General features: G+C 43.2%; 5 protein-coding genes across 10 annotated transcripts; 2 read left to right on the top strand and 3 right to left on the bottom strand.

The window, feature by feature from the left end:
* Positions 1–12,701: 12,701 nt before the first annotated feature.
* On the bottom strand, positions 12,702–69,207 carry ZZEF1 (zinc finger ZZ-type and EF-hand domain containing 1). 3 transcript variants are annotated; one of them, XM_057410731.1, is made up of 55 exons: positions 68,713–69,207; positions 65,110–65,254; positions 63,798–63,992; positions 62,758–62,929; positions 60,833–61,032; positions 59,269–59,479; positions 57,734–57,850; positions 57,341–57,519; positions 56,178–56,276; positions 55,100–55,191; positions 54,082–54,230; positions 53,423–53,534; positions 52,054–52,269; positions 51,080–51,180; positions 50,577–50,746; positions 49,652–49,785; positions 49,278–49,348; positions 48,722–48,836; positions 47,969–48,128; positions 46,923–47,044; positions 46,726–46,836; positions 45,903–46,069; positions 45,215–45,296; positions 44,370–44,571; positions 42,726–42,874; positions 42,129–42,369; positions 40,542–40,621; positions 39,225–39,318; positions 38,144–38,660; positions 37,366–37,530; positions 36,015–36,134; positions 35,035–35,196; positions 34,243–34,372; positions 33,856–33,994; positions 33,505–33,670; positions 32,806–33,068; positions 31,808–31,980; positions 31,101–31,248; positions 30,407–30,543; positions 29,709–29,986; positions 28,484–28,658; positions 27,811–27,943; positions 26,078–26,274; positions 25,400–25,519; positions 24,007–24,195; positions 23,556–23,656; positions 22,897–23,032; positions 21,591–21,950; positions 19,654–19,797; positions 18,592–18,760; positions 16,669–16,767; positions 15,668–15,833; positions 14,034–14,184; positions 13,433–13,504; positions 12,702–12,966 (listed from the first exon to the last, which is right to left on the bottom strand). In XM_057410731.1, exons 1-55 carry the CDS (start codon positions 69,076–69,078, stop codon positions 12,892–12,894), a joined length of 8,937 nt encoding a protein of 2,978 aa, XP_057266714.1. In that variant the 5' UTR covers positions 69,079–69,207; the 3' UTR covers positions 12,702–12,891. The 3 variants fall into 3 exon arrangements, with proteins under 3 accessions (XP_057266714.1, XP_057266716.1, XP_057266715.1); XM_057410733.1 differs by lacking the exon at positions 68,713–69,207 and adding an exon at positions 65,632–65,819; XM_057410732.1 differs by lacking the exons at positions 60,833–61,032; positions 62,758–62,929.
* Positions 69,208–69,395: 188 nt separating this feature from the next.
* Positions 69,396–73,087, top strand: LOC130599920 (neuferricin). The gene is made up of 4 exons (XM_057410755.1): positions 69,396–69,660; positions 69,745–69,885; positions 70,111–70,297; positions 72,593–73,087. Exons 1-4 carry the CDS (start codon positions 69,411–69,413, stop codon positions 72,804–72,806), a joined length of 792 nt encoding a protein of 263 aa, XP_057266738.1. The 5' UTR covers positions 69,396–69,410; the 3' UTR covers positions 72,807–73,087.
* A 3,847-nt stretch (positions 73,088–76,934) lies between these two features.
* Positions 76,935–107,170, bottom strand: ANKFY1 (ankyrin repeat and FYVE domain containing 1). Of its 2 annotated transcripts, none has more exons than XM_057410734.1 (25): positions 107,079–107,170; positions 102,030–102,222; positions 100,369–100,487; positions 97,977–98,115; positions 96,188–96,311; positions 95,449–95,598; positions 94,417–94,582; positions 92,104–92,308; positions 91,299–91,367; positions 90,398–90,597; positions 89,874–89,971; positions 89,258–89,480; positions 88,290–88,388; positions 87,166–87,319; positions 86,077–86,245; positions 84,946–85,064; positions 84,453–84,609; positions 83,379–83,579; positions 82,164–82,340; positions 81,587–81,734; positions 81,235–81,325; positions 80,829–80,953; positions 80,508–80,654; positions 79,927–80,017; positions 76,935–78,791 (listed from the first exon to the last, which is right to left on the bottom strand). In XM_057410734.1, the coding sequence occupies exons 1-25, from the start codon at positions 107,086–107,088 to the stop codon at positions 78,659–78,661; spliced, it is 3,507 nt and encodes a 1,168-aa protein (XP_057266717.1). In that variant the 5' UTR covers positions 107,089–107,170; the 3' UTR covers positions 76,935–78,658. The 2 variants fall into 2 exon arrangements, with proteins under 2 accessions (XP_057266717.1, XP_057266719.1); XM_057410736.1 differs by having other exon boundaries at positions 97,977–98,112.
* Positions 107,171–110,868: 3,698 nt separating this feature from the next.
* UBE2G1 (ubiquitin conjugating enzyme E2 G1) lies at positions 110,869–136,007 on the bottom strand. Of its 3 annotated transcripts, none has more exons than XR_008972321.1 (7): positions 135,621–136,007; positions 120,837–120,939; positions 117,850–117,947; positions 116,587–116,765; positions 113,533–113,656; positions 111,518–113,443; positions 110,869–111,400 (listed from the first exon to the last, which is right to left on the bottom strand). XR_008972321.1 is itself a non-coding variant. In XM_057410730.1 (6 exons), exons 1-5 carry the CDS (start codon positions 135,988–135,990, stop codon positions 113,570–113,572), a joined length of 837 nt encoding a protein of 278 aa, XP_057266713.1. In that variant the 5' UTR covers positions 135,991–136,007; the 3' UTR covers positions 110,869–111,400; positions 113,533–113,569. The 3 variants fall into 3 exon arrangements, 1 of the variants encoding a protein (XP_057266713.1); XR_008972322.1 differs by having other exon boundaries at positions 111,551–113,443; XM_057410730.1 differs by lacking the exon at positions 111,518–113,443.
* A 16,886-nt stretch (positions 136,008–152,893) lies between these two features.
* SPNS3 (SPNS lysolipid transporter 3, sphingosine-1-phosphate (putative)) lies at positions 152,894–176,729 on the top strand. The gene is made up of 12 exons (XM_057410779.1): positions 152,894–153,113; positions 156,265–156,330; positions 156,795–156,931; positions 157,471–157,622; positions 158,629–158,695; positions 159,306–159,496; positions 161,332–161,484; positions 164,567–164,756; positions 170,540–170,605; positions 173,184–173,282; positions 175,902–176,070; positions 176,574–176,729. Exons 1-11 carry the CDS (start codon positions 152,906–152,908, stop codon positions 176,067–176,069), a joined length of 1,497 nt encoding a protein of 498 aa, XP_057266762.1. The 5' UTR covers positions 152,894–152,905; the 3' UTR covers position 176,070; positions 176,574–176,729.
* Positions 176,730–217,998: the final 41,269 nt, after the last annotated feature.

Genomic DNA, 217,998 nt, shown 5'->3' with positions numbered 1-217,998 from the left:
CAGCCCTGGCAATTAACGTCTCCACGGGTCACTGTGTTTGCAAAGCATTTGGGATTTGCATTTGATTAAAATGAAGTGCTAGGAAAATAAAGGCATTAAAAGCAGTTCCTTAGTGCAGCTGGGCCAGGGTGAGGTCCATGGCGCTACCGATCCAAGGGGAATAGCATGGATAGGAGGACAAACCCCCACATGTGATGTAAAAGGGGGCGAGGGCTGGGGCTATAGCAGGGGCTGTGACCTGGGCAGGCTGAACACCAGCCAAAGCACACCTGAAGCGCTCCAGACAGCTCCCAGAGCTTGTTTGGTTTTGTCCTCCCCGCTTCAGCACAGGATTTGTGTATGGAAAAAACATGCCAGGCGCATGACAACAGACCTGCTCCATCTGGATAAACAGTTAACGGAGCAGGCAGAAGAGCTGCTGCTCCGGAACAGCTGCTGGGACAGGAGGCAGCGGCAGAGGAGACGGAAAACGGGATGGGAGGAAGGAAGCGCTCGAGCGTGGGGATGTGGGAATTGGCAGTGGGAGAAGGCCCTGCGTGAGCTGAGACCCCCCCCCACACTCCTTGCACTGCCAGGGAGCCCCTGGGCTCTGATGAGCCTCTTCTCTGGAGCATCCTAAACCCGGGTGCTGGAGCGATGCCCCTGCCCCAAACGTGGGTGCCCGGCTCATGCCACAGGACCAGGCCAAGGGGGTGCCCCACAGCAATATGAGGGAGATGGCAGGAGCCCCTGCTCACACACTGTCCCCCCAGGAGCTCAGCTCCCTGCGGCTTACAGGAGGGTTGGTGCTGGGGACAGCTGCACCCACCACCCTGAGGTAGGTCCCCTTTCAGAGGCTTCAGGCTGGGGCAGCATCCTAAAAAGCTGCATGAAGAATCAGAGCTCTAGAAAACCTGCTCACCGGGAGAGCTGGGAGTGGGAATGGGAGATGCAGGGTGGGAGGCGATGCTGGACCCTCTGGAAGCAGAGGGAGAGCTCACACAAGGCAGCACTGTGTATCCCACCCTAGGCAGGACATCACCAGGGGTATGGGCTCCCTGCAAAGGACATTCAAAGGAGGGAATGGCCCTTTTCCATCCCTACTGATTAGATGGGGCTTAGGCCTATTCCAGACACCAGAACCAGCTGCCTGCTCTGGCAAGCCTGGATTAGCTTCCCCCAGAATGATGCAAAAAGGCCACGTTTCACCAAAAGGGAAGTTTTCCAGCAGAAAACTAGCGGCCATTGAGCTGCCTGTCCCCAGACCCACACCCTGGACCCCTCACCAGAACTCCTGATGCCCATCAGGGATGGTTTCCCTGTGGTCAGAGCACAGGAATCAGAGTTTCCACAGGAACTGGGCAGCTCCCAGCCTTGCACATTGTTTGCTCTAGGACAGGCCCAGCACCTCAATAGTGGCTTTTCTTAAGCACATCCCCAGGGACAGGGAGGTTCACATTGCTGGGAAGGAGCTGGAGCCTTGGCATCAGCTCCCCCTCTCCCCAGACACCCTGCAGCAAAGCTCTCGATGGGAACAGCTCTGCAGGATGAATGGGACGGAGCCTTTCCCACCTGCAGTGCCAGGATGCATCCCAACACACTTGTGTCCACCTCACTACAACCCACAGTAGTTATGGGGACACTCACTTCAGTAGGTCTCAAATCTACCTCCCGAAGGAAAACTCTGAAGCTCAGACTGGATCTTGCCGTGACGTGGACGATGAGGAGCCGTTCCTGAGCTCACAGCCCTCCCGGCACCTCTCCCATCCTTCCTCTCTCATCTGTTGCACCAGTAGGAATATAGTGCTTATTCCCACCACGTGGCAGGGACGTGACCACACAGCCCTCGCTCCATGTTAGATGTGCTCATGTTCCCATTACATATCTCCAGTGCTACGTACCTGGGTCATTATCGTTAATAAACGCTCATTTATTAATGATTTCTATCTGATTCACTAAATCCCAGCAATGCCACCGGCAGGAGCAGCAGATGCTCCAGGTGGGTCAGTAGGAGTAGGAAGCATCACAGCATCACAGCAGTAGGAAGCATCACAGATGGCTCCAGTCTCAAGATCCAGGCAGTGGAAGTGCCTGATGAACAGCCTGGATTGATGATAAAACTATGAAAAGATTTATTAACCCTTTGAGAATTAACCTATGATAGAATTGGGCAAAGAGGGATGAGAGCTCGCTCTGAAACTTCCACGTTGGAAAAGGCCACCAAATGTCAACGTTCCCAGGGAAGATTAGGGGGAAAAAAAAGCCGTTCAGCTTTGGCCAAACCGTTGTATTTCTGCCAAATCGCTTTGTTTTCTTGGTGGTGTTTCAGAGCGTGGTTACGGAGCCCAATCTAAAGCCAATTCTTTCCAAACAAGCGTAACTTTGCAAGCAAAAAAGATGTAAATATTTGCCCTGAGGCAGTGAAAAAAGGCTGCTCCAACACTGTCAGGCTCTTCCCTCGCTCCGGCTCCCCCACCCAGCGTGTTTTGATTCTGTTTTTAGGAGACATCAACAGCTGGAGAAAGCTTTTGGATTTTCCAATGGAAAAGAGCAGGAGGGACGCTGCTTCTACAAGTTCCGCCTATTAGCGCCTGGCTCGCCGGGCCCTCGGCTGCTGGGAATTTTCCGTTGCTGGAAACCTTACCTCTGAGAAGCGGAGGTTTTTCCTGCCGACACACGGGTCGGCAGCTCCCTGCACACAACCCTTCCACCCAGCGGGAGCCCTTGCTCCTGGAAAGCTCTTTTCCACCCGACGCAGCCTGGTTTGCTCTGACCGCAGGCAGCGGAGCAGCGGGAAAGCCAGACCAGCGCTCAGCACTCCAGCCCTTCCTGCTTACGCGCCCCGGCGCGGCTCCATCCCTCCCAGATGTGCCTGTGCTCCAGATGTGCGGCACCACGGCAACCAGCAGCAGCCCTTGTGGGTGTCCATGGAGCTGGGGTCAGGGACATAGAATCACAGAAACACCCTGGTTAGAAAAGACCTTTTAAGACCCTTAAGTCTGACCATTACAGCAGCACTGCCAAGTCCACCTCTAAACCATGTCACTTGTCTACACGTCACGTAAATACCTCCAGGGACGGTGACTCCAGCACTGCCCTGGGCAGCCTCTTCCAGTGCCTGAGCATCCTTTTGGGGAAGACATTTTCCTAATATCCAACCTAAACCTCCCCTGGTGCAGCTTGAGGCCATTTCCTCTTGTCCTGTTGCTTGTTACTTGGGAGAAGAGACCCCACCTCACTGTAACCTCCTTTCAGGCAGCTATAGAGAGCAACAAGGTTCCCCCTGAGCTTTCTCTCCTCCAGACAAACCCCCCCAGGTACCCCATCCGACTTGTGCTCCAGACCCTTGACCAGCTCCATTGCCCTTTGTTGGACCTGCTCCAGAGATTCAGCAGGGATTCTGCAGTAGAATAAGACACGGCTCATGCTACAGCAGATCCCAAAGAGCTTGAACTTCAGGCCTGATTCAGCAACTCCAGCACAGCGCTTGGGGTCAGCACGTGCACAGGGCTGCAAAACCTCAGCAATGCTGCTAAACCCAGCCTTGTTTTATGAAGAATTTAAGGGTATTTATGTTTTTTTGCAAGCAGGAACACGCTCACCACCTGCCAAATGCACCGCATTGATCAAAACCACGATTTTCAACACATTAAATATTTAAAAGCAACACCAAAGCTGCGGGACAATAAGTAACAACAACATTGGGGTGAAATAAGGAGGAGGTTTCACTTAATTCTTCTGTTGCCAGCGTGCACCAAAGTAAGGCCAAATCCTGGAAGCCTGCTCCCTGCCTCCAGCCGGTCCTTGTCACCAGCACCATCACCCAGGATCCTGTAGAAGAAAAGCCGTCCTTCATGCTGCACTGCAGCCCCTGTGCTAATCCTAGGAGCTGGGCCAGTTCCTGCTGCCTGATGGGCACATGAGGTCAATATCCCAAACCCACTAATTTGGGGAGGTTTTATGCATGGAGGGAAAGCATTCCGTGAGAAAACCCCTCGGTGTATCTGCGTCATTCCTGCTGATGCTCTATAGGGACATCATTGTCCCCAGCCCTTCCCAGGGACCTCGATGCAAACCACGCCGTCCCCAGCCCTGCCACCACGGGCACAACCGTTTTAAGGGTAAAAGCCAGAAAGCAAAGCTGTGCCAAGGAGCTGTAGCTGAGCAGGCTGGTTTGAGGCCATTGCCTGCAGAAAATCAGTCCAGGGGAGGGAGGGTTTTCCTGAATCAAGAAGGGTGACGAGGGCACAGGACCAGGGCCGAGTTTTTCTCTGGATTTTCTTTTAGGTGGCAGAGAAATCTGACAGCACCAGAAAGGAGCTGGTAAAACAAATAGGTGTGTCCAGCAGCAAAAGGGCCGTAGCTCTAGCAATGGGACAGGCCCTGCTGACAAGAGGCTGCACAAAGGACCTTCTTTTAGAGATGAAAAGCAGTTTATGAGCTGGCAGGGCTCCCTGGGAAGGCGCTGGGGCTGCCAGCGTGGCCCTGGGAGGCAGGAGCTAAAAAGCCAGGATGGGGGGGAACAGAGAATCCTAGAATCACAGAACAGTTTGGGTTGGAAAGGACCTTAAGATCATCCAGTTCCAAACCTCCTGCTATGGGCACGGACACCTCACGCTAACCTGGTGCCTGCAGCATCCCCTGGGGCCGGAGCTGCAGTGCGTTTCTGGGAGGCCCATGGAAATGGGGTGTCATACAGGGGCTGCTCCCCAGGTCATGGGAGGGTCCCCAAAGGGATGGTTTATTTTGGGGATCCCCCCAAGCTCTGCTTACCAGGATGTTGTGTTTCTGGTGTCACCATTTGCACTTGCAGCCTGGGGCTAATGCTTGCTAGCTTATAGAGGTGTCCAAAGGCTTGAATGCTGCCTGAGCTGAATGCCACCCTCAAGCCTTCCTCGCTCCCATCCCAGGCACCTGCAAAGGGAGAGGCAAAATGCTGCTGGAGGGTTTTGCAGCCACTCAGAAAGCCCTGAAGGCAGTGCCCAAAGCAAGACCATGAATAACAGGTGTTGACCAAGACCTGACCATTACACTGCATCTAGGGGTGCAGCATCCCCCAAGAGCCACAGGCCCCTGTCTTGCCTTCCTCCTCCTGTGTCCCCTGCAGAAAGTGGGGTCTGGCTCAGCAAAACCTCCTGGGACATCCAACCCAACACAGGAGGTATATGTGAGCCAGAAGCTCGGCTGAGCCACCGGAGTTGATCAGAGGGACAAGCTGCACGGTGGCGAGGGCAGAGCAAGGCTGGGGAAGCCAGCAGCTCGATGCCGGGGGACTGGTGGTGGGACACAAAAACCAGCTTCTGCCCAGAGACATTCACGCTCCGGTTGAGTTTTGCTGCAGATGAGGGCTCCCCAGGACTGAACTGAAGCACTCCCAAGCTGGGGCTGAGCTGCAGTCATCTCTTTTAACTTATCCAAGACTAAGAAAAGATTAGTTTGTAATTAAAGCCATGGATCAGCACTGACAACAGCATGACTGCAGCCACTTCACACCACATGAACACGCCTGCAGCTGACTGAGGACAAGACTAGCCCAAACCTCACAAGCAAGCAAATCTCTGTTTAGGGCTAGCCTGGGACCTTAAGGGGTATTTGGGAGAACAAGCAAGTGGTGATGCCTCTCCAGCACTGCCGCTCAGCACTGCACTGGTGAGGAGTAGCCCGCTGCTTTCTAGGGCGATTCAAAAGCAGGGAAAGAAAGCTCCTCTTGCTCAGGAGCCCAGGAATAAGACACGTATAGCAAAGGGCAGAGCAGTCCCAGCAATGACACACAAGGGGGCTGCAACTCGGAGGAGCTGCGGAGCTGCTTTTAGAATCAAAGAATCAAGCAGGTTGGAAGAGACCTTTAAGATCATCAAGTCCAGTCATCCCCCAGCACTGCCAAGGTCACCACTAACCCATGTCACTGAGGACCTCGTCTACACGGTGTGTGAACACTTGCAGGGCCGGTGACTCCAGCACTGCCCTGGGCAGCCTCTTCCAACAGTGAATGAGAGGAGGAAAAGGCAGTTTTTCAGAGCAACACAAGGAAGACAATCGTTAAAGGCAAGGAGACATCATTTAGAATCCAGCAGCATATCCACAATTGACCCCGTGGAGGATGAAACGCTCTTTTTTTTCTTTAAATATTAACATTCAGAGTATGAAGGAACAAAGACATCTTAAACAAAGCCAAAGGGAATTGGTGGGGAGAAAAAAGCCCAACCTGATACTCCAGGGAGCATAAACCCCAAGGTATGGGGGTATTTCTGAGAAACCATTGCCATTTTTTATTAATGAGCTTTCCGTGGGTGGTTTGTGCAAAGCAGAAGGGTAAGAGACGCAGACACGACTTATTCTCAAAACGAAAGGTCTCCTGACTCAACGCTTCTCCTGACTCAAGAATTCATCTTTGTGTTTTCTGCCTTCTCCAGATCCTGCTGGATGCAAGACAAAGCTGTACAATTTGTGAACTTCCTATCAACAGAGCAGGCTGTTTAGGCTCCAAGGCAACAAAAGCAAGTTAAAGCCTCCTCTGAAATGCTTAACTACATATGCTTACCGTTGCACCTTAATCCCAGATTTAATTTAATCTAAGCACAGTGATGAACTGAAGCCCTACGCACTACATATACATATTGAAGTCCCCCTTTTATAGGTATTCTATAGAAGATGACTTATTAGAGAGTGAAAAATCTTTATAGGATGCTTTTACTAATGAGAAAGCGTAAGGGGAAGCCTTTTCTGTCATTCCTCAGGCATTAATATAGGATCAGTCACTCAGAAACTCAGACTGAGCTTCAACAACATGCAGTTGATGGCAGGAACTGCACTATAACCCCTTCCAGGATTACAACCCCTGCATGCACTACAATCCCCACCTGCAAAGCCCTCCTAGAGCAATACTCTGCCACTGTCCAACAGTACAGAAATAACTTGGTCCTATAGTTTGTGGAAACTTACTGGGTCTGGTTAACAACACACAGGGAATATATATTTAAATAAAGTAATTACCAAAACATGCTGTGCATCACTTCACCTCTTTTCACTTTGTTTTGCCTTTGTCCATGTTCCTGATGCGGCAGCAATGCCAGTGGATGAGCAGAGCAGCAGCTCCTTTGGAGTCCAGTAAGAGGTTTTGTTGGTTTCTAGAAACTGTATGTGGCTGAGGAGGTTAAAACCTTTGGGGGGGCTGAAAGGCAGCAAGGTAAAAGCTGAGCTCCAAACCCAGCCCCACAGAGGTGCATTAAAGATAACGGCAATTACCCATCACAAAGAGCTAAAAATCTGGAATCGGATGATCTTTAAGGTCCCTTCCAACCCAAACCATTCTATGAATAATTTTACATGTCAGATATTAAGCACAACGGAGTAAGAAGGTATGATGTTTAGCAAGACCTTCCCAACACCTCCTGGAAGAGAGCAAACCATCCGAGAGCAGCAAGCCCGAGTGCCAGTTCTCCCTGTATCCCTAAGGAAGCACCATGCATCTCATCTCTGCCGAGAGAAGGAGCCATAAAACACACCTTTGCGGGGGACTTGCAGCAAGGCACACAGATGCACTAAAGCAGGTCACAAAAGTAAGAGACAACTGAAAATGTGTTGCTGTAGTCACTGCTCAGAGCCATCAGAGAACATAATCAAGCTCACCACAATTAGCCAAACCTCAGTCCTTTGCAGGTAGGAATGGGGAACACTCCCCAGCAGTGCTGGTGAAGAGAGGCGCATCCACTGCCGGATGTGGTCCACACCATGCCTACAAAATGGAGCACCTCATCTAGCAGTCACTCACGTGCAAATACAGGTCTCAAAACGGCTTGGAGTAAGCATGTCTGATGCTGCAGGTGCTAGGAGATGCTAACAAAGTGCTTTGGAAATAAGCCTGGGAGAGAAGGTACCACTGACAAATATTTGCAGGCACTTTAATTTTATATTCCTTTGGTTTTAATAAAACTGACTTTTTCCCTGCAAGACAAGCTTAAATATTTGTTATTTGCACTGCAAATGTTAACAACAAAAAAAAACCCCAGTAATATTTATGAGAAGTCAGACAGTGAAATGGGGAATGGATGCAAGAAACCAGCATTAAAAAAAGAGAATAAAAACAATTAAAATTGTCAGGAAAGCATTTGTAAGGAGAAACTCCCCAGCAAAATCTGTAACACTTAGGTGGAAAGATTTCTGCCTCCAAGACAGTCTGGTTTTCCTTTCTCTAACTTCTTCTCCCCGTGTTCCCTAAATCTAAACAAACATTCTCAGCCCTTGAATATAAAAAGAATGACTCGCTAAATGCTAAGGACCACTCCAAAACTGAGATTTCCATCTATTTAGCAGCAATGCTTGTTGATGTTTCCAGTTGGAGGAAACAGGTTGGGGGGGGGGGGTTAAAGGGTTTCTTTCTCCTTAGACTGTATACTCATTTATGAGCCCCACCACAATGTTGCAGCCTGGGTTTGAACTGGATACCAACTTATTATTTTTTATGATTATTATTTAGGAGGTAAAAATCAGGCAAGATTACTGCAGAATAAACCCAGTTCAATTAGACCTAACCATCATGGAAAGAATGAGCTTTAATCTTACTTCCTTTACCTCTTACTTAATTCCTTCCCTATTCATAGCGGATTTCTCTCTTATTCACTTGAATCGGAATTGAGTTCTGTGATTGAAATTCAGAGGTGGGCCAGATTGCCGTTTCCCATACAAAGCCCAGCACAGTTCCTGTTTTTCCAGGCCATTTTACCAATGCACATTTAGTTATTATCCAGCCTGATCTCCCGAAGTGTTGAAAAGTGTCCCCTTTACATATATTAATTTGTTTTCCAACATTCTAGTAGCTTTGCCTAAAGACCAGGTCATTCTTTTCATAGACTCCCACGGCTGTGGCTGTTGTTTGTTCCCTGGAAACAGGGTAGGCTCCTTGTGCTGGTGGTTTCCTCAGCTGATATCCAACATGACTCACTTCTGGCCACAAGAAACCACATTCATCATTAAAAAGGGAAAGTACTGAATCAGATTATCGGAGCCTTGCTCTGTTCCAATGTGCCCATATTTTATAGCAGGGCACCTTCATGGATTTGCAGATGGTCAGTGCAGGTTTAAGATTATAAACAGGGCAGGTCTTGACCTAATGGGACATTGCAGCCTCATTTGGACCTCTTGGAAGAAAAACATTTTTAATTAACTTGTTCTGGAAAACAGTGTTTCACAAACACGACGGTTGTGACCTCCCTTACATCTCAGTGCCTGGGACCACACTAAGTTTAACAGCAGATTAAACTGAACGTGTTTGATTTACCACTGTCATGGGGGATGTTCCCCACTCTCCCACAGCTTCACAACCATACTAATTTGTATTTAATAAAATTACCTAATTAAGCATTCCCTGAGCAGGCGGAACCAGGGGAAACAACTTGCAGCTTTAGGTAAATACAGGAAGACGTCAACTTGCTCACACTTCCCTGAACAACCCTTCTCTCAAGCCAAACCCAAGGTAAATAAGCTTCTACACTGAGCCATTAGACTAGGTAGGCACGAGCACCTCCACTGATAAATGCTACTAGCTAAAATCAAGAGGTACCAAGACAAATCTCAGCTTCACATGAGACACCTGCAGCCCCAGATGCATGTTTCAGATGTGAAAGTAAACACAGGCACTGAAACCAGTGTATATCCATGGGAAACCTTCATTTTTAGGATAAGGCCACTGGAGTGTATGCAGCAGGGCTTGAATTTAAGCGATGACTCCAGAAGTACGTATCATATGTAGTTCAATACAGTATCAGATATATACTGACCGCATGAAGAAAGTTTTGCTTACAGGCGCAGCAACTGAAGACACCCAAGAAAGCCTCTGGCTCTCCCTGCAACTCCAAGCATTCACCACTCAGTGAGGAGAGGAAAAAAAAGCAAAAAACCAGACATTGTGTTGTACGTTTTTGTTTTTATAGAATTTTTACAATATATTTCTCTTCATTTGCATATTTTACCCACATCTGTAGCTTTCTTTTTACATGTTGAACTGAACTGGAAGAAATCTAAAGGCCTGATATATTTTAAACAACTGATAAAAATTGCAAAGTATTAAACCCGTAAGAAAAGAAATTATAAAATTCTCTTTGTTAAGTGTTTAATGAAAGCAAGTCAAATGTATTATTAGGAACAATATGGTTTGACTTAAACACATCATCAGGTGATTCAGGCAGGACAACTTCTGTTTTTGTTATATTAGGCACATTTTTTCTGCATACCTGTTTTTCCCAGACAGTTTTATACTACTCAATAGTATCATCCACATCCACTAGAACCGCTGCAGGATTCTCAAAATATGATTGACCATGAATATTCATTATTGGTATTTGCTTCCTTTCTTTATAACTATCAGAAGGAAAAAAAAATATTAATAATCAGTGTTTCCTGACTCTTAAAAAATCCATAATGAATGAGTTGTAAGGCAGCAACAGATTCAGTGTCAACTCAGGTCGCAGTCCTTCAGTTCCATCTAGTGGGTAGAGATTATAGGTAGTGGACACTGCTCCTAGACAGTCCCTTTAGGGCAAGGCGACTGACTCATGGGGCCAGTTACTGCTGGTAGAGTAAGTTACAGTGGTACACCTAAGTAGGGAACACTGGCCATTCCTGTGTCATCCTCGCAGCCTCATGTCTTTAAACAGAGAGCAAAAAGACAGTCTACTGGGGAAAAGAAAGTGACTATGCTAGAGCCATGAGAGGTTCTGGGAAGGGTTTATTTACAGTCTTCATCCCTGATGTGAAAAAACAAAAAAGCCTTCTCTGACTAACACAGGCAGATCTCAGCAGCATGCTACATGCCTTAGCAAATCAGCCCATTGCATTTCCCTGACCACGTAGCCATGGATTCACACTGAGGCAGTGAACAGAAGTCCTATTGCTCCAGAAGAGCAATTTCAAAATGCTCACCTGCCCATCAGTTTGACTCCCTGAAGGAGACTAAAGAGTGTCTCATTTTGGTGGAGCAACTCCCTGATCCCAGAATCTGCTCACGCTGTTAGGAACTGTGGGAACAGTTGCTCCTCAGAGATCTCTCAGACAGCCCTGCAGTGAGATTGCAAACTCCAATACGTTACTCAGATGTGGGAGCAAAATGAACCACGTGTTAAAGGTGTGCCCCAACTCTGATTAAGTCCCTTCCCATCACAATCTCATTCAGGAAGGAAGGAGGGCTTTAACCTTCAATTATACTCAAGGAGGGGGTTCAGAGCAGTATCTCTCTGCCTCCTTTCAGACTTTGATAAATGGTACATTTTCCCTGAATTCTGGCATTCTCATTTGCCAAGAGGGCCACTCCGCTCCTGAAGGCAATGGCTTCAGCATAGTGCTGCTTGGTTGTCAGTTTTAAGTCTTTCAGGCAGAATAATAACATTCTGGTTCAAGCTGATCTGAAGCAATGTTCACTTTGCACTCACCTGCCTGAACAGAATTCAAATCATCTCTAACTACAGCACTAGATGCCATCCAAGAAAAGGGGATATATTACTGTACATTTCCCTCTCAGGGGAAGATTGGACCACCCTTAAAATTCCAGCCCCAGCAAGTAAGACCATCAATTCAGAGGTCATCCCCCAATGCAGTGCTCCTGTACACATTGCACATTGACATCTAGGCACCCCTCCCCTTTTGGACAAGCGAGGTCCTTGGGCAAGCATACTCCTTTCTAAGAGAGCCACTGCCTTTATACAACCTGTATTCAGTTATTACTGAAGCTTTTGGGTCCCTTTCTTCCATATCCTGATGTTGATGAAGGGAAGAAGAAAAAATTTAGCATAAATTTCTCTGCATTCATACCTGACAAGACCATACTGTCTAATGGTATATAAAATGCACCCCAAAATGCTTTTTTGTTCTTTATAATTCTTTGGAAAGGGAATAACCAGCATAGTTGAGCAGGAAGAAAGCCAATTTATTTCAGCACAGAAGGTCTGCAATTGATTCCATGTTCACTAGGAGTAATGCAGTTATTGCTCTGTATGGTAAGACTTGATTGATCATTAACCCCCACCCTGAGTGCTGGGAGTCTGGGTTCCCAGCATTGCCAAGAAGGACCTCCCAAGCCACTAGTATTGAAATAATTGGAAGAAAAAAAGCTTCATTAACAATTTCTTGTAAAGTTGTGATCTTTGAGAAACATGTAAGTTCCTCCGTTCTTCATCTTACCACTGCTTTGTAAATGGAGGCTGGCCTTTGCTCTCCACACTAGAATGATGTATTGGAGATAAGGTAAGAAGAGATGATCCAGCTGATCAAAGAACACGAGACACAAACTTGTTGCCCAAGGATGCTCTGGAACTGGAATCCTTTAACTGCTATCTATGCGAATCACCCAGAATTTGTTTTACAACCTGCAGTTTAGCGAGAATTAAAGTCCTTTTTCTTGGGTAGTAGCCTTCAAAGCAAAAGCAAACATGACAGGATTCAAGTGTGGACCATTTCTGCATCAGCCCACCAGATTATGGTTTGCCTGTCTCACTTCAACTACATACAACAGACACTGTCGATGCCATCACTCCGAGTCATTTCCATGTCAGGTTCCATCAATCAAGTTTCCCTGGGAGCAGATGATACCAATGCAGGGGCCTTCCATTCTCAGCTACCTTCTTCCATTTACTTCCTCTGGGTAAAAAAAAAGTATTGTTCGGTTTACTCTAACATGCTACAATATGTGCATACATAACTGTAGGCGACGCGTGAGTTACTTCAAGATGTGCTTTTTCATTGAAGTGCGCTTTTACTTTTACAAATTCTACATCAAGGTGGAAGGAAGGAAGGAAGGAAGGCAGGCTGCAGAGTGCTCATACACTGAAGCTGAAGGAACTTTTCCTGAACGGAGTTAAGATGTTCGTTCCAATGTCCTATGGACAAACTACTCTATCCCATGCACTCCGGCCTGAGCCAGTATTAAACATTCCAGAAACTTGTTGATTTGTTTGGATAGTTAATGGCAAGGCTGATAGCAGCAATGTTTTTCAGGGCCTAAAAGAGAGAAGGAAAAAACAAAGTCGTGATTCTGCTAATCCAAAATGAAAGAAAACCTTGTATTAAACAGAAATAAATAACCACCCTGTTCCTAGCTGGTCCTCTCATGGCAGTGCAACAATTGTCATGTACCCAGGCAGTTCCAGCAAGGCAACTGCATTTCCAGCTACTGAAAGACCAGCCCCCATGCCCATTCCCACGTTTTGGCAGTTTGGTAAACCAGGTATATATACCTGATGACACCCAACAGCCTCTTTGTGGCACATCAGCTGACTATTAAAGGAGAACATTTGTGCGTAGTTCATTCACGTATTTCAGAGGCCTTTCATGGTACTGTAAAGTCAAAGTACATTTATCTCTACTTTATACAACTCCACTGGGCAGTCAGAAACCATTCATTATTTCTGCCTGCCAGAAAGATATGGCAAAACCACACAGCACTGAGGTTGTGCAAGCCTATTACCTGTGCTGTGCAGCGATGAAGATGATCTTCAGTATTTAAGGCAAGCAGATACTCCTGTATAGATCCAAGCTCCTGCAAGAAAGCACACCAACACTTCTACTAAAGATATCATCCTACTAATTAACATTAAAATGCTGATCATTACAGTAGTCCCCATGAACCAAAGATATCTGAAACTACACATAAGACTCTCCCTGACCAGAACACAGTTTGTGACCACAGATCAGTCCATTAAAGACCATTTCTACGTAATGTGCAAAACCAACTCAAGGAAAAGCACATTTAAATACCTTTAATTATTAAATCAGCATTCCTCTCAGAAGAAAGAGTGGCTTTAGGGCTTGCTGCCTTAAGTGCATAAGAAGGAGTCATGACTATTACATAAGGCCCCACAATGGATATGGCAACAGTATGCCCCTCTATTAGAATTTGCTACCAGACTCCACAAGAGAAAGTTTTTAATGTGTCTGAAGCATTTAATGGTTCTAAAGCTCTGATGAACTTTGCCAAGATACAGGAAAACTACCTGTAATTTAACACTGAACTATGTATCATTCTGGGCACTGGGGAGAGGAGGGATGCAAGTACAGGAACTGCTTACAGTAACTCTGTTTTCTGTAACAAAGAAGAGTTCTGCAAGTGCGCGATGAAGAGGAAGAAGAATCCCAGGCTTGGCTATGTCATGACACAAGTTGTTTTCCATATGGGTAAAAAGCTGCCAAAGTGGCTTCAGCAAGGTAAGGTCACAGTCCCTGAAAAAAGGAATTCAAATGAAGTAGTGAGTAACCATGACCTTATGCCTGCTTCTGGGAAGGAAAAAAACCCAACACAGAACCCCAAACAAATTCAAGAGAACAGAACCATACAGTTTTAACAGATGCATCAATGAAGGAAGAGGCACAAGAATTACTCTAAAATTTAAATTCAGTCAAGTGTTTCAGCACAATTAATTTCATTCTGAATCGGTGGAGAAAACCTCACATCTGTGAATGTCTAAATGACTTCCGTAAAACTTAAGTGGCCGCCTGAAATGAGGACTTTAAAATAACTATATCCATCACTTTGCAAAATGCTGTAGCTCCACTGAGGTTATCCAATACTGCACTACAGCACTAAGCAGGTGATGCCCTTGTATAGTGCAGACAAAAACTGACCTATAGCTTTAAAAACGATTCCAACCCTGCCTCCTTCCTACTCTTGAGTTAAAGCCAACTAACCCAAATGGTACTTACTACATGGATAGGATGACAAATATTGGGGGGGGGGAAGGAGAGAAAAGGGGAAACTCAATTTCAGAATTTATCATCAGATTAACACAAGAAAAATATTAAATAATACAAGCACAATAGAGACTTGGCCTTTCAGCAATTAAATTTGTTGTCCACATGACAAAGATGACATTTGCTGATGAAAATACCTAAGGGAACTTGAAAAAATAAATCCATGATTAAAATCTCAAAGCCAGGTTTTCAGACTTGGAGGCAGATCAGTGTATCTAAAGTCTGCAGAGAACCAAATGGTTTTATGTAATTGTGCATTCTTATCACAGCATGTAAATATACTTTTTGACTTCCCTTTATCAAAGCAAGCTAGTAGGATGCTGTTCTTTTAATGGTTTTGCTTATTCTGAACTGAAAAGGTATAACCAGGTAAGTGTCAGTGTTCCAGCATTCTTGTCTGTTTCCAGTATTTCTATTGAGTTAATGTGACTGGGAACATCTGCAAAACACTAAGAGCTCAACACTGTTTTGAATGTGTATTTTCATGAGGAATACCCATGCCATACATACATAAGCATTAGTATACCTATCTCTTCTAAAACTCAATTGCAAGCTTAGTGGTACAACTGAAAACAGTAATTTTAAAGTTATTTACTTTCTAGAGAAGCAGATCATCATTTCACCAGTTGTTTATTCCATCTTCACCTTAATCCTGAAGTACTACTAATAAAGTAAATTTCTAGAAAATTAACTGAAATCTCTTCTTTGTCCTGTTTTGGGGTGACTTGGTTTCCTTTAAAACAACATTTGAGTTCATTGGACCTTTGCAGAAAGCCCCCCCCCCAAAAAATAAATAAAAGAATGGTTTCAAAATAACCCTTTACAATAAATATCTATCAGGCACTGTGAATTGTATCCGAAAGGCAAATTATCTACTTCAAATCATATCAGCTTAGTCACTTTTTCTTCTCATGCTGTTTTCCTTTTAGTGCACATCACGGAACAGTCCACTCACCTCTGGGCACTGCACTGCACTATCTTCAAGAGCAAGTGGATAGCCTTCAAACGCTGGTGGCCGGTCTGACGGCACGCTACCCCAACCTGCCATTCCCAGATTTTGGCCAGTGGGAGGTGAGGAACTACCCTTTCCTCAGACAGCATCTGCTTTAGAATTTCAAACCCTGGAGAAAGAAAATCAAGTAAAATTCAAACAGCTGTTACTTTTGTAGGGACCCATTCTGTTCATATAGTCAGTTCTCTCTTCTCCATATAATAAATACTGATCTGGCAAGCAAGAAATACCAAACTGTAACACCAAACAAAAACCTGAGATAAGTCTGGATTACATCTCAAGATCACAAGTCTTTTCTTGGGCAAAATATAGATCAAAACGAGAAAGAAGCTTATCTGAAATTAAAGTTTGCCCAAGTAAGGCAAATTAAGCATAGGTGTTTTAGTGTGAGGTGTCCCTGCCCATGGCAGGGGGGTTGGAAGTAGATGATCCTTAAGGTCCTTTCCAACCCTAACTATTCTATGATTCTATAGGTCCTCACTATGCAGTTGACTTCTGATGATGCAGTCATCCACCAGCCTCAACCTCATTACAAATATTTAAACTCTAATATAAACTAACAAACCCTTTCATGCTATAGCTAGAAATTAGATCCAGAACCAAGGATAACGATTTTTAAAGATACAATTACAATTATTTGTGTTTCTGATTATGGCACCTTAGAGTGGTTACTTAGGTGTGTAATTACTGACATAATGAAACTTTGAATGCAAGTAACATTACTGTAATTGTCTCCACACCTCTGAAGATCTGGTATTTCTAACAAAGTCACAGCAAGTAAGAGACATTAGTCAAGAATCAACCTGAACAAAACTAAACACATTATTTCCCAAACACTGGAGAAAGCAAATTCTAAGTCAAGAAAGGGGATAACCACAAGTCTCTCAAAGCTTGTCAAAATAACTCCAGAAAGCCCTTTCCAACACATTCTGAGCAGTGCTTACCTGTCTGAAACCTTCCAAGATGACCTGCTGTCACTGTAAACTTATAACCCCACTCAGTGTTACTCATGTCAGAAGTAAATCTGTAATAGAGCGTGTCACCTGTGTACAAGGGGAGGAATAATATCCACATTACTACCTTCTCAGTCAGCTTTGCTACCACAAATACAATTCAAATGAAAAGTCTGTCATAGATTAATCCTAGAAATCATCATTCAAGAGATGGGATCTTTTGCTTTTTGGTAATTCTGAAATGCACAGAACAGTATTATAAGCAGGAGGCTAAAGCAAAACACAGAATGGTTTTCACTGTGTAAAGATACAAGGATAATGTCTCTTACATGCTTGTCAGCTGGATGGAAGGAGGAGTTAAAGAACCTCTATACTGAACACAATTAGACTTCCCTTTTCCAATTGTGTTATGGATCAGTTATGATTTATGAAGAAAGAACCTCTACAAAAGCAGCCAAATTCACAGCCCATTAAACAAAAGGTTAAAAAACAGAGAAAGCAAAGCTGCACTGCTTTTACATGTCAGAGAATTAAATGGCACATTTTCACTCTAGGGAACAAAACCCTTAAGTGGTTATGGTTAAAAGCAGAAGAGCTATCACAATGCTTGACCATTTTGCAGTAGGAACTGGAACATTCAAGAAGTTCTTGTCATTGTAGCATCTCCAGCTCCTCAGAGGGAAACACTGGTGGTTAGCTGTAATGCTAAACAAAACAGGTCCTTACCTGTCGCGCTCGGCAATACTAGATCTGATTACAACTGAGAATTTCCTTCTGTTCCATGGAAAATCCTGTCACCCTGGGACAAGCATGCTAGTTTTCACTGAGAAGCAGAATTTGCAGTTTCACGAAGAAACATTTTGAAAACATTTTTACGATTAAAAAAAACCCTAAAAATCTAAAAGCTTCTTCCCTTTTTCATCACAAAATGGAGTCATTGATCTCTGCTATTCCTAGGAGTCTTGAGAAAGCCCTGCCATCAAATGAAAAGCCCAGAAGCCTTCAAATGCCTGGTTTCAGTTAAGCCTGCTGAGTGGAATCAAGAGCCTTAATCCAGACAGCCTTGTCCAGAAATGAAGTTTCACAAGGTGAAACTCAAGTTTCACAGCCAAGGCTGCTCCAAAACAATGGGCCTCCAAGTTCAGTTTCTTGGCAAAACCTCTGCAACTATTTGGAAGGAAAAGGACAGAAAGAAGGTCATAAAAATCCAAAGTGTTTCTACAGTGTACGTTTGTTTCTAACTAGCATGTTGTCACCCAAACTGCTTTGCTAAGAGAGTTCCTACACCTATTTCCAGCTACTGACAACACTCAAAGTCAAAAGCTTCCTGCAATGTCATGGCGCTCAGTGGGTTAAAACAGCTTAAAGACGTTATCCTTCAGCTCACCAGCATTTGCTACTGTGTTATCAAAAACATGCTTGGGAGAGAACAGAGACTGAAGCTGCCAGTCCACTGATTTTTTTTCAGCTGTACTCTGTGGCAACAACTGGAGACAAGGCACGGGCACACACTCCTTATCTGAGCACTTGTGCAGCAGAGTGAAGAGATAAGCCTGTCTTTTGGGTTTTTTTTAATGTGCTTCCTGTGGAAAGTAAGACAAGGCAGAAACAATGTAAGTGAATGTTGTGCAGAACAAGGACTGTGTTGGAACAGAATCAAGATCAAAATTTGTTTCCAGTCACGGAGTGCATGCTTTGACCCAAGGGTGGAAAAAAAAAAGGTCAAGCAGCAGAACAGCAGATAAGCCTACTTTCAAGAAACAAATGCAAGAGTAACACGTCAGAGCAAACAGGCTGGGACAAGAAAAGGATTGTCTCAGGAACATCCACATATAAGTGTCATTAGTTTCTCCTGAGAGTCCAAAACACCATCAATATCCTACACATCTGCACTTCGAAACACAGCATATTCACCTGGAAGCTCAAAATCGTTCCACTTCTGTGGAGACCCACTGAAGCTGTGTCGATCCTGCTGGAAATCACTGCTGCTGGACATGAGCAACTCATCACAGCCCTCTTCTGTATTACACTGAGAGTCAAATTTGATTGAGAGGTAGATAGCACCGGGAATGTGAACTTTATCCTGAGAAATAAACACATGATCTTTGCATCCTGCAATACTATATCACCAAAGAGCTACTTCACTTTCACCATACAAACAAATACTACAGCATATCCATAGGGGAAAAAAAAAAACAACAAAAAAACCCCAACCCTCTTTAATATTCTTATCCAGAGCTAATTTAACAAATGTAAAGTGTGGCCTATTGTCTGTTAGTTGTTAAACATGTAAAATTAATTGCTAGGGTTTTATTAGAAGTGGTAATTGTTGCTGATACTGATCTCCACTGCCACAACCTAAAGGTTTCTATGCATTTTAAACAATAAAAATCAGAAGAGTTAGAGCTGCAGATAAATTAAAAACCCCAAGACTGCCCAGAGGCAACAATTACTTACTAAACTTTACTAGAAAAAGGCTTTCAAATAGTATCAAGAGAAGAAAATAAGAATTGTTTGTGTCAGGATAAGATAATCTAAAATGAGAAATACAAGAAAAACGAGACTCCACTCCCAGCTTTCATCTAACAGCACAAGAAAGTAACAGGCAAACGGAAATGAACCTTTGGATGAAAGGGTAGAAATATTTGTTCATTAAGGCCCTGACACCATTTAAGAATATGATCTGCTTCAAACACGTGCATAGCAAAACCATTGAAGTTATGCACTTTTCACATGATTGAATTAGATTACATAAACGTGCCTTACTGAACATATTTCTTTACAGGGCAAGGCCTCACTCATCCAGCAGCAGCCCTTCCAAAAGCAAGACTGAACAGATATTTCGCAGGTACTTCAAGCGAAAAGTCTCACAGGTAAACACATGGACCACTGACATTTCTGCTCCAAACACCTTGATGTTTCAGAACTCTTCAAGCCATGCAAATGCACTGTACTACACTACAAGTCTTAACTTACCTCAAAATTGGTATTGTTGTTATAAGGATGTTTAGATTCACGCATCTGCACTGCCATTCCTGGCTCTTCCATGAACTGGCAAGCTGTCAGTGCCATTGTCCCTAGCATGCTCTCACTGCACCCATGCAGTACCTTCTGTAAAATCTGGGAAGAAGCAATACATCATGTAAATACTATTACAGACTTACATACTGGTGACTGACAGGAGTCATTTCTAGCCACACAACATTTTGGAAGAGCAAGAAACAAGACATCACAAATGACGTCTGCAAGTGTTATCTCCATAAGTACAGAAGATTTTACTCTGCCCTCTGTTCCAGATCTTTCAGTTCTTATCTAATGAAAACGTGACAACTACTAGCTCCATCTCTTTCCACAAATGCTAGGAACAAGGATTATCCATAAAGTAGTTAACAGTAAACTAAAGCTGTAAACAAAGAAGATAAACAACTAAATACTAAAGACACCTTTACCTTCTATTACGCACAGGTTTTGATTTGAATAGAATATCTTCTGGTTTAGCTTTCAAAATGTGCAACTTCACATACAAGAACGAATGATTAAGTATCAGTTAGTGGCTGCAGTGTTTGAAAGCACTAGATGCAAGAGCTGTGTCTTTAAAAATACAAATAGATGCCATTTAGTCTATCAGGACACACTAAATGATAACTAAGAACAACCCAAATCTCCACTTTCTCTTATTTCTCAGAGCTTTTGTGTGCTTTTGAATTAGGATTCCTGCTGCTCAAGGCCCTTTATTATCGTAACCTATGACATCTCTTCACTTGCAGTTTTCTAGTTCCTCCTATAAAATGTGATACGAGCTCAGACCAAAGGTTCACCTCCACATCAGCCAAAAAAAAAAAAAGATTTCTTGGGAAAAAGGAGTTTAAAAAGCAAAGGCAATATGTAGCACAGATCCCTGAATGTCTTCTTTGCCTCCATGCACTTGCCGAATAGCCTAACACAAAGGCTTCTGTATTTAATACACCTCAACATATTGTTATGCTATCAGTTCATCCTGATATTTTCTGAACCTACATAAACACCCCGTGGCAACAATTTCAGTGACATAACCTGTCAAGAACCAGTTCTTTTGGTTTGTTTTGGACCTGCCACTTATTACCTTCATCCGACACTCCTTTGTTTTCTTACTGGGAGGACCAGTGAATAATAGTTGCTGTTAACTTTTGTATGCTGCTTACTCTTTAAAAACTACAGAGAAAGAGGAACAGACATTTTCATTCCTCCTTCTCCCTCAATGCCAAATGGGGCAAAGATCCAGGATGAAGAAAACAAGTTGGTTCCTCCTACTGAAGTTATTCCATGGCTAAAATAATCCCTGCCACTCTTTTCCAGGCTTCTTCCAGTTGTACTGGGTTACCATTTTACTTTAAGCAAGATGAGGGAGTCAGGTCACATCCTGTACTCTAGATGAGAGCATACTATTGGTTTTGTGGCATACCAGTGCCTTCTGTTTTATCTTTAACTCCTGCTTTGAAGATTGCCAGCACTTCATTTGCTTCAACTGCTGTTGAAGCATTGAGCTAACATTTGCATTACAACATTCTATTATAATTACAAGATCATTTCCACCACGGTAAGAGTCAGCACATCAGTGGAGTAGCAGGTATTACAATATACACATTGAGATCTGCAGCTTTCAAAATGGACTGCCTATTTATTTCTCTGCAAGATTTATTTTCCCATATAGTTCTTTCACAACTGAGCTGTCTCCATGGAGCTAGTTTTTCCATTTTCTGTTAACAAAATCAGTACATTAAGACACTGACAGATTCCAATTGCTTTTTCAAAACTAATTTAGATTTTTGGTGTTTCAATTTAGTTTAAAAAAGGAATTGCAAGTATTTCTGTTAGTCAGCCTCATGGCATGTAGGCACAGTGCTTGATCACATGCACAAGCAAAATCCACTTACCTTTTCCCATAATTGCTTTTCCTCTAGCTGCATAAGCATGTCCAGTATGTACGTCATATGGGCTGGACCACTAAGATCTAGGATTTCCTCATTTATTGCCACATCATCTGGCCAGTCAGCTAGCAACGATACCAGAACATGCCTGGCATAAAGAACAGCAGTTGCCTCATTTACACGATACAGGTAGTCCCTCACAGCCTTTTTACTCCTGGAGTCCAGCTCCTTGTGCAGGAGTATTGAACTCTTAGTGCGACGTTGCTTGGCATAACTAAGCTGTAGCTCGCTCTCTGTGTTGGTTATCAGTTTCTGGGCAACTGGATTGGTTTCTTCTGTTGCTTTATCACAGAGTGCAGGTTTTGACTGAAAAAAAGAAATGGAAGTTTGAAAATAGGCTCCCAACAATTTAATTCCTTATGTCTGGATATCTGACCAGTCCATCAGACTGCAAGCTGAATTCACAAATGGATTTGTCTTTTACATACTGAAAATCACAGCACCAAAGAGAAAAGTGTGATCTCACACACGCCTACAGGGACAGGATTCCTCAAAAAGACAGTTTACGTCGGACTTCACTATATGCTGATGCATTCATGACTGTACACGAGCAGAAAGAGCAGTTCAGACTCTAATCAGAAGAGTTATTTCAAGCTGACCTACAGAGGCAAAGCAAGTGTCATGCTATTTCTGACACAGAATGAGGCAAGCTGGCAGGAAGCTTTGGAGATCATTTAGATCAAATCCAACTTAAACCTAAGACAACTTCAGAATTAAGGCTTTGTCCAGTTAAGTTTGGAGAATTTCCAGGGGTGGATACTTCACAGCTTTGTTCTGCAACTGATAGACAAGTGATACCACATGGCAAGGAGTAAGCACCCAAAACAAAGCAAGCAGCTGTGGGACTATGCTATTGAATGGAAACCTAAAGCTGGCAAGTGTAGTGTCTGCTTCACAAGACTAACTTATTGCTTCCTTGTTCTGCTGAAATTACTATAAGATAACAATATGCTAAAACAGTAACACGGCATAAGCTTACAGTAATTAGATACAATCTCTCATGTATAAAGAGAGGAAATTACAGCGTGCAATCACAATTTGTTCTCCTAACCTGAGGATCAAGTTCTCTTACTTCCTTAAGGAAGAAATACTTGCTTCTTGTACGTGCTTATTCTTTTGGCATAAAACATTAACAACAGATTATTTCAGATATTAAAAAAGAAAACCTCAGGTTTGAAGTTACTAAACAAGACTGAAGTTACTTCAATGCCTAAATTATTTCACAACGGCTCCTTTTTAGAGATGCACGTACCAAACAGGGTAAGATGATCATATCTGTATCTACTGCTTTTGAGCTCTGTTCCTCCAGCCTCAAACGCTTGCTGGGCTGCCACTTCTGAGCCAGTGTTCGGATCCTCTCATCTGTTGTAATTACATCTCCATCAAACCTTAAAAGAGGCAAAAGAAGAAACAAAAGTCACAAATGTATTTCAAAAGTAATACAAACTAAATTGGTGCAATTAAATGGAAATTAAATCTTTCCACCTTCTGTTTTTGAAAGAGTCATTAAACTCTACCTGTTTTATCATATCACATTAACTGGCTTCCCTGGAGATTTTAAATGTTATAAAATTGCTCATCCCTGTGAGAACACGGTGGCTCCAGGACATGCTTTGATTACTACAAGCCACACATAAGCTCTCCATTCTTCCTCCATTAGGAGGATTTAAAGACATAGTAGATCTTCATATGGGAGTTACCATACTGAAAAGAATGTGCAACATATTTCAGAGGTTGATGACTTGTTTCTATAAATACAACTTAGTAGGAGTTTATTTCCTTTCTTTTTCATACATGAAAACCAAATTGTACCCTTGGAACAATTTCTATTTGGCACCCATTAGATTTTAGGTTACCACCCACATCTAATAACTTTGTTTTTCTGCTGGATGGACCCACTCTTGCACATACCTCTTTTGAACTTCCAGGAAAAAAGAATCTGTTCTTTTCATCTGCAACTCATACATGGCTCGAAGAATATGGAGAGGTGCATTGAGTGCATCATGCGTCATCTGAGCAAGGGGACAAAAAAGGAAAAAAAAGATGACATTACAGAAGAAAAAGATGAGTTTCTTTAAGGATGACCCAGATATTATTTTCCCATATATTTATCATATGGGTAGAGAATTAATGAACTTAGTATCTTGATTAGTAAAAGTGAAAAACAATTTGGCAAAAAACTTTATAAATGATTTTGTAGTGTTCGTGACCGCAGATATAATTTATTACCTTTAGATAACAGTACACTGAAATCACAGACCCATATTCTGTGAATTTACAGGAGAAACAGCCATATAGACTACCAAATATTTTATGCAACCAGCAAATTCAAAGAAATGTCAAAGGAGGTAAAATTAAGTACCAAGAAGCATATTTTGGTGGCTTCATCCAAACCCTCCAGAGGATCAAGTTTGTTCTGCTCTAGATCTACAGGACCAACAATGGGTGGCTCCACATCTTGATCTTGTTCCCTTTCTTCCAGTTCAGTATGCTCACGTTCAGCCAGGGAACTGATCTCTTTCTTTGAGGAATACAGCATTATTGACAAAATCTATATAGAAAAAAAGGCAGCATATGGTGTGACAGCTGTAGATATTATTAGTGTATCTGCAATCAGCATTTTATATGAGCATTTTAAGACTTGGACCATGCTTAGCACACGCTATTCTAAAGAGCAGCAGCACCTAAAAAAAGAGAAAACACCACCAAAAAACAACCAACCAAAACCAAACCCAAACCCCAAACCCCTCACTATTTCCCTCTTTACAAATGAGTTGAACCTTCCAGGCTGCTACAAAGACAATTTAAGTGACCAGCCAAAAGTGGAAAAAATTGAGAAGATAATTATTTAACCATTTCAGTACATCAGAGGCTTGAGGATTCTTAAACAAGTACAGAGTAGAAGTGACTAAACACAAGCCACCAATGCCCCTACTCACTCTTCTCCTTCAGCACAGCCACGCACTAGCACTTCTAATAGGAAGAAAATCATGTTACTTCCTTGGTCCTCCAATCTGAGACAGAAGGAGTAACATGGGCAGAACTATGGCAAGACATTTTAGTGCTTAGGGCAGAACAGGCACTTGCTACAATGCTGTCCAAAGGGGATGAAGGTGGGACACCTTTGAGTCTGGGCTGGTTGGTTCTTGGCCAGGTCACAAGGTAGGAAGAACCAACCCCTTGGAGCAACTTTTCAGAGTATTTCCAGGGTTTTACTCTCTCTCATTCTCATTGTTACCATCCCAAGTATGAATTCACACAACTCTTGCCTGTGATAAAACATCACTAACAGTTGAACCACACTCCCAGCAATGAACAAGCATTCAGAAAGAACATGCCTCCATGCATATCGATCTCCCCACGCTGCACTGCAGTAATACCTCGTACACATCAGTGAGTAATGTGAGTGATGGTTTTCTTCAAGATTAATTACTATTTTTTAAATTGAAGAATGAAATTTTCAAGAACAGTCTAAATAAAATGCAGAAGAACCCCAGTGATTCATGCCTCATCTTGCAAATTTCTTTCAAATACAATCAAATGAACTTAAATCAACTCCTGCTTTAATGAAGCCAGACTATTATGTACACAATTATGATGGACAGAGGAAGGCAAATTCAGTGATACAGTTCAGTGAACATTTTTTAAAGACTAACCAGAAATATTCAAGACTCTTCACAAAAGGGAAGTGCACGGGTATCACCTTTCATGCCACCGTGTGAAGCCTGACATTTTACAAACCTAACTTTTCTTACCTCCAAGTCTCTGAGAAGCCAGGTCTTACTGAAGCCAGTTCCTTTGCTACATTTTTTCACTAGAAGCTTGAGTAAACCAGACTGAAGAAAGGCAGCTTGAACCTCCTTAAAGCCATGAATCTACACATACAGACACACACAAATAAAAAGGGAACAGTGCATCACAATACCTTATCGCACAGCCTCAGGTAAGTTTCCTGCCCAGATGAACTACATTAGGAAATTCTCTTTTATTTCCCTAAAAGAAACCCCAAAATACAATTCCCACTTCAAATACCTTGAGAGTATCATCTATGACACATACAGAGTAGTTACTGGATATCTGTTTTAGCCTTGGCAGTCCAAAAAACCAGAGAGCCCCTTCAAATACTTCAGGAGTAAGAAAAGAAGCAGCTTCACTCCACAAAGTGTTATCTATCTCTATAAAATCTCTTCTTTAGCTTTCACAGTGGTTAGCCCCCACAGAGGAAGTGATCCAACTCTCAACAAGACTCATGAATGTTCTTTAAAGCCTAGCAACATTTTCAGTCCCCTATAGACAGGGATAAAAGGGGCCAGCTAAGAGAGCAATGAGCCTGCATTAGTTCCCCAACTTGCTTAGACAATACCCAAGTTTCTGTACACAGGGGTAAAATACAAACTTTATCTATTATATTCTATGTGTCAGGCAAAAGATACCTTAAGTGTTCTGTAAAGCCCCTTTAGAGCAAGCGACAAGACCCAAGTTGCTTCCACTGCCTCAGCATAGCTACTGTCCATGCTGGTTTGCAGAAGGTGCGTGGATATAAGAACAAAGTGCTGGAGGTACTGTCTCAGCTGGGTCTGGGAATCACTGCCCTCTTGTTCACATTTCTGAATCAACTGATAGTCTTTCACTGCAAGGGAGAGAAAACACAAGTCACTAGGTTAATCTTAAAACGTGAAATCATCTCTTACCAGTGGATATGAGTAGGCCAAGACATGAACATGATTCATACATGAAGTACATTCTAATGATAGTCTTGCACTAAAATTATCCCACATTCACTAACAGTAACAAAACCACTTTTCAGTACAAGTTTAAAGAAAATCCTAGGTAACTTCTGCAACCGCTGATTGCATATATTTGCACATACATAGCACAGCATACAAAGCAACACAGGTTGTATTTTACAATTAAAATGGGGGAAATTCTGACCTGCAATTGATAATGATGAAATTAATCTTACTAATCTTACTGTTTTAGAATGCCAATAGTAACAAACCAACCAACCAACCAAAAGGCTTTTATATTCAAATACTTCTTCAATATCAAGAAGCAGTTTAGTCTCTTGATTTTTCCAAGTACCTTTTGAAGAACTTCAGTAACCAAATCTTAGGACAACCTTTGCTTTAACTTTACAGTATTAGGTCATGTATGCCAAAGTTGCAACCTCTCACTCCTAGAAATCCAACGGATTTGTTATATGTTAAATGTTTATGTGAAATACAGGAAAAGTTCTCCATGGTACAGCAAAAGAGACTCGGGAAGCAGCATCTAGCTTCGTGGTTTTGGTGTTTTCTAGCCAATGCACTGATGTGCCCTAAAATGGATTATTGTTAGTTCCCCAGACACATTTCCTAGAGTATACGCTATTTCACACCATGTAGCTTCCATTTTTGTTTCAAATTTTAGAAGTATCCAAATTGTTTTGAAAAGTTCTTCCAGACAGGAGGAAAGCAGAAAAGATCCCTGACATTCCACAAAGCACATGAGTAAAGAAGTTGACCTGTCCTTTTTTACAAAGCCAGGGAAAGGCAGTCAACACAGCATAATTTCAGGAGCAACCAAGTGATCATGGGTATGTTTGTGTTTGGTCTTACTCTTCGTTTGCTAGTTTGCAGCACATCTTGCTCACAGTGGAAACAGGCACTTCATAAAAATGCAGAGAAATTTTGGAAGAACTAAATGGACTATCCCCAAAACATTCACACTCTGGGTACCTTTATATAGCAGCACCCAACTACAAAGAAGCAGCATGTAGGTCTTCTACATTTGCAATCGTTTTAAAACATTAAGCATGTGTTTGTAAGGGGTAAGACACAAGCAGCAAACACACCTCACACCTCAAAACAGAAACAACTGCTTAGTAAAAACCTATTTCTGAGCTTTCTCAAGTAATAAAATGATCTCAGCAGTGTGCTAAATACTTTCTGAATAAAAATACATGTCAGAGTTTTAAAAAGAAAAGGAGTCTCTGTAATCTTTACTGCAGAAGCTTCACTATTTGGTTGAACCTACAAGCAGAAAACCAGGTGACTTACTACTAATGGAATTCAAACTCTGCAGACCTGCACAAAGTGGCCTAGTTAAAATATGTGTTTGGGTATCCATAAGAAACTGCAAGGAAGTACTCTGTGATTCTTTGATAAAAATAAAAATGTCACAGAACCTGTTTTCCTCTTTCGGGTTCTGATGTCTACTACAACTGCTCTGTTCTTCTCAGTGAAATGCTTCAGAATGATCACGTTGTGAGGCTCATTTGCATTATCCATGTACACAGAACGAGTCCCCATACACAGCACCTAAAATTGCAGTAGAAGTTTCAGTTATAATTTGGACTACTTATTTGTAAATACAGTCAACCTTTTATATTGGTTACATATTGCTTATACTTGCTATTGTATTTTTTAGCTGAACAACCTGCTTATTGCCAGGTATTTGCTGGTCTTCAGAAAATGGTAGTTCACTTCTATAAAAAAAAAAAAGAAATAACTGCCTACAACAACCAGCTTAATACTACATAGGCAATATATCAGAGTTATGATGAGTGAGAATGAGATCAGGTTGGTTTGCTTGTACAAAAAGTCCTTTTTTGATACTCAAATGCACTAGGCTGGCTTTCTCCTAGTAGTTCTAATCAGCAAAGAAATGCAAGGCAAAACCAGTTACATCATTCTTCATTAGATAAACATGAATTGTGCACAAGTGGGAAGATGGGAACTCTTGACATACACGACGTTTTGACACTTTATAATGGATGTCCCCAGCTGATGAAATCCACAGTACTTAGAAATAAAAGCTCTAAACAATTTTGTTTCCTCTAGTATCAATAGGCTACTTACCTCAGGAAACCCAACCAGCACCAGTAAAGTGAAGATATTGGTGTGCTTTAGCTGAAAGGGCAGTTGCTTAATGCAATGGTCAGTGAAAGCAGCTATCACATCATGCCACTGAGCAGAAGAGTTCAAAGATCGAAGAATATCTGCCATGGAGCTTGCCCAGTCCAGACCTACACGACTGGAAAAGAAGAGCAGTCTGTATTAGGAGGGCAGACTACAGACTTACCTGAAACTATTTTTCCTCAAGACACCATAGAACTGTTAATGTCATAGCTGTAGCTTTCATACCATTATGTGTTTTTCCAAGCATCTGCAGCTTTCATGTCAGCTGACACGACTTCTGTTTTGATTCTCATCACTAGAGCATAAATAGCACTCTGTTTTCTTAAAGGGTTCACAGCCCCAAATCAGGGTGTGCCTGAACACTGTCACCCTTAATTCCCAATTTTAGTTTAGAGCTCAGAAGTTTCTCATTGCACAACAGCAAGTGGTTTATTTCCTATGTACATGACTACCTGCTCTCCCCTCTGTGGGCTACAGAAATAATGGCCTCCTTACCCCGAGAAAAATGCTTTCCCTCAGCTAATTCTTTGGATATTCTGTCTTTGAATTTCATACACTTTGTACTTGTTTATGAACCTTCCCTGTGAAACACAGCTACAATGCAAAATAACACTGTCATTTTTAACAGACATGACATTAATCTTAGCATGCAGAGCTTTCTCAAGACCTTCAGAATAGAACATCTGCTCTGCCCCTCCTTGCTGTTTCCAGTGCAAGTTTAGGATACAAAAATCTCTCTAAAATACTTACATAAAAAGGGCCAGATCCTGAACACACCACCAGTTATAGTTACCACATGGCACACCTCTCCTCCTTCCCCAAGTTACACAAGAAATAAGTATTCAATGGGAAAGAATGTCATTAAACAATTAGATAAGACTGAATTTTGGTTTTCCTTGGAAGTTTCCAAACATTACTTCTTCCACCATAACATGCTATATAGGCAAGCACAGGAAATTAAGCTACTATTCAACAAATTTCCTTCTTTTGGAAGTAAATTAATAGGGTCCCACTGCACCAAGGCCTGCAGATGCTAAGCCCTTTCCACAATCAGAGTACAGGTTTAATTGGCTTTCCGTTAAAAAGCTTCTATACATGAGGCACACATGAAAGCAAATTGGTATTAGTCATGAGAAAGCAACTAATAGGCTTAAAGTAAAAGCACCTGTCTAAACACACAGCTCCCAGACTGAACAGAAGATGAGTTGTCTTCCAGCCTTCTGGTACTGCAGCCCCATCTCCCGCAGCAAACAAGTTATGTTTGGCTGAAAGGACTTTAGCCACTGCAGCATCCACTTCTGCAGGCATAAGTCTCAGGATTAACTGGCCCAGAAGTCCCAGTGTTAGATGATATGTTTCATTTAGGTGGCCAGCGTTTGAGATTACAACCTGAAACATCAGTGGAAGTATCTGTTCCAGGTTAATCAAAGACATTGTGGAGCCCTACAGAAAAAGAAAAATATCATTAAGGCAGGTAAAGAAAACACGGTTTTTAGTCAAAGTCATAGCATATGCAAACGTTTCTGTTCTAATGCTCTTTCAAATGGGACAAAAGAAAATGAGAAACTAGGTTCCTACTTCAGTTGTTGACCTGCTGAAGTCGACCTGACATGTAAACTTAAGTTGATGATTTAAACTTTGCTGGTGTTGAACAAGTTAAGATAGACTGCTTTACAGTCAAAATTCCCTACCCCTCCCTCCACCCAGGAACAAGCCCTTACACCCCTTAGTAATGTGAAGCATCCTAAGACATTCTGATTTGCATTTTATAACATGCAAACAAGAGCCCACCTCCTACATTTAATTTGCTATGAATTTTATTCATGTTATTTGTGCCACAGACTGAATGTAGAAAGAACTAACTGATTTGAAAGGTGGTAACATAGCCGCCAGCAATCCTAGAATCCTCTTCTGAGAGCATTCAGCAAAAACTTGTTCCTGGCTAGGTATTAAAACCTTCTCTGCTTGCTTCTGGACTGAATCCTCCATGAGGCTCTCATCTGCATTTTAGATTAAAACAGAAGAATCCAAAATGACATTAAAATACTTTTAAAAAGTGATAGCTTAATTTTAACAGTTTAAGGATTATAAAAAAAGCCCTTTAAAATATTAAAATTTGAAAAGCAAATCTTTCATAAAAGTGTGTAAAAGATAGGTAAAGAGATTTACACCATCTATTAAAAACATATAAAGGACAGTACTACAGATAGTTAAAAAGGACCTACCGTTACTCTTACAATACTAGTCTTTAATGGAACAAAATACTTGATTTCCAGTTTCAGTAAGAATACACAAGTATTGCGTTTGACCAACAGAAACTATTATCTCTGTATGTGAATACGAATCAGTGGAATTCCACTCTGATTTCTAGAATCCTCTAAACCCACTACAAGGCTGTTCCAAGCAGTGTGCTTGGCAAGTTTTACAAAGCAGACAGCTCTCTTGCATTAAAGACATTTGCAAATACACAAAAAAGGGTTAGGAATAAAAATACAGCTGTCTGCTTTGCACATGAATGGATATTTCTGTGACGGGGAAAATGAGAAATAACACTTACCTGTTGGAGAAACATTATCCTCCACAGAAAAGCCTGACTCTTGTCTCAAAACAGCTTTATTTGCAAAGACAGCTTTGCTTTCACTTCCTTGTTTTCCTACTTTATCTTCTGCAGGAGACTGGATTTCATTACACGTACCTCCTTTCCCCTAAAAATAAAACAAAGGCACTGAAAGATTAAAACAAAATTTAATAAGTGCAGAAACAACCATGGACAGAAGCTGCCAGACGTCTGCATTTGACAAATGTTTTTCCTCCAATATCAAAACCTTTTATTGGTTCACAATTGCTTGATGTATACATGTCTTAAATTGCATACAGTAAAAATACATTTCTGTATTCTGCTTGTATCTCTGTGCATAAAATAGTTTTATACCTAGTATAAAACTGTAGAAAAGTCTATCTCCTACTTACACAGTGCTAACAAGGGGAAACAACGACCCTTTCAGAATGATCTTTGCCCTCTCCTGCTGATGCTTTTGTGAATCAGTTGCCAATAAGAATAAGGTGACAACCTGTGCCTTTGATTAGCTGGGTCTAATAAGAAACATGAGGCAACCAAGAACTGCCCCTAGCCCCCGACTGTTACCTACAAATGAAGCCGTCATAATCCATAATTTCAGTTACATATCCAGAACAGGATGTTTAAGCTTCTGAAGATCACACACCACACTGATATCAGGGGTTCTGGAAATAACAGGTACTTACATTGCAATGTATAAAAGAGCCTGTTGCTGGTTTCTCATCTCTTCCCTTCATTGCTTTATCACCAGTATGACTTTTTGGAGCACCATCTGTGGGAGGACTGACTGAAACAGTGTCATTCTCTGAGAAGGATTCACCTTCTGGTAACATGCAGAGGAGAGCTGAATTTTTCAGACCTGAAAGCAAGCAAGTTATAAAACGTATTTAGTTGTTGAAAGGCAAAATAGGCAAAAAGCAGAACTGAAATGAACTGTAAACTTCCCAACAGTGTAAATTACGGAAGAAATTCTATTTGTCTTAGCTTTTAATCTTCTGACCACTTAAATATTTATACAATAGAATTGTATGTTAAAGACAAACAGATCAAATAATGAGCACACACAAGTATTTGGTGGTGGTATTTCAGCTCTATTAAAGCTGCTCAAAAAAAAACAACTGACCAGTAACCACTGGAACTTGAGTCTAGAATTTGATATATTCCACATAGGTTTTTACTGTATCACCCTATGCTCTGTGGTAGGTCTTAGTTCACAGAAATCCTTGTTTCCAGACAAACAGACATCATCCCCAGGAACTTCTCTCATACCACAAATAAGGTTAAAAAATTCTTGCCAAAACCCCAAAAAATTAAACAAAACATTTTCCACCAAGTTATTTGCTTTCCTTCCAGTCCTTCAGTTGTCAGTAGCGTTAGTAACAGAACATGAAGCTGTAATGATTGATCCCTTTACAACATCCAAGATGGAAAAAACAACAAGCCAAGAGTTGCCAAGCTGTCTTCAATATTTATGGAAGCATAAAAGTAATTTTCTCAAGCACCCCATTTTCCATGTTCCAATGACCCTGAACGACACTTGTTCTACATTTGCTTTCTACATAAACAGTTATTCTCAATGAAGTACACAGTAGCTTCCCCTTTCCTTTGGAAACTTCAAAGTGAGTAATCACTTTTCTGACACTTACTAGAAACTATTGTTTCAGTGAAGGAGGAGCTGACTCACCTTTTCCATGCTGGGCTTTCATCAAGCAGTCTCCAATGAGCTGTATGCACTGATGTTGCACAACTCTGGCATGACTGAGGACCTGTGGATCTAGTTTCTCTCCTTCTACTTCCCCCCCATTTGCCAGATCTGCACTGTAGAGGGTCAAAGCTGCAAACAACAGCCAGGAATAATTGTGGATATATGGCTGGATGAGCCTCTGCCGGTCACTGATTCGAATAGTCACCATGGGATACACTGTGATGCTGTGAGTGGGCAAGTGACTGAAAGAAGAAGGTACATGTTGAAACACAGCTGCTTTCTTGTTAATCCATGCAGTTAATAAGACACAACACCTTTACAGGAAGGTATGAAAAACCCAAATATTCCAGAAATTCCCACTGCAGACCTGTGTTTCTAAGATCTTTGGTGTCAAGCAGTGAAACCTATGCTGTCTAACCACAGCAGCGTTCATTTCTTCTATCATTCAAGCATTCATTTTGCAGCTTTCACATTCGTGGCTAGAAAACAACTGCTACTGAGCTCTTCAGAGGCTGGGGCAGGTATCCAAACTGCAGAAAGTTTTGCCCAAAGAACACCAAGAAGCTCTGGTGTCAGACACAACCTTGTAGGAAGCAATATGAGAATGGCCAATTGTACTTAGCTGCTAATTACTGCTTTTCTGCCAAGTGAGGGAAACAAAATAATGTATTTAAATACCTGTCGGAGTATTTCTTTGCAGAATAGCATCCATAGCAAAGGTCAAAGTCATCACACACATTGCAGTTCATTCTCCGCCCTATGATAACTCCTTGACAGTGATCGCAGGCATACTCCATGTTAACCATTTCATGGTCATCCTCATGTCCTTCAGGTTTAACTCCACCTGTAAAGAAGTGTTTCAAGATTTCCCTGTAAATCCTCTTTTACAAAGGATCTTTCTTTACTGCAAGTTCATATTTCTTAACATTTCTAAAGCATCCAGCAAAAGTCTTTCACTTTATGTAGAATTTAGAAGACATTCTTTTGCCTTTGGGGATGGGGTTTTGAGGGTTTTTTAATGATTCTTACCAAGAAAACAAGTTTTACACAGATCCATGTCATTGCATTGCAGACAGCGGTAGCGATGCCATGGTGCAATTTCATCACAGCCATCACAGGATATGTCCACATTTAAGAGGTCACAGTAACGAGCTACAAACATGTGCATCTAGAGTAATAAATGGACAGTTTGAGTATTATTTTCTGACTTTGAGAAAACTCTTTCTAGACAGAAAGCAGAACACTTCCCCTGCCAAGAAAGGATGGGGATCTTCTCATCATATTAGACTTTTGAAGGCCTACTGGGAGCTAGGGATCCAAATAATGAAAAAGCAATTTAAGCCAGATTCCTTTCTCTCCTTTAGGCTTTTCTAAGTCTATCTAGCCCTTCTACAGATAAACAAACCATAAACTCACCTTTCTCTGCTTCTCTGGGTCAGCTTGAGCTATCTTTTCATACCAGGTCTCAAACATCACATCCTGACATTCATCCATCCACTCACAGTTTTGCTTGTAGTCTGCAATTTCATCTTCTTCACTCCACTGACTGAAAGAAAAGCAAGCTCAAAATTCAGTTTGAATGCAGTCAGGCTTCTCTCTAATATAACTTGGGATACTCAGGGGATTTTTTTAAAGAACAGAGCGCCATAACATGCTAATGAAAACAGAATGGTGAGAATTCCAGTTCACTTGGTTTATAAATGACCATATGACACCTGCTTCTTGCCTCTGTGACAAGTTCTTGAATACATACGGAGAACCATAATGCAAAAATCAGAAAAATCTACACTTCCAAAACTGCTTCTGGTAACGTTGGCAGATCAGATGTGACAATGAAAAAGCTTTTGGGCCTTCACATTCCTCAGGTGTAAGAAGTACAACTACTATAAAATCACAATGTGCAGGTTAAAAACGTTTGATGTTTATCAGGACATGAAACAGCATTATCCACCTCATGCTACACTGCTAACAAGAGAAGCGTTCCAGCAGTAATCAGGTTAAAGATACGATATTAGTATGTTTTGCACTAGCAATGCTGAAAAAGAAATTCAAATACTTCAGTTTAGCCCTTGGATCCTGCCCAGAATTATGCCATACTTGTTAGTAGCACTTTTACTGCTTGTTCCAGCACAAAGTTCAGCAGCCTTTCATGGTAAAAACAGTATCAATAGATAGCACCATGTGAAAGCTGCATTCTTCCTGACTCACCAAATGACGCTGTCATGAATACTTATGTTTTCTTGTGATGTAGTCATAAGCAGCTGTGGTAACTGAATCTCAACAAAGAAGGAAAGATCACTCGGTTCCCAACTCATATCCAAAAGGTGAAGGAGAGTTGTCTGCACACATGATAAGGCAGGAAGCAATGATCTAAATAAAAATACAAGACAATATAACATGAGAGCTCTAACCTAAAGCTGAAATAGCATGTTTGTCAGTACACTGATTTCCAGGCTTCACTCTGCATTAAATTAACTGCATGGCAGAAACTCAGGTTTATTAATGCAAGACAATTTAGCAAGAAGCACTGTCAATGTAATTTGAAATAAGGACAGTATCCTTTACAGATTCAGTTGAGAAAGAGCTTACGCTATTGCCCAAGCATTAGCAAGAGGGTTTGTCTCTTCTCTGCAGTACATTTTCTTGGTATTTGCAGGAACTTGTTCTCTTTGAAACCTTTGCCATGCTCAGTTGAAACTCAAAGGACTTGGGAGCTATTGGCAGAGAGACTGACACTGTAGTCACAAAATTCTCATTTCTCTAGGACACTTGGCTAACAATCCCCCAAATTCTAACCAGAATGTTTTCAAAACATGAGCTTTAACATTAAAGCATGGCTGCAGAATTGCTGTATTTATTGTGGCATTATTCTTGCCCACGTATTCCACAATAAATTTGCTATTTCTAGTATTTTAATACTGAGCTTCAGAAACACACTGCAGAATCAGAAATCCAAAATGCATTAAGTCAAGGTTTTAGCATTGATTAATTTATTGTGCTTTCCTGCACCGTAGTAATAAAAAGCTAACTTGGCATTTCTGATCACAAGATCAAGGCTCCTTCTTTGGTTCTGTAAGTAAGCAAAGTACAGACAAAACTGAGGCACTGAACAATGACAAATGAGAAGGGAAGAGGTGAGGAAAAACAGAAAAAAAGAATCATAAAGTAATGGAAGCAATGTACTGTACCTGTCGTTGATAGTACTAAATCCCTTCACAGAATTTACCAGGAACAAAACAAGCTGGTAGTAGGACTCTCGAATCTCTTTGTGTAGCTCAGCGCCACATCCTTCCAAGTTTCCAAAGTAGCTAGAAATTGAAGAGTCAGTTTAGCAGTCTAGATTTTGCCGTTACATTTTTAGGTATCATGCTTTGTGCAAACGTTACAAACAGGCAATCTTTCAAACACAGTGGGAAGGATGTTAGTTTGGTTTACAATGCAGTCTATCACTTTCAAAGTGAATAAAAGAATCCTGTAACAGGAATCAAGAAACAGAACAGGCAGAGAACATGCTGGTGGCACTAACGATAGAATATTCCTTCAAATTAAAAAAGGTGCTTTTAAAAAGCTAATCCAGATCTTAAAAGAAATCAGTGCACTGCAAGATGACCATAAAAAGCTCTGAACAAGCAAGAGGCCACCTGACAGAGTTCTGACAGCACTGTCCAGACACACAATAAAAATCGGACCCAATTCACAAACCAGAACAGCTCCTGCTTTGAGACAATGCCTTCTAGTTGAAAAAACCTTCCAAATTACCTTTCCTTACTTAAAAACCAAAACAAAACAACCAACTGCACATGCATATAATCAACATGATGCTTTTTGCCTCCTTTTCCTGCATGTATGTGCATGTCCTGTAACAGGCACATAGCTAACAGCACTGCAGACCTCGGCTTGCAGGTCCATCACCTCAGCCTCTGGCACACGAGTGAAATACACCACCCCACAATAACATTTCTCTTGTACAGGTATCACATCTAAAGTTATGAAAACTCATGAATAATCAAATGCTTGACAATATAAAACATCTGCCATTGTTAGACTCTAGTTTTTCACCAGATAGGCATTATCTTGATTTACAAAGTAAGCTCACAAAAAATATGAAGATGCAATGCTATGTAAGTAATTGTAAGTTAAATGGATTCGACCACTACAGCTTTACTGGGCAAGAAAGAAACCAATCTGAAAACAGACAGGAACTTAAACTAAAGCAATAACTGAAGACTCTACAATCTGAGTTTGGTGTGAACCGACTGGAACTTAAAAGGTGTTTCTAGGTATGTGCATTGTGATTCAACCACATGATACCTACCAACATGAAGAGCTGTAAAACTATGTCCTACTTGAAAATTATATTTAAGTGAAGCATGCAAAATATGCATAGTAGCCTAAAAACTAATCATCAGGTTATATTGTTATTATCCATATGGATTAAAAAGCAGTAACTTTCTATGGTTTTCAATATACAGGACTAGGAGAATGCAAACACTAAAACATTAAATCACATGGCTGAGACTTGACCAAATATTTACTTACTTTGTAAAATCTTTCTGACAGGCTAGAAGTTCTAAGAGAAAAAGTACACATGGTGGATGAAAACAGTGTGGCTGCCCAAGGGAGTCTAGGCACTGGCGGATTGTCTTGAGCACTTCCATAATATTCTGCCCTTGGGATTTTCTCAAAGCAAGAACCTTTAAAACACTAAGAAAAGCAAAAAACATCAATGAGGACTTCAAAACATTGTGTTTAAATTAACCCAAAAACCTCACAATTCAAGAAGTGCTTGACTAATTAAACAAGAGACTGGTATCCAAACATTCAGATGTATTGCAGTAGTGGTATATTACAGTTGGAGTGACAAAGCTTCAAACAGAACCCAATGCTTCCTGCACCAGTCCAAGTTTTAGAGCCTAAACCAAACAAGCTGAGAATTGGAAACCTTTTTGATTTACATTTTCAGAATACCAGGTAATTTAATGAGAGGTGCAACTATTCTGTATTTGGTACTGAGGACTGCGAGCACTGATGTACCATGTCTTTGGTGTTTGTCACTGTCAACAGATCTCCGGAAGCAAGACAATAAATTGCCAAGTACTTATTTTTTCCATTCTGAAGTTCTACATGCAGAAGTGAATCCAAGGAAATACTACCCTCTATGCGCCCCTACGTGGTTCTGAGTAACTGAACATAAAAACATAATATATTCATGTAAAAACTACTTTTCAACGCTATCTTGCAGCTAAAGTGTGTCTTTAAAGAGGTGTGAAGACAAGTTTCTGCATTTTGTAATTGGCAACATTTTCAATTTGCTTACCTTTCATGGGAGAGGGATTGATCCTTAATAAAGTCTAATATGTTTTTCAATATGGGGTATTTCGCCTTCACAGTAGGCACAGGTCTTGGCTCTTCCATTGATCGGAAAGACAGCAGCCTTAGTCTTCCACGGCTGAACTGAGACTTTCGTGTAGGAGTGGAAGGAGGTGATGATGTATCTTCTTGCTGTGAAACTGTACTTTCAACAGGCTTACTATGAATTGCAGATGCTGCTTCTGTTTGGAGGGAGTCTGGAAGTTGTTCCATCTTTGTATCAGATAGTGTCATTTGGGTCCCTTCTTTTGAAACAGCAGGAGTTACTCCATCGGATGACAATGAATGTGCTGCCTGGAAGTCCATGTCCACAAAAGAACCTTTTCTTTGGCATTTATCACCAACATAATGTTGGATATCATCAATGTCTTGGGCTTCCAAACTGTCTGATGCAGAATCTTTCGTCTTTGCTCTTACAGGCAAAAAATTCAGTAATAAAAGGCTCTTCTGCATACAAAGTTTTGCTGCACCATAAAAATTGGAAGAGTTACAACCATGACAACGAAATGCCAAACTTGCTATCCTCTGCTTAGGGAGAAAGTGATTTATTGGATTCTTTCTGAGCCAAGACAGCTAGAAAACACTGGTTTTCTTGTTATATTGATCAAGACACCATCAGCTACTTAAATTTTTGACTTCCAAATGCTCAATTTGAATAATCACACTGAACTATACCAAGTACACAGTAGTGAGAACACATCTTATTCTGATAACAGCTAGCTGCTATTCTGACATCAGTTAATTATAGCAATAAGTATCTACACAAATAGATGAACGTAAGTTCAGAACCAGGTGATCCAAGTCAGAGGTTACTCTTTGTAGAACTTTCTCATGTACTATTTTCTGCAAAGAACAGCAGAACCCAATCCCAGATAAACCAGTTTACATTATATGAACTATCTCTTAAGGTATTAAAAAGTAACCTCAGTTGCTAATGTACCTTTTACACCAAAAATAATGTTGAAGACTTCCAAGGCAATGATTTACTCCACCTGGAATGATTATACATTTGGAAAAGCAACACTTACCAAGAGTCTCTGGGTTCACCTCACTTGCTTCTGTACTCTGCTTCTCCTCAAAATCATTTCCCCTACCCATCAGGGATTTCTGCTTCATTTCCAACTGCAGACAGGATGTTAAAACAGTTAAAAATATGTCACCCCCTGTATATCATACAGCAAGGCAGTATGAAAACTGCATCACATTAAAAGAAGTTAATCTCAAGAACAGATGACAGTATTTACTACTACCTACTGCAGAACTAAAAATCCATTATTCCAAAAAGAGCAGTACAGAAACTACCAGGGCAAATAACACAGCCTTATACCAAGATGCTCAAGGTTTATAGGCCAAGACCCTTCCTCACCTTGTGACTGGATGTGCATCAGCCCTCCAAATAAAAAAAAGGCTTCCCGTTTAACCCCACCACCCAGGAAAAGATATACACTTAGTCATGAGATGAGATTCTCCAAAAGCATTATGTCATGTAACTAGTGAGTGCTGTCAGATGCTAACACCACCCATCATGCAACAGGTATGATGGAGTTACTCATCTTTACATGAGCCTGCACTCATTGCATCTCTAGTGTATCAAGCTGCCAGGAATTCTTGCAGGCAGGAAAGAGGAGATCACAAGATACTAGAGCAGTTAATTTGACTGGCCCACATCTGAAGGGCTCACAAGAGTAGCAGAAAAACAGGCCATAAACTGAATTAGCTGCTCTTGAGAAGCACACAGTTATTAACATTTAGAATCTCCTGCAGACTAGTGAAATCTAAATGAATTCTGGCTCTCCACAGCTGCAGCAGATGACACAGACACCTCTCACCAGGTTGTGAGAGCTGATCACACCACCTCTTGACATAAGGCTTATGTTTCAAGGAAAATTACATGCAGAAAATATACTCTGAACTGAAGCCAGTTACTTGCTTGTCAAAGAAGCAACTACTTCCTTTTCTGTTAGCACTGCATCACTGGGAGAATTATGCTTAAGACCGATTTCCTTCGATGCTACACCTCAAACAAACTCCAACTGCTAGTAAGAATCTTCCTAATTAACAACACACATTCTTGCTGAAAAAGAGCTCAAGTTTAACTGGTTTTGAGCCAAATTCAGTCCAAAGTACACATGATGACACATTTGGGACTGACAGAAGGAGGGAAGTGTAAGAATGCATTTAAATGTTTAAGTTCACAGTTCAGAAGTGAATATATGTTCTTCCTGAGTGAAAACAGCTGACCCAGAATCACTGAAATAAAACATGGTCCCACCCTACTCCTTAACACTGCATTGTAAAACATTAAGGTAAATAACATCAATAGATATCCTCCTGAGTGATCTTACCATCCATATTCTAATTGAATCAGCCAGGGAATACACTTGTGCAAACTCATAGCTCAAAGGCACCTTGCCTCCACTGTTGACTGGAAATGAGAGAAAGAAGAGTCCTGTTTATGTACAGCTCCATTTTTACACAACCTGACTACTTAATTAAAATTATGCTAGAGCCTTTCCTTCGTCTCTTAGTCAATACTTGGGAGTTATGCCTGTAAGAAAAATAAGGAATAAAACCTGCTAACTTTCATATGCCTTAAATACATGAACTACACCTTGACAGAGTTATTTGCAGAGTTAAATTATGAACATCTTTCTCTTCTCTTCCCAAAACTGATGCCTACAGTCATGGATAATATAAACCTCTTCCTATATACACAAATGTTACTAACGTAAAGTGATCTCAGTGTAATCAAGAAATGTTAGTATTAACTTAAAGCTCTATAGATGCATTTAGTTACCAGGCTTTTTTGTCTATTTTATGCTACAAATTTCTAGAAAGATGAATTCATAAAAATTAAAGAGCTGACTAAACAAGTTTTTATCAAAAGTGGCCTGACAATGACTATGCAGAAAAAGACATTCCTATTCAGTGTCTTTCCTCTCCTATTTCCCCCTTCTTTCCAGCATCGCTTGTACATAATTCATGTGGCATAGGTGAACATGGGCCCTGAACTCAGCCTGGCCCAGCTGACAGATAAAGCTATTAACATAATAGTAGGCTGGATGTCTTTTCCATTCACTAATATTTTCCTGAGCTATCAGAGTTTTCAGTCTTACTCAGAAATTATATCAATTGTCAGACACAGACAAAATGACTAAAGGCAATAACCACTTTAGTCATCAAGTCAGTCTTTGTGTCAATCATTTTCACCCATAATTTTATAGCTCAACATGTAAGCTGTTCAGCTTCAAAGTTGTGACAGAAAGTGAAAGCCTAAAATGAAACCTTTCAAAACCAAGTACCACCTTATTATCCAACACTTCAAACATATCGATAAGCTTAATGGAAGGGTGCCGTTAAGTTAAACAGTTGTTCATTTTGCCTACTGAAAAAATCTATCAGTTGTAATACAACAGACATCATGCATGTCTATAAAGACATCTATTTAACACTGAGGATACCAAGGTGAGTTTCCACACTGTAACATTTTGGGAGGTAATTCACACCTCCTTCCTCCACCCCAAACATTTAAAAACATATATAAGTTGGTGGTGGCTTTTTAGGAAAGGTACAGTGAGAGTGGAAAATTATATCTAAATCTCTAACCACTGGAAACCACATTGTTCTGAATTAAAACCCCAAAAGAACATCACTACTTTCTTTAGGTATATCCTTACAAATACTGGTAATAGCTTATGGTGGTTATTAACATTTGGACAGAGCTCTGAAGGTAAAAGCATGTATGAATAAAGACTAAATACTCTAGAGGTAAGGCTCACCTAGTCTACCTAAATGATGAATTTATACTGTGTATCTGTTTAGAAATAGTCACACTAAACTGATTTTTCACAGTCTATAAACTGAGCTATAAGATAGCCTTTTGCAAACTTTAAGTCCTAATTATTAAGATAGTCTAATAATATTAGAGTTACCATATTTTTGAAGCTTCTCATATAAATCTGGAGTGAGATACACCAAAGCAGCAAATGTTGAGTTCACAGCTTGATCAACAGTAGAACCAGCAACTATATCTGTCTTTGGGGTCTGTTTTTTACATGCCTGTGTAAATCCTTTGAAAAGTTCAGATTTTTGCCCACTGAAGTCCTGGGCAGGATCTGATTTTGCAAAGTTGATAAGAAAGTTACGGCAGTCGTCTTGATGAGAGCTCACAGCCTGGAAAGAATGATAGAAAACATTTACTTTAATAACACCTGAGAATTGTTGCAGCCCATTTCTACAGTTAGATCATCTTGCAGTGCATCTACTGCAGTTGAGAAACCTGATCTAACAAAAGACGTCCCCAAGCAAGGCACAGGTGGTGAATTAGATGATCTTTGAATCCAAACCGTGCTGTGAAAATGGCAACTAATAAAGGGCACAGAACAACAGTTTCTTTCCTCCTTGATATTGGAATAAAACAGCACAAGTGACGACAACTTCAGCACAAGAACATGGCAACTAAGTCTGAATGAAGCTGTGTGATACACAGGAATTTCATGCTAGTGAAACAAAAGCAGTGGTGCAAGTACCTCTTTTTTATCTTGGTGCAGCCTACTGCTTTGACTGGCTCCCAGGAGCGCCTCAGGACACATCTGATGCCTGAACACAGGTTTCCACAGAGGAGAATTAAGGACTGCTGTTACTTTCAAAGGAGGCAAATCTGCTTCACTACCTAGTTCTGCAAGAAATTCAGAACACGCACACATCACTTAAATATTTTTGTTCATTTTCACAGATTGATGAAAACAATAAATATTAAATATGCAGTAGGGAAAAAAGTAATGCAAATATACTGAACAAGTAATTTAACTATATTCTCTAACTTCTGTTTCTCTAATGTGATGCAGAAAACTGATGCAGTCTTTCTTTAATGCTATAATGATAGCATCAATTTTTTATCTTGCAGTGACAGGCTGTTACATTATGGAGGAGCTTTAAATGAAACATTTTCACTGTACTTAAAACCACAGAAATTTCCCTGTTTGCAAGTAAGTTTAAAAGCTTTTTGTCCTACAAAAGACATAATCGGCTGTATGAGCATGCTCATATTAAGAAAGGAAGAAATATTCTATGATAAGAAAACTTCAGTCAGGAGGTGGCTGGCCTCTTCTCCCAAGGAAGAAGTGATGGGACAAGATGAAATGGCCTCAAGCTGCTCCAGGGGAGGTTTAGACTGGATATTAGGAATAATGTCTTCACTGAAAGGGCGCTCAGGCATTGGAGCAGGCTGCCCAGGGCAGTGGAATCACCATCCCCAGAAGCATTTGCAAACAGCGCACATGAGGCCCTCAGTGACGTGGGTTAGCAATAGCCTTGGCAGTGCTGTAGAACGGTTGGACTTAAGGATCTTAAAGGTCTTTTCCAACCTGGTTGATTCTCCGATGAGTTCCCAAAATCTACAGCTAAGTACCTGCCTACTTTTCCAAGTTAAGCACTGAGCACCTGATTGCAGCAAGAACTCTTTAACCTTGTTTAAGCTTTTTCCAAGTGGTGAATGACTTCAGATTTAGGAAGCTACATGGAAGTGTCCTGGGTTTGAAATTAAAAACAAACATCTCACTTTTTTTTCAATTTCTTATGGCACTCATCTCCTATTTTGTATTGGTATTTTTTGTCTTCAGTGGCCCAAATCCTAAATTTACTTAACTTCTGGGATTAGCCAAACTTAATTGGTGCATCCAAATTAAAATGAATACCAAATGTTCAGACAAAACTTTAGAAATCATCTGTATTCTAAGCTTTGTATATTGTTTTGGTTTGCTGGCTCCACATTCACACCACCAGTAAGGGGGTGGGCAGGCCACAGCACTAGGGAACAATTTTTAAAGATAAAAAGAACTGGAAGAAGAGAAGATTGGGCAAACTCTCGTATTACTTCATCAATGTAATTCTGTTTAGTATGATAACTTCCAGGTGCCCATGTTTTCCTAACATTGGTTTCTGAAGGTTAGAGAAGTCACAGTGGTGCTCTCAGAGCAGCCAGGCTTCCCACAAGAACTGGGTATGGCTGAAAGACCAAACTTTGTTAAGCAACAGAACAGGAGTGTTTCATCTTGAGCCAAGAGAGGAACAAAAAAGGAACTTCATTTTCGCTGGGGATTTGAAACGTAAGGACCTTATATCTCCTCTTCACATGGCATCACAATTCTGGAGCTATTATTCAATGCACTCACCTCGGAGAGATTTCAGGGCCATACTTCGGGAAGCCAAGCGCCCCATCAACCGGCACACAAGAAGCTGTAAATCCAAGCCCCAAGAAACGGCGACATCCGGTAGGCCGTAAGCAGTGACAGAAAACTTGTAGCCCCACTCATTATTACTGCTGTCAGAGTGAAAGAGAAACTGCAGCCGTGGGCCAGCCTTAAAGGTCACTTTCTACAGAGCAACAAAACAGTCATTTTGCCAAATGTAGATGACAAGAAGACGTTTCAGGGTAATGAATTTCCTTCAGCAACTGTGGTTTTTCAGTATTATGTTCTGTCCATAACCGATCTAACCTCCCCCACCATCTGAACGAGACACCCACAGTACTAAGCAGGTAAACTTTCTATTTAATAGCTTAATGATAAATTTTATAGACGATGGAGCTTTAGACATCAGAGCCATAAAGCATAGAGAAGCATCCCATTTAAGCAGGTGTCACTGAAGAAAGAGCTTAGCCACAGGGAGCACTACAGCTGTCTCACAACATAAAAAATTGTGAGGGCTGAGCATCAACAAGTAAGTTTTACCCCTGTAGTTATAGCAGTTAAACATAATTCTGTGATTCTACGATTATTACTTTTCATTTTGACTGACTGCCCCTTCAATAACAGCAACAAAGAGGGATTATTACTCATTCACTCCCTTTAATTGCATCACTGAAAACTTCCTTTCTCACCTCCTGTGAGGGACTAGACACACACACACACACACAAAAGCACACATCATTTTACACAATAGGTTTCCCCACAAGAATCATAATAATTTCCTAGAGATTGGATATATCACTTGGTTCATAATTGTAAAAGGTGCTCACCTTAGGCCACTTGTCAGTGCCAACCTTTGTATCATAACGAGTTTTTGCACCTCTTGCATCAGTAAACTCCAGGTAATCATACCTGTGAAAATTGCAATTCATTACTTCCAAATTTACATTTTAAGGTTTTTGGGAAAATGTTTGCTTTTGGATTTTCAGAAACACTGCATGTGAACTGTCACATCTTTCTGAACCACACCTGCATTGCTTCACATCACTATGAAGGATTTACTTCATGTTTCAATGCAAGTTCCAGCAAACACAGACCTGCTTTCCTACAGAACTTTCCCAATCCTTCAGAACTGGTAATGGGTGCTAATTTTAACATCTAGCATATGCCTTAACTAAGCAGTAGCTGGATATGTTGCCAAGAGAAACCAAGCCAATAGTTTTGCCTAAAGAGGGCAAAATAAATCCCACAAGCACAAACTGTGGGGGTCACAGCAGTATTACAAAACAGACTAAGACCAAAGGAAGCAAAATTTGTATGAACAGCATGTCTGCACATTTGCCAGGAGTGGCATTCAGCATGAGAAGTCACTCAAAACACATATTCTAGATTATACAGAACAATGACGAAATCAAAATGGCATGCTTGGAGCACAGGAAGTACTCCTTGCACATTGAAACATGAATTGCCTCTCTGCAGGTAGATACTGGAATCTAACACAACACAAGACCAAATTACCTCCTTTCAGTTTCACATTTTTCATCAAATTCCACCTCAAAGTAAGTTGCCCCATGACATAGGAAGACTGAGACCTCATGGCAATTATTTTCATAGTTATGAGGCGACTCCATCGTCCATGTTCTCAGTACCACAGGCTGTTCTTGCTGCCAGCTCTCCAATTCCATCTGTAGGACAAAGATGTATCCTTGAGATACAAATGTAAAGCATTCAAACAAAATCTAAAATATTATCACACTAGATTTGTGTGTCTATACTTTCAAGTTGCCAGATGTACATACAAAGTGGTATTTAAAAGGCTACCCATAAACTAGTGATAAAGACACCCTTAATACTAATAGTAAGGAAACACTTCTAAAGCTAAACTCATCTAGTCTCTGGGGGAGGAGACAGTCTCATGCTAGAAGTGCCTACAAGTTACTCCATAGGTAACAACAAGAGAGCCTGGATGACTAATGCAGATTTAACGATCTACCCTACAGACATATAGACTTGAATTACATCACCACAAGCAATGAATCTAAAAGTGTTAAGCACATACTATTTTTAAACTATTTTCCTCTTCATTCTCAGAATCCCTCTTCCTATCCAACTTCTACGCCTCCCATTCCAGTTGGATTTTCTGGTCACTTTGCTCATCTTCTGTATCAGTACAGATATATTTCTAGGTCTTCACTCTACATTTTATTACACAACCCATGACTTTAGAAGCTTTCTAGCCCCTTTCAAACGCTCACCAATAGAATCATCAGAGTTCTCCATGTCTGTCTTGCAATTTTGCTTTTGTTTCACTGTACTTATTAGTGCCTGTATCCTTAGTTACCTTATGAGGCTCACTACAAAGGCTTTTCAGTGGTTCTATCAAAGTGCTGAATCCCCGTAGCAGAGTACAGTATGGAATGTCTAAAGTGCAAAAATCCAACAGGAAGATGACCTAGGAGAAAGCACAGGTCTCATGAAGATGCACATCACCACAGCCATGCTACCCGGGAATAGTACAAAACCCCAGTGTTCACTTACCAGCTGACGAGTTGCCATAGCAAAGACAGAGTTACTTATTTTTTCTACTATTGTTTTGCCACTATATTGAGATAAAAGTGACTGCAAAATCGTTCTGATATTTGACAGGAACTGGCCCACATCTAAAGAGAAAAAAAACCCTTAATAGCCACCTTAAGGATTTGCTACCACAACCTGCTTTATCAAACACTTAAGTGTGTGGTGATGTGCATAAGAGGAGAGACAGCAGGAAAGGCATCTGCTGCCCCACGGCAGTGACACTCAAAAGTGAGAACAGTTCAGAGAAATTTTCTGTGGTATTTCTATTGTGGAAACAAGTCATGCTTAGCAATGAGATTACAAAAAAGTTGAGTGGTGAATAACTTATTCAAACGCTCCAAGATTGTTTCAATAATCTCAGCGTATTCAGTAGCCTTCCTACAGAAGCTTAAGTACAGCAGCTTAAGTAACAAGTGAGGCTAGTCAGTGTTAGCTATAGCTTTACTCCATTTTTAGATGCAAGACAGGAACCCAAAAGAAAAACAACTTATTTATACACAAATAACAAATATGAAGTAATTTCACATAAAATTACACCTTCTGGTCCAATTAACTACTTAATATTGAGCTGATGCATTAAAAAAACACAACTACAAAACCACTGTAGCAAAACACCCCTTAGAAGTGCCCAGCTTCTTAAGTAAGTTCCTGTCTTCTTGCTATCACAAACAGCAGGAAAATATGTAATCACCACAGAAAGGCTTATCAAAACAAGGGACATTTGAAGGAACCAATATGCCCAAATAAAAGTGTAATTGTTTGTTGTTTGGGTGGGGTTTTTGACATGTTTGCTTAAGATTCTACCAACACCAAATCAGCAGTATAACTAAAATTCTGAATTGCTTAATATGCCTACAAATCTCTTCCCAGAGTGATCAGAAAAGCTTTGATAGTTATGAATATGCTCCAGGCAATCACTGCTGAACCCTTATTGTACCGCAATCTGTAAAATCGCATTTTAAAGCCCTGTATCACACCACAATTTTGTATTCAATCCCAGCACTTACAGTTTTTAAGGATTTCTACTGCAAGATCCTTGGCTGAATTATCACTACCCTTAAGCTGCAGGTAGCACCATGAAAGGAGGCTACCTTGAACAGACCAGAATAAGGAAGACAAGACCGTCCCACTCTCTTGCTGCGCAACATCCAGCATCATCATTTCACACTGAAAAAGAATGTAACAAAAGGATATTCTCTTCTGCTGCAGAATTACATACAATATGTACTAAGTCAACTATGAAGGACATTATCATCCCACTCATGCCACAAAAAGATTCAATGCAACTGACAAGCAGCATATAATGCCACAAAGCAACTGATGCTGTTTTGTTGTGATAAATCACAATTTTAAGTAGGGATAGCTACAAGTGAGTCACTCCATGTTCTCAGCACATTTTTTCTGTATATGTAAATGAGCCTCCTCCACTTACACCTCCTTTAGTGTCATGACCAATTCTAAGCTCTCAATATGCGATGATTAGTTCTGCTTTCCAGTGTGGCTACTGTGCCATAAAGTCTTCTCAATAATACAGAAAAATACTTCATCTTGTACATTAGTTACTCTAGTATAATGAAACATTACTGCCTAAATAAAATGACTTCAATTGGTTGGAAAATCTAATCCTACAGAGATGAACAACCGTGAAAAGTTTTATCCCAGATAGGAAAGCCATTTCTTTAGCATACATCTTGGGCATGCAGCTTGTGTTTCAATGCATACAAAACCTACAGCAAAGAAGTAGGAAAATGAAGAGTTACCTCTCTTGCTGCCACTAGCAGAAGGGTATCCATGACTGACAGCACTTCACTTATGTCAAGATTTTCAGAAACTCCTTTCTCTGGTAATAATAGGAGTCCACCTGGATCTTGATCACTACGGAACAAAAATCTTCTTACTAACCAATAACAAGCAGCACAGTTCCAAAACACAAATTCAGTTATCATTGTGATACATCCATAGAGATCCTACTGTATAATCACTATGAAAATCAAAAGTTTGGGTTCTGATGACTCCAGACTAATTAAATCAAAACCAACTATCATCATGGACAAGAACATACAGAAATTGGAAGACAGCGTAGGAGGAGTCTAAGCAATATACTGTGAAGCAGCACAAACATTGGGCAATGTTTTATATAGTTATTCCATTAATAAACATATTAAGTAGTAGTATTTTCCTCTCTAAAGCAAGAGACAGTAGAGTTCTTTTGAGAATTATTTTCCAGGGGAATAACATTTCTAAAACCAATTAAATATGAACTTATTCACAGATGTTGGGTATCAGGCAATTCTCTTCCATCTCAGGACCCCTTACCTGAAGTGAGTACACAAGGATCTGAAGGCAAGATGCACAGATTGCTTATGTTCTTGCTCTGTGATGTTTTTCTAGAAAAGGAAAGAGATTTATTTTTACGCTATGTTCAGTTTCCCTCCTCTGTGAGAAAGGATTCTAATTTCTGTGCTACTATTCATTTTTGGTAAGAAAAGCAGGGTTAGCTCCTCTCTCTTTCTTTGAATAAGCTGCAGAGAGAAAGAAGGGGGAGGGTAAAAGGAGGCAAAGAACAGAAAGGAAGGTTTTTACTTTAATGGGACAAAACAGATTATTTGACAACAAGAACTCAGATTTTTCCTCTTTTCTGCATAAAGAACACAGGCAGTAAACAAGCAATTTCTCATTCAATGATTTACCATCATGGCGAAGAGCTGGTGTCGCCTGGTCTGTCTATCTGGGAAAAAGATAGCTGCTCCGCTGAGTAAGGTGTTCTTAACTTCCTCTTTCAGCATTTTCATTGGCATGAAGTTACTGTCCCCCATATCCACTACTGCTCATACAAAAAAGAAAGAAAATTACAGTTCAAATTAATACTCAATCTGATGTGTCAGAGGCATAACCGAATTCAAGTGTTGTTTTACACATCTTCAAGCCCTTGTAAACCTAATATGTCAGCAGAAAATGAGGGGAAACATCTTCACTTCCAGCAAGAAAGATTTTTCTAAGCATATATTTATTCACTAAGTAAATTAATTCTAGGAACATTAAGGCTTGACAACTATCAAACCTAACAGAGCTTTCAAGATGTGACAGATTCTACATGAACTGGTTTATCTTTAGCTGACTTTTTAGGAGACTACTAGGGAATTAACAAAAAAAAATTACACTTTAATAAAGAGAGTACCAACCTACTTCCAATGCTATCTAGAGTGTAATTCCCATTCTCTTTGCTGGCTCTAGAGTCTTCCCTGTGTTTCATTAAACCTTACAAGCTCCTAGTAAGATCACTGGTATTTATATGAAACACCAGAAATAAAAACCCCAGTAACATTAGATTAAAGGATCACATTCCCTGCTGGCTCAAGCAGGTGACATGCTCAAAAGAAGTTTTCTATTGCAGCTGTTTCCACACCCCATGTTGTCAGAATGTCTATAAAAACATTTCATAGGGTCCAGGAAAGTTTCACTGTGATAGACTTATTAGTACTCCCTGACCCGAACAAGAAAGGAACAGTAGATGACTTGGCCTCTAGGAATAAACATCTTTTCCGAATTGTAACTGTTGTGATACACTTCTAAGCCAGGACAGACAAAACAGGCAATATATTCAATATAAACTACCTTCACACAAATGTCTGTAAAGCTCTTTTGCAGCTTCTGTGTGACCAGATGTTTTACTCTGAGAAGTTTCTTGAGGTTTAGCAGTTTTATTGTCTGCGGTAAGTACAGAGAAGCAGCTCTGGAGAAGCTGCAACAGCAGTGTTTGAGCAAAGATACATTCTTCCCTTGGGCTGCAAAAAAGCATAGAATAAACAGAAGCAAAAACAAGAAGCTTTTTTTGCACCAAATAGGTAATGCTATGAAAATCACTATCTTAGATGGGTAAAAACCACTGAGTAGAGAGCACATAGGCAAAAAAAGTATAGCTACCGGCTAAATTAATCTACATCTCAGGCTTCTACATAACATTATAGTTAAAACCCCATATGGCAGCAGCAGGAAAATGTTATTTATGTAAATGATGTAGTTTAGGAAGAAGAAACTGCTGCAGCTAAACAAAGCATACACTATTTATATGTACACGCAGAGCTTAGTGCTTCGGCACACAGAAGTGACTTACTTACCTTTGGTGAAGTTTATTGTAAAAATTCCAGAACAGCTGCAAATCAAGGCCTGTGAAATCCAAAAATGACTTGTATTTTAATCCACTCTCCTTCTGCTGAACCTTAAAAAGGCAAAAGAAAACACAGGATTGGAAAACTAATTCTATACAGAACACATTTATAAAAAGTAAATCCCTGAGCAGCGGGCTTAAACCAGGCTAGTTTCTTATATACTTAGAGCTACCATGAATTCCAGTGTGAGCTCCTCCATGGATACTCCAGGGTCTCAATGTGACAATTCATACTGAAACCTTCCCCTTAACAGAGCTAATAAGGATTCTCTCTCCTCCTTCTAGATGCCTAGTCCCCCACTACCAAAAGACTTGACATTACCTCTACCTCTCCATGTAATTTAATTGAGAGTAATAGCCAAAATGAGATTCTCCATGGATCAGAAAGGAAGCTGAAAAGGCACAGATGCATGCATTATACGAAGAAAACATGGTTTTGACATGTATCCTCAAGTAGGGTACATGAGGTACATGAGGCTGACACATAACAGCACACACCAGCCCCATCTCTTAACCACATATGTCTCACCCTAGATATCCACAGAATTTTTTCAGATGACGGTATGTTTTAATCTATGCAGCCTTCCTAGCTATCTCTCTATGCATTTTTCAGATGCTTGCTTCAGAAATACCAACATTACCTAACAGACAGTAGAGCATCCTCCTGTTGCATCTACTTCACCCAGCATTGTAACCCGATGTTGAAAAATGGTTATTAACCCTTTTCTGGGCCTGAAGCGAGCATATTCCTAGCCAACACAGAGAATACTGTTCTTCAGAAACCCTTTTTTCCTCCACAGCATGGTTTTAACAGTTGCTATTACCTAGGACCAAGATTTTCCTTAGGCAGTCACAATTTATTTTAGCACAGCCTTATTCCTTTTAGCATGTACACCCTTAAAACGAACTAAGCAGAAAAAATACCAGGTCCTGTGCCAGCTGCTGGATGAAATGAAGTGTCTTCAGGAGAAGAGTTGTGCCACAAACTGTATCATCATCCGTTTTCCTGCATTGCAAGCAGTTCATGCTCCTACTGGGCTCATCCCGCATAGGCCGAAGATACCCAAGGACATTCAGGCCTTGAACTCCGAGCCGCTCTGCTGTGTCTTGTCTTGTGCACAAGAACTTTATCATCAAGTACTAGAAGGATATTAGCACAGCACAAGATTTGGTTTTAAAAGCTAGTACATATTTGGCTTTAAAAGACATGAGTGCACATACATTCGACAAGACTACAGGTGGGATTGGGGTAGCAAGCCTTATTCCCTGTCAATCACTTCCACAAGTTTAAGACACCGAGCCTGAACTCTCCCCACTTCCAAACAAAGTCACAGTGATGGTTCTGTGACATCTACAAGCACCTGCAAAGTTAGTTAATTCATTATCAGTTCCATTCATTCTGCATACTCTCTTCCTTGGTTCTACAGTTACAGCACTTTTGCAGGTTAAAAAGTTACTAGCTGCTTTTAGAAGCAAACAGAGGATTAGTGTGTAATATTTAAACATACTTTTAGGCAATCTGTCCACTGTGAGATACAGAACACAAAGCAGAAAGGAACAGCAAGTTCTGCAATCCAAATGTACTCAGTAGCTCTATGCGCTCATGAATCTCAGGGACTAAGTGTTACACAGACAGCAGCAGAATGTCTTAGCAAGTAGCGATGGCTTTAGAAAAGTTCCCAGTTGACTTTTAACTGCATCACCACTTCTGCTAATTCCTACAGTACACAAAAGGATTGGGGAACTGAGCAACAGCTGATTCCAGAGCCGAGATAAGTGCAGGATCTGAAAAGCAAAGTTTCCTACTTAAACACTACAAATCAAAACCTGTATTGTTTTGCATTTGTTCAAGCCACTATAGGAACAGAAGTCCCATGTTCCTCAAGGGAATTAGTCTGATGGAACTGCTTTGTAATTGTTTGTCCCTTAAAACAAGGGATCTGGCTCTGAAAGAATAAACGTAATTACACAGCAGTTAATTCGTCTAGATATTAGAACAAAGCAACAATCATGTCATCCTTTTTGGAAGTATCTCCTCAGGATAAAGCCAACAGTCTGCACATTCTCACATATCTTTGCATTAAACATATGTGTACATACAGAGAAAAAGAATAAAACTCACAGGACAAAAGTTGGCTTACGCTTAACTAGAAGCCCATTGCTTTTTACCTCTACCCAGAAGAGCTGCCCTTACACATAAGAGTTAAGTTTATTTCAGTTGACATTACAACAAAGCACAGAGAAAAGCTTCTGCTCACTGTGACTGGTTCAATGGATTTTTATGGTTCCTTACTTGAGAAATTCTGCATTCCTGCATTTTGACATCAACTTCATCCCATTCTTCTTCCACTTCAAACCAGCCAATAGGATCATCATCTCCCAGATCGTCACATGAGCAGCTGCTTCTATATATAAAAGAATGCAACAAACTTCGTTAAGTTTAAAGGAACTACAAAGCTCTTGATATTTTACCAGAATATTTTTGCATATTATGGTTATAAAGATGTGAAGAGAGACAATGGAAAGTTTTACACACACAAATTCTAGCAAGTGCAAGGTCAGAAAGTTAAGGAAATCTTTTCAGTCATGGTTCCCAGCCTCCCTTCGCTCCTGAGCGACAGTTCCAAGAAAGTCATTTAATAAATGCTGATTAACACATGACCTTCCTAGAAGGGGCTTCTGCTATCAGTGATGTGCACCTCCCATAGAACATGGATTTTGTCATATCCCTTTTTAAACAAGTCTTTAAATCAAGATATTGAAACCAACAGCTATATACATATTGCCTCAAACACATCACATTTGGGGTCACTGAAATCAAACAACTAACAATTCAACGATGCATTATTCTTAAGTCATTTGGAAGACTTTTCAGCAGTTCAAATGACATTGAAAAAAGATCTAATATCACAATTATTTTCCAGATAGTCATTACAAGAAGCCCACCTATACCTGTTCTTTAAGAACTGCTTGAATTCCCGCAGCTTCCACTTGTCATAGCTTTCAAACCTTTTGAAGTGTTCCTCTGCATGGAACTTCTCTGAAGCACTATTATAAGCAAACACCAGCCCACACTGGGCCCCGATGGCTCCCCTTCGGACCTAAAAGAACAAATTGAGCGCAATGGATTAACAAGTTGACAGTAAAAGAAGATGCTGCTTTCACAAGAAAAAAGTTACAGAAAAAGCCTGAATACTGACAGCACTGATCTCTGGAACTGCACAGAGAAATTATATGCATTTAGAAAAGTGTTAGGAAAACTAAGTCAATCAGGATCATGCATCATGGTTAACATTTGCTGTATTTATCACCCTCCTAGCACCCAAACTCCAGCTCTAGTTAGAATTTACTTGCCAGAAGTCCACCCATGTCTAAGTGTTTTTGACACTGAAATACAGAACCTTGCTCCAGAAATTTAACTACCGCTGTGCCTTAAATAAATAAATAAATTCAGCTGCAGAAATCTCACTGAAGCTTGGTCCTGGCCCTGAGATTTAATCACATGATCTTGCTTTTAAACAAGATAAAAAAATCACACCAAGTATTCAAATTACACTGATGTTTCTAAAAAGACTTTGAAAGACCTACATTTAACCTGAACTCACATGCTATATATCTTGACTCCTGCTATTCACACAGTCAAAAAAGTATTTTAAATGCAAAATCTGACATATAAATCCATACCCTTTAGAGAGATACCACACTTGTCACCGACTTGTAAGATATATTGTAAGATATAGACAAACGCAATATAAAATAAATGGCTTTACTACATGCCTGTGGCATCCTGTAACAATTTAATACCTCCCTTTCCTTAAATTCTCTGTGATTTACAGCAAAGCAAAACCCTACAATAACACTATTTCATGATGAATTTAAAATTACAGTTCATACAAAAAAAAATACTTCAACTCTACCACTAGGGAAACAAGCAAACCTTCTGCTTCAAAAGCATACAGGAACTGCATACCTTGATTCTAATCTGTGTCACTTGAAATGAAGATTCAGTTCCAGTAGAAAGAATAATACTTGCTCTGGTTTTCCCAGTTTCAGTAAGAAAACCTAAAGCAGCAGTAGAGACAGAACGAGGCTGGAATGACTGCTAGTGCAAGCTGTGAATTAAGGGGCAGGGGGGGAGCAAAACCACAACACTTTTCTACTGAAATACTCATTAGCTAGAGAGCAATCAGCCTTTGGAATAATCTTCCCAGGGAAGTGGTGGATTCCCCAACATTGGACACTTTTAAGATTCAGCTGTACAGTATGCTGGGACATCTAGTCTGGGTCATGCTAATGAGGTTAGACCAGATGATCCCTAAGGTCCCTCCCAACCTGGGGTTCTATGATTTTGGGAGAGCTACAAAATGAATTCAAACACCACATGCAAGCAAACAGAAGGGTAAAAATAAGCATTTAGAAAGTGCCTGATTTTCTATCACAATAGCTTGCATTTAGCAGTAGCACTGCACAAAACACAAGTTTTTAAAATAAGATGAGGTAGCATTTCACTTAAAAAAAAAGGTCAAAAAACCACAAATTATTTTGTTCAGGTTGTATCCAGTACATGAAAATACTGCATTAACAAAGGCAGGATTAAAAGGAGAATTAAGTCATGTGCAGTCAATGAGAATTTCAAGGGTTTCTACCAAATCTCTTCATCAATATTTGGGAAACTAGCAATGAATGATTCACGACTTAAAGCCTCAAAATGTGCTCCAGGTCATTTTCTCTGCAAGAGCCCATTGCTGACTGCCATGTCAAATTCTCCCTCAAATCCAATCTTTTTGTTTGCTTTAACAATAAATTGGCTCCTGAGAAACCCCCACTGTAAAACAGACTTTACATACTGGGGGCTTTTTGTTAGGTTTTTTGGGGTGTTTTAGTGTTGTTTTGCCCCCTTTTCTTTTTTGATTACAGATCTTCCATATCATAAAATTATTAAGTAGCACCAAACAGATATAAATATATATATAAGGAGCAGCATCACAGCCTTGATAACAGTCCTTGTGTCTGTTTAAATATTCTGGATTTTAAGTTCAAGCTATTACCATCCCCAGTCCATGGCTCCATAAGGAGGTTTTCAGGCCCTGATTTATCTTCTTTTCCCTTGACATCACAGGCTTGCAAAGTGAGTCGTAAAGGTTTTCCTGAGTGAAATAAATAAATAAATAAATCAACAGGTTTATCAACTTCATAAGAAACAAACCCAGAAAAGTCTGCTTTCTAAAGTTCTTCATGAAGATAAGAAATGGAAGAATAAAGGGAAGAAAGTTACAATGAGATTTTTACCACTGTCAGTCAAAAAACAGGGGGGGAAGAAATTGGAGCATAAGGTACACATTAACACAAAATAGCTCAAGTTTTAGATACAGAGAGAAGGAGAATGAAAACCATGACAATTAATGGCTGCACACTTTGGAATTCCCAATACACAAAATACCACTGTTGGCTTACAAAAAGCAGCAGCTACTCCAGGAAAAACGAAGCAATTTTCAAAGCTTTTGAGACTCAAGACTGATATTATAATTAAAATAATTAATGTGTCATTTGGCACAAGGTTGTAAGTCCTGACAAAACATACTAAAAGCCAAAGGGGAAAATTCTTCATGAAGGACTAGCGATGATCTCAGGAGTTGACACCTGGCAAAAGACAGATTTATCAAACAAATACAGTTAATACAGCCAAATTCTACCTTACGCCAGACCACACACAGCTATATACTTCTGACATACTCAGATTAATTTATAAAAGTGAAAATAAAAGAGCTGTAAAGTGATGCTAATGACACTCAATTTAGAACGCATCTTATGTTCGTGCACGTGTCTGCAAGAGGGACCACTTACTGAGGCTAAACATGCAAAAAAGCATGTTATTGGAAGAATAACAGTAATTGAAGCCATCCTTTACACAATACAAACACCTTTTACACAATACAAACATTATCACCATCTTGACATAAGGGCCATTACCTACAAAAGTTCATGTTTTCTTCCTCAGCATGATGCCACCTGGTTCAACTCTTAGATCACATAAAGCTGATCTAATTGCCAAGTTTTAGGGCCATTCAGCTTCACAGGGTATCTTCTTGGTAACAGTTGTTAATTTAGAAGTCTCGTATAATTTTAAATCCCAGGAGAACAAGTAAAACAACTCAAAGCTGCATACTGTATGAAGTATGTACAGAAAAGGATCCAGCAATTATTCATTTACCGTATTTATACAGCAGGTTCTGTCTGACCACTGCCATGGAAGCGATAAGCGATGAAGCCTTGTATGGAGTTTCCAGATGATCAGTGATTGTACAAAGGGAACTTATCACTTTTGCAACACTCCCCCTGGCTAAGGCAAAGGCCAAGAGTGTAAGCTCAACCTCAGGAGTGGTACAACAACTGGGGAGGGAAAAAAACAACAGTATGAAAAGAAAAAACTCAGGACACCGTTTTTAAATAAGACAGATGATGCTCATATGGAAAAATCTCCAGTGCTAGTTTCTTAACATCTTCCAATTTTTCAAGAGCAGGTGAGTAAAGATGAGAGAAATTCGATATACAAATTCTTCTAAACCATCTTCTACTGCATCAAAACACATCAACACAAACTTACCTTGTTATCCTTATGAGGAAGCTATCGACTTCTTCCAAAACATTTGGGGATAAGAAGCTTGAAAAATCTGTAGAGCCTGGTGTTAGGGATAGAGGTGGCATGTGTTGCAGTGCTTTCCTAGTAAAAGGACAGAACATAACATCAGAAAACCAGACAGAATCAGAGAAAACAGCCTTCTAAAATGGATTAGATATTTGACTCATCACACTTTTTGAGAGCAGGTCTGTACAAACGGGTTCTGAGTGCAGGAAATCTACTGACCCAGACAATCACTTCAAAAGGTAAAGCGAGTACTGCATTCTAGGCAGGGAAAGTTTAACAGCTGCTGGGTAATCCTGAATCTAGTCTCATCATCTCAGATTCAATGAGACAAATCAAGGGGTTTTGAATTACATCTGTGACAACATTAGAAATAGTGTCCACATACTGCTTTATTTTAAATAGTTCTAGCACTGAGCAAGAGCCTGTTAATAAAGGGAAAATTGCTTTTAAATTCTCAGAACAATTACAGAAACTGAAAGAGTTGAGATCAGAGTTTCTGTTTGATTTCCAAAGGTAATGTAATAACCCCTGAAAATACAGATTATTAAACAGTTTCAAAGTCATTCCATTCAATACTAAAGTTTGAGGCTTTGCTTTCTAATTCCAAACACTGAATTTATAATTCCTGAGAACATATTTTTAGTCAAGATTTCTCCAGTCCTTATCCCCTCAATATTCATGTTGTATTTCTAAAAACTATCTAAACTGAGGGAACCCGAGGGCCCCCAGTTTTAGTAAAGCTTGCACTTATGAACATTCCTCAGACATAAGCATGTAGAAAGTTATCTAAGCACTAAAGAGGTTCCATAGATGACACAAATTAAAAGATAGGCTTAATGGACTTTAGCCTGCAGTACTCATTACCCTAATGACAGAAGTGCCCTTGAGCATGGTGGAATCATGCTAGCTAAGCTCTATAAAAGCTGATGTGGGTGTATAGTGATTTTATTAGGATTCCAATCCTTCAAGTCACTGGGCAGAAGCGTTTGGCAGTCACACAAGGAAACGTTACACAGAAAACAGCTGATCACCATAAGCAAACAGCTACAGAGATACTGCATGTATCTGACTATATCCCCACGTAATGCACTACAAGGCATTACACAAGCAAAAATGCGCTCAAAATTAAGCTAAATTAACCTCCATTCCATAAATGGAAGCCGTCCAATATTTATAATCAATAAAATTAACAATAATTTTAAGCTTCTCTAAAGTACGACAATTCAAAGGACAGGCAAAAGAAAAAGGTATTTTTCAGTGTCTGTTCAGTCATGGCTTAACAACTAGATTAGATACAACAGTAAGGAAAACTAGTTCTTGTATGTATAAACAGATAAAAGAGAAGTATCAAAATTTGAAGTGTGATAGCTAAAAAGATGATGAAACACCATACTGGAGGGAGGTACATCAGTTTACTGAAGCTGTAAGTACTTAGAAAACCCAAACCAAACTAAAAATAAGGCTATTACATGCCATGGAAGTTTGGTACTTACTGAGTATTTTGCAAAATAGTGTGAACAAATGCTGGGTTTGTTTCCATGGAAGCTGTCACCAGAGAGGTCAGCAGCGACCAGTACCAGATCGCTGAAGCATCGCATACGGAGACGCCCACCTTCTTCACCCGTTGATACCCAACAGCCCTGAGCCCGTGGATTCTGGTGTCACATCCATCACTAAGGCAACGCTTGATATTTATCTGTACATCTGTCAAAACACAAAATAAGACTTTTTCCCCCCATTTCTTCTGCTGGATGAGATCTAGAAGAATGCAGATATTCAAAACCAGAATTATCGCAAAACCTCCGAGGAAAATAGCAGCAGATATGTAACAGTACTCCCACACAGAGACAACTCTGCATATGTGTTTCTTCACTGTACACCCTACGACTGGGAAAATTTAGCCCCTGAACAGCTTATGTGATCCATTACATATGGTTCAGCTAAAAATTAGGAAAAAAGCAGAAAAACAAAAAAAAAAAAAACAAAAAAAAACCAAACCCCTCAAAGTGGAAAATAGATTACAGATTATTTCATCAGTACCTTTCTACCTACATACACAGGAAGCATCTTGGGAGTGGTAGTGGAGAATTAGGGTAAAAGAGTAAAGCCTAAAAGTAAAGTTTTAAGTTGCATAAAAATCTTCAAGTAAACTCTTGACCATTTTGCATAGACAGCATCTTCCTAGTTACTTCTGAGGAACAACATCTTTTCCACCTGCTTCTGTGCCACTGCAGGTTCACCTTAGTGAAAGGCACCTATTTGAACTGAAGGGACAACATTTGTGAAGCTGCAGTAACCATCCTTCTGGCTTTAAGCTGAAAGAGGGGAGATTTAGATATTAGGAAGAAGTTGTTGACTATGAGGGTGAGGCCCTGGCACAGGGTGCTCAGAGAAGCTGTGGGTGCTCCAACCCTGGCATTGTTCAGGGCCAGGTTGGACAGGGCTTGGAGCTATCTGCTCTAATGGAAGGCGTCCCTGCTTGTGGCAGGGGGCTGGAACTGGATGAGCTTTACGGTCCCTTCCAACACAAATCAGTCTGAGATTCCATGATCTTAGGAAGGAGCAACTTTCCCTTGATTGATTCCAATAGAGCACCCACAGATTTACCAGACTTAAAAATAACACTGCTTAAAAACCCTTAGCATAAAACCTGCTTTACATAAATCATCTGACCAGCTTCAGAGTTTTGCTACCAAGAAAATAGTTGCTCAGAAGCAGATTTTTTGCTAGATATGATCATCCAACATATGCTCCCACTCTGCAAGCAAAGATATTTTTAAATTGCCCAGTGTCTTCAAACTGACAGGCTAAAACTGCATCTTTAGTCATTCAGCTCTTCAACGCTTAGCCCAAGTTAGACAGATGCCATGAGAAAGACTCAGAAGACTCTCCTAAAGGCTAGAGATTAAACCACCAGAAGAACAATTTCTCTGACCCAAGGGTGTGATTTAAAGTCCCTACTCTAATGATTTCAACACATCATTCTATGCTCTACCCAAACTTTCACCTCCAAAAAAGCACCAAAACAATATACCAACAGTATCCTTATTGACTCACACATCTGACTAATGTTAGCGTTTTCCAACAGTGTTACGTAGCCAGTGATATTGCTTGGAATGTGAACATCTCGGACCTCCTGAAGACTGCTGGCATTCCTTCCCACTGCCACTGTCACTTGCTGTGGCATGTAACTCTGGTCACTAGCTGCCACCGCAATGGACAGATGTCTCAGGACAACATCTGGTTTCATCTTTAAACTGCAAAGTAAAGATAAAACAGTTCTTTCAAAGAGATGGTAGGGTCAAGCACTTCACTTTTAGCTAAGCTTCACTCAGTTTCCACTTGTACAAACACAGATAAATCCAAAGGAAATTACCTAGTGCTTCACAAGTGTATCAGTGTGGATGAGTTAGAAAACTTTAACTGACTTAAAAGACAGTCACCTCTGAGACTGAGGCTGTAGAATTTTCTAGTGTATGGTTTTCAACTGAGAATTAATTTCTTGGTGAAGCAGGGGCTGTTCCCCTGCAGCCCATGGAGGTTCATGATGGAGCAGATATCCCCTGTAGCCCATGGAGGCCCACAGTGGAGCAAATATCCACCTGTAGCCTGCAGATGACCCCACACTGGAGCAGGAGGATGCCCAAAGGAAGCTGTGACCCTGTGGGAATCCTGCACTGGAGCAGGCTCCTGTCAGGACCTGTGGCCCCATGGTGAGATAAGACCATGCTGGAGCAGGCTTGCTGGCAGGACCTGTGGCCCCACGGGGGGCTCAGGCTGGAGCCATCTGTTCCTGAAGGACTGCACCCTATCGGAGGGACCCCACTGTCCTGGGTTCAGCTGTAACAGTTATTTTTCTCCTTCTTAGAAGCCAGTGCAGTGCTGCGTTTCAGTTTTAGTCTGAGAACAACGCTGATAACACACCAATCTTTTAGTTGTGCTCAGTAGCATTTATCCTGATCAAGGACATTTCAGTCTCTCCTGCTCTGCCAGTGAGTAGGTGCATGGGAAGCCAGGAGGAAGCAGAGACAGGACACCTGACCCAAACTAGCCAAAGGGGTATTCCATACCATAGCACATCATGCCCAGTATAGAAACTGGGGGGAGTTACCCAGAAGGCCCAGATGGCTGCTCAGGCGAGGCTGGGTATCAGTCAGCAGGTGCTGAGCAATCATGTTGGGCAGCACTTGTGTTTATTGTGGTTTTTTCTCCTTTCCCTTTTTAGTTGTGTAATATCTCCCCTTGTTATTTCCCTTATCTTTATTACTAGCAGTAGTGGTTTGGTATTATACTTTAGTTACTGGACTGTTTTTTATCTCAACCCACGGGATTTATATTCTTTCAACTCTCCTCCCCATCTCACTGGGAGCCAGGGCAGGAGCAGCTGCATGGTGCTGAATTACTGGCTGGGTTTAAAGCACAACACCTGCACTGGAACAGGTCATGAAGAACTGCAGCTCGTGGGAAGGACTCACATTGGAGAAGCTGGTGGAGGACTGTCTCCCACAGGGGGGACCCCACACTGGTGCAGGGCAAGAGTATGAGGAGTCCTCCCCTGAGGAAGGAGCAGCAGAAACAGTGTGTGATGAACTGACCACAACCCCATTCCCCATCCCCCTGCACCACAGGGGAGAGGAGGTGGAGAATTCAGGAGTGAAACTGAGCCCAAGAACAAGAGAAGGGGGGGGGAAGCGGTTTTAAAATTTGGTTTTATTTCTCATTATCCTACTCTGATTTGCTTGGTAACAAAATTTAACTGATTTCCCCAAGTTGAGTCCGTTTTGCCCATAACAGCAGTTGGCAAGTGTTCTCTCCCCACCCTTACCTCAATCCGTAAGCCTTTAACTGTATCTTCTCTCCCCTGTCCAGCTGAGGAGGGGAGTGACAGAGTGGCTTTGGTCAACCCACCACAACAGTCCACCAGCTGTATTTCTAAGGACTAACAACCCCAAAACTCAGGTGCATACTGGCGTGTTGCTCACCGTATCCAATGGGAGCGGGCACTGCCATCCGACTGCCAGAAAGATGTCGTTTCTCCGTTTGTCATCTTGTCAATATCAGCAGAATTGGACGAGGTTTCTATGTGAGTGTAGCACTTTGTGACAGACTTCAGTTTGTCTGCCTCCTGATTACCATTTAAATCACTAGGGTATTCTGCAAAGAACATAAATCATGCATAAGAGTCTTCTTTAGCTTGTTTTAAGCATTATTATACCTTTACAATAACTAACACATACAAGTTAAATCATTGGCACAGAACACAGATCCCAAAGAACTGTTTCTGGCAGAAAGTAGAAGACAGCAAAGTTTCATTTCAGATAAAATTACAATCATCTTAACCAGTATGAAAACACCTACTTTGCCTGGAGTTCTCTAACCTTTAGCACCTTCTTTCATTACTGGCCTCATAAAGGCATTATTAATATGCAAAAATCCAACCAAATTAGAGGGAAAAGTAAAATACGATGGCAGAAACCTCAATTCAGCTATTCTAGGGAAGGGACAAAGCAGACTGCTTCCCCAAGTAACTTAATCTATTTCAACAGAAGTGCAGAGATCTGAAAATATCAAGTCAAGCTGTAAAGAGAAGGAGCCATCCCCATAGGGAGACCACCAGGAGAGTACTGTCTGAAATACACTAAAAGATTCACTACCTCCACTCCAAAACAATACATTACTTTTAACACTGAACAGTCAGCTTCAGAAAATATTCATCTCACTGTTTCTAGCTACTAGCAGAGATGTTTGACTGAATAGAGAATATCACAACAATAATCATTCTGAAACAGGTCAGGAGAAAGATGAAAAACATCCCAGTGTGTTACTCGGATTGAGAGGTAGTTTGAAAATCAATTTATGTGCTTCAAAAGTACAACAAAAACACCCACAGAAGCACGCACATCAACTCTATACAAAATCATGCCTGGTAAAAATTCAACAGTAAAGAAAGCTTTTTGTTTTATCTGTAATCTCTTCTTCAACCTATGGTCACACACTGAAAAGAAAAAAAAGATTTACATACCCCTCTCTTTTAGGAGAAGTCGATCTAAAGAATCCTTCAGCACAGAAGACCTCATAGTGCAGATATTGTTAAAGTACTCCAGCACTGGGTAAGGGATGGCAGTATTAGAAATGCGATTCCGGTGCAAGAACCTCAGGATCATTGAGGCATGAAGACCAAGACGCTCTTTCGATTCAGAAAATATATCAATAAAACCTAGAAAGAGAGATTATTTCCAGCTGTGTTGCAATAGCTGACTTGACCAAGTCATCATTTCCACACACACCCCCACACCTTACTACTAGGGAAACCCAAATCAAGCATGGGAGCCAACACTGGAACTACATTCTACCACAGGAAGTAGCTCAAGTCTGCAATCTTTACAGCAGGACTGCAAGAGGTGCAGGCAAACATTTTTGCCAGTTCCTTGAAATACCTGAAGGTGTTCAAAACAATTACCAAAAATCTTAGTTTTTATACTTATTTTGCTGTTCTTAAAGTCTCAAACCCTTGCCTTCAATATCTAAGTGAAACAGCTGCTGCTTGGCTAGCAAGCTGATGTACTCGCATCACCCACCCTGAGCTACACTAAGCATCTCGCTCTAGCACTGGGGATTATTCCTAAGGAGGTGCCTAATGTTTTCCACCAAGTTTGTAAGAAATTTCATTTCCTTAACAGCAATTCTCTGGATCATAGTGTATTTAGATGCACAAAACAATACTCCATGAGTACTGCCCTCTGACTTACCTGTCGCCAATTCTAGCACTTCTTGTCTGATCCTCTAAGGCAAATCCTCTTTAGCCACTTACCATCAAAAGCTTGGAAGGAAAGCCAGTAACTGATACTTATCCCAGAAATCAAATTCTGGGCACTGATGCTTTCCAAACTACCCACCTTAAAACATGACTTATGTTTCAGAAGGATTTCAAATAACAATATATTAATAATAAAGTCCATGACTCATCACCTGAAACAGGCTTAGAAGAGGACTTATTCCTCCAAGTACAAGACTGCATTAGCTAGACACTCATCAACATTTTGCATAGAACCGTTTCCTGTCTGCGAGATAAAGCAGACAATGATAAGAAGATCCTCAGTCACACAGACAGGAAAATATTGGTTACTTATGAAAGTAAGCTAGCTAGATCTAACTATGTGAAATTTTTAAGTTACAGCAACTTCACTTGTTTGATACTAGAGAAGCGAGAATGACCTGGAGTATGGTTTTGATAAGATTAGGACAAGAACACTATTAAAGTAATTTATTGAAGCAACATCCCTTACACAGGGCAGGACTTGGGAACCATCTGTTTGGCCACTCTGTTCTCATACCTGGAACTAGGGAACAAGCTTGCAGTTGCCTGATTACATGGCTAAGCTCCCCCTGAAGATTAGCTCCACTAGAATTCTTGAGAGCCTCCAGCATATTCTCCACATCTACAGTGCCATCTCCTTCAGCATCAAATTGTGCAAAGGCCTGAAGAGGAAAAATTAAAAGAAAATGTATTTCAGCCTATTTGCTTCAAGCAGAAATTCAGGATATTTCATAGAAGCCATATAACATTATAACAGCATGAAATAATAATCAAAATAACCCATTTTCCATAGTATTGAATTAATGACAAGAGGAAACAGCTCGGCTGGAAATCTGCAGTCTTCAGCAAGTTTTAAGGCAGTTGCACTGCCTTCCTATAAAAGTCAACTGTAGTTTTGCTTAGGTGGAGACAGCACATCATCTATACCAGTGAATCAGCAGCATCCATCCACTAACATCTGAGACTACAAAGAAGGTGCTCACAAAAGAGCACTAAAAAGCTCTTCCATTAAAGGCTGAGTTAGTTCTAAAAGCCATACCAGGCATTGCTCATTACTGCTGCACCCATCTCATGCTGCAGCTACCCCAATTCTTCCAGGTTTCATGCATTTTCTTCAGTTAAGAAAGCATCCTTAGAACCAGAGTTTTTAAAACATGTATCTCCTTCCATGCACTGTCCTACACAAAACACCAGTTTAATATCATTTGTCAAAGTATTTGTTAAAACAATGAAAAGAGTTAGAAAAGGTTCTTACTTTTTAATTCAGGGGAACTTAATTATCTTTGACTTTGACAGAAATGTTTAACATAAAAAGCTATGCTGAGCATGTATAACAAGTAACTCACATAGCTTTGCGTTTCACGTCTTTGTACTAACAAAAGTACAAGGTACCTTTATTCAGCTAAGCCTGTAAAACAGGACCAAGCTCATAAACATAATGCTGTTAACCAGCCACATCAAAGGAGTCACAGTCCTGTGACACAATACTACTAAAAACCCTAGCTATATTTTCACAATCATATTTAATTCTGAAACATCTTCTGTTTAATTGCTAATCTCTTCACAAGCAAGGCTTCAGTTTCCTAGCCCTGAACTTGGTATTTCAAGTTCAGCTACATAGCTGAGTACATTTGGCCTCTAAGAACAGATCATCTCACACATGCCTGACAGTCAAGAAGTCACTGCTACTCAGGAGGAGGCTTATGCTTGAATCTCTTGGTTTGCTACCTGCTTATCAAACTTGATGTACCATTAAAAGTACTATCCTGGAGAGAAGTAATCTGAAATGACTGGATGAAAATAACCTGCCAATTAACCATGACATAATTACACCACCTAAATGAGAGCAAAGTCCTCAGAAGACAACAGAATTGCAATGCCTTACTTTGGCTGACTAAAGCTCCAACGGCACTTCTGCAGCACAGAGCTGAATTTCAGCTTAGCATTTTACGAACTCTATTAAACATACAGCAGAACCATGCTAACAGCAATCAACTATGTAAGTATTACTCTTTGTGGCAAAGCAGACTGGTGCTGGGCATCAGGTAGACACAAACAAAAAACCAAGACCTTTGCCTAAGGATAACAATCCAGAGGGAATTAATTTTAAACAAATAGAACTCAGTTGGCAGAACACTTCAATGCACAGTTTTTTACCACATCATTCTTGCCATTACATCTTTTTCTCCTCATATCTGAGGTGGAGCTGTGCAATTACTAAAATATGAGGTGAACAAGCAAGTTTTGTGATGTTACTGGTGAAAACAAACACATCAGATGGCAAGGCAGTATTAGCCCACAGCTACTTTAAACCAATTTCTTATACTTTCGTGTAAGGAGAGATTACTAGATCTCTGCTTTTCTTTGCATCTTCATGCAGTATTTTGTTACTTTATTTTTAAACTCTTAGGAAAACTCTTCATTTCATTTCACCCTTTGCTCTCAGCAGAACTGCAGCATTAATGCTTCAAGTGAAACTTGGATACACTGTATGATAGCTGCTGAGACACGAATAAAAAAAGGATTCAGAGATTTAATTTCTCCAGAAAATAAGATTTTGAATTTCAACAGAGGTTCAGTTTGCCCATAAAGCATTCAAAGCAGGTATTCACAAGCCTCACACTGACAGCAGAAAAACTTAATGGACAGATCAAACCTTGGCCTATGCCAGACCGGATTCTACAGACATTAAAAAGGGAAACCTATTGACCTGCCACCCACAAACTAACTTCTCATCAGTCTAAAACACATCCTGGGAATCTAAAATACTACAGCCTGTGGGCGGGTGCCAGTCACAGAAACAATGACATCAAGGGTTTCCACACAACTCCGACATCTCAGCTTTGCAGGACAGACTAGATGAGACCATCTATCGGCTCCATGATAAATCTATTGATAATGTCATTGTCGTCAGTCCGTCCCCGTCCCCCGAGCAAGAAAACACAAAACAAAAACAACTTCAATCCTCAAAATATCCCCCCAGCCTGCAAAGCTCAGTTGTTTGTAACTAAGAGGAAGAATCCTTATGTACTGATTTCACTCTTACTGTCTGTACAAAGAAGTGCTCTTTATTGGTTCTTGTAAAGCAACTGGAAATGGAGGCAGCAGCATTTTAGCAAGCTACTTGCAGCAAGCTGCTATAAGCATACTTACTTGTACAACAAAATCAATCTCTTCCCAGGTTCCAGTAGCATTTTTAATACAACGGCACCAGTTTCAAGGAGCATACACGTGATTGAACGGTTTACCAAGTTATTCTGCTACTCAGGAGCAATACAAAGGCAGAAGGAAAGCACTGGTGAGCCTCAAGAACTGCATGCACTAACAAATTCGGACACAAACACTTTCTCAGCTGAGTGTGAAATTCCCAGAGGGGTGTTCGACTGCATTTTGAATGCTAGCTAGGGAGTAAAGCTAAACGTTCCAAACGTTAATTTATCCACGTCCCTTCCGACACCAGAAAGGAAACGGTGCTCTCTTCTACCGTTAAAACTTTGAGACCTTCTCTCTATAGAGAGGGAACTCTGTTACACTACTTTCTAACAAGTTTTCCAAACCTCTTAGTTTACAGTAAGCAATAGGATTGCAATGAGATACTTGACATTTTCACTGCTGGTTTTGAACAGGAACAAGAAAATTAAGTTTGGTAAACTCTGACTTGCTGATACCATCTCGAAGGAATTACTTGCGCTGAATTTCCTACCTGTGCTACCCACAGCTGCTATTGCTGCTGGCAATAACAGCAGCAGCGGGTTGTAGCAAAATACGGTTTTCTTCAGAAGCAGTTGCTGAGTGTAATCTCCAAAACCAGGCACAATTAATTCATTAATAAAAAAACTATCTACAAGCCGACAGCCTGCCTATCGGCACCACCAGCCGCCTGTTTGGCCTCGCAGCAGAAGAGCCTCTGGTCTGGCCTTGCCCCGGTTACCTGAAGGGGTGACCCGGATCCCCATGGCCGAGCCTGGGCACCTCCGGCTCGGTGAGATCCACCTCCGGCAGCACCCTCGGGGCTCCCATCGCCTCCCTCCACTCCCCCCTTCACCCGGGCTCCGGCGGGAGCTCCCCCACCGGCCCGAGCAGGGCCTGCCCCCCCCCCCTCCCCCGGCCGCCGCCTCACCTCCTCGCTCTCGCCGCGGGAGCCGGCTGCCAGGCGGGAGACGCTCTCCAGCACCTCACAGAACTGCTCCAGGCTGACGGCCTCGTCGCCGCGGCTGAGGCGCTCCTCCAGCCAGCGCACCAGAGTGCTGTGGTGCCGCGACACCAGCGACTCGGGCAGCGCCGCTTCCCGCAGCCGCGCCGTGGCCTCCCGCAACCGGGCCTGGTCCAACAGCACCTCAGCCGGAGGCAGCGGCGGCGCCGGGCTGGCGGCGGTGCCAGGCGGGAAGGGAGCGCCGGGCTGAGGCGCGGTGGCCGCCCCTTCCATGCCTTCCTCGGCGCCCCCCTCCTCCTCGTCCTCGCTGCTGTGGCTCGCCGCCGTCCCCATGAGCCCCTCGGAAGCGCCGACGTTGCGACCCGGCGCTCGGCAGAGCCACTTGTCCTCCGCCTTCCCGCGGCTCCGCCCGGCCCGCCTTAGTCAGCAGCTTCCCGGCCCGCCGCACCTGTCAGCTCCGGCCGGCGGCGGCCGCGCCACACTGCCGCCAAGCGACACCCGGCGCCGCAAAAGCCCCGCCCCGGAAAGGCACGGGGCTGCCGCACCGCGCGACGCTCGCCGTAAAGCGGAGACGCGAAAGGGACGGTGTCCGCCGGCGCTGGCCACACCGCCGTGCGGCGAGGAAACCGTCGTGAAAAGGCCGGGAGCAGTCGCGGCGCGGCCCCATGCGGCGGGGCGCGGCGGCGGTGGCGGCGCTGTTGTGCCTGGGGGCCGCCTGCCTGCTGGGCCGCGGGTTCGATCCCCGCACCTGGCTGCCGCCGCCCCGCGGCCGCCTGCTGAGCAGCGCCGAGCTGGCCCGGTACCGCGGGGCGCCGGGGGAGCCCGGCCTCTACCTCGCTGTGTTGGGCCGTGTCTTCGACGTGGAGCGCGGCCGCAGACACTATGGCCCCGGGGGTGCCTACAGCGGCCTCGCAGGTACCTCTGGAGGGGAAAGGGGAGGGCTCTGGGAGCGGGGTTTGGGCCTGTCAGCGGGCTGGAGGTTCGCTGCCTGCCCCACAGGGAGAGATGCCACCAGAGCGTTCGCCACCGGCGACTTCACCGCGGCGGGGCTGGTGGATGATGTCTCGGCGCTGTCACCAGGCCGGCTGCTGGCCATCCGGAGCTGGCTGGCCTTCTACAGCGAGCACTACGAGCCCGTGGGTAGGTGGTTCGGTCGGGGTGGCCACAGCAAGGGAAACCTGCCAGCAGCACGGGGATGGGAGTCTGGGAACCTCCAAGGATAGAGGGGATGTAAAGCTCAGTCTGGTTTTAATATTGGGCTGTGGCCAAGATCCGCCTTATTTTTTGTCTTTAAATAACAGATTTAAACCCTGTTCGTTTTCCTTGCCTGGAAACACTGTGGTCTTCGTTGCTCTTCTCTGCCAGGAAAGCTGGTGGGCAGGTTCTATGATGAATACGGGGCACCAACAGAAGCTTTACGGCAGGCTGAGGCTGCCATTGAGGAAGCGCTGAAGTTCCAAGCAGAAAGCGAGCAGAGGAAGCAGCAGTTTCCACCCTGCAACTCAGAATGGAGCTCTGCTGCGGGCAGCCGGTTCTGGTGCTCCAAAGAGAGGTAAAATCTTGCCCTCCTGCTGTCACGCTTGCTCTCTGGAGCAAAGCGTTTCCGACCTTTCTTTGGATGCCCTGAGCTTTGTCATTGCCTTGCCTAATAGGAGTGACATAGGAAGATGTACTGGCTCACTCTGTAGGCTGTAGGTGAGGTCTGCTGACTTCTTCACAAAGGGCATCAGTTGGTCCTAGTGTGCTGAGTGCTGGTATGGCTGGTCCCTTGCTCTGTCTGCATATATAGAATCGCTCAGGTTGGAAAAGACCTTTATGATTATCAATTACAGGCCTTAACCTGGCACTGCTGAGGCCACCAGTAAACCATGTCCCCAAGTGTGACTGACTGACTTCACCACTTCCCTGGGCAGCCTGTTCCAATGCTTGACAAACCTCCCTGTGAAGGAATTGTTTCCTCAGCTCCATCTAAACCTGCCCTGGTGCAGCTTGAGGCCGTTTCCTCTTGCCCCATCCCATGTTCCTTGGGAGCAGAGCCCAGCCCCTCCTGGCTCCATCCTCCTGTCAGGCACTTGTAGGGACCTCTCTTCTCCAGACTCATCCCCCCAGGTCCCTCAGCCGTTCCCCATCACACTTGTGCTCAGGGCCCTGCACCAGCTCCGCTGCCCTTCCCTGGCCCCGCTCCAGCCCCTCAATGTCTCTCTTGCAGTCAGGGGCACAAAACTGAACACAGGATTTGAGGTGCAGCATCACCAGTGCCCAGTGCAGGGGGACAGTCACTGCCCTGGCCCTGCTGCCACACTGCTGCTGGTACAAGCCAGGATGCTGGTGGCCACAAGCTGGTTTCTGTTCAGGAGGCTGTCAGCCAACACCCCCAGGCTCTGCTTTCTGACAGGGCAGAGCCCACTGCCAGGGAGCAGTGGTGCAGTTCTCTGCTGTGCCACTCCTGCTGTGTGGAGTCCCTGCACAACTGCTGTCAGCCTCCACCCAGTCTGGGGTTGCACGGAGCTTCAGGTTGGGTTTCTCCAGCGTGAGGCCATGGAGAGGGACTCGTCTCACTTTGTAGGTAAAAGGCAAATGATGTCTCATCCCAATCAGTACACTTAGGAATTTTATTTCTGAGGCAAAAACTCTGCTGTCACACTGGAATCAAAATCAGGTTTCAGAATTTGCCACATGTGCACACAATCCTCCTGTTCTCAGGAAAACAGGACACAAATCCCACTATTACCATCTGCTACATTCAGACAGGGAATGCAAGGATTAGCTCCTGCTTTTCAGACAGTTTCACAGTGTGTCTCACAGAGTACTGGGACAACAGTTTTCACTTACAACCACATAAAAATGAGCTTGAGCTTTGAATAGTCATTTCCTGCTTGGCCTGTTTAGTTGTATACCTCTCTCAGTTTAGGGACTGTTCTGGTTGAAGACAAATTGCTTAGGCTTCATTTCAGTGCACCAGTAGCACTGGGAGATCTGCTTCTATGTGTGAATGAGCTTGGGTGCAGCCTTGGGACTGCATGTTGTGTGGCAGTCACTTGTGTAAAGGTTTACAGGCTTAAAAGGGGCAGTAGTTAGGGGATCAGGCAGGATTTGGCTAATGAAGACACTGAAGTAGTCGTGGAAGTACTTGAGACTTGGGGGTTTTTTTTTGGCCTAGTTCTTGGAATCATTGTGTTTAGGCAAGGCACAGAAGGTGGCGTGTGGTGATCTGTGAGCAATTAGCTACACCAAAAAAGGCATTTTTTGCTATTAGACATGCTGTGCTATGTAAGGCTGTGTGATTCCTTTTCCAGCAATAGAAACACCGGAAGCAGCTGGTTGCTCCCAGAAGGGTGAGAGCACGTACTAGCACTGTGAAACTATGTTCAGGCCATGGGTTTCTGAAGCACAACCAATAAAATGAACCAGAAAGCCGAGATGTTTGGAGGCTGCCTCAGTAGGCATGTCTTTAGTTCTAACTCTCCCAGATTATCCTAGGCTTTTATCTACTGATTCTCAGTTCACTTGGAAGCATTTTACAAGGGCCTTTAGGGGAAGGACAAGGGCAAATGGCTTTAGCCTGCCAGAGGGGAGACTGAGATGAGCTCTTAGGCAGAAGCTCTTCACTGTGAGGGTGCTGAGGCGCTGGCACAGGGTGCCCAGAGAAGCTGTGGCTGCCCCATCCCTGGCAGTGTTCAAGGCCAGGTTGGACACAGGGGCTTGGAGCAAGCTGCTCTAGTGGAAGGTGTCCCTGCCTGTGGCAGGGGGTTGGAACTGGATGAGCTTTAAGGTCTTTTCAGTCAAACCAGTTTGGGATTCTGTGATTTTCACGGGTTGGAACTGTGATTTACTTTTCCATTCTCAGTGGGGGAGTGAGCAGAGACTGGACTGGAGTCCCTCGGAAGCTGTTCCACCCGGGGTCCAAGGGCAGCCGTTGCGTGTGTGTGAGGACAACTGGTCCCCCGTGGGGGCAGCCGGACTCCACCGAGCACCGCGACAGAGGCGACCTGGATAACCCTCACTTGCAGGAATACAGCGGCTGCCCTCCGCTGGCAGAGCAGTGTGTCCTGAAGGAGTGACTCCCAGGGCTGGATTCGAGGCCGCTGTTAAGAGCCCTGCAGCGAAACGAGCTTTGTATGGGCAGCTCCAGCTGTGTTCCTCTCCATCTGCATGAAGGGGCAGCAGCAACCTCACGTCGTGACTCTTTAACGTGTGGAGATGGAGTTGAGAGGAGGAGGAAACACTTCAGCCGAATTAGTGGCTAGTAATGGGATACTTTCTTAGTGCTTCATTCTGATGGTATTTTTACATCTGGCAACAAACTGTAAGATGCAAAGCCTGAATTATACTTAGCAACTGATTTCTTGTGCAGTCGGGAGATGAGTTTGTGCAATGTATTGTGTTTTAAGGCAGCAAGGTTGTGAGCACAGGAACTGCTGCAGCATCTCTGACCCCAGTTTACACACAGTCCACCAGTCGTTTGAACCCTGCTGCATTGTAGTGCTTATGCTCCTTCCCAGTCAATTGCTTTACTCCAAAGTTTAAAGGTAGCAGGAAGAAGCCTGAATGGCTCCTATAATTAAGGTAGGTAGTATCTGGGAACTTGTACAGCTTGGTTACACACAAGCTTTATCAAAATCTTGGGAGTACAGAAGGCAAAAGTCAGAATTGTATTCCCTCATTTAGTGTTTGTATTAGATACTGTGTAAAGAAGATACTGGGAGCCACCCATGAGGATCCTTGTTTAATATTAACCTCACCTTCCTGCTCCTGTGATTCACTACTTTCAGACGACGCAGATGAGGAGCTGGTACTTCTCAGTATATGATAATAAAAGCAATGTGGCAGCATGACCATCCTGCTGTAATCTGCCTCCTGCTTCCATGGCACCTTCTCCCACCTGGTATGTGCCCTTTGAACTACAACCCGAGGCTGGGTGTATCCTCACAGAGCCCAGCTCCATAAAGTCTGTACAGATTTCATCACAGCTGGCAAAATTCAGTGATAGAAGTGACTCCCAAAAGAGCAGGCAAGTTATTACCATTCCTGTGTGGGGCTGAAAGGGACAAGGAAGCACCTGCAGAGGGCTCAGGCACTGTAAATCCCCAGGTACAGGGAAGCAGTTGCTGTTTTTCAAAGAATCTACTGTTATAATCAGTTTCTGATGTAGCTGCAGCCTTGAGAGAGACCGAGTACAGGAGCGGCACAGGTGTGCTGAGCTGTGTTCAATTCTTTTCCTTAAGGCAACTGCCACCTATGTAGAAAGAGCTAGAAGGCATTTATAAACTTAAGTTTTGAGCTACTGCTACCTCTGAAGAGCTATTAGTTCATAACTGGGTGAGCTCACAGGAGGCCTGGCAGCATTACTTTGGAGTAGTCCCTTCCTGGCAGCAACAGCAGGTCATGCAGCAACACTTCTCACCGGTGATGGTTATAGATGAGGCTACAGCTGTGGATGGGACCATACAGCTGGGATGCCTGAGCACTATGCAAATAGTGCTGGAACGCTGCATGGATGGTTCTTATCTTAAGAGCCACACCAAAACCAAATACACTGCTGCAGGAAGGAAAGACAGGATGGTGCTGCTTTAACGTCAGTTGGTTGAAAACCAATTCCATGGTAGTGTTTCGTAACACTATAGGGGGTCTGGCTTGTAGTAGAGATAAATCATCTGCTAAAGCAAACATGGAGACTCCCTCAAGGACCTGGAGTGTTCCAAAAGCTCAGCTCCACGCTCCTAGGGTAGAAAAGGGTGGGAAAGAATAGTGACAGTTACACAGGGGTCAAGTGCACAGAGGCAGTGCTCTAATAAAGCTCACCATTCACCCATACTTTAATAAGTTTTATTAATAAAAGACTAATGCATCACAATCTCACCAAGATGGTTTGGCGGGTTCTGCTATTGCACTGAAGCTTTCCTTATCCTGAAGTAAAGCTGCAGCAGTTACATCTCTTCCAGGAGGCCAAGCTGCCCACCAGTGTGCAGCTGAGCACACCAAGCCTATGTTACTCATCCACTGAAGTGGATCTGAGCTGAGAAGTGATTTACTCCATGAAGCAGCTCTGGCCTGTAGGAAGTCAGGATTGTTTCATAGGAATGATTACAGGTAAGTCTAGTATAAGGCATTGGAGATGACTAGGTGGTATAAACCAGAACAGCTGTAGCAGTTCCCCAACATTAAAATGAGTACCTAGAATAACCTCAAAACAAGGAATACAAGTTGTCCCAGCCCTAGTTTTCCTTGTGCCTTGTAGAGGACAGCCCACAGAGGGGCAGCTGTCTTTACACGAGAGACTTTCTGAACAAGGTTTTCTACCTCACGATGCATGATCTAGTTATGCATTTTATTACAAGTAGAATCATTACACAACAAAGTAATGCGTATTGGAAAAATACATTTTTACAATGACTCCAGACAAACATTGCAGATAAAAAACGCCATTGTTCTAAGACTCCCTTTTCTATTTCACAGAGGGTATTAGAATGGTCAGAGTTGTTTGTCACTTGTACAAGCTTTGATTTTTCTAGAGCCGAGTTTGCTGCAGTACCAACGCTGCTGGTTACAGGAGAAAGAGGACTTGCCTATTAATATTTGATTTACAAAAAAATCCAGCCTCAGCATCCCATATTGTTACAGGTTAATTTAGAAGCACTATGTAAGAAGTTGTACAAGCCAATGACAGAGTCATTAAGGCATCTGTCAGCTTTTAGCCAGCAGCTTGCTTTGCTGTGTTAGTACCTTCAACACCAACATTCTCACTCCACTTAGTGGTGTGAAGCAGTGACTACACCTTTTTCAGATACACTACACTTGAAGCCAGACCAGGTTTTGTGCTTGTGTAAGGGTGCTGGATGACTGTAATCCAAAGGAATCCAGGCTCAGAACAAAAAGCTACAGTATGAACCACCACAGACTTCCCGTGCAGCTCTGCTGCAGTGCCCACAGCCTGGTCTGACAGCATCACTTCCTGGGACACAAGTTTGTTTTCCGTTCACCCTCTTGTTTAACACTTGGCAGACTTGAATCCTAAGTTAATACCATTTAAAACCAGCAGGGGTGAAGGGAGGGGGGTTTGGTCACAACTGTACTATGCTATAAAAAGGAAGAGCAGTTCTTTACAGAGTTAGAAATGTGATGACCGCTACTGCATTACGAAGTGCCTTTGTTCACATTTGTACCCTGCAGCAGAGCATTGGCAGCAAAACTCCCCCAAAACATCAAGTGTCAGAGTTCAGACCAATACTAGGCAGAGCATGTGAAGGACTGAGCCCCACCAGCTGGGTGCTGGGCTCAGCCTCTTCAGCTGAACTAGAAGAGAACGAACTTGGATTTTGGTTCAAGGTGTGAGCTTTTTCCCTTTAACTGGCAGAAAGCTATTTAAAGTTGGCTGGAAGGAAACTATCTCAAAGGCACTTTAACATGATTAAATTTCCTGAATTTAGTTCTTTGAAATTCCATGAACACTTCAGACTGTGTGTTAGTTTATGACTAACCCTCTCTTTCAGATTTCGGTGAGAAAACTTGTATTGTTGGCTGTACATGGCAAACAAGGAGCATTAGATGTTGTTTCCAAGATGTAACTGCCTGAACCTCTAGGAGACAATTAATAGTCTACTTCAAAAAGAACAACTAGCCAGCCTTAAACCTGCCACTCAGTTAAGCTGAATTTTCACAACATCTACATTTTTCATAATTTAAAAGGTTGCTTATTCTGTTAGAACTGAGCTCCCTGTTCCCCTGCTCCTTCCACCAGGGAGTCACTGAAAACGTGATGTTTAAATGGTTCAGACATTGCATGTTGTGTGGCTTTCCAATGAAGATGAAGTCCTTGGGCTCTACCTCTATCAGTACTGTAAGCACACACTTAGCACTCCACATCACGGCAGCTCCCAACCAAGGAGAAAGTTAGCACATGATCAGAGGATACAGTACAGTCAAGACTCACCAAATGCACTTTCTCTCCATCTAGAGACTTGCAACCAGTGATACTCTGAAACCTAAGAAAGCAAGAGACTAGAAATTCAGTGTCTTCCATCATCTATTTCACTTATAAAACCAAACTGTAGCCTGCAGTTCAGTGCTTCAGACACCATTATTTTCCACCTAGAGAATTATTCCAGAGATGGACCACTTGTATCAGTAACAGTGTTAGAGACCAGTTGTGTCACCCAGGGCATTCTGTTGCAACGTGACAGCAGCAGACATAAAACAGCGATGCAAGTTTCTATTATCATCCATTATTCTTCTCTAGTGTTACAAGAGTGAGATTCCAGTTATAATATATGCATATTGGAAGATCAAAGTGCAGATCAAGTGAGACTTGATGTGAAATTCATCGTGCAAATGTCAGCAATTACACCCTCCTCTACCCTTTGCTTGTACAAGTCTGAAGAAAAACCTCAAGCAAATCTTCCATGAAAGCAGCAGTCTGGTTTATCATCCCATCTTACTCCTTAAGACTGGTAAGTCACTATTCCAAATAGGGCAGCGCATCACCAACTTGTCCATATCGTACACTGGAGGAGATAACAGTCATCAAATAAATGCACAGTTCATGGAGTAGAGATGAGGATTGCTGAGTTGAGTCTAAACTGGGATAAAAACAGCCTTAAGATGGCATGTAGTTTTGTTTAAGTACACGTTTTTCTGACTGAAGCCTTTGCCCACCAAATCACAACCCTGTCTATCAGCAAAGTACTTTCCTGTTTCCTAGGTATTGTGGTGTTGGATTTTTACAGATTCAGCATGTTTAAGAGAGCACAATGAGCCTAGATTAAAATACTGCAGCTTAATCCAAACCCCTGGCACTGCACCACCACTTCAGCATCCTTCCTCCAAGGCCAGAGGCTTAATGCTAACGGGAAGCCTCCAAATACACCACCACTCACCAGCAACCCTGCTAAAAATGGACCCATATTTAGTGTCTAGAGGTGCAGCACATTCTACACTGGTAGCGTTACTGAGACTCCTGCAGCAGTTAACCAGGGTCTCCAAGCCAAAGGAAAGTGCTACTTTCCCTCCTGGGATTCATAATGCACTTCAGCATTTATTGCTGTACTGAGAGTTCCACTACTGAACCAGTTTTAGTGTTTCTCCATTTAGCATATGCTTAGTTAGGCCCTGCAGCACACTTATGCGCATTTATACAAGTTTCACAAACTGGAAGGACTAGCAATGTAAATATGAAAGTGCAACAAAGACTTGAACAGTTCTGGCAGGTATGAGCAAGAGGATTCGCTGGCTAAAACAATGCTGCACTTCTCTTGAACATGCTAAAGCTAATGAGACATTTACTGAGGAGGTATCAAGCTGTGGATCTGCAATTCTGACTGCTTTGCATCAGATGTTGTAAAGCTTTCTGTTGTAAGGCCACAATTCTTGAGCTATACTTGGAACTACTCCATTTTTGAAGAGTTTCTCGAAATGAACAGCAGTTGCAACAGCTCAGTCTAGCTTCACAGGAAGTCTTCTCTAGAGAAAGGGAACATTTATCTTTAAGACAAAGCAAAGAAAGATACCTGGTTACCCTGAAACGTAATGCCAACCTCTACTAGGCAGCCCAAAAGCCACAGGACTTAGTAGAGTTGCTCAGTGCAAAGCACCATGTCAAGGACAGACCTGTTTTATGTCAATTCAAACATCAGCCTAGCAATGTGAGCTTCCATACCCCACTGCAACTAGAAGAGGGTCTAACTTCTTTTGTCACTTAATTTCAACGTTCCACTCGAATTCCTAGTGAAGTCTATCACAGCCCAATACATTTACAGTCATACAGTCATTTATACCAGAATATATCGTATCAGGGTCCTTAATTAGTTCAGTCTAGTGCAGAAGACATGTATAGGCCTCCTCTTCCCTATCCAGAGGGCTTGTAAGCAGAGCTGCTGTCAGGAGCACTGACTGGGAATCCCTTTACTTCCACAGCATACTAGGAGACTCCTCCCAGAGTGAGGACATCAAAGCAGATGTTGCAAACTCGAACTGGCTTGTTCAGATCAAATTTTATGATAGGAATCTCCTTTGTTGAGCACTTATGGCAGAGCAGGCGTCCACAGTGTCGGCTGTTGATAGAGGAGTGGAGAAAGGTAAATTCACTCATAGGGATCACCAGGGTTTTACTGTTGGATATTCTTTAGCAATGACAGTATCACTAGAAAGGTACAGTAGCAATTGAAATGCTGTATTTTTCTTACATCTTTTTATATCTCTTATTTAATAATTAAATACTAATGCTAAAACCCCATACTGCTTCTGTACTAGTCACTCACCTAGTACTATTTCAACTGATGCATGGGTAGTTTTCTCTGGAATGTTGGCCAGAAAGAAAAATCTGAGTTTAACATCCACCTAACCCAGCACAGCTTATAGAAGATCACACTAGTTAAGTAAATGCAGTTTGTGTCTACTCATGTCAGCATCTTCACTCACTCCCACATTACACACAGCACCCCTATCCTAAACTGGCAGTAGGTGCCCAGATCTCTCATCTCTCAGATCAAGTCAGCCCTACTACTGTAACAGTGCCCCAACCCCCCTTTTCTGCTTAAGCAATAGCTTAAGCTGTCCTCTGGGGAGATATAACAGTAACTAAGGGCTATAAACCTTGCTCAGCAGCTGAGGGCTAGTTGAGCATGCATCAACTGAAATACATCTGGTTATGCAAACACAGCTAAGCCAGTCACCCTACTCCATAGACAGCCCATGGCTCGTGGAGCTCTCCCGCACAGCAGCAAGCTGTGTGCCAGGCTTGCCTCTTGAGCACGGACACTTCTCAACCTCAACAGAATCCTTATTGCATTAGGTACTTGGTAAGCGAACTGGGAATAAGCATGCTGAAACTTGGAAATCCTCACTAAGGGATATAAAGGATTGATTGTGCATATATAATCCTTTAGACATAAACTGTTGACCAAGTCTGGGACTAAGTCTGGATCCTGACACACCTGAACTCCTCTCTGAGGAGAAGTTTAGAACTAAGGGGGTCCTCTCTCAAGTTCGTATTTCCAACAAACACGGTACTATTTTAGTCAGATTACAAGAAACTGATCTAGGACAGGATGGAATGTTTCAGCTGGATTACTGGTAATACACCTACATTAACATGAAGGTTTCCTAAACCACCAGAAAGAACCAGACTAGCTACATTTGCAAGAGGAATCCATTTCCTTGTAAGCACAGCAAGATGCGTCACATTACCAGTGATGCTTTCTTGTTGTGACTCCAAATTTGGCAGTGCATTCGTAGCAGTTGGAGCCATCACACCAGGGAGGTTCTTTTGTCAGCATATCTGTCAGAGGCAAAATTGTAAAGGTAAAGGGGCTCAGACACCTTGAGTACACTGTATTGTTAAGGAGGCTTCTTACAGCTTTTTGGTGGATCCAGTATAATTCATTTAACTACTCCTGTAGTAGCTGCAGTCTTGGTTGTAGACAATGTATAGCTGCTTTCAACACTGCATTACCTACAACTATACAGCACAAGTTCAAAAGCAGAATCTAGGTTTTGGGCTACATTAGCTATGACACCAGCCAGTAGTCTCCATGTCTATCTATCCTTTCAGAAAAAGTAATATTTGACAGGTCTGCATTGTGCAACTTCAGTTGATCATGAGAAAAATTACTATTTCTACCCCCCATTTAAAGTAGCAGAATATTCAGAAGTTCACCCCCTCTGGAATTACTGTCCTCTAAGACAAATATTCTGAGTTCCTTCCTCCTCTAAAGTATCTCAGAAGCACAAGCTGAAAGCACTTTCCAACTGTAGCAAGTAGTACTTACCCAGCAATCTGAAGAGAAGCTGTTTTGTAGCAACTTGGTAGTTGAAGATATTGACTCCTTGATTATTATTAACTCCAAGACGAGCCCCAGCTCTCACTATTGCACGACACAAGTTAGCATTTCCCTTCATGTAAGCCAACAGGAGCACTGAAAAATAAAAGCCAGACACTGCTAACAGAGCAGTAGGTCTTGTGTTACACTCAGTGTTTATGTCTTACTGTATTTAACATATTACTGCAAATCATTCCAGCTCTAAAAGTGACACACCATGAATAAAACTTGAGTGACTTTGAAGTTCTACAGCCACTGAATCTCACCCACCTGTGTTTCCTTCAGCATCAGGTTTGTCCAGAGGGTATTCTGGCATGCATTCCAAGAAAAGGTCACAAATGGCTGCTGCATTATCTTTCCCATATTGTCCCAGAATATGCATTGGCGACTGGCCTCTGGGGAAAAGAGTTGGTTATCCTTGAGTTCTGTTCACTATTACAATTACTTATCCACTCTCTTTGCCTTCGAGTTTGGTTCAGACTTAGACATGGCTACACTTAAGTAGCTTAGTGCAATCATACACAACCGCCTGCTTTAGCTTCCTTTTCTTGGTATACATCATTTCCTCACAATTTATACACAGCACACTCTGCACACTTCACTGTAACATCAGCGTAGAAACACTATAATCCAAGCTAAATACTTCCTTTTAGTCTGTTAAGGCTATACTGATTACCTGATATTAAAGGCTTCTGCATCTACATTGCACTCTGTGAGCAGGACACGGATATTGTTTAGTCGGCCATGCATCACTGCCAGATGAAGAGCTGAAAGGAAAAGAGAAGCTTTAAGAATCTGAAGTAGTTCATGTCAGCAGTAATCACAGTGTGATAAAATTAAGCACTCCCCTTCTACTTCCCCCACCTTCCCTCTCCAAAACTTCTTCCACCAGCTTTGATTTCTTGGACTTTCATCCCTTTTCAACTTTGATAAGTGAGCCCATTCAGAGGGCAATCTCTATCACTAGGAGAGATCATGACAGACCTTCTGAACTGTTTACAACTACTTGTAGAACTTTAAGAGTTTACCATTATTTCCATTTTCGTCTACAGCTGCAAAGTCTACTCCATTCTCCAGAAGGACTGAACAAATTGTGGGCAAATCCTGCTGTGCTGCTAAGTGAAGAGCAGTCTGCCGGTGCTTAGTCAGTTCATTCACCTGGGCACCTGCAAGCAGCTGTCGAGATGCAAGAAGGAATACGTTCAAAGATGTTTTCTGGGCTATTAGCCAACAGTTTACTTCTGTGAACGAAGCACACACGACTCTACTGTGCAGAGACACTTCTAGGCCTCCAGCATACATAAATGCTACCGTTATTCAGCTCCTGCAGTTTGAGTTCATGCTCAAATCTGCACAAAGCACAAGGTAAGGGCTCCTCCTTTGAAGTGAGCCATGCTACCTAGCGATTGCTGCAAGTCGAACGTGCTCATAGGAAGGCGACTGATGCTGCTCAGCTAACAGCACATGCTGAGGGAACTTTATGCAAGTCAGTTGTGTTTCAGGAAGAGTGGCGTCACCTTCAGCTGACTTCTCCAGCCTACAGGGAGCACACATTAAGGCAGAATGTGCATTTTTAAGTTGAGGAAAAGTGACTCTGATACATACCAGATTCCGCACAATGATCTCTGAGCCAGCTTGTACAGCCAGGTGGAGAGGTGTTAGTTTGGAGGCATCCTGGACCCGAGAGTTTACATTAGCCTGTACACTTATGAGGAACAGCACACTCTCAATGTCTGAGTTCTGAACAGCTACATGTAGGAAATTCCGACCTTTGTTATCAACCTGTGGCAGAAAGGGCACATGAAATGAAAACCATTCTACTGTAGAACAGTAAATCATTTTCTAGTAGGACCTATTTTCACTAAGATACTTACTCTCTCAACTTGAGGTGAGCTGTAGTCTTGCTCCTTCCACTCCTTGATATTAGAGACTTGATAGATGTGATATTAAATTATCAGCTAAAACTGCCTGCTTTAGTCTGCTTCAGACTACCTTATTCCTGCTTTATAACCCTGTCATTTCCTGACCACACACTGGAGAGTATTATGACAGGCAGAAAGTTAACAGCTGCTGGAGTTAAGTACTGAGCAGCAGTTAATGGTAAAACTCAGTTACATGAAGCAAACTCGAGTCAATCTGGAAGTGAACACTAGAGAAGGAAGCAACATGCAATCCTGCCACATTGATGCAGTATATTCCTTTTTTACTTTCACACCAAGTGCATGTTTGTTCATTTCTGCCTTGAAGCTGACGTTAAAGCATATTTGAGACTGGCTGTATTTGTAACCATGTTTTAGATGTATTACAAGAGCTCACTAAGCACTCAAATACTTTACTAGTAATTAAACTTACACAGGATAGGAAGAAACTCCTGAACCGCTGCCTGAAGCGTCACACCAGAAGCCTGAAGATACAGTTGGATTTTTTTATAGCTCAGCATGAGATCTATTACTGAATTATTTTAGGTCAGGGTTTCCATTTCGAACTGCTTCCGGAGAGCTAGGTAGTAGATCATTTTTGAACTAGTCGAGCACAAGAGTAGGGTTAGAACTTTCTCCTTAAATACACATACGCCTGTTCCTCGATTTAGTACTGAGGAGATAAGGTTTGATGAGACACTATCACTTGATGTTCTTGCTCACACATAGCACATACACCCCTACAGTTCCCTAATAAATCCTGCTACAGAAAACTAGCATCTGGCAAATGTCATTCCATGTGAAGCCACTAAAGCATAAAGCATAATTTGCTTGTGGAACTCTTGTTACCACAAAATAGTGCATTAATTCCACTACCATGCTGTGAAAGCTCCCAGCTTACCTGTTCAGCAGCTCCTGGCTCCCTCTTCAAAATTGCTTCAGCTGCTTTGTTGTTTTTATATGTCATAGCACAAGCAAAGGGGGTCATTCCTTGCCTGTCACGGACATTTAGCTTAATATCTGGATGGGAAATCATAAGCTGAATGATAACATTGTGCTGGTTGCTAATGGCAACATGGATTGGAGTTCTTCCTTCTGCATCCTAGAAGGAAACCAAGAAGTTTGTTATATGGAGATTGAGTAATATACAAGTCCTTTCCTCAACTTCAGATTTAGGGAACTGATTGGTTCTGCTTTGGGATAGGACACCAAACAGTTGCAGTGGGAGCTCAAATCCACAGTATAAGCAAGGCAAATTGTTATCCATTTCTCAAATTGGTTGACCTCAATCCCGTGTTATACAGCCATTTGAGTAGCTCAAAGTAACATGTCCCATGTAGGCAGACCTTTTGGGGGCAGAGATAAGCATTCACACTTAAGTTAGCAAATCCAAATAAGGTGCCGAGTCACTTGTCTGTCTCAAGCAGCAGTTTACAGCCATGGCTGCTTTGTGACTGTGTGTTCTGTCATTCATTTTGATGTCATTGTCAATAGCATCAGGACCTACAAGTGTTCTGCATTCATTTATTCTGTTGCTATTTCTCAAGCTTCTGTTTAAGGATTACTGTGTAATCAAAGATGAAGCACAGCTCATTATATGTCACCTCAGTTCACTCAGCAGCAGCAGACACTTCCCAAACATACTAACAAAGTAGAGTATTCTGAGGCTTTACACTGTAGCTGCTCTACTGATCAAACGCAGCAAAATACAGCCCTGCTTCTGCCTTCAATTCACACTTGGGACAGAGGAGTTCATTCCAATCACTGTATCAGAAAGCTCATACTGCAAGAAGTTTCCTGTATCATTGTCTTCCCTCAGTATAGTTTCTTGAATTCACCCATCATATGGGCAGATAAACACTAGATCTGCTAAAAAGGGACAGGAAAATACACAGCTGAGAAGAAAGTTTGGGTTTGCTGTATCAGAGGTGAAGAACAAAATTCAAAAGGAATTGTACACAATTTCTCCACATACCTGAGCATTGACATTGGCACCAAACTCCAAAAGGCACTGTATCACTTCTTCAAGTCCCCAGCAGGCTGCCAAGTGTAAGGGTGTCTGTCCATCATGAGCTTCCTCTTCTCCTTCTCCATTAGGGCCTGGCTTTCTGGGACTATTCACATCACAACCACTAAAACAAACACGATACAGTCAATTTATTACATTCAATCCAGATGTACACTGTTCCCAACAAGGGTCAGAAAAAAGTTTACACAACTGATCCAGCAACTGCTGACATTCTACAAAAGCACAAGTTCCTGGTTTGACTCTTGTCATCAAGAACATGATGGTAATACAGATAACAGAGTGCACCCAAGATTAGTCATACTTCCGTAAGTGCCATCCACCCACCAAAAGTCTAATGAAGCACATACCTGTTACTGGCTCAAAATAGCATTCAGTTAATTTATTCCAGGAAAATATACACATGCACATTAGAAGATTTGTACTTTAGAAGGGGGCTGACCTGCGAATAAGAAAGCATGCTATCTGTTCACTGTTTTCATCAATAGCTCTATGAAGAAGAGTTTGTAAGCAGCCACTTGGTCCTGACCCCCAACAGGTTGAATCACAGCCATGCCTAACCTGGAAGGAGAAGCACAATGAGGCAGTGAAGGGTATTTAATGTCTCCAGCAGGCTCCTACTACTTTATGAAGTCCTTGACGGATGTTTCTGAAACATTATCCCTCAAAGGCAGGATCTGATATGCCTTATCCATTCTTATGACAGATAAGGCCCATTTACTTGCTTTCCTATTCATTCAGCTAAAGACCCTTTTTCCAGGTACTGAATTTCTAGTATTTGTATTCTACTGCAGAACTACTTACTCAAGCAATGTGGCACTTAAATAAGACTTGCTCCACTCCTTTACAAACTACTTACAAGGTTTATAAATGAGTAGATTCAGTGTTGACTCCATAAGGATTCTTATCCAATGCCAGCACAAATGGTCAAGTACAGTTACAAGAAGTATTTCTCAAGTCATTAGCACAGCCTTTAAATAGCTGTCTCTAGCAGACAATAAATGGATATCAGAGACAAAGCTCTCAAGTACCTTCCTAATGAAGGAGACATAAGGATGTCTACTTGCATCTTAGATCTCCTGCTGGATCACCTATGCCTGAAAGTAAATAGTCTTAAAAGCATAAGCCTTTAAAGGCCTTCTTGATGGAACTTTAAGATGCAATAGAAGCCAGCACATTCTCTAAAGCACATGAGTGTCCAATATTATTCTGGAAGCTGATCATTACACATCTGCAATGGTACAGACTAATGTTTTTAGTAGATCCTTACTCCTTCCAGGATTGGGAATCCAGATAATTTAATTATTATTATAAATTTAGTATTATTAATTGTATTTAATTACTTTACTTTTACTACAGTAGCTGCAAGATATTCGGCTGTGCAGACTAGTGTTTATAAAAGATTTCACAAGCAAAAGGAACTTTTTTGGTGAAGAAAAACTCCTAGAAGTTAGATGGTGATACAGAACTACTCTGTTCTTTCCATGCATTGCATTTGGTTTTGCTGGTGCACCCTTTGTTGCTAGCAAGATGCACAAAAGTGAGGCTAAATTAAGTCAACTGACAATCTTACCAGAGTTGATGCAATATCTTCCAGGTTATTCTCTAAGGCAAGCCATAAAGGAGGATTTCCTTTCTCGTCTGGCACAGACATGTCTGCTCCTCGGGTACAAATAGCATCAACCACAAGAGGGAGCTGGTTTTTTATAGCTAGCTGCAAGGCAGTCTCTCCATCCTGTGTTCTGCAATAGAAAGAGTCTGGAGTGTGTTACTACTGCATTACAAAGCAAGGCCTCATATTACAGTGGTTTATTGGCAAAGCCAAGAATTATCTCCTCGTGTGTATTTTTACTGTGTTAAGACCATAACTCTACAGCCAACCAAATGCACCATGCTAGTTTTTCATCACAGCTATGTAGCTTACCTTCCCTCTCTCCCTTTAGTAAAAAGGGATTGATTTCTAAAGTTTGAGAAGCATGTTAGTGTTCCTAGCTCAGAGACACTGTCATTTCTTGAACTGCTGCCATTATCTGATCAGAGTTTTCCTTCAGAGCAAGCCCACTGCCCTAGAAGCAAACAGCTATGCACTGTAGTAACTCCCAAGCAACAGTCAAGTAACAACTGTTAAAAAGCTGCACTTGGACTGGCATTATTGGGCAGTCTGCGCCCATGATACCCATCACAGTATAGCTTGCCAAATGTAAAAGACAGCCTATCAGTCACGTAAGCAGATAACTGTTTTGTTAAGTCTAATGTCTAGTTGATACTCAGGAGGCAGGTTCTACTGGAATCTTGCTGCTAGAGCTACATCTGATTGATTAGTTTAGATGGTAGAAAACATGCAGTTCCAACAAGCCAGCAAGCAGATTGAAGCTAAAGTTCAGTACCATCTCTCTAGGACTTATAAGTCTGTAACAGAAGATTCTGTTCTACCTAGAGTTAAGTGACACCTCCCTCTCCAGCCTGGATGAGGTACTGAGCTATGGAGCTATATATGTGTAGAGCTCCCATTTCACATGTGTAATCCCTCAGCCATAACTACTGCCCTAAAAAACCTCACCAAATGCATAACTATGTGCAAATCATGATTGGAAAACAACTTCAAGCCATTATATAAAGACAGTCATCGCTACCAGCTCCTAAACACATAGCCAGTTCTTACCTGACATTTATATCTGCCTGATGCTCCAGCAGAAAGAGTGCACTCTTGCTGTCTTGTCTCTGTATTGCCATATGTAGTAGAGTCTGTCCATCTGACATTGTGTCATTAATGGATGCCCCAGATCCAAGCAGCTGGGCTGCTATTGTGTGCATGCCTAAAGAGTTACAGCTTGTTAGCATTTTACCTTTAGTTCCATAAAATAGAGACACTGAGGATTACTTAAGCTCCAGTCTTTCAGTTTCCAGTAATACAGCAAGAGATACAATGAATCCATAAGCTAAACCAATTCATAAAGCTACCTAACTTGAATATTCATTTATAGACTTACTGATTACTGAGTACTTTTTGTCTTGCTTGAAGACACAAGATATGGTGTGGTATACAGCAGAGTTTTCCATTAGTTCTGCCAACCTAGTTGTAGTAGAGCTCTCCTTAAAACTACCTAGCCTAATCCTTCCTACAACTTCAGACTTTCGTCCAACAAACATACCAACTTCAGTATTACCTTCGTAAGCTATTCCCTTGAATATTACTGTACGAGATGTTTAGCTTAGCTCTTCATCCTTTATCTCAGAAGCAGATAAGGGAAATGGTAGAGAGAAAACTACATTCTTGTTTCCTTTCACTGGAAAGGAAAATTAAAAGCCTGGACAGTGAAGAGGTTGGTTACACATGGATCACATCTAGAACTCCCATACAGAGCAACATCACTAAGCATTCTGCCTCATCTCTTAAGTCCAAAGTATGAGGAATCATCCCCCATACTGCTGTTCCCAAACCAGTAGGGCCAGGCTTAAATTGATTCAATAATGACCACATCTTTTGACAACATCCTGATACTATTAAAATATTTTTGCCTGCAGCAAGTAGCACCTAGTTTTCCCCAAACCATTCCCTGCCACATTCCAGGCAAGAAAGCATCTTCTGAATCAGTATTTCAAGTTCCATTCCCCTTAAAAACTACAAGCAGCTTACCTTCCCTTTCTGAAGTCAGCATTACTATATTAACCAGCCTCTAGAACAGTTAACCATGAACAATACAGTGATGTGATACAAAAACTACCAGGGAGCTCACAGTGGAACACATTATAGCTTCAATATCATCTTGGTTTCAAGGCACATACCTGTCCAAAGAGCCAACCCCAGCACAGTCTGGTCTCTCGAGTCCTTTAAACTAAAGTCAGGGATAATTTGCAAGTTGTTGGTAGCATGAAGAGCATTAGCTACAAAAAACAAAACAAAAGCATAAAGGAATTAGATCATTCTTGTACTTGACCTGCAGTTGCACACTGAAAGCTGCAGGAATAACAAGGTCACATTTTGAAGTAGGCTGTCCCTTTAGCAATCAGTTTGAAGGATCCAAGCAAGATATCTTCAATTTCCCAAATGTGGTAGGATTCAGATATTGTTGCCACTACTGCCTAATACTAATGCTACTACTAAAAAACATTCACATTTCTATTAAGAGGCTTAACCTGCCCCCTTTCTACCTTCATTACCATGTGATATGCCATACACAAAGCTCTCAGAGTGAATAGTGGAGGCTGCACTGCAAGATGGTGGCAGCATCCCTCCTCAGCTCCCTGGGATGAAGCTTTTCCCAGTTCACCTACTCCCTTCTTAATCCCACTTATGGTAGGAGACAAAGTAGGCCTTGCTTCAGTTGTCAAACTCCCTTCCTGCTGCTAGAAAGGAGAAGCTGAACTAGTTGCATTTAATAAAATGGCATCTGCTAGTGTTTCAATACTCCAGTCTCCACTCTATTGTGATACTAGCATTATTCTGTGCAAAAATCCTCTTCCTGAAAGAGCTGAGGGAGGCAGAAGTCTTGCCACAGAAATACCCTTTTATCTGTTTCTGATTCCAGCACTTACCTGAACCAAATGCAGAGGAGAATTTAGAAAGACTCATGGACAAGTTAATTTTCTAGTCTTAAGAAGCAGATGATTTGAGTTTAAGAATATGTTCAGGTAGTCTTAATTGCTCTACTTAATGTTTAAAGGAAGACACTCTTTATAAGGAATTTGTCAAAACAGTTTAGATGCCATCCTGACAACTGAACCACTACAGTCTGAACCAGAGAAAAACCCACCTTTTTGTTCCAGGATGACAGACACCACATCTGGGTGATTGTAAGCAATAGCCATGTGAAGGGGAGTTTGCAGATAAACATTCTCTGCTGTTGGAGAAGAGGCATCCTTCTGACCAAGCACTGCTTCTGTTGTCTGAATGTTTGGATTGGCTCCTTGTTGCAGAAGTTCTGCTGTCAAGTTTGCTAGGCCATACCTACAGGCTGTATGCAGTGGTGTTTCTCCCTTTAATAAATAGGGTTTATTATTTTCAACTAGGTTAACAGCTTGAGACATAAAGAGAAGTAGTTTTTAAACCACTATGCCCCCAAGAACTGGTGTGAAGAGCTTAAATCCTGGCAGCTGAAGCTCCTTAGGACTTTCAAGCAACATGACTTAACCTATATATAGAACTTTATTACAACAAGCACTGTTAAAAGCAGTTAACAACTGGAGATGCTGCAAGAACAGTGCCAGGAGAGTGCAACAGCTGTCTGATCACTAGTAAATACCTGAAAATATGCAAAAGGCTCAGCAAGCATTCCAACTTGCTTTAAGCTAGTTAGCAGTAAGAGATCTCTGCTTAGTTCTGAAGGGAAATCAGGAAGCTCAGACTAGTCTATTAGTTTCTGCTTTTACCCGTTTGTTTTGGTGATTGACTTTTGCTCCATGCGTGGCGAGGAAGAGAGAAGCTGCCTCGTTGCCAGCACCAGCTGCCCTCTGAAGCAAGCAGTTTCCTAAAGAAAAACCATAAACACTGTTTGGAGTGATATTCCAACCACACTTTGATGCTAACAAGTTTCCTAACACCTTCCCTACTACCACAGAACATCAAATTTGAAGCCAACAAGGAAAATCCTACCTACTAATAGTCCCCTTGCAATGCTGGGCTGTCACAAGCACTATATTCAGCAATTACATCTTCTGAAACTGTAAAGAGGATATTAGGATCTGGCAAGGAGTCCAGATTTTCTGTCACTTCCTGCATGTCAAGCTCAGCTTCAGACTGTCTATGTTCCAGCTCTGGGTAAGCTACTACAACCTACCATTTGTTATGAGGCAAGTACTGCTGAAACCTCACTCAGCTCCTCAGAGTGCAGTTAGCATTAAGCAATTAACTTACAAGCCTTCCACCTACACAGAAATACAAACCTCTGTTTTACCTGTTACTGTGTCTGGAGCGTCTGTATTGCTGCCTCGCTGGATCAACCTTGCTGCAAAACTGTTCTCATCAAATGAGGTTCCATTTACAACAGGGGCATCCTCAAAAGGGTTTACAGACTGATCAGACGATACAGTGATATACTGAACTGCAAGCCACAGAGCTGTGCTTCCTTCATGATCCTTCAGCTCCAAGTCTAGTCTAAAAATAAGAATTAATGTTCCCCAATTTATACCTTAAAAAGTGGTTCCTCAGCGCAGCTTAAGTTTCAAGTGTCTGAACAGCTGTACTAGCTTATCTAACACCTCAGTGACAACTTCTGCTTGCCAAGAAGCCTACTGTAGCTCCAGTTACTTCAGACAGTTTGCAACAACTCTGAAACAAGCTAGACACCTTATAGTAACTACCACATTTAAGCTCATTGCTCCTAGGAAAGCATGGCCCTGGTATATTTGGGCTCCTGCAAATCCTCTCATGTTTGAGTGAACTGTGTACAACTGCATATTCAAGTACAAAGAAACTGAATAAAATGTATATACTTCATCACCCTAAGAAGTCACCTGTATCAGCTTTAAGCAGAACCCAAGCTGAACTCGAGAACATATTCACACATTTTAAGAGTCTTATCACTCCTTTTAAATGCATTACAAATGAAGTTATTGCTAAATTATTTCACCAATCCCTCTTTGAAACAGAGATGCAGATTATCTCCTCTTTACAGTAGGGCACAAACTTACTTGGCATCAGGCATCTTATTATATAAAGCCTTTCCACTTTCGCATCCCAAGCTTATTGTTACCCTTCTTGCATGGCAAAAAGGCACAGAAGAGCTGTTAAACCAGTCTGCGTATCTTCACTGTACAAAGTAACCTCAGTGTATTTTACATTTAAGTGAGACTTACTGCTTGCACTGGAGAAGCTGACTGAATACAGGTTCATTCCTGACCACAATTGACACATGTAGTGGGGTCCTGTAATTGGAGCAAAGCGCAGTTACATTAGTACCAAGACACTAAGATTTTGTCCATGGTCACCAACATGCCCCTACACATTTATGGGGTTAACTTTTGTCTCCAATTTCAGAAGGGCACAAGCACATCTTGAAAGAAAGAGCAATCTACCCTTTTAGGGGATATAATTCCAATTAATTTAGTAGAAGCAACTCTTTAACATAAGAGCTAACCTTCAAGGAAAAAGCAGAAGAGCTTGGCCTACCAGAATTGAGATATACTAGAATTGACATATACTATGCAGAATTGAGATAAATTCTAAGTATAGGAGACAGTGTATTGGCCTAAGTACAAGTTCTATGTACTTCTTTGCCAGCCCAACCTGACCTGTAAAGCAGTTTACAGGCCCAGCACTCCAGACAAACATGCTGCAGAAGCTGGCTCTTTGAGATCATTTCAGTGTCACTTGACAGCTTCAAAGAGAAGTACAGAAATACTACTCGTCATATCAGTTAGCTTGCTTTACTGTTCAGTGATACAATAAGGGCAAAGTAATTGTGTGCCATGTGTTCTAACACAATCAACTCATCCTAGCTTTCTACTGCTGGCTACATTTAATTGGTCATGACAGGGTACCATGCAGTTTGCACAGCCTTCTGCTTTCAGTGCTACCCACAGGTTTCAAACTGTAGCAGGCTGTATCTAATCACTACGATGTGATCTGTTTAACTGGTAGCAGACTTCTCCCAGTATTTACCTTCCTTTGCTGTCTTGCATATTTGGATTGGCTCCTGCCTGTAGGAGGGACTCTGCTATCTGTGCCATCTCTGCCATGACATCTGGCAAATGCTTCTTGGGGCTGTACGAGGCCACAAGGTGCAGAGGAGTATCCTGGTCTCCCAGTGTAGCAGCATTCACACGGGCACCATTTTTAATGAGAAAGTTTGCAGCAAATTTATCGCCTTTTGTGAAACAAAACAAGGTTATTTATGGATATATACTTCATATACCCCCTCTACAAGTGCAGAAAATGGATACATGTGATTTCCCTTCATAACATACAGTTATTTCAATACAAGTGTCTGCTCTTAGAATGCCTTAGCAATAGGTAACTTCAAGAGCACTTCCCTGCAAAGTCAGGGCTAAAATATTTCATAACAACCCCTTGGAAAAAGTGGTCTGCCCAGAGGTCACACGTGATTAATGTTCACACACCAGTTTACTTGTTACAGTGATACTGAGTCTGCTAGTCCCTCTATCAGAATAAACCCATTGCTGCTTTAATGCACAGCTGGACTAACTGTGAGACTAAACATACAAGTAGCTTTTGATCAAGTTACTGTTCCAGGGCACCAGTCATAAGTGTGTAGTTGAAGTTAGTCATCATCTGTTCAGTCTTGCTACACAAACAAGCAATAACACAGCTTTGCTCCTGAGAGTTTAGGCCTCATTATATATGGGATAAAGACTTCAACAGTTCAGATGCACCATGCACAGCAATCTAAGAACTCCCTCTAGAGAGCTTAGAAGTCGGAACTCATCACCACTTCAGTGCACGGAGCACAGATGCAGAGAATCATTTCAGGATAATACCAATTCCCCTTACTCCAAAGATTACTTTGCATAGACATATTCGCAAGTTGCTTGTCCTGAATGCAAGACTGGGGAACAAAGAAGACTGTTCCCCTGTTTAAACAATACAGGTTGCTATATTATTTCTGTTAGCAAAAACCAAAATCCCATTTCCTGGATTCAACTTCTGACATTCCCCCACTCTCCACCGATAAGAAATGAGAATCATGTGGCAAGTTCAGACAACTTGCTTTAGCTCCATTTCCAGAACATGTGATTGTTAACAGTGATTAATTCACTGAAGCTTTGGTTACTGAAAAGCAAGCATTCATTCTCAGAGCTCTAGCTTACACTGAAAGCAGACATTAGAACTAGAGGACAAACACTAGTATTAAGTATGAAGAGCAGCCTGCTGCCATCTCTGGTGCTTCAGAGGGCTGCAGCAATCACAACACTGACCTATGCCTAGAAGGTCTCCTACTGCTGCTGCAGTTTCATTCACAGGATCAGACACCAGCATTACCCTGTTTAGATACGTAGGAGATTAAAGGAAGAAGTTGGGAGCTGTATTTCGAGCTCACACCACTTAAACTATTTCCAACAGTCCAAAACAGCTTGCTAAACAAACAAAACTTATGCTTTTCATTTGTAGCAGTACAACACCTATGAGGTCCAGTCACAGCTCAGGTTCCTGCTGTGCTTGGCTTTCCAGAACAGACAGATCTGCCAAAGGTACCAGTGAAGGCAACTAGTAGCACAAGGCGTTCACTATGGATTTTTAGCAGACTTTGGCCACAGTCCCAAGATGCTGCTTCTCCAAAGCCTTCAGAGTACTGTGGTAGCGGCAACCAGGTCCTACTGTGCTCCAATTCTCCCAAGATGATGCATTCTCCATTTCAATGTGGAGAACAGCTCAAGATAATCAAGTAGCTGTATTCAGACTCCAGTAACTACACTACTATTCATTAGAGCTTTGAAGATATTCAAATTGACATAGAAGCATCTCTACCTGCTCCTCCACTTCTTCCAGTCATTTTCCCTCCCCTAAAACAGCTGTTCAGTAGCAAGAACCCTTACTGTTAACTCTAATCAGAAAGAAGCATATGCTGCATTCAACCCAGGTCTAGAAAAAGGCTTCACAGAATTATCTTGATTTGTGACTAGGCTGTCATGCTTCATTCAACCATTTAGCAGAAAGACATTGTGTTGTCAAATCGGAACACTCGCTACATTTCTTCCTTTAGCACACCATACTTTACTAAATTGCTCTGGATGTCATGTAGTGCCAGTTTCATTCACCAGCCAGCAGGCTGGCTTTCAAGATACCAAATAACTGTTTGTTTGGTTTTAAGTTCAAAGCAAGAAATAAGACAAAGTTCACCCTTGACAATTTTCTAACTGCAATGACTACTAAAGTAACACAGGACTAGACTTTGGAATATGTATTCCACACTGGGAACAACTGCAAGACACAAGGCTTCATATACTATTTACTTACCTCTTTGGATGGCTTTATGTAATAGACTCCAGCCACTCTTGTCTGCCCTATCTACATCAGCCTTGTAGTTGACCAGTGTAGTTGCAATACTCTCCAATCTCTGGGCAAGGGCCAGATCCAAAGCAAGATCTCCATTGTGATCCAATTCATTGAGCTTCCCAGGAAGCTACAACACAAGTTCAGTCAACTGAAATTAGATGTATGTTCACCAGCCCAACAAAATACTCTAAAAGGCTGTCCCAACTACCATGATGTCAGACCTTCATCTCTAATGCAAAATGCTGTGTTGCCTTTAGGTAAGTGCATCTTACACAGGAAAACCATCACAGTAGCATCACCACATAAGATGGTGCTCAATGAGAAACCAAGTTCTGTTTGCAAGCCTTAACTCACACAAAGCAAGGCTACTATGGTCTTAAAAGATGCCACCTAAATATCTTACTCAACATAATACTAGGAAGAATTATTCAATCATTCCTTTAAGAGACTTCAAGTCCCAACTGGATTAGCACCTAAGGGTGCTAAGTACTGCTACAGTCCCAGCCTCCAATTAGGATTTAAGGCAAAGGACTAACTGAATAATACTTAAATAATTCTTCCTTTTCCCTTGCTAGGGGGCAATTTGCCTGCTAGTGTTCATCTGATCAGAACAAAGAGATGTTACCTCAAACATTCAACAGCAGAAAAGCATTTGTACAAAGAAATGATGCTTACTGAACTGCCATGAAGCAGCTAAGTTGACCATTATACCAGTCAGCTTTCAATGTGCATCACAACATCAGCTACTGGATTTTTTTAGATATAATCTGTTGCATGCAAGATGCATTAAAACTCGTGTTATAACTCACTTCTGAATTAAGTCTTTAGGGAGCCTTCACTACTAGCCCCCGTAACAAACACAGAAGTAGCTATGGCAGTAATAATCATGCCAATAGGAATTAGCCACAAAAATACAACAACATTCAGACTGTTAGAAACTAGTCATATGAAACACCAAATTCCAGAAGATAGGTCAAGTCAGTCTCACTGTACCTGTGAATCCATTTCAATAAGATACAAAAAGACTACATCTTCTCTCTCAACTTTAATAGCCTTATGCAAAGGATATTCTGTCTTGGACTTGAACATTTTATACAATAATTGAGCACTCATGCTGCTGAAGTCTTCCTTACGTAAATCATCCTAGAAGCAATAAAAAAGGGTAAGTAATACTCCTGTTTTCTTTAGAAACAAAGTACCGCACAATAATTATGACATTTACAAAACAAGTTCAGTTAAAAGCTCCATTTTGATAACATCACAAGCAGCAGGAACAATCCAAGATAGCCCTTTTAAGACTAGGAAGAAACACTCAGAAGTTTTACATCTTACATTTTAGTTTCAAGATCCGTTAGTGACTTTTTTCTTCCCTTTTTTTCTAATATACATGACAAACAACACCTGGTATCAAAAGCATATATTATAAATAAGACAGATGGGAAAAGTCACTCCTGCCTCAGAAGCAGCCCCTTGGCTCACAACAGAAGGAAAGACAGGTAGATTTGACAGCTTTTTACCAACTCTGTTGCTCCTTGCAAACCTGCAAGGGTCAGCATAACTTTCAGTGACTAAAGTGATCTATTACCAGGAATCAAGTAATCCCCATCCTAACTGGAATGCTTGAATACCAGCATACCAAAAACCACTCCTGTAACAGTACAGCAAGTTATGAAAAATTCTACTGGTTAAGTTCCTATACTCTGTAAGCACTTTTCCTCCTGACAGTACTTACCCAGTGACTGGCAATTATCTCAGCACAATAGTTGAGCAGAGTGCCAGCATTTAGCTCCTCAGCAGTCTGATAGAAACGAATGCAGTTCCTGACATTAACAAGTGACATAACTCCTTTTTCACATCTGTCAAAATAGGAAATCCAGAACTCAGTTATCAGGACACAGCTTTACTGTAATCATTCTCCCATGCTGTAACAGGGTACTATGGACTTTTATCCTAAACACTACTAGAAAATGGCTTGACCTTGGTTTAGTAGGAGGCTAAGCAGCATGACCATACTGTGATCAGCAGCCTTGTAAGACAGCTTCTGTAAGAGCAGAATCCTATCAGAGTCGCTGCTGCTCCTTGTCAGATGGCTCTGTCTTATCAGAAAGCATGGCCACGGGTGCTCGTTGATAGGCTGGGGGTGAACAGAAGACAGCAGCATGCCCAGGTGGCCAAGGCAGCCAACAGCATCCTGGCTTGGATCAGCAACAGTGTGGCCAGCTGGACTAGGGCAGTAATTGTCCCCTCTACTCAGCACCTCAAATACTGTATTCAGTTTTTGGCTCCTCTCTCCAAGACAGACATGGAGGTGCTGGAGCAGGTCCAAAGAACACCAACAAAGCTGGTGAAAGGTCTGGAGCACAAGTCTTGTGAAAAGCAGCTGAAGAAATTAGGGCTGTTTACCCTACAGAAAAGGAGGTTCAGAGGAGACCTTCTCACTCTCTACAGCCACCTGGAAGGAGGTTGTAACAAGGTGGAGTCCCTCTCTTCTTCCAAGGAAGAAGTGACTGGACAAAAGGAAATGACAGACTTGGCAGTGCTAGGTTAACAGCTGGACTTGACAATCTTAAACACCTTTTCCAGCCTAAGTGATTTAATACCTACAAAGGCAATTACTAATAGCATACTGTACATGGACCTGCCACTTGATTACCATGACCAGACAACAGCTGAGGAATGTTTCAGTAGTACTACATGAAAACAGTTTTAGGCTCATACAAAACCTGAAGGCACTTTTAGCATTGGCCTTACAGATGTCAACTTTGTTCAGAAGACCTGACAGCAATTTACTTTCCCTCATGTTGAATCATACATCATAGATTATGAGTGCCATGGACTGCTACAGGCCCAGACACCCCTTGGGCAAAGTATTATTATAGGAAAGGGCACTTTATCTTTGACTAAACTCAAGGCTCTGAAGTTGTACAGAACTTGAGGTTTCAGTTTGTACATTCAGGATTCTTACTAACTGTAAGTGGTTATTCAGAACACTCCGTATGTTCAAGATAACAAGACAGACCCTACTAGAATGCTGCAGTCATTCTCTCTTCAAAATGGCAAAGAACTGTACTGTTATGTTAACCTTCTTTTTGAAGAAGGTTGCCACCAAGATGCACATAACTGCTATTCAAGTTTATTTTTCACCTGTAGTATTTTACTATTCCAAGCCACTTGCCATTAACTCTTCTTAGCATTCTCTTCAACAATGCCTTTCCTGCAACCCTCCAGAGCTTGTTACTAATATACTGATCTCTGCTTCCTCTTAATGCCAAATGAGGGTTATTAGTTTGACTGAGAGAGGAACTAGAAAATAAACACACAAGCCATGAGAAAAACTGCTCCAGTTTAACTGTAGCGCAAGGCTGCACTTCCCATGACAAGCTCAGTGTCATGCTGTATTATTGAAACCTCAAGACTTTGAAAAAGCAGGATTTTATTCAACTGCCAGCAGCTATCATCTTCTTTCCAGTCAAACAAGGCTGAAGAGTTCAAGAAGATTCACTGTATTTACCAAGACCCACCTTTCCCTAAGCAGCTGGAGCTGAAATTTATTTGCTAGTTTCATAAGCTCTGTCAAGAAGATATCATCTTCTCTTAGCTCCAGCTCATCTGTGTAGATCCACCGCAGCATTGCCATGGTTACCTCTGGGTCAGCATCTGCTACAGGGAGCAACAGGGATTAATAAAACACTCAAGCAATAAACCCCTATTCAAGTAGTTGCTATTCCTCTGACTGCTGAAGTCACAGCTACCATGAAAAAGAGACAGTCTTGATGAAACAGTACTACTTTAGTTCAATCAAAATGTCAAAACTGGTCAGAAGTTGAAACTAAGAACAATGCTGGCACCAAGCAGGAAAAACATTTTTCCATTGGAACCCTGTGCAGAATGCAGGGAGCCCTGCAACATCTCCTACCTGCTACACAAATATTGCAGAATTAGGGACCAGCGGTGCCCCTTTAAAGTCTTTGGCCCCTCATGTATGGCTCAATCCACATCTGTATTTGGCAAGCACAAATGCCCTTTTCAATTTAAGAATCCTCCCTCTTCTATTATAACTTGTGTTATGAACTACTGCATTCCAATAAAGGTACTTACACCTTGGTAATGACTACAAACTACTCAGAAATGCTGGGAACCATTTCTAGGAAAGATGCAGAAGTGTCAATGTCAGAAGCTGGTTAGATTTTAGAGTTTGCAACACTCATCATAAGCTTTTTTACACAGCAAGAAAAGCCTACACCATAGGACACAAAGACACGCAAGCCCAGTGGCCAGGAAACTTACCAGAAGTATAGTGACAATCCTATTTACAAGGGTGTAGATGAGAATTACTCCACAACATCAGATCAGACTAATTATAACAAAACACATCATACATTCAGAAAAGTATCACGAGTCCCTTAAACTGGTTTTGTTTGTTTTAAAATCAAAACCATACATGTTTAAAGACATAGGAATACCCATTCTAACACATCTCCTTCCCCAGAGATTTCAGTAAGGCAAATTTATCTTTTGTCAAACTTGATCAGCAAACCCACTAGATGTAATAGTAGCTCTGCCTTGCCAGAGATAACTTCATTTTCTCCCTCCCAACAAGAGGGCCTGTGTTCACCTCTTCCTGCACTTCTTAAAGAGGGGAAAATTTTGCAGATTACATGAACTCTAAACCCACTCAATCTTAAATGCTGCCTGTATTCTGAAGTTAGGATTCAGATAATCATAGCTTGCAAGTTGTTAAGAGAACCTCTTAAGAAAACCATGATAATCTTTAGGGCACAGCATGTTGCTTGCTACAGCTACTTCATAACCTAATCCTTGTGCCATTTATCAAATTCTACTAAAAAAAAATCCATTTTGCACAGTGAAAGTATCATTTATTAGCACTTATGAAGCACTTTAAGCATCATTCTATAATAGTGTTTGCATTGTTAAGCATGCGAGACTGCAGTTACATCTGAGATTCACAGATCGGCTTAAACATGGAGCTAGAAGCGCTATGGACTGCCGCTTGCAACAAACTAAGAATTAACATAAGAGCTTTTTGGTAATCATCTTCTGTTAGCACAGCGCTCCTTGGCATCTGTTCTCCCGTGGCTGCACAAGGATCCATAAATCCTTCTGCAAGAAAGCCTATGCTGTCTCATAAAACTACCTTGCTGTGACCTGCTTCTTTCCAGTTTGTCTGCACTTAGGATTCATGAGGTTAAGTGCAGAAAGTGAAAACAATACTTAATATTCAACATGCCAGGCAGCAAACCTGCTTAGCTTCACATCTGGTCTTATTGCTCACAAATTAATTGTATAAGACTCTTCTATCCTGTTAAGTACAGAAAAGCCTGTCATGAGGTTAAATGTGCAGAAACACTGCCCAGTTGAAGTACATACAAGAAACAGCTACAGCAGAACAAAACACTGTCTTGTTGAAGACAGTCTTGTAGAAAACTTCTCTTCCTCACCCATTTTGCAAAGGTATCAAGGTGCCCAAGTAAATACCTCTTTAACCACACACCAGTATTTGTACTCCTTTCCCACTATGATAACCAGAAGCAAGGCACTTCCACAACACTTTAGAGAAAATTACGCACACTATCTCAAAAGCCCTGTCCTTAGAAAGGAAGAAGTCAAGCTCTTCATATAGATCGGGTTTTCATTATGTCTAAATGACTCTAGAATAAAGACAAACAGGCCACCATTCTCAACCCCAGTTAATTAAAGAGAGAGAAGGTAGGCTACTGATTTAACTAGCACTAGCACCAAAATAATAAGAGTACCACCATATTGCAGAGACAGAGCAACATCGTTCATGGATTAAGCACAACATTTTGGGGACAGTAGTAGTCTGAAAGGTACATAAGTAACCTTTTCCCAACAGGCATCCTAAAGAACTGAAGCATCTAAGCAATGACTGACCTGACAGATCCAGCTCCTCTGTTGAGGCAAGGTTGGCAAGACTCCACGTGTCACTGCGTGCCGCCAAGACAAATTTGTGAGCGCTGATGTGCTTGTCCCCAACCTTTATCTTCAGATCACTGATAAGAGAAAAAAGCATATACATGTACAATACAGACTTGCCCTTTGCTTGGATATGTACACATTCAGCATCCCCACAGTACCTGTGTCCCAGTATCCACATTTAGGTCCAAGCTGTTTGAGACATGAAAACACATTGACTTGGTTAAGCAAAATATGTCGTCAAATGACAATTCTTATCCTTCTAGTGTCAATCATTAGTACTTAAAGCATTTGTGGGTTTTTGTGCCTTTTAAACATTTCAGAATAAACTGCAAGGGAATTGCTGTAGAAGGTAGGAAAATCCAACAATATTGAGGTTAAATATGTTGCAGTGTCCATTCTAATACCATCAGCTGAGCACCAATGGATTCAGGCAAGACCAGCAAGATAACAAACAATGTTTGACAGTAGTCTGAGTACAAGGCAGACTTCCAAGAATCCCCAGTTCCCAGAAGCCCATCTGTCAAGAGCGCTGATTTCATCCTGACCCCTTTAACATCAGGTTACCCTCTGCAGTTAGAAAGTACCTGCCCTGTTTAAAGTCCCACAGTTCTGACTGTGTAGGTGCACTTTCCCAGCTCACTTGCTAAATGCAAGCACAACTATGAACAACAGCACAACAGAGAGATGTTTCTTAACAAAATTCATACTGGAACTTGCTCCCTTTCTCAATTTATGACTTCTAGGTCCTTTTATACCACTGTTCTGTATCTTTAAAACACAAAAGCTGAATAAAAAATAAAGTGAACCAACTCTTCTGACATATGCTGCCTAAGAAGTCTTTTACCCAGCATGCTGTAAGTTCTTACCAGGCACAGAACATTTTCTCAGGCAGGCTCATGAGCTGTTAGGGGAAAGAAACTTTCATCAAAACTATACATTTTCCCCTTACACAACCAAACTCCTTTACTGTAGTCACATTTTTTTCAGTAATAGCAAAGAAACTGATGTCACTGTAGTCTCTGAACTAGCTCGGTTGAGGGATCTAGAGTACTGAAGCTGATCCTTAATGTGCCTATGGAAAAGAAACCATTAAATCTGACTTTGTGTTGCAATTCAAAAATACAGTATTATTTATACCACTAAGTCACATGTATCATTAAGACCTGTTACATCCTACAACCAGATAAGCCAATTTGATCAGGCTTCTTTACACACAGTAGGAGTATAGAACTGTTATCAAGGACATGCCCTTTTAAGAAAAGAGGGTTTTCCAGCTGGTAGGAGATATACTGTGTAATTAATCCACCAACTAGGTATAGATCAGTTTAAAGTAACCTCTGTTCAAAGAAAGCTTTCCTGTTGATGGTGAAGATGGTCAGTTTTCTTTAAACTCATCTCAAATGTCAGGCTCAGATGAAATTCTACTTGGTGCTCTTGATTTGAGAACTGGATTCATTCTGCTACCTGATCTTGGCAAGCTCTTCCAACAGCAACCGAGGACACTATTCATACCAAGCAGTAGAGAAAGAATTTCCCTTGTTTAAGACAGTACCTACTGCAGTCTATAACATTGAAGGCTTCTGTAATGCTCTTTTCCCCAGGAAAGAATTTCTTACCTGTACTGCTCCTGCTGATAGAGTTCAGCTACAATGGCAAGAAGTCGACTGATGAAGGTGTCACTGGCATTGTCTTGGTTAGCCTCAGCAGCCAGGAGATTGCATTTCCTTTCTGTATCAACTAGCTTCTTCTGCAGCTTTACATACTCCTGGCGGAGAAGCATCAGGTGCTTTTCCAGCTTGGCCACCTCCTCTGCAGAAGCACACAGTGTTACTACAAGCTGAAACATGCACACCCTTCTTTTACATCTTGAGGGTAACTTAACCCTACAAGGACATTATGCACATAGTTTAATCATGGAACACTCCAGGAAGAGTCTCTCCTCTTCCACATTAATTGATCATCCCACCCCCAATACTAAACCTTTGATTTTATATCACTGCTGGCCATAAACACATCAAAAATCACCAGAACACAGCCACTTACAAAGAAATTCCCTGCATCCTGCCCAGTCAGGAATGCCATAAGCTTTCAAAACATGGGAGACCACGACTGTTGGAACTACGGTGTGGCAGAGGACTAACTCTAGTTCTTATAATTTTTTTCAGTTAGTTAAGATACTGTTTAACTTTACAGTTGAGGCATCAGCCACAAGCGAGCATTAGAACAGTTGCTGATGTACCACATCTCCCTCAGAGTACTTAACTGACCTGTTCAGAACTCCTCACCCACACTGTCAGCTAAGAGAAAGTCAAGAAATGGCCAAAGAAAACAGATTATCCCCAGAATCTGGATGTTAAAAGTCAGTCGAAAAAACAGGTAAGACTACTTACTGCAGCACACACACATTCCTCCCATCAGAGGCAGTGCACATCACTATGCAGAGATTAGAAAACTCTAATCACTGCTGGGACAAAACAGGTGTTTAAAATCAGTCCAACTTATGAATACTTATGTATGGATAGCTGCAAAGACTATCTGTAGCTATCAGGCACTGTGCTTCATTATTTCCCTCATCATTAAGATGATTTTTCAAATAAGGTACAAATCCAAAACCAGTCCTAAAATGAGGTGGCATGGAGGAAAAAATTGGAAGTTAACCAATGATTTTAAGTGTGAAAGCTCCTCCAAGGTTACTCCCCACCAGCCAGGAATTCGCTGTTTAACAGTTTTCCCTCAAATATTTAGTAAATGCCAGCACTACAAACAATGAGAACTGAGACCTGTTAACCAGTGTTTTCTCCTTGTAGAGAAGTTCAACAGCACAGCTGACCTTGGCCTTGCCCCAACACAGGTCCCCAGTGCAGAGCATCCTGCTGCAGCTCAGCTGAAGACAGAATGCCTCATTTAGTCTTTCCTCTGTAGACTGCCACAGCAAACACTCCCTTATTAGTCTTTTAACAACTACTATAATGGATAAACAGAAGGTAATTTACCCTATTTTACTCTTGAGTTAATACTATTTAAGCAGGCCTGGCAGTGTACTTCCTTCAACAGCCTTTATTTAATTTCACTCTTTAAAAGTTAATAGTTATTATCTCCTTTGGGATACTTCCCATATTCTATTGATATACTATCATTTCAGAGTTGTGCTACCAATATCACTCCACCCCTTAAAAAGAGTTTAAAATTCTGCTCTGGTTTTTCTATCTAAAAACACAGTTTTCATGTTCCTCGAAACAGAAGGACATGCCTCTTCAGTAACAGCTCCCTCCCAACTGATTCATAAGGAAGGTGGCAGGGGTGGCACAATGCAAGCCCTACTGTTACAGAAGGAAGGGCAAGGCTTTGACAGGAGCCAAGAGTGAACACTGAAAGACACTGAGAACTGTGCCCAAAATTAATGTGTGAACACCAGCACTGTTCACACAGTGAGATTTTTAGGTGCTGTACAAATTCAAATGCTAACAATAAGAAGTCACCTGCTGAGCCTCATGGCATTTATCAGATTAAAGAAACACTGCATCTGCCAGCCAAACAGTGAGTGTGAAGGTGGGAATAAAGGATCAGCACCAAAAGGTAACATCTCAAATGCTGTCGTTTTACCAAGTCAGCTCACTGGCTCCAAATTACTCTGCAGTCAACAGGACGCAATGCAGAACTATCCTAGACCCTCAAGCTTAAGCTTGATGCATAACCAACAATCAAGTTGTCTTGGATATCCCTGGAAGCAGCAGTGACAATCACTACCAGCAGTGAAAGTACCTCAAAGAGCTGAAGCTTTGAGAGATCTTGTTTTCAGATTGACAGCATCCACCTCCTGCAACCTCAGCAAGAGGGACTGCTATGTATTTGCTTACTCTAAGCATTAGAAGAGCTGGTAAGAGTTTCTCCTATTCCACACGACAACATGCACAGCAGTTGTGTAGCAGCTACTACTGCACACTTGCAGACAATATCTGATTTTACAGCACATTTCAAGTGCACATTCAAGACAGTCCTCAATGTCCACTCAATCAACATCCACTACAAAAGAGCAAAACCTCAGGTTTTCCCTGCATACTGTTCATTTAAAGAGTGGCTTAAAGTAAGAAATGCTTTAAAAGTGGAACCTGATCAATCTCAGGTAGAAGCACCACCTCTAAACAAACAGCACCACAACTCCGGGTTTACTATTTATAGTCCTCAATTTTGGAAGAGGGGAGAAGCAGCATCACTTTTAAAAAACCCATGCAGAATGACCACTGCATCTTCAAGCTGGCAATAGTTTTCATGGAGTGCCTATTATTACCAGTCCACATTATGTATAACCATTCACCTGACTGTCTCTCAAGTATACAGCACAACTCCTGCATGCACACACACATCTAATCAAGATCTTTCATCAAGACCCTGAAAGGACAGCCTCACTAGGAGATACCAGTCAGTCTCTGGCTAAACATCCAATCCACATGTATCAGTGAGGAGGATGCCCGGGTTCAGACGAGAGGCACACACGAAGTGACTCCTCTTCTGAGCCCACATTGCAGGTACAGGGCACATGGCTGGACAAGAAAAGCAGTGTTTGTTAACAGCTTTCCAGCAGACAGTCTAGCATCCAGAAGAAGTTTATATTCCATATCAAAGACTTCAAAGAGGACTTCAGAAAAGGCTACTTTTCTTGTGAGAGAAGGCACAAAGTATTTTAAAGCAACTAGATACCTAATCGAAAGAGATAAGTAGGGAGGCAACAGGCAATGGGGTGACAGATAACATGTACCAACAACTAGAGGGAGGGTCTAGTGGAATCCATGACATTGCCCATCAGCAGCAGTCACTGAAGCAATATGGAGATATCTTTGTACATTTATGAAGCGCATGTGAGTGAAATCTATTTTTCTGAAATATTTCCTTTCCCCCTGAAGCCAGGTCCACCCTCCACTGCTCCACACTGACCTCATCTCCCCCAGCCTGTACAAGTCACAGCTTTCTTGTTCCCTCTCATTCCCTCTCAATTCCCTCCTGATCTGTACTTGACAACCACCCCGAAGTACTACAGCAAAGTACCCTGCTGCTTTAGATTCAAACGTTAACCCAGTGCTCCCTGCATGTAATCTAGTATCCTGCTACTGCTGGTACAACACTCCTCCAATAGTTACAAAGGCAAGCTCAGCTCTTGCCTTTATAAACTGTTCTATCAACTTCTAGCTATATTGTAATTGCAGTAATCTAATTCAGCACTTCTGTACACAGAGACAACACTTTCATAAGAAAGATCCCCTCAGCTTCTGAGCAATGACCACAAGCTTGACCAGCTCCCTCCCCTAATAAAGCTTCACTTCTCAGCTGACTCTCCAATATCATCTGCTCTTACCTAGGTAGTAAGTGTTGCTGCAGACAGGTACTTTGTTTGAAAGGACAGAATGAGCCCCCCCTCCCAGACATCATAAGGAACTGAGTGGAGATTGCTACAACTACAGTTTATTACTACTGCTCATGCAGGATCACTCACTGGTCTAGCACTTTTCTTTAGCCAAAAGATCACAGAATTCCTTGAATTAGGGAAGAGCCTTTAAGTACAGATGTCTGAAACAGGACTTGCATCACATGCAGGCTCATTCTGCAGAGCAGGACCCTGACCAGACCATTCAGGATTGCAGTGGTAACAGTTTCATCACCTGAAGACAACTTTGACATCTAATACCCATCAGAACTGTGCTACCAAGGCTTAAAACCAAACCCAAGAGGCTGTTCTGCTAAATACAAAACAGTGGTATTTCAGCACATGAAACGTTAAGAATTGCTCTAAGGATGTATTAAACCAGCTGGACTGCAGCATCCTCTCAGCTGATGCGTGCCTGTAGTTCCTCATCTGCTCCATCCTAGTTAATTTTCCACAAGTGGTTTTAAAACTCTACCACTGTCTGAGAATTGAGAGCCAAAGTCTGTGCTTTGAGACTGGAAGATGGAGCCTTGGTTTCCTTTGTAACTTGGGGCATTTCTGCTCATTTTGCCGACTCAGTTTCCTCCGGGGAGGAAAAGAGGAAGCTTCTGTCTTGCAGAAAGGAGTAGGACTGCACAAATCCAAGCGGGTTTTTCTCAAATCCCATTACCTCACTGAAATTAGTTTAGAAACGGTGTCACCGATAGCCTCCAAGCAAACCGCAAGCAGCCTAGGAGTTCTGCAGGTCTCACCGGAGCCCGAATTTGACAAAAGGACGCCCGCCAGCAGGTGGCCGGAGCTGCAGCACGGTCCCTCCGCCCTGTTCCGAGGAAAGCCGCTGCCCCTCGGCTCTCCTCACCCCGCCGAGCGCCCCTCAAACCAGCAGCATCACCCCGCCCCACTGCCCAAGTGCGGGGAGCGGCCAGCGGGATGTCCCGGCGGGGTCCCCGCAACAACCCAGAGCCACCGCTACCCCATGGGACAAAGGCGCAGCGCCAGGCCCGCCCTGCCCCAGGTGGGTCAGCCCGCAGGACCACCTCACACCGCTTCTCATTCATGCAGGGGGCGGCCTGCCCCACCCCACCCGCCGCGGGCAGGGCCGAACCCGTCGCACCGAGGGTGCGAAGCAGCAGCCGCACGGGGCGGGGGGGAGTTGTCCCCAGTTCCCTGCGGGCGGCGAAGCCATCCCGGCCGGCAGAGCTCACCGTGTACCCGCCCGGCCCCTGGCCGGGGCTCCCCCCCTCACCTTCCGCCATGTTGGGTCCGGGGCCGCAGCTCTCGCGAGAGCCGCCGCCCGTCCCGCCACACAGAGCCAAGAGCTCTCGCGAGACTGAACGCGACCGCGACACCCCCTTACCCGGGGCTCACCGCTTTTATACCGCGGCTGCTCCCGCCCGGCCCCGGCCCCGGCCCCGCCCCCGGGCAGCGCGGGGGTCCTGCCGGTGCCGCTCGGCGGCTGTTGAGCAGCGGGATGGCGGCAGAACGGGACGGGACGAGCTGGAGGAGAGCGTCAACTGGATCTGTGCCCAGTGGGTAAAACGTGGTTGAATGTGGAGACAGGCAGTGGCCAAGTAACAGTAAGATCGTGTTCTCAAGCCATGTGCACTGCATAGCTGACCCTCGACTGTGGGCATTGCTCCTCATCTTTGGTGCCAGCATGCAACTGAAATGCCAGAATATTCTACACTGATCCAACAGCATCATTTGTTTCCCTGAAAGATCAAATCTCAAACACGTTTGCACGTACCATGCACAGCGTTGCCTTACAGACAGAATTCTCTTCCGACATTGCCACTAAGTCATCTTTGAGAAGTTGTTTGCCTCGTCTTTGTTTCCTGTGAAAGCACAGCTAGGCCTGGGGCAGCCAGACTGCAGTTTTCTGGAGGCATCATGATGCACAACCCATCCCATTTGACACAGCTCGGTGACAAGTGTGTATGACTTGACTACATAGCTAACGCACCGCTGCATTATGGGTGCTATCGATCACCTGGAGGAACTGTGAGGCAACAGTTATTACTGCTGATCACATTTAGGATTAGCTGAGTTTCTGAGTGACAACAGAGATCAGACAGCAAACTACTACTGTGTGTTACATGTGGGAAATTGGCAATCTCATCTGTTGAGGGTTTGCCTATGCAGGAAGCTGCCTTACTGCCACCTTAGTTTAAAATCCAAGCACCTTCTGGTTTGGTTTGCAATCCCTTTTACATGCTTCTGAAAATACACAGACATTACAAGGACTTTGGTGCTCATGTTTGCATTGTGGTGGCACCGTACCAAGAGCAGTGCACCAGATGGGACAGACACAAAAAAAATCCACCCCCCCATCAGCCTCCCCAAAAACCAAAATACACATATAATCACTTCAGAATTAAATGTTCTCCATTTATTGAGCATCTAGTTTCAATCAGCATTTTCTAGGCATCACAGCAGGAAAGAACTTTAGCATGACAGCTGAGCAGCCCTTCTCATTTTTACAGAGGTCTTCCCTGATGTGCAAGGGGCAGCATGGAGACATATAAAAAAGGAATTAGGATGTCCATACTTGTTTGATGCTTATTAAAATTCCACGCTTTGCTTTCCCTTCTCCCCCAGTGATGCAGTGTTGTCTGGAAAGCAGGCCACAATGTGGTAAGAGGAAAAAACAGCACAAAAAACTCAACCATAATTACAAGCCTCCAGGGAACTACAAAGAGTATTGATGACCCAGTACACTGACAGCCTAAGTAAAGCAGAGTTGATACAAGACCTTGGTACAAGTGAAACTGAGTAAGAATGCTGGTTAACTTGTCGTTCAACAAGTATTCTAGTCTTACATGTACGTACAACATCTCTTCAGCGGTGTTCCTAACTTGAGGCTAAGCAGAAACTTCTGGTTGCATCAGTGACCATCACAGCCAGATGCCTCTCGTGTGTGGGGCAAGAGCAAACAAAAAGCCAACTGCATTCACAGAGAGGTCAGACAGGCCCTTTCCCTGCTAGAGGCTTTCTATAATGTGGGTGTTTAGCACCAGACTCCCAGCTCACTCCTTCCTTTAAACATCCAGCATCAGCCATACCTGCAAGCTTGTACATCTTAACAGTATCCCACAGAAACATTCCTTCCTTTGGGGTATGTGGGTCATGGAAATCACAAACCATCTGGGCAAGAAATGAGAAAAATAAAGCTTTAAACTATTTGGTGAAGTTTACAGATGAGCCTGTTGTGATACTCAGGAAGACAAAACAGAGAACACTGTTGAACTTGCTGAGAGCAGCAAGTTCCAGTTACCTTGAATTGCTGCCAAGTCTCTAGCTACACTGCGGAAAGGGAAAGGCAAAGGCAGGCAGCCCTGGTGGGAAGAAGTCCACTGCTAGGTTTAGGAAGAGAAGAGTAGCTTCTTCCCAGTATTTTGTTCAGGAAAAGAATGGCACTGTGCCAGGGGAATTCTACACAGTCCAAACTCTTAGATAAGTGAAGAAGGGGGAGCCAGCTGGTGGGAAAGAAACATCCTCACAAGCAGTTTCAGACAAGCACTCCAGCAGGAAATAACACCAGCTATTCTCTCTGGGCACTAACAGCGCTGAAGTACTGCACACAGCTGCCTGCCTACACGAGCAGGCTATCCAACTAAAAGCTAATTTAACTACGGATTTCTCAAGATAATTAGTTACCCTATACATAAATGTGAACATTAAACACATCTGTGTTTATCTACACTGCCTATAGGAAGAATACCTTTACTTGTAAGTCATCTCATACTTACTAAATGGCTTTTTTTTTTATCCCCTATGGCTGTCTTGCCTCTAGTGACCATCATCTCCTTCCACCCCAGCCCACCCCTCAAGAAACCTGTAATACAGTACTGTGTAGAGCCTTTTAGTATTTCATGTTGCACAGCAACCTGAAATAAAGTCCAACCAGCTCACAAATTAGTGCTGAAGGCTTCTTACAAGATGACTGTAACACTGTAACTCTTGTTTTATTAGTGGGTTATTCAGTGCTGTTAAAAGCTGTAGTAAACCTGTGACAGAGCAGAGAACAGTCAAGTAGTTGCAAGTTCATCTACAGAGTTTCTTTGGTAGAAAGGTATTTCAGGTAGGCTTGGAGAACTCCGATTAGCAGGTACTCTGGGATGGATGAGTATTTGCTCACTGAAGGGTAAAATATAGTTACAATAGGAAGAAAGGTGTGACTTTTGTTTGCTTTTTAATTACTCCAAGATGAAATACAGAATGTCACATTCAAAAGTGTTTGCTGACATTATGTTGTTGAAGATGGTCAGGTAAGTTGTGCTCCCACTGCAGTTACCTTTCCTATTCAGACACGCAAGACAGCCAGTTTGACACATTGTTATTGGAAAAAATTATATTTTGGAAGAACTCACTACAGAAGGTGACAGAATTCCAAAAAAATCAAATTACATGAAAATATACATCGCAATTTTCTTTGTACATTAGGTGAGGAAAACTCTGAAGTAGAAGGCAAAGAATATGAAGCGCCACAGAAGAGAGAAAAGGGAAAAGGAGGGAAGCTATTTTTGATACCAAACCCAGAAGTAGTTAGTTACTTGAAAAGCCTACAGATGTGCATGCTTGAACTCAACCTTGAGAAAAAACAAGCCTCCCATATGCACCTCCCGCCCCACAGACAGGCAATGAAAAAGGCAAAAAAGAAGAATTCACCCATAAAAAGCAGCTCATTCCTACCTTGGACTAACTTAGTCAACTGAACTTCCAAATAAAAGCGCTCAAGTGCCTTGGAAGTTAAAAATCCAGCAGGCTGCTCAAGGGTGCTCCATGGCCAGTTTATTGCTATACCCAAGTCAAGAAGTATGTGCAACTAGGTTTAAAAAGGGGGTGAGAAGGGGAGAAAAAAGCACCTTTGAGACTACAAAGGTCATCATAAAGATGACACAAGTAATTGATAGCAAATCCTTTCAGGGCTCAATTCGGACAATTCTCAGTTCTGACAGGGGGGAAATAAAAGTGAGCACATTTCTCAGGAAAAAAAAACAAAAAAAAACCAAACCCCAAAAAAAGAGATACTAAACTTGAATAAGCAAGAGATTTTAATTAAGCCTCAGTGGGTCAAAGGAAAATTAAAGTGGGGGAGGAAAAAAAAACAACACAAAACCCCAACTTTGTCCTAATCAGTTTTTGTCTGACATGCTTCACAAGGTGGTGTTGGTTTGTCTTTTAAACTGAGAGGAAACAATGAATAGGGAGAGAAAAACCTGCTAAAATCTTTAGAATTTACACGAATCTATTCCTAACTACAGACAGCATTATTTGGTACAATGTGTATTTGTGGATGTACATGAACAGTATATATATTATCCGGATCATGTTGTGCTATGTACACATCTTTACAATTCTTCCTGAAGGTTAAAGCAGTTCATTAGATTTCAAAATGCGTAATCATCTTGTGTTGGCACTTGTTAGGCTCTTGTCAGCATTGATAACTGGCATGTTTTATTGCAGCCCAGTTCCAGCCAGTGTTTGCCAACTTGTAACAACAGAAGTCCAGCAATAGGTGGGTAGAGTGCAGGAAAAAAAACAGTGCCATGTTTCTCAATTGGAGACCTACAAAGAAATCACAGGTATTAAAACCCCTCATCACCCTCAATTATCTTAAAAGATGTTTAATAGTGTTTCAGGCTCAAGGAAGATAATTACTCCTTGTTCAAGAAGTTTACATACCTCTAAAGAGAAGATGCATAAATCCATAATCACCTGAGAAAGACTCTAGTTAGCTCAGCATGCTGTGTATCCATGCTCAACTACCAGACTTTCAGGCTCCTCTTACTGGTGCTGCTTGTCAAGCACATGGTGTGCAAACACTTGATTATTTCCACATGGGGCTAAATGCTTGTAGATTTACCACTGAAACCTCTGTGCATCACTTACTGTGAATGATGGATGCTGCTTCAACAGCAGAGTGCTGTAGAAAATGGCACAGCAGTGCTTTATTAAGCAGTTAACATCACAGCTACCAAGTCAGACTGTACTGTTTTGAAACTAGTTATACAGCCCCTTCTCATCCAGTTCATCCCCCATCACTTAGGAGTCACCAGGACTTTGAAAAGCTTTTGCCTTCCAAAAAAGCAACACAGCCAATTACTTCAGTATTTGTCATGCGCATTGTTTCACCACGGCCGAGTTTAACATAGCAACAGAGCTGAGGTCAGCTGAGGATACGCTGGAGCGTTACTCACAGTAACTCCCTTTCTCCAAGACAGAAAAAAAAAACCCTATCAGCCACATTAACAGTTCTTACACTCTAGTTACAGGCAGCTGTACAAGACACTCAGTTCTCTTGCTTACTCTTTTGATCATTATTAAGCATTTTTCATGCTCTCTCTACACTGGAGAAATCTCTGTTCAATTACAGTGTTGCTGCAGAGAAGAGATACTGCAGTACTAGTCTGTCACAGATGGAGCCTTCCCCCAGCCCCCACAATTCTTACAAAAGCACAAGAAAGGAAGTATCTTCTGTACAACCCTGGTGAAGAAACGCTCACTAGCAGGAGCATTTAGTAAGGTGTTCTAGTTGTTCAGACAGCATAAACCCTTTAAAATAGATGCAGTGCCATCCCCCAAGTCTGTATGCTGAAGCTAACTGGCACATATGGTTTGGGGCTTCTCCAGCCAATGGGTCAGCATAGTTTATTTGCCGATCCAACCTTTAAGAAAAGGCAGCTTCAACATGAAGCTCTGTTTTACTTTGAAAAGCAGGAGTGGGAAATTATTAGCTACTTGAAGTTTTTCCTTAGCATACCAAGGTTAAAGTGACCAAAGGCCAGATATTTTAAAGGACATGTTTTAATACAGAGCTTTCTGCAAGAGCTTATTGTAAAGAAAAAGGTCCCATTAACATTAGGATGGGATTGCTCAAATAAGTACCTTGAGTCAGAAGCTCATTTTTAACAGGGTGGCAGAAAGTACAGCTCTCGGTCACAGCTCTCACGTCAGCTCTCAGGTTAAAACTTGTCCAGGCTCTCAGATATGCCACAGTTCAGCTTCAAGCATAATGTGACTGTTTTTCTGAAGCTGTTTCTACACCTTCCTCAATAAAACAACTTTTGGGGCTGATGAAAAGAACATCACCTTTCTTGATACTACTGATGGGTAAATACCTCACCTTGATCCTCTCTGATGTGCGAGCAGACTTTCTGTTAAAATTCCCAGATACCTGAAACAATCCTTTGTGAATGGTTCCTAACAACCTCAACAAAGTCTTGATTTAAAACCTTCCATGCAACATGCCAGCAACATCTTCAAGACACTCCACAGGTTTATATATGACCTTGAGATAGCAAGACAGGATGCTTTTAAGATTCAAACAAGTGTTCTTCACAATAATGAGCATGACAAAATGATTAGTCCCTTCTATTACAGCTCCAGTAATTCCTAGGAACTATTAACAAAGCAGGATAAATACTGATAAAGAGAATTTCAACTTCTGAACAGCATAAATGCAAGAGAACTAAAAAGGTTCCCCAATCTCAGCAGAAGGGGCTGTTCCTGCACTTGAAATTTCTTTTAGTCTTTATTTCATATCACATACAGCTGAAGAACTCCACTGAGACCATGCGACTGAAGAAAGAGGTTTGGGTGGTTTTTTGCCTTTGAAGGGGAAAAAAAATTAGTTCAGCAACACTTGGGCAGGAAATCTTCAACTCAAGTAACTGACTTGTCTTTGAAATGTTACTTACCCTGAAAAAAGTGAAGCTACTAGCTGCTGAATAAGTGTCACTCAAAAGCAGTTTCTTGGCTTTTTCTTACACAGCGGGCAACTTTTCTTTTAAATTCTCCATTTCTGTCTTCTCTCCATTCTTTCTGCAATTGAATAGACAGCTTTCAGTTGCCAGGCCTGTAACAACATACAAGTTCTAGGAAGAGGCTTAGGTGTTTATATATTTTCAGCCATGGGCCATAGGCAACACCTGAATTTGCTTACAGTCAGAGATAGTCACTGCAAACCTGTGTCATCCAGGACATTTGGAAGCTTGCTCTGGGTTTCTATGCAAACTCCCCACAAGAGAGTGAACAGCCCTTCCCCCGGTATTTTAGGCATTCTCCAAGGCTAACCTGGTGGCTACCAATATTTCACAATGTCTAGGCTGAGATCTATTTACTTCAGTCTGCAAGTAGCAGCAAACTCAACCTGTAGACCACAAGCTGTTGTTAATGGGTTAGATAAAGTGTCTTTAATTGCAGTGATGAAAAAAGGTACATGGCTACCGTGGAGTCACACTGAGATTAAGACAGTTGCAACTCCCTCTCAATTTAGCCAGGCACTCCCGCGTAGAAATACAGGAGTCACAGTATTGAGAAGAGACACAGCAGTGTCCTTAGAAAGGAAACACCTCCTAGTTAGATATGGCTGCAAGATACTGGCTCCATGGGAAAAACCTGAATAGAATTCTCAGCACACTTCTGAGGATGTTGTCTGTGACAGGGATCTGATTTCAGAACGGCACAGATGAAGAACAGTGACAGAGATGAACAGGAAGACAGGCAAGAGGCAAGTCTGAATCCAGAGATGTGCACACTACAGGATCATGAAAACCCACAGGGAAAAGTGCAGCCCTTTTTCAGGTTTTTGGGCCAGCCTCATGACAAGCTCAGATGAAAGCACAGGAGCATCATACAACGTGACTAACGCTGACATGTTGAGTACTGCCTTGCAGTTAGGCAAGAAGTGGTGAGAAAACATGAAGAACACCTTATTTCATTTAGTAAGTTCTACAGTTCTTAGGTTTGGATAGAAGCAATATATTCTTACTGCAAGGGTGAGCAAAGGGGTCCCCATTGTTTGACCTGAAGCAACCGAGCACACAACAGCTTTTCACCCCCCTACTCGGAGGGAAGGTTGTAGCACATCCGAATGAGAGAACTGGGATAACTGACACATCCTAATGTTCACACCCCCAAGCTCATGTAGCCAGTCAGCACGTTGGAAAGCCCAGCATGTCTTACCTTCCCAGTGAAAACACAAATAAGGCCACTGATTAATTTGTTCTTTTTCAGCAATTCATCCACCAAGAATTTTGTTCCTTGGACTGGGACATGGGACAGCTTACACAACATGGCTTTGGGCCAAGAAAAGCATTGAATTTGTGCCCTCCTAGCTTCAATTATTAGGCTTTGTTCCCATTTTTTGTATTTGTAGTTCTATGAAGCAAGGGTTCAGAATTGAACAGCAAAGTTTCCTATTTTACAGCAATCTCTCCAAAACTCTCATTTTAGATCAACTGTTCTATCTGCTTCTCAATATTTGTTTATTCAGGCTCCTATCCCTCATTTTAACCCCACTCCAAGAGACAGTACTCCAAGATGTACAGTTCATTTTTCCAGGAAGCAGGTATATGCCCTGCTCCTATAATGCTGTGAACTACCTGTAACACTTTAATCTCTAGACTCACCTAAAACCAGACATTAATGAAAGCAGACAAAGTATCTTTTAGTAACTGCCAAATACTGTTGCTGCAGTAAGCTTGCCCATAGTAAACCAGATAGAAGACATCTTGATAGCAGCTCAGAATTCTTCATTAGACTGTTGAGTATGCTCTGGTTAATATAAAGGAGGCAACCTACAATCCAGAAGGAGATGCTACGCTGCTCAAGCGGCACACCGAGTTCCAAAGTTACTTGGAACATCTAATACCACAGTCAGAAAAATAGGTCCTAGCGTCCAAAATGATGCCTCAGTACTGTCTTCACTGTCTGATTTGGATTTAAGTTTTTGCTCTTTCAAACGGGGCTAGAAAATGCTGTTTTAAAGCAAACCTTTACCCTAAGGTTTAGGTACACAAATGCAGAGTTTTCCATCTAGTATCTCTGAGGCAAAAGTCCTCATTCCTGAAGTAGCTGACAGAATGGGGCAAAGATAAAAAAAAATATAAAAGCCTTGTGATACTAGGAAGGTGACAGGCATAGCTAAAAGTATAAGCTTTCTCCAGCCTTAGGTCAGTTACATTCAACATACATGAGCTTGTAAACTGAGGAATCCTAATTGTACTTTTAGCATTTCATTAATAACTTGCTCATTCCAGTGCTCTCAGGTTTGCCAGCAGAAAAAGTCCATGTTGTCCTGGGACAATACTTCCTCCAGAGCTGAAAGCCAGATGCCTGGGCAGGCTTTTCAAGGGCATTCTCAAAGCACAAACATATACAGTCAATCCTGCTGCTTTAACCCAGGAAGACTCCTGTAGAGGTGGATGCAAATGATTATACTGAGGGATCCCACCACATTTGCTTCTTCCATTCAAATCAGTAATCTGTTAACAGGTTATATCATTTCCAAAACACATTTTTTTGTGCATTATACTAATAACATGTTAAAAAAAAAGTTCCAGAATATGTTAACTTCTACAGCTAAACTTAATGGCAGTTGTAACACCTACGTGTATATATATCCCCAAGATTTTATAGCCAGCTTCCTTGAATTTCATAAGGGTGAAGGAGCTGAAGTTTATCCATTAAGTGTCTCTGTGCACAAGCTATTTACTATAAATAGAAGTATTATTGCATAGGAGAAAATCTACTGCCTATGGAATCTGACAGCTTTCCTTTGCAATCTCCAAGAGATTTCCCAGGTCTAACTAGTAACTGTGTTTCCCAACATGACTACTTTTCCCAACAAAAACATGTGCTAAGAGGTTTTTCCAGAAGTTACTGTACTGTTTGTCAAGCTAGAAGCAAAACTCCATTTCAAGTTTAGGTTTCTACACTGAAAACAATCGGCAGATCAAGGAAAATCTTACCGCTGCATCAACATTAGCAGGAGAATCACCATTGGGATCTGCCAGCATAGAAATAACACTAATCATTATAGTTTCCACTGTGTGAATGGGAAGCCAGCGTTCCTCAGGTTTTTCATAGCCATATTTGTCTTCTCCAGGCTCATGAAGAATTGAAATGCAGACATCACCATTCTTGTCAACTACAAAACAGAACAAGGCATATTTCAGTAATGAACAACACGCTGGCATTTCTTCAGGACAGTTATGGAACTGTTAGTCTTCACTCCAGCTTGTCTGGAAGCATGTTAGTGAAGACACTATGAAAAAGGAAAGTCACTAACTATTACAGAACTCCATCTGTAACAAACAGGGTTTGGTGGAAGTCTGTTATTACACCTGGACTTCTGGCAGAGAGGGCACATGGGGAGGAAGAACTTAATTCTCATCATACTGTGACTTTCAAGACTATTTAGACAGGCTTCCACTAAAGCTTTTTCTGTTCAGCAGACTAGAGAGGGACTTTTTTTCCACAGCAACAGCATCAGCTGGATATTACTGCAGTGTACTGGAATATAGTTTAAGCTGCTGGAATTAGAAACTGCCTACAAGTAGTCTGGTATTTCCAGAACTGAAACTAGCACAACATCAAAATATTCCTTCTGTCCCTTATGATGGGAGCACTGCGCTGGACTCCTCCCAGCTTTCAACATAAACAGCTTCAATAATGACTTTAGGAAGTGAAGGATATTCCTCTTCCCCAGTAAAAAACTTCCTCCATTCTATTTTACCTTCCCATCTATGTCCAGCAGTCCATAAGTGAATGAAGCATTAGGAAGAATCTTCACTGGAGGGACTGAAAGATGCTGTTATCTCCTTTCATGCTTCACCAGAGGAGGACAACCTTGGGCATTCTATACTGAACTGCCAAGCTCGTCACACTAAGCTGAAATATTTGAAGGTATAACAAAAGAGACAGCTATAGAAGGCAAATTTCTCCTCAGACTAGAATTTTGCACTTAGGAAAAAAAACACCAACCCTGAACAGTTAAACAAGAATGCAAGAAGCTACTGACAGGAGCTTCTGAAAATACTTTAGGAGCAGCCTCTTGGAGCAGCACTATTAAAAACTCTGTCATGGTTATTACTCCTTTATGAAGTGATGATGACGATGACAAAGTAAATGTAGTTTCCTATTTCTAACATGAACAGAAATGTATCCATTTGTCTTCATCACATTTGAGCTCTTAATTGCAAAAAAGAAATTGAAACTTTGACATTTCTTACCATTTGGATGCCAGATTTCCGTGATGAATTTCATTTTTGGCGGCCTCAGTGGATAGTCTTTTGGAAAAGTAAGATGAGCCTTGAAAACACCACCTTCACTGGGGAATCAAAAATATCTTAGTAGAGTTTCTTGTAAGCTGAAGATTGGAACTTAGTGATGTAAAAGCTCCGAGTTTACCCCTCACACAGCTTAACGTCATGTTGGTAATTAACAGTACCAACACTGCCATATGCAATACAGAGAGTTTCTAGATTGAGAAGAAACTTTCACAAGATACTGTCAGTTCCCCAACACTGTATCTTTTTTAGAACTGGGAGGATGTTCCAGAGGGGAAAAAGAAAAAAATTACCAAAAAGAAAATTAAAAACTGCAAAGGAATTCACCAGCTGGAATTACATTGTACAGCAAAAAAAATTACTGCCAGTAACTCCCTTCTCAAGTACAGCCCAGCAAATACCTGTTTGTTTTCCTTCTTTACACACCTCAGTCCCAATTCCTTGATGTCAATCTGCAGCAGTAAGCCTCAGTGACAAGTTACAGAAAGCTTTATAGTTGTGTTTACAGCGTTGTTTTGTAAAGACTTCAATGCTACCTTGTCAACACTAAGCTAAAGGGACTCGGACATGACAGTGAAGTGTTCTGCCCACTCAACTGGAAAACAATACTAAACAGGAGACATCCAGTTTTTACATGGATTTACAGGCACGTATTTAACTAAGGCAGCTGTTTGGTTTATTTTAAATAGCTACATTTCAGTACCCAGAATAGTCCCTTTTGAAAAATGTGAAGGGCTAACATTCCATGGAAAGCTTTGCAAATGGAACACTTGGCCAATGGAAGTACTGTAACATTTGCCCTGTTACTGTCATTGAAGGTTATAACGAAATTTGAAATTGTAAAGGCTGAAATGACAAAAACTAGAACATAACATCCAAAGAAGGTGGCACAAGATGTGCAATAAGACGATCTACTCCTCAGTAGCCACACAGACAAAAGAATTGGTGTAAGAAAGACAAAGTTGTTCAGTGCAGTTTGTCCCCCCTGTATTGTAAAGGAGCCAGTATCCAAAGGCCAGAGGCTACTGAGGAAACAACACCTTTTACCACCATTAACCAAAGATGTGCAATTCTAGCAAGTGTCTCAAAAAAACCCCAAACCACCCAAACCCAGAGAGCATTAGCTCTAAACAACCTGGCTCTCAAAATAAAGCAGCTGAGGGTATCTAAACCTGCAGCATTAATTTTCCACGAGTTTTAGAAAAGGCAGGCAGTCTCCAAAGAAACTTTAATCCTGGGAAGGGTTAGAATTCCAGAAACATTCACTATTCTAATTGTCATACTAGTCAAGGCAAAGGAGAGTTAGACTACATTTGATGATAGCCCCAAATTAATTTTCCTTTCAAAGTGAAATAGTTCTTTCCCTTTGCAAAGCAGTAGATCCTCCAGCTATTGGGCTGCACTGGCATCCCTGTCAACCCTCATCATCTACACATAAATACAGCTCTTCAATTGAATACACATTAGAAACCAGTTCATGAAGTACAGCTGTTAATTGACATTTGTGCCATTTTAAGCACTATTCCTGATCACAAGGGGTCTCTGTCAGAGTCTAAAGTCAAACTGAAGTTTGAGAACTCTGAACCACCTGATTGTGTTCAATTATACGTATTTCTGTCACCATAAAACAGACCAGGGAGGAGGATGCTGTATAATACTACCTTGAAACACAGCAACTATGAAGTGGAATAGAAGACAGCTTCTTATCTAAAAAGCCTCAAAACAAGTTCAGCACCTTAAGTGGGAAAAAAAAAAAGCTATTGCAATTTTTAAAATGTAAGAGGTTCAATTTGAAGCAGTATTTCTTTACTGACAGTATTTAGAAAATGGCCACGAGAATATAATAGAGCCACTAAAGACTGGTCAACAGAAGTTGAAGAATTCATCTCAGGCAAGACTTGAGAGTTATAATGTAGTGAGCTTGCTGAGAAGCAAAGTAATTCAATTACTGTGTTTAAGTACTTCAGAAATCTGCAGACAGAGATATACAGCTTCATGTTGGAACTAAAACTGACCTCAAGTAAATGCCACTAGGCTTTTTGTATTAGTAATTTACCACTGGAACAGTGTAATGAAGGAGAACAGAGCTCATCTTCAAGAGCTACACTTTCAACTGACCTCTTCCGGGCACCAAACCTTTTCCCAGGAGCTAGAGTAGATGATCATGTATAATCTCTATGATAAAGAAACTGCTCTCTCAATTAGCTAATTTTTTGGGGTGGGGGGCATGGTGGTGAGAGGGTTTAAGCCAAACGAAAACCCAAGACACTGCATATGCCAGAATGATTCAGGTACTCTGAATTTCTGTACACTTCAGGTACAACAGTATAAAAACATAGAAAACTTAAGGTCTTGTGTTCAAATGCCAATTAAAGAACCAGTCCTTAGAATAAGGAGAGAAGGTTTTTGAAGCCTGCTGTGCAAGGTTTGCTAACAATTCAACTTTGATCAGCACCGAAGTGCTCTAGGTCACATAGCAAAATCTATCTCAAACTGACAGGACTTGAGGCTAATTCTATGGTCTGATGCAGTTCCCCCAACTACATCCCCCTTGAACAGTTTCCTGCAATCACCAGCATGAAGTTGGAATGGTTTAGAAGTGTACTATCAGGTAAACCGGAGCTTCACAGCAATAACTGAAATCACTGGATTATACCTGCCTTACTTAAATGCATAAGGCAACAGAAGCAGGATAGCCTATTCTATCTCATTTCTACACAAGCACAAAGGGATCAGTGTTACCTTTTCCCAGGGGAGCAAAGCAGTCCTATACAGCAAATGTAGCTATTTACAGGTATTTTACTAGCAACAGAACAGCATTACCTAACTTACATCAGTGTAAGATTTAGATTAACTTCTACCCACTCAGACCAAACTAGCACTAGTAAATCCAAGTTCACTTAAGTTTCTGTATAAGTATCAGTACTTACTATAGTGTATCTGGAGGACCAATAATAAGGACTTCCCATCGATAAAGATCATTGTCATCTATTAAGCCCGCTGAAAAGCCTTCCACTGGATTTTTGTTGAGCTCTGTGTAGGAAAAAGAATTTAAGAGTGACTTTAGGTGTCTATGATAAGCATTTGCTGGTTTTGATCATGCCTCTGTACTTGACAAAAAAAAAAAAAGACAAAAATAAACATGATTTTCAGCAATTTGGTACCTACTGAAGGACTTATGGCCTGGGCGAGTATCCTCAGCTCCCTACCACACACAACAGCATGCTGCCAGAGCAGAGACCCATAGCCTGATTCTGAAGCTATCCAAGTACACCATGAGCAGAAGGGCCAAAGTGACTCAGAGCTGTGGGACATGGTCTCCAAGATACCAACAGGTGGGGGTACAAGTCGAAAAACAGATTTCCTACTAACAAAAAAGCCATACTGCTTTGGAAGAACCCTGCAGAAGCCAGATCAAACTGAAGTCTATTTTGAACTCCAGAAAATGTTAACAGAAAAAACAGAATCACACTATCTTTTTATTTAAAACTAGCATCCCACTTCCCTTTTTTGAGAATCTGAAAGCATTTGAGACCAATGCATTCTGGAGATAATGATTTACTACATTCTGAACTACTAGAAGAGAACACTGAAGATAAAAACCCTGAACAGCGTAACAGCTTATTATTTTATTTCACAGCTTTATCTACTAGTGGTGAGCAATACAGGATTCTAAGTTTACAGGCTACTTCGTATAGTTACTGCCAGATAGAAGGCCTATCTGGAAATAGCTATGCAGAAGTCAGACCTAGGTGTAGACTCTACTGTAGAGTTTCTGTGTCCAGCCTGATTCAGGAAAAGGCATAAGATTCAGAAATAAGCCCTTGAGTTCTGCCTAAAATTCAACTGTGTAATATTCTTCAACACCTTTGGGTCAAAACCTAATGTAAATGCCATACTGATGCCAAATCAAAAATCTTGATCCAGCATTTCCAACAGTACAAACAAAGTCCTAATGGATCTTGGCTATTTAGGATACGGGAAGGGAAGAAAAAGTGATTCCTTCAAGTGGTCAGTAATTTCCAGATTAAATTAGGATTTTTTTCAATTTTGCTTTACAATTTCTACTGCACTTACTTTAGATTGTACAGCCCTCATTATATTCCACAGTACAGTTAGTCTCCATATTCCCTCTTTGCAAACCCAATAGCTGTATTCCATGTTGATTTCTAGGCACTGCAACAGACTGAAGTTCAAAGATCCTTAAAATGCCCTCAGGTATACGCAGAAGAACTCCTGGCAAGAACCTCATACCTTCATGGTAAAAGGCTACCTTTAAGTCCAAATTGGTTTGCCCAGTCACTGTTTGCCAGTTAAGGTCTTGACCCTTTAAAGCACAGTTAAAAAACTGCAAGAAGAATCAACTCAAGCCCTATACAGAAGGGTAAAAGCTTACACAGGGAAAATAAAGTGCTCAGCTCATATGAAGGACCAAGGTCCTGAAGAGGCAGAAAGCAGGAAGGACGACTTTGTGTGGCCACTGAGAATTCACACTTAAATTCATCCACCAAGTGATTCAATGCTAAAACTGTAATAAATATATTGGAAGGGGTTTTCATAAAAGCTCCTCAGCAGGGGTTTAGTCAACACATGAGGTCAACCATTCACTCTCCAAGTTGCAGGACAAAGACTTAGTTATTGAACCAAATCATGCTTTCTCAAGACAATGCCTGAGGCAAAAGACAGCATCACAGGCTCTTTAAGCAAGATGCAAGCTTCAAAACCAAGAACTACAGCATGGCCACACCTCACTAAGCAGACAAGTTTTCAGCCTCTGGCATCTATGAAACATTGTGGAAACAGCTGCATGAGTTTGAGTAACAGTTCTATTTAGTTTCAGGTTAAAGGGGCAGAGAAACCAGTCAAATGTCTCACACGGAGCAAGGCCTTCACCAGTCCCCTACTAGACACTCCTCCAGCATCAGACATTGAAAGTTCCTCTACATCAGTAGTTGAATCAACCTCCTTTTTCACACAGGATTAAAATATTGTATTAATTGTGCAGAAAAGCCATCTCTGTTCAGGATACTTCAGACATCCTTCTAGCTATTTATTAGCATTGTAATACAGAATAACCAGCATAACTACAGAAGTCAACCAGAAGAGTACGGATATCAGATTTGAATATCTCACCTTAATACATTCAAACTTGAATTTAAGCCTCCAAAACACGTTCCCTCATTTCTGTGTTCCACAGGGAGAAAAGGGTTTATGCGGAGTTCTGTGCACACTGAAGCTGCTCACATTTAGCTTCCTTATTGCTTCCCAGTTATCACTTCCCACTGATAAGAATGTAAAAAGCCTACCAGAAGTTGACTGAAAAAAAAATCAGCATACTTCTCCCTATCTAAATATACCACACTATTTTTGAGTCCAACACACACCATTTTCTTCTCTGTTTCTTGATCCGTGCTATTTCAATTTCCTTTTACATCTGTTTCAGCCTCCAATAACTTTTTTTATCTTCAAGTCCTTTGAACCATTTTTTATGTATTTGTTCCCACTGAAGGCCAGCTCTTACACTCTGACTCATACCTAAGATCTTGCAGCACTACATTGCAAGAGATCTTGTGAGAAAGAATAAGAGCATTGGATGCCAACTCTTGTAATGCAGACAATCTGTAAACTGTATGAAAGGGACAGCCATTGACAAAAATCTTCTGTTACAGCAGCTATGAAAATCTGCCTAGTGGATGTTACCTATAAGGCAAATTATGATGTTACTACTTTTACAGGAGGGTGGCATCAGTCTCTGCCTTGTAGAAGGTTCTCATTTTCCTTCCACAGTAGCAACACTGAAGCATAGTTCAAATACCTACTGCCTACAAGAATACTTTGAGGTAAAACAAGGGATATAAGTTCAGGCACCTCCTCCACTAAAGGTATGCTGAATTAAATTAAAATGAGCTTTCCATCTAGATTATCTATGCTAAACTTAACATCAGTTAATGGCTGGCTGGCAAACAAAAAAGAGAATCTCGGGGAAGTTTTGCACTGGGACATGAAAAACATCATCCTTGGCTGCTTTACCATGGACAGCTAAAAGCTGCTACTCATTAAAACTTGTAAACACTGAAGCCTAGGGTTTGCTCAGGTTTTTTCCCTGGATGTAACCAATGCCGCATATCAGAGAAGTTAACTAGTAGCATCACTTATCTCTTGCCTATCTCTTCACAAGCTGAGACTCATACAGCAGTGAAATCCATATACCAAAATCCCAAATGAAGAGGGCTGCCCCCACGGCATTGTGCTCAGCCCCCTAGGTCTGCTGCCCAGCACCAAAGGAGCCTCTGGCACACCGACACTGTGCTCAAGAACACCAGGCAACTGTTCTCTGTGTCTGTCAGGTCCCGCCAACTACAGCGGTTAACTACTCACAGCCCAAACAGAGCATTTCCCAGGCAAACACACAAATGACGGATATACTTTGTAAAGTAAAGGATTCAGTTCCCTCCTCCAGGCAGGGAGAGGTGCAACAAGCTCTTGGTGCAGGATCCTCTACAAAGCCTACAAATCCTAGGAAGAGCAGAGAAGTCAGATACCTATAAAGAACTGGATCCCTCCACTTACTTCTTCAATCCTGATTTTCCTTGAGATTTCTTGTTTAGCTAAAGATATGCTGTACTTTTTACACGGAAAAAAGTACATTAACACATTTCCACCCTGCCCATGCCTAATTAAGTGCAATTTACTTGCTTCTATTGTATATTACACTCTATGGCTTAGTATTTGCAAATTATTTTCTGAGTTTCTGACAGTTTAATGCAGTAGAGATTTTTATTCCCAGAGAAAAACAACAATCTTGCATTTAGTCTAGCAGCAGTTTCAGGTAGAGCCCTCCGCACCTCAGGCAGAGGCTGACAGCCAAAACAGTGCAAAGCTGGGCAGCTGCCAAGCACCAACTTACTGGGTACAGAATCCTCTGGCTGCTTATAAATTAGACATTCAGTTCCTTTAATTCCAGTCCTGAACCATTACCTGATTTGGGAGGTGAAGAAGACTAAAGGCCCATAATCGAACAAAGCTTTAAGTCCCAAACAGCCTTTAATATCCTATACCTACCCTCTTACAGGAGCTACCAACACAACACAGCACTCCTTCAGCAGTTCAGCTCTTACTAAAGCAGAACTAAGTTACCACTGCCTTAAACTTGAGCCAAGGCAGTACCATAAACTGTGCTTCCAGTTTCAGTGTTTAGTTTACACCAAGCTACTGATGTTCCCACACTCACTGCCTTTATGTAAGCCAAGAAACTTTCACCAATCCAGAAGCAAAACTGCGTCAACAAAATGACTAAGCAGAAAGAGTCCCATGGCCGCATGGAGCAGCTATGTACGGCATCTCAACTTTTCAGCTTGACTTTTCACCCACCCAGCCACTGCATAGGAACACTTCAGTGTATTTTAAGCAACATTACAGTACAAAGCTTTCAAAAATATAAGCTTCTGTGTTACTTTTAATAGCAGTCTCTTCAATAAGTTGACACAGTGGCTGAGTTGCGTGCTGCCAGTGGATTGAGCCCAGCACAAAACCAGAGACCAGAACATCCCAAGTCCTAGCTAAGACTTCTGGAGAAATTATCTACCCAACTCTCAGTGTCCAGAAAAAGCAGGCTGCAGCAGAGCTTTCCATTTGCTTGGTTTTTTTCGTGGTTGCTTTATGAGAGTCTCAGCGCTTAGCCACGAGCTTCTAACCACTGCATAAACTGGAATCCCTCATTCTAGACTCTTCCCCTCCATGCCCCGATCTGTGACTTCCACATAGTTATGTTACTTAACTGAGATCAGTAATGATTTCCAAGACCTCCCTTTCTGCCTGCACACCCAGCTGTAAGTCTCTGATTCTAGATTAGAGCTGAGATAATGATAAAGTAACATGATATCCCTGTACAGATGTATTCCCAGAGCTCCCTTTATTATCTGCTTCCATCATGTTCTGGCTTGCTCCACAAGCTCATCCAAAAAGTTCAGACAAAACAGAGCACAAGATATGCACACACTCCTAATAGCCGCCTTGGCAGTGACAAATTAGATAGCAACTAGAACAGAACACCTCTAGCCACAGAAGGACACTAATTATTTTGTAGTGACACAGGAGCAGTGAAAACAAACCTGCCTCAAGAAGGGATTCTATCAACCAGTTCAGTAGTAGCTTTAGATTAGACTCTTCACTGTAGCCCGGCAACTAATTTCCAGTGCTCCATGCTCACCCCATTGATAAGGGCAGCACTACAGGCTTTTACAGATGTGATTCTCCTCTCGCTACAGAGGATTTCTAGGGAGGGTTGAACAGTTAGCATTACCTGGCAAGTTGCTATCAGAAGTTACATCAATGCAGTGCTACACAGCTTTGTGTACTGCTGCATCAACATGCTTCGTTTGCCATCTCCTCAGCTATACCTGCATACCCTTTACAAGGATTTGCATAGTGAAGCAGGTTTTGGACGGATGGAAGACATGGCTGCTTCAGCTCTGCAAACAAGAGGACTGCAGCACTTGCCCAAAAGGGAGAGGCAGAAGCTCCTAAAACTGCTACTGGAGGTCTGTGGATTAAGGTGGTTGTTACCAGGGAAACTTGACTAGAGGTTGGGATTCTTTAACTAGTAAGGTGTCACATTATTCTAGGCATGAACTAAAAATAGTTTCTTGATTGTGTTAGTTCTGTAGTTCCATGTTCACATGAGTTGTGGCATACCTGAAGACAGACAATTGAAAGCTCAGGTTAGCTACTTAATTGAAAACTGACTGTTAACACCCTAACCAGAAGCTTGAAAGGTCTTTGGTACTGTCTTGCTTCTTCCAGTCCCTTAAGCCCACAGCAGTGGTCACTGACAGACATTGTCAATGCTCCTTTAGACACTGATTTCAACATAAAGGTCTCAAAGCCAGCTCTCTCTTGCAGACCACAGATACCCAGCTACTGATTTGACCCAGTAACCCAGTTTACCTAGACCAGGATCTGTTCCCATGCACCATTTTACCTGAGAGTCAGAAAGACAAGCAAGAATGGGGATGACCTATTTTGAGACATTCGCTTTCTGCAGCAGTCTTCATGCCATAAAAGCCTTCTGTTTACACATACTCAAAGCAGTCCTTTTCCAACATCCCACACTTACCATACGCAGAAGGAAGGTCCTTCCCTGCTCCCTCCCCATTCGCTTGCCAGTAAGCAAATGCCTGAACCCAGTAACTAAAGAGCAGAGTACATTGGGCCTGTTAAGCCCCAAGTCTTCTCTCTGAAGTTGGAGGTGGTGTTCCAGTTACTATCCTGTCCAAATCTGCTTCCATAAAACACTGGAAATAGAAAACATACTGATGAAAACCTCTGCATTCTGTAATACTGTTTAAAGCTCTGGAAGAGTTACGCTGCCAGAATTAAGCTGCTCAGCAGTAAGTTTAGAATGTATATTCAAATTAGTATTGGTCATGTAATTTTGGTAGAAATTGAGAGATCCTGTTTCCTGAAGAGCCTTCTTTGGCTAGCCTGCTTGAAGCATGCTGTGTATCCCATCACACCACAGTCCAGCAGAGTTACATCGCCCAAGTTAAAGTGGAGTTGAACAGGTCTGTCAAAAAAAAAAAACCAGAAACAAAAAAAAAAAAAAAACAAAACCACTACCATTTCCAGCAATGTCTGAATTCTGGGGGTAATATGAGGAAGGGAAGAACTGGAATAGTTAAAAAGATTGGAAGAAGTCTGATTCATAAGTTCACATCTAAAAGGAAGCCAGTATCTCACCAGGAAGCATTCAGGGCCACATTGGTCTATCACACCCAGCGTAACAGAAACACCATCTTCATTTTCTCCTCAGTGTCTGATGCATGTTTCCACTCTTAAGGGTCAGACAAGTGTATGGTGGGTACACATATCTGCCTGTATTTGAGACTGTCACCCTCAGCAGCATTCAATAGGGACCTTATCAGGATAAGTGGTTTCTGAGACTATGATCATCTCATCCCAAAGCAATGTCAAAAACAGGTCAGATGAATCACACTCTCACCTACAAAGGAGCCTACAGAGCTTTCAATGTCTACTGCATGCAGCTGCTAGAATTTGGCAAGTCAAGTGTCATCCTAAGTGCCAGTCATATTAATGTAGTCAAGTTTAGCATGGACAGCAGGAAAGTTCATTAACTTGTCAACTTTATGAGTAAAGCTATAAAAACATTCCATCCAAGTATCTTCCAAGCAGTCATATGCTCACCAGTCACAAAACAGCACTCTGAACAGAACTAAGAGCTCTAGGATACTTTACATACAAGAATAGAACACGATTCCAGGAAATCCACTAGAAAGTCTCTACCACAACACTATGCCATGGGGAGATGTTAGCAGCTGAGGAGGTCAGCAGAAGCTTTCCTCATCGTATACGTAAGTTATTGTGCAAGCTGAGGACACTCTTCCAGCTTGTTTTTAATCTTGTTTGTAATATGAATAACAGGTTTGCATATCCTAATTTGAGCTACATTGTTATTCAGAGTTGTTTTAAGACATTTCTCTAAGTGACTCCTGACAGCATCACCTTTTAGGTCAGCACCAAGTGCAAGCCACCTAAAAAACAGCCAGCTTGACCTACTAGGTGTTGTAATAACTGCATGGAAATAGGTTTCCTTAACTAACATTTCACATACAGAAAATCTGTATATGAAAGCCTTTACAAAGGGTTTCTATCAAGAAGTCTAAACCTGTACAAGCATCACGAACATCCCTGCCTAGGGGAGCAGTTATTTTTATGGAATCCTATTTTATTAGATTTCTGTACTTAATGTTCTTACAAGGTCTGGATATCTGATCTCTGTTCTACCTGATATGCCTTGGACCTGGGAGTAGGCAGGAAAAGCAGGTATGAACATTTACACTATCCAGGCTGTCTAAAGCTCAGACCCAGAAGATTCAATAGAGTGATCTTGGCCAAACCAGTCCACTGACAGACATCCACACTGAAAACTGAAGCACAAAGCAGATGCAACATGGCAATAGCACAGGCCTGCACATGAAGTGTTATCCAGATTCTGCTCCAATACGCTGGGACAAAAAGCGGTGTGAGTGTCAAGAGTCTCTTCCCCTCTTCCTCACCCAAGCCACCTGCTCTTCTTTCTCCAGGCATCTAAGTTTGTTCTAGTATTTAGTTCATACTTCCAGAACAGCAGCCACCTTTCACTTCAGTTCTACTTCATTAGAACCCAGTCTCTACACTGGAAACAAAATGTTCTATTTCAGATCAAAACAGAGGTCATACTAAACATATTAGTGGAATAAAGTTTAGCAAAATGCTTATCTGAGGGAAACAAGTTTTACCTACAAAGTTCACTTATTTTCCAAGTGTTTAGAACAGGCTTTTGGGGGAACTAAAAAAACCAAAACCTACCACCAAACCCAAAACCCAACAACTTGTACCAACCACAAAAGGGACTGAACAATCCTGTCTTAGTTGAATATGCACAGACTGTTCCAAGTCTGATTTTTTTTTTTATTGCAAGAAAGAGCTACAGAAGAGTCAAGGCAGAATCAGTTATAATCACAACATGTGGCTTGAGTTGAAGAGAATTCACTCTACTTCATTTAGCTACGATTAGTTTCTCAAACCAAAGTAGTTTATAACAAATCAACAGATCCTCACAGTTTACACTTCTGGAGCAAATAACTCTTAATACAGAAGTTGGAATCGCTACCAATCACACAAGGCGAGACATTTCAATGGAATTTGTTTGATTTAACATTTCCATCTCAAATAAAGATGTTAATGAAGCAGGATTTCCTCTAATGAAGTATTTTCTCTGTAAGTATTAATTTTGCTCCTATCTCACAGGATCTCCAGCAGCATTCTCCCATTCCACTATTCTCTAACAGAACAGAAAAATCACTTTACTGTCAGCTATGTCTGTACTTTGGTGTAACTTACACTGCCTTGTTTGGAGGAGCAGAGAAGGAAAGAATTCCTAATTTATGATAAGCTTGGTTCCTTCCCTGAAAGATTAGTAAACTGACCTAGCCAGAGCCAACTGGCTGTGACTATAGCTGCCCCATCAAGGGGTAAGCTTATAAAGCAGGCTGATACTGCTTCATCCTGTTAAAACAACTGGTTGAGTCATCAAGGCCCTCCATTCCGAGGATCAGCTAAACCTCACTTCCCAAAACTGCCAGCATGCCTGAATTTTTCCTCTTGTGACTGCTGTCATAAATACTCTTCTTTGAAGAGGCACAGTTCAACTTATTTCTGCCAGAGGAACATTCAAAAAAACTATTAAGTGCAGCTAGTAAAGTTTGCCACAAGTCACCTCTATTATGTTATTTGCAGTGCAACAGAAATTCAGGCTGCTGGTATTGCTCTAACTCTACACTATAGCAAAGTGTGTGTTTTAGCATGATATTATCTATAGTCAGCATGAGCAAGGAGCTTTGATGATTCTGTCAACACATACTCACAAGAAACAGAATTATCTAATCTGCTGTAATGGGGCCCTACACTGCAAGAGTGTGAAGGTGAGTGGTACACACATGCTGTATCTAAGCATCCCAAAAAGGCATGAGAGCAACAAAGATTGTTATCTAAGAATATAACGAGTCCTTTAAAAAAGCAGGGTGGTTACAGCATTTTAAGTGGTAGTGAAGTCAAGTTTGACATGGCCAGGACCTTGGTGTCTTAACTATAGAGGATAACACAGAATGTTACTGCCATACAAATCTCTCCAAGGAAGCTAACAGACAGACTAGCATCACCTTAATACCTCAGATCAGTGCCACTCAACTGATTATCTTGTAGACAAACCTAGTGTAAGCCAGGAAATAACCAGCACTCCAATGTAAACAAAGGCTTCTTTCACAACCAGCCACCCAAGAGAGACGCATCTCAGCTTTGATCTAGAAAGTGATCTTAATTCTATAATTCCCTCAGAATTTTCACTACTCAAATAATTTAAAAGCAAATCCTGTGTAATTGGCAGAAATTCAGCCCACTCAACATTACACTGCAAGACATTTTCCACACAAGTAAAAACCATTGAGCTGTCACATTAAGTATTTAATAGTTTTCTAACTTGTTAATTTAATTTTTAATTAAGACATTTTCAGTTTGAAATAGGAGCTGTGTCCACTCCAAACTGAAATAATGCCACATTTCTCCTGTTTTAGAGCAGTATTTGTGCAGGGTTTTCTGCATCCTAAGTTGGAGAATATTTACAACCCACTGCAACTGGGGCCAGCAAGGGCATGGCTATTGCCCTGGTTTCAGTGATCCATGTTTATGTTAAAGAGGACTTGCACTTCTGGTTCCACTGTGTGCTACCAATTTAACTGCGTCCTCTCTGCATGATTTTGCTGGTTGAACTAGACAAGTCTGCCTACTCTAACAAGTCTCTGTGTCAGCAAGGATTTGGCAAAGATGAAATAAAAGCAGTCAGAAATGGCTCAGTCTGCAACACCCTTGGGCTTGACAGCCCTGGAGAGTGGAAGAGAAGCATTACACTCAGTTGTCTCCTGCCTCTTTTTAAAGAGCACGAAGTTTTGGGGCAGTATAGAGAACACAGATTGTCCTCCCCCACCTCCCCTGGGGGATGAACTCTGCCAATCTAGTGCTGTACTGATCTGCATACTTGCAGTTGGTTTTGATTTCTTTTTTTGGGGGGTGGGGTGTGTGTGTGTCAGAAGCACTTCACTCTTCTAGTTTTTCCTGCACCTTACCCATAAGAAAAAATAGACAGGTCCCGACTTCTATTTCACATTACTACCAAGGCACAACAAAGTGTCTTTGTTCTTAAAAAAAAACAACAAAAAAACACAGACATCTATAAGAACAAGCACTACACTGAATTTTAAGACACTTCCAAAAGCTGTTTGAGCTTACAATTAAGTTAATTTGAGACGGAATGGCCATTTATCTTTACAGATAGGCACAGAAAAGAACCTCCCTTCAGCTCCAGCTAGCCAGACTAGTACTCTAACTGGCTTTGGTAGTCAGAGATCCCCATTCACCACTTCCTTTAAACACTTAAACAAAAACTACCCGAAGTTTGGACTGTCATGATTTGAACTGTTCTTGTGCCTAAATGGGGGCAAGCAGGAGTCAATACAAGAACAGCTACTATAGTGATTCCCTGGTGATACAGCTCATTGTTTCATTAGAAAAGGCACTGAGAAGCTTAGTATTTGAGGGGTTGGGAGGGAGAACAACAACCCACATCTCACTTGGAAGTTGGATTTTGTGACTGTCATTGAATATCCCTTCTCTTAGAACATTACCAGCATCCACAACATGCCACTTAAGATGACAAGTGTGTGTATATATGGTGCTGTGATACTATTTACCTGCTCAAGTTACAATACAAGCCAGCTTGCTCAAGAGAAAAATGGAAGCCTGTCTTCATATGCTTATTGAAGCAACCTGGGATTATGTTGTAGAGTTTTGTTCTGCATTTGGGCAAGACCCCTGGTTTTAAGTCTCCCCAACAATGAAGAACTGCCAGTTAACCTTTACTTTAACAAAGTCTTCAAGACTTAAAATAATTCATTAAAGCGCCATGTGCCACAAACACTTATTTTCCCCATAACGTCTTTGTCAAGAAACAAAACATATGGGAGACAGAACAGGTATTCGTGCTGAGAACTACCGTTGTACAGTCCTTTCTCCTCCTGTCACTGTTCTTCCTCCTGGGATCGAAAAGAGCTATCCAAGTCCTCACTCATTAAAAAACTTTAATATTCCTCAACTGCTCCACCTTCATATAGGTTTTGGATTGCCCCTTCAACCTCCCTCCACTTCTGGATGTCTTGCTCCAAGTCCAACAGCTCCAACTGCAGATCCCTTGTGCTTGAGTAATGTTAATTTGACAACTGAGTGATCTAGAGCAATTTAAGGTAGTTTAGATCACATAACTCGTATCCACTGCCTGTTCATTGCCCTCCAAAACCCAACTATTAGGTTCAACCCAGTGACTCACCACACTTGACATAACACAAAAGCCGAATGTAGCAGAAGGGCTGAAGAATCAGCCTCACCAGGGGAAAGAATAAGTGTTGATTTTTGTTTTGAGGTAGAACAAGTAACGTGGGTGTAAACAAAGGGACACATGGGAGCAGCTGACTTGGAAGAATACAGCCAGTAGGGAAGAGGGATCAGACATCATCAAGCTCAGCCTCTGCATTGCAACTTCAAGCAACCTGCCATCAGAACAAGCAGTGTCAGTCTAGTTTCAACTCAGCCCAGATGTTACTTAGGTTATCATAAAGAAACTATTTTCTTTCTTAAGTCAGTTACTCCAGATGGCACTTTTGAAGTACTTCAGTATTCACCACACACAAGTAATGCACAGTCACTTTTAATATTGTTTCAATTTTGTTTCAAACACATATAAAAGGCTGCCAAAGGCACTGATAATACTTAAAACACAACACCAGCACCCCAAAAGAGATGCATGATACATGCAAATGGTTGCAGTACTTGAGTAAGCAGAGTTGAATCAGTAATAGGGGTAACTGGAAAAGCTTACCAGTTTTTACCCTTACAACAACATGAATCCTTCAGAAAAGAAGGATCAGAAAGGTAACTAGAAGTTAACCCCCAAATCTCACAGTCTAAAACTGTACTTACACACTCAAAGAGCATGTGCTTACAGAAGGTCTTAAGACCTCACAAGTTAAAAACCACACACACCAGAAAGCAACAACTAATACTTATTATCAATAGGCTTCAACTAAATGTCAAGCTTGCTTTCATGGAGCACAATTAATCAGTTAAAAGCGACATTCCAAACAGCCAAAGAACTATATTAGGTTACTAAATGCTCATTTTGATCGAGTTAAGAGAGTAACTGTTCTAAACTACTGCTTCCCTAGAGGGATCATTTATAGGAAAGAGAAGCTTTGCATCAACTCCAGCTCCTATATTAAGCCTACACCTAGTGTTATTAGCACATCCAAAGGTACAGCCACCTCACTGAATGTCAGTAGCAACTTCAGTAGTTACTAAGGCATTGAGGGTCAGGAGCCCAGCCACTGTATGTGTTAGGTTCTTATTTTTTAAAAGAATGCCACCCTAAAGGGGTAAAAAAAAAAAAAATAAATCCCCTGCTAACAGTTAACTACGTTCAAGTGTCTCAAACCAATCATCAACTAAAACCTGGAGATAATGCTGAAAGTGCAACAAACATATTACTGTAGCTCGCTGTACCTGGTTATGCAACTTCACCCCCTTACTGCTAACAGTGTTCTCTTCCACCCTCACGCTTTCAAAGACGTTACTTCAGTCTCAGGCCAAATCCTCCTCCGGGGATTGCTGTGCCACACCGAAGCCCCGTCCCTTTGCACAGACACCCAGCACACCCCAGCCGGCGCTGTAACTGCCCCAGTCCGGTGCGCTCAGCACGCATTTCCTTATCGGGGTATGAGGCAATTTTTACGTAAGGGACGAAAAAGGCAATGGGATTCTCCCGAGGAGCCGGGCGGACCCGCGCGTGTTCTCGGGGGAGGGGGTTACTGTACCCCGGCTGGAGGCGGAGGCCGCGAGGCCATGTGCGTGCGGAGCGCGGGGCGGGCCCTCCAGCACCCGCTGCCAGCTCCTTTCGCTTTAAATCTGGCAGCGAGCGACACATGGAGCCGCATTGTGCGCCCCGCGCATGCGCGCCGGGCCGGGCCGGGCCGGGCCCCCTCCGCGGCCCAGGCAGGGCCCGCGCTCGACCGGCGGCGCGGGGACAAAGGGAAGGGGCGGGAGACGGGAGCAGCGGTGCGGGGCTGAGCTGCGGGGCTGCTCCCCGCCGCGGGCCCGGCGCCCCGGTTCTTCCCGTCCCCGGGCCCAGTCTCTACAACTCCTCCTTCCCTGCACCCGTCCCGCCCTCTCGCCCCCGGCGGAGCCCCCTCGCTCCTCCCTGTAGACTGCCCCCCGCAGCACGCGGCGAGCAGCCCCTCTCGCCCTCCCCAGGGCGGGCCCTCCACCACCCCTCCCCTCCGCCCCGGTCCTGCCCGGTCCTCTCCCCACAGTCAGGGCCTGCAGAGCCCCCAGCTCTCCTCCTGACAACAAAGGGGGAAGCGGCCTCCCCCTCCCGGCCCGCCCTCCACGGCGCAGGGTACCGGAGGTGAGGGTGGGAGAGGGGAGGCGGGACGGGGGCACCTCAGGTCCTCACAGGAAGGTGAGCGGAGGGGGCGAGTCGCCCCGGCCCCGAAGTACCTCTTCCAGGGGGGCTCCCTCGCTCCGTCCTCCGCCGCTTCTCTGTGCCTGACAAACACCCCCTCACACCAGAGGGCTCCCCGCACACAACCCCCGCACCGCGGGGAGCGAAGCCGAGGCTCCCGTCTACCTTGCCCGCGCCGGGCAGACAGGGCTGCAACAGCGGCGCGGGGCGGGAGGGGGGGCGGCAGACGAGCCACGTCGTTGCCAAATTCCCACTTCCCTGCCGGGACGGGGGCAGCGAAGGAAACGCTTCCCCGCCATGCCGGCCCTCCGCACCCCTCCCCCCGGCTGCCCTGGCAGCGATCGCCGGCAGGCTCCCCCTCCCCCCCTCGGCCTAGTTCCCTCAGCTCCCGGCTGGGCAGCAGAGCGGCGGGGGGGCTGTAATCTCCCCTTCCCTCTCTCACACGCACCCCGCCGCCCGCCCGCACCCTCCCCGAGCCGGCGCCCCTTCCCCCATAACAGGCCCCGGTTCCTGAGAGCCCGGCCGGCCTCCGCTCCCCGACAAGGGATCGGCTCACCTCTCCCCGCCTCCCCGCTCCCGCCAGCCCGGGTACCTGCTAGTTGTCTCCGCAGTAGCAAGGCGGACTGGAGCTCCGTCATTCTCCCCCTCTCTGCCCGGGGAGGGAGTCCCAGCGGCGGCGGGGACGGCGCGGCTCCTGGTGCTGCGAGAGCCCGAGGCGGCGGCGAGTGGCCCTCAGCCCGCCCGCACCGCGCCCCCCGGGGGTCTGGCTCCGCGCCGGCCGCCGCCACAGCACGCAGGGTCCCTGGCAGGGGAGCGCGGCCGTGGCTCCGTGCCTCCCTTCTCCTCCTCCTCCTCAGCACCACCACCTCCTCCTCCCCCCGCCCGCCAGGAATTTCACTGCACTCCGGGCCGCGGCGCGCAGGCGCACTCCGGACCGGCCGCCGGCCCTTCCGCGCCGCCATCTTGAGAGGGCGGGGAAGGCGGGGGGGGAGCCTTCCTTCGGCCGCCATGCTGGGAAGGTCCCCTCTGCACTTCCCCCTTTTTAAAGCCTGCAGTGAGGGAAGAGAAGTCTATTAGGAGGAATGTCCTCAGGAGGGACATAGTGCGCCCTCCTCCACAGCGCGGTGGTTCTGCTGCCTGCCTCTGCTTGGCACCTCTGAGGGCAGAGGGGCTTCTCCTGAGGGACAGCTTGCTGCTCCCTGCGAGACGCGTCTTCCGTCAGCTGCCACTCTGTACAGTATTACACACAGGGCAGCCAGTAACAGAAGTTATCTGGGCATTGTCTCTCCTTAGAGTGCTGCTATTTCCACAGCCCTACAAAACACACCGTTTTCTTGAGGGGATAGAAAGAGCAGCTAAATAGCACAGGCTAAAAAAGAGTTGGCGGCTGGATAGGAGTTGCAAATGCAGGTTTGCTGCAAAATGTAAGAGATTGTGGGTGTGATGGGGATGTTTGTGTGAGGGGGAGCGTGCCACTGTGGTGAAGATGTGCCCAGGAACGAGAAGGAGATCTAAATGCTCAAGTCAAAGCCCTTCTTGTGCTTGTGAGGTAAAGGGGCTCTCCAGCAGTAGTTTATCCCGGAAGGACATAGGCTTGATTTTGCATCTCCACCAAAAGCCTTCAGAATAGGAGCTTTTGGAAGGTGACTGCAAGTCACGACAGACACAGCTGACAGAGGTAAAAAGTTTATCCCAAAGAACTAAGTAAATGGTCAGGAAAGGACTGACAAAAATGCCAATTGTATATTCATGTGTTGACTGTGAAAAATATACTGTGATAAATAGGTGTGTGAGACTAAAATGAAAGGAATGGGCCAACTCTGCTCCTCTGCCATTGGCTTTGAGTATTCTGTTGGATTCTTTGATTTTACATTTTAATTCTCATGCAAAAACAGTTTCTGGCTAATTGGATGAACCATTATTGCCAGTGACATAAAGCAGAAAACACCCTGCCCTATTGCAGAAAGAAATGACTACAAAGGGATTTATCCTGTATTTGTTTGCCAAAATACTCAAATTTTCTACAGAAACAACCCCCTTTATTTTTTTCTACTACAAAGGGTTTATTTTGTTTGTGAACAACAAACTCAGCTTGCAATGAAGGAAAGAGATGATGAAGAAGAGAGATGGTTTTAGTTGGCAATGCTAAAGTCTTTTCCCATGCTGCAATTTGTAAGGCCTAATATAGTCTGAGAGTTTCATTACTGGGCTAGTACAATTAATCAGAATACTATTCTCAGATATGCTTGCAGTTCTGATTAAATCTGTCTTCTTCAATGATTAAACTAGGAAGACATACCACGGTGTACAATACTGTTACTGAAATCCATCTCATAAAGGGTGTTCTTAGCCAAAGAAAATCTCTGTAGACTTTCTTCTTTGTACGCTGACTCTAATTCCCAAATGTATTTTGTATTTGTATTTTGCATTGCTTCAGACAGGTTCATTCGATCTTAAAAAACAATCTATCCATTTTAACATAGAAGTCTATCATGTTCAAGTGCATTTTGTAAATTTACTATGCTAAGAGACAGTCACCCAGATTGGAATCGAGGCATGTTGATGGGAAGCGACACTATTGTGGATGGTATTTCTCTTTCAGGAATAAAAGGCAGGCTTTGTTCCCAATGTCAGTTAAGCCAGCACTAAATTAACTCACTCAACTTTCTGTACCTGATGTCAGTTCAAGCACGAGTACATGTTTCTGACAGCTCTATTAATAGAGGACCTAACTACAGCGCTGAAGACTGAAAGGTTATATGAAACAATTCTATTTCTATTACATTCTGTTAATCAAAATCATCCTGAATTGTTCACCGTTAGGTCACTCACTGGCAGTTATCTTAACAAGTGAAGTGTTTTATGGTCTCCTATGGCTTGTGTATTATTTTCCTTGTAAGGAACATAAGAGGCTGTGGGTAGAGAAAGAAAGGATATGCTTTAAGCTGGCATGGATGACCTGGATTCCTTTATTCTAGCAGCAGATTCAACCCTAGTTTATAAGAGCAATATGTGTTTCATCATAGGAAGCACTAGCAACTTAAAGTACTTTAATCTTGCTCTGTCAAATCACCTTGTGTGCAGCTGCAAAATGTAGAATATGGCTCTGGTGGTGAGGGCAGGTGTGTGACCAAGACATACACTAGTTTCGTGTTACCTTACAGCCATAACGACTCTATGGAATCCTGTCATGAAAATGAAGCCATCGTGCCACAGCAGTGTGGAACTAGGTTGGCTCACAGTTCATGTTGCCTGTCCATAAACACAACATGCTATCTGAGAAGAGAGAAAAGCCTTTCCCAGGCTGGATGAACTGATCTGAAGTGTTCTGTTAATATCTACTTTTTGTAATTCCTATGCACTAACACCTCATCCTACTATTTGCTGAGGCAACAAGCAGTACATTTTAGGAAAAGATCTCGAGATAGGAGAGATTGTATTCTTAAATCTGTTTTACTGTGTCTGTGACACAGCCTCTCTGCAACTGTCTCTCCAATCTCTGCATTAAATGGAAGGGCAATAAGAATTTAGATTATTTTCTCTTCCCTGAGATATTTCTTGTATAATGCCTGTTCAGATGCTACATCCATTTGCTGTGGTCCTTACTGCATTAAACTTTTCCCTTGGCAAGGGTATATTATCATAATCATTCTTCTTGTGGTTAGAATAGGAAATCCTGGAAGTTTTCCTGTCACCTTAAAAAGGGTCAAGGTTTCACATTCAGCATCTTGCTTTTCTTGAATATGATGTCTTTTCTTTGACTTTCTCCCTCAATTCCTCATTCACAACACGAATCACAGATTACACTAGTAGTTTCTGCTCAGTGGAGAGTCTTCCAGCTGGATTCACACCATTAGCAACATTTGCTCCCCTACTTTAACTTCTTGGCAAAAAAAAAAAAAAAGCTGATGGTAAGATAGATATAGCTCCCTGCAACATGTTCTTCAATGTTAATCTGGTTTTACATGCTGGAGTCACTGAAAAGACATTTTAAATGGTAGCAGTGTGAGGTATCATTTTTTAGGATTAAAAAATGTTCCTGTTAGGCAAACAGGAACCATTTGTATACCCATTATAACATCTGCTGGCTTGAGTTTCTTGAAGTTTAGCAAAAAAGCAACTTGTTTTCTTAAAGGTTAAACGCTAATTATTTTTAAGTATTTATATTCTGGAATCAAATTGTCATCAGGAAATAGTACCATTTTGTTATGCTGTGGTGTACCAGTCTACCCCCCTTATAGCTGCTTTTTTGCTGTGCGTTTGCTGATACCTTAGCTTGCTTTAAGGAGTCTCTCTTTGAATAAACCTTGACTGAGTTTGTTACTGAGTAGTAAAAAACAGATTACTTCTTCATATATTCTATGCAAAGGTATGCAAAGGTAACACTTGTACAGGACCATGGATATGTATCATAAAGGCAAATGCTCTGAAATTCCTTGTTAAGAGAGAATTTGGGGAAAAGAAGGCAGTGATTCACTGTACTTTTTCTTCAACTCATAGCTCCCTGCTGGCTTGAATAAGAATGTAACAAGGACTAAAAGCTGTTTTGTTTTCAGTTAGATGTGACCTATAAATAAAGTAGGAGACTAAACCTAGGCTGAGAACATCAGTCTGGGCACAGATATTTTGCCCAAGTTCAAGGCTACTCCTACATAACAGGTTCAAAAGTTTAACTGTTACTCAGATGTTTGGCTCATTTTTCAATGGGAAGGCTGGGGGTGGGGGGGAAAGAAGTGGAGTTTCCTGGAAAAAATCGACTGGTGAATCAGTAGCATGGCAAACAGAGAAACCTGGTATGGGAATTTCTGCAGCTGCTATGATGCATCTCTTCAGAACATACCTGCACACAGAGTATGATGAAAATGTCTGTATTTACTTGTACTGTAACAATTTTTAGCTTCTCCAACTAAGATCAGAGTCCCACTGGGTTAACAGTAATCCATAACAATCTCCTGTAGAGGTAAGAATCTCCATTCTTCCCTTAGAGTCTAAGTAGTTAGCAGGGACATGTGTGGCAGTCCATGGTGCTAAAGATACCAGAGCAAGCTTGTACTGGATCCAGAAATAGGAGCTTGTCCTGCCTTCCACTGCTGATACATGAAACCACAATGGCTTTAATGTTCAAACCTCACCATGGATCTATCTCTCTGTCATTCCTTCATAAATCCAGCAGTATTCCACCTCAGTCACTGGCCACAGATAAAGGTTTTGTTTGTGGCAGGAAGTACAGAAAATGATTGCTTGAGCAAGGGTGAAGGCACATTGGCGAAGACTATGTTGTTCACTGGGGAGTGAGACCTAAACAAAGTGCTTTGACATGACTTTGGGTAAGATTTCTGGTACGAATCAACCTTGATAGGAATGGTCATGGTAAAACAGTCTCTGGAATTGCAGGAAATCCTTTCAGAGTCTGATGGAGTCAGGCTTTTGGTAGGAAGGCTCTATTTAAGACCTGGGTAACCCAGAATGACCTTGTTCTAAACTTTAATTGTACAAACTGAAACTATTACTTAAACAGATAGCATTCTCAGCTGGGAAATGGAGACTTTGCCTGGGCATTCATGTTAGGATCAGGGTAAAGTGCCTACCTAGAGGTGTTCACTTTACACAACACGGGCATAATTTCTTCCCTCATTATTAGTGAGGAATGAAAGCAGCAGAAATTCAAGTAAAGCTGAAAGGCTGGCTTGAATGCCAGAATAGTTATGGGAAGGGTTAAACTAAAATGAAAATTGCAGTTTTCTAGCTCCTATTTCTAAAGAAGTGAGTGTGCGAAAGTTTTCCTTGATTAGGTATCCCAGAAATTTTATTTCATTTACAGGAGAAGGAGTATGTTTATCGTAGTTTATTCAGACTCCTACTGGTTAAAGGAAAGCACAGACAGTGCTGCTAACTGAAGTAAGGTAGTGAGAGCTTGGGTGGCAGAGGAGGAAGCTGTCCATATAAGCAAAACCCCAAATACTGAAGCGCCCAGCACTTTTGGTTGTGAGGGCAGTGCTGAAGAGATGAAGCAGAAAAGGGCTAAGACTGACCCCCATTGCAGCTTTTCTGAAATAGACCAGTTGCCTATTAGAAATGCAGAGACCAGTAGCACTAAGAGGATGCAGAGGAAGATGATAAAAAGCCTGAGACACATCCAGAGAAATACTCGACATGTCCATGGGCACGATCTGACATAATGCACAAGGTCTGGTGCCCAATACTTTGGAAAGGACAGGGCATTCTTTCCACAGGAAAACTGAGAGAATTAACCATGAGTTAAGATTCTTCAGTATTTTGAGAATTTTTATCAACAAGAAGCTTACCAGTAACGTGCCAGGGGCAATCAGTGTCCAACTCAAGACAGTTGACATCTTGCTCATTTTCCCAAACAAGGGTTTTGCTTTGGCTGCAAGAGATGTCCATGTGGTGTTTTTGTTGTTTCTTGATTGCAGAGATTTGGCTGTAGGATTACTGTTTTTTGAGTCTTTGGAGGAGGTGAGGATGGTTTTAATAGTGATGTCATTATGGCCTCTTGTGGGATTGATGGGTCCTCTGCTCCTCCCATTTGATCCCCTTGTGTCTCAGCCTGACCCATTACTTTGGCTTTCACTATGTCCTCGGCCCATTTCTTGGGTGTGAAACTTTGGGGTCGAAAGGTGTCTGAGTCGGTTTTGAAGGAGACTCTTTTGGCATCAAACCCATTGCATCTAAGGCCTGAGGTGGAAACATCACTCCCATTCCAATTCCCCCAGCATGCCTCAGGAACATGTTCATAAGTAACTTGCCTCCATCAGCTCTGGTTTCTGACATTGCCAGATGCTGTCCTTGTCCCATGATGTACAGAGACAAGGTATTGCTGTTCCCAAGGATGTACTCTCCCACAAATGATATCCTGTGTTTCGTTTCACACCTGTACAGTATTCCTGCCTTAAATAATTTATGTAGATATAATTAAACTATTTCCTGGTGACATTTTTCATGGCCCAGGTATTCATTAACTTTGACTCTCTCATTCACTGGAAAGTAAGAAATGCCCTTTGGTCAGCATCAAGCCAGGGTCAAATATTTCCAAGCTCTACTAGGAGCCTCCTGAGTAATGTTTAACGAAAAACCCATTTCAGTAATGTCAGGTACTTTGAATGAGGATTAAATGTACATCCCAATAATTAATATAACCTGTCAATTTTCCTGAAGAATGTTTACCATTCTTATACCCTCCTAGGAGAAGGGGATTTTCTCCCACCTCTGCTAGGAGATGACCTAGAAGATGTCTGGCATGATCTCAGAGACGCTCAATGGGATGAGGATCCGTATACTGATTTACCTCTCCTGACCACTTTTCTGCAATAATTTTGTCCTCACTTTCCCACCTAAAACTAAACTCCCTTTGTGCACTGCCTTTCCTCTCTGGTGCCCACTCTAGGGCGTGCTGGAGCACAGCCCACAGAGTGCAAACATCTGGCCCCTGCTCCCACAGTCGAGAAGCCAGGACAGAAAGCTGCTGCTGGGCTTCTTCTATGCACAGTAAGCACAACAGTGCCATCAGCATTGCCCTTGCTCCTTGCTTTCCCACTTGAAACTAAACTCCATCTGTGTACTGCTGTTTTGCTGACAGACAGGGTATGCCACAAAGTGACCACACTCTATCTGTATAATATGCAGAGTTTATTAAACAAGCACACTGAAGCCAGTAAACGTATTAAAAACACGCACACTAATGTGAATTAGGTAAATATCTATATATATTGAATAAGTACAATAAGACCAATCAGAGATACGTGAGTACCGGAGAAAGTTAGCAATGTGTCAGATCATTACTGCATAGAAACAACAGACAATAAGAAGAAATACATTACCAGCCACCACTGAATCATCACCCAGGCCCACACTTCCAGCTGGGAAGCCGTGTTGCAGCCGATGCCAGGAGTCTAAGGTAATTGGAAAGATTCTGATGCGGTGCACCCACCCACAGGTGAGGCTTCTCTCATGGCCACATGAAGGTCCCGCTTTTATACCCGTACCAAAACAACCGGCTTTAAGACAGCTCTCTAATCGTTTACTCGTGTTACCCTCCACACACCACCGAGCTCGTACACGGCCAAACCCGGCTGGACCATTCACACACGCACATGGCCCCGCTCCCTCCCGCGCAGCGCCAGGCCTCGCACGGACACCCGCCTCCCGCCGCTCCGGCCGTGCCGCAACACCTGCTGCCACGGCCCTCACCGGAGGAAAGCTCCCGCCTCAGCCCAGGCGACGCCGCTCCCCGCCGCCTCCGGCCACAGCGCACCTCTACCCTCCGGCCGGAGCTTGCAGCGGCGGGGATACGGAGGATGTGTAGAGGCGGTGACAGGGGAAGCAAGGCGAGGCGGATTCAGCCAATGAGAACACACCGCGGGGCGGCCCCGGCCAAACGGGTTGCAGCGCTGAGCGAACCCGGCCAATGGGGAGGCAGCGCGGGGCAGAGCAGAGCGCGCCGGCCCGTCCGCACGGCAGCCGCGGTTGCCGACGTGTCCATTTTCAGCAGCACGCACGGGAGCTGCGTGAGCATCCTCCTCTGCCCCCAGCTCTCACCAGAAAGACCTGAAGGGACATGAGGGCTGCACGTTTCAATACAACACATTTATCTCCAGCAAGGGAAACCTAGATTACAGCAGGTGCTCGTGATGGGCTGTCCCCTAAGACCTCAAGAGAAGTCTGCGATGCCCTTATTAGCTATAAAGACCAAATCTTGCTCTGCCTGCATAAAAAAAAACAGATCAGTTCTGAGCACAGATTTCCTCTGTGTTTCCCTGCGTTTGATTTCCCTGTGTTTGATTCCTGGGCCAGGGCACAGGTGATGCTGCTTTCCAGCACCCTCTGCTTGACCCATCACTAAGTGTCCCCTCTGACTGAAGATGCTTCCCATGCTGCTGCAGCACAAAGAATTGCCTTGGCAACAGCAACCAGAGGAGTCTTTAAGCTGTCAAGCAGAGGTGGATGGGCTGAACAAAGCACCTGTGGTGCTCCCCAGTCTCAGGGATGGCAGCGGCATAATCTGTAGGGCTGGGAGAGGGCAGGTGGGGAAGCCAGGGGCAAGGCACAGGCAGGATGGGGCAGCCGCAGGCTGCATGTGCCAGAGCTCCTGCCCTTGCATGACCGTTTCCTTTCAGTCACCTGCAGCTCCCCCAGACTCTGCCCCCAAAAGGCTCCCTTGAGCAGCCCCCTCAAAGACCTCAGCCAGCCCCAGTGCTACAGCTGTGCCCACTGCATGGCAGCACTGGCCATGGGGAATGGGGAAAAAGGTGAGTGTAGGTGGGGCCCAGCTCTGTGCCGGATTGGATGGGCCACCGGTGTGGGCCTGCTCCGATGCCAGGCGGAGCTCATGCCAACACTTCCTCAGCTGAAAGAGAGGAGAGGAAACGCCGTGTGCCCACGGCGGAGAGGGTCCCGTGGCACAGCGCGAGATGTGGCCACGTGCGGCACCCTGTGTGGTCTGTGGTTCGGGTGGGCAGCGGGCAAGGAGCGTCTGTGGAGGTGGGACGGGGCCGCTGGCCCGTGGAGCCCCAGCAGGCTCTTGTGACAGCTTCCCCGTGGATCTCTTGTGGCCAGCTGCTGCCCCAGGGCATCGCAGCCTTGTCCGCGGCTGAAGGCCGTGTCCCTGCCTCTGCCCTCCAAGACGGGGATCCAGAGAGGAGTGAGAAGGGACAACCCCCTTGGTATAGGCCAAACGCCCCTGCTGGGAGCTGCTCTTGACTTGTCTCCCCCTGTAGCTGTCGAGAGGGCTGAGGAGAAGCGGAGCCCACCACCTTCAGTGGGGAAAGGAAGGCCATGCAGGAGGAGCATCTGCCTGCTGGTGCCTGGCAAGACCCACCCACTGGCGCTGTCTCGCAGCCTCTTTTGCCCTCCTCTGGGGTAGAACGTGCTCAGTGCAACTCCTGCAGGGCGGGGGGCAGGCTGACCTGCCTGCCTTGGGGCAGGAGGTCTCGGCCTTGGCTGGGTGGGACGTGAGGCTCTCCCCTGCCCCGGTGCGTGGTGGCTGTGCGTGACTGCTGCCCGCTGCTGGAGCAGGTAGTGGCCTGGGCAAGGCTGCCGTGCCCAAAACGAATGGGGACCGGAGCTCTGCGGTGGCTGTGGCAGAACCACGGCTTCATGGGTCTGGCACAGGCCTGCTTGCACACCTCCTTCAGAGTGGCTCTGCCGGCTGCCCTCAGAAGGAACTAAGCTACTGCTCTCTCTTGGCAGTTCCCTGAGCTGAATCTCGAGTACCCCATCGTGGAGGAGATCCTAGAGAGGGAGAGGGAGGCAGTATGGCAGCACCCTCAATGGCTCTTGGGACCTAAGGCTGGTAAGGGCAGACTGGGAACACGAAGGGCACGGCAAGGAGGAGAAAGCCATGGCCTGGCCTGGCCTGGCGGGGCAGCGGGTGCCTGTGTAGCACAGGCTGAGGAAGCTCCTGGACCAGTGCTGCCGGGGCCTGGGCTCTGACGCTCTTAGAGACTGGTACAGTCCCTCCCAGCAGCCATCACCCAGGGCTCCTCAGGCACCGGGCGCACACGGGCAGCGTCCATGACCACAGCATCGGTCACCCAGCCCAGGAGCGGGAGCGCCCCCGTGTTGCCAGGTGAGTCGGAGGGGCCGGGGCTTCTGCAGGAGGTGAAGGGCAGGGCTTTGTTTAGGCAGCGGCTTTGCTGCCGGACCTGGCTGAGCTTTGCCGTGCAAAGGGAAGGTGCTTCCCTCACTCGCTGCCCCAGTCCCCAGCCCTGGGGGGTGCAGGGGAATCTGAAACTCCGCTCCTTGCCCCCTCTCGATGCACTGGATGCGTCGGCTCCTGCGGGTGCTGCCAGCTCCCTGCAGCCGGGCTCTGCCTCCTCTGCCGACCCCGGCTCACAGAGGTGTGCTGCTTTCCAGGGACTCCTGCGCCCTTCTGGGGCCAGCGCCCCTCAGGCCTTGCAGGAGACGCCGCTTCCTCCGGTAAGGACGGAGTTGGTGCTTCAGGCTTGAGGAGCTGGTGCGTTGCGTTGTCCCCTTGGGTTGGGGGATGGCGGAAGGGCCAGGCTGTGCTGTAGGAGCCGGCTCGGGTGGTAGCTACTGGGGTAGGGCTCCAGGGATGCAAAACCTGCCATTCCCCCAGGAACAGGGATGGTGGTAACCCCGGTGCCAGCTCAGGGTGCGGCTGCAGAGACCTGAGCAACATTTGTGCTTCCAGGTTCGTCCAGCCCTGCCTCTTCCAGCCGGTCAAGATCCAGGGACAGAGCCTGCAAGCGGCACGAGGCACGGAGCCATCATTTCTGCAATCAGTAATGGCCAGTGCTGCTGGCCTCACCCGCAGGGGCTCCGGTCCAGAGCAGCCCCGAGGCGGGACCGGAGTGGTGGGGCAAGGCCTCATTTCTGCTGCCGGCAAGAAGCCGCGCTGGGTGGCAGCGCCTGGGGTGGGACAGGGGGAACTCTTCCAGCTGGAAGAGTCCCCCAGCCGAGGCTGATGAACCTCTGGGCGTCTGTGCAGCGTTTCCATCCTGGCTTTATTTTGCCGTGTGCCCTAAGGTGCAAACTTCTGATGCAGCCCTGGCAGTCTCTGCCCTCCCTTCTCATCCCCTCTCTGCTGGTGCCCCCTCCCCCTGTCAGGGTGCTCTGGAGCCACTGGGGGAGTCCAGAGGGGATGGGGTCCTCCCCATCACCAAATCCAAATTGTTTCTCACTTGTGGCTCATCCCCACCCATTTGGGATTTACCAGCTCCCAGGAGCTGCGGTGCTCTCTGCCCTGGTGCTGTTCAGTGGGAGCGGGGCAGAGACTGCTGGAGCCAGAGGTCACCCGAGAGCTTCCCCCCCCGCCCGTGGGGTCCCCACCACCCCCAGGAGGGCTTCGCTGCCAGCTCTTTTACTCTGAGCCCTGTGATTGTGGGTGTTGGGTGCAGTCTGGATTACTGAAAAAAACACAAACATTGAAACGTTCCTTAATGAAATCACACTTTGGTTTTATATTTGAGCTGTTACAGCATCTCCTTCCTTCTAAATTGCGATGTACACGGCTGTGACTAAACCTGTTCTGTTTGGGTTTTTTTCTTCCTGAAGGAGGAGGACCGTAGAGACACCGAGTGGCCTTTTGCACCACCAACGACAAAACGTCGTCGACTTTGATATTTGTTGAAGATTTTTATTGTTCTATGTTTATTCTACAGTTGTTCTAATATTCTTGCTATACTGTTGTTTTGTTCTCATACTGTAGTTGTTTTGTTGTTTTATTGTAGCTTTTTGTTGTTACACTGTTCTTTTGTTGTTATAACTATAATAGTGTTTTTTACCGTAATCTTACTATCATTTTTGCATGTTTTTACTGTCAATATAAAATTCCCACCCTGCCACCTAACCCTCATCCCCTGTTTTTATGTCCCCCACTTAAACAGACTGTGTTCACATCTGCCTTCCCTGTGTTTGATTCCCAGGCCAGGGCACAGATGCTGCTTTCCAGCACCCTCTGCTTGACCCAGCAGCAGCCTTTTCTCCATGATCTCCTCTTGCTGGGTGTAGGTGCCTGGACAGAGACCATTTCTGACCTGGCAGGGCAAACTTTCCCAAGAAGCTGCAAAGTTTAGCAGGGAAGAGGCTCTGGGTTATGAGGCCTTGGAGATCACTTGTCTTCCACACAGCTTTGACAAACCAGCATCTTCCAAGCTCCCAGCTGTACAACCTATGCTGAGGTTACCCAAAACACGAGAGTGGCTGGAGCTGTTTCAAGGAAAAGCCTTCCTCAGGAAACATTCTGCCCTCATCATCAATCTGCTTGCATCCCACCAAGTTGGGGAATGCACCAACAAGGAAGATGTTAGTGACAGCACAGCAGGATGCTCCACCTGGGGTGAAAGCATTCCTGAGCACAGACATCATTCCTGCACAGGCAATGAAGGAGAACCCCAAGCAGCTGCTTGCAGTGCACTGGCTGGAGCAATGCACAGGCAGAAAGGGACTGCCAGAGCCACAGTACAATTAAACTTTATATGGGGTGGTTGATTTAAAGTTTCCTGGGGTAAAAGCAGAAGCAGGACTGCTCCATCAACCCACCACCTATGTGACAAAGAGCACAAGAAACAGCTGTGACCTCTCCTCCTGGCAGTCAAGCTGCTGTATTCCAGACACTGTGACTCCAGCAAGAAAGCACTCCTGGTACAAGAGGAACAGAAGTCAGCCTCAACAAATGCAACCCCTAAGGGGTCAGTCCTGAGCAGCCAGAAGTGCTGCAAACATTACACAGAAAGGAACCTAAACCACTGCTCATCCTGCCTCTTTTATCCCAGCTAGTGCTTCACCCCTCCCCTGCTCCAGGGCATTTTAGGGTGGGGTTACAGATATTACTTGTGTTTGGGAACAGGTGTGTGTTTGGTGTCTGCTTAAATTCTTGCTGTGATCCTGCTACAGTCCTGGATTGTTCTGATCCTCAACATCTTGCTGTGAGTGGTTTGTTTCTCTGCTAGCAGCACATTGAATTCGGAGAAGGAGAAAAGGGGGGAGGCAGAATGGAGTCAGTAAAAACCCAGGGGGCTTGGGTTCTGTTTAGCTTTTCTTGATCAGATTAATCACTTTGATTTGCACCATCTTTATTTTGTACTTCGTATTTCTTTCTTACAAAGGCCTCTTAATGAACATAGAAAACATTCTATTGACATAAACCTCATTGTGAGGCAGAGAAAATTGTGGCTTTTTACAGTTTGGAAACCTGGGTGACTGCAGTTCTTGAAGCTTCTTAAACTCTTGTAACTGTTTCAGGCTTTGAAAAGGAGTTCTGAGCTTCTTAGGGATTTACAGATAATAATTTCCAGTAACATCTTTATTTGAAGTAAATGTACTAGCTAAGTTGACATTAATGCTCTTATTGGCAAGAGGGGTCACATTATTTAAGTATTACATTCTGCTATGTATATTTTTATCTTAACACAGTCATATGTAACAAGGGGGGAACATGATTAAAAGTAAGTATTGACTATTAATGAAAAGTACCTGAAAAGCTTTTTTGAAGTGTGGAGTAGAGACTTTTCTGGTTGCTGGCTCATAAGGACAAAGAAAAGTTCTTTCACTGATGCTGAACTTGTCTTAAGCAGAAGTAGCTGCAAAAGTCATCAGAATAACATTTTCTTACTAGCAGGCTGAGATTCTGTATTGTTTTATTGTAATGAAAGAGTGTGAAGTGTGCAAATGCCAGCAAAAAAGGCCAGATTTTGCTCATATACCTTTTAATTTTATTTAGAAGACCTTCTGAGGTCATCTTCAGACCAGGAGAAAATTACTGGTGGTATAAAGAGTGGGTGGAAGGAGCTTCTGAATGGAATGTATAGATAGAAGTGTAAGATGTGTCTACTTTTTAGTTTGGCATTGTTAAGTAATTAATAAATGTAAATGATTCCTATCCTGGTTTTATTAGTGTGGTTGCAGACTTTGTAAAGACTATTGTGTGTAAAACACAGCCTGAAGAACCAAGGGCTGAAGCCCCAAAACATCTTGTCCATTAACAAAAGTCAGATGTTCAGTATTACAGGAACACTGTGTAATTACAGAATTACACGGGAATTACAGAAACACTGCTTCAAAGTTTTATGTTCATTGTTTTCTCTCTCTCTTTTTAACGATTTGATGGTGCCATTTGCTTTAGAGCTGGGGACCTGAAGTCCCTTTGTTTTAACAAAGGAAATTCATAGCGGAGCAAGGACTTTTTCCTAACTCTTTGTCTCCCAGATTATCAGTATTACTGAGGCTGGCATTCTCACACTTTACATTTTTTGGTCCATGTCCCTGGATTGTTTTGGTTTTGTTTCATCAGAAGCATATGTTTGACTGGCCAAGGGTTTTACAGACTCCTTTATCGCTGCCTGATTAAAATCAAACAGAAGATGCCCAGGGAAAGAGTGACTCTGGCTGCTTTCTGCATTTGTTCTCTTGTTGTTGGAGTGGAAGCTGCCCCCTTCCTAAGGTGGGTCCCTATCAGTGATAGTATGGATATATTTTAATCCCAATTTCCTATCTAAATTGCTTCATACCTGTAAGAACTTCCCAGTAACTGTCATAAACATCATCATCTTGGGGACAGGGTTAACTAAGAGCTTTGAAGTGTCTGAGCTTTTCTTTTTCTGTGCAGGACAACCAATTTGGGAAGTAAAGAAATTTTCAATACTAAATTAGACTATTCTTAATTGAAATCTCTATTGATTCAAGGTTTTAGTTAACCCTAACCTTAGCATTCTTGGTTGTGATTAAAATACTATGTTCATTTACATATTCTTTCAGTCTGGAGTTAGCAAGCCTGGGAAGAAAAAGGCCCCCTAGGGAAAGGCCTCCAGTTTTGTGCTGCCAATACTTGGCTGTTTGGCATTACTTGTGACAAATGGCTCCTTATTTCTTATGCTGTCTTCTTAATTAAGTGGGCTCTGGTGTATAAAAGTGAAGATTGCAGTGGTCAACTAATGGTTCTGCTGGGGACGAATGTTTCACTGTGATAGAAAGGTCAAAACATAGGTTAAACAGACATTTAATTCCGCAGTTTTCTTCCTGAATCCATGCATGTTTTCACAGCCCTTTTCTTCTGTAATTGTGGCAGGAGCATCCACAGCCTTAAAATGCAAGAACTGTAGTTATCAGATACACCAACAAAAGTAAGCTTGAGCTAAAATAAAAAGATGTTAAAGGCAAAAGCAGTTCAATGGGTTAGCAAGATAGCACCGTTGATGTACAGTAACGACCTATAGTTAAGTCTGCTTTCGGCTGTGAATACCAAGCCTAGCAGTAGGTGTCAGGAGTGCCGAACATAAGCTGTGCCCCAAGAACTTAGCGGACATTTAGACTAGGAGAGGTTTACGCTATCCGGAGTGAGAGTTAAATCCTGATGAGCCGCCCTGTAGGGCGTTCCTTACAAGGTTTGAGATGAGTCTGGGCATCAAATATAGAACACATTCCTACAGAGGGGCCAGATCTCCTAGCTTCCGAGAAGAACAGAGATGAAAACCAATAGCGCAGCTTGGGCTGTTTCAGTTCTCATTGCTAACGAACCTCCGTGCGCAAGCAGCGCACATCTCTCAGTCTGCATCTCTCACACCCTGCTGCCGGGTTTTCTTTTCCCTGGCATTCCGCTGGGATGAGCCGGGAGCCGGAGCTCAGCGCACGAGGAGGCTCTGCCCGCTGCCGGTGTTTGAGCGCCCCCCAGCGGCGTGCCGCGGGAGCCGCCGGTTCCCCTTGGCTCTCGCTTTGGGGATGGAGTTAAAGGACAGCGCACGTTCGCCTTCCCCCCTGCAGAGCTCACTGTAATTGTTCAGCGGGATTTGAAAGATCCTTTTCAGACTTATTTATCCACCGTTGTGGGTGTAGGTAAGGTTTTTAATCTCTACAAAATCGTGCTCATTCTTTACTGTGAGTGCAGTCATCTCTTGACTTCATTGGTTTAATACACCAGTGGGGTGCATAGATAATGTGCTGTTTACTCAGTGAAGGTTCTATGGTCTATGGTAGAGCAAAAGGCAGTAGTGATAATATTAAATAGTAAAAATTGCTTCCTAATAGTAAGTTGGCACACTCTGAAATGTTTTCAGACTCTAGCTGACTTACCATGGAATCGTAGAACAGTTTGGGTTGGAAGAGACCTTCAAAACTCATGTAGTCCAACCCCCTTGCAAAGAGCAGGGACATCTTCAACTAGATCAGGTTGCACAGAATGACACCCAGCCTGGCCTTCAGTTTTCAGTTTAGTCTGAAGTGTGAAACACACTTCTTTAAAAGAAACCCCAGCCATAGACTCTTGTCTTCATGCATGAGTCACACACTGCAATCAGACCGCATTCCTATCAGCTGCCTATTAAGCTATTAGTTTTCTCTTAATTTTCACTTTAAACTTTCTAAACAGGGTCAAAAAAAACCAACTACCTTCTGAAGTTTTCAATCCACAAAATGGCTCAAAAGATGTGTGACCAGTTCTGTGTCTAAAAGAATGTTGAATATAATGGGAAAACCAATACTGGGAGAATCAAGTAAGAACACTTGTTCAACTTTGAGTGGCCCAAATAAAGACAAGGAATACAGGTATCTACACACCCTGAAAGAACAAGAATGACTTCCTGCATCCTCCTTTTTTCTCCTTTCAGGCCCCTTTTTGGGAAGAAAAGGAAAAAAATCCTGTTGCCCAATTCAGAACTGTGGAATGTGCACAGTTCCAGCAGGGATGAAGAAGGGTGGCTTTGTTTCCATCTCTTACTGTAACATTCTGGGTTGGTTTTTTTGTTAGATTTTTTTTTGTTTGGTATTCCCTCCATTCAAAGAAACCCAAACCAGCAAATAGTCTGGAGTATAAGTCTTCTGCTGAAACTGCTGATTTGACCTAAAAACTCTGGACCTTGTTGGGAAGGATTTTGTTCTGGGGTAGATCCTGGTCCGTGCAAAGCAAGTGGTGGTGAAAGGAAGAAGTGACTGGTTGGGTGACAAGGACAAGGCTAGGGAGCTAAGTAGTGTGTGTAAGCAAATGACTGTCAAAGGTACCTTGTCTAGCAAAACTCTCTTCTCTAGAAAAGCCGTTTTTAGTTCTGGCAACTCACTGAGACATTAGTGAAGTTTATTACTTATTTTGCATATGCAGTTCCTGTGAGATCCTTGCAAAGTCATGCACTTCGAGATCTTGGATGCACAATGGAATATTTTGCTGCTGTTTACATTTACTTTTCCTTGTCCTCAGGGTACAGCACTTCAGTGCTTTTGCTTTTGCAGCTTTTTTTCTCTGCAAAGTCCTTGTAAAATAGGAACTGAAGGACCATTTCCTTTCAGTTTTTAGTGGTTGGACTTCATAGCCGGAAATGACCGTAGTGATTGAAGTTCCTCAGAGCCCCAAACCAAAAGTGACTCATAGCTTGGTGTGCTAAGGAGATACTTCATCTATCTGCACGGGGAAATATGCACAACCCCAGGGCACATGAAAGCACGAGCTTGCAGTCGCAGCCACCTCCTGAAGAGCAGAGTTACGGAGCTACTGCAGCACATGGGAGACAAGATCCAGTTGTGTCTGTGTCAAGGAAGAGTCTGGCAAAGAGAGGTTACCTGATAGCTGCTGTGCTGTGCTACACAAATTTAATCAACTTCATGGACTGGTTCCTTGTACCAGGTGAGAGCCTATTTTCTCCTAAGGAAAAAGAAACATAAGCTTTCAGCAGCTCTGTTTACACCATAGTCACACACGCGTTCTAAAATAAGGGTGTGCTTTCTGTCTTTGATCTTTCTCGCTTACCTGCATTAGTCTTTTGGTCATACTTTGAATTAAATACCCAGTTATAAATCTAGGAAGACCAATGAATGATGGTTTAGTTTCTAATGGTTAGTAGAATGCTTATAAACATCTCATCTATTAAATGCTTAAGATGCATGTTTTTAAATCTTTGTCTCTTACAACCATACTTTAGCATAGAGAGCAACTGGTCTATTTTTGTGTCTGGATTCTGCAGATTTGACTAAGAAACTTCCCCTTACTGTATACACCAGCTGACCAGGCCTCCTTTGGCTCTACTAGATTAGATATGGCATTCCTTTATGTGAGGAATAGAATCACAGAGTAGTTAGGGTTGGAAAGGACTTTAAGATCATCTGGTTCCAACCCCCCTGCCACAGGCAGGGACACCTCCCACTAAACCATGCCACCCAAGGCTTTGTCCAACCTGGCCTTGAACAGGCATGGAGCATTCACAACTTCCCTGGGCAACCCATTCTAGTACCTCACAGCCTTAGATAGAATAGTGATGCCAGTCTCCCTGTTAGAAGTACAAAACTATGTTGTCTTTGTGCAAGTTTGTTTAGAGGAAGCTTAACTTCCTCATGACCTGCCCGTGGTGTGATTTCTGCAATGAAGAGTGTAAAGGGGATGGAGATCCACTTCCTTAAGCGTCACTTACTAAATTTACACCTTGTTTTCTAATAAATAATATCCTTCTTCCAGAATGTGTTTTTTAGGTGTTTTAATTTTTTTTTGTTTTTAACCTAGCCATAACAGCAGGGCATTGCTCCTAGTAAACTGGTGGGGAATCTGAGTTTTCCTCCCATGGATGGGGCTTGGAGCAGGCTGCTCTAGTGGAAAGTGTCCCTGCCCGTGGCAGGGGGTTGGAACTTCATGAGCTTTAAGGTTTCTTCCAACCCAGACGAGTGTGGGGTTCTATGTAAATTGTGCTCTGTGTCAGTTCTTACGTTTAACATTACCCCTAAGCATGTACCATGCTTCCAGGGATCTGATTTGTAAATGAAGAGGAAACACTTGTTGAGAGCTTGCTGTATTTTACTTCCGTGTGGCCTGGAAATCATAAATGTTTCAAAACTTTGAAGAAAACCCAACGGATGGATTGTTAAATTTGGAATTAATATGTGGTGACAGTAGAGTAATTCATTATTTTTACTACTAAGACCATTCAGAAACTGAAGACTGAGTATATCTCTACATTGAGAGGCTGGTGGGTTTAGGAGTTTAAGCTTATTTTCTTTAGAATACTTCTTAACCACACATGTAAGAGGGAAGGAAACAAGTAGGAGTCCATGCTGAATGATACTACAGGACTGTTAGTGAGAAACATCAGTGTAGGAGTTCTGTTGTCAAGGGATTTTGTGAAGGGTAAGGGACAGGAGAGGATGAAAATACCTTCAAGCAACAACAGGCTTCCTGGGAGGAAGTCTTAAATGCAAGCAGTCGTGTGGCTCATTCCAAGCTTTGCAGTATTCTTTAGTTCCTGTACATGCTAAGAGCTTAGAGTTCTCAAGAAGGTTTGTGAAGTGCCTATGTTGATATGCTCAGTTCCTTGAATGAGGTACCTTCAGGGACAGGGACCTCACCCCAGAGCAGAGGTGGGGTAGTGCTGAAGCCTTGGCTGTCCATATGGATGAGCACACTGTTAAATGGAAGTGAACAGGGAAGTGAGGGAGAGGCTTGAGTATTTGTTAAAGAGTAAACTGGTGGCAGTTACAAACTTGTGGTTTCCGGGCAGATTTGCTCACAGGCTTTGAGACAGTTTGCATCAGTCTTCACACAGAAAACAAGCTACTTGTGGAGTTGAGTGCAGGAACCATGTAGGAGCAGAGTAGGGACCTCCTGCTGACACCCCCCTGCGCTCTGCTGTGTGCAGATCAGCTATAGGGAGCAAAGCAGACAATTTACACACAACTCGTTTCCTTCAGGAGTGGCTTCATCCTTTTAAGAAGTTTTGATTTTGACTATTTTTGGCAAAACTGAAGCTGCATGACAAGTTTCTTTTTTACATTATATTGTTCAATATCAGAGTAGAACTCTGCTTATTTACAGCAGTTTCTTCTGCTATTTTGTTTTTAGGATTATAGTGTAGACATGGAAGCTAGGGGAGGTGGTAGATCTGCACCCTTGCCATGATGTAGAGATGAAAATGACTGTTTTGTCTCACAGCATTCATGCATCCACTAGTGCCAGACCCATGGATCTTCCATCAGTTTGTTGCTTGTGACTCTCTTCTGAGAGACGTCTGGCTTTGGACATCTCTTCCAACCTTTTTCCACAGCTATTGAATGATTAGAAATCAAGATGGAGTTTCTGTCAGCCTTTTATCACCAATAGAAATGACTGCTCTTAGTGATGTTTCTCTGTCATTGTCACCACTAAATGTTACTGTGTAAATCCAGTTATCTATAGCTCATCCGATCTCTGCAAAATTGGCAGGGAAATACGAACAGAATTACGCAACTGGGACCACAGTGTGAATCCCAGTAGTATTTCCCTGGCTATGGGCTGATTCGGCCACTCTTGGCTAATGAAGGCTGTAGCCATTTGAATCCTGAATAATCCAACAAGCACCAATTTGAATACTGTATATACTGAAAATATTAACAGGTATTCTTAACAGAAGGATTTTCAATTCATCTTAACATTTGAAGGTTAATAGTAATGCTTTAGGATTAGCTGTATGACGATAGCTGGCTGCAAAACTTTGCTACTGTTTTGTTCCACTTGTGTCCATTAAGCTTTGAACTGGAAGTTGTTTCTGTGCTTATGTACTAATGGTACAAAAGAAACAGAACAGTTGTAATTGAAACAGTGGCTAAACTGACTCTTGTAAGACCTCCATAGTGGAAGATCATGACTTTTATCTCTAGCGGTAAGGATTTGTAATTCTCTGTGTGTCTGTGCTCATGGTTTACATCTATGTGCAGCAGCTCTTGCAAGCCCTGTTCTTGAAATAGAGCTTTGAGTTGGCAAATGAAGGGAATTACAAGGAATGAGCAGGATCATTCAGTCTTTGACTCTGTTGCAGGGATCCTGTTAGACATACAGAAATACTTCAAGCTCAGTGATGGGGATACAGGTCTGCTGCAAACAGGTAATAAAATCTCTTCAGTTTGGATAGTTTGCTTTGCCTTGCATCTGTGTGGCCTGTTCCTGAAACACAATCTACTTATTTCTTCCAGTTCCTGCTTGTGTGTGGTGTTGCTTGCTTCCACTTGTGGGTAGGCTGACTATAATGCAAACCTGAATGTCTTTGGTTCAGGGAAGACCGGAGTTGTGTACTTCAGGAATCCCACACTATGTGAATCATTAAAGATGAAGAAATTTCTCAAGAAATACAGAACTCGAGCAATTCCCATATGTTTCATTTTTGTGTGTATATATATATATATTGTAATCTACATTCATCTTTTTCTAAATATCGATCTACATACTTGTTCAAAAACTGAGCCTTTAACCTCTGCCCCCAAAATAACCTGAGTTTGTCTGAGGGGTGAGGAGTACATACAAGGAAGATAATTTGACTCATGTTGTCTTTGATCTTTCTTGGATTTCCAGTCTTCATCCTGTGTTACATGCTGGCTGCCCCTGTCTTTGGGTACCTTGGTGACCGGTACAATAGGAAAATCATCCTCGGAGCTGGTATTTTCTTCTGGTCTGGTGTCACATTAAGCAGTTCATTCATCAGTGAATTGGTAAGTTGCTTTTTTAGAGTCCTATGAAAATAATCTGTGTATGTCCTGCAGGAGTCAATAGTCTTTACCTAATTGCATTTGGAAAAGCTGTCAATGAGCACTTGCTCCCCATCTGAACTAGATGGACTTCGTGCAGGAAAGCTTAATGGGATGCTGGAGTTCAGCCTAGGCAACGAAGAACCCACCCATTACTGTTGCGGTTGATGGGATCTTAGTTATGTCCTGAATGTTTGTTGACCATGACCTTATAGTGTAGCAGCTTGTTCATCAGCCTTGTGTTCTATTGACCATATCCTGTCATTCCCTCTGGGTGTCCCTCTAAGGAATCAGTACTGTGTAGAAAGGAGAAAGGACAGCAGTGGGATGCTGTCCCAGTGCTGTGGGAAGCAGGTGTGAGTGGAGGGAATGCAGATATACAAAAGGCAGTTAATTATTATTTCTTCTGATACATTTGATTCACTAAATTGCATCTCTCTAACAGCAAATGTTCTTTCTTGCATGGGCATTTTTTGGACTGTGATGTGTCTTTTTCCCTACAGTATTACTGGATATTCTTTCTTTCACGAGGACTAGTTGGCATTGGCACGGCCAGTTATTCCACAATAGCACCTACCATCATTGCAGACCTGTTTGAGGAAGGAAAAAGGACCACAATGCTGTCTATCTTCTACCTCTTCATTCCGGTGGGAAGGTTGGTTTTCTTGCTGGTAACTGACCTTTGAAATTCTGTCTGACCACACCAGGCATTCAATATGCCTTGAGCCTTGATTAGATCTATTTTGATGTATATCTGGATTGGCTCTTGCAAAAGGATTTGTCCCTTGCTTAGCATGTTGAAATAGAGCTGGTTAGGCTTATTTCTGTGTTTACCTTGAAGAAAAATCAGGTTTTTTCCCCCCAACATTTTTTAGAGAGAATCTGAACTCTGAAAACCTGTGGGCTTTGAATAAACTATTGAATCAGCTCTAAAAGAAACTTGTGCCTGGGGGTAGGTAATTCATTTCTGGCTTTTGGAAGACAAAAGCTTTCAGATATTTGTTTACTTGACAAATTTGTCAAGAACCCCCCATTAAATCCTCCCAAGGCAGAATTGGCCCTTCCATCTCCTCTTTTAGTTAAACTGACAGTGTCTGAAGAGGAGAAGGGTTTTTCTATGCCTTGGACACATACTCTTTATTAAAGCAGGCAGCCAAGGCTGAGCCCAGAAGGCAGATTAAAATTAAAGGAATTCCTGTAGGGTTTTATTCATGTGGCTAGCACAGAAAAGAGCCAATAATGAACTGCTTTATGGGTTATCTGATCTGGGTTTGCAGTGTCATTCTGCAGAATATTTATTCCAAGGGGAACCTGGGACACTGCTGCCACCAGCTCAGGTCGCTTTGAGAAGGTTAAACTCCCTTTTTAATACTGGCTGGCAAGTAAATTGGCATAGAATCATAGAATAGTTAGGGTTGGAAAGGACCTTAAGATCATCTAGTTCCAACCCCCCTGCCCCCACACCTCACACTAAACCATGCCACCCAAGGTTCTTCCAACCTGGCCTTGAAGACCATAGACTATGAGTTGTTTCTGTTTATCTGTTCTGAAAACTCTCAGAGACTGCTTCTCTGTGCTCTCCTTAGCTGGCAAGACGTCATTTCAGCCAGCAAGAATTCCTTGGTGCCTACTGATGATTGATTCCTTTTTGTTGCTTACAGTGGCCTTGGCTATGTCCTAGCAGCTGGCATGGCAAGTCTCACTGGTGACTGGCACTGGGCCTTCAGGGTGAGTTACTCATTGTCACTTGTGGGGCTGAGCCGTTCACTGTAAAATCAGAATCATCTCTGGGGTTGGGATTACTTATGTTCATCATGTTAGAGGTGAAGAGTGGAAGGATCTTCTACTGTCTGACTGGTCATGAACTCGGTGTTTCAGAGTTCTTAGTCATGAATTTGGTGTTTTTCCTTGTGCCTGCAGGACAAAGGAAAAATTTTAGCCTAGTTTTTGCAGAATGGAGGAGGTAGGTTAAATTGTACAGCAGCCAGGGCAGGTGCTGATGTGCCTCTTACCTGAGGACACACTTGGAATGGCTGTCAGTGCATCAAGACCTCAAATAGAGGAATGTGAAAGTACCTTCTGTTCTTGTCATGTCATCATGATGTTTCTCCATAGAGAACACCTAGTGCTTTGGAAGTACTCTGTCAGATCCTCCAAAGTTATCTATAAAATGAATTAGCAGATACATGATGAAGGGGGAAGAATGTTTTCTGGAATAACAGTCTGAAGTTATGCAGATAACGCTGATGGCTGCATGACTGATTCTTGCACTTGTGGCTGGAATATTACAGTACAGTTTTCTTTGTTCACATGTTTTTCTCCTTGCTTGTGTCTACAGATAACTCCTTGCATGGGAGGTCTAGCGCTTGTTCTTCTGATTCTGCTGGTCCCTCACAGGACCCAGAGAAGGACAGCCGCACACAGAGCACTGAGCATCTCTGGCACAATACGAGTAGCAGCTGAGAAGCCAGGAGTACGCAGAACTGCCAAGACTACTTGGTGTCAGGATGTCATCTCACTTGCCAAGAAGTAAGTGATTTTAGTAACAAACGTCCTCTCCATTGAAGAATGACCATTCCCTTATTAGAAATGTGGTCATCAAATCCCACTCAGCTCCTTTGTGTCGCATGTTGTGTAGAAGATGCTTGAAACAGCATCCGCTCTTTTACATGAATGCTACACAGGAGATCAAACATTTCTCGTGTCTGCTGTTTTCCTCTTTGGAGGGGGAAGGAGGCAGAGTTATGATGGGAGTGTGCTCCTGTTTAAATCCAGCTTTACTTTCTACTAAGTTTCCCCTTCCCTCTTCCTTTAACACATTAGGGTAAGCTAGACTGGTAAAAGTCCACCATTTGACTCTATGTGCCATTCTTAGTGCCTGAGGAAGGTTGGATCAGCATGCTTCAGGCAGTCTTTCTATGGTATTTGTGAGCCCGCTGTGCCTCTGATGAATAAGCTCAGGCTTTATAGGACTCTGATCTGGTTTATGGAGCTGTCGTAGGTGTGTTTTGAGCAGCTAACCTGCGGTTGGCAGATGGCCTCTTCCTTTCAACCATACAAAAATCAAAGTCAACATCAGCTGCCCTGCAGGACAAAGTCGAGTACAGACTGCAGCAGGTTTCCCTCTCCCGTTACCCTGCAGGCCGGGAAAGCCGCGGCCAGGGCCGGGCAGGGAGAGCTGGCTCCGGTTTGGGAACAGCAGGTGCCGCTGTGCAGCTGCGCCAGACCCGGCTCTGCGCTGCCGGTGCCCGCAGGCTGCTCCCCGGGCTCCCCTTCAAACGCTTTTGGTTTAAACACTTGCTTTCCTGGGACCTTGGCTGTCTGCGGACTGTTCCTTAGGGGATTCTAATTGACAACTAGATTTGCATCCTGTGTGCAGCCAGAAGTACACCAGAGATGCAGTCGCATCACAATCTGTAGGCAGTAAAGGCTGAAGTGAGTAAAAAATGAAGTTTCCTGAATCATAAATGAACGCTTCTGACAGTTCAACAACGAGACTACTGTCAAAGTTGCTCTTCCCCAAGGATGTTCCTTATAACCTCCAGCAATACAGTAAAAACAGATTTCAGTTTTTCTTTAGCGAAGGATTTCCAAAGCATTAGGACATGCTGCCAAAACCCAGATGGTTCCACTTCCAATCAAGTCCAAGAGCCCTTTATGTCAAGAAGATGAAGAATTAGGTTCACATCTTAATGAATCCACCAGTTTGGTGGTCACTTGGTGATTTGCAGCACCTTAGTTTTAAGATTTCATACATCCCCACTGACCTCAAAGGGGACTTTCTCCTAAAGGACTGAGCAGAAAGAGGCCAGTAAAAAGTTAGTTGTCTCCTAGAGCAGGGCAGGAAAGAGGCAAGATTTGGGCAGTTTTGAAAAAGGAGAACTTTTGTCTGCTAAGTCGCTGTGCAGACTGAGAGTCTGGTTTCAGACTCGAGCAGAGTTAAGGAATGCTTCAGCTGCTGCGTCTGAACAGTTCGGAAAACCCAGATGTTATTCTCATTTGTACCAGTTACACAAACAAAAGCATCCTGAGGCATTTAGACCTGCACATAGAACACTTCCATTTACCTACTAAGCAGCTACATTCTTGCCCGCTCTCAGCTGCTGCAGTTCTGCTATCCAAAATTTCCCAGCAATTCTTTTAGCAAAAGTTGGCAATGAAATCTGCATGGTATTTAACATGAAATCAGTGGGTCATATTCCTCACTCTAATTAGGGTTTTCCTGTTCATAGATAAAGCGTCATCAAAGTTTGTATCTTCAAGGGAGTGCATTTTGATTATAAGAAGTCTAAATGAGTTAGGCTGTCCCTATTCCTCACACCCAGTTATTTCTAGTATCTCTCATTTTGTTCTTTGCCTTTCAGCTGGAGTTTTGTCTGGTCCTCGCTGGGTCTGACTGCCATGGCCTTTGTTACTGGAGCACTGGGAATGTGGGTACCGCTGTTTCTTTACAGGGCTCAGCTTGTCCAGGGCACTGTGTCACCGTGCCTCCAAGAGACATGCAATTCTTCTAACAGGTGAGGTGCACACAGCTGTGGAAACACACTTGGGAACACTGCACAGGGCTAAATCCCAGTTTATTTAAAGACAGAAGGCAGGATGTGACTGTGAACACTTCTTGTGAAGGCAGTTGGGTATGAATGTTGTACTACCTTCCTTTCAGGGATGCTGAGACACTCTGTTTGCTTGTTTACAATCACTCAATTAAGTGGAAAGATGCTGTCAGCCCTATTTAATAAAGTAGAAAGAAGCAGTAACAGGAACTCTTGTGTGAAAATAGGGGCAGCTCTAGCAAGGAGACTTCAGGTGACAGTGGACTGTGCACCGCAAGCTACTTAAACACCCATTTAACTGTGCTTAGGTTCTGTGTTTTGGTAACTTTCCTATTATGTTCTTGTTAGTGTGTGTTTACAACTCCTGCTGTGCTGGCCACAGTCATTGTGACTCCCAGCATAAAGCAGCTTGATGAATTTGATGTAGTATCACATCGCTACATCAAAACAGGATAATATGGTCTTGTGAGTAACTGCCAGCAGAGCTCTGCTCACAGATCAAGGAAGATTCATGAATAAGTATAAAGTTCAATGGGCAAAGGGGAATTCACAACAGGAGAGGACTTTAAAGTGATCATAACACATTTTTTTTGGAGATTCCTTTTCCTCAGCTAGGATGAGAATTTTTTTCCTTACAGTGTGTTATCCACAGTAGAAAAATGTATTTGGTCTTCCTCTTGAGTCTTCATGGCTACCCTCAATAATAGTGAGCACTGGGACACGTCTCTGTGCTGACTTCCTACCAGTGGCCTCCATACCTTTCTCCTGGTGGTATCCCTAATCTGTCTCTGCCTTCATAATGGATTTCCAAGAGCTAACTACTTACTACATTGTCTTTCCAGGTAAAGACAATTAAAGAGAAAAGCAGTAATCATACCTTGAGTGTGTCCTGTGGGAATGGTGTTCTTTTGCTTTTCTACAATGGAATAACCGACTCAACTCTAAAGTGGTTTCTGAGTTGCAGTGTAACCAGATGGATTGAGCAGTCATCCACAGCTCCTTCAATGAGAATGTAATCATCCTTGCACAGATGCCACCATTGGCATGTTACTTCATAGTGAATAATGCTGAGGCAGGGAGTGAACTCGGGAGTCTGACTCAGGGTAGGCAGAGAAGGGAAGCTGAACAGTTTAATCTGCTTGGCTGTTTCTGTTAACAGATACAGTTTAAATGCTTCCTTTGCTAAGCTGAAGTTGTTAGTCTATGTTTTGTTTTCTAATCCACCTTCTGAATTATTATTCCACATAGTGTTGCTAAAGCAGACATGGTCTTCATGGAACACCTGATAGTTTAACCTCATGTACTGCTTCTTTCAGAATGCTTTAAAAATAACCTTGGCATAAACTAGTGCCAGAAGCAGCATAAAGCTGGTTTTAGGCTGATATTCCAGGGGGATGTAAAGAAACACAGCATAAACAACCATGTCAGACCTGCAGCTCATGGTGCTGGATGAACTGAGCTGTGCAGTCCCAGACTGCTCAGGGATACTTTTAAGTACGTTTTCCCCTCTGGCTCTTCAGCAGTTGCAGCTTTGTTTAAGGATCAGGGCTGGGTCACTTAGGCTCCCCAGAAACACAAATTCGGATGGCACCAGGGCTGACTCGTGTCTCAATCCCTTCAAGGTGGATAAATAGGCAGTAGGAAGTTTTTATTCAGGTCTTTGTGCAGAGAGTTTGAAGAGATCGGACAGATAAGTGAGCATTTTCAGACCCTAAAGGATCCCGTTGGAGCTTTTCCCCAGGACTAGGCTTGTGTACCTTCCCACTTCCTGTCAATTGAGCTGTGCTTGGATTTAGTTTTGGCTGTTCCCTTTTCTTCCAGCTGTCGGTTTATTTCAGCTGCAGTTTATAACACATGAGTATTCTAAACAGAATGCCACAAATGCTTCAGTCAGCTAATGTCACCTTGGAACTTGCCTCTCCTGGGCAAACCTCTAAGACAAGTTCTCATGACAATCTATATATTCACTATCAAGCTGTAGTGAGTGATGGATCAGAATCCTGAAGAACAAATACGTTTAAAGTTTGTTATCTTGTATAGCAGTACTTCTTGTTTCTGATAGAATGACTGAATTCTTCCTTATCAGCCACAAAGACATTAAACAATAGATGCAATATAGTTTAAAGGAATAGATCACATCCTAGCTGGTTACTTTGCTTTGCAGTCAGAGAAAGCTTAGCACTCTGAAACATTTAGAAGCACTTGCACTCAGAACACAGCTCTCCTGTCCCCGTTTGCCTCGGGAGAATTACGATGCATGAAACAATCAGTGGCATTGCTGGTCTTGATGAAAGAGACTTGCTTTGTTGTTAGGATCTCATTTGGGACAGAGAAAAGCATCTGTGGAAGTCCTTTTGGAAGCTGAATCTTCAAAGCTATTCAAACAAATACTTCTAAAACATGAACTTGTCATTGTTGGAGAACATTTGCATTTGCAGACCCACAAAGCTGAGTGACATTTGTAATTCTGCATCTAGAAAATACTAGGTGGACCTCCCACTAGTTAGCTATTCCATACTCTTTGAACTCTTTTGGGAAGTGGTAGGTGTTTCCCATAGTCAGAGAAGTGAAGTGACTCATCTCAGCTGTGCTAACTAAAGAGTTGTAATTTAGATGTATATAATTCCACGTGATAGGATCTCTTCCAAGACAGCAGATTGTGATACAGAGTTGTTCCATCTGTGTTTTAGAGATGACTGAGTAGGTTGGTTCACAGGGTAACCAAGATGACTGTATCTCCTAAATCACTGGATGTCCAAGCCAGGTCATACCAAGAGTCCTCCTTGAGCCTAGGTGCATAACAGCTACTCTAGAATTGGAAAAATATCTGCTTCACAGGATAAAGCCTCAGTTGCAGAGGCATAGCTTCAACTGAGGCCTGGGATGAAATCCATTTAGAAGGAGTGGGAGGGTTAGATCATCAAATGGAATGAAATTCAAGTTCCCTTAAAGATTTCTCTGTAACTAAAGGTCTAAGCTAACACCATTTTTTTCCCCCACAGTATGGTCTTACTGTGCTCAACAGCATCCTTTACTTTGTCACCAGCCTGATATTTGGAGGCATCACCATTGGGACAGGAATGTTTGGCGTCATTGCTGGGGCAGAAGCAGCAAGAAGACTGAGGAAGATAAACAATAAAGCTGATCCTCTGATCTGTGCCACAAGCATGTTCATTTCTGCTCTGTGTCTCCACGTAGCTCTGATGGCGGCCAAGACGAGCATCCTCTCCGCTTTTGTAAGTGCCAGTATATGTGTCATTAGCAAAATGTCTTCTGGGATCCTGGGGGCAGGCAAAGCGTTGTAAACTGGCCTCAGGACCTACAGTCTGCCCACACTACAGAAGAGAGCAGTAAGCCTCTGTAGTTACCTGCAGGAAGCAAGAGTGTTCCTTATCCAAAATGCAGTTAGAGGAAGCCTCAGTCTTATGTTAATTTTTAATGCTATGTGCCTGATTTAGTATTCTTATTTATTTTTGCTCTCTGAATACTTAAAGACTAGTGTACTTGTGACTGTACAGTACGCACAGTTCTTGCTAAGAATAATTTAGCCATCCCCTTCAAAGCCCTAAATCACCAGCTGATCTTCAAAGTCAAGCTTCTGGCAATGCAAAGTGAAGTATAAATCACTTAATTTCTGTTCTCAGTAAAGGGAAAAACAAAAACTTGCTGGGAATGACAAATAGTTCCGAAAGATCCCTGTGAGGGGGAGCTGAATGTAAACCTTATTTTAACTATAATCTTGAAATAGCAAGGGAAAGACTCCAAGGTTTTTCCCTGTGACTCTATAGCTGCAATTACCGTGTTTAACATAAATAAGAGTGATCCAGGTAAAGTTAATTACAGTAATCAACAGTTCCCTGCAAAAAGGTACTTTGCAGGGTTTTTTGCTTCTAAGAATAACACTTACAGAGGTTTTCCTTTTGACTGCTCAGGAATGTCTATTCCTGTGGTAAAACACCTTTAGACCAAGGGAAAAAATGAATGGATTTGAATGTCTGATGCCAATGGCATCCTGGGGTGTATTAGAAGGGGGGTGGTTAGTAGGTTGAAAGAGGTCCTCCTTCCCCTCTACTCTGCCCTGGTGAGACCCCATCTGGAATATTGTGTCCAGTTCTGGGCCCCTCAGTTCAAGAAGGACAGGGAGCTGCTGGAGAGAGTCCAGCGCAGGGCAACGAAGATGATTAAGGGAGTGGAGCATCTCCCTTATGAGGAAAGACTGAGGGAGCTGGGTCTCTATAGTTTGGAGAAGAGGAGACTGAGGGGTGACCTTATAAGTGTCTATAAATATATAAAGGGGGAGTGTCACGAGGATGGAGCCAGGCTCTACTCAGTGGCAAACAATGACAGGACAAGGGGTAATGGGTACAAACTGGAACACAAGAGGTTCCACTTCAACTGGAGAAGAAACTTCTTCTCAGTGAGGGTGACGGAACACTGGAACAGGCTGCCCAGGGAGGTTGTGGAGTCTCCTTCCCTGGACACATTCAAAACCCGCCTGGACACATTCCTGTGTAACCTTATCTAGGTGTTCCTGCTCCGGCAGGGGGATTGGACTAGATGATCTTTCGAGGTCCCTTCCAATCTCTAACATACTGTGATACTGTGTGTGCACAAAGCAAAATGTGGAATTGAAGATTACTGTTAGATTCAAGAGTGGAGATCCCAGTGCCAAAAGAATTAGCCGTTTTCTGCTGCTTCTCAGGTTCCTATGTAGTCCTGCTCTGAGTACATTGTTCAGTTCTTTTTTTGTCTTTAAAGTTGGAGAACAACAGTTGCGTTTGCCAGTGTTGGATGAGAAAATCAATATATTGGGTTTGAATTACCAAAATATGCCTTTTATTAGGAGTGATAAAAAGCAATTTGTTTAAAATGGTTCTCGCTTTGCAAACAGCATTCTGTTTTCAAGCAGGGTGTTATCTGGAAGGGAATTCTGAACTGGGACGTGTCTGAACTTCCTTAATTCAATTAATTCCTCAATTCTGAGCTTCCTTAAGTCTGTACCCATGGACAGACCAGTTGGTCTTTTAACCAGAGGCTTTGCCATTTTGTCCTTTGTGTGATGTGCTTGATTCAGGTGTTGCGAGACATAATGTCACCAATGTGCAGTGGTAATAAATTGTACATAATCTAAATGCCTGATTCTTGTAGCACTTTTACAACTACAGCTGTTTAACCATTGCCTTCTTTGGCACCAGCCATGTCTCTCCTTGCTTTCTAAACAAGACCTGACACTAGTCAGGCTGCTGTGAGAATTGGAGTGGCATGCCAGCTGGTGTGGCTAATCTGAAGGTCCCACTGAAACAACTGTTCCATTTGTGTAGGACACGAGCTGGAATCTGGCTCCCCAGTCCCTGTCTACTCAGTCTCACTAGTCACACACACAGTCAGTGTGTGTGTTCAGGCACACTGATGTTAGCAAACCTGTCTCCATCACTTCACTGCACAGAAGCTGCTGAAGCAAAAAAGCATCTGTGCATCAGTGTGCAATTACAGGGGGTTCTGTGTGGTGCTTTCCACTGGCTTGAGTGGATAATGAAAGGGAACAAGGCACGTTTAATCAGCTATGGCCAAAGCTGGAAGAAGTGTTTCAAAGCATGAGAATTCTCAAGTTAACATGGAAACATGGCAGGACTTCCAGCATTTCTGTTGGTGTGGATGGGCTGAAAGGCCATGAGATTCCTCTCCTCTTTCTGGACACCCAGTTCCTGATTTTAAAGACTACCTTTGAAAAGACAAGAGTAAAATTACCTGGCTGTGTTATCTCAGTCTAAATCTGTTCCTGTCTCCAAACCAAGATTAAAGATGTGCTCTCTGCAGTGCAGCAGGTGCTTTGGGAAGTCGTGACTGAACCCTGGGACTGGGTGGGTATTTGGTGTTGCGGTAAGTTAAACAGACTCATCTTTGATGGTGATGCTCTATCAGGGTGCAGACTTGGCCTGCAGCTTGCCTTCGAAGGAGGCATTCTGCAGCTGTTGTTTCTGCCTGGTATGGTTCTTTTTGAGGAGACAGGAATTGCTGACCACGTATGCTCCAGCCATACTGATTGCCTGTTTTGTTGTTGAGGTGTGTGACTGTTTAAGCAGAATGTGTGTTTGACACTGGCAGTGATTGCAATCTAATTCTCCTCTTATTAGCTTTAGGTATGAATGTAAACTGTCGCGTACAAAGCAAAATCACCTTAAAATTTGTTCCGGTTGTGTCCTTTGGAGACCAACTTGTGTGGAGAGTGGTTGTATCTACTTCAAGACCAGCCAAGCGTTGTCTGTTGAAGTTGGGGATCCTAGTGAAGGTGACAGCAGTAAAATAGGTTTCACTCTTTCGCAGGTACAATCAGCAGATTGGAATGGACACACCACAAACATGATTGCACAGCTTTAATGGAAACATTTTCTATATTATTTTTTCAATATTTATTTAAAATAAGAGCTTGAGATGGCATGAGTAGTATTGAGAGATGGTAGGAACAGAAAGATGGACTTTAAATAGAGCATTCGTGTGTTGTTTTCCTGCCATCCTCAGCCCTTCTCCCTAATCAAGCACAGTGCTTGCAGGGTGCCTTCAACTGTTTTGGAGAAAAGAACATACAGCTCTCTCCTCTGTACTGATTGCAGTTGTTTTGCAGTTGGATGGCTTAGAATACCAGCTATTCAACCCTATTGCATTTCTTCTGCAGGGGAAAGTATAAAATTGATACTGGTTTTAGAAATAATACCTTGATACAATCTGTGGAATGATTTATTACCTTCCAAAACTGTCTGCATTAAATTTTTCTGGTGACCCTACAACTGCAGTCCTCACAAGACAAGCTAACAAAGTGGTGTCTCTAATGTTAACACAGTTCTGGATGGAATAAATAGCACAGTTCTGTCTGGGCTCTGAGGCCCATTTCTTATCATGGATAATTTTTCATTAATTCTTATTCCTTCAAACTTTAGATTCAAAACGTAACTTATTTCCCAAAGATGAATTTTACTTTCTTTTCTTGCACTGGGCATGACATGTTCTTGTTCTTAGGGGCTTGTGGAGAATAAATAACTTGGAAAACTGCTTAAAGAGAAAGGAAAACTGGAAACACTTTATAAAAGAGCTAAATATCACAAAATTACTATAAGGGAAATAGGCCAACCTCTCATTTGATGTATGAGGGCAGGTAGTCATTTATTATGTCGGTGGTGTCTAGGGACAATTTGGAAGTCTTCAAAACCTTCTGCTCTACCTGTTGTATTTGCATCTTGTTGCATCTGAAATGCCAGCCGGGATTTAAGTAGATCTCTTTGTCCTTTGTCTCCTTCCTGTTTCACTTTGAGCCACGCTATCTCTTGCTACGGCACAAGTGTCAGAATTTACACAAGTTCATGCCATTATTGCTGTATAGCAGGATTCAGCTGCACTGCTGCATTTGCCTAGAGTCCCTTGTGAGTACTGCTTCAGATGCTTCACAGGCTGTAATTCTGAGCTCAACAATAGCACATTGAACGTTTGTTTGTATGGAAACAGGGCAGGGTAAAGCAGGGCTAAAAGAAAGGAATGTCCTTGATGAATTTGGGCCTTCTGAGGTAGTTCAGAGAATATGAGCTTGAAATAAGAAGATGAAGGGCAAATGTTCTCTGGTGGCTGAAGGATTTGACATTGTTGGTCCTTACTGCCAGGTGGCTTGGCAAAAAGCAGAGCTGTGTGATACTGCAACCCATGCTAACAGACACATTTCATTCTGTGTTTGGCCCAGAGTTTCCTAATAAAAGGTGTGTCACTTGCTTTCCAGCTAAGGCTGGCATGTAGCATCCTTTCTGTGGTCTCTAGACTGTTATTGCAGCAGTCATGGAACTGCAGAAGAATGATTGCTTTCTGTCTCTTCAAAGGCAGTGTCTGCCAGAGTTGTACCAGTGGAAAGGCTGTGGTAGTGGAATGTGTGAATCCAAGAACTAAGACAGTAATGGAGTATATGAAACCAGTGATATTTCCTATAAAACTTGAAGAAAAGTAATCACGTATGGAGGAATAGGTTCAGCTGCACATTAGAAAATCTATGTAAAGCATTTTGAAGGAAAATCTGGGTAATGGTCTATATTAAATATCTCTGGACTTCAAGGAACTTTTTCTCCAGACTGGTCTGGAGAAGAAAACCCATGAACAGTACAGGCAAAAAACACAGGAGAGGAATGGGTATCACAGGAAGCTGTACAACAGGTCTGGCTCTTAGAAGAGTGTAAACTACCCCTCTGAAAGCATCTGATGGTTTGCTACTGTGCTTTTTCATCAACCAGATACCACATCTTACCAAGACCATTCCAAACGAGATGCTGGCATCTCCTGTTACAATGGCTTGTATTTCCTAGGTGCTATCTGACTCTGGCCTGTGTCACTAAATAGATTGTGCTCTCTAGAGCTGTTCCAGCTTCATAGAGCAGCTTTGATGCTTTCCTCAGGTATTGATCAGTCTGCACAGCCTGCTCAAGTGGAAGTCCAGGGCTGGCTGAAAGGGTTAATCTTCTCTCCGACCCCAGCTGTAAGAACTGCTGGGGGCCCTGCCTCCTCCTGATGGCAGGATCTCCATCTATGCTGAATTAGGGAATTCCCACAGGGCACCAGGGCTTTGAGGCTCTGTCTCTGAAGGAGCCTTTAAGGGTACTTGCACTGGATGGAGGTGTTCTATTGGTTTCATTTGAAATCCAACCAAAGGGAGATCTTTGAGCATTTTTAAACCCTCTGCTGAATGTTTCTCTTTGTAGGCTTTTGCTTTCCTCTTCTTGGATTAGCACTTCAATATAGTTTATTTGGGAGGGTGCTATATGTTTTCTGTTTTGGCTCTTCTGCTGTGATTTGTGAGGAACACTTCTCTGGCTCTTCTCCCATTTTAAGGTGAAGTTAGTGTTTGTAAGTATAGGCAGAGACGTATGGAATTAGGTGGGTATGTACAACAGCTCATACACAGGTAAGCACAGTCAGTGAGCCTGCTTTCTGCTTCACAACAAAGAAGGTCAGTGCAGTGTGTATAGTTACTGCTTTCTTCTTTTTGCAGATCTTTATTGCATTTGGAGAGCTGTTTTTGTCTGTAAACTGGGCTGTTGTGACAGACATACTGTTGGTAAGTGCTTGTGAAACTATTTCCGTATATTTTGGGGTTTTCAGCTTTTATAACATAATATTGTTCATAACCCTGCATCTTGGTGGGCAGCAGGACCTCCAGCTTCTAGGAAGAAATGAACAAACTCTAAGTAAGCGTACCCGTACTGGTGTCCTGCTAACGTCAGGGATGTGATCTGTGCAATGAACTGTTGTGCCAAGATTCCAGTGACAATATTGATGGGGTGGTGCTGTAGTCCAAGATCATTGTAAGCCCAGAAAGGAGATGTACTGTTTCAGATGAAACTCGTACATCTATTACAATCTTCCATGTAAAAGGAAGTGAGAGTATATAGCACTGTCTAGTGACAAAAGGTACTAGTGAAGCACTACAGTCTGAAGCACTACAGTCACAGGCGTGACTTTGCCTTCTTGCTGTGAGCCTGTTTAGCCTCACACTTTGTAGCTTGAAGAACCTTTCCTTACATTCTGATTGAGATGAAGGAATGAAACAATTTCATGGTTCTCCAGCAAAGCACTGCTGATATTGCCCGTTGTGTTATGTTCTCAAGTTACTCTTCGGTGCTGCTCTCTACATGTCCATTTCCTGCACTCTGGAATTTCAGTGAAGGACGTTGCAGTCAGCATTGGTGAACTGGTTGCCTGCTGAAGCCACCAGCCAGCAGCAAGAGGGTTTTGTTTCTTCTTTGACTCTCAAAGAATGGTCACAAACAATTACCCTATGGGACGAAAGCTGTTCTTGAAGCAGTGACGAGGTGCAGAAAAACAGCCACTGCTCCAAACTGAAATGTTCTATGAGCTTCCGTTTCAGTTTGTTTTGAAATCACTGCATTTTCCCAACAGATCCAAATACTATTACAATTAACACTCTTTCTTTCCTCAGTTCAGACAACACTCATTCAAATTTCTCAATTCACTTTTCTTCAAACTCTTACATCTGCATTTTATTTCTCTCCTCTGTCATTGTTTAAGAGGAAGGCGACATCCCTGCGTTAGATACTGTTGATACGTGATGGGGAAAGGAAGGCAGGTGATTCCTGTCAGCACACCCCTTCAGTTCCTTGCTGAACCCAACTGCAAAGTCTGCAGGGAGCTTCGGTCACTTGAGTCTCAGCTTGCTTAGAGAATGCCTTATCATACTGCAGCCTGCAAGAAATCATTTGTGACTGTCATTGCCATGCCCCGGATCCATGTGAATCCAGGGAGGAGGAAGTTCTTGTCTCCTGAGAGACCAACAGCCCTCATTTGAATTCATTTTAGAATCTTTTGTGTTTAAGTACAAGTAAAATAGCAGCAAGTGGGGTGGTGGAGCAGAGCTCTGTAGTGGTGTGTTCCCACTGGAAGCAGACCCTGCCAGGGGTTTGTTTCGAGTTGGATCTCTTGAATTCTAAATGTTACTAAGTGTTTTATTGGGAAAATGATGGAACTCAGGTGAATCTCTAGATTTGTCTACTCAGTCAGTGGCAATCTTATTTGGGAGTTGTGTTTCATCCTGCTGAAAGCCCGTGGGTTCTGTGTATTGCTGCTATCGCATTGACTGAAGGGTGCTGTGGATAACAACAAAAATATCTTTTATGCCTTTTTTCCCATGTGAGCTTGCAGGGTTTCGGATAATGTGCCTGGGTTTGCTTGTACATGTTATTTTGACATGAAAATGAGTTTTCTTTCTTGCCACGTGGCACTACTAGCCAGACAATGTAGCTAAGAATTCATTTGTCCTGCAACCTGTGGAGCTGAAGGCAAAGCAAGATGCTGACTGAATGATAAGGACTTTCTTCCTTTGTGGCTATACATCAGGCTGCATTGCTTATAGCAACCTTTTTGCCTCTCAATCAGCTGTAAACATGAAGGCATCTGCTGTGCAGCTACACAATATGCAGTGAAGTGCTGTGGCTGCCTTGCTTACTGGGAGGCTATGCTTGCAGTGTCCTTATGAAGCATGTTTACAGGACCTTGTCTTTTAGGGGTTTGGGGAAAGCATGATCAGTCTGAGGGCTTGTTACTAGAGTGGCTACACCTCAGATGGCAAGCAGCAAACTGCTGTCATCAAAGCACCATCAACTGCCTCTTGGTCTGACAGGCTAGGTCCCCTCCCTCTGTCTTCATGTGGTCTGCAAGGTCTCAGCCAACATTCCTTACAGCCATGGCAGCTCCTTCAGGTTCCAGGTACCCCCATTTCCCCCATGCGTGCTGATGCAGTGTCATAAGAGGCTCTTCTCAGAGGCTGAATCTCTTTATGAGTAGATCAGTATGGCTGCAAGGGTTACTGGCTTGAGGCTGCTGTTAGTTGCATGGCCAAGTGAACCCATACAAGCTGTTGCGAGTCTACAAAGGGAGGCAGGTTTTTCCTGCTTTATTGTCATTCCCCATCATGTGTTGCCTTCTTGCATGTTATTTTTATTCCCTAACAAAACATCCCAATCTCTTTTGCTCAGAATAACTTTTCTGTCTCCGAACTTTTAAACAGTGCTTGAATATGAAAGATATAAACCCAAATATATTCATCTCCAGGATGCTGGGCGTTTGTGAGATTCACTCTTGTTAACACACCTTCTCTCATGGGCTGTGCTTTGTTCCAGTATGTTGTGACACCCAGACGGCAGTCTACAGCTATTGCCCTGCAGATTTTGGTGAGCCATTTGCTGGGAGATGCAGGCAGCCCATATCTCATTGGCATTGTAAGTGAATTCCCTGCTTACTGAGCTTTCCTTACGGTAACACGTGTACAGACTGGAAGACAGACGCACACAGAATTGCAGGCACTTCCTGGTCCAAAACTAGATATTGCTCAAATTGATGGCCTTGATATTAGAATACAGAGACATTTTCTCTAAACATTTCTGCTTGTGTGAGACTTCTGTTCCTGGCACACTGCAGGTATGTAGAATGTAATCCTATACATACAGGTGTGAGTAGTTCCACGTGGTGTGTAGAACCCCAACTGTCTTTGCAGACATTTATTTTTGCCAAGACAGTGTCATGGGTATTGTATTTGGATTTCAGCACTTTCTGCTAAGTTTTTGAGGTGTTTCATGGAATTAAACAAATACCATAAAGACAAAGAGTTTTGCTTCAAATCTTGAAGTTTGAAATCTTGCAATTGGTCAGTGGTCTCTTGAAAATCAGAACAAGAGTGACTGCAACAGTTGCCTTTTGATACTACTTGGCATTCAAAGCTCTGGTCTCAAATTACCTTCCCCTTGGATTCTGATATTGCTTGAGACCTGATTTCTCTGCCCTTCCTACATTTACCTAAAGACGAGGCTTCTGGACAAAGCATCCTAGAACTGTTTTCTCCTTTGGTTTTCGTTCCAGTGGATGGGATCTGTCAGTGCCATTTCCTTCCTTCATTATTTTTGATTCAGGACACATTACTCCGCACACAACAGCCAAGTGACCACTGACTGGAATTTTTCTGCTTTACTGGACATGGGAGAGGGAATCGTTGTTTAAAAGGGTGTTTTTTTAATATGGGAGTTGGTTTTAACAAGTTCACCTCAGGAATACTTGCTCTTTGTCCCATGCTCACAGTGCTAGGGTTAGGGCCAGACAGAAATACCTAAGTGAGCTGCAGCTCCAGCCAGCCAGGAGAGCCCCCTTGACCTCAGGTGGGTGAAAAATGGAGTCTCAGCTGTGTAATCTGCCTGGCAGAGAAGAGCCCTCCCTCCCCAGGAGATTCCTCCTCTGTCTCCCTTTCTTTTTGGCAAATGAAGAGGCCGCTTTGCTCTTTGATATGTATTAGGAAACTGTTGGCATGGATTTGCCTGTATGCACAGGGGAATGTAAAATCTGACATTCCTGTGTGATGAAAAATGGCTGAAATGATACATAAAAATGGGAGGGAGCTTAAAAGCTGAAGTACTACTGCATTGATTTATTCCTTCTGCCTGAAAGATTAAAGTGTTTGTATCTCCTGCCCACCGCTCTTTGCCATCTTTGAGGAGCAGGCAAAACCAGGGCTTGCTGCTCACGTGCTGCTGCATGCCCTGATAACTGTGCAGAACGCTTCTGATGCACACCTTGCGTGCACTTGCCTTAAGTAGCTACCCCAACAGTGTGAAGACAAAACCAAACTTATCCAGGTGAGATTAACCTCAGGCAACCTTGCGACTTTGCAAAGAACTGACACAAGAAATCCAGGAATAAACCTGCTGTCTGTCCAAGTGGGGTCCTGTGCAATGCACACAACGCTGTCTTCTGGAATGCTTCTGCCATGTCAGCTGGTGATTAAATGCCAAACCTTCTGCAGTCATGTTTTGCTGTTGTTTACTAAGGTGCTTCAGCTAACCCTTTAGCTTGAAAACTGCCTGGAGAGCCAGGGAATAGTCTTTTTCAGAGGCTGTTTTTCTTCCCTTTGTGCTTCAGCAATTTTCTTACTAAGCATTTTAAAATCAAATGCATTAGGTGTGTAGTTTGGCTGTTATGCTTGCTGTAGTCCCTAGGTACCCATTTACAGTTGATCTTGCTCTTATCTACCTAAACTGTCATCAATAATCATACTAAACCCAGCAAAGATTGAAGAGTCTCATATTTGTGTATTTCAAGTCTCATAGCATATTCGAGCCATCAAGAACAAATGTGGGAATAAAAATGACTGCATTCAACATTCATCCTTTTGTTTAGGCTTAAGGGTTACTGAGCTGCTTGAAATCAGCTTTTCTTTCTGTCTACAAAAACAAAGGCCATGTCTATCATTTATAGCTTTTACAACCTCGTGTTTCAGCCAGTGCAAAAAGCAGTTCCTGGTAGCTTTTTCTTCCCAGTTCCTCATCATGTCACTCCATGACTCCTCAAATGCCTTTTGGCTCAAAAGCAGACTCCACCCTTGTCTCAGTCATTTCCAGCTCTTCCCTTTATAATGAGTGTTGCTGCTTGTGCCTGTATTACGCTAACCCCCTGGTTCTACTCCTTTGATGCTGATTAGGGAGATAGAAAGTTAATGAGTTACATAAAGAAATGCTAAGGGTCATTGCCAAATGTCTGTCCTGTGCTAGTTATCTGGAGATGGGCTAGAAAACACTAAAATGAATTGGTGTTTATGAAACATTATAAACACTGGTTGCAGTATTTCCTACACTTGTGACTAGAGGCACTGGAAGGATAAAAGAACCTGAGATTCCCTGACCAAACGGAAGCCAGACAGCAGTGATGTACACTGGGATCTGGGTTTGCACACACTGGTATCAGACTTGTCATCCCTAGCTGCTTGGTTTTATGCTTTTCAAGGACCACACTGTTTAAACCAAGAGAAGATGATGGTGTTATCCCAGACTAATGTCAGCCTTGTTCACCCCCAGATCTCCAATGCAATCCAGGCCAAGAATGATTGCTCATCCCTGTGGAGTTTCCGGAGCATGCAGTACAGCTTCATTGTCTGTGCTTTTGTGGGTGTCTTTGGAGGAGCCTTTTTCCTCCTAACATCTTTATACATTGAAGAAGACCGTAAAGAAGCAGAGCAGCTTTGAGGTTTCTATGTCTCTATAACTTTTAAACCTGTATCTGATTGCTTTCCTGTTTGTACCTTAGCCACGATAATCAGCTCTGTAAAGTTAAAGCACAAATGTCTGCATTATGTTAATGCCACATTGGTTTCTATGAAAAATAAAGGAAAAATCTCTGTGAAATCTCAGATTAAACAAACCTCCTATATTGAGCAAAACACTGCAAGGACCAGGGAAGTGCTCTGAGTGACACCTTCAAAAGGCAGCAGTGTATGAAGGTCATAAAATAGCTTTACTGGAGTGCAGCATTACAGACTTAATGGAACGTGTGGTTCTTTTTCTACTGTGGTCTTCCTGAGCCCACTAGAACCAGTCAGTCTCAGCTCTCTGAATATTCCTCCCTCTTCCCTGAAAGAAGCCATATTCAGACTGTAAAAGACTTAAAGAAAACCTGTTGAATTGGACTGAACACTGTCCTCTATCACCTGTATTCTTACAGCTTCCTTCTGCTCCACCTTGGTTTTCTAGGTACCAGGAACGGACGCTGTCTTTGAAATGAAGATGACCTCTGGGACAAGATTTGTAAAGAAGAATAGAATGTCCTCCCCTTTCTCTTTCCTTTTTGCTTAATGAGACGCAGCTAGAGGAAAAATCCAAGTAGCAATTGCTCCATATGGCAGAAAATCCTGCATGCCGACTTTTTTTGGATGCTTTTGACTGTGAGTCAGAAATTGCTACTGCATTGGCATATGGCTACCCGCCCCCATCTGCAAAGCAGGCACGAGCGTGCTGGGGAGCTGGGAGCTGCAGAAGGCAGCGATAGAGCTGTCACAGGCATGACTCCTGACCCGGACAAGCCAGTGGTGTTCAAGGCAGAACGTCTTGTGGTGATTTGGAAGGGAGGCCTATGAGTTCTCAGGAGCATAAGATCTGCCCGTACAATGTGGAAAATACAGAGAGTACAAAAAGTGTTGCAGCTCTTTGAAATAAGAGCAGCAGAAACTGTCAAAGTCAGTGTCAGATTCCAGAGGGGAGGGATGTGATCGTATATGTAATATGTGGACAGCCTCCTTCTAATCCTTTGAGGTTCTCCAGCATATCCTCAGGCCTTGGGTAAGTATCTCCTCTTATGGATGAACAGTAGTATCTGTAACACCACTTAAATATAACCATGCATTTGAGATCTCATCTCTAAAGTGCAGAAGCCTTGGGATGTGGTATCTTTTATCACAGTATCGCACCAGGAGCCAGACAGGTTATGATTAGTGTAGTCAGCTTCCATTGTTTGATGTTCCCAGCAGCACCTTAAAGCCAAAGCTTGAGGAAGATATTAGCAAGTGAATTGTGAAGTGTTCTGAATCTTGGTGGGTTCTCCCAGTGAACCATAAAGATCGTACAGCACAATATTCCTGTCACAACTGTGAATGTCTGATGTCATTAAATGAGTGGAACTTAGCAACTGTAGGATTTTGTTTCTCCTTCTTTCCCCCTCATTTGAAGATTCTGAAACCCGACTTAAATCCAGGTAGTGAAATGTGGCCAGAGCTCATGCCAGGACGGGAAATAACAGAGCAGCTTTGTAGTGATGCTCAGTAAGAGTGTAAGACTCGTCTGAAAAAGGGAAGTTGGTGTTCTGAAGGGCTGAGCAACTTCTTCTGCTTGTAAAAACTGACCAAAGCCATTATACCACTGACTTTTTGGAAATTCATGTGGTGCCAGGGAGTCCGTGTCCAGCAAGGGATTTGTACTGTTGGATATGGACACATGAGCTTGTAGGGGTGCTAAGTGCTTGTCTTAACATTTTCCAGGCTATTTTTGGGGCTGGTAGCAATGCCTGGATTAAATCCTCTTGCTTATAGTCAGCAGAGCTGGTGAAATTGGTAGAATTTGTCTTCCAGCAAGGGGGAGAACAATTCTCTTTGCCTGGCTGTAAGATGAATTTGGGAGCACCAAAACCATTCTTCAAGGCCTCGACTCACTGCACACTTGAGGTCGGACTCACAGGAGCCTGGGGTTGAGCTGGGACACCAGTACTGTGCCACGTGTGTGTCTGAGATACGCACGTGGCTCTGGCACACAGCTGCTTTGTCAAGAAGTTGAATCCTAAGATGAGGTGAAGTTCACCAACAGAATATATTGTCCAGCAGCACCTTCACCATTTACAGTTACATCCCTCCATGCCTAGAACCTGGTGGAAGAGTTCTGACAAGTCCACATCAGTATTTGAGGCCATAACATTATTTGAATTCTATGATACTTGCTGGTGACAGCAGCACCAGATCCCTTAGCCTTTAATCAGGATTTCTCAGAAGCTATATGCAAGAGAACCACTGTGCTTTCAAGCTCTTGTACCCAGTATGTGATGTGCCTGTTATGTGCAGCCTAATTCCGAAATTGTCTGGGGATATTGGCGTTAGGTTATGATTTGGTTTTAGTAAAGAATTCCTTTCATAGGGTAACCTGATGCTATGAAAGGTGTTGAGGTTGGATTTACCAAGCTCAGAGGCTTAGTAACAGAACCAAAAGATTCTACCCCTGTTGCTAAACTCAAGAAATAAAGTTTGTGATTGCTAAAATCATTGACAGCTGCAAACCAGATGCCCCCAGCACCACAGCTGATTGCTTGAAACACAGGCAGACAGGCCAAGATCTTGAGCCTTGTGTTTCCCATCATTCAGCTATGGTAAGATTTAAGCAGCTTGCTAGCACTTCTCTATGGCTATGTTCATGATTTCCCTGCAAACAGATGATCTGTTTATCGCTTTTGTTAAGTCAGCATTAAAATATTCTTAACAAAAACAATAATCAGAAACTGTCTCTGGAATAGTGCAGAAACACACATTTGACATATGAGCAAGAGCTGCCAAATGGTGTTCTGTAGATATACATGAAGCCCGTGACAAACTCATTCCTACTCCTACTCTTATCTCCTTTGTGGAAGTCAGTGCCTAGATCTTAGCAGGATCATGCTGACTAGTTCAATTCCATCGTTTCAAATGCTTTTCCTTGTAATGTAAGGGGAGAGGGCTTTTACTTCTGTTATTTTTCTGCATTTTAGCTATGTCTCCTCCCTTTACAGGTGAGGCAAGCGGCTCTGTCCTCCACCACTTCCAGCAGACAAGGGGACAAAGAATTCCCTTGCTGAGGAGCTTACTATGCAATTCCCATTGAGTTATCTGAGGTTACTCAGGTTAACTAAAAGGATGGCTGAAAGAGACTGCTTGCAGAGGCTTTAGTGATAAAAATCAGATCACAAACATACTTTTCTAGGATATGATACTGCTTGAAGACTACCAAGCTTCCATCAGCCATCCTTTAGGTGAACTGTCTCTCGTCATTGCTAACACGACAACCAGACTGCTATGTTTACTACAAAAAGAACTGTATTTTTCATCAATCACCGCTTCCATGCTCATACCCACCTACCCTCTTCCATCACACCACAAGGCTGCCTTTCTGCAATGCTCTTAGAGTCCCCCCAGAGATGGGGAGTCCTTTTCTCTGCACTGTGATCCACATTTTATTCCACTACTGGATGCATTCAGAGTTATCCAGATGGGCTGAAGAAACAGTTTTTCACTTGGTTTTACTGAGGAAATATTCCCAGCAAGAACTCAGGTGTCCTGTTTCATTTCACATTCTCTTTTTGCTAAAGCACTGTCTGCTCCCAGCTCTGACACAGCAGTTCCAGTGACATCTGCTCAGTCTGGGTTCTCAGTACGCACAGAAAACACATTCAGTCACTGAAAATGTGAAGTGTAAAGGGAAAAAGCCATGAAGAACTTCACAGCTGCAGTATCTCCCAGACTAAAGATTAAATAGTGCTCGCAGACCTGCAGTTATTTAAGTGATGTTTTCATATTGCAGATGTATAGAGATATTCCTGGAAAAAGTGCCTACAACCAGGATTTCAAAGCTCAGGTGCCTAAGATGAAGCTCTTCTACCAAGAATCAAGTCTTTAAGTAAAGGGCCTGATTTTCTTGAGTGTTGAACACACGGCTGCTGAGCCCATCTTTGTCAGCAACAGAGGGGTTCAAGGCTCTTTCAAAACAGGAATGAAGAAAGGAAAAAAAGCCAGGCCACTTCCTAGGGCACGTTATGCTGGTATTCCATAGCCACCTTGAAGTCAGTGCTTTCAAAAATGGTTACTTTCAGCCTTTTGACATCAGTTTCAAGCCTGCTGCCCACCACATTAAATACTGAAACTGTACATGCATACATGATTGCATTCATTTCCCTTTCAATTCCATTTAAAAGCATTTTTCATAATACAGAAAAATATTAACTGTAGGAAAAAGCCACCGCAGTACAGGAGCAGATGAAGCCAGGTCTCAGTAGCTCAGTGTGAGCTGGACGGGTGGGATTTGCTCATCGTTACGGAGGCAGCAGGTTTCCCAAAGCCTGCTCTGGCTCCCTTGGCAGCACCTCGCCCACTGGGACTTGGGCACATTCCAAGCCTGCATACATCCAACAGTGCTCTTCCAAAGGCCCTTCCTGCAGTGGCATTTGACAACACTTCCATCAATCCCTTACAATTACAGCCACTTGAGTCCTGCAGGATACACAGTGGGTTTACATGCTAATAACAGAACTGGTATGAAAACATTACACATTGCAAGATCAATGCAATTCTGGCCAGCTCTACAGCCTTCAGACTTCATTTCTAATGGCCCTGGAAAGCCAGTGTTAAACTCATTTGTTCCGAGGCAGCATTCAACAGGGGGGTACGAATGTTGTTCTTTATCTTCAGGTAGACTTCTCTGCAGCTGGAGATGCCTCACTCTTCTGATGTCAGCTGAGGACAGGTGAAGGTGTTTGAGAAGAGCACACAGCAGACAGGTATCTCAGCCTACTGTAAGCACGTGTCTTTGCTTTTTCTCCCTCTTAAGTGCTGAAGTCATGGCTGTAGGAAATGAATTACAGTGGCCAGGAAGTTCTGAGGTTCCCAACTGAAGCTGTCAGCCGTGTAAAGGTGAGACCCATGAGCAGGCAGGGCTGGACAAGAGCTGGCCCTCAGCAAGGGTGTGTATCACACGGAGAGGGGACTGCAGGTGTGTGGAGGAAGCAGTTGGCAGAGAGGGAAGAAGTGAGGAGCAATAGGAACGAATAGGAGGAGCTGTAGGGGATGAGAAATGGCCCTGGTCATGAACTGATATCTAGCATCCCATTCAGCAACAGTGATGGTAAGATTTCAATGAAAGGTCCAAATAAATTTGTTCCTTTAAGAGATTTATTTTAATTCCTTATTAAATTAGGAGATAGATGTACATTTTCCCCTCTAGCCTACTGTTTTAATAGGATTACCTTTGGCATCACCACATGGGCTTTTTCACTCTTCATTGCAAATCTTCTATGTGAAGCTGCCCCAGCAGATCCAATCAGGTACATTTCATTGCTCAACAGTAGAGAGGAAATGAATTTTTCTGATGGGGGAAAGCACAGTGAATAGCTTGATGCTCCCTCCCCAATACCATCTGCAATCAGTTTTGTGCTGCAAATGAAGTCAATGTTTTCCTGGGTCAGAGGTGGCTAATTGTTCATAGCACTTTCATTTCCAGCCGTAGAGTCATCGCTTCTCTGCCAATCATCATTCCAGCTCTATCTTGTGTTTGCTTTACTTTGCATTGCTCTTAGGTCTGCAACTTTAGCTGCTATCTAGACTTGTACTGTTCTTTGTTGTGTTTCCTGGGCTACTACCAGTAGTGCGCTCAGCTTCTGAAGAGACCCACAAGAGGACTTTGGCACCAGTGTGGTAGTTTCCTCCCATCTCACAAGATCTCGTCTGTTTAAAAGAATATATATATAATATATATATAAGGATATAACAGTTCACTTGTAACTAGCCAAAAGACCAGCTGAGCAGTATTTCACTAAGATGAATCAGTGTCATCTGTGGCTTTTTAATGGCAATAAAGCCCAGAGAAGGTACAGCTGGGATTTAAACCTGACTGTCCTAATGCTTAGGCCACTACACTCCCTGCTAGTGCTTAGTGCTTCTCTGTGATGAGTGTCCAGAGCTCCCATTGTTGCAGCAACCATGGATGGGTTTTACAGTGTCCTTTAGGCTTGTCGCCTGCAGTTTTGCCCTTGGATTTACAGCTCTGTTCCTAACGTAGATGAGAAGAGTAACTGAGTGTTACTGCAGCAAATTGACTGATGCATCAGTAGGGCTGGAATCCCAAAGGAACTTGTCATCCAGCCTTGCATTGTCAGGTGGTAGCAGAGTGCTCTTTGCACAGATCTGTTTAGATTTTAGGAGGGCTCCAAAGTAGATCTGATAATAAAAATGCTAATTAAAAACGTTCCCAATGGTATTCACTGATAGCGTTGCCAGAGCAGGTGAGATTTCAGTTACCTTGCTATTCCTTTTAGAACAACGTCCTGCAGTAAGATGGAGTACCTAAGCCATGCTTATTTCCTAGCATTTAAGTCCAGATCTCTTCTCTTTCATCCTTCTAGTAAGCTTGTTCTGACAAGTCTCATCATACAAGCCTGGGGAGCCTGAAGCCCATCAGCCTCACGGGGGGGTGAGTGAAGCCACGCGTCTTCCTCACGGATCGCTTTGTGAGACCGCCTCACCGCATTTACCTGCTGCCTTCACGCAGGGCAGAGTTGGGGAGAAGGCTGTTCTAAAGGCTTCAAAGTATCAGTGGGGGGAAGTGGACATACAGTAAACCCCAGTGTCTGAAGCTCATGTGATGTAGAACGAGCCAGGCTAATGGAGCTTCTCATGAAATCAATTCCTGCTGAATTCTACCTGGAATTGTGCACTGCCTCTTCCTTAGATCAGAGTAATTTGTATTCCTCTGATACTTCTGGGTAACAGTGAAGAATGTTATAATTGCTGTCTATACATCGTTTTCCTTCACTCCTTGTGATAAGCCCAGGCTGTGTTTGTCTTTCTAAGAGCATGACACCTGTGACACTCCTTTTGTAAGGGAGTGTAGTAAGTTTGGAGACAATTTAGGTCTGTTCCTGAAATCCCTGGGAGCTACCTGAAGACATGCTGAGTTTTCCAAAATCTTTTTTATCTTCAGCTAAGATTTGCTGCACTTGTGGCCAGCATTCCCATAGGATGGATGTACTGTGCAGGGTAGTCTGGAAAATGGGGTTGGGGGGGGGAGGCAGGGGGAACTGAATCTTGCCTGTTGCTTCCAAGCAGTTGGAGCTTGGTAAGGGTACTCTTACTTGAGTGCTCAAAAGGGCATCTGTCTTTCCGTGACAGCAGAAGGGGTTTAGGGAACACAGAAAAATCTCTGTTGGCCACACACAGCTCCTGCTCCTAAAAAATGTAATCTGGGGGAAATCAGCTTTAGAAGTATTTTTGTAGAGCTTCAGTGGCAACAAGCCCATTTTCTGCATTACAGGATAAAGCACACGCTAAAGGACATGTGGTGATTACTTTCAGAAATAGATATAGTGACCTGAAGTAGAAAGGGAATTACGTGGGAGGGAGGAGGAAACATGAATGAAGGTTCCTCTCCATGGCTGGCTGGAGCGTGTCTCAGTCTGTCAAGAGCAAACCCTCTCACATGCAGGGAGACTTGGCAAAAGCAGCAGAGGGTTCACCGAACACCCTGGCTTCAAAAACAAGGGAGAGACTTGATGTGCTTTGCAGTGAGAAGAGGCAAAGGAAAGCCATACCCATGTGCTTTTAAAGAGAAGACACTAACCTTGGCCGTAAGGGAATGAAGGAGCTACACACTCCTAGCCCAGGGCAGTGTTACTTTAACACTGCTGTGTGAGTCTGTGTGCCTGTGTGTCTGCAGGGTAGGAATTACCCACCAGTGTGATAACGTCCTGGTGTAACTCCTGCCTAGCACTGCTGGAGCAGTGTACTGTGTACTGCGGAGCTCCTACTGAAAGGCAAACTCAGGGGCAGGGCTGCATTTACTACACCGCTTCTCCTTACAGCAGTCATTCAGAGTGCTGCTAGACCACGCTGTTAAATGTGTCATTTGGTTACATGTCACCTCGAAAAAGTTCCCTGAAAATTAATACTGTCACATTATGTTCGTGCAGCAGGATCCAGACGAGGGGTGTTAAACTGGTGCTAACATCAAACCACTTCAGAATCTTAATCTCTCCGATTTAGTAGGGGAGCAGCAGGAATGGGTTTTCAGCATTGGTCTTTGCAGGGAAACTGCTGAAACCACCAGTGTAGGTTTTGATACACAAATTACATATTCCACATACTTGTAAACCGTATCTTGGGCTGTGTGTTTTGCCCACATTTAGTGTGCTTTCATCAACCACTTCATGTTGCGCTTACATTACTCCAGTTATAAAACTTTATCAAACACACAGTCTTGCCCCATATTACCTTTGTGTTTTATACAAGGACATGGTGCTCACCCAGCCTTATTTTCTAGTTTACGGATACTCTATTGTTACAGGTGACTTTGGTTTTGCTGATTACTCTAATAGCAACCATGTGTTCTCTCTCATCTTAAATTAGACCTCTGCAAGCTTACTTCAGCCTTGCCCCAGGTGTGGGTATTTTTCTAAGCCTTGTAAGAACTTGGGGTGTTTTGCCAGGCTTCCCAGTTTTCTGTTTGTCTCTCTTAGCAGTAAATGATTTACTGTAAATGGCAAATACTTTAATGAAGCTTATGCTGCTCTTTTATGCTCAGGATATTGCTAACTAGAGTGTCTAGCTGCAGGTATGTGTTGGGAAGTTTAAGGCTGGTTTTCGTGTACCAAAACCAATTAAGTATTAGGAGAGATTCCCATATCTTTAGAGAAATGGGAAGTTAGGCAGATGTATGAGATAGAAGGTGTAAGAAGCAGTTTGGAACAAAGAAAGGTCCTGGGAGGCAAGAAAACTGAAGCATCCTTCAGGATAAGTATCTCTGTAGCAGAAAGAAGACTGCTGACTGACTGCAGAAGGGAGCCTTAGCAGTGGTGCTGGTAAGTGCTTGTTTAACTGTCCTTTGAATGAGTTGTTGGCCTGTGGCTGCTTCAAGTGGAATGCAAACCCTGAAGATGAAATGTGCAATTGTCTGTGGTGTATTTGTGAGGTGATCTTGCTGGGGTGTATGCAAGACGAGTGCCCTGGTTCCTGCACAACCTTCATACCCAGCAGTGTTACTATATCAAATCACTCCTTCAGATGCCAGATTGTTTCTTATAATCTTTTCTTTTTTTCCCCTTAAACATCATGTGTGCTTATAACTCGTAATTACCTTAGTGAAGTGGGTCTGTTGCTTTAGTAAACAGATATGTGGATTTCCTATAAATCTACTCTTTTCCTGATACTCATCATTCTGGTATTTTAATGTTGTCATAGAACTCCTATGTGTTAGCCTAAATATTTCCACGTACACCTTTCAAACCCTCCTAGCTCTCCCCTGATAACCAATCCCTCGCATCCTTTTAATGGTATTTACAGCTTGTGTATTTACTTTGTCTGTGCTGCTATGGAACTGTCAAAGAGTTTTTGGTGGCAATCTTCCTTGCACTGCAGCTATCAAAACAGCCTGCCACTTTCCCATCTGCTCGGGAGCTTTCCTGTCACACACAGATCACTGTCAGGAGCCCGTGCTCAGGAATGAGGATATTGCCTGCAATCCTTGTCTGGCTGACAAGCCCCTCTTCTGTAACAGCTTGTTTAACTTGTGCTGTGAGTGACATGATCTAAATGAGGGTACCCCACCTTTTTCAAGGGCTGTATTATCTAATACCTGCCACTGCAGGAGCGGCTCTGCTGAGCACTGGGACTTCAGTAGCTTATAGGTCGGACCTATTTTGCTGTTTACAAGCCTTCTGCTGCCTGTGTTTCCACAAGAAGAGGTAGGAACCAAGCTACCAGGAGTGTAGCAGCTGCATTTGGCATCAGTGTTATGAAGATGTCTCTTCCGTTACCCTGAACACGTGCCAGGTGGTCAGTAGTGTGAAACACAGAATATTGGGCTCTCTGGAATATGACCTTTAAAGCATCTCTAACCTGGGTGTGTGTGTTTGGAGGGTGGTGTGCTTGTCCCTATCATCCCTGGAAAATCTGGGATCTTTAGAAGCATTAACAATCTGGAATTGCTGGAATGCTGACAGTGACATTGCCTTTGGTCTCACAGAAGAGCTGGGCTAAGTAGCCCTTCCTTTCACAAGTGTTTTCTTTCATGTTTATGGCTTCCAATGTGATGAAAAGTCCAGATACTCCTGAGCTTTTCTCCCGTTACTGGTAAACTTCTGCCTTCTTTCCAATCTGCGTGAGCCTCGGGGCTTTGCATGAGACTTTGATATTGCCTGTCAGGCCAATTGTCTAGCCCAGCTCCCCTCTTTGGGTGCTTCCTGCTCCCCAGCAGATGGTACTTGTTGGCCTCAGGCCTTTACCGAGTGCTTGTGCTCATGGCACGCAGGCTGCTTTCAGAGGGAGCAAGAGAGAGCTGTCCTGAAGGGAGCACAGTCACAGGTAACTGGAGCAGACAGCGCAGCAGGGAGCAGGCTGAAAGCTCAGGATGTGCTTTGGAGGGCTGCCGCTGAGTGATGCGCAGAGAGCACAGCCACGGGAGCACATCTCCTTCAAGCACGTTCACAGAGCAAAGTTAGGTGGAAATACCTCTTGGTGTGTCCTGACAGGGGCTTATCTGAGCTGCCTCCGCTCCCTCCTCTGTGGGAAGGGCTGCACCCCACTGCTGTGAACTCACCACCTATCACTGCTGGCCAGCAGACAAAATCGCTCTGTGCCGGGTGCCTCGATCTACATTGTGCCTTGCAATAGGAGAAAGGTGTGGCCTGGTACAAGGTAAATTCACTCATATCTAACGTGATCCGCTATCTGCCAAAAGAGAGCACACAGCTGAGTGCTTCACTCATCATTAGTAACACCTCAGGGACCTGGGGAGGCTTTGGCAACGCAATGATATAGTTGCATGCTGGGTACAGCGTTAGATCCAGTCTGGATTGCTGCACAAACATGTGCCTGTGCTGGGGTGTGAAATAAACTTGCTTTTGCTATGAAAGAGAGGTGCAACTGCCTTTGAGAGTGCAAATCCTTCCAGGACCTGATGGTGTTCAGCCACTGGCTGTGGCTGGTACCCTCCGTCTGCAGCCATGGTGGAGTCCAGGGACTGAGAAGGGGATGGCAAGTGCAGAGAAGTCTGATTTATCTGGTCAGGCATACACCCAAACTAGTCCTGCTTTTGCCTGCTCTGCAGTTCCACTGTGGAAGCATAGAATCATAGAATGCTATGGGTTGGAAGGGACCTTCAAAGGTCATCTAGTGATGAAGCAAAATGGATCAGAGACATCAGATGGCCTTTGTTGGCATCAAATTGAATAAAATATTGGATAAAATACCATGCTGAAAGTAACGATGCTGTGCAGATTTTGTTGTGCAAGTTTTCTGCTACTGCCGCTGCAGTTGAAATTTATTTCTCATTTTAAATGGTTCCCCACTACTGATGGGCTGGGTTTGACTCGGTTCTAGTGGTAAATTCTAGTTTTAAGTAGTCCTGTTGCCAGCAGCAGGGCCTGCTCTTCCCTGCCTGCATCTGAAGCAGTCCATGCTACACAATGGAGGCAGAACATGTCTGTAACTGGTACCAAGTAAGTGTGGCACACTGGGTGCCCCCCAAAGCTACCCTGTCACTGCCCTCCTCAACTGGGCAGGGGAGGGAAAACACAACAAAAGGCTCATGGGTTGACATAAGGGCAGGCAGAGATCCCTCGCCTTGGGGAAAATCAGTTTAATTTATTGTGAATCAAATCAAAGTGAGATACTGAGAAATAAACCCAAATTTTAACACACACCCCACCCCCTCACTTCTTTCTTCCTGGGAAGTGAATTAATGTCACGATTATTCTGATGGTGATGATGATGATGATTACTTGGCCACAGTAGTCTGGCAAAGTTCTGCCTTCCCTGGTCCAGCAAAGGGCTGCAGACGTTACGTATCAGACAGGCTTAGTCACGCACTGACAGCCATTCCTCCTGACACAGCTTTAGTTTAAACCCACAGAAAGGACCTTTCTCTCCTGACTAATGTCAAAGGCCTCCCCACCTCTATTTCTGTTTCCTTGTCCTCATCTCTCGCTCCCAGTAGCATTGGCGCATCTTCCTTTCTTGCTTTAGTGAGTTTTGACGATCTTGACCTACAAATGGCAAGGGGCAGAGAAACTCGGTTTTCCATTGCAAAACGTACCCCATTACTTCCTCATTTTTTTCCACTCAGACAGCAAAGCATTTTTCTTACCCCTGTGGCCTCATCTGTGTGCGTGGTGCAGCAGCTTCGTGCGGTTTAATCTCTCTTCAGCTTCTATTTTTTCCGATTTCTTCATTTTTATTGATTAGCTTGGGTAAGATTTGAAGCCTCGACTAGACTTGCCTGCAAAGGGGGTTTTCGTGAAGGCTGAGAAATCTAAACTCTAGGCTCCTTTTGGCGCTGGTTTATCTGAGTGAGTGACAGTTAAACTCACCTTCTGCCTTTGCTTCCCACAGGCTTTTCAGCTGGGGGTGGTGAATGCAGGGAGAGGCAGATCCTCTGCAGCACTGGGAATGGCATGAAAGCTCACATTTACCTGAGATGGGGAGAATCTATAGGAGTGGAGAGCGCTGCTGTTATCTCAACAGATGCCTCTTGAATTACCTGTGTGGTAGCTCAGTCGTTAAGTGTAATATAAAAGCAATTTTTCTCACAGGGAGACATGGAACAGTCCTGCTGTGATTGTTCTAAAGGGAAAGATTTTTCGCTTCTGCTTATGATATCAGCATTCCCAAAGGCCTCAGCAATATGCAGAGAGTGAAGGGAAAAATCAGTATTTTTTGGAAGATCTTCCTTGTGATTATTTATTCTGATGTGCTGCTCCTAGGTCACAGTGAAGTTGGCCCCAGAGCAATCGGGTATTCTCGTCACTCTAGACCATGTCGTCCAAGGCTTTGTCCAGCCTGGCCTTGAACACTGCCAGGGATGGGACATTTACCCTTCCTTCTGTTGAGAAAGATGTGTGTTTTCCTGCAGTTCATGGAGAAACTGATCCTGGAGCAGCTCGGAGTAGTGCTGAGAGGAATGCTGTGGGTGGTGCCTCAGCAGAGCACAGATGAGTGAGCATGATGCTCTAGAAGGCACAGGACTTGGTGATGACTTGAGCTGTCATCTGAGTCAGTGATACAGTGGGAAGCTACCCTGAGTTAGGGGTGGATGGTAAAGACACAAGTAGGTGCATTCAAATACAGGGAGCTTTAGCTGTTCTCTGTCATTCCTCTTATGTACAGGTGGCTTAACCCTGTTGTGCTGAGGATGTCAGACAGACCTAAGAAGGAATTGCAAGGGGCTGGTAGGATATAGAGTGTTGATACTGGGTAGTACTTGGTAGCTTAAAAAACTGTTGTCAGATGTGATTCCTAAGGATGTGTCCAGACTATAGTGTGCATTATCCCGGGGGACAGTTGCAATGAGGAATGCCACTGCTGTGCTCAGCACCAAATGCCTGCCCTGCTGTGCTCTTTCAAATGCACTGAGGAAGGAGTGAAACAGCTTGCAAACAGGTTTAGCTAAAAATGACAAAAGGGAAAAGGACAGCACTTTTAAAATACTAAAGGATTTTGCCATGAGACTTCCAGGTGAAAACCTGATTTCTGTGTACAAAAGTTTGTCAAGTTTGAAATGGAAAAAATGTCAGTCTTTAAGTTTTACGTATTACAAAGGCAAAGTAAAATACTTCACTTGGGCTGGAGAGATGCTCTTTGCACACAAGCAAAGGGCTTTTTCCTGTGCACTTCGCTTGCTTTCCCTAGAGCAAATCTGTCTCTCCACCTCCCCACAAGGCAGTTTCTCTCTCCCACCCCCTAAATTCAAATGTGCAATTCTGTTGTTGAAGAAGAAATCCTGTATCGGCTCATCCCTGGCCCACAGGACCTGAGGAAGTGAAGCAGTTTTCATGTCATGCTGGTGTATGGAATGGATCCTGCTGCCAGGGCAGGTTGTGGTCTTGTGTTAAGCCTCCCCTCCTACCTGCTCCCATGCCTGTTTTGACAAGAGCTCCATGCCATGCCTATACAGCCCAGCTTCTCCTGGAGCTTTTCCTTTGCTTTTCCTGATGCTGTGTGGAGGCACAGAGCTGGAATAGTTTCCCTTGCATTTACTATTGCATAATTTGAGGAATGTGTCGCCTTTCTGAATATTGCTGCCTAATGGAAGCTTCAGTGGTGGAATTACAGGGCTTGTTATTTATCAAGATCTTGGCAGTCCTGCATTTCTTTCCACCTTCAGGTAATTTTATTAATCATTCCTGTCCTGGATTGTTGCCATCACCTGGGTGGTTTTGTTCTCCTGTGAATTCTGCAGTTATTTGGAGGAAGAAGTGTTGCCAGAGGAGTTGGACTAACCCTGGTATGACCCCCAAGACATTTATTTCCCAGGTTGCTGTGTTTTGAAGGTGCTGTCATGCTCCATTAAAATCCATTGCAGTTCTGGGAAATGAATGTCAAGTGCTGAGCCCAGATTCCAAAGAGTCTCTATGGCCTTGTCTAGACTGACTCAAAGAGGCAGTGTCTGCGCTAGATTGCTCAAATGCATTAGCAGAGGTAGAGCATACTTTAATGCATGTGTTAAAACGCACTTTTCCTTTGCTATGCTAACGTCCACAGCCAGCTACCATCCCATACAGTCCTAGTCTAGACAAGCTAATGTCCACAGATCTATGTGCCACAGGCAGTGGGGGAGCCCTGAAGGCCTGATGTGTTTGACTGGTCCTTTACCTCAAAAAGGGGACTTTTCATTTAAGCATAGAAATCCTTGTGGAGGCAAAACCTTTGCTGCAGGTAGCATCAGTGAGAGGAGGAGTGGGGTTGGTATTTGGCTTTAGCTGGTTACGTTGAGCTCTCATCAGCCTGTGCTGCTTCTCCAATACAAATTGGCACAGAAGTAGAAAAGATACCTCATTGCTCTGAAGGCAACGCTAAGGAGTAGTCTGTGAGTTGTCTAGACTACACTGAAAGATGTATTTAAAGCCCATTAGCTAAAGTGACTTTATTATCATATTAAAAAGGTGAAGCAGGCAGGATCATTTGTATTCTGTGGCTTTCTGACACTGGGGAATCTCAGGCTCTGCTGCTGTGCTGGAATGGCCAATAGTTCTGTACAGACTAAAGCAGTTGAGCATCTGGACTTCACCCATATCTTGGAGCAATCAAAGGATACAGAATCAGAGTGTGCACGTACCTCTTGCTTCTGAGCATCAGTTAATAAAGTAAATAGCTTTGTTCATTCCCTACCATTGTGGGATGTGAGGTCAACTGGCACTTTATGGCTTTAATGGCTTGTAAGCTTGCTTAATATGTTAGAATCGGTGGAACAGACTGTGTTTAAAATTCAAATAAACCATTTTCATATGAAATCTGTGTGGGATTTGGGCAGTGTCCAAATGAATGCATGGCACGTTTGAATACTGCCTAATTAGGCTTAACAAATCACTAAGAATTGGGCACTGGTGAGAGCTAAACCTATTAAAGAAACACAACAGCAGTTCATTTGACAGAAAATCACAAAAGAAGCCCTGCCACTTTCTATAGTGTTTTCCATGCACTGGGATTTTGAAATGCTGCTTAAAGATGCAGTGAGCTCTGGGATAAAGCATGGCTGAGATATGCCGAGCAGCAAGGTAAAGTCTGAGGAAGAAAACAGCAGAGTTAGTCCTGACTGACAAAGCACAAAGCTCAGGTCCACCTTTGCTGAAGGATTTGTTTTCCAGACAGTAGCAAGAGAAATGAGGTAGTTACTTAAGTGCTGGAGAGGCTCTCCTCTTGATGCTTTCAAGTGATCCCATGCATCCTTCCAGGGTATAGTGAACGTTTGATTCCATGCTATGCTAGGTTGTTTTAAACATCTGAAAGATGTGGTCCAAGGAGTTCCTGCTGGGTCTTCTAAGTGATTTTTACAATGCTTAAATGCTCTTCTAATAGGGAGTGCCCTGAAACAGGATGAAGTCTCACATGGAGAGACCAATGGAAAAAGACTTCAATAAAACTTCATTTTCTGATATTAAAATAGGTGGGTTTGAGTGCTGCTGTCAGACGTGTCTTGTACTCTGTGCAGGATGTGTCTGAGGCTGATTTACTCAGGCTTTCTTAGCAGCAGTCCTGTAGGAGGGGCTCTCTTTGGAGTTGTGCCACTCCACACTGTGGAAAGTTAGTTCTATGTCCAGGTAACCTCCCAGATGTGTTTCCAAGTTAAATGTTTCTGTGGTTTCATGCTGTGTCCCATGTGTCCAGCATTCGAGCAAGAGGAGGATACCTGAACTGTACTGGGGCCAGGGAACCGGGTGTGTGACTTTGGCTGGAAAACAATGATGTGGGGTTCAGCCACACTTGAGCTGCAATGCTTCCAACAGAGCACTAGAATGAGGTGAGAGTAAAACGTATCTTGTGATATGTTGGGGGTGTTTCTGTTTCTTTGAATTATGATTTCTGCTTTTTGTCAGTTGATGTTGCTCTTAATTGTGGCATCCCTGGTGGACCATCACTGGCACAGGCAAGGATACGCTGTTGGCTATATCATGTTTTGAGTGAAACAATCCCAAGAGAGACCCAGCGGAGTTCTGCTAAAGGATAACTGGGACTTCATTACACATGAACTCCAATATTCTTCACTAGTCTTGTGAGGATGCCACCGTGCCTGTGTAACCGGTATTTGCATCACTACAGATCATTACAGGGTGCCATGGGAATACAATCCCTTCTATGCTGGAGGAGCTTATGAAGCATAAGAACTAATGCAAGTGGTGGGATCCAAGCAAAAGCCAGAATTTTCACCAGACCAGTTCCATCTCTGAGGTAATCCTAAGGGGTGAACGTACCTGCTCAGCTCTTCTGCAAGAGAGGTTAATTTTGCCCCCCAAAAGGAGAACTATGGCGGGTTTGTCTCACCTAGGCACTATTCTGGTTATCTCACAATGAATTTATTTTGCCTGTATCTATCTACTGCTTTTCCTTAAGGCCTGTTAAATCTTTTGCCACCCTCATTTCCATGGGTAAATTACATGATGTAAAGAAGTGTTTTATTTGACACCAAAGTAGCCTTTCAGCTTCAGCACAGCCAAGTCGGCTGTATGTGTGCACTGGAAGGCATTACTGGACTGTAACATCAGAGATGTAGCAGAATCTCGCACTGAGGCACCTCAGGTTTTCTTTGCTAGTGGAAGGCACAAGGAACGTACAGTAAGAAGACATAAAACTTGGATTAGATTTGTTGAGTATTTCCCAGCAGGCTAAACACGATATATTACCAGTCTATACTGTCATCATAAAGTCAGGAACTGTCTTCAAGGGGTCAATGCATTTAAGCAGCATTTGCAGTAAGTGTTGTCATAAATACAAGCATGTTACGAACCAGTGTTCTTTTAGCTACTAGTCTCATTACTGATATGCACTGAGGCATTGATCCTCTGTTCGACTAAGGGTGCGCATCTCAGATGTACTTTCATTTGCTCTTAATATAAATGAGCCTATTTCAAGAGGGTAATTGTGGAGGTTTTGCTTGTTCCCTTCCACAGAGCTCAGAATTGGAGCAGTGAGATTTAGAGCAGTCTTGGAAAAGAAATGTCTTGATTGTATTTAGCTTTATGTACCTGGCGCTGCAGATGAGATGCTGCACGATGTGCAGATTGGGGTTTTCAGTTTTGCCTTGGGTAAATGTGCCTCAAGAGCGCACGTCAACGACGTGTGGGGGCCCCTGATGCCTTAATGAAAAGGAGATACTTGAGGATTAGGCAGGGCAAAATAGTTGGAGGATGAAAAGGATGGCTTTATAAATTCAAATTATGGAAGAGCAGCAGGACAGATAACAGTCAAGGTCATGAAGATGCAATGGAGGAATTTCATATATTATGTATGGAAATAGCTTGTAATGGTTTTGTTTGTAATGGTTTGTATGCAAATCAAAAGGTAATAGGAACAGAAAAAACTCGCTCATTTATAGAACTTGGCTTTAGAAACGCAGATACACTGGGGGAAAACCTGTGAGCTAAAGCAGATGTGATACTGCAGCATCCCTCAACTTACATCTCTCCCCAGATGCGCCGTCATGTGAAGGGCAGCTTTGGAAGACCTTTATGTGACCTCTTTGATAGTCAAACACACACTTACTATGGTTTCCACTCAAACCATTAGCTGTTTTGAAGCTGTAACTTCCCGTGGAGGACACCTCCATCCCTGATGGTAGAACATTGATTTCTGAGTGAACAAACACCATCGACTGGTTTCCCTGGCCCGATGGGGTGTCTCTCACCTGACAAAGAGGGTGAATTTGCAGTTTCCAGGCTTCGTTTTTATAAAGACACATTTAATCCACACTCTTCCTCATACCCAGCTGTCAAGGGATAGAACCTTTTTAGTGAGGCACTTTGGTTACATGCAGCTTGCCTAGCCAGAACCTGGATTTTAGTCAGTCTGCTGGGTATTTTTTCATAGCTGCAGCCCCTTTCTACTTGTTGGACAGTAGAAAGACTTCTAAGTGATCCTAGATCATGCTAAGCTATTAGGATAGCTATTCTTCAGAGACTGAGGCAGAATTTATGTGTTCCTGCCATCTCCAGGTCAAATCCTGGAATTAAATGTGTAAATCAAGTGACCGTTGATTGCTGTCTTTGTTACAGCTGTGAAACTGTTCCAGTGTACGGTTCTGAATAAGAGAAGAATAAACTGCTCAACACATTCTCGCTGTAGGCTGCCACTTTCAAATGTGCGTGGCCAAAACCAGACACTTAGAGGTGGGCTTTGTGAGGATGCTGGACTCCTACTGCTCTGTGGCCAGTGAGAAGAGAACAAAATGGTCCAGTGTGAGTGTGTAAATCCTGTCATCCTTCCCTTCTAGACCAGCGTAGTCCAGTTCTTGGGTAAGAAAGATGTGCCCAGGCTGATACACCCCATCACCTCTGACCTGAGAGAAGCATCCATGCTCCCTCAAACCTTGTCCTGGTACTGTGCAGCAATCTAATAGTTACCACACAACTTAGCAAGCAGCGAAGTAGTGCTAGTTCTGCTGCTTGAGTTTTGATGGGGAGTTCTGTTGGGTTTGGGGTGTTTTAAGCCTAATACCTTAAGCAGAACTAATGCTTCAGGAGTTCCAAAGGCCTCTGAGTATTGAAGTAGTGCAGCCGTTCTGTGATCTGAGATCTGTGAGTATATGTGGAAATGGAAGACCTGGGGAGGGGTAGCACAGCAGTAAAACACCAGTTAGCTTTTTCTCGAAATGGACAAGCCAATTTTGCCATGTTTCCATATAAAAGACAAATGTGGAATGCTTTTTCCCCTTTGTCCTGTAAACAATTGTTAAAGGTGCCATTAGGGATATTGTGTGCAGGGCTGCTCCTCAGCCAGTCTGGCAGGGCTATGTTGGGATGTCCAGCCTGAGGTGAATGGTGCCAGTTCTGCTGCCCCAGAAACGGCTGTGGCTCCCTCATCCTTTGCTGCAGATGGAGGTAAGCAATGCTGGCTCCCCTGGTAGTGCAGGCTGTTAACAGACCTGCACTAGTTCGGGAGTTGCCAGTGAGCTCTGTGAGGTGGAATCAACATGGACAGGCTTTCACTACCTGTGTGGGTTGGGAGCAGCTGTGACCGGTGTTACAGTACAGGTACTACCTGCACAGGACAAAGGGTTGGCCTCCAGCTGCCTTCTCCCTCGCACCACATGCAGGGGAGCTCTATCTGAAGGATACAGGACGCTGATTGCACTACAGGAAGTGTAAAGAGCCCTTGGGAGTATTCACTGTATTTACTCAACTATGTAATGCAATGTACACAGTGCTGTACATGCCTGATATCTTTCCCTTGCTTTATTTATTTTGACTGCTACAGCAAAGCTTTCGGGTGTCTGTTCACCCACCCCTCCTTTTCCTCTGTTAGTTTTTGCTCTAGAAGTATGTAAACCAGACCTCTCACTTCACTCAGTTTTCAGCACAGTATGAGCATTTGGCATCATGTCATCATGAAGACTTAGTAGTATTTCACATTAGTAAAGATACACATACAAACAACAGCATGCACATAAATATTTTGGTAAAGAATTACAGGAATGTAATTTTCTATATCTGCACAAGATAAGTAGCAAATGGATTTATATTTCTCTCCATGTACATAGTGAGCCAGAGCATATTTGTTTTATACCCATAGAAGTATGATAACAATGTGGGTGAAATGTACTACCCTTAATATTAAATAGATACTAAATCTCTAGGAGAATGAGATGCACACATGCACAATCCTGGAGACGTTCCTTCTCGGTTGTCACTTGCTCTTGCTCCCTGTTACAAGGAGCTCACTCAGGCTACACCTGGGGCTACTGAATTTCCCACTGTGTTCGGTGGCACTGTAAATCTAAGCTGTTTTCTTGCAAGTTGGTCCATGTTAATGTACCTCCTGCTGCTCCATGGCCAAGAGACCCTGGGTAAAATCCTCTCGGCGTCTTCAGAAATTAGGCTCATAACTCGGAAGAGGACTCAGTTGGGCAGCAGACGATCTGACAGTGAGCCTCCATCTAAATACTCACTAAAAGCCATCTTGAGCCAGTACTGATGAACACTAGGCACCCTTTTCATTTCTAGAATACAGGCTGTGATGCTCAGTTCAGATGTTTAGGGACAGTAGTGCAAAGAAATACAATAACCTTCCAACTGGACTAAATGGAGGTGGGGGAGTGTGACATCTTTAAGCCACTTGGCATCAGCATCTGTGAAAATCATCACTAATGCTGATTCCAATCACAGCAGGTTTCTTGCACTGACACAAAACACTTTTGCTTCCTTTGTCTGGGTGCTGTGCAGTGGTGGTACACATCTGTCTGTCCATCTGGCTCAATATTCGAGGCCTTCAACAGCTCCCACAGGCTGAATTTGTCTCACAGCTGCAGGAGCAGTCATTCTCCTATGCTGTCAGCATGACATCTCCCATGGCTATTCAGTCACTGAGGCAGGGTTCATACAGCCAGCAAGGAAGCGTTCTGGCTTGGAGTCTGGCTTGCCTTGCACCCCTTGCAATGCCTCTGACAGCAGCGCATCAAGGACTTTGGCTGCAGGGCTGGTGTACTCCCAAAAGTGGAGCCAGGATAGCAGCATAGGTGGGTGCTTTTACCCTAACTTTGATTTAGCTGGAACCAATAACAGCTGAAAGGAGATTATTTGGATAGAGAAGCGGGTACAGAATTTGTGGCCATGCTTTAACGCACAGCAGCTTTTAACTGCTTATAACTTAGTGGCAATAATGAAAAGAGTTCAGCCAGAGAAATCAAAGCAAGAGGTTCTTCTCTTTGCAATTTACTTAGCAGGAGAGTTGAAAACACTGAGGAGGCATCACAGCTTGGAAATCTTCAAGCTATTGTCAATGCAGCAAGTGATAACTGATGTGAAGGGCAATGATCTGCTTTGGAGATAGATGTACCTCATGCAAACGTAATACTTGCCTAGCCTGAGTGTACAAGAGCCATGCAAAGCTGATTTACTATGTGCAGGAGTTATTTCACATGAATCTTTGAGGTGTCGAATGTTGTTGCAGCATTGTTTTCCTCTCGGGTACTGGGATTTAGGGATGAAGGTGGCCAGAGGAATTTGTTCTTCATTGCTGGGTATCCTGCACAACTATGTTCCTGCTTGCATAGACTTTGCTCTTTTGGAAATGTAAGGGGACAAGGCAGTTTATTGCTTCTCATTACTGGTGCATTTGGCCTGGATTACAGGTGGAAATGAGTGTGGGATGCTTGAGCACACACCGTGTAGCCAAAGGGGCTGGATGCGTGGCCAGCAAAGCGCCATTAAACACGAGGAACTGGGCTCAGCACTTTGTGCATGGGCTCTTCAGCAACCTCTGCCTAGGAATACCCTGGACACTGCTGTTGCTGTGCTGACAGTGCCACGACAGACCCTTCAGTGGAGCACTGCTCACTTTCGCTCCGATTCAATCCGGGTTTTCCTCCCGGATGAGGCAAGGTTAGCAAGCCTGTTCTGGGGGCAGGGATAACTGAGCATTCCTTTCGGTAAACTGAAGGAATTTGGCAGCACAAAGACATTTCTACAGATCTCAGCTCATTTTGAAACGAGTCCCTTGAATTGCTGGGGACAACTAGATATGTGTGTGTCCATGTGGTATGTAGGGAAGGATAACTGCAGAGAGAGTAGAGAGAGCACCGCTTCCCCGTATTACTTGTGGGGAGGACCAATTTTTAGTAGGCTTTTTTTCTAGATTTAAGAAAGAATTTCAGGAAGGGATTCCTCCCTGGGATTCATTTGACTTTTTTTTCCTTACATTTTGATTCTCCTCTGAAAACAGACTGTCGAAAGTCCACATATCCTTACTCAGCAAATTGCTTCCCTTTGAGCATCGAGAGGCAAAGTGTCTTAAGTCCTGCTGCTAAGTACTAATACGAAAAGAAGTAAGAGCAGCTCTGTTCTTCCATTGCACTTGGAGGTTTCATAAACTGCGCTTGAAGTCCAAAAGTTTTGGAGACCTCCCACTTTGGAGAACCCCGGTTCTGACACAGAAAAGCTATATCGGAATCCTCCTGCCTCTCAACTTTATGGCATACGTGGGCACTCCTCTCATTATGTTGGGAAGCTCACTTTCCTGTCAGTCAACGTCGGATAACTTGGACTTCATCAGTCCCTCAAAAGCCCCAGTTTGAATGGATAACTTTTGGCAGGAAACATGCCCCTAAATTGGAGGGGTTGAAAAAGCAGATAAATTCCAGTTTTATAAAGGTGTGGCTGTGAGAGCCAAATCATGAGATGAAAAGATGCTTAACAGGAAACGTCAGTTATTGCCCTTGGGACCAGGCACAAAAGGAAGAACAGAGAACCTGCTATTGAATACAGAGGGCCACGTTTGCTGTTGGCAACGTTCTGCTGGGGCAGCTGTATTAATGGAGAAGAGAACAGGACCCTGTTACAGAAGTGAGCCGCAGGGGTGAATACTTCTGTCAGCCGTGTTCTGATGTTTCCCAGTGTTCAAAGCTGATAAAAAGGCCCTGGCTGCATCACCCCCTCTTTCGGTAACTGGTCAGATCCGTGAGACTTTGCCTGGTGTCTTAGAGGATTTGCTTTTGCAAATCCCCTTTTGTGTGGGGACTGAGGTGGCATAAGCCTTTGTACAGTGTAAGTGGAGCAATGGAGCTCTCTGACATTCATACCTGCTGTTACTTACTGTGCACTGACCTTTACCTTGTAAGAGACCTCACTAAACCCCCCTGCAGATCTATATCATCGCATACTGAGGAAGTTCCATTGTATAGAACCAGAGAGCTGAAGGGATTTTTAAAGTTAGAGCCTGCATGTTTGGCTCATAATGGTCCATTTAAAAGCAAAGAACTGCAGAACAGTATAAGCTCAGAATCAACCCTAGGACTTCAATGGGGACAGATGTGCGAGAAGCACCAAAGCTGATGGATACATGTCAGCAAAAACACTCCTGTCTGTAGCTGTCAGGAGTAAGCCATCTGAGACTGAAGTTCAATGGCATGCAAAAGAAAGCCCTTATGAAGCTATAGAGAATGCTGTGCTCTCCTGACGGAGCAGAATGAATTGGGACAGAGATGTATTTATATCACTTACTATTTTATTTAGTGCACATACATATTTTAGCAAACCCCTTATTAGCTTCCAGAGCATGTATCTGTCAGGCTTGGATTTATGCCTGTAAGCAGCACTCCTGCTAGCCCCTGTGCTTCCTGTATAGCAAAAGGAGAGAGTTGCTGCCTTAGCCTTCAGGCAAAGACATCCCTTCAGGCATGTCTTCCCTTTCTGCTCCTTTACTAATTCACTTCTGTTAAGTGCAGGGGTGTACTGCGAGCTGTGAAACCACACCTAAACCCAGTCTAGACCTGTAGCCTGCCAGGCAGCTTCTCTTCACTGACCTTTTCCCCCTGCAACTCAGGGGTGAGGGATTTGGAAGTCTGGGATGCTTGTGGCTGTTGAGGGTAAAGTATCATTGTCCCCTATAAAAGCCAGTTGCATCCTCACCATGGCTTCCCACAAATGAAGGGCCCTGCAATACAAGCTGTGCTTTTTGGAGTTAAATGCATGCACACCGCTGCTTGCAACTGGTTTTGAAAGAGCCTTCTCATTGTAAGCAGAGTTGTTTGAAACCAAACAGAAATCCGTAATGGACAGTAAACTTTACTCTTACCTTTCTGCATTATGATGTGAAAGTTTTGTGTGGTTTGAGGAAAAGCTGTTGTCTCTGTCACCAAGTATAAAAGGGTCATCAAAACAAAATGCCATGAGAAATATACTGCTCTACCAGCATCCCTTTGCAGATAGGATGTTTCTGGGTGAAGCTGTATAATGGCAGTACTTCCATTTATCCTTTGTGGGGTGAGAACAAGCTTGTAGACTTGGAGTGAAGGGAAGCCAGACTTGAATTGTCTTGTTGCTGTTCTCGACCAGGAAATTCATCTGTATCTTTCATCTCTCTTTCTTTAATAAACATACCAACTCTACTGGCTGCGTGTGGGTGCTTGGTCTGCCAGCTAAAGGCCAGGCATGCAGAGGGTAACTCTGCTCTAGGAACTCTCTGGCAGTAAGATTACATGTAGGAAGAAGCTTTTCCTATCTTTAGTTTGCATTTCTTTTTCAGAGTTCACCCTTGATGCCTCTTACTGGCCCTTACTGCTGCTTTGCTGGGGCACAGGAAGAGCCAGCACATAGACATGAGCAGCTCCATGGACTCCATCCAAAGCGTTAAAACAGAGCTGTCAAATGCACCCTGCCTGTGCTGGCAGCCTCCATGGCTGCTGCTCCATCTGGGACTGGGATATCCCAACCTTTTAGTTTCTTCTCCCTCCATTTGCATAGATCCAGTAACCCTGTTTCACCTCACACATTGTTTTCTATTATGTTTTTTCTGCTGGGCTAATTTCATCTAGAAAAGTGTCTCTCTGTGTGTCCTTGTAACCATGTCTCCATAGCACAGAAAAGCATGCCATGGGATTGAGTTCTGTCTCAAAGATATCCTTTCTTGATGATGATAACATCAGTCTGCACATCTCCCTGTAAATGTGAAGAAGTTCCCCTTGTGGAGAGGTTGTGGATTATGGCTTTTAGCAACAAAATGGAAGGGAAATCAGAAATACTTTATGAATAGGGAAACTTGTTGAAATACACCCACGATATGTTAATAACTGATGCTATGGTATGTCATCATGTGTTGATCCCGATCCTGTTAAGTAAGAGACACTAGGTCAGGGTACCTTGGGAATACAGGATCATTCTTTTCTTTCCTGTTCCACTCCTGCTTGCTCAGGACTGGAAGAAAGGGAGGGGAGAACAGAGAGGGACAGAATCCCAGATAGTTGCATGAACTGTGGAGAATAAAAGTCCAGTGTGTCTGGCACAAACAGAATTTCCCAGAATCAGATGGTAAAAGGATAAATGAGTGTGAATTGGCAGCATACCTACATTAACCCCAGACCCATGGAAACATGGGAAGAGAAAGGAGAAGCATCACTGTGTACCACTTTGAAGTGACCACAGGGAATCTCTTCATTTGCTGGATGATTTCCCAAATCCAGTCTTTGGGAGCCTTGCATGTAAATGAGCACTGCTGATCTAGTCCATTGCCTTCTGGTGTAAAGTGCTTACCTCTCCGGAGGATGTCTTAGCACCACCAATGTATGGATGGCTCTTCCCTCACTGGTTTTCTTTCTGGGAAAGTGCAGTGAAAAAGATTATTCCCTTCAAATTATTTACATCCCTTATGATTTCAGAGGGAATAGTAAGATTGCAATTAAATTTATCCTTGTTAGCATTAAACCCCAAAGCAATCACGTCAAAACAGATCTGAACAGGAGCCCCACATGAGTATGAAAAGCAAGAAAAGAGATTGCTTCTCCATTCTTAATTCTGGCTGTTGGTTTTGGTCTCCTACGTTTCTGTGCTGACGAGCTGCACGTGTTACATAGGCAGCAGTATCCCCGCAGTCTCCGCCTGGGAAACTCCTCGATGGGCTCGGTAGGCTCTCCTCCAAGATTCCTTTTTTATCAGGAGCTCTGCTGAGTTACGGAGGCACTTCGCTCCTTGCCCAGAGCACCAGAGGTACAGTCGCGATGCCAACGGGGACACCCACGTCGCTGGGTGTTTGTGAGGTGAAGTACCTCCAAGAGCATGAGCTGGGCAGCAGCTGAGGCAATGGAGCCTCTGTGAATAACAGCAAGAAAATGAGGTCTAAAACCGCAGTGACCTGGGAGAAGCGGTGGTTTCCGCTCAGGCACGAATGACTGAGGCATGTGCTCCCATGGGGTGCATGTAGGAATCCCAGAGTCTTGGGGAACCTGCCCGACTTTTAAAGAATGAGGCCAGTGGGTGTCTTCTGGTAGACGTGAGGTTTGAATTAGAGTCTGGGGCTCTGGTAATGTGGAGCAGTGAAATGTTACTGGCAGCGTTAACTGATCTAATTCTGCAGATGCTTCTGGAAATCAAGATATGTGCTGGCTAGTAAAAGGCATACAGACCCACCTTAAATCTCTTGCAAAGGCTGCTGTTGTGAGAGGTGATGGAATCTGTCAGGTGTGGATGATGGATCCTGTGGTATTCAAGGTTAAACTGGTTATCCATTTCGGGTTAGGAGCCAATGTTGATGTCCCCGTTAACTGTTGCTGCTGGAGCTTGTGTTTCCCCCATAGCACAGCAATTTGCTAGGGCTGTCAGGGTGCTGCTTAGTCCAAAGTGCCCTCTCGGGGACCAAAGACACTTGCAGTGACGTGACCTTTTCTGTGGTCCTCAGAACATGGCCTTGTTGTCAGATGTGGGGCCTGCCATGGAGGGGTGTGTGGTGTGAGTGCAGTGGGTTCCTCTGGACTGGGTGTGTAGTGGGTGGCTATCAGCCCTCATGGCAGGGGACTGGGTGCAGCACTTGGGCACTGTGTCAGCTGCAAAGTTGTGAGTGGCTCTAAGAGCGGTGCCGTTTCTGTCTGTCCCTCCCTCTAGCCAGGGATAGCAATAGAATTAACTGAGGTTACTTTAAAACCAAATCATTTTATTTGCCTCAAAGCAGTGTCTTGAGTAAAAAAAAAGCAAATAAAGAGAGCAGATGAGAAACCAAGAAAAACAAATCAATGCATGTGAAAATCTCACTCAGCCCTAAGTGTGAATCATCCTGTCCCTTTCCAAAGGCACATATGGCCAGGGCAGCCCTGCAGTAACAAACCAGGGCAGGAATAAGATGTTTTAGCAATAAAGTGGCTCTGGGTTTTCTGCATGTGATGCAAGGGGGGCTTGCCTGAGGGGCAGTGGGGACTGATGGGGATTTGGCAATTTCTGTCCGTTTGAATCCAAAAGCTAGGGAAAGTGAACTACAGAATGGTCACAACAGGAAGACAGAGCTGAAAAATGTCAGCTGGAAATGCCTGGAAGGATCTGACCTTGTTTCCACTCCTGCAAACCTGGGCTGAGGGTCAAGTTGTGTGGGAGAAACTTTAGCTTTTAGGGAAATAAGGAGCTGCTGCCCATATGGATGGGTCAGGCTGAAAGCAGCAATCAGAAGCTGAAAGCAGCAATCTCTTCTGGGAACATCCATGGGTGAAGGCAGACTAGGAAAAAAGCATTGTTGTAAAGCTATTTCTAACAGCAGGATTTCTGTGGGAAAGCTGGCATGTTCTGTATTCCTCCATGCACCCGACCCCTCTGCCTGATTCATTTTGTTACCTATCTGGTGTTAAATGATACCTGCCAAGTCCTATATGACACTTGGATGTTCTTTAGGTATGTGACTAATGTGCAGCTCAAAGCAAACTGAATGGCTGTTACATCAGCTTCTACCTGTCTCTTACTCTGCTATCAGGAAACACATTTTATAATGGAAGAGAATTTCTCCTTTCTATAAGGAACATCCTATGATGCAGGGACAGAGTTTGAAGAATGGTTGCAGAGAAAGTTAGGTGAAAGTTTTTGCTCTTTCTGTTCATAAATGTCCTCCTTCCTGCAAATGGTTTTATTCTTAGCACTACTGACAAGCATGCAAAGGCTCCTGCTGCTATCCTAATGCTTTGGGCATTGCCTGTAAGGCCTCGGAAGGCAGCCTGGGATCTGTTTCTTGGCTGAAACTCCAGACTTGGAGCTGGGAAGGAGAGCAGGTCCTTGTAGTTAAAAATAACAGGGAAGACTGGCTTAGCCTCTTACTGAGCAATAAAACATCTTTTTCCAGGCTCCTTTGCCCACCTTTCTCTTGCTTTTTACTGCATCCTCAGTACAAGGAGATTATGGGTAATCCACTTCTAAGTCATTAGCAAATTATGAGGCATTGGCCACCTGGAACTAGTCCTGGTTTAGAAAAGGCAGAGTCTATTTCTGCCATAATCTTTCCAACATCCCTGCTCCTCTTGCAAGGACTGCTTTAGCTAGTGGAGCAATGAGTCTTTGCTAGTATTGGTAGAGGAGAGGAAGAAGAGGTGACTTTGGGTAACAGCATCCCATGTGGTGTTACCCCAAAACCCTGGTAAAGAAGGCTTGGCCTGCAAGAGTTTCTGCAGGGAGCAAGAGTTGCTCTTACAAGGGCAGTAACCCAGTTAGGGACCTTCTGGTGCTTCCAGTGTAGCAAGTTACATTTATCTTACCATTTTAACATTTTCCTTCCTTAGATCCAGAGAGCTTTAGGGTCGATAGCTGTTCATGCAAAAGACTGAGTGCCACTAGAGGTCTCAAGTTAAATATGTGTCTGAATACTAGTGTTTCATGTGACACTGACCTACATATTGTACTGAGTTTGAGTTCCACGTCCACTCATAATGCTTTTTCTAGATGCTTCTGTTTGCTCTGCCTGATCTTTTGTGATGTGTTGATCCAAAATAACGGATACCTACATATGTATATATGTATATATGTACAAGGCAGCTGCAAAAAAAACAGATTACACCACCTAAGTGACCACAGCAGGCATACAGGAAGCACTCCCAGGAGAGAAATGGCACTTCCCAGTGCATCCAGTACCATAAGGATAAGCATAAGGCACTTGCCATTTCCCAATTAGAAGAGGGTAAGTATCCTCTTTACTCTTTACCCTGAAATGAGGCTGCCAAGGGAACTGGATAGGAAATGGTGTATTTCATCAAAGTAGTACCCAAAGTAGGTTCCTGGGCTACTAGTTCCCATTCTGGCAGGGCCCATCTAGCACAGCTTCTGAGGCAGCAGCAGCAGTAGGAGCAGTTCCAGTATTCCTGTAAGGCTTATTGTGTGTGGTATCCCCAGCTCCTCACAATGCAGGCTGTCAAGGTCAGCTGTCAGGGTGAGGTGTTAGAATTTAACAGCCCAGTAAGGTCCCTCATCATCAATGAGTGAAATACATGGAGACAGCACAAGGAAAATTCGATTTGTAAACATGTTCAGCATTAATTATTTAGCATGTAGAGGCTGCTGTGCATTGGATCCCTTACAGAGCAGTGCAGTCACTCCCTGAATGGCCTCAAGACCAAGGCAATAGGAAAATAGTATACAGCTAAAAGCATGTTTTGGCTATTTGCAAGTTATATGGATAGGCAGGCCAGGCTTCTTGCTTTGTCTGGGCTCTACCTGCAGTGGTAGATGTATAGGAAGGGATTTTTGTGATATAGAGATGAAATGGAAGAAGATGTTTTGGCCCAATTTATGATGGTGAAAGTTCCTGGCCTTCTGCTGGCATATCCATATTTATGGCATATAGCAGTTAGGGCTGAAGTGCAATGACTTTATAGTTTTCTTTACAAGCAGTGCATTGATTCAGTAAAGAAACTGGATATCAGCATGTTCTGGTTCAAGTCTTATGTCTTTATAAAGTATCTTATACACTTAATGCAGCAGCACCCTCCACCCCGAAAGCTCAGAACTAAAGTATGATGTGTTCTATCCGTTTACCCATGTGAGGATATTTTGCAGTCCATCACATCTGGGTTACAGGATATTTTACATGTTACAGGTTTTAACTGGCTACTGCTATGCTGATGTATGTCTTCGAGGAGACTGTCCCAAGTTCTGATGTCCCTGTATTACCTGGGGTTTGTAGGCACCTCCTGAATTCTTCCCCCTCCCATGTTTAGTCTGTAAGTAAAGCAGCCCAATTCCTTAGAAACCTGCATGTACTTGAGCTTTGGAAGGGCTAAACCAAGGTTATTTCCTCCAGAAAAACCCTTCTTTGCTTTCTGTAGAAACAGGCTTACAAATGGTAAACCCAAACTGGGCTTGTCCGGTTCAAAATCTACCAGTTCCAATTGTGATTTGGAGGCTGTTGGGGTTCAGTTTCTGTTCATGCACTTGTTCTTACTAAAGAGAGACTTCATTTTACTGGCCCAGAACTAGCATAATCACTTTTCACTTCAGCTCACTCAGTCTCCTGCTTCAGACAAAGCCAAAACCACTAGAGGTCAGGGGAAGAATGGACATTGGGAAGAGCGGAGGTAAGAACAGAATTTAGCAGGGAATCTCTCTTTTTTTTCCATGCCTAGGAAAACTCATCGAGGTGAATTTTGATAGCCTGGATTTTTAGAGAGTCCCCTGGGGAAAGCACAGGAGTGTTCCTGGCATTTGCCATCTTTATCCAGCCCTTTGCTTTGCTGCATACTTACAGTGAGACCTTCAGCAGGTCATCTAATTGCTCTGTGCCACGGACCCCATCTGTCGTGTGAGGGCTTCTCCTGCACATTGTTTTCCTGCTTCACGTGAAGCACCATGTGGCAGGGATTGTTCCTCACTGCATGTGGGAAAGGTGGTATCCCATCCGCTGGGGCCGATTGAAACGCAAATAGCTCACCACCTCTTGTATCTCCAAGCATTGCCTTCACCCAGACATGACTAACCTGGCCTGAAGTTCAGCCGGAGGTGAAGGCGGTCTGACATACAGGGAAGACGTTTACCAGATGTTATCTTCTATTTTTCCTCTTTCCATTTCCGATGTCCGCTTGGAGGATCTTGGTTCTATGCAGAGAGCTCGGTCTGCGCTTGCCACCCTCCCACGGGCTGGAGACGGGACTGGGGACCTTGGTCCTCACCCAGCCGCGCCCGTAGGTGAGCTGAGGGTGGCAGATGGTCCCTCACCCACCGGGAGAGGGAGCTGCCTGCCCTCGGAAGGAGCAGGCACGGTGATGTGGCTCAGGGGACCGCGGCACCTGGGCCGTGCCGTGTCCCACCGCTCCTGCCGAGGCACGGTTTGTCTCCTGCAGCAGGCTGTGAACGGCTCTTGCGCTGGTGTTTTCCAAGGCTGAGATAGTTTGTTCCCACCGTTGTCTTTAGAGCCAAGCAATGGGGCTCAAACACAAGTGACTGACGCTCTGCTTGCCTGCCTGGCTGGGATGGCCGCAACAAAATCAGCGGGTACAGGATACTGCAGGGGATTAGCTGTGGGAACCCTGTCGTTGTGGGCAAGGAATGCCAGCGTACACCAGGATATGCATTTAAATCGCTGCGACTGAGCCGCTGTAACCACAGCGTTCACAATACAACTGCTCTCAGACTGAGCCTTCTTCCTCTGTTTGTTCCATCACTTTCTAGAGGAAAGGTGGGCTAATGCAGGAAGCTCCTAGCTCTGGTGCAGGTTGAGCCCAGCCGTGCAGAGCAGCGTGTGGTTACACCCAGAGAAACCTCCCCAGGCTGAGCAAACTGCATCTTTGGCTCAGGTACAGTGCACGTTAGGGGCTGTGAAATGGAAGGCGAGCAAGTATCAGAGGGGATTTTGAGGTGGGTCATGTGTGCTGAGGATTTGGGATTCCTAATGCACCTGATCGCTCACACTGCTCTGCAAGAAACAAGAGTATTTCCTTGTTCCCACAAGGTCGGTTGATTACAGTACTCAAAGGCTTCTTCCCCCATTTCCCCCTGCTCTGTGGTAACAGGACTGTGACCTGTCCCCTGGGGCTGGAGGAAAATACTTCACATATTTGTCCTCATCACTGCTCCTTTGCTGTAACTGGGCCCTGGTGAGAGCTTATGGCAACAATGAGCTCCTTCCTAACTGCCTAGGACAGCACCTGTGAGTAGTATCTTCTGGGTTAGTGTGTAAGGGAAGGGCTCTGGCTGTTGTAGTACCAATGGTAAGCATGCTCTGAAAGACACGGTTGCTGCTCAGAGGAGTATTAGGCATGTGCGAATGATTGCACCCACAGCTTCAGTGTTAATGTTGCTCATTCTCCATCTGCTCCAAGGAAGATCTAGGAAAGCTGCCAGGAAGATGATTATAGTAGTAAATAATGTTTCTATTGAACCTTCCATCAGAGACTTGCAAAGTGGTTTGTAAGCCCTGCTGAAGTCCCGTGCCACTATGGAATGGGAGCACATCCTTGTGTGCATACATGTGAGAAGGCTTAACCCTGGGCAGCGCTGACCTGGTGGAGTCTCTATTTCCAGGCCTGCAGTATGAATTCATAAGGGAAGAGCATAGACAACTAGATGGATGCCTCAACGAGGCAATGCCAAGACACTGGCAGTGCTACCAGATCGCTCAGTGAGGTAAAAATCCCCCAGTGACAGAAACGTTGGCGTTCCTGGGCTTGTTGTACTTCAGAGGCCCACTGGGTGGGATGCTGCATCTTCCTGCACGTTCCACGGTGGTGGCACTCCTCCCTTCGGACCCCGGAGTAGCTGCCACCCTTAATATCCTGAGAGGTTACTGCTTCATCAAAAGCTTTGTGAGACTCTTCTGCAGTTTCTCTTATCAAACACCTTATATTAAAATACTCTAACTAGAACTCCTGGCTGCTTCTCTACTCCTGTATGTAAATCTGCAGCTGTGTAATGTTTTGTCCTTGCAACAACTATGTCTCACAGTGCTTTGTGACAAGAGCTTCCCCACAGAGCAGCCTGTGCAATCCTAGTGCCACAAGCAGCACATGGCACCCAAAGGTAAAGGATTTGGGGCCGCTTTGCTATGCAGACCCTGCCTCCCCCCTCGCATAGAAATAACCATTTTGAAAAGGAACCAGCAAAGTAGAAGTAAAGATGTGGATGTGAAAGGTCTGGACTAAAACTGTGTTGTACCTGAAGGTAGAAGCGTGGGCTGGTGGCTGTGCCCTGCAAGCAGCACGTGGGTATTGTGCTTCATCCCAGCTCATGCAGCAGGTGGGACAGAGCGTGTGGGGAGCTGGGTCGGAGGGAATTCCCTTCTCTTCTAGACACGAGCAAGGGGAGACTGACAGAGGCTTGTCTGGAGGCTGTCACTGAACCTGTCAGGTGCTGGCTGCTGTATTTGACAGCCTTGTGATAGGTCTTGCAGTGCAATGAGCTCTAGTTGCTCCTTGAGGGCTGGCTCTCCTTCTCCCATTTTGTGCTGTTCACACTCCTGCTTTTAGGATTGTTTCAATAAGTAGGCTCATAGCTGGTGCTAAGTATATCTGTTTGTTTGAGACCTGACACATGATGGGTACACTCCTTCCCATTGTGGAAGACTAGACCTGGAGCTCTTTGCCACTATTAAAGACTAGAAGGATGAGCCAGGCCCTTTCTGATGCGATCCTTTCTTTCCACATATCCAAAGCTAGATAGTGATCCTGGAACTTGTCCTCTAGCCTTGCATTTCCTCTGTAGGCATGTAAAATACCACTGGGATGGCTCCACAGCCATTATCGCTGGTTGGTGGTGACAGCTTTCCTACTCACTCATCAGAGCTTAGCAGAGAGTAACTCGCTGCTCACCGAGAGTCTTACTCGGACTGTCTGCATGTTTGGGTATCTCTACAACACTTCAAAAATGATTCCAGATATTGAGTTCCCCTTGGAAATGCTCCTGGATAAGGTAAAGACAGTGAGCATGAAGAGGTTGCACAGGTATAACCTATGGGTATTTGTGTGGGCCTTTCTTTTTAACGTGGGCTGTGAGCAAGTGAGCTGTCTGTGGGTTTCTCTGGGCAAAGCATGCACTCACTTGGCTAGCCTCATTTTTTTACCATCTTTCCACCTAAGTGGTATTTCTTTCTTATCTCTTCAAGGGGGCTTTACTTTTACTTGGTAACTGCAGAACGGAGGAAGAAAGGAAGCGGCTTGTCCAGGGGCAGCAATGGGGAGGGTCAGAACTGCCTCCATTTATCTGGTGAAACTTTTCCTGAGGCTGTGCCAAACCCACATCTCCAAGCTGCTTAGATGGAGCAGGGCATTCTTATGGCCTGGAGTCAGCTTGGGGTTTGCCTCCTATGAAACTAGTTTTTCTCACCCTCTTGGTGATAACTGACAAAAGCAAATCAGCTCCTGCCTGTGAGATCCAAACAAGCTATAAATCAACTCCCATGTTTGTGTGGGAGAAGGATGTCTTCAAGTGCTAGGAAGGAAAGCTGCCTTTTAAGAAGTCAGTTACTTAATGATGTTGTTTTTATGGCACACTTCTCCATGGGGTGGAGGAGGAGAAGGGCAGGTCTATTCCCACGTTGTGGCTGCTCAGGTGTGAGAAAGTTCATTATATTTTACCACCCATTCCTCAGGGACTTCACCAAAAATCAAGGAGAACCCAGATGCTAAAAAATATTTCTATGGAATAGAAATATTTATCTGGACAAGAAAACCCACAGCACCTTCATGTGGTATCAAGGGCCAGCTCCACAAAAGCACTGTGGCTTACGTGTTGTGAAGGACTTCACGGTTCACCAGGTTGTGGTTTCTTTAGCGAGAAAGATCTGGCCGCGTTTTTCAACAGTAATATTTCCAAGGCCTTAGTTTTGCTTCTATAAGCGAAAGCTGAAGATTCAGATTCACTGAGCCTATTTTTCATAATGGTAGAAAACGTTTTGTGGGTGGGATCAACAGCGATAACAAAACAAGCTTTCGCAGCGCTAATTTTCTAGCTGCTGTTTGGCTGTGGCGCAAATCTAATGCTCCTGCAAGCACAACTGATGGTAGGCGCAGTGTTATTTGTGCTTTCTAGCGCAAAAGGTTGACTCTATGGTGTGATTTCGAACTTCTCCATCTTCCTTGCACCCAGATGTTGGCTGCGTTACTTCTCTGGAACGCATCTTCATTACCCAGAAAATTCCCAGCGTGACTCCCCTGTCTTGTGCTCATGACAAGATGCGCTGTAAGGAACCAGGAGGGGCCAGCATGGATAAAAGGTTTCATAGGGTGGTGCTAGAAGGTTTCCCTCTTTTATTAGAATCGTATCTGCATACAATCTTTGTAGTGTTATGAAAGAGCTGTATATTACTGGGATCTAGCATATGAAAACAAACCCCTCAGATAATAGACTGAAGAACAAATGCTATTAAAGGTAAGGCCAGATAGTCCTGGATATAATATCTAATAGATTTTTCTCATCAAAATGTGCCTGAATCAACAAGAGATGATGTGACTTCAATATGATTCTTGCAGGTGTTGAGGATAAGATAAGGAAGCTACTGAAAAACATTATCCTTACTTGGGTGATGGTAAATTGATTCTATTTAAATGAAATGAAAGGATAAACAACAGTAGGTTTGCGATTCAGATTTTCCCTTTCAAAGGGACAGCTGATTAGGGAAACAAATATAGCTGAATATGGAAAAGATTTGGAATTTCTTTGCCAGCTGTTGTACAAATACTACCAGGATCTCTCCTGAATACAGGACTCTCTCCTCTGGCATACTGAAAGAACTGCAATACAGCAGCAGAAAGTTCTGCCCTTTGAGAACAGAGTAGAGAAGAGGAGGCAAATCCAGGCACCATTGAAAGGAGGGTTGTGAGTAAGGATGTTCTTAACGATACATGTGATCTTGGTCAATATTCCTGCTGGTTACATTTATTGACAATTTAAAAATGTAATGGAATTGAAATGGATAAAATTCAGCAAGATAAAATGCATGGCTGTTAACCTACAGATCAACAAGCAAAACAACATGTAGGTGCAAGCAGGTGAGGGAGAAGAGTGAACATCAGGGCCAGTCAAAGGATGGATCTGACCTGTCAGATGAGGTAAATAACATTGCAGTTCTAGTAATCAGGGAAGGATAAAGGTATTGATGCATTGGACAAAGTAGGAATGAAATCTTACCTAGAGTTCTGCATCAGGTTCTCAGCTGTGAAACGAGTGCAGAAAAATGTTATTCATTTCCCAGTCATCCTAGGAAACTGTTTTGTGAGAAGGAAAGAGCCTACCCTGTGAGGGGCAGGATTGTTATCTATAAATACACTCCAGGAATGAATGGGAAGAGAAACGTACTTATACCAAAAGATAATGTTAGTCAAAGAGCAAAAGGGTATGACTGGGCCAGAAACAAACTTAGTCTGGAAACAAGATAGAGGTTTCTAATCCTCAGAACAGGGAGGCTTTAAAAGGGTCTCCAAACTGAAGCTGTGGGGAGAAGAAACTTATTTTAGAACGTGGAAGTCTAGAAGGCCTTTGCAGCCCTATGTTTTATGCACAGGATAATGCAGGTGCAACTGAACTAGTTGCTGTTGAAAGCACAAGGTGCCATCAGGAGATAATGTTTTTCAAGGTGACTGGATACTGAACTGCTGTTTTAGGAGCAGCACTAAGGTGGAGTCTGTCCATCTCCATTGGTGTTTACCAAATGCCACTCACCTCTGGGTTTTGGGAAAACTGGGCAACTTTCTGGCAGGTACGTACTTTGCTGCAGTGCCTTCAGATCTGCCTGGGAATCGATGCTGAGCATATGTATGCTGAAAGAACATGTGCCAGCCTCTCCCTTTACATTGCCGTCCCCTTGGAGTAGAAAACCTATTTCCTGATTCTACAACCAGGCTCTAATTCAATTAAAGGAACTGCTGATAGCAGTTTGTGCAGCTTATGAATGGCAGGAAAACGTGAGTTCCAGTTGCATTCAACCAGATCCTCTACTGCAAGACACAGACCTCACTTGCAAAGGTTTTCTTGTTAATGTTCTTTATGGTGATACTGGTGAACATGTGGAATCCATAAAATAACACTTAGGATACATCTGTGTGAATGTTGCTGCTTGAGTCATGTTAGGAAATGGTGCAGGTTGAAGACTTCTTCCTGTTGGAATGGGTTATTCCAGTATGCAGCCCAGCTCTCCTTACAGTGAAGAAGTCTGCCAATGAATGCTCAGTGCTCTGAAAGAATGAGAGAAAAGAGACTGTCTGCAACCAAAGTTTTATAGTAAACTGGAATGTAGCAAGAATTGAGCTGTGGAGCCTTCATTACCTTTGCTGTGTCTGGGATTTGGTGCTTTGGAGGAAAGTAGGACTCTTGCAGACAGCCCTGAACAGCAGGACAGTGACAGTTTCCAGCGCTACACATGTAGACATAATATTACCGTCTTCCTTTTGCCTTGGCTTGCATGGTTATGTGACTGGATGTAAGTAATGCTGCACATGGGTCTTTCTGCAGGTTGCATTTCAGGATGAAGTAGTAGTTACGAGCAGTAGTTGTCCTGGTATATGTATCTTGGAAGAATGAGCTGCTAGGAAGAGTTGGAAACTGTAATTCCAAGAAGTTTTTTGTATTCTTCAGAGTTAAGCACTTAAGCAATTCCCTCTGGCTTTGTTCTGACTTTGTAATTCTCTGTTACTTAGTAAAGCTTTATAAAACTTGCCCTCTTGCCATGTATCAGTAGTGGTTCGTTATGTTTTGCAGCAATGAGCATAGAAATAGAGAAGTGATAAGAACAGTTGTCATTCAGGCTCTTCAGTAGCACCAACTGCCACTGCAGTTAAAGCCTCTTTTTACTCTGCTTTGCACTTGCTCAGAAAGAAAATATCATCTGAAATTTGAAGACATTGAAAGAAAATATCATGCCCTAAATTTTATTCTTATTTATATATAAATGTGTATGTATATGCAGATATACATCTATATGCATATGTGTGTATACATTTGAGTTTGACTATATTTAAAAACAGATTATCGGAGCAGATGGGCGCTTCCCTGGCTGTTTAATCCGATAGCCTGGATGTTATAGCTATAGACATCTCTAAATCACTTCTTGCTTTTGAACTACAAAGGTTTTAGAAAAAGAACTAATTTTGACTTGAATAATTTTTGGTAAAGCAGAACTGCTACAATAGCTGGTGAATTATTAATTATTAATAAACATGCCTCTTGTATCTCCGTAGCTTCCCACTCTTGCTGTAATGGGCTTCACAGTGTTGTCACACAGGTGACTCTAAGAATTGGTTTTCCTATGTCTGTGTGCAAAAACCTGCAAATCAGCCCTCGGCCTAAAGATCTGAACTCATTTGTGCTTCTTGAATCTGTTGTTATAAACCATCATTTCCAGGCCCTTCATCTTTCTTGCAGCTGTTTCCTGCATGCTCTTCTATTTATCAACAGCCTTCTTGAGTGGTAGCCAACAAAACTGTACTTGCTGCATCAGAAGGAGACATGACACAAGTGTGAGGTGATATCACTTGCTTCCTCTCCCAGGTTCCTGCAGTGTTCACAGCCCTCCTCCCTACAGCAGTGCCCTGGGAACTCCTGTTCATTGCCTTTTCACCAGCCGCCTTTCCAAAGTGACTGCTGTCCAAAGATCCTTTGTCCTGTAAGACCTATGCTCTGTGTTCCTACATGTGAAAACATATTATTCCAACTTGTTAAACTGACATTATTCCAAGCAGTAAGCTCTGCTGTCCTTACTAAGAGCTATAGCACTGGAACAAGGGTTGCTCTCTTCCTCGTCACTACCAATGCATTACAACAAACAGAGTTCAAGTTCCTGGGGGACTCCTTTGGAAATATGCTTAGTAATATATCCCTACCTGTAATTACATTTTGTGACTTGTTATATAGCCAGGTTGAATACACTTAATGTGGCATGGCGAGTCTAAAATGTTATGGGTCCCTAATGAACATGTCACACAGTACCAAGTTCAGTGTTGTGCAGAAGTCCAGTGACATTGCTGCCTTTCAGCAGGCAAGCAAAGTTTTCATACCATTAAAATAAAAATCAAATTAATTTGGCAAGTTCTACCTTTTAATAAAATCGTGTTCATTGGTACAAATTACATGATCCCTCTGTTTCTCTATTAATCGAGTCCCATGTCAGCCCTCACATTATTTTACCAGGACTGCTGCCAGGCTGGCAGACCTATATTGATGTTTATCAAATATTGGCACAACATGAGCATCCTTCCAGGCTCCTGGAAGTTCTCCCTGTTAACAGTTAGCAGCAGACCAGAGTGCCCTCATCCTGCTCTTTTGAGGTTCTCTGGAGGTCTGACTTCAGCTACTAAAGCATAGACACTTCTCAGACTGCAGCATAGCCTGTTGTTGACAGCTCTCCCCATTTATCTAATGCTGAGGTGCTATACTGTCAACACTACTCTTCTGTTACAATAGACTTGAAAATGAAACTATTTCTTACAGAATATACCATATCCTTTTGCTTCATATCAACGTTTTATTTCTAGACTCCAATTTATGAAACCTTGCCCTTTTTATGGCACTAGTATGTTCCTCATAGCCTCTTTCTCAGTAAATGGGAGGCTGCCCAGATTGTTATCATTCTCTAACTTTCCTCTTGACTAATTGCATGCATGACTATTCCAGCTTTGTGAAAGAGTCCCTGTTAAAACACCAGCCACTAGACACTGGTCAGGTAACTCACTGGCTGTTATCTGTTTGCAGACAGGAAGATGACCCAGGTGAAAGCAGAATCACAACAAACACTTGTTTTGGGATTAGTTCCTCTGATTAGGATGCAACCTTGCTTGAAATAAGGAATAGTAGTTGTTAATAATTTAGAGTTGCAGTTAACTTTGTAACTGGCAGCACGTGTCCCTTTACTCTCCATTTATCTCACTGGTTATTTTCCCTCTCTCCCTAAGCTCTCCATCCCATAAAAGATATACTGAAGTTCAAAGTTACCTCTCCACTCTTCCATGCTACTTTTACCTAGGCGGAGGACTGAGATCCTCCTTCTTCCCCTTTCTGACATGTATAATTTGGATCTTCTTCAAACTGCTCTTCAGTTCCCTGATCTTGACTATATTAAACTGTGATCCCTTCAAAGGATCTCTCTAGTACCTATAACCACCATTATTGAGCTCAGCTTTTCTAATTCTTGAGCAGTTCTTTGGCTTTGAAGAATGACTTTGCTTTTTTTTTTTGATGTTAATGGTATAGGATTTGCTGTGATACAAAGAGCTTTTAAATGTCCTTGGTCTCGACAAGCTAGGCAGGGAAATCCGCTAGTAAGGCAACCCCTGCATGTTCTGCTTGATCTCAAGTGGACCAGTCACCAGCGTGAGCTTTGGAGCTTGAAACTGTTGAACTGCTAAGAATAATAGCTGGTTCCTTCCATCCTAGATTTCAAATCCCGTCCCATATAATTTTAGGCAATCATTCAGTCCAAGAAGTTAGTCCAGATGAGTGCATCCCAATATCCTATTATAAACCAAACGGTTTCACTGCAAGTGCTGAAAAGGCAGGAAAATTACTAAGCGTGAAATAAAATAAACCCTCTTCCGAAAGCACAGGTTGGCCATTCAGGTGCTGAGGCTGTAGATGGTTTTTGCTTCAAGTAACCCTGATGTAGTAACATAAATTGCATAAGGTTAGGAGACTGGGATTGTAATTCTGGGGACAGTGGACGCTCATCTGCTACTTTGAAGCTGGAATTTTCAAAGTTGCTCAAGGAAATCTGGTCTTGAAATGGAATGAGTTAAGTCAGCTTGACTGAGCAAATCCTGCAGTTAGAGCTACAGTTTCAGCCTCTTCCATTTTATGTGACCTCATCTTTTATCTGTCCTCATGTGGGCAAAACTGAACAGTGCAACTGTTTCTGTTAGTGTTGTTTTTGTAAGGATCCCCTTCTCATGGCTTGGGCCCTTTTGTAAGATGCCAGGAAGCTGTTTATAAATTGGGAACTTCTGGATCTGTCCTTATTGTTTTGGGATTCCTCTGCTCCCACATGGACCTGGCAGTCCCTTCTTAAAATGCTGGGGTAGTGCAAGAATGCTATTTCTGTAACTACCCATTCCACACTGTATTCTTAAATGCTAGTTAATCAGACCTCAAGTATTTGGCTGTTCTGAGAAGTGGGATGCTGACAGCAAACATGCATGTTATCATCTGCAGATCTGACTCCTCCAGTGGGCGGAGGCAGTGGTTCAGGCTCAACATCCTTCATTCAAACACTTGCCAAAAATGTTGCATACTTGTAATTGTAGTCCCCACTGGGAGCTGAGGTGAGACCACAAACTCCGTTTATTTGGAGCATTGAGACTCCTCTAAGTATAATGAAGGTCAGGGCTTTGGGAGATGGATCATTACATTCAACAGTCCTCAACATCAAAGGCCATTCACTAAGAAGTTGCGAGGACAGCAGTGGTAGCTCTGCTGTACCAGCTGCCTCTGGCTGCTGAGGCACTCTGCTGTGCTTGTAGCCTTTTGGTTTGGGGTTTGTGTGCGTGTTTTCTTGCTGGCTGTGGGGAGGGGAGGGTATTTTGGGGGTTGTTTGGAGGTTTTGGGGTGCTTGTTGCTGCTTCTTTTTTAGTTTTGGTTGGTATGCGAAGATAAACACCAGGCAGGCTGGAGTGTTCTACAAGTGTCATAACTGAGAAAGTCACAAACTATTCAGGCACTTATAGGATTGTAGGGGAGGATGAGAGCAGCTGCTCATATTGTTGCAAAAGCTGTTTTCACAGAAATACAGCTTCTTCTGCATCCAATTTATGATTTCAAACACTACAGCATGACAGTCAGAAAAGAACTTGGCCTCGGCATGCCAGCTTCTGTTCATAGAGCTTTCCTTTGATTCACTGCCTCTTCCTCCATCACAGGTCTGTTGAATTCAAGGAATTAAGACACCACTTTCAACACTGAGATTAAGCCTAATTTGACTTCTGAGAGATTTTAAAACTTCTATGTCTACAGCATCTCCCATAAGAAACCCCTGAGCTGGATGAGCTGTGTAGTATCAATTGTTAGTAACAGGTTAATTCAGCTAAGAAGCTTCTGAAGAAGAAAGAAGCTTGAGATAGAGCAGGTATAATGGGAATGTAGGTGTGTAACTGTGGCATTGCTCCGCAGAGCTGTTGTCCTTTTGAAGCCCAAGGATGGGCAGGGTTAGAGAGTGCTGTCATTGTCCTGTGTTTGGCTCTTGCAGCCTTGATGACCACCTGACAACATGACCTTTCA

The sequence above is a fragment of the Pezoporus wallicus genome, unplaced genomic scaffold, assembly GCF_028554395.1.
Source record: "Pezoporus wallicus isolate ANWC-B61680 ecotype Strahan unplaced genomic scaffold, APGP_CSIRO_Pwel_v1 contig_8705, whole genome shotgun sequence".
NCBI classification, from domain to species: Eukaryota; Metazoa; Chordata; class Aves; order Psittaciformes; family Psittacidae; genus Pezoporus; species Pezoporus wallicus.
The sequence above is the reverse complement of the archived record's forward strand: the minus strand, read 5'-3'. Positions and strand labels throughout refer to the sequence as shown.

Excerpts from the sequence above, each read along its gene's own strand:
- ZZEF1 (XM_057410731.1), bottom strand. The coding sequence starts at position 69,078 with ATGGGGACGGCGGCGAGCCACAGCAGCGAGGACGAGGAGGAGGGGGGC. Across the intron at positions 53,535-54,081 it reads AAGCAGTTCTTAAAGAACAG|AAGCAGCTGCTCATGTGACG; the intron begins GTATAGGTGGGC and ends TTTTATATATAG. Across the intron at positions 19,798-21,590 it reads AAAAGCAATTATGGGAAAAG|ATTTTACAGAAGGTACTGCA; the intron begins GTAAGTGGATTT and ends GCTTCTTCCCAG.
- LOC130599920 (XM_057410755.1), top strand. The coding sequence starts at position 69,411 with ATGCGGCGGGGCGCGGCGGCGGTGGCGGCGCTGTTGTGCCTGGGGGCC. Across the intron at positions 69,661-69,744 it reads TGCCTACAGCGGCCTCGCAG|GGAGAGATGCCACCAGAGCG; the intron begins GTACCTCTGGAG and ends CCTGCCCCACAG. Across the intron at positions 70,298-72,592 it reads TTCTGGTGCTCCAAAGAGAG|TGGGGGAGTGAGCAGAGACT; the intron begins GTAAAATCTTGC and ends TTCCATTCTCAG.
- ANKFY1 (XM_057410734.1), bottom strand. Across the intron at positions 85,065-86,076 it reads AAGATATTGCATCAACTCTG|GTTAGGCATGGCTGTGATTC; the intron begins GTAAGATTGTCA and ends TTCTCCTTCCAG. Across the intron at positions 83,580-84,452 it reads GTGCCAATGTCAATGCTCAG|GATGCAGAAGGAAGAACTCC; the intron begins GTATGTGGAGAA and ends GTTTCCTTCTAG.
- UBE2G1 (XM_057410730.1), bottom strand. The coding sequence starts at position 135,990 with ATGGCGGCGCGGAAGGGCCGGCGGCCGGTCCGGAGTGCGCCTGCGCGC. Across the intron at positions 117,948-120,836 it reads GGTCCTCCAGATACACTATA|TGAAGGTGGTGTTTTCAAGG; the intron begins GTAAGTACTGAT and ends TTGATTCCCCAG. Across the intron at positions 113,657-116,586 it reads CTGCTAATGTTGATGCAGCG|AAAGAATGGAGAGAAGACAG; the intron begins GTAAGATTTTCC and ends ATTCAATTGCAG.
- SPNS3 (XM_057410779.1), top strand. The coding sequence starts at position 152,906 with ATGCACAACCCCAGGGCACATGAAAGCACGAGCTTGCAGTCGCAGCCA. Across the intron at positions 156,932-157,470 it reads GTTCATTCATCAGTGAATTG|TATTACTGGATATTCTTTCT; the intron begins GTAAGTTGCTTT and ends TTTTCCCTACAG. Across the intron at positions 170,606-173,183 it reads TTGTGACAGACATACTGTTG|TATGTTGTGACACCCAGACG; the intron begins GTAAGTGCTTGT and ends GCTTTGTTCCAG.